This window comes from Marmota monax, unplaced genomic scaffold (genome assembly GCF_021218885.2).
Source record: "Marmota monax isolate L192 unplaced genomic scaffold, Marmota_monax_Labrador192_F-V1.1 WCK01_AAM20220418_F8-fsc00010, whole genome shotgun sequence".
NCBI classification, from domain to species: Eukaryota; Metazoa; Chordata; class Mammalia; order Rodentia; family Sciuridae; genus Marmota; species Marmota monax.
In genome coordinates this window covers 6,114,948-6,366,913 of record NW_026692321.1, presented here as the reverse complement: position 1 = coordinate 6,366,913, position 251,966 = coordinate 6,114,948, and the positions used below count along the sequence as shown (strand labels likewise).

Here is a 251,966-nt window from a genome sequence, read left to right as displayed (position 1 = left end):
TGCAGGCTAAGCCAGGGAAACTATTGTTCCTAACCATCCCAGGAGCTGTTCTCTTCAGAGGACAAAGATATGAGCCTCTTTCTTCTAACTAGAAAGCCACGCCCGCCCTCTTTCTGCTGGTGACAACAGCTGTAGTATTCTTGGAACTCTGAACTTTTCTAAATCAACCATTGCACAGTTAAAGGGCTCTACCACCTGACCCGGAATCCCTGGGCAGTGGGCACGAGGGTGAGCATCCCTCTTCCAAGGGCCACCATAATTGGGCGAACAACTGCCTGTCTCCCCCCAACTCCAGCATTGGCAATTAGCTCTGTAAAGCCCCTGCAGAGGGATCTCAAAGAAAGGACACTGAATTCTGCTCCAAGAAATGTACCCGTGATGGGCCAGTCCATAGTTGAGGGCCCCCAAAGAGGGGACGTCAGCACAGGCACTCCCTTGCTGGGGCCCTTAAGAACAAAGTGGGAACCAGGAGTGACCTGGTGCCATTTCACTAGGGCAGAGTTGGGGGTGGGTGCGAACAGAGCAGCTCTAAGAGGAAATCCACCCAAGACAGGATATGACCCCACCCGTGGCTGGCTGAAGAGGGTGGTTCCTGAGGGAGGAGGAGGAGAAGAGGGTGACCCAGGGAGAGGGAATGTCAGGAACACAAGCGCTGAGGTCTGGACAGTCACTCTGGGGTGGTCCAAAGGCCCACCCCAGAAGCAGGGTGGGGCTCATAGATTAGAGCCAGCCATCTGGGAAGGCAAGAGAAGTCTCAGGGAGATAAAGGGAAAGGACGGACATCTGGCCATAGGTGGGGATCCTGGCAGGCAGGCCCCTGCAGTCCATCCTGAGACAGTAGGAACAAAAGGCCAATGCACCTGGGCCTCGGCCTGTGACATTAGAAGGTCCCACCTTGACTTCAAATGCCAAAGGCTCCTCCTTACCCACCCTGAGCGACACCAGGAGCAGCCTTAGAATTGGGCACTCACTCCTCAGGGCCATATTCCTAAGCCCCCACAGGCGCCCAGTAAATCTCTGTCCTGTCTCCTTCCCAGGTGGAGGCCCCCATAAGGATTCTGCCTATTTATTCTTACTCATGTAACTCAATTTCACAAGGGACAATTCTCAATAAAAATTTCATTAGAGCAATTGTCATCCAAAGTTCCCACTGTTCAGCAATAATCCCGACAGCTGCACGGATTAAACAGCACATGTGCCCCCCTTGGCCACAAACTGGGCAGTCAGGACTCATAGAACCCACACACACTGCCGCAGAACGTCCAGAGGCTCAGAACAGAGACATGAGGGCTCACCCTGGCACCTCTGGTAACCCCTGCCCAGTGGGACACATGTCACACCATCCACACAGGAGAAGCCACTGCCAGGCTCACTCTCGCCTGTACTTGGTTCAGCACCGTGGGTCCTGTGCTGACCCTGAGGCTGCGTGAGAAAGCGGACCAGGCCCGCGGCCTGTCCTCAGTGGATGCACAGTGTGGGCAGTGCTCACACAGACCCAAGAGGTTCACACGGATGTGGGGCCTGACCTGCCCAGTCCCCAAGAAGGAGGATTCAGGGGAAATTGGTGGCCTGAAAGGCACAAATTTAGGTGAATCTAGGCCAGGTATCAAATAGCAGAATTAACAAAGGGTCAGCCACGTCATGGGCCAAACAGTCTTGGGTGGGCAAGGGCTGAAAGAAGGCCTGTGATGGTCCCTGGTGGGCAGGGGTGGGGACGGAGGGAGAGCACAGCAAGCCCCGGGGCTCTCTCTCCCTGTGAGCAAGCAAGAGGGGCTACGTGACCTTTCTTCTCTGGTCACATGGGCAAGATTCATAACGAGCAGGACGGGAACACAGAGCAGGGGCGTGAGAGGAGAAAGGCACAAGGGGGGGGGCCGTGGAGAAGACCCTCAATAAGACCCGGACAAGACCATCCCATTGCTTAGAACAGTGGCTGCTAGTGCCAGCCCCAGGAGGTGCAGAATCACCCCTCTGTCCCCCTGCATTCATCCTAAGTCGCTGCGACCTTGTTCAATAGGTGTGAGGGGCAGCCGGGGGCAGCTGGCCTCCAGTCTCACATTCCCCAGGGCCGAGGAGAAAGCAGCTCCACAGATGAGAGGTCAGAGGCAGAGAAGCTTAAGAGAAAACTGGGGTCGGAGAGGTGACCGGCAGCCATGAGCAGTGACGAGGGTGACGAGGGTGATGACCAGCACTTAGACACCCTTCCCCTAAGCCAGACGCCTTTCTAAGGTCGTCGCCTGGACATTAGTCCCTCACAAGTAGCCCTCGGAGGTGTGTACTGCCATGAGTCCCATGTTATTGATAAAGACACTAAGGCAGAGAGGTGACCAAAGCCACCCGGCCAGTAGCAGAACCCAGGCCAGGAAGCCCACCCCGTGCCACACTTCTCCTGCTCTCAAAGGCTTCATAGGAGACATGGTGTCACCCCAGGCTTCTCCTCGTCCTCCTCGAGCCCCATCCCACGCGGCGGGTTGAGCTCAACACTGCTTCTTTTCATGGCAGGACTGTGTGGGACTCTTGCCTGTGGTTTGGGTCAGCCACGAGAGACCAGCTGGGTGTCCGTAGCCAAGACGTGCTCTCCACGGACCCCGTCCAGCCCAAGGAGGCCACAGGAAAGTGCTTTGGCTTATTTTCCTGAAGCTCGTGGGGACTCTGCCGTCTCCTGCAAGTGCCTGGCCTTGTTCTCGCCTGGCCTCCAGTGGCCTCCGATGACCATCAGGCAGCCTGGTGGGATGCGCAAGTCTGGGGCTCACAGGCCGCAGGTCAAGACCAGCGCAGCCCACGTGGGGCAGGTGCTGCCTAAGCCTCAGCCTCCTCAGCAGGGTTTGGGACCAAGTGACAAACAAGATAACGTCCCTGTCACTTCCCAGCTCAGCTGTCTCCACTCATGTTTACAGGCTTATCACCGACAATGGAGCTGTTGTATTTTTAGAACCGGTTTCCGCCGTTCATTCTGTTCTAGTTGCCAAATCACACTGTTGGTACCAGAGGTCACCGCACCTCAGCAGATGACAGAGATACGACACAGCTGGGCTTGTTGTGCCCACCAACGAGGTTCCTACTGTGTCCCACTGAGCGGTGTGGTCTTCACTCCCGGCAGCTCACACTTCACAGATTACCCGTGGACACACGACACCATGCACAGAATCTTCTCATTCTCCATAATGTCCTAGGGGGATGAAAGTGACCACGCTTGTCTCACAGTCTACCATGGTTCTCTCAGACAGTTGGTGGCACGGCTGGGGCAGGACTCTGGGGCCCTTGTTGGTCCGCCTGCCGGGAGACTGTCGCAGGGGCTCCCCTTGGGTAGCTGTGAAGGTCTTCCTGCTGTTGACCAGGCCGGTCTCCTCCCTGGCTCGAGGAAGATTTGTTCTCAAACTGAGAATTAGAAAATGGGGTGCAGCGCCTCTGAGGGCTCGCTAAAGAAGTCTGAAACCCGCTTAAGGACAGGCTTGGCTGGCTGTCTGGGCCACGTGGCCTGTCAGCCGCTGGTCAGAGAAGAGGGCAGCGGGCTCTTGACTCCCTTTCTCTGGTGGACAGTCAAGGATCTAGCTGGCTTTTCACTGGCGTTTGCGATTACTGACATCTCTGGGAAGATGACTTCAATTTTTTTGTGCCCCAAATTTAATCCTGTATCCAGGGGTAAGAGCAGGACGTTCTTACAGGCCACGAAACAAAGCAGCACCCAGTGGGAGTCCCCTGGGGGGCAGAAACTGTTCTCAGGCAGAACCACGTGACCCTCCCTGCCCTCACCAGCACTGTCTGCACTGAGCCCGAGTGGTCTAGAGTGGTCTAGCGTCCGTGGGCTCCCCCGGGCCTCTCCGGATTCTGTGAGCCCTGCATATCTCTCCCCATTCTGGGTGTGTTTCAGGCAATTTTCTTATTCTTTCTTGGCCTAATCTGACAATTTCCGAGTCTTAATGGGGCAAGGTCCTGGTTAAATTTAGGTGTCAGCTTCACTGGGTCAAGAGACACCCAGATAGTTGGGAAAGCATTACTTCTGGGTGTGTCTAGGAGGATGTTTCTGGAAGAGGCTGGCATTGGGAATCAGCGGACTGAGCAAGGAAGAGCCACAGTCGTCAAAGTGGGCGGGCACCATCCCATCAGCTGGGGCCAGGAGAGCACAGAACAGCAGAGGAAAGGTGGACACCGTCTCTCCTGGAAACGGGACACCCTTCCCTTGGCCTTGGACATCAGAACTGCAGGTTCTCCAGCCTTCACCTCCCTGGGTCTCCAGCTTTCAGGTGGGGTCTTGGGGAACTCCTCAGTCTCCATAGCCCCCAGTCGGTTTCCATGGTAAATCTCTCCCCATCTCTGTCACTGTCCTGTTGGTCCTATTTCTCTGGAGGACCCGGACCAGCCCAGGGAGCCCGCATTCCATGACATCAGCAGCGTGGCTGCAGGAATAATTGCTGTTTTAACCACCTTCTCCACCAAGTCTTTCCTTCCCAGCATCTCTGTTCATATCGAGTGACTCTTCGGCAAATTGTGGGTGATGGTCTCCTGTTTCTCTTCACAGCTGGTGTTTCTGTTTGGACAGCACCTTGTCAAGTGTGCCCTGCGGACGACTGCATTTCGTCATACTCCTTGAAATGTCACTGTTCCGAGATGCAACCAAGTTCCGGAGATCCCTCGGTCCTTCTGAGGCTGACGTCAGTCCTGGTTCCAGAGGGGTCCAGAGCTACCTGCTTGTGGGGGCTGACTGGCCACTTACCTCTCCTGAAGCAGCCCCCTTCCTGCCCCTCCCTGCTCTGCATTGCGGGTGGGACGGGGCGTGTCTTCCCACTCCACCTGGGGGTACCTAGTTTCAGTTACCCAAGGCCACCTAAAAGTTTACCTCAAAGTTTCGCAACTTAAAACAATGAAGTTATTATCCCACGGTTTCTTGGGTCAGGAACCCAGGAACAGCCCTCCTGGGTGGCTGTCACACCCGGTCTCTTGAGGTTGCCATCAAGGTGGTGCCAGAGCTGAGTCAGCTGGAGGACTTGCTTCCAAGACGGCTGATCCTAGGGGCCAGCTCCATGCCACGTGGACCTCTCCACGGGGCTACTTCTGGCTTCCCAAGACAGGGCACAGTGGAAGCCACAGGGCCCTTCACCACCGTCCCTGCCGCCATGCTCCCTCATTTGGAAGCAAGTTAGCAAGTCCAGCACACTGGGGAAGGTGGATCAGGCTCCTCCTTTTAAAAGGAAGAGGATCAAAGGATTCTTGGATTCTTGGAACACAAACTCTTCCCCCACTGGTGTGGTTCCTGCCTACAGGAAACTGCACCTAGCCAGGGACGTGGCTGTGAAGCACAGAGGAGGTGCATGCCCTCACCTCTACACAAATATCACCTCGCTCCCCCTTCTGATCCGCTCTGTGGTGGCTTCCTCCTGTTCCTGTGGAGGCCAGCACTCGGCCAAGGACTCACACCCCTTGCAGCTTCCTGAACTCTGCCTGCAGGTCCAGCTGCCTTGGCCTTGAACTCCAGCCTGTCTCTGGAACTCAGCAAGCCCTCAGGGCACTGTGTGGCTGCCTCTCCTTGCTGAGCAGGTGCCCTGGTAAGTCTCCCCTGGTTTGCTTCTCCTCTCCCAGGAATCACTGGCCTGCACCACCTGTTGTCCCACGTCCACCAACTGTTGTTTCAGATATTTGTCCAGTTGCCTGTCAAAGGCAAGAGGGCAAATGTCCCTGCTCTCCCAACAGGGCCAGAGTGGCAATCCCCAGCAGCTGCATGATTCCACGCTAAGCGAGGCCATGGCTGTTCAGTACACTGCAGGACCCAAGTGACTTTTAGGAACCACGCTGTCACCTGGGAAATTATGACTTTGGTACATGCTTCAGATTTGCATGTCTGCATTTGGCTTGGTGGAATTCGGGCTCTTCCCAGCCTTCCCACGACCTTATCCTGAGCAGCACCTCCTTTGCCAGACCCAAGGATGTTGTTCCAACTATTTGGCAGGATATAAGTATCCAGCCACAGCAGAGCAGGGGCCTGCTGGATCACAGAGTTAGCCAAGGGAAGGGTAAACCTGGGAGAAGAGATGAAGTGCAGGGATGGGGCCACATGGGGGACTTGGGACAGTGACTACAGGTGCTATTTCTAAATTTCTAATATTTTAGTCATTGGCAAATCCAAACCAGAATGTGCCCCAGAAGAAAACATATTTGGAATTGCTTTGAGCTTCTACTGAGAAATGCATCTGCTGTGGACTCAATGTCTGTTCCCCCCAAATCCATGTTGAAGCCTGAAGTCCCAGTGTGATGGCATCAGGAGGCAGGGCCTGGTGCCATTAGGGTTAGATGAGGTCACGAGGAGGGAGCCCCCGTGGTGGGGTGAGTGCTCTTATAAGGGCAGAGCTCTCTGCCCGGAAGACGCCGCGAGGAGGCAGGTCTACATCCAGGAAGGCCCCACCAGCAGGCTCCCACACTGGCAGCCTCAGCTTACACTTGCAGGCCCCAGATCTGCGAGAGACCAATTTCTCTCATGAAGCCACCAGTCTGCGGTATTTGTTCTAACAACCTGAACTGAGTCAGCTTCCTAGACCTGAAGAGACCTGAAGAGACCCTTGCGGCCCAAAGGACATCCGGGCAGCTGCAAATCCAATCAACCTGTGCTGAAGGCAGGCTGCTGCTCAGTTCCTCCTGTGGACTCGCCAAGACGCTGCAAAACCCAAACACAAAGCTCAGGCATCAATCAGGGAGCAATCCAGCCACTGGCCCCAGTGAGGGAAGCTGGCTTCCGAAGAAAATCAGGTTTTGCAAAGACGACATTGTGCCACCTGTTCACAGGTGCTAGGACATCTGAGCCAGCCCCAGGGTACTTGTTCAGCTACCAGACGGTTCAGCAGAGGGACCTTTGCACAGTTAAGATCTACAATACCGCATGATGTAGTCGTTTGTCAGCTCTACAGCAGTAAGGAGAGCAAAAGGGACTGGATATGCCCCCAAATGATAATATCCTTCACCATGAAGAACTGAGTACTGCTGGCTCACACCCATCCTTAGGGACATCTGCTTGGTGTCTGGAGCTCTCCACAGCTGACTGAAACCAGGGTCAGGGGAGGGTGATTGCACTGTAAGGACATGCCTTCAACGCCCCCCCCCCCCCACACACACACCACTGCTTCTTCCCCATTCTGGAGGGTCACACATGTACAAACTGGGTAGAATATCAAGGGTCAAGGGTGGCATAATAGAAAGAACAAAGGATTTGAAATCAGGACAAATGGCTTTATGACCCTGCCCTGTCACTTCACCAGCTGTGTGACTTTGTTCAAGATATTTAACCACTCTGAACTTCAGTTTGATCTTTAAATGGCAATTTCCAGCTGGACGCAGTGGTGCACACCTGTAATCCCAGCCTCTCAGAAGGCTGGGACAGGAAGATTGCAAGTTCAAAGCCAGCCTCAGCAACTTAGCAAGATCCTGCCTCAAAATAAAAAGGGCTGGGGATGTGGCTCTGTGGTTAAGTGCCCCTGGGTTTAATCCCTGGTACCAAAACAACAAACAAATAAGAGGAAACTTCCTAGATGCCCTCCATTTGCACTTTTCATAAAGTGGAACTGGTAGAGCTTATCCTTCCCACAAGGAAGGCCAACAAGCTGTGCTTCCTCCTCTCGTAAGAAAAGAAGCGCAGGGAGAGTCATGCTGCTGGACCATTGCAGTGTGTGCACAGGAGGTTGTGTGAACCAACCTCTGTGTGTGTGCGTGTTCACAATCATACATACTGCTACAGTAAAGCCAGATGATCTGAGTAGCTTCACAGAATCTGCAAGGAGAAGGGGGTGGGAACCCTAGGGAGCATGCTCGGGGAACACTGAGGGCTGCAGACTGAAGGGAGGTGGGGTGCGTGTTTAGGGAAGGGCAGTGAAACTGTTAAGGATGAGCACTGTCACCAGCCACTGTCCTGATCCCTGACCCTCTGCTTTCCTTTAAAACACATGTTGAAATATTGGTTCAGAGGCTCACAAGTTGGAATTGCCGTCTGTACACACACGCAGGCGCACACACACACAACTCGCTCACATAAATGGACACTTAGAATTCTGGTTATTGTCTTTAGGACAATACATTTCAAAATCCAATGCATAAGGCGAACAATGACTGGCTCTTCTATGTATTTTCAGCGAAAGTTTTATATTCACTCTCAGATTATAAGACATTTCACTACAGAGTGGAATTTAGCACAAATCACATCCATCTCAAGACCCTGTATTAGTCTACTTTCTGTTGCAATAACAAAATACCCAAGAAAGATTTGATGAGAACTTTGTAAAGAAAGGAGCTTAATTTACTCACAGTTTTGGAGGCTGAAAGTTCAAGATCGAGCAATTGGTCATTCAGTCTCTGACCTGGGCCCCTTTTCTGTGGCACCACATGGTGGAGAAGCAGAAAGGGAAACAGCCACATGCAGACACGGGTAGCCTTGCTGCAGGACAACCCACTCCTGCAAGAACTACTCTGTCCAAGACACCAGCATTGACCTCTTCCAAGGACATGTCCCCAGTGACCTGATTACTTCCCACTAGGTCCCACCTGCCACACAGATACACTGGGAGCCAAGATTCTGGCATATGATCTTTTGGGGTACAGATACCTACTATTTCTCCACACTGCAGTAGACCCCAACCAGAAGGACTGTTATTTCGACAATGCCATTATCGGTGGCCACCTGGCCTGACATCAACCTATAAAGAGAGCTTATGCTTATTAATTGAACCCTGCTATGGATTGGCATTTCAGAATCCTTCACAGACATTATCTAATCCTTTTTGATTTCTCAGTGATCTCATTAATTAACACTCTTGTTATTTCTATTTACTAATGAAGAAATACATGTCAGAGTGGTGAGGCAGAATGTCCAATGTCACACAGGCAGCCAGTAATAAATCCCAGGATTTAGTCCGTCTGATAGTCCCTTTCTTCAAGGATATGTTAGTCTATATTAGAGGGTTCTTAACTAGGAGTCCAGGGGCTCAGTAGATAGAAAACAGAAGTCTATGAACTTGAATGTGGGGAAATGATGTTTTAATTTCACTAACTTCTAGCTGGAATTTAGTAGTATTTCTTTCGATTATGAACATAGGCAATAAGCAGCAATAGTATTACCTGAATATGTGACCAGCATCACCACCACCAGCAAAAATCACAGATACTTTTATGCCACATCAAAGCTGTTACAAACATCGCAAAATATCACATGCAGGTAGTTAAATTATACTCCATGTATGTATATCAAAATACATTCTGTTGTCATGTATGACTAAAAAGAACAAATAAAAAAATTTTAAGGCTGGGGATGTGGCTCAAGCGGTAGCGTGCTCGCCTGGCATGCGCGGGGCGCTGGGTTCGATCCTCAGCACCACATAAAAATAAAATAAAGATGTTGTGTCCACCGAAAACTAAAAAATAAATATTAAAAAAATTCTCTCTCTCTCTCTCTCTCTCTCTCTCTTTAAAAAAAAATTATGGTAGTTATGAAATCTGCTGCTAAGGGACAGAACTGAGGAAGTCAGACCTCTGGGAACCAGCGAGTCTGCCTTCTAGAGCGTCTATCAGGACCACAGAGAGCTCCCGCTCCCTGCTCTCCCACGCCGTCAGGTAACTGCAACAAGAGCCGCAGCGGGCAGACACAAGGGACAGAACAGTAACGTGCAGAGAGACGGAACAGTGAAAGGGCAAGGCCACAGCGAGGGTCGTGCACACATTTCTGTGACACACCAAACTCCACCCTAAAACACAGGGTGTTTCCATGGGGATCTGAAAGCTGTGGTTCACTGAGGATGACCACTGCAGCCATGAACCTGAAACCAACCCAACTCCTGCCTGACGTCATTCAGCCCCACACTAAAGGCCCACCAGAAGGCAGCACAGGGCCACTTCCAGAGACAAAAACTACCTGTGTCCTACAGTTCTGCTCACCACGTCCAGCTTTCAAGAAAACGTCACAGGGCAAATGAAAGGTTGAGAATAGCACACTTCCAGGAGGCAGCAGTGATAAGAACCGGATTAAGATATGACTTGGTGGGAGCTATCTGACATGGATATTTTTAAAACTAGGATTAATAGACTGAGTCCCCTAGTGCATTAGGTTTACATTGCTCCAGACCAGATCACATATATAATATGCAAGGTCATAAAAACACCTTCAACAGAGACAAGGAAAGTGTAAGAGTCAGATTAAAATGTTAGAAATGAAGAGCACGCCAGCAAAGAGAAACAAGATTTTCCATGGACTCATCGGTAGTCCCAGCATAATGAGGAAAGAATTAGTGAAGCTGCAGGCAACAGAAACTACTCAAACCAAAACAGAATGATTAGAAAATAAAGAAAGAATAGGTCATCTAAGAGCTGTGGGCCAATATTAAATGGTATCTATATATAATATATATATATATATATTAATATGAGAAGGAGGAGAGAGATAAGGAAGGACAGAAGAAATATTAAAATAAATAATGGCCTAAAATTTTCCAGTATTAATGACAGACACCAAACCACATATCCAAGAAGCTGAGAATTCAAAAACAACCAAGCTGGATAAATATCAACACAGAAAGAGAGAGGGAGAATGCGATATCATATTCCAACTTCTCAAAATAGAAGAAGCTGGGCACAGGAGTCCACGCCTGTAATCCCAGTGACTCGGGAGGCTGAGGCAGGAGGATCACAAGTTCAGAGCCAGCCTCAGTAACTTAACAAGGCCCTGAGCAACTTAGCAAGACCCTATCTCAAAATAAAATATAAAAGGGGGCTGGGGATGTGGCTCAGTGTTAAAGCACCCCTGGGCTCAATCCCTGGTACCAAAAAAAAAAGAGGAAAGAGAAAATCTTGAAGGCTGCCAGACAAAGCAAATTACGATGAGAAACAAGATACAAATCATCATCAGAAATTTTGTAAGAATGCTAGCAAATATTATAGACCTGCAGGTCACATCTGTGCAAACACGTATCTTTGTGCCATTATGGCACAGAAACAGCCATAGATGATGTATAAACAAATGGACTTGACTTCATTCCAATAAAACTTTATTGATAAAACAGGTGGCAGACCAGATTTTGGCCCCTCTGCCACAGTTTTTCGATCATCTGTCTAAAGCAAAAATAACAGCACTGCTTTGTCTGGCAAGGGATCATGTGAAAGAAAAAAGCAGGAATGATGGGGAAAGACTTGGGAACATATTGCTGTAAGGTACTCATCCTAAACATAAAGTGCTATAGCCATGCCTTTAGGTAAATTGTAAATACAGTTGTAAGTTGTCAGCATTTGGGCAATCGCTAAAATCACTTAAGAGACAAATAATAAGTCAACAATGAGACAAAACAGAATCATAAAAAAGTATTCAATTAAATCAAGTGAAGGCAGGAAAAGATGGAAAAAAGAAACAAAGAACAGATAACACAGGCAGAAAAGAGCTAGTTAAGATGGATTTATTTCCCACCATATTAAAAAAAATAAATTACATTAAATATGCCAGGTAAAAAACAGAAATTGTAAGCTTAGGTAAATAGCATGACCTGGTTATGTACTATCCATAGGAAACCCACCTTAAATATAAGGACATCAAACTCTGATGTGCAGACATTGCTCTATGAATTGGCCCAAACTCATATAACTGTACACTGCAAAGAATATTACTACTTGCAATTTTTTAAAAATCAAACAGGTTGTAGGAATACAGGAGGAGTGTGGACTGGCAAATGAGTCTAACTGTGTTCCAGATGATTGACATAACTACAGGAAGGAAAAGATAGGAACCGACCTAAGTAACCGGCAGAAAGTATTTTGACTGGACACCATCAGGCTAACAAGAGACCTAAACACAAACACTTGCTCCAATCCATAACTGTGATTCTGACAGGGCTATGGGTGAGTAATTCTGAGCTACTCAGAAAGAGAGATAATAAGGTTGAAAATAGGTGGTTATATGGACTGGGGCTGGGGCTCAGTGGTAGAGCACTTGCCTAGCACCACATGTAAAAAATAAAGGTCCATCAATAACAACAACAACAACAAAAGAAAAGAGGTGGTTATAAATTGTAGATAATACGAACAAGGTTTATTGCTGTTTAGTGAAAGAAATTACAAGTAAGGAAAGGGGAAAGACTAGAATGTTCCTTGTCTGAATCAGAGTCAGTGAGGACTCATTTGTTTTTTGAGTATAGTTAGATGAGGGCGAGGTAGAGACAGGTGCATGCAGGGGTCACTCCATGCATACATTCCCTAGCTCTGTCTACTGAGAGTGATGAGCAACAGTGACACCTTCGTGGCCATGAGCACACTGCTGGTTTCTAAATGCCATTTTCCAATAAAAGGGTTTGCCAGGTCAAAGTTGAAAAAAATCCCAAGAAAAAGTCTGGAGGATTTTGTGCTACCAGAAAGTAAGGAATGCCCCCCCCCCCCCAAATATGGGCAAGGGCATTAAAAGTGCACAGGCGCCAACCTGAAAGCACCCCACGTTACCAAAGTTGAACTTGTCTAACAAAATTAATAGTAACACCGTTGGATTAAAACCCAAGCCAATTTAAAATCCATGAATCCTTATTGATATAATAACTCAATTTCAAATAAATGATAAAGATACAACCCTGCCTTAAAGAATTCCAATTAATAAGTATAGAAATAATGAGTGAAAGAGAACTCCCCTTTAACCTGCCACCGTTACAACTGCTGCAGACGGGATTCGCTGGCAGAAGCTAAGGTTAGTGGGCAAAGGTAGGAGAAGCAGGGAATTCACAGTCTCCAGATATTCCTTCCAAGATGGTCACTACAAGGAGAAGTTACTTTACAGTGGAAACTCCTGGCAGACATGCCCTTGCCCGAGGATGAGGGTGAACATCCTGGTGCACTACAATGGGCCCCTGGACTCCGTGGCCTTCTTCCCCAGAATAGACGATAACTTGAACCTGGCTATGCTAATACATCAGGCAAACCCAAAATGAGGCACCTTCTAATAAAGTAGCTGGTGCGTGCTTTTCAAAAGTGTGATCAGCCTGGTGCGAGGGCACACTCTGGAGGCTGAGGCAGGAGGATTGCAAGTTCAAGGCCAGCCTGGGCAACATAGTGAGACCCTGTCTTAAAATAAAAAGGGCTGGGGTTAGAGCTCTGGTGTGTGCAAAGCACTGGGTTCAATACCTGGTACCACAAAGAGAGAGAGAGAGAGAGAGAGAGGAAAAAACTGATAAAAATCGGAATCAACTGCTGCTTAGTTTTAAAAGGCTTGAGAGACAACTGGGTCCACACACGAGCATATTAGCTTAATGTCAAACCATCAGTTCAGACCCAGAGACTTGAGGAGCTGGCAGGAGGAGGGGCTGGGAAGACAGCCAGACGCACAGGCACAGTATTTGCTGAGCAGAGGGATGAGCAGAGGAGGCAGGGGAGAGGTGGAGCCACCCCTCGGGGCTGCCGGCTGTGGGAATGCTCTCAACACAGTCAGGATTGGCCCTGAGGGTGACTGAGCAGCCCTGTGAGTTTGTTGAGTAGCTACTTGGGGAAGTAGCTGCAGCCCAAGGAGCCAGTGTCTTACCCTGAAGGCCCCAGAGAACCATTAGGAGTTAAGTGGGAACAGTGAGTGAATGGTTTTGAAGCCTGTGGGCTCAACATGGGACGGGCCAACATGTCCACAGGGCGTGCATCCTGACTGCGCTGTGGAAGGAGAGCCCTTGTAGCTTTCCCCCAAGTGTCCTTCTGGACTCGGGAGAACTGAACCTTCATTTTTTCTTTTTTTCCCCACGGTCATCCACAAATGAAGCTGAGAAGAGATTCAGGACCTACGTGTGGAGACGCCCTTGGCCACCACCCTCGCCCAGCCCAGAAACAGATCAGAACACACAGCCTGGTGTCCAGATGCCCCGTGCAACTGCACTTCCTCTAAACACTTTCTTTTCCCTACTACTAGGGAGGAGCCCGGGCCTGCCTCTTGTTACAAGTGCCTGACCACTGAGCTACATCCCAGCACTTCCTTTTTTTTTTTTGAGAAAGGGTCTCACCACGTGGCCCAGGCTGGCCTAGAACTCCTGACCCTCCTGCCTCAGCCTCCCTACCCACTCTGGGCCTGCGCGCTGTCGACTTGTGCATGGCCAATGGCTCTCAGTCTACAGGAGCCGCAGCTCCGGGGAACAGGGACCGAGGAGGGACCAGGCCGTGGGGAGGAGCCAGCACAGATGTCACCTGTTTCTCAAAGCTGCTCCTGTTCTGGAGGAGAGAGTGGAATCGAAACTCCAACTTGCTTTAGAGGACTCTAGTTTCCCCACATTTCAGTCACTGTCCTCTTCGGTGAATCTGTGCTGAGAAGCCTGCAGGGGGACAGTTTTGACCCACGTCCTCGGTCCACCCTCCCTGCTTCGCTGTACCTTAGTTGCCAGGAGAAATTTGGCAGGCACGTTGGGAAGACCCCGCTCGGCTTCCGTTGACTCCGTAGGAAGGGCCTTCCTGGGGGCGCTTTGGTCTCCTGGTCCACGGCCCGCTCGGCCGCGGTCCTCTAGTTTACAGCAGGCTGGGCCACCCCTTTGTGGCTGTGGCCAGGGCAGGCGTGGCTGGTGTCCCCGGTTTTGCCCTTCATTCTCCTTCCGCGCGACCTTGCCCCTCAGCCCACCCCCTCCCCTCCCATCGTCTCCCCTCCACCTTCCCTTCCTTCATCCCTCCACAGAAGCTCTAAGAAAAAAAATCTCATTGTTGGGTGGCAAGATTATGATGTCCCCACTGGGGTTATGACATCAGCATTTGGAGGAAAGAAAGAAGGGACCAGGACTCAGGAAGCAGCACCAGATTCACAGCAGGCCCGGCCAGTGCTGGGGCCAGGGGAGGCGGGAGCACAGCAGGACCAAGGCCTCTCCTGAAAGCCAGCTGCTCGCTGGCGTCACCGCGGGCTACCTAGGCTCCTGATTCCAGAAAACTGCACCCCAACAAACTGAGAAAATGCCGAGGGGGAAATGACCACGCCTGGTCTCTACAGAGCCTGGACGTGTGGTGCCGTCCGGTACGGCCTGTGTGGAGTCCTGGGACTGACGGTGGTGGACAGGAAAGGCTTCACGTCCAAGGAAACTAAGCTACGTCTGAAAGGCCGGAGGGGGAGATGGCGGGAGCTACGGAGACACTGGTGGGTTTAGTACCCCATCAACTACACATGGAACTTCATAAACAGCTGCAAAAAATGGAAAGTTATTGCAGAGATGTGATGGAGTCCTCTGAAAACTGACGCCACTGCCCCGCACGCGCCAGGAGTCGGCTGGGGTGTGACCAGTGCTGGAGCCCGGACTTCTCCCTGAGGATCAAGGCGCAGCCCGGGCTCCTCTCTTCCTCTTCTTGACGCAGAGGCTTAGGGTTAGAGCAGACTTATTTCTTCTCAGGTTTCCTGGGGCCTGCTCAGAGTGCCTCCGCAGAACATTCCATCAGAGTAGAAGGGGAAACTTGGAGGTCTCAGCTCACGACCCTCAGCCCTCCTCATTCTCTGCACCTGCAGTGTGAGAGCCGGCTCTTTGGGTGCTCCGAGGATACAACACCTGCTCGCTGGCACCTTCCCAGGCCCTCCTTGGGTGGTGCTTTTGAACCACGATGGGAAAAGCTGCATTTCTTACAGGAAGGAGTTTTTACAGGAAGAGACTTTTTGATTTTGTCCCTGGTTATAGATGGGCCGAGTCCTACAAATGATGTGTGCATGTTCCAAGGCAAGGCAAGTAGTTTCTAGTAACAGCAGGGGATTTGAATGTCGCTTTGTTGACTTGTCATCACACAACAGCACTTTTTAGTAAGTCATGTGCAAATCTAGCACATTCAGTTATCCTGTGAACAGAATATTATTGTATTTAAAATATTTATGAATCGTTCCTTCTAAGCACTAGGCGCTTCTATGTCTCCAAGTCATGCCAATCCTTCTGGACCAAAATCTGGGAGATAAAAAATATTCACTTGTAGTCCAACTCCAAGCATGTATGATTTTGTCCCAATGAACCCAACTATTATGTGTAGCTACAATGCACTAATAAAATTTTAAAAATTTACTTGCTTTTGCAATCATGACCTTCATCCTCAAAAGGGGACAATATTCTACTGAGATGGGAAGAGGTGTTACTCCAGCCAACATATCCAACAGGCCACAGATTACAGCTGACGTCACACCCTGCTAGGCCCCGCAGAATAAATGCACGTAGTTTTTGCATTTTCCCAACCCTGTGGTATTGGGCCGCATAGTCACACATCTGTCACAGCCTGAAACAAAGCAAGCTGTTCTCTCTGGTCCTCTCTGAAGGCCTGACCACACTCAGTGCAGGCAATGCTACCTCAGACAGGAGAGTGAGGGCTCCCCTGTCTGGAACGGGATGGAAAGGGGAGACCAGAGTCCCCAAACAGTGATGGAAGAGGTGTAGGCTACAAAGAAAACCAGGAGCGGGAACGGGAGATGAAGTGATGGCCCGACGTCGGGGGCTGGCCAGGACAGATGACATCTGTCGGTCGACCCAAAGGATCCGAAGGATGAAGGTGTCTGGATTTGGGTTGACCATGTAAAAGGCCTGCAAGTAAGTCGGCCTGGGAGAAGGTGTCCTGGGCTCCCACCTCCCCCGGGGCCCTGGGGGGAGGGCAGTGGAGGGCTTTGAACATGGCCCAGCAAGTGGATCTAGACTGACTCAGTGAACAAGCGCTCTCCATCTTTTTATCTTCCAAATTGAATTACTTTTACTTGTGCAAAACCCATTTTAGAATTCTGTGTTAAGCACTACCTTTTCTCACTGAGCAACGAGGAAGTCAGGGGTGGCCTGAGTGGAGAGGGAAGCCGGTCTTCTGAAAGCTGCATGTCATTGGGCTGTGCCTCAGTGCTCTTAGCTGCTCCCCACTCCCCGTCCCCCTTGAGGAGGCTCCGTGATGGGTGTTCACAGAGGAACAGAGCTTCCTTCCTGTGGGTCAGAGGGACAGCGGACTGTGCCTAAGGGTCTGAGTTTCACATCTGCCCTTGGGCCAGACCTCAGGCTCCATCTGTAAACTAACAGAGGAGAAGTGGCTGTCCCAGAGCCCCACACTAAAGCCACAGGCCTCAACCAAATTTGTTCCCCCACCCTGACCTGGCGCCGCCCAGAAGTCAGTATATAGGGTGGGGGGACCCTCAGGTATTTCTGAATTGGGGGTGTCCTGGATGGGTTGTGGTTCTGGAGAACTGGAGACCTGGGTTCTTGTTTTATTTGTCATTGTCATGAGAACCTGCACAAGTCTCCTGAGGACCTCAGTCCCAGCATTGAAAAGTGACAAAGAGACCAGCAGAACAGCTCCCTCCACACACAGGCACTGCACGCGCGCACACACACACACACACACACACACACAGTACAGCAGCTGTGGATCTGGGGTCCATGATAGCCCAGAGGCATCTCCAATCGCCTTTATAGAGTGAGTTTCAGAACACGGAATTAATGTGAATTCCTTGTGATTTTTTTAAAAAAGCAATCCATCCGGCACTTCCTCCTCCCTGCCTTCTCTCTGGGTGACATAATCAGCAGAAGCTCTGAGCAGAGAACAGCATGGTCAGATGAAGGACCAGCAGAGTCCCTCAGGTTTCCAGTGGAAGCAACGCAGAGGCAGGGTGTGAGGGAGGGGTGAGGGACAGGCCTGCGGCTGTTCTTTCAGTGCGGAACTCAACTGCAGGAGACCCTCTTTTTGAGGACAGGCCTCTGCTTCCCCTGCACCAGCCCCACACATCCCAGCACGTGTGGGAAACCCCTGCTGTCCTCGGGTCTGAGCTCAAGCTGCACTGGGGCTTTCCTTCTTTGTGCCTGCCCTGACCCCTCTGCCTCAGGGCCTTGAATCTCTCTACCTTGTACATAGAGTCTTCTCCCTTTTCACTGGATTAACTGCCACCCGTTCTTCAACTTTAGCTTGAGCATCACTAACAGCCCCAGTGATGTGGCCCTCCCTGTGGGGCACTTCTTGCTGGTACATCTTGAATTCTAAGTACTTGCTGGAGTCGGACACTCTGCTCATGTCTATGATTACCCCCCAGCAGGCAGCGGCTGCGGGAGGGAAATGCCCATTTCGGTTTAAGTATCTAGCACCATGTCTGGCCCTTAGTAGATGCTCAACAAATATTTTTTAAATGGATGCTTAAATATCATATCACAGGTCATAACATCTGGTTGCAAAAATATATCCATCATAATTAAAAATAATAAGAAAGAAACGAAAAATACACTCAATATCATAAAAGCAAATGAATAAATAAACTATACTAAAAATACACACTCAGCATCATAAAATGAATGGATGAGTCGTGTTCTGGTGTTGAGGATGTCACTGCTCTTGTCGTGGGCGATGCCTGAGCATTTCCTGTGTGCTGGGCCAGGGCAGGTAAATGATTTGGAGACACTCCCGCCCCAAGGAGCTCAGGACCCGGCAGGTTCACAGTGTCTCCAGCAAGAGGAAGCAGGTAGCAAGGACACAGGACAGGATACTCCCTGGAGTGGGAGAAGAAGGGATTGATAAGAGGAGAATCGGGACTAGACACTAAGATGGACATTGGCACAGTGCTCCTATTCACAAACAAGACAGCGCCTTGAGGCATCTCCATAAAACCCAAGAATCCACGGAAAGAAAATGACCATTCTCTCTGTACAATGTAATATTCTAATTAAATGCATTATTGTTGTGTCTGACTCTGCTGTGCCTGTCGCTAATCCATGCTATAATGATTCAAAAGCAATTGGCTCTAACAGCCAAGCTAGCACAGTGCATTTCTAGATAAAGGACACATGACTGTCACCAGACACCTGCACGGTGGCTTCACTACCAGTGCCGGGCAGGGAAGGAAAATGCAGGGCAGGAGGGCAGACAGGGTGGTGGAGTGGACCAACAGGCACCAGACTCCTTCACGCCAGATACCTCATTAATGTCAAGGACACTTCAGAATGCAAAGCAGTGTGGGACCAGGAGGGGCGTCTCCTTTGGGAAAGATGCTTAGTCAGATTGCAAGGTGAGAGCCAAAGAAAGCTGGAGCAAAGAGATAATGGGGAGCCCAGGGTGCCCCGGAGTTCCTGAGGAGGGGCTGCGAGAGCGGGTGGGGGTGCCCAGTGCCACCTCCAGCAGGCGCTGTGGGGACTATCCCCTGCAGGACAGCCAGCTCCTGACCTTTATTCCAGAGTGGCCTCTGCCAGTTGGAGCCCCAAGCAGCCCTCTGATCCCATCTGTGCTGAACAAACAAGAGTCAGCCACCAGGGGCGAGGAAATCCTGCACATGAAAGAGAAAGAGCAAGTGACAAGAGGGAGCCGTGACTCCAGAAGAGACAGAGACAAGGTGACCGGAGAGAAATAGGTAGGAAGAAACCCCCAAATTAGAATCTCAAAGACATTGGAGAGACGTTATCATTCATAAGAGCAAAACAGAGCATGGCTGTTGAAAGGTTAAGGGCGTTGAAGGTTAAGAAGCAATCATCAGACTTGGAATGAACGAAATCAGAGAAGTTGGCCAACAGGAGACAGATGAGGTAGAGGAGCACCCGCTGTCTTTGGTCACCACCGCTGCCCTGGGTCTTCCTGAGCTCCGCTGCTGGCATCAGATTAGAAGAGAAGGTCAGTGGAATGACCACTGTGTGGCACAGGAGGCTTCGGGACACCAAGGATTGACAGAGGACTCCAAACCCTTCCAGACAAGAAAAAACAAAGCCAAAGGTCACCTACAAAGGAACAAAAGTCAGATGACATACAGGGAGCATTAGCTGTCAGGAGGCCATGGAACAACGTGTCCAAAATTCTGTGAAAACGGAACAGTAGGCTCAAATCTGAAATCCTACCAAAATAACATGTGAAGCCAAGTTAAAGAAGAGATTCCATCATGCAAGATTCAAAAACACATCTCCCACCTGTATTTTCTGTCCTGAAAATGTGCCCCACTTTTACTTTATCTTAAAAGGGTAAACTCAGAAAGAAGAAAACCTCCATCTGGCAACTCTGGAGTAGGGAGGGCTCCCATTAGCTCTCTGCTGACCCAGGAGGAGGCAGGGAGGAGAGGGTGGGAGGAAAAGGGTGCTGCATGAGAGCAGAGAATCTGGACGATCTGGAGAACGCGATACTAGTACTAAATGCAAGAAACAAAAAAATGGAATCAGAAACTTCTCCTAGAGGCAGCACATTCTAGTGCTTAGGAGCATGTCTCTGGAGCCAGAGGTGTGATGTAAATTCTAGCCCTGCCACTTACCAGCTGTGTGACCTTGAGCAAGTGACTCAGCCACTCTGGGGTGTTTCTTATCTCTCAAGGGAGATAATCATAGGACTAACTTTTAAGATTGTTGTAAGGATTTAAACTAATTAATATTTATAGTACTCCTAGGGGGAAAAAAAAACCTGTCACATGGTAAGTACTATATAAGGTTTGTTAAATAAATAAATGACCCTAAAAGCTGTATGAAAATTATAGCCATCCAAATAGAAGAAATGGATCACATGGTAAGTTAACGGGCCTAGCCTACAAGTAAAGTGATGGTTTCCAAGCGATGGGCTACAGTAGCAGCTGAAGTACAATGTTTTTTGGAGGAGGTCAGGGAGAAGAGCAGGAAAAAAGAAAAGCTAACATAAATGAAGAAGAACACACTGTTGGAATAACTGAGCCCCCAAACACCCTAGACAAGAAAGGCAGAGTCTGAATGTACAGCAGGCTGAAACCTCATGAGCCTGGGCATAAATGTCAGAGCCGGAGGAAGGGGGCCCTCGTGCGTGAGGCTGGAGAACCGGCTGGCCTCCATCAGGCTGGCCTCCATCAGGCCAAGTCCTGGGGCAACAGGCAAAGGAGAGCTGCCAGTCAGCTGGGTGGGATCAGACAACGTGGTTGTCACTGTGAGCCAGCCTTTCCTAGATGATCTTACAGAAGTCAACAAGTCACTGGGATAAAAATTTTCAAAACTTAATCTAAATCCTCCCCCTACAAAGTGCACAAGAGAACTAAGATTCAGGCCCAGTCCTTTTCTCAACTCTAAAGATAACAAAAGATGAAATAAATGGGCGAAATCTGGTTTCAAGTGACGGGCCACGATAACCTGGGGATCGCTGCCACTTTCACTGTAGCAAGTTGAACCACCATGTGAAATCGAAATCGAACCACCTGCCTGTGAACATGCCGTGGCTCAGTCTTTGTCCTCCAGAGGACACGAATCTGTTGGGAGGGACTAGTCAGGTGTGGTTGCTGGAGAGTGTGTCTGTCTTGGGATTTCTGCAAACCCCAGGTTTCAAACTGACCTAAGTCTCCGAGGTCACCTTCCCCGAAACATTCCTCAGGCTCATGAAGGAGTCGTCACAGGTTTCTCTGCAGCAAGCAGCTCCCCTGAACCTCAACGACGGCACGTGTCACACGGCACCCCAGCGCACCCTGCCTCCTCCACCGTGAACCATTGGAAAAGAGCCACCATGACCCAGTCTGCACTGTGTCCCTGATGCCTGGCAAGTGACACCAAAACCAGGAAGGGAGACGAGAGAGAGACTTGGAGTCTTCCTTTCTTCCTTTCTTCCTTCCTTTCTTTCTTGTTGGACTTCCCCCCTTCCTTTTGGCTTTCTTGACACCAAACATCTTCAGAATTCATGGATCTACCTTCTGAAGATGACAGAGAACAGAAGCAATCAAACGCTGGGCCAGAAAAAGAGGTTTTGACTGGAAACCCACCAGCACGCGGCACGCCCTTCCTGGGTGACAGCATTGCTCTGAAGCTCAGTATTTACAGACCAGGCCTTGCCCCAGCCCCAGACTGGCCACCTGAAGGACTCCAAACACAACCAGGCCACTAGCAAGTTCCTGGCTGGTCTCCCCACCTCTCGCAGTCTGCAGCTCTGACATGACGTTGCTTGTCAAGGTCCCCCTACCCCATTATCTACAGGGTAATTCCAAGGTCCTGAGAAAAGCAGATGAGGCTCCTGGTCATTGGCGCCCTCCTCCTCGCCCCTGACTTCATCTCCCATGCTTCCCTCTCCAACCATGGGCCCAGCTCCCAGACGCACCACGCTCTTCCTTACCTCTGTGCTTTGCCAACGGTCAGGGCTCTTCCGAGACTCCCGGAAGGCCTGTCTTCATCAATAGACCTTTCCCTGAAAACCGCTTCTGACCCTCCCCACACACGCCGAGTTGCCCACGTCGCTCAGTCCTACTGCTACAGCTTGGGGTAAAGCACTGTAGGATGATACTGAATGGACGCCTCCTGCACCCGGGAGCTGAGCTCTGGAGAAGGCAGGCGACTCTCTCAGTGGCGCACAGTGCAGGTGGCAGAAATGTGACCGGAATTTTGGACTCCTAATCCAACTCCCCAGTCATGGATGGTGAAGATGCTCTATAATTTCACCCTTGAAGCACGAATGGCCACTTCCTGTCTCCTGCCCCCTGCCCCCTGCCTCCTGTCTTGCAGGGACAACCTCAGCAAAGGCCCAGTAGCAGAGGCCCAGGGGCTGCCTCTCCCACACACTGCAGCCATCACCCTGCACAGGGGCCAGTGGTGGCCTGGAAGCCTGGTGGTAGTGCCATCAGCACCAGGGTCTGGAGAACAGGGACTTCACCATGGGAAGCTGCTTGGGGCAGCCCCCGTGCCCGCCAGGCCTACACGCCCACCCAGAAGACGACAGGTCACTTACTGGAACTTCCTGCCCTTCTCCTCCCAAAGGGTGGCTCCTCACTCCAACTGCCACTAACAGCCCGCAGGCCAGGATTCCAGGTCTCCCATTGGACCCCATCCCTGTCCCTCTGGAACAGAACTCCTGCTCCTTGCAGAGTACCCTGACCTGGCTTAGTTCATTCAACTAGAGCCTCTGGGCCCATCTCGCTCTGGTGGTCACCATACTACCTCAGGTTCCTCTGAAAATCCTTAGTCTACACCATGTTTTCATAAGTTCCTCTCTAGCCTGTGAGTGAGCTCCTCCAGGGAGGAGACCTAGTGCCACCTTTGTTCTGTATCCACAGGTTTGGGAGAAGCCACAGGAAGGACGAATAGGCCCTTGGGCTTTTCCACTTCTTTGCTGGATGCTCCAACAGCCTCCCTACCCCATCTGTGACGTAGGTTTCAGACCATGGGCCCAGCACACTGTACAATGCTACTGAAGCTTGAAGCCGACTCCTGGGCAAGGGCCTCTGACAAGAGAACCAGAGGAAGAAGCAGGACCTGGAGATGGACCTTGACGGGCTCAGGAATAGCTGCTGGGCTCTTGTTAGACATGAGCAACCAGTCCAAGGGCACTAGAGAGCCACTGAGTGCTTTTTAATCAGGGAGGTGACAAAATCACATCTGGGAATGGCAGGGTACAGACCCCAAGAAGCAGAGATTAGAACCAGCCCAGGTGTTTGTAGCTGCATGGGGAGTTTACGTAACCTGGAGAAAGTGCTCGGTCAACTTGGAAAGCATGGGTTGAAGGGCGTCATCTTGCTTTGGAGGCTGCAGAGATCCACAGCAGAAATGCACCGAGACCAGGGGTAGTTGATTGATCTTGAAATGTGAAAGCATAATGGTATTCTATAGCAATCGCACTCACATTAATGTTTGAAGGCCACACATTTCGAATCCATCCAGGGTCTCTCATTATTGGAATCTAGAAAACAAAAACATCAGAAGTTAGTTAGTGCTACGTGTATATTGAATCATCCCATGGTACCTCTATTCATATCTACACTTCTTTTTTTTTTTTCCTTGTGTGGGCTAAAAGAAATAAATTTAATGAATAATAAAGAGGATTTTTAAAGTCAATTTATGGGAATGCTCTGGAATTAATGGCAGGGGTTAAATAGAATAAAACCACTCAGCTGTGCTCTTTAACAGGGTGAATTTTATGGTAACTGAATTATGTCTCAATTTTCAAAAAGAAATCAGTAATAAGGATGTGGTGGCTTTTCTTTGCACACATTCAGAGTGTGGAGCCTTGGTTGCACAGGGCAGGTGACAAGGTTCAAACTCACTTCATGTCTCCTCCTCCCTCCTCTCATCCTTCTCAGAGGACACAGGGCCCCCTGGTGAATCCACAGGAGGCCGGGAGGCATGGAATGATGGGACTAGAGGTCGGAATGTGGGCACAAGGTTAAGGGGCGAAGCCTGGCTGTGGATCAGCTCGAGGACTCCTGCTGTCCCTTCCCACATCCAATCCGGTTAGCTCTGCCCAGAGGGTTGCCCTGTGTGGGCTTAGCCGACCCTTTCTAAGGGACCAGTTGTGCCTTAGGCCTTAAATTATGCTCAGAACATACCTGCTTGGAGCACCACTGAAGCACCCCAGAATCAGGGGGGCCTGTGGTCCCCCACCCCAGGGCCCACTTACTGTCCCCTCTGACTGCCTCACTTATCCAGCCCACAGCTGCTGGCCATCTGATCGTCAACGGGGTGTGAGATGAGTGGCTGAGTGGCTCTCGGGCCCACGAGCTTTGCTGAGCCCTGGCAGCTCAGAGGGAATGAGGTGGGAATCTCCTCCAGGAGTCACTCATGATCTGCGCATCAGCAGGAAGACAGTGAAAGAGCTTGTCATGGCCAGAGCCCCCTGCAGATACGCCCTGGGGATTGCAGGATGGAGGGGCAGCCATTCCTCTGTCTGCAGGGACACAGGATGTCAGTGCAGAAGGTGCCTTCTAAGCTGCTTAAGCTTGACTTGGGAGGAGAGGAAGGTGAGGTGGTTCCAAGCAGAGCAGAGAAAAGTGGCACTGAAAGTGAGCCAGGCAGCAAGGGGGCTGGTGTCTGGAGGAAAGGGCAGCATGTGTGGGTGGACACCAAGGGGCCTGGGAGGGGACAGAAGGTACCTCAAGGCTAAGGCCCAAGTGCCCCAAGAGGAGCTTTTATCAATCTTTAAGAAGGCCCTCCTCAAAGGAGACCCTCTGCAGGAGCCATTGTGTAGTCAGACCAAAGGGGAACTGCTGGGTCCCTTCAGGGAAGGGCCTGGAGTTCCCCATCTTGGTGACAGAGGCACGGGGGCTCACCGAGCAGGGTCAAGGTCACAGAGCAGGGTCAAGGGCAATTGCTGCATACAACAGGGAGACACAGAGGAAAGGGGGGATGACCTAGTGTGCACCCACAAGGAGCACGCTGACTGCTCAGTAGAGGCTGTGCTGGAGGCCAAGAGGCCATTCAGAAGGTTATTCCAGCAAAAGATGGCCATGGCCAGGCCAAGGGCTGGGCTGGGACAGAGAGGAAGGGCAGCTCTGAATACCCCATTTGGACATGGCAAGCAATTTGGACAGGTGGGTGAAGAACAGGGAGACTTTAAGGATGACTCAGGTGACCACCTAGACGATAGCATCATCAACTAAGTGAGGAGAATGGGAATATGGGGGAGTGGGGTCCTCCTGGAACCACATCAAAATAAAGAGGTGGACTTCCCTAGGAGGCAGATCCTGAGAAAGAAGGCAGATGTGTTCCAGGATCCACCCAGTTCTGTACCCTTGTGGGAAAGCAAGACAAAGGAACTGGATTCTTCATCTGTAAATTCCTTGACAGGGCAGTTAAGTCGTGGTTTCAACCAAACAGTGGATTTGAAGCACTTTTGGCATCCAGATGCCATTTCCCTTTCAGCTCTGTGGAATGTTCCGGCCTGCTGCAAGAAGGCATGCGACTTGGACACAAATGTCCTGGACCATCCGACTCAAATTCTTCAAGGGCCATAAAGTCACAAGCACCCCAGCATTCAGTGTGGACAATAGTTGGATTGACTTGGCACAGCTGACGCTCACATTGCTTGAATTGGGTCCCGATTTTAAATGAAATTTCAAATCAAATACCAAAATACATGCTTTTACTGACAGGGGAGTAAAGTCTTTGCACCCCCGAGGCTTTGGTCCGATTTCAGAGGTTAAGTCTAAGCACAAGAACACCAAGCGTGATGACACTTTATATTTCCACAATCATATTTTGAAAGTTGAGAAGAAAGCGATCTCATTCCACCCCACAACTATTTTTTGTTGTCATTTGCAATTCTTGCACAAAATGTGAAGTGCAACCTTTGGCGACTTTTGGTCCCAGGCACCAAGCAGTGAGTGTGATCCTGGCAGGAAGCGGGAATGGACCTGGGTTTGAACCCTGGCTCTAACTAAGAGGTGCATGGCCTCTCTAAGCCTCTACCTTCTCCTCTGTAAGGAGAGGACGGAGACAAAGTAGTAGAAGGCTCAAGGTCAGCATGAGCTATGTAGACTGTGTGTGTGTGTGTGTGTGTGTGTGTGTGTGTGTTGGGCTAAAGATGGTCTCAAGTTCTCTGTGACTCCTCCCACTGATGAGCTCCCCTTAAATCTCGGCAAGCCAGAGGGACTTGCTTTATTAATAACATGCAGGACAGGTGGACGCTCCCTCCTGAGGTCACAGGAACCTTACAGCATCCTCCTCTGCCTCTTGCAATGCTCTTTCTGGGGACACCAGCCACCAGCCACCAAGTCCCGTGAGATGCCACCCCTGAGTGGCTTCGAGCAGACTCCTGCCAGCAGTCCCGACTGAGCCCTGCCTTCCTGCCAGCCCCAGGTAGGCACCAGACATGTGAGGGGAGCTGTCCTTGTCTTTCCTGATGAGCCCACTGACCAGGCAGTACCCCTGGGTCACCTCAGTGAACACCATGAGCTGCAGGAGATGCCCAACTGAGCCCAGCCTGAATTCTTGACCCATAAAATCCACCAGCTATGATAACACAGTTGTTGTTTTGAGCCACTAAGTTTCGAAGCGGTTTGTCCCAGAGGAGTAAGTAGCTAGAACAGGGTGTTGTGTTGGGGTGGTGAGGTGAGACTGGATTGGCATTTCTGTGTACCTGGCTGTGCTGGGGCAGAGTGACCGTGTCTGACTGTGCAGGGCTGAATGTGTTTGCCTGGAGGACAGCGTGTGCCTCTGTGTGTTGTTGACATGTGTCTGTATGTGTGTATTTATGGCAAAGTGACACTCTCCTCCTCACCTATGAATGCAGAGTGACCTCACAGGCCGTGCGTGCACACGCCGGGTGCGTGTCTCTACAAGGACAGGAGTGATTAGACCTAGGGTTCTGAGGCCAGCTACCCGGGGGTTCCTTGGGCTCCCTGAAGCACTGGCCTCCAGGAGCAAAGACTGTTCACTACAAGCCTGGGAGTGCCAGGCCAGAGCCACCTTTGCTCCAGTTGCCCCAGCGGGAGGGAGACATTCCCAGAGGGCTTCTCGAGGGAGGTAGCCAGGGTTACGCAAAACCCCGTTCCATGGAGGGTCGGATAAATGTGGAGACACGAGGTAAAACAGAGACAAAGGCTTTTCTTGCAGAGCCTCTCCGTGCTCCACTACCTTACTGCGTGCTGTCAACCTCGAAAGGGAGGACAGGCAGCCTCTCCCAAACCACCATCCTGAACCCCTTCCTCACTAAGCAAATGGTGGCATCTGTGCCACTCAGTTAACTCACAGTGGGGCAGAAGGAACGGGCATCATAGCCAAACCTGGGGGTCAGCCGCCCTCACTGCCCCCAGGAGAGCAGACTCAGGGAAGGACCCCGTGACGGTTAGGAGGGGAAAGCTCAGAAAACATGGATGCAAACAAAAGCAGATCTTTGAGCCACTGCGAGAAGTGACCGAGAGAGTCAGAGTCCGGGAAATTGAGACCCAGAGATGCAGAGAGCAATAGAGACAGAGAGCTGGAGAGACAGAGAGATAGAGAGAGGGAGAAGCAGGCAGGGATGGGAGGACCGCGCCAGGGTGGGAGGAGGCTGACCCCGGCTGGCCCTAACCTGCCACAGACTTCTCGTGCAGTCCCATTGCACCACGTCCCGGGCACCTTCTCGGCTGGGCCCTGCCAACTAAGTCAGCGTTTGTTTGAGTGCCTTGCCAGCTTCACCTCTCACTCTCTGCATTTTGATGCGCTGATACCCGGGCCCCTGAACCTGGAAAGACTGCTCCCAGGGCTGGTCCTTGTCCTCAAGCAAATCTGCCATGTGCAAACCAACCCACCCAGAGCCAGCCCCAAACGCCTCCTCTCTGGGGATCTCACACTCTGGTGGCATCCATGGGCTCTACTCAGCCCAGGCCAGGTATCTCACAGCCAGGGACAGCCCCTGTGCCCCAGCCTGCTGGCATTACTCAGCCAAGCCTGTGGCCCCTGTCTTGGCCACGTTTTCCCCCACAAGCCACAGTAACGGCTGCTGTCCACCCATTCCCCTCCCTCTCTCTGCCTCCTGGCCAACCTCAGTGCTTCCCTGTGGGCCCTGCATGGCGTACCATGCCCCCTCTTTCTAGGGCTTCACAAACTTTCTGCTTCATTATGGCCATTTCTACATCTGTGATTCTTACCACACCCCATGAAAGAAAATCCCTAGGACCTTAGGACCCTTGGCATCCTGAGGCCACAAGACCAGAAGCCAGAGCTCAGCACAGACAACCAAGATAGCATGACATGTTAAAAACCAGGGGATCGTACAAAACCATTCCGGAAGTCTTGGCATGGACAGTGGCCAAGCCAAACTCACATGCACCATGTGGAAAGAACTCTGCCCCAGATACGCCAGCAAGCAGTACCAAACTCTGGCATTAGAACAGGGTATACTCTCTGGTCACTCAACAACGCTGTGTGGAGTGCCAAACATTGAAAGGACAAAATGAGCCCATGACCTGACTGGGTGTGGTCAGCAGTTTCTCTGTGTCAACATAAGGTTGACTCCACCTGAGGAGCTGCGTTTTCATAGAAGTCAAAGCCCCACAGGGGGACAGCAGCTCTCCTGACTTGAGCAATGTCGGTCAGGGTTGGGGAGTTCTGGCCTGTCTCCTCCCAACTCTGCCGTCTTTCCTCCCCACAGGGACTCCATACCCCTCACGACCTGGCTGGCCCTTTTTGAGATGTGGCCAGACCTGCAGGGCTTTCCAGAGGGCCAGACACCATAGGACCCTTATAGAGCACCTTTGCACCTTATGGAGCTAAGGTGAACAAGAAAGGGTCCCCTGGAAAGGTCTTCACGTGGATTTACTTTAACAAAGACACCATTTTGCAGGTAAATGAGGGTTCACAAGTACCTGAGGATCTGTTCTAAATTTACAATTGCTACACCTTTTCCCCAAGGCCCAGAGTAGTTTAAAAGAGGTGGGAGGAAAAAAGGAAAAGTAAGAACTCTCCCTAACTAACCTCCCTAACTAAGGAGACTAACTAGGAAGGTGAGACTACTAACAGCCACTGGCACAGGGCTGGCCACTCAGAGTAGCAGGTGACACACTCAGTTGCACTCTTATGCTCCACGACAAACCTTCTGTGCACAGCCTGACCTGCCCTAAATTCTTGAGATTCCAGCCATGGGGCCAGGGACCCAGATTCACTCTGTTTGGGAACCACACCGTCCCAAGAACGCAGGGCACTTCCCGGCACAGGAGGGAGGAAGGGGCTGAGTGGTCTCAGCGTGGCCGCTCAGCACCAGCCAGGGAAAAGCCCAGTGTTAACGACCTGGCCCTCATCCATCCGCTCAAAAGCAGCAAGTTTCTCTCTGTGGAAACAGCAACCAGAACATGAAGAAATCGCTCTTTCGGGCAATGCTAGGCCGAGTGATGCTGTTCTGACTGCTGCTCTGACATTTCTCAGAAGAGGCGGGTGCAGGGGAGCCAGTCACAGTGGCGGACCCTGGCAGGCACCAGGAGTGGGGTGGGGAGGGGGTAAATAATGAAGTTGGAGAAAGCCCCTTGACCTCAGTACGTCCAGTCCCTTCTACAAAAGCAACCGGCTTCCTGAGATTGCAGCAGTGACGCTGTCAGGCCTGAGGCCGCTGGCAGCCAGCTGGTCCCCAGCCAGGGCAAGGCTGACTGACAGCAGGCAAAAGGCCACAGCCTCACCAGGACCTGCCAGCTCAGGACCTGGGGACAGACCACAGAGCCAGGCTGCCTGAGGCTTCAGATGTCACATCCCAGCAGGCAGGACCCGAGGGGAGGGGAGGCTCTGTGACCACCACGGTCTCCACCATCCTGTGGGCAAAGCCAGGTACCTGCTTGGGGCAGATGACACAGGGGCCTGTCCTCTCCTGTCCTCTCTGCACAACCACTTCTGAGCACATTTGTTTGATTGTGTTATGGCTGTTTCCCTGGCCTGGTGACATGGGGAGGGAGGGAGCTGTCATAGGAGGAAGGGACACCAGGGAGGGGTGTCCGAGAGTACCCCTAGGCTGCTGCCCACACTAGAGAGGCCAACAGGCCAATTCAGTGCACTTCCGGTTTTCAGGGCTGCAAAACCAGCCTCCCAAGCACTTCTCCACTCAATCCTTTCCCTGTCCCAGGCCAGGTCACTACCGACGGCAGCAAGCAAAGGACTGGCAGCTCAGCACAGTTCAGCAGACACGGAGCGCCCAGTGCTGGGAGCAGGGGCGACTTCCTAAGTCTGGTGAGCAGGCCAAGTGCACTCCCTGACGTCAGTGCACCCACAAGGGAGGCCGGAGCCATGCCCACTCCTGGTTAAGCCCATGATGGGGGCCTGAGGGCTCCTTCCCACTCCCCCTGTGTCGGGCCACAGGCCACCAGGAGCTGCTGCTCCACCTTAGAGGCAGAAAGGCAAAGGGTGCCCCCAACACAGGAGCTGGCAAGGCATGGAGGGGTCTGGAATGTGAAGTTCTTTCCAGAAGCAGCCAGGAAGCTGGCTGTGGACACTCGTGGACTCCAGTTTCAGGCTGCCTGCAGGAATGACGGCGCCTCTGAAAACCAATGCAGAGCAAGCCTGGAGCCCACAGGAAGCAGAGCCTCCTTCCCAAGCTGAGCTGCGTGGCCACTGCCTCTTCTCACTAGATGCTGCTCCATGCATGGGAACTAATTCTTCTCTGGGCCAGAGGCTGGGGACCCAGAGACAGAGCAGAGGTCCTTGAGAGAGCAGCAGAGTGCAGAGTACTGGAAAGGAAGAGGGCAGGCCAAAGGAATCTTCAAGGCCGAAAGGGGGAAGATGTCCACATGGTGGGAAGGGGTCCCCTGTGTGGGCTCTCTCTTGTCCAGCAAGGAGATCCTTGGAACAGAGTAGAGGAGAGTGTAGCTGCGGAGTTGCTAATCAAGACCTCCAGAGACCAAGCAGGAAGCAGGTCTGATTTCACTGTGCAGTTACCATGTATATATACTCAGGCAGTAGCTAAGCATTACAGGCAGCCACTAATGCAATTGCTGGCCAACTGTCCCTGCTGCGACCAATCCAGGAGTGGGCCATGGAGCAAGCGCAGGGACTGCAACATGTGGCCTCACGCCTAGGGTTGTGCCTTCGGGGTAAGCGGTTTGCCACTCACATCCCTAGCAAGGGGGAGTGGTTTGCCACTCAAGACACCCTTAATGTATGCCATGTATGCAATACTCCATGCACTTGTCCCCATAGTCCCCAAAGATGTCAAAGCTCAGAGCAGTAGCCCCTTGCAGCTGGGGCCCCATGCAGGGGAGCAGGAGGGAGCCCCATAGGCCACGGCTGGGCCAAAAGGTACGATGGCGGAAGTGTGGAGCTGGGCTTTGGCTCCTGCTCTGATGACAGCTGCAGGCCAGCCTGTGGATTCAGGAAGCCGCCTGCGTCCCCAGCCCTGGGCAGGGCAGAAGCTCAGTGTCTGCTGAACATAATAGACCTGCAGGCTCCTTGCCAGCCAGTGGACCCCACCAGCTCTGATGGAGACCCTGTCCTGGCCCATTGTAGGCCCCAGAACAATCTTGCTCTAATTTAGGTCCAAATCCAGGAGTTTTTTAAAATATACCATAGGTCACATATACCTATAGCTTAGAGGAGAAGATACGTACACAGCCGTTCTCTTCTTAAAAATGTTCCTATGAGGGCTGGGGATGTGGCTCAAGCGGTAGCACGCTCGCCTGGCATGTGTGCGGCCCGGGTTCGATCCTCAGCACCACATACAAACAAAAATGTTGTGTCTGCCGAAAACTAAAAAAATAAATAAATATTTTAAAAAAAATGTTCCTATGAATGATAGACCACATTTACAATGGTGGTCCACGAAGATTCCACTGCCTATTGACATCACAGCCATCTTAGTTTGCACAAGTATGCTCTACGGTGTTCACAAACAGCAAAATTGCTTAACAACACATTTCTCAGAACATACCCACACCAAAAAGCACCCCAGGGCTGTATATGTACATTGAACAGGAATTTCACGTTACCCAGTATTTCGCAAGCACCCAGGTCCCCAGCCTGCGCAGGAAGCTAGGGGTTCAGATATGAACTACACCCCATTCTTCCCTGTGGAGCTCATCTGGGAACCAGCAACCATCAGAGCCACGGGATGGCTGGGGCCACTGCAGACCTCAGAGCAAGGGGGAGGGGCTTAAGCCCAATAGACCAGCTCACTCTTCCACTCTCCTAGTGATTACTTCTTAGTTTGGACTCTCTTCTGAAAATGCGCCCACCTTCCTCCCATCTCTACTCTCTACTTCTACAGTGAGAAAAGTGAAGCAAGCAGAAGAAAACGTCCATGGATCTCCCTGACCTATCCACGGGCCTCTCTGGGCCGCCTTGCCCTCTGTCACTGCAGACAGTGCTTCTCTCTGAAGCCAGCCCCTCCCTTGGTGGGCTCCATGGCTGCACTCCAGCAACTCTCCTCTCTCACCCTTTTGCCAGCTTCTCGTCTTTCCTGGATCAAGCCCATCTATAGCAAAACACAGCCTAACCCTGTTCACTGCATATTACAAAACCTCCTGTCCCCAGCTCCCCTGTCACCTCCACCCCAATTCCGTTTCCCTTTCCAGCAAGTTCCATGGGGAGTTGTCCACACGTGTTTCCTCCAACTCATTCTTCTTGTTTTCAGTTCAGTCAGGCCTCTGCTCTCCCCAGCTCCCTGCTCCAGAACTGTCCCTACCGAGGTCACCAGTGGCGTCCATGTGGCTCACTCCTCATCTCTCTTTTGGTCCATCAACAACATTCGGCACTGCTTACCACTTTCTCTTCTTTGAAATGCTTTCTTCACCCTGTTTCCAGGTCCCCAAGTTCTCTTGATCTTTCCTTTGACTCAAATGGTGGCTCTCGTTCTTAGCGCACCTCTGGGCTTCAGGGATCAGTCCCGTTTCCTCTTCTTGACCCACAGGAACTCCCCGAGTGACCTCAGCCAGTCTCACAACTCTGAATGCCATCCTCGTGCTCATGACTCCCGAGTGTGTCGAGTGTGTTTTGAGCCCAGGTTTTCTCCACACTCCAGGTTCACCAACCGCTTCCTCAACGTCTTCATTTCTGAGATCTAGTGGATATCTCAAACTTAGCAAGTCCAAACCTTAAATGACCCTATGGCTCAGGATTCTGCACACAAACCCCACCTCCTCAACTTGAGTGATGAGACCTCGCCCTTCCAGGAGCTCAGACAAAAATCTTAAAGCACCCGTGAGTTTATCTCCTTCTCTTGCACCCGACATGCAATTCAGGAGGAAACCCGGATCAATGGCGCTGTCTTGGGGACATAACCCGAGTCTCACTGCTCACTCCTCCACTGCTCTCAGCCTAGTCCTAGCTGCATTTACAGTCCTTGTCTTGCCCCTGAAACTACTTTGCACACCAAAGCCAGAGAGGTCAGAAAATATCATTACTCAGCTGAAACTCTGCAATGGCTCAAGGTAACATCTGGAGTCCTCACAATGGCCTGAAAGCCCTTGGTGCCCTGTTGGCAGGCCCTCACCCTCTGCCTCCAACTCCCCGTGCCTCATCTTGCTCTCTGCCCCAGCCACACTGGTCTCCTGGCTGCTCCTCACATGCTCTACCTTGGGGACTTTGCACTAGTTATTCCTCCACCTGGAACAACTTTCCCTCAATGTCTCCACCCTCTCAAGATGTCATTGCTCAGATGTCATTGTCTCAGTAAAGCCACCCCTAACCACTGTGGTCCTTATAACCTGTTTCATTTTTTTCCCATTGCCTTTTAAATTCTAGCATGTTACACAATTTACATATGTATTGTATTTGTTGCAATTCATGAGGAAATCCCAGGTTGTCCTCTGAAATCAGCAGGACTTTAATTTTTATTTTGCTTTGTCATGGTCAGAGATCCATTCACAGTGTATCCCAAGTTCCCAGCTGAGGAAATGGCATTCATCAACTCTCAAACATTCCCGAGTAACTGAACTGTATGAATTGTAGCCTCATGTTTGCCTTGGACCTTGGATTCAAGGTGCTTATTTTATGGGCAGGAACATCAAATGAATAAACCCCAAGTTGTCCCTGATGACAGACTATCACTGAAACCCACAGGTGAGGAGGATTGGGCAGTGGCACCCGAAGCACTTCCAATAATATTCTTTATTTCTTGGGAACTCAGGTGTTCATCTGATTATTCTCCATACCTTTATGGGTGTGAAAATTTTCATATATATTTTTAAAATTATAGATATTCAAAAAGTTATCCGTGCCCATTATGTGTTCAGTCCTGTGCTGGGTGTTGGAAAACAGTCAAGGAACACAGAAAACCACGGCCCTGTCTTCTGAGGGTCTGATAGTGCCCTGTAAGACCACACGGCAAGCTCCAAAAGACTGAAGATGGAGGGAAGATGGGCAGGGCTCACAGGCAAAGAGTGACAGTGCTTTGGTGCCTCAAGAAACTGCAGCAGCTCAGCAGGCCCAGAGATGGCCGTGAATAGAGGGATGGACAGCTTCACAAAGGTCGGGGAGCTGAGCTCAACTCACAGGGAGCACTCTCTGAGAGTTATGCATAAATAATTACCAGTTTGGGTCAAAGCATGGCCCAGTTACAGGAACTCTCAGGGAAGGTCATGTGACAGTAACCAAGTGTCTTGACCACATTGCTTAACCTCACCTTGTTCTACACAACCTACAAACCCTTTTCTGTTTCAGGGTTCTATAAGTCTATGCCCAAATGGCTAATTCACCATGCTACGCAGTGGGTATGAAGAAATTACAAAAACAAAGGACTTTGCCTCCAAGAACTCACAATCTAATATGGAAATCACACACTAGTTCCCCTAATAGACTTCCGAAGGAGGGATGGATAGAGTTGTCGTAATCCCCTTGAAAGATGAGGAAACTGAGTCCCAGGGAAGTACCAAGAATGAAACCATCCCTCGCTCAGGAAGCTCCCATCCTAGGGTGGTTCAGATGTAGAAAGGCACTGTGCCAGGCGGCCTCTCCTACCTTAAGGGAGTCACTGGGGTCCTGTTAGGGTGCAGATTCTGATTCAGCAGATCTAGGGCAGGGTCCAGAGCCAGCACTGCTAGCTCCTGTGGGGGTCTGTGTGGATACTGGCCTGAGGACCACACATGGAATAGAACAGGGTTCTAGATTCTGGCCTGTGAGATTAGTGACTGGACCATTTAGAAGAGTACTGTGATCACATGATTCATTCTAGAATCTCCACATGGGTGCTTCCCAAGCCTGGCTACATTTTCATTCCATAGGAATTGGATCTGGGACTCAAAGACCTAAACAGAGAACAGAAAACCAAGTTTTCCAGGTGATTCCAATGCCCAGATCTTCTGGAAAAGAACTGTTAATGGAGTCCTAGGGCAGAGGCCCGATTCTGGGGGTCCCAAGGAATCAAGTCTATCCACTCATCCCAAAACCCAAATTGACAAAGTAAAGGTAAAAAGCAGGAAAGGAACTTTTTTTTTTTTTTTTTTTGGTACCAGGGATTTAACTCAGGGGACTCAGCCTCTGTGCCAATCCCCAGCCCTATGTGTATTTTATTTAGAGACAGGATCTCACTGAGTTGCTTAGCACCTCGCTTTTGCTGAGGCTGGCTTTGAACTCACGTTCTTCCTGCCTCAGCCTCCCAAACCACTGGGATTACATAGGCGTGTGCCACCATTCCCATCTAGGAAAGGAACTTTGATCTTTGGGTCATATTGGGAAGGCAAAGTGAGATCAAGAGTCTCAACCCTGTCTTTTGGCACTAACATGAGTTTCAGCTTTAAATGGCAGAAGAACTGGGGCAAGGGGCGAAAGTTATGCATAAATAATTACCAGCCTTGGTCAAAGTGTGGCCCAGCTGACCATCATCTCAGTTCTGGCTGTGCGGGGTGACTCAGGGAAGTCCTTATCACTTGAGGGGCCATCTCCACTTGCTACTCAGGATATTTATCTATCACTCCTGTGTTCCTGGAAGGGGACAGTTAGGTCCCCATAAGACCAATCCTATTTAGGCGGGGAACAGTCTCATCCTGGGGCCAACTGCCTGCAAGACTCCGTTGCTCCTAGAAGGTGGGGGGCAATGACTGGAGACTTCTAGGCTCCACTCTGGGGGTTGGGAACAGGTTGTTATAAAAGCTGACAGCTGAATTTTCTTTTAATTCTTGAAAATTCTGGGCAACAGCAAGGATACATGAAAAGTCCATGCTTTTAGCAAAAGCAGCTTCTACTTCTCCATTGTGGCCACCCCTGCTGACCTCTGGGAGGTCCTGAGGACCCAGCTCTCTGCCTTTCCTCTTATTTCTCTTACTCTCTAGCGCCACCTACTGTATCAAATAGGTCACCATGACCATGTCACCAATCCACAGGAAAAAAATTCAGAGAAAGCCTCCAGGGTATGATTTGAGGCTTACAGGCCAGGTGGGGCCCTGTCCAGAGACTTTATCCCTAACTTCAGATGGAGGGCGACAATATATTCCCAGAACCCCGGGTGCAATGCCAGAATCCTATTTATATCTGTATCATGGGATTCAGTAAAGGGTGGGATTTGAGTAAAGACTCTGAGGCAAGCATTGCCCTTTTTTCTGACTACTTTATCAAAGGAAAACATCCACCTTAGAGCAATTTAAATGAGTTTTGTTCTACAGTTTCCTCTGTAACCCAAGCCGGGCAGCCACCCTCCTCACCTGCAGCCCTGTGTGCCTGGGAGGGCAGCAGAGGTGACACAGGAGTAGGGCACTTTCTAAGCTCCATGATTAGTTTGCTGAGCACTTTACAAACATTACACCACCACATCTAAACCCGGCCACTTATCAAAATCTGCTGAAGGATTCAGTAGCATTAGGTATCATTCCTAGGCCCCGCTCAAATCTGATGAGTACAAATCTCTACACAGGGAACCCAGAAACTTTGCAAAGCTCCCAGGGGACTGGTATTTGGGGACCACTCAGCTACCTTTTTTTTCCCCTCATAGAGGCCCATTTCATAGACAAGGCCCCTGAAGGGTGGAGTGGCTCTCCAAAGCCACAAGGCCAGGAAGCACCAGAGCCAAAATAAGGAAATGGGACCAGACTTGGTAATGGTACTTCACAGCAAGTAAACAAATCAGAATCCCCAGTGTGGGGAGTAATCCAGGAGGCCTTTTGCTTTGACCGTGCCAGCATTTCCTTGAGATAACCCGTATCAGGGTGTGGACTTGATTCTGAGAGCCCCCCGTCAGTCATTGTTAATGTTGGAAAGCAAGGCACATTCGCTGTGTATAAGAAAGGGGCAGCCACCAGCATTCACAGGGAACAAGTCTGCTAAAGAGAACGCTCTCCTTTTTCAAAGAATAGTTGAGAAGTGTCACATGCATACACACAATATGCTGTGGTTCCTGCCAGGCATTTGATGAAATCTTTCACGAGGCCGTAAATAATAGTTTAGACAACCTAAGCTGGGTAATATGATAACAAGTGCAGCGACTTAAACTGCCTTTCTTGAGGAAGTGGAAATCGGATTAGATATAGACCTCAGGTGTCACACTGCTGGCTCTATTCTTGCTTCTTCTTAAGTATGTTATCAATGCTGGGTCATAGAAAGCAGGTTTGTGGCTTGCAGTCAAGATGGTGCTGTGAACTCACACTTCTATCACCCCAAACTCATAGTATACAGACAACACAGCAAATGACCTAGTGAGGTTCAAACACAATATGTGGTTTTTGTGAACCAAAGACAGAGTAAACATGTGAAGAGTTGAATGGACAGGTGTCACAGGCCAGTGGGCTCTGGTCCTGGGCAGGTGGTAGCCAGAGGTTGGTCCCTGCAGAACACTTGAGATGGGGACAGGTGAAGCAATTCTGGCAAGGTGTTCCCTCTGCTGGTGAAAAGAGACATAAACACTTCCGTCGTGGGAGGCCACTGCAGTCTTTCAAGTCAGAACCACGGCAAGGGTTGCCTTGCTCAGAGCCTGCATCGAAAATGTTCTCAGTATCACTATGAAACAGACATCCTGAGTGCCCTTACAGAGTCCAGATCTGGATTGTGCCCTGGGAGCCTGGGAAGGATGTGTCCCTCAATCACCCAGCCCTGATACATCAAAACAGAGGACAGGGGAGATGTTAAGTCTATTTATCACAATGCTCTAGCCATTTTGAATAACCAGTACAGTATTGCTAACCCCAGTCATATTACTGTGCAATGGAATACTAGAATTTCTTTCTCCAAACTGTACCCATTGACTAACCTTCCTCTCTACCTATCCAGTCTCCAGTAATGCTATAAATATGTACAATTATTTAATGTCAATTAAAATTTTTTAAAATAGGGAGGAAAAAACATCAAATTTAAGGTTTCACTCAAAAGGAGCCCTGAAGCAAAACTCCTTGTACTTGGGAAGTCATCTAATTCTAAAAAGGACAGCAGACAAGATAAGTATGTGGATTATGGATTCACACTAGTCTTCTTAATGAACAACTTGACAATGACTTTTAAATAAGAATAGTTAGGATGCACATAGCTTAAAATAACTTCCATTGTGAAAAAAAATTATAAAACAGAAATATAACCAAAATTAAACAAAAGCCAGTCACTAGGGAAAAGAACCAATTTGAAATCTTGGAAACGAAAAACATACTCCTTGAAATTAAAATGTAAATCAATATAGCACATAAAACCTATCCAGAAACAGTGAAATAGGGAATTAAATGAATTGAAAGACAGCAAAGACAAATTCAACCAGAATAGCAAGTCAAAGAGATAAAGGAAGAAATTTTTAAAAAGCTAGAAGACATGAAAGATCCAGAGAGCATTCAAAATTTGTGCCCAAGCCTTCCAGAGAAAGAATTATGTAAGCCAAAGAGCTTTAAAGAGATGCTCAGGAATCCTCCAGAATGGATAAAAGACATGAATGGTTCATACAAGTAAATTCAAAGCACTGGATAAATAAAAATATAGTAAAACAGCAGAGCATACAAGGCAAAGGATAAAATTTAAATGTCTCCCAGAAAACTAACTATGTATGTGTGTGTAAATAAATAAAACTGGCAACCTAAAATTTTATACTCAGCTAAACTACAATTCAAGAAAAAGAAAGTGCAAAAGACATTTTCTAATATACAAAGATAGTGCCCTATATCCCCTCCCTAAAGGAAGCTTCAAATGATGTTCCCAGCAAAAAGAACCATCAGCCAGTTGGAAGGTGTGGGGTGCAAGGAACCGCAGTGCATCACAGACAATGTACACGAGGCATTGGGCATTTGAGTAAAATAGGCTTCTATTGAAAAATATCAACAAAGGTCTTTAGATTTCCTTTTAAACAAAAACTAGGAACCGCCCCCTCCCCCTGCACTGGCAAGGTAGACGGAACTGTGACCACCCACAGAACAGGCCCAGCGGCCTGCTGAGGGGCAGAGCCGCCCTCCACCCCCCCGCACCTGCCAGGTAGGCGGAACTGTGACCACTGACAGAAAAGGCCCAGTGGCCCGCGGAGGGGCAGAGCTGCCAACCACTCCTGCAAGGTAGGCGGGCCTGCGACCCACCGGCAGAACAGGCGCAGCGGCCTGCTGAGAGGCAGAGCCCCCCCCCGCGCCTGCAAGGTAGACGGAATTGTGACCACCAACAGAACAGGCCAGACCTGCAACCAACAGACAGAACAGGCCCAGTGGCCTGAGGAAGGGTAGAGCCGCCCCTCCCCCCCGCGCCTGCAAGGTAGGCGGACCTGCGACCCACCGGCAGAACAGCCCCAGAGGCCTGCAGAGGGGCAGTGCCGCTGCCTGCGCCTGCAAAGTAGGCAGAACTGCGACCACCGACAGAACAAGCCTAGCGGCCCGCAGAGGGACAGAGCCACCGCCCACGCCTGCAAGGTAGGCGGACCTGCTACCGACCAGCAGAGCAGGCCCAGCGGCCTGCCGGTGTGGTAGGCACATTGCCCCAATTGGAGGAGGGGCAGAGCCGCCGCCCGAGCCTGCGAGGGAGACTTTGCAACTATACAAGACCAATATAAATATATACGGGGAAAATTCAATAGCACAACAGTTTCACCAAGTAGAAAGGAACGCGAACAGTATGAAGAGACAAGGAAAGAAAGGACCACAAGCAATGCAGGTCAACTCAACGTTAAAAGAGGTAATAGCTGCAGCAGATGGAATGTCAGATAAAGAATTCAGGATATACATGCTTCAGATGATCTGGAGTCTCAAGGAAGACATCAGACAGCAAAATCAGACAATGAAAGATCACTTCAACAATGAATTACATAAACAAACCCAAGAAGCAAAAGATCAACTATACAGGGAGATAGAGGTTATAAAAAACAAACAAACAGAAATCCTAGAAATGCAGGAAGCAATAAACCAACTTAAAAACTCAATGGAGAATACTACCAGCAGAGTAGAACACTTAGAAGATAGAACATCAGACAATGAAGATAAAGTATTTCAACTTGAAAAGAACATAGACAGCTCAGCAAGACTGTTAAGAAACCATGAGCAGAACATCCAAGAAATATGGGATAACATCAAGAGACCAAATTTAAGAGTCATTGGGATACAGGAAGGGACAGAGTTTCAAACCAAAGGAATGAGCAATCTATTCAATGAAATAATACGAGAAAACTTCCCAGACTTGAAGAATGAGACAGAATCCCAAATCCTAGAAGCCTACAGGACGCCGAATGTGCAAAATCATAAGAGACCCACACCTAGACACATTATAATGAAGATGCCCAACATACAGAATAAGGAGAGAATTTTAAAAGCTACAAGAGAAAGGAAGCAGATTACATTTAGGGGTAAGCCAATCAGGATAACAGCTGATCTTTCAACACAGACTCTGAAAGCTAGAAGATCCTGGAATAACATATTTCAAACACTGAAAGAAAATGGGTTCCAACCAAGAATTGTGTTTCCAGCGAAATTAAGCTTCAGGATGGAAGATGAAATTAAAACCTTCCACGATAAACAAAAGTTAAAAGAATTTGCAGCTAGAAAACCATCTCTTCAAAACATCCTTGGCAAAACATTACAGGAAGAGGAAATGGAAAATAACAATGAAAACCAACAGTGGGAGGTAGGACAGTAAAGGGGGGAAAAATAATCAAAGAGGAAAACAAACCATGTTTAGTAACAGAAATAAACAAATATGGCTGGAAGAACAACCCATATCTCAATAATAACCCTAAATGTTAATGGCTTAAACTCACCAATTAAGAGACACAGGCTAGTAGAATGGATCACAAAACAAGACCCAACAATATGCTGCCTACAGGAGACGCATTTGATAGGAAAAGACATACATAGGCTGAAGGTGAAAGGTTGGGAAAAATCATATCACTCATATGGACTTCGGAAACAAGCAGGCGTGTCCATACTCATATCAAATAAAATAGATTTCAAGCCCAAGTTAATCAAAAGGGATAAAGAGGGACACTACATACTGCTCAAGGGAACCATACACCAACAAGACATAACAATCATAAATATATATGCCCCTAACAATGGTGCAGCTATGTTCATCAAACAAACTCTTCTCAAGTTCAAGAGTCTAATAGACCACCATACAATAATCATGGGAGACTTCAACACACCTCTCTCACCAATGGACAGATCTTCCAAACAAAAGTTGAATAAGGAAACTATAGAACTCAATAACACAATTAATAACCTAGGCTTAATTGACATATATAGAATATACTACCCAACATCAAGCAGTTACACTTTTTTCTCAGCAGCACATGGATCCTTCTCAAAAATAGATCACATATTATGTCACAGGGCAACTCTTAGACAATATAAAGGAGTAGAGATAATACCATGCATCTTATCTGATCATAATGGAATGAAACTGAAAATCAATGATAAAAGAAGGAAGGAAAAAGCATACATCACTTGGAGAATGAACAATAGGTTACTGAATGATCAATGGGTTATAGAAGACATCAAGGAGGAAATTAAAAAATTCTTAGAGATAAATGAAAACACAGACACAACATATCGGAATCTATGGGACACATTGAAAGCAGTTCTAAGAGGAAAATTCATTGCTTGGAGTTCATTCCTTAAAAAAAGAAAAAACCAACAAATAAATGATCTCATACTTCATCTCAAAATCCTAGAAAAAGAAGAGCAAAACAACAGCAAAAGAAGTAGAAGGCAAGAAATAATGAAAATCAGAGCTGAAATTAATGAAATCGAAACAAAAGAAACAATTGAAAAAAATGACAAAACTAAAAGTTGGTTCTTTGAAAAAATAAACAAAATCGACAGACCCTTAGCCATGCTAGCAAAGAGAAGAAGAGAGAGAACTCAAATTACTAACATACGGGATGAAAAAGGCAATATCACAACAGACACTTCAGAAATAGAGAAGATAATCAAAAATTATTTTGAATCCTTATACTCCAATACATTAGAAGATAGTGAAGGCATAGATAAATTTCTTAAGTCATATGATCTGCCCAGATTGAGTCAGGAGGATATAGACAACCTAAACAGACCAATATCAATTGAGGAAATAGAAGAAACCATCAAAAGACTACCAACTAAGAAAAGCCCAGGACCGGATGGGTATACAGCAGAGTTTTACAAAACCTTTAAAGAGGAACTAATACCAATACTTTTCAAGCTACTTCAGGAAATAGAAAAAGAGGGAGAACTTCCAAATTCATTCTACGAGGCCAACATCACCCTGATACCTAAACCAGACAAAGACACTTCAAAGAAAGAAAACTACAGACCAATATCTCTAATGAACCTAGATGCAAAAATCCTCAATAAAATTCTGGCGAATCGGATACAAAAACATATCAAAAAAATTGTACACCATGATCAAGTAGGATTCATCCCTGGGATGCAAGGCTGGTTCAATATACGGAAATCAATAAATGTTATTCACCACATCAATAGACTTAAAAATAAGAACCATATGATCATCTCGATAGATGCGGAAAAAGCATTTGACAAAGTACAGCATCCCTTTATGTTCAAAACTCTAGAAAAACTAGGGATAACAGGAACATACCTCAATATTGTAAAAGCAATCTATGCTAAGCCTCAGGCTAGCATCATTCTGAATGGAGAAAAACTGAAGGCATTCCCTCTAAAATCTGGAACAAGACAGGGATGCCCTCTCTCACCACTTCTGTTCAACATAGTTCTCGAAACACTGGCCAGAGCAATTAGACAGACGAAAGAAAGTAAAGGCATCAAAATAGGAAAAGAAGAACTTAAATTATCACTATTTGCAGATGACATGATTCTATACCTAGCAGACCCAAAAGGGTCTACAAAGAAACTATTAGAGCTAATAAATGAATTCAGCAAAGTGGCAGGATATAAAATCAACACGCATAAATCAAAGGCATTCCTGTATATCAGCGACAAATCCTCTGAAATGGAAATGAGGACAACCACTCCATTCACAATATCTTCAAAAAAAATAAAATACTTGGGAATCAACCTAACAAAAGAGGTGAAAGACTTATACAATGAAAACTACAGAACCCTAAAGAGAGAAATAGAAGAAGATCTTAGAAGATGGAAAAATATACCCTGTTCATGGATAGGCAGAACTAACATCATCAAAATGGCGATATTACCAAAAGTTCTCTGCTGAGAGCCACGGCCGAGTCTGTATGGCCCCTGGCATTTTGCCAACAGTATTGATTGACAGGCGAGGCATTACTATCCGCCTCTGCCGCAACTTTTGAGTTCTCGCACTATTTTGGAGTTCTCATGGGGATTTCCGGGGATTCCCCGAGAGTTCCCATTGGTTGGGGAAGTGCAGGAGGAGGGATTTCCGGGAGAGATATTTCCGGCTGGGGGTTCCTGGACAAGCCTCCTGGCGCGTTCGGGAGGATTCCCCGGGAGCTGTGTGAAGTGTTTTCCTGCAGTTTAAAAATAAAGTTTGTTCCTGCTTCAGTGGCTCGTGATTTGTGCCCAGCCAGACTGCGGCATTTGGCGGCCCGTTCGGGGAACGTCTGAAGCTTCGGGGTAAGTGAAATTGCTTGCCCCTAAGGGAAGGCGAGAGAATGGGCGACCATTTTAAAAAACAATGTGTTCTTGTTTTGATTTGTTTTGTGTTTGTTTCAAGCTGCCTATCCCTAGAATTTTCTCAGGCAGATTGGGAAAAATGGTTGGCTCAAGGTTTGAAGTTGTTCGCCCCTGAGGAAGAGATAGAAATAGACCACAAATGCACATGTCAAGAAAATAGGAAAATTGATACAACGATTTTTTGTTCCGTTTTTGTTTCATCCTGTTTCGGTTTTGTTTTGTGTTATCTTACTGGGTTGCGTTATCTTTATAACAGATTAGAAATTAGTAAAAAACAAACTGAAAGAGTGTTAAGTAAATTGTTAGAGGTTCAGACCATGGAGAAAGACATTTTAGATCAAGCAAAAGAGAAGGTCTCTCAAGCTAGTCAGACAGAGGAAGAAAATTTAAAGGAAGAAAGCTTAGAGGAGAAACAGCTATTAGGGAAAAAGCTACAACAGGAGGCTGCTACTAACACCGTTCTATCACCAGAGGGCGTAATTCAACCAACAGCTCCCCCTATGGAGATAGCTGAGTGGCCCTCAAACCCCGTAGTTGATAGATGGGATCCTGAGACAGGACCTCAAAGATTAGCATGCCCTGTACTTGAGCAGGCAGGAGGGCAGCGAATTCACCGTGCTTTAGATTTCAAAACAGTGAAGCAGTTAAAGGAGGCTGTAACAACCTATGGTCCTCAAGCACCGTTCACTGTAAGCATGGTCGAATCCATTACCAACTTGGACATGACGCCAGCAGATTGGGCTAGTATGTGTAAATCTGTGCTAAATGGAGGACAATATTTGTTATGGAAGGTTGCCAATGAGGAATTTTGCAGGGAGACAGCTAGACGAAATGCAGCAGCCGGTTACCCTCAAAGAAATCTAGATATGTTGTTAGGAAAAGGGCCTTATGAGGGTCAACGGCAACAAATTGAATATGATCCTGGCGTATACGCACAAATTGCTGTAGATGCGGTTAGGGCATGGAAAACTTTACAGGGGCATGGAGGTTTACAAGGTCAATTATCTAAGGTAATACAAGGAACTAATGAACCTTACGCTGAATTTGTAGATAGGCTTATTCAAGCAGCTTCCAGAATTTTTGGGGATACAGAACAGGCAATGCCATTTATAAAACAACTGGCTTATGACCAAGCAAATCGTTGTTGCAGAGAGGTCATTAGACCATGGAGACATGAAGATTTAAACACATATATTAAATTATGTAGAGACATTAATGAACAAGGGCAAGTCTTAGCAGCAGTACAACAGGCTTTAGATGCCAGGCCAAAAACATGCTATAATTGTGATCAAACAGGACATTTTAAAAGGAGTTGCCCCATAGGAGGAGGGTTTAACAAAGCTAGATATCAAACGAATAGAATACCGGGTATTTGCCCACGATGCCGTAGAGGGAAACATTGGGCTAATGAATGCCGTTCTCAAACCACCATAGAGGGTATTCCGTTATCAAAAAACAGACAAGGACCAAGTGTTTACCCACGATATCGTGGAGAACGGCATCGAGCTCCATTGCCAAAAAACGGACAGGGGGGCCCAATGCTCCGGGGCCCACGACCACAAATGTACGGGGCACTGGAGGAACCCAGAAACACCATGGAGGAACCCAGCAACACCATCAGGGTAGTGCCCAGGACACATTATCTATCAGATCTCTCATCAGACGAACCAGAGGAAGCGCAGGGTTGGACATCTGCGCCTCTGCCAGAGCAGTACTAACTCCAGAGATGGGAGTTCAAATCATTCCCACAGGAGTAAAAGGACCTCTTCCCCAAGGAACAGTAGGCTTATTGTTAGGACGCAGTTCTTCTACGCTAAAAGGACTTATGATAAGTCCCGGGGTAATTGATCCCGATTATGAAGGTGAAATAAAAATTATAGCTAGCTCTCCAAAAGGTATATCAGTAATTTCACCAGGAGATAGAATAGCACAGTTATTAATAATACCCAGCCTACATGATAAATTTTCCAGTAGTACTATAGAAAGAGGTTCCAGGGGATTAGGCTCCACAGGTGTAGATTGGGCTATGCTGTCTTTAAATTTAGATTCTCGTCCCATGCTAAAACTAAATATTCAAGGACATGAATTTAATGGACTACTGGATACAGGTGCAGACCTTAGCATCATATCTCGTCAAGAATGGCCAAAACATTGGCCGTTACAACAAGCCACTCAAACGCTTCGAGGCCTAGGAGTGGCGACTAATCCCCATAGAAGTGCAATGGTATTAGATTGGAAGGATCCTGAAGGATGTGAAGGAACTATACAGCCATATGTATTGGATCATCTTCCTATAAATTTATGGGGACGAGATGTCCTAGATCAATTAGGTTTGACATTAACAAATAACATCAATCCAAATGCGCCCACTATTAGGGCTAGACAAGGTTTCAGGAAAGAAAAAAGATTAGGAGAACAAGGCATAGCAGCACCAATTCAGATAGATCAGGGAATAAATAGACATGGACTGGGTTTTCAGAAGGGGTCACTGAGGCAATAAAAATTACTTGGAAATCAGATAGACCAGTATGGGTTCCTCAGTGGCCCCTGACTAAAGAAAAGATACAAGCAGCCCATGACCTGGTCAAACAACAATTAGCGGAGGGACATATACAACCTTCCGTATCTCCTTACAATACTCCCATTTTTGTCATTAAAAAGAAATCTGGTAAATGGAGATTATTGCAAGATTTAAGAGCCATTAATAATGAGATGGTTATTATGGGACCTGCTCAATCAGGGATTCCTCAATTGTCTGCTTTGCCAAAAACCTGGTACGTTTTAGCTATAGATATTAAAGATTGTTTTTTTTCAATTCCAATTCATCCTGAGGATAGTCCACATTTTGCATTTACTATCCCTGCACTGAATCATGAAGGTCCTGATCAGAGATATGAATGGAAAGTACTCCCTCAAGGGATGGCTAACAGCCCAACTATGTGTCAAATTTATGTTAACAAAGCAATCCAGCCACTTAGAAATCAAAATCCTAAACTACAAATATTTCACTATATGGATGATGTATTGTTAGCACACAAAGATAAAAACACATTGCTAGAATGTTATGCCACACTTACAAATTTATTAAAAAATTATAATCTAGAGATAGCAATAGATAAAGTACAATTAAATTTTCCAATTAATTATTTAGGAGTTCTATTATCCTCAACCATGGTCCGTCCACCAAAAATTCAAATACGAGTAGATCAACTCAAATCACTTAACGACTTTCAAAAGTTATTAGGAGACATAAATTGGATAAGGCCTTATCTAGGCATACCAACAGGAGAGTTGGGACCTTTATTTGATATCCTAAAAGGTCCATCAGATCCAAATTCACCCCGCATGTTAACGCCTGAAGCAAGAAAGGCATTAAAAATTATTGAAACATATATGGAAAATATGCATTTGGATAGAATTGATATAACTTTGCCTTTATTATTTATTGTAATACCAACAAAAAATATTCCTACAGGAGTATTTTGGCAAGAAGGTCCATTATTGTGGATACATTTATCTTATTCTCCTAACACTATTCTTACTAGGTATCCTGAGGCTGTAGGACAATTAATACTCAAAGGAATAAAAGCAGCAAAGGGAGTGTTTGGAATTTCTCCCAATAAAATTATTACTCCATATACTATGGATCAAATTGATGAGTTAGCTAATGAGTTAAATACTTGGGCAATAATCATGTGTAAATCTAATGTTTCATTTGATAATCACTTACCATCTAATCCTTTGTTGTCTTTTTGGTCTTCGCATCCTGTAGTTTTTCCAAAAATGACAAGAAAAACCCCTATCATGAATGCTCCAAATGTATTCACTGATGGGTCAAATAATGGTACAGCAGCAGTAGTTACCCCTGATCAAACTTTTACATTTTTAGCACCCAAACAATCAGCTCAAAAGGTAGAGCTTAATGCAGTTTTACAAGCTTTTGTGATGTTTAAAGATTCTGTATTTAATTTATTCTCTGATAGTCAGTATGTAGTTAATGCTATAGTATCCCTTGAAGATGCTGGCAGGATTTCCCCTTCCTCTACTGTTTTCTCTTTGTTTTCTGCTATACAAAGTGTAATCTGGGACAGAAAAGATCCATTCTTTATAGGACATATCAGAGCACATACAGGATTGCCTGGAGCCCTTAGTTTGGGCAACGATTTAGCAGATAAAACTACACATGACATACATATTTTCTCTACACTAGAAGAAGCTACACATTTTCATAAAAGGTTCCATGTCAATGCTAATACTTTACAAAAGCGTTTTAAAATAACTAAGGAACAAGCTAGACAAATAATAAAACAATGTCAAAATTGTGTGACCTTTTTACCACAAGTTAATCTTGGAGTCAATCCTAGAGGACTGATACCTAACCATATTTGGCAGATGGACGTCACACACTTGCCACAATTTGGAAAATTAAAATATTTGCATGTTACAGTTGATACTTCTTCCGGATTTTTGATGGGCTCCCTTCATTCCGGAGAAAAAACTAAAGATGTTATAGCTCATTGCTTACAAAATTTTGCCACTGTGGGCGTTCCAAAACAGTTAAAAACAGATAATGGTCCTGGTTATATTTCTACCTCTTTTAAACAATTTTGCTCATCATTTGGCATTACTCATATAACAGGAATTCCATACAATCCACAGGGACAAGGCATAGTTGAAAGAGCTCATCAAACTATTAAAATGTACTTACTAAAGCAAAAAGAGGGAATTGGAAAGGGGTATATGTCACCCAAAGATAAACTTAAAATAACCCTTTTTACTCTAAACTTTTTAAATTTGGATTCCTCAGGGCTTAGTGCTGCGGAAAGGCATATGTGTCCAAAAAATGTACATAAGCCTAAGGTACTTTGGAAGGATATTCTAACAGGACAATGGAAAGGTCCTGACCCAGTGATTGTCTGGAGTCGGGGTTCTGTTTGTGTTTTTCCACAGGGAGAACAGCAGCCGATTTGGATTCCAGAGAGATTAACTAAAACAATTTCTACAGGCCAAAAGGAAGATGATTTGACTCAAATCCATAACAGCTGATATCCAGAACTCCAGTTTGGCTATTCTTACATCTGCGACGGTGATTAACCAGGATGTTTTTTTCAATATTTATTTTATTATTTGCCTTTTCCCACATCATAAAGTTCTATTTTATTTTTGAGCTCATACAGACCTAGGTTAATGTTTTTCTGATCAGTTTTATTTTTTGACTGTGGAGTTTTTAAGCATTGCAATGGAGATTTCACCTAGGTAAAGCTACAAGGCCTTTACTATTGTCTTATGTGTTGTATGTTATGTGTGCACACTTCTGTTTTGTGTTGTATGTCTGTATGTGTGTATGTCCATATATCATATATGAGGAGCGCTCATGAATAAATGGATCCGAATTTTTTTTATTCATGTGATTTTAATGGTTTAATTTAGATTGGGTAAACAGCTGTTGAAAATTGTTTTAATATGTGAACAAATAAGGAGGTTAACAGATCTGTTTGTTTACTTTCACCTTTCCTTCTCATTATATTTAATAATTCTGTTCAGGATAATGTAAATTGTTCAAAAAATTGTTTTCTTAGTGCCTGTTGGAATGTTACATAATTTTTTTCTTAGCATCATTGCCAGAATTCCTATCTTCATCCCAGTGCCGGTGAAGACAAAGATAAAACCAAACTACAGCTTCTTCGATAGTTATCACAACAAACTGTAAAAACTGATGCATCAATGAATAATAACTCAACAAGTAATGCTCAATTAAGGAGTTGATTTACTTTGGGAGGAAATGGACATATTGACAGATTCCTCTGCTTTGAATTGCTTGCAGACCTTGCCTGGACTATGTATCATTTGTATGCATTTTGAACTATCTGTTGGTACAGCGAATTGTGGTAGTGCTGGAGTATTTTTGCTGATGGTGTCACCGGTGGTACAATTTTTCAAAGGAGCCCTCAATTGGCTTAGTGTCATGGCATTTTGCATCCTCCTCCCTTCTACTAGTGATGGTCTAAAATTTGGGGGCCAACAGAGGTGAGGCAAAGAACCTCACCCCCCACTGGTGCAAAGGCCTATCCACAAGTATGGCTGTATGCTGGACCGGTAGTCAGTGACGGGTATGATCCAATTGCAGTGGTACCAACCTAAGACAGGAGGCTGACGCCTAGAGGTCAGTTCATCCGATGACGGGTAAGGACCATATGTTGAATTGGACTGCCTAACAGGCACGGTCCCTAAGCCACATTGCTTGTTGTTTAATTAAACAAAAAGGGGGAGATGCTGAGAGCCACGGCCGAGTCTGTATGGCCCCTGGCATTTTGCCAACAGTATTGATTGACAGGCGAGGCATTACTATCCGCCTCTGCCGCAACTTTTGAGTTCTCGCACTATTTTGGAGTTCTCATGGGGATTTCCGGGGATTCCCCGAGAGTTCCCATTGGTTGGGGAAGTGCAGGAGGAGGGATTTCCGGGAGAGATATTTCCGGCTGGGGGTTCCTGGACAAGCCTCCTGGCGCGTTCGGGAGGATTCCCCGGGAGCTGTGTGAAGTGTTTTCCTGCAGTTTAAAAATAAAGTTTGTTCCTGCTTCAGTGGCTCGTGATTTGTGCCCAGCCAGACTGCGGCAGTTCTCTATAGGTTTAATGCAATGCCAATCAAAATCCCAACGGCATTTCTTGTAGAAATACAGAAAGCAATCATGAAATTCATATGGAAAAATAAACGACCCAGAATAGCAAAAACAATGCTAAGCAGGAAGTGTGAATCAGGTGGTATAGCGATACCAGACTTCAAACTATACTACAGAGCAATAGTAACAAAAACAGCATGGTACTGGTACCAAAACAGGCAGGTGGACCAATGGTACAGAATAGAGGACACAGAAACCAATCCACAAAACTACAACTATCTTATATTTGATAAAAGGGCTAAAAGCATGCAGTGGAGGAAGGATAGCATCTTCAACAAATGGTGCTGGGAAAACTGGAAATCCATATGCAACAAAATGAAACGGAATCCCTTTCTCTCGCCATGCACAAAAGTTAATTCAAAATGGATCAAGGAGCTTGATATCAAATCAGAGACACGCCGTCTGATAGAAGAAAAAGTTGGCTACGATCTACATACTGTGGGGTCGGGCTCCAAATTCCTCAATAGGACACCCATCGCACAAAAGTTAATAACTAGAATCAACAAATGGGACTTACTCAAACTAAAAAGTTTTTTCTCAGCAAAAGAAACAATAAGAGAGATAAATAGAGAGCCTACATCCTGGGAACAAGTCTTTACTCCTCACACTTCAGATAGAGCCCTAATATCCAGAGTATACAAAGAACTCAAAAAATTAGACAATAAGAGAACAAACAACCCAATCAACAAATGGGCCAAGGACCTGAACAGACACTTCTCAGAGGAGGACATACAATCAATCAACAAGTACATGAAAAAATGCTCACCATCTCTAGCAGTCAGAGAAATGCAAATCAAAACCACCCTAAGATACCATCTCACTCCAGTTAGATTGGCAGCCATTAGGAAGTCAAACAACAACAAGTGCTGGCGAGGATGTGGGGAAAAGGGTACACTTGTACATTGCTGGTGGGACTGCAAATTGGTGCAGCCAATTTGGAAAGCAGTATGGAGATTTCTTGGAAAGCTGGGAATGGAGCCACCATTTGACCCAGCTATTCCCCTTCTTGGTCTATTCCCTAAAGACCTAAAAAGAGCATGCTACAGGGACACTGCTACATTGATGTTCATAGCAGCACAGTTCACAATAGCAAGACTGTGGAACCAACCTAGATGCCCTTCAATAGATGAATGGATAAAAAAATGTGGCATTTATACACAATGGAGTATTACTCTGCATTAAAAAATGACAAAATCATAGAATTTACAGGGAAATGGATGGCATTAGAGCAGATTATGCTAAGTGAAGCTAGCCAATCCCTAAAAAACAAATGCCAAATGTCTTCTTTGATATAAGGAGAGTAACTAAGAACAGAGTAGGGTCGAAGAGCATGAGAAAAAGATTAACATTAAACAGGGATGAGAGGTGGGAGGGAAAGGGAGAGAGAAGGGAAATTGCATGGAAATAGAAGGAGACCCTCAGAGTTATACAAAAGTACATACAAGAGGAAGTGAGGGGAAAGGGAAAAATAATACAAGGGGGACAAATGAATGTCAGTAGAGGGGGCAGAGAGAGAAGAGGGGAGGGGAGGGGAGGGGAGGGGGGATAGTAGAGGATAGGAAAGGCAGCAGAACACAACAGACACTAGTATGGCAATATGTAAATCAATGGATGTGTAACTGATGTGATTCTGCGATCTGTATATGGGGTAAAAATGGGAGCTCATAACCCACTTGAATCAAAGTGTGAAATATGATATATCAAGAACTATGTAATGTTTTGAACAACCAACAATAAAAAAATTAAAAAAAAAAATAAACAAAAACTAAAACTCTGGACAGTAGTAACAAGATGGGAGCATATCCAAAGGTGCTGAATAGCTAAGGCCTAAGTCCCGTTCAGCAGAATAGAGATCATAAATAATTTTTACTGCATTAGACAATGTTTTAGGGGCATGTTTTTGAAGTTGAAGAGAACCACTGAAAGGAAAGAAATTCAATCTATCGTCAGGGAAGCCACTGAGGAAAAAGAGAAGAGGGAAGGGAAATACACTTGATTCTCAACAGAAGGCAGGAAAGAAAAGCAAGCTGGTCTATATTTAGAAACTGAGATGCAGAATGACAGGATCAAGATCAAAGGATTTTGACAGATCGAAAGCCAACAAGATGATATTTAAGACATGAAGCAAGGCTCAAAAAGTCGATGGTATAACTTCTAAGTGGGGCAGCCTTCGCGTGCAGCAGTTATGTGAAGAAACTAGAAAGCTTTTGTCTTAGGAAGTAGTAAGAGACGTCTGAGATCCACCTCGAGGACACCAGTGGCCACTGTCCTCTGCACAGGTCACACTAAACTTTAACACTGGAAGAGTACAAGGGGGATGGTTCTAGAACCAGAAACCACACCTCTGTGACAAAGAGCCGGTGGAAGGGGCTGGGCATGGTAAACCTGGAGAAGAAAAAGTCATGAACATTTTCTGCTTATCCTGGGAGAGCAGTCACACACGCACACACACACATGATATGTGCACACACACACACAAGACTGATTATGGGAAGCACCAGGGAATCTAAATAGGATCAAGGCTGGATTGCAAAAAAGGCACATTCTGTTCCTAATGAGGCTATGCCAGCTCAGGACAAGCTGCTCAACGTCCCACTTGCATTGACTGCTCCTCTGTCTCTCACCAGATGCCTTTTGGGGCTGGGAAACCAAGACACACAGGCCCGGCTTTCGCCCTCAATCCGGTAGGGAAACCAAACACTGCACAGTCTCCCACACGGTAGTGAAGGGCTAGGACAGATGGACGCAATTATAATAGGCAAGACAAAGGTGAATCCATGTGGTCTCCAAGGGTAAAAGAGAAGGTTCCCAAAGAAAAGTGGCATGGCACTGAAGGACACGTCAGAACTCACTGGAATAAGGTGGCAGGGACTCCTGGGAAAGAGGCACGGGCATGAGGGATCTTTGGATGAAAACTTGAGTGTGATTAGGATCATCTTTTCAGCCCTGACCAAATGGAGTTTGTAAGAAAACAGAGATGCCTCGGGCCCAACCCCAAACATTCTGATCCTGTATTATTCGGAAGCTCTGTAAGTGATTCTGATGTTCAGGACCAAGAGTGAAAGGAAGATTGCCTCATGTCTGGAGAAGACAGACAGACCTTGGAGACCTTGGAGACCAAGCCTTGACAAGAAGGCTTCTTCCAGGGTCAACACACTTGAAGCTCCCACATGCCATCAGGTATTCTTTCACACAGAAAGTTTCCAAAGTCGGGGTCCCTGGAGGAAAGCACCTCTCGTGCTACTTCTCTGACCCTCCCTACACCCATCACCCCTAAGAAGAGGCACTGAAGGCTGGGATCAGCCAGAAAATGGCAATTACTTCAGTGAGATGGTACCCGCTGGAGAACCAGATCTTTAATCAATGCTGGGAGAACCACCTTCTGTGAAGGTTCAAGTTCAATCCTACAAAAGCTGTCCAAAGAGAAATAGGGACTCAGCATTTCCAGTGGAGAGAACAGGGTCATTGGAAGTGGGAGGCCCAGGAAATTAGCGCTTCTCTGCTAGATGTGAGAGCTCAACCCAGTTCATAACCCTCCCTAAGCTCCTCTGTGGGTAAACTGGGGCAAATAATCCACCTGTGTGGTTCTTATGGGGACTCATAGGGCAAAATGTAGAAAATGGCATGTAGAGTTATTTAGGCGCCTGGCATCTAGAGGGTATTTGGTAGACAAAAAGAATAAGCCTGACCATTTATCATTTTGAAAGTACTTAGAACTAACAAAAAGTTGGGAATAACTCATGTGGAAAAGTACTGTTTCACAAGATGGCTATTCAGACTCAACATTCAGTGTATGAGACTTACTGTTCCTTCTCTTTTTATCTGGTGACCTCTCTCACCCGCTGGACATTTCCAATTGGATAAAGACGAGAAACTTGATCCCATCTTGCTTCGCCATTAACTGCAAAGTGTCTATCAGAAGGCTATTAATAACTCTGATTCTGCCCAGGTCAAATGAGGTGAAGACACCAACTAGCCAAGTTTCTCTCTCCTTTTCTTTTTTTTAATTACTTTGATATTCAAATCACCTTACTTGTAGATAAAAAAAATTCTTAGATTCCCCCCAGTCCTGCCCGGACCCCCAAAAAAATCACTTAAGAATTTTTGTTGGCCTGGAAATGTTTTGTGTATTAAGTCGTTTTTTTCATTTGTCCACACTCCCACCCCTTGCCTGGGGAGAGAAGACCGTGCCCTGCCTGGGCGCTGGTGTGACAGTGCCCTCTAGAAGGTATTTCTGGGCCAGGAGCTGGGACTCCTAAGTTGGGTCCAAGAGCTGTGCTTCTTGGGTTTAAATGAGGACAGGAAGGGCCTGCAGAATCTGAACGGGAATGGAAACAGGGTCCTCTGGCAACCTAAAGTCTGGAGACGGTCACTCCATGTTGCTCCCAAAAGAAGTCTGGCCTCTGACTACAGAACGTAGTGATGGAGCCTCGGAGATTGCCTCCTCCAGGGCTTCCAGAGTGTGCAGATGGAGCTGGACAGAGGAAGGCGGGTGTTGGCATGGGGGCAGCAGGGTTGATGTGGGGAACGAAAAGGGAGCTTTGTAAAGGGGCCCAGCTCACCAACCCTGAATCTGCAGGAGTCACTCCAACTTTCCTCCATGTAGAGAGAGAAGATTGTGGATATTTCCCTTTATAAGGAGGCTCCATGTTGGGGGATGCAGGTGTTGAAGTCATGGTTGGACTTAGCTTCCTGGGCCACTGCTGACAGACTGACCCCATTAAAAAAAAAAAAAGGACATCTCCAGGTGCACAGATTTCAACAAGGTGCCCTTTCTTCTGGTGTGTAGCAGCCAGCCTCAGTCTCAGGGCCTAGCAGGCCTGGTGACTCAAGCACAGTCGTCCCCTTGGCTGGCTCTCTATGCAATCCACAAACAGCAGTCCTGCTGTGACCTCTTTTTATAAAGATGTCCATCAGAAGCCACTTACATGAAAAGGCCAGTCTCAACTGATGCCTCCCCATGAATAACAGCAGCGTGGAGACCTTGAGTGGGCACTCCCAAGGCTGGAATTGCGGAGACTCGTGGAACCCACGGTCGCCCTGTTGGGAAAGTGTCATTACCTAGATTCACAGCAGCCACACTAGAGCCACACCAGTGATGGCTCCAGCCCAGACCTCCAGCCGCTCCCCATTCTCTACCTTCCCTCCTACTATAGGATTCTGCCCACTAAAGAGTCTGTATCTCCCAATCTCCATGGCAAAGCCCCCTGGCTCTCCCTGCCATAGGAGGTATCACGTCTTTCTGCCCCTTCCTGCACCCCAGCGGCAGACCCCCGACCAGAATCCCAGCGCTCACATTCCCACAGTGCCCAACAGCGCCCTGCTTTCTTGTCATTCCCAACTTAAAAAGGTATTAGGTAATTATTCCACACTTTCGCATACTATTTGCTTATAGATTTTATCAAATCCAGAAAGTATTACAAGTAGCTTAAAAGAAAAAAAAGCAATAGACTTGTTCAAAAATAGATTAAAAGACAAAAAATGGAACAGGATTTTTGATGATGGGAGGGGATGGAGAGAACTATTCCTGAAATCTGGACTTGGGATAATTCTGCAACTGGGCACCAACTCAAACTCTGCCTTGGGCAGCTGCTGAAGAGGAAAGACAAGAATGGGTTCTCTTACCTAATGAAGGACCCATGTCGACCCATGAGCTAGGTCCTTGGTCCAGCCACCAACACCATGAGGAATGTCTTCATGGATCCTCTCCCAGAGGTGGCAGAAGAACAGCGTCTGACTCCTGGATATGAGTGTGGGGTGGTTGGTCTTCCTGGTGGGCAAGCTCTGCCCCTAGTGTCTGGATCTTGGCCATCTACCCATTCCTGTGCCTTTAAACCAGGACAACAACCACAGAGCATCTGTCCCATGGCCAACGCACACTGGCCTCAGGCATTGCAGAACACCTCACCTGGGCCAAGCCCTCTGGTACCTTGCAGGCCTTCACCTTCCCAGCGTCTGTCTGTCCCAACCCTCCAGTCTTCTCCCATTTCACCCATGGGCCTAACTGCAGAGTGACTTCTAGACTCTTCCTGGCCACCCACACTCTGGCTCTTCTTCTCCAGGAGCATCCCACCACAGGGCAGGGCTTCCCAAAGTGACAGCCCAGCAGCTGTGGATGATTACATGACAAGTGCCAAAAGCAGGGTCAGGGACCTCAGCACGTGCAGGCAGACCTGGGCGCTCACCTGCGGCTCCTTCCTTCGCCTGCTCCTGCACAGATGCCCTGCTCTGCTGAGACCCGCCACCAGTCCTGAACCCAGGAGAGGGCACAGGTTCCACAGGGGACTTGTTGGAGGCTGGAGGCTCCACCCCCAGCTGGGCTTCAGGGCCGATGTCCAGCTGCTCTAATGATTAAGGCAAACCATGAGAGGAGAAAAGGGTTGGATAAGCAGAGGCCTGCGGAGGAAGCTGAGGAGCGAGATTAGGGAAATATCTGGAAACACCAGACCATGAGTGTCCCAAATCTAAAAGCAAAGTGGTATCTGAATGTGTGCCCTCCTCCCGTGGAAAGTAAGGAAGCTGAACTTCCAATCTTTGCTCCTATAGATGTGCCTAGAAAATGCAGCCCTGGGGAACTCAGACTCCCCCTCTGTAAAATGAGGGGCGGCACCAGATCCAGTGTTCTCAAACTCTATATTTAGGGACCAAGGTTGTATTTCCAGCCAACATATATGAATTAATCAATACAAAGACAATCATCTAGTCATCTTGGGAGAGTGGGTGGTAACTGACATTAAACTGTCAACTTTAATCTTAAAAAGGAAGAAAGCAAGGAAGGAGACATCTACTGTGATAATCATTTTATAAAAGAAAGACACTTTAACCTCCCTGCATATGGAAAGTGCTCCTCTCAGGCATCCCCCAGGAGGTCTGAGGGGGCGGGGCCACATCAACACGTCTACCATCAGCATTGTCTTGTTTTGTCTCACTGTGGATCAGCAGAAACTTTGGCCGGCCCATCTCCCACCCCACAACCATCTGCTTTGTGTCACTCTGGTTATTCCTGGGGAAGGGGAGAGGCAAAGAGATATTAGCCCCACTGGTCCTGTGCCCAGCATCTGCCTACATCGGGATCATTCTTGGCAGTGACACAGTGGGGCTCCAGCTGCAGCAAGCGCTGGGATCCAGGGCTCCACTCAGATCAGCATAAGCGGATGTGACACCAGCCCAGAGCTCACAAACCACCATTCACGTGGAATTTTCAATTAATATATACTTTTCCCACAACTGCTTCTAACATATTTTTTAATGAGAAAATTTTCCTAAAATCTTAGAAAGGATTTTCCTAAGAGAATAATGATAATACTCAATCAAGCTCCCTCCATTTATCCTCAGCACAAGCTGGTCTAGCAGATCTCTTCAGTCCAATTTTAAAGATTAATAATCCAGAGCTCAGAAAGGCAAAAGGCATCTTAGAAAAGGGTGGTAGCTCAGTTTATAGGTAGCCGAGTTGGGATCTGATCCAGAGACCCTGAGCTCCAAAGCCTGGGTTTTACCAGACCCACATCCCTCCCTGGGTACAATGGACTGAGGTTAGACACCAGCCCTACTGCAGGGGAGGAGAGAGGAGGTACGGCTTGGGGCAAATCTGGTCACCTTGACTGCATATCAGGAGTTCAGAAGGAGTCAAGGACAAAGCAGTGGAGACCTGTCACTTTGCAGATCAAAGCCATCTCAGCCTCTTCCCTCAGCCCCCCCTCTTAGCCCCTCATTCCCACGCTGGAGTTCGGCCCCAGGCCTACTGCTGCATAAGGCCAGCTCACCAAGCCTCCTTTTGATGGCTCCATCTCTCAATGTCTGATCCTTTTCACTTTAAGTATGCCTGACTTGGATGTCATCTCAAGCTTTCCATCATACATTTTAAAATATCAGAACACAGAAGTCAAATGTGATGTAATTTGTATGGTCTACATTATTTCATGTAGCGCTTAGTTTCCTGGAAGTGACTTCAATTCCAGACCAGGTGTTCTTTCTCAGACCCCGACAGGGCCTGGAGAGAGGCAGAGCCGACACTGACCAGTCTAAGTACCTTAGTGGGGAGCACCACAATGTGTAAAGCACTTTGACTCCGTGAGCCATTTGAGACTCACAATCACAGGGAGGGAAATCGAGTCTCTCAGAGAGAACTTTAAACACGAACACTTTAGTGTGGCCAGAGAGGCAGGGGAAACCAGAAGGACCCCCAATTAGCTGGTAAGAAAGGACCAGGTGGGAACATGTGGCAGGTGAGGGAGAGGCCCCAAAGCCAGGCTCTTTAGCTGAACAGTGAGGGAGTGCTGGGGAGGGGGACCCTTCCAGGCCTTCCAGAGCCGAAGGGGATGCTGTAAATAACCAACCAGGAAAACACACGTAAACCCCACCAACAGGCAAGACAGGACGCACATGCCAGCAACAATGGTCTGCTGTGGGCCAGGCAGTCCGGTGGCTGCATGTTAGTGCTCCAGGGACATCACTGTGGGGATACCCTCTCTGCCCTCAGAGCTCACAGTTTAGTTTGGGGGTGGGGGGGAGATAAAGAAGTTCTAGAGCATCCCAGGCCAAAAGGGAGGAGCAGCAGCTGGGCCACCTAAAAGCAGCATCCAGGGGCTTGTCCCCTGCACTATGACTCCGTAAAGGGAAACAAAATCTATGTACATCAGAAACTTGTCAAACATGAAGGAAATTTAGGCAGGAATACAGGATCCTCAAGCTTCAGGCGTTTGAACTGGGCCTGGAAGGAGGGGGAGGGCTGTGGGGAATTGAAGAGAGTAGATCCAAGACCTGGGTCCACACAGCATGCAGAAGGTGACCTGTCAGTCACCAAGCAGGCCTGGCCTGGCTGCTCAGCCACAGGGGCCAACTGTGCTCCTACATGGCCAAGTTACTATGTTCATCTTAACTTCTTGTTACTGGTTTTACTAGTGATATGACTTTTAGTGACATCAAGACAGCATGGCCATTTTACAAAACAGTTGGTTTTCATGTGTGTAGTAGCGGAGTTCCACCTGGAGAGGGAGCTCAAGGCCACCACCTCATCTGGATGCTGTTCAAAGTGGGCCCTGGATGCTGGGAGGGGGAGCAAATAGGTCAAAAAGCTTAGCTGTTCCCACCAACCACCCCCGACCCCAGCCATTTCCCCACACGGTTCTTCTCTCTGGCCCTCCACTCTCCTCATACCTGCCCAGGTGTGGATGCTCTTAGGCAGCCCTGAGGCAGTGGCCTGAAGGGCCTTGGTGGGCAATCAACATGGGCACTTCAGGCCATTCAGGCTGTGGACAGAGGAGGGTCATTTCCCTGAGTATGTCTCCATACGTGGCTACCATCAGAGTCCATCAGATGTCCCTGGAGAAAGAAGCCCGAGAAAGCATCACCCAGCCTCTGTCTAGACTCTGGTCAGTGGAGCCAAAGAAGTCCAAACAGCAAACATGCTCTGATCGGTCTGGGCCCAAGAAGCCCACAGGGACTGGAGGTAGATCTGGGGTGCTGGATAGTCACCTCCCCAAGACTCAGCTAATGCAACAGGCTCAGCACCTCTGAGAAAGGCACAGCTCTGGGCCAGTATGTGGCCAGTTTTTGAGAGGCCTTGAATGCCACACTAAATGTCTACACAAAGACTAACTCAGTCCTCCTTCATCCTAGGTGACAGTGTCCAAATGTGAATGGATGTAACTGTCCATCACCATTATATTTACAGCCCCACCTGTAACCACAGACCACCTTTGCTTAGGTTTAGCACTAGTGTTAATGACAGCAGCCATTTATGGAGTACCTGTGAGGATTACACCGCCAGGCATGTAACCCTCCTTTTCCAGATGAAAACTGACACTCCATCATTCCAAAACCTGCAAGCAGCTCAGCTGGGGGCCAGCCCAGGCCTCTGGCTCTGACATTTTGGCCTTCACTTGGCCTGTGACTGCTTGCTATCTTTCATAGGCTGGGCGCCTAGCTAAGATAAGTGTCACGACACAAGTGCCAACTAAGGAAAAATAAAATCTTCAGCAGCCTGAGAACACACTTAGCTTTAGAGGAACGCCCTGTTCTCTCGTATCCAGCCTCTGCGCAAGTTCATCCCACAGCCTAGAGGGCTCCATTCCCTTTTGCCCTGTTATTGAAATCCGATTCCTCCTCCATGGTCTGGCCCATATGCCAGCTTCTCAGAGGGGCCTCCTCTGGCCCTTCCGGGTGGATAGTTCCTGACCTGTGCCCTGGCTGGTCCGAGGCATCTCACCTACCCACATCCTGCCTTATCTCCTCTTGGGGGACCAGGCCTACCCATCTCCCCACCCCACTGGGCTCAGGAAACATTCAGGGCCCAGAAATGCCTATGGCCCAGAGACAAGCCCAGAAACCAAGCCCAGAGTCTCTGCAAATGGCTCCAGCCAAAGCTGCAGGTGGGTGGTGCCAACGTAGCAGGTGCCTCTGAGGGCTCATGTTGCTGCCAGCTGCCCTTTCCCGGTCCCTCAGTGGCTGAGTCACTTTTATCCAGCCCAGAAGCCGGCCAGCCACACCTGGGCCCCTGGCCAAGGCAGCTGCAGGTCCTGCCGTCCCACCCTGCTCGCCAGACCTCCTTCAGCCTCCCCCACACTCCCTGCTCGGCCGTCAGTCCATTTGGGCGTCTGCCTTAGTGTTCTGATTTGTGTCCCAGTTCCTCTGCTTTGCTGCCTGACCCTGGGCCTGGCCCTGTCTTGTCCTGCAAGGACTAGTCCCAAACCGAGGACCCTGCAGTGAAGGAAGGCCACTGACCTCACTGGAGCTGCCCATGAGCTCCCAGTCACCTTGCTTCAGCCCATCAGCGCAGCATGTCAGATTCTTCCAGATGCTGATACAAGCCTGAGCCAAGCCCAAGGGCTTCAGGCCCCTGCACACCCCACACCAGGGCTGCCACCCTCTCATGGAGCCTGTGTTGCAGCTTCAGTAGACACAGGGCAAATTCTATGACCCCAACACCCATCAGGCCATGGAGGTGCAGACCCCTTCTGCACAGAAGTGGTCAGCAGAAGTATCCAGACCACAGTGGAGCAGCCAAAGGCCCTGCTGAGGATTCTACCTGGGGTTTTAGAGTTTCCTAAGTCAGTGAGCCTTATCTAGCACACAGGTGGGAGCAGATATGGAATAAAAGGGGACAAGAGGTGAGTTTCAAATCTTTTCTGTGGCTTAATTATATACAGCCTTCAAGGAATGAAGCATAACCTCTGCTTACAAAGCTCCCAGGCTCCCTCTGCAGTGGAAAGACTCACACTTCTTCATCTTATTTACACCTTCCCTTATGTGCTAGATATGATATGAATCAGGCTTTTATTATTATGAAAAATAACTAATAATCAAAAAGAAGGAAACTGATATTAAATCAGAGCTTCCTCAAGCTACAGAGCCTGTGGGGATGCCCAGGAGGAAAGAATGTGGCTGTGCAGGGCACCAGCTGGCCTGGGTCCCCACCACATCTTCCACAATCTCCCCACCCACCTACTTTGTAGAGTGTGAGTCTAAGTGACACCAGGCAAGAACAACCGCTAAGAGACCTTCCAGGATGGGAACACGACAGAGCCACTCTATTCCTGACCAATGACAAAAAGTCTATTTAATCAGAGTGTGGAGGTCATTCATCAGCACAGAACTCCCAAAGGAGGTCCCACTCCTGTCTTCAGTGTTCAGAGGGAGGCCAGCCATGAGCCCAAGGTGACACTTCTGCAAACATCTGGGGTCCATGCAGGGAATACCTGCCCAAGGGGCCAAGTGGCCAGTGGGGTAGAAGCAGGAGCAGAATCCAGGTCCCTCACCTCCTCCAGCTCCCTCTCTGCATTTCAGCCTGAGCCTCCAAGTGATCCCCAGCAAGGCTTCCTGCCCCTGTGGGAAAGATGCTGCCCGGGGAACAGAGCTGAGCAAAGTGTCAGGTAACAAATACTCCAGAGTGGCTGCAGCCAGGTTTTACTTCTGTAGGATGCAGAGCCCGGTACTCACTGCTCCCCAACACAGGAGCCCTCCCTCCATGCTGGCCCAGCCTTTTGCAGCTGAGACCACATCAGGGTGACATGGAGGCGTCCAGAATGCAGGCCCAGGCCAGGGAGTTCCACACGTCCTCGCTGCAGCCAAACCCTCTGGCCTTTGGAGAACCAGCCAGGCCCTGAATTCCAGCCCAGGTTGTGCCGTCAGTCCTCATGCCACCCGGGGTTATCTGAACACCCTCGGGAGCTTGCTTCAGGGCTCTCAGTGAAAATAACTACCTTTGAACAAACTTCTCCCTTTCCTGGCATCTAGGACAAGGTCCAGACCAGGCTGTGTGAAACAGCGAGCCTGGGCACACACAGCACACGTACTATTGGCAAGGATAAGATGGTGGACTCTCCCCCACGCCCCCGCCTCCCCTCTCTGATGAGGTGGAAGCCCTCAGGACACCCAGGGTTACAGCAGCCACTGTGCATCTCCCACCCAAGGAAAGAGCACAGCCTTTAATTCTTGAATATGTGCTAACCCCTACCCATAACGCAGCCTCTGAACAGGAGCCCCAAGGAGCAAGCCAGCATTTATGACATTTATCTAGAAAACAGGAGTGCAGGACGTCCTGAACGAGACCTCTCTGGGAACACGACCCCAGGGCCCTATCGGTACCCAGGAGCTGAGGTGGGGACACGGGGAAGGAGAGCAGAGGCCTTGTTGGCAGAAGGTCGCAGGGCCGGCCCTTACCCATGACCACGCTGAGTCCAGGGAGCTCTTGCCCTGTGGGGCCTCCCAGTTGGAGCTGCAGAGGGGCTCCTGGTCTGCCATGGCTGGGCCTGGGGAGCGAGCCCCCTTCTCGCCCCGTGTCAGGAGAGGAATGCCCTCAGCCACAGCAGCTCAGGAGCAGGGAGGCTGCCCAGGCGACACCGGAGCCCCGGCAGGCGGTGCTTCCCTTTACACCAGGTCCGGAGCCCTGGCCAAGTCACAAGGCTCAGCAAAAGAGCAGAGTGTTAAATTGCAAATCCTCTCCCACCTGGGGACTGGCTGACAAACAACCCGGATGTACAGACTGCCGGAGACACCCGCCTTTGTCCACTCTGTGAGGGGAAACCGGAGGAGGGCGTCAGTCCCAGCCAGCACGGGGCACCCGGGATTTGCCATGTCCCACTCAGGCTCTCTGGGGCCCATCATCTCAGGAGCAAGACTCAGAAACTGAGGAACTTCCCAAGGTCACAGCGCTAAGACAGGATCAGGCTCAAATCCACATGTTTTTCCCAGGGGGAAGGTGATGGGGAGAGGCGTTGGAGGCCCTCCACCCCACAGGCTGAGTGCGGGCAGCTGTGCTCTGCCCAGCTTGCCACCAGAGCCTCACGGAGCCCTTCCTCTGTCCCTCTTCCTGCCTCAGCCTGTCTGGAGTCAGGAGAGCTGGGTTTGGCCACCGCCTCAAGCCCCACAGGGTGCTGCGAGCTCTCTTCCCAGTGACCGCACAGCCTCCAGGGAGCTCAGGCCACCTGCGTCACCCCTCGCTCTCCAGCTGTGACGGCCTCGGCACATGGGGAGCTGTGCTGGCCCTGGCGCTGCGTGACCATGGGTGGCTTTCGCAGCACCCCTCTAAGGAGAAAACAGAAGTGTAAAGGGCTGGTCTTGGGTCACAAAGCCAGAAAGTTGCAAAGCAGGCCAGGGGACTGCAGAGACAGGCGCCCCAAGCTCATCCCAGCCCTTCCTGGATGCAGGCAGCCTGCAGGGGGTGGTGTGGTGGTAACTGACGCGACCTGGACGGAAAATAAACCAGGACACTGTCTTGAGAATTAGTGCTTGGGAAAGGGGGAGTTCCCTCCCCTTTCTAGAGAGCTCCGTCTGGAAACTTGATTAGCACCGCCTGTTCCTACTTTTCCATTCCTCCCTTCAGGATCTAACTACTTCCCTTTGAAGTGTGAACAACCCTGTGGAGGCTCAGGCCGAAAGCTAGAGATTTATGGCAGGCCTTGTAAAAGGAGCCAGTTCTTCCCCTTATCACACTCCACTTCCCACTTGAAACCTGTGCACAACTATGTATCGTTTAGACTAGCAAATTTATGACACTAGATAGCCTACAATTGTTGTGGAAAACCAGTGAAGGGCGCTCTGATCTCCTCCGGGCCTGCTGCTGTAGATAAAGCTTGGAGCGCTCCTCCTCTCCGGTGCTGCCTGCGGCTTCTCCACCAGCCTGTTTCCCGCAACAGTGGGAGGGAGGCGCAGAGCAAGGATGTTTCTGAGCAAGGCAGGGGGCAGAGGCCTCCACCAGGAAATGGCCAAGGGGAGAGGGCCGGCCTGCAGGCGACCGAGGGGAGGAACTTCACAGTACTGCCTCTCAGCTCACTGGCCTGAGATATGAGGCCCTCGGAGGAGCCAGGTCGGTGAGAGGAGCCTGGATGTGGAGGCTGCGGCCCAGGGATGAGCTGGGCTCCCCGATTCAACTTCCCGGAGCTTGTCCCCATGTCTCTGCAGCCCTGAGGCCACCAGTCCTCCTATGTCTTCGGCTCTGCTCCTGGGGTCCCAGCAGCACCAGCCCAAGACCCCCCCCCCCTTTGCAGAGGCCTTCTCTGCTTTCCTGGGCTCCTCTGCCTCGTTTCCTCCCGCGGAGGCCCTGACAAGACCCGTGTGGGACGTTGTCAGCATGCAAGGGAAGATCAAGGGACAGGGCCTGGCGTGTTCTCTTTGATGCAAGCCTAGGATCACCCTCACTTCACCAGTCCGGGTCAGTGGCTTCCCCAGGTGCCATATCTGGTGAGGGTGACTAGTACTCCACCGCAGGCCGCTGCCATCTGAGTCACTGACCCGGACCCTGGCCTCTGAATACTGATGCCCCGAACCCCTCTAATCCCGGGAAGGACCTCGAGTCGGCACCTCCCACCCCACGACCAGGACAAGCACCCACAGTCACTGTGTAAGGGAGAAAACACCAACACCTTGGGACATTTCTGCTGACCTGGGTCACCACCACTCTTACTATTTTTAATTCATCCTCTCAAGATATTTTAAGAACCTCATGACCAAACGAGTGATAAGATTGGGAGGAATTATACCTGGTGCGGCTCAGCGTTTGGCCGGAGTCCGACTGAAGCGCAGGACACGCACAGGCAGCAGTTGCTGTGAACAGCAGGCTGGAGCCACTGTACCCATCGGAAGCCACAGTCCCTGTGGAGCAGGAGAGGGTGACAGCGGGCTGCCATGGTCCTCAGAGCTCTGAGCCCAGGCAGGGCCATTTCCCACTCCATTGGCAGCGTGTGCTGAAAGAGACAGGACATTGGGGTGACACATGTCCCACAGATCTGCAGCCACAGGGCCCACACTGGTTTGGAGGATGCACCAAGAGATGGGGAAGTGACCACTATGGGTTCCCATGGATGCTGGGGATCACCAAAAGCTCCGTGGGGAGTTATATTGCACAGTCATCATGGGACCTGCTGGCCTCTCCTGCCACCCTCCTCAGAGGCCATTATGACTTAGGGCAACCTCTGTTCCTTAGCTGAGAGAACAGGGTAAAAATAGAATCCCTCCTTCACAAGGTTGTGGGGATACCGGAGGCCACAGGAGGACAGTCTTCCACACCGTGCCTGGCACTTACTAACCCCGAATCCTCACAGTCGCTTTGGGGTAGGCATTGATGGCACCATTTTGCAGGTACAGAAATGGAGCCTCTGTCCACATTGGCCCACACCCAAGGCCCAGGCCCCTAAGCCTTCCCTGACTCTCCACCCCATGAGGACTTCTTCCTTTGATCTTTGAGGGAAAGGGACAGAGGTCAGGGGCTGACCTCTCTGAGCTCCTCCTAGGTGCCAAGTGCCTTACTTACATGTCATCTCTAATTCTCACAACCTTCCTCCAGGATCGATGATACCATTTTCCAGATAAGGAAACTGAAGTTCAGGGAGGAAAGGGCAGAATTTAGGGGCATTGTCCTCGCCATCCGCTCCCTTAGAACTTGCCAGGGAGGGTTCACTACCTGTCCACCAGAGGGACCCCTCGGGACAGGATCCTGGCCCTAATCATCTTTAGCAATGTTAAAAGGTAAACCACAGCACAATAAATGTTTTGGATTGATTGAGCAAACAGCCATCCATGAAAGGAACCCAAGGGGATGACTTGTATAAGGTGGGTGCAGAAACGTCTCATTGGTTGCAGTTCTGTAGCTGCCCTCTTTGGCCTAGGTCACTAGAGGTCCCTAGGTGCATAGTCTAGTTAGCAGCTTCTGATTGGTGAAGTTGAAGTTTTGATTTTCTGTAATAGAAGCGATGACAAGAAACAGTCCAGGTTAGGATGTGCTCATGTTTGTAACCAAGCAAGGTCGAGACGCTGGTTTTGTCTGCTCAGAGAGTCACTGAACCGGGTCTCCGTTTTAATCCACTTTAACAGCACCAGTAGTTCCCTGCACTATGGGTGTTACACACCATGAGAAAAAGTCACATTTGGTTGTTGTGTTTTGTTTTGTTTTTAATTAAAAACTCTATTTTTCAGAGCAGTTTTAGATTCACAGGAAAATCGAGCAGAATGGGTATGCCCTCCTGCTCGCCCCCTGCTCGACACCCCTACCACAGTGGCGCATTTGTCACCATCAGTGACCCTACATTACTACGTCATCACCACCCAAGGTCCTCGGTTACTCCAGGGTTCGGGCTTGGTGTGGCACGTTCTAAGATCTGACAAAGGCACAGTGATGTGTACCCAGTGTCACAGAATCCCAAGGACCAGTTTTGCTGCCCAAAAGATCCTCAGTGCTTGCCTAGCCCTCTCTCCCTCCTAATCCCTGGCCAGTCCATTCATTGTCCCAGAGTTTCATCTTTCCCAGAATGTCATCGGTCATGTAGGCTTTTCAGATTGGCTCCTTCCACTTAGTAAATGGTGCTCAAGCTTCCTCCGTGTCCTCTCGTGGCTTGATAGCACATCACTTTCAGCACTGGACAATATTTCACTCTCTGGAGACACCACAGTGTTTGTCCATTTGCCTGCTGAAGGACATCTTGATTGCTTCTCAGCTCCAGCAATAATGAATAAAATTCCTATCATCAACCGTGTTCATGTGTTTGTGTGGACGTAAGTCTTCATGTGGGTAAATACCAAGGAGCCTAACTGCTGGATCATATGGGGAAGGGATATGTCTAGTTTTGTGAGAAACTGCCAAATTGTCTTCCAAAGTAGCTGTATCATTTTTTATTTTTTTCTATATATTTTTTTTATTTTCTATATTTTAAAATTTTCTATATATTTATAAACTTAGTGCTAGAGGTCAGATCCAGGGCCTCATACGTGCTCTGCAAGCACTCTACCATGCAACTATGTCCTTACCCCCATTTTTTGTTTTTTTTTTTAAATTTTTTATTGTGGGTTGTTCAAAATGTTACAAATTTCTTGACATATCATATTCCACACTTTGATTCAAGTGGGTTATGAACTCCCACCTTCACCCCATACACAGATTGCAGAATCACATCAGTTACACATCCATTGATTTACATATTGCCATACTAGTGTCTGTTGTGCTCCACTGCCTTTCCCATCCTCCACCATCCCCCCTCCCCCCTCCCCACCTCTCCCCTCCCCTCCCCTCCTCTCTCTCTACCCCCTCCACTGTATAACCCTGAGGGTCTCCTTCCATTACCATGCAATTTCCCTTCTCTCTCCCTTTCCCTCCCACCTCTCATCCCTGTTAAATGTTAATCTTCTTCTCCTGCTCTTCGTCCCTACATCTCACTCCAGTAAGATTGGCAGCCATTATGAAGTCAAACAACAACAAGTGCTGGCGAGGATGTGGGGAAAAGGGTACACTTGTACATTGCTGGTGGGACTGCAAATTGGTGCAGCCAATTTGGAAAGCAGTATGGAGATTTCTTGGAAAGCTGGGAATGGAGCCACCATTTGACCCAGCTATTCCCCTTCTCGGTCTATTCCCTAAAGACCTAAAAAGAGCATGCTACAGGGACACTGCTACATCGATGTTCATAGCAGCACAGTTCACAATAGCAAGACTGTGGAACCAATCTAGATGCCCTTCAATAGACGAATGGATAAAAAAAAATGTGGCATTTATACACAATGGAGTATTACTCTGCATTAAAAAATGACAAAATCATAGAATTTGCTGGGAAATGGATGGCATTAGAGCAGATTATGCTAAGTGAAGCTAGCCAATCCCTAAAAAACAAATGCCAAATGTCTTCCATTTTTTGTTTTTAACATCAGTGAATGAGACTTCCTCTTGCTCCACACCTTTAGCAGCATTCCCTGGAGTCAATGTTAGCATATTAGCCATCCCAGTGGTGGGCAGCGGGATCTCATTGTTACTTTAATTTGCATTTCCCTGATGACGTCTGGTGTGGAACATCTTGTCATATCCTTACAGGCCACCTATATATCTTTGGTGATGTGTCTGTTAAGGTCTTTGGCCTATTTTTAATATGTTGTTTGTCTTCAGACCATTGAGTTTTGTTTTGATTTTTTTTCTTTTTTGGCACTGGGGATTGAACTCAGGGCACTCAACAACTGAGCCACATCCCCAGCCCTATTTTGAATTTTATTTAGAGACAAGGTCTCCCTGAGTTGCTTAGTACCTCACTGTTGCTGAGGCCAGCTTTGAACCCCCAATCCTCCTGAGCCACTGGGATTACAGATGTGCACCACCACACCCAGCTCTTACTACTTAGTTTTCAGTGTGTTTATGTACTCTGGATGAGAGTCCTTTGTCATATATATCTTTTACAAATATTTTTAGAAAGCACAACATGATAATTGGGTCTTGGTTATTGATCCACTTTGATGATCTCTCAGTTTTAATTGTGAAATTAGACCATTTATGTTTAAATGATTGACATAATTGAATTAATAGCTACTATATTCGTTATTTTCTGATTTTGTGGTTCTAATTGGGAATTTTATAAGACTTGATTTTTCTCTTTAACATATCTTTCTTCCTCCTATTTCTCCTTTTTTCTTTTTCTCCTTTCTTTCTTTCATTCTTTGTGTGTGTGTGTGTGTGTGTGTGTATGTGTGACTGCCTTCAAGTTTGCAAGATAAATTTATAACTAATCCAAGATCACTTTCTTTTTCTTTCTTTTTGACTGGGGATTGAACCCAGGGGCTCTTTACCACTGATCTACTTCCCCAGCCCTTTTCATGTTTTATTTTGAGACAGGGTCTCACTAAGTTGCTTTGGGCCTCCCTAAATTGCTGAGGCTGGCTCAAACTTGCAATCCCCCTGCCTCAGCCTCCTGAATCGCTGGGATTACAGTCATGCATCACTGTACCAGCTTTCCAAGGCCACTTTCAATGAACATCATGCCACTTCTTGGGTAGCACAAGTACTTTATAATAACAAAATACTCCTCATTCTTCCTGCTATTCCTGCTACAATTGCTGCCATTCATTTATTTTACTTACAATGGTTTGACTTGTAAGTTTTTAATCATATGATGATTCAAAAACGATGTAAATTCAATAAGAAACATACTTCAAATTTTGAATTTCCATCCTTTCCCAGGCAGTGATATGTGGTATCACACCCTCATGATACAGCAGCAGCAGGCCAGGGCTCCCAGTTAGCCCTGCAGTTGTGGGAATGACCGACATGCTTTACGGTATATGGTGTGGCTGAGCTATGATGTTTAGTAGGTTAGGTGGAGGAAAACTTGCAGTATTTTCAACTTACAACGGGTTCCTTGGGATGTAACCAACCACAGGGTGAGCAACATTTGTAGACATAAGTAATACAGTTAAATACATCTTTGCCATTATTATTTCAAACAAAACACTATTTGTTAGATCAACTAAAATATAAGTATAGAGAAGTTTTTCTTTTATTTCCACTTATTCATCCTCAGACTCTTCTTCCTGTAGATCCAGTTTCTGACTTACGTCATTTTCCTTATCACTAAAGAACTTCCTTAAACATTTCTTTCCAGGCAGGTCTGTGGACAAATTCCCTCAATTTTTATTTCCTTGAGAAAGTCTTTATTTCTACTCAACTTTTGAAGGATGATTTTTCAGAATCTAGTATTCTAGGTTGGTGTTTTCTTTTTCCTTTCAAAATACTAAATATTTCCCTCTATTCTCCCCCTTGCTTGCATGGTTTCTGAAAAGAAGTCAAATATCTTTGCTCTCTGCAGATGAAGCATTTTATTCTCCTCTGGCTTCTTTCAATATTTTTCTTTACCTTCAATTTTCTGCAGTTTGGATATGATATGTGCAAGAGTTGCTTTTTGACATGTGTCTTATATTTTCTGAGCTTCCTGCATCTGCAGCTTGGTGTGTGTCATTAATGTGGGAAAATTCCCAGTCAAACATTCCTCTCTCTCTTCTCCCTCTGGAATTCCCATGATACAGTGTTATACATTTTGTGGTGGTCCCACATTTCTCAGATATCCTATTCTGAGTTTTCACCCCCCAGTCTTTTTTCTCTTTGCTTTTCAGTTTGGGAAATTTCTGCTTTCATATTTTCAAGCTCAGAGATTCTTTCCTCAGCTGTGTTGAGTCTACTGATGAGCCCATGAAAGGCACTCTGCATTTCTGTTACAATGTGTTTGATCTCTGGCACTTTTTGGTTCTTAGAATTTCCATCTCTCTGCTTTAATTGCCCATCTGTTTTTTTCTTGCTACTTTTTCCAATAAAGCCCTTAGCATATTAATCATAGTTTTGTTTTTCTCATAAATTTCTGGTCTAAAAATTCCAACATCTCTGCAATCTCTTATTCTAATACTTTTTCATTCTTTGCAAACTGTGGTTTTTGCCTTTTAATGTGATTTGTGATTTTTTATTGAAAAGTGGACACAATGCACTAGGTAAAAGGAAGCAGGTTAGAGAGGACTTTGGTGATGTAGTGGGTGGCAGTATGTGTCATATGACAAGGTCTTGGCCTCTAGTGATGATGTGCCCCTTGACCATGAACTTCACACACATGAAATCTTTAAACATGATGGAAGTATAAATTTAATCCCAAAGTTCTCAAACTTTTCAATATGAGTTCTCAGTTTTAATTTCGAATACAATATTATAAGTGTTGATAGGTATAATCCACATGAATAAAAGTTCTTGGATTTCTCAATAATTTCTAAGAGTGCGAGTGTGAAGGGGTCCTAAAACCAAAAGTTTACACCATTGGAAATTCAAACAGAAATTTAAAAAATATTTGTCAGTTAATTTAAAATGACAATAATAAATCTATTACTTGTCAATATAAAATAGCCATATTTACAAATAAAAATAGCAAGGAGGAATAATTCATTGCTTCATAATTTTGCAAATGTCTTTAATGTCTAGTCCAGTTTAAGACCCAGGTCCTCATTTCTGCTTCTGTATTCAATTTATGATGATATGTTGCTTTGGCTGATGTATATGAAGAAAATTCATCCTCACACAGACATGTAGTTGGAAAAGAGGAGAGTATTTTAATAACCTCCCAAAGAGTTGTGGGTATTTAATATTATACCACTTTGAATAGCAGCATTTTCGTAAACATTGTTACAATAGGGAAACTGAAAATATATCAATGAATTTTCCATAACTGGTTATATTCAAACCCATTGATCAACTTTCCATTTTCAATGCATCTTTTACCCATGCATGATTTTGTAACATCTGTAGAATGCTGGCTCACGTAGGTATGAAGATCTCCCAAATGTTGATACATTCCTTTACATATTTTATGAAAATCACATTGTTTTAATATTACCATGGTTATGAGAAGAGACTTTGAATACTGGAAAACATCAAGCTCGTGGTGACACATACAATGGTCCAAAGTTCTGATTTCTGCTGGGTCGGAAGCTCAAGTATTACAAATTTACTTAGCAACATACCTGCTGTGATTTTCCCTGCCAGGTTGACGGCACTCAGTTTTGAGAAAACATTTACCAAATTACCTAGCTCTAAATGACTAAAGTTTGTTGTCCATTTGCTCAAGTGAAAATCGTGCCCCCGGGAAAAAACATCAGTGCACCTTGTGACAAGAGAGCACAAGTTCTTCCTGTTGGGACAGCCATTGCCCATCACACATAGCCCAAGTGCCCTGTGCGTTCTTCCCAGTGCACAAACAGAACATCGACAAGATGGGCACTCAAAGGTCAAGGCTTAATAAAAATTAATAACTTCTATTGCTTCATCAAGGACAAGAGTATCCTTATGGGAGCCCAGCTGATTTTTTAGATGGCAAGTCCTTGTGATAAAGAGCATGGAGTCTGGTACAGTTCAAGGGGAGCACCTGCAGCCTTGCACCATCACAGGTGGCAATCAGTGTGACCCCAGCACAGGGAATGGCCATGCTTGAGAGTCACTGAGAAAATAGTTTTCACTTTGCAGATCCTTGGGAAGGGGTTGTAGACCCCTAGAGATCTGCATACCACTTTGGGGAATAATCTAATTCCATTTCATTGTTTTATGAGATGAGAAAATGAGGCACACCGAGATTATTTGTAAATCTTCAGTGAAGTTAAGCCTAAATTCCTGAGCCCAGAGAGCTCTCCGGTTCTCTCCCCGCCATGTGAGAACACAAAAGGAAGATGACAAGTTGTTGAGCCAGAAGAGAGTTCTCCTGAGACTCCCACCCTGCTGGCACCCAATCTCAGCCTCCCGGCCCCACAACAGAGAAATTAGTAAGATATTAGGGTTCCTTTATATACCCACAACCAGTCTGACCAAATGCAATGATAGGAAATCAGCAGAAACTCGGGAGGACAGCCCAAGGACACACAGCAGTAAGCGGTGGGGTCCCACCCGACTCATAATAAATAAGTCTGCCCCAGCAGAAGCCCCTTTCCAGCGGCGCGCGCTCTCCCAGGTTGAACGGAACTGGGAAGCTGGAGTTCACTGTCCCGCGTTGGCTCAGGAACTCCTTTCAGGGGCGTGTCCTCCCGGTTCTGGAGGTTCGCAGAGAGGAGGAGGCGCTGGCTCACCGGGCAGCTCGCCCAGGCTCCGGGCAGAGAGAGGGAGGGAGCGCAGGCCGCGGGAGCCGGATGGAGACCAGCAGCCCGCGGTCCCCGAGGTCCAGCCCCAGTCCGGGGCTCAGCCTGGACGCCCGGCTGGGCGTGGACACGCGCCTCTGGGTCAAGGTGCTGTTCACCGCGCTCTACTCGCTCATCTTCGCGCTGGGCACCGCGGGCAATGCGCTGTCCGTGCACGTGGTGCTGAAGGCGCGGGCCGGCCGCCCGGGGCGCCTGCGCTACCATGTGCTCAGCCTGGCGCTCTCCGCGCTGCTGCTGCTGGTGGTCAGCGTGCCCATGGAGCTCTACAACTTCGTGTGGTTCCACTACCCCTGGGTCTTCGGCGACCTGGGCTGCCGCGGCTACTACTTCGTGCGCGAGCTGTGCGCCTACGCCACGGTGCTCAGCGTGACCAGTCTGAGCGCCGAGCGCTGCCTGGCCGTGTGCCAGCCCCTGCGTGCCCGCCGCCTGCTGACGCCACAGCGCACCCGCCGCCTGCTGTCGCTGGTCTGGGCCGCCTCGCTGGGCTTCGCCCTGCCCATGGCCATCATCATGGGCCAGAAGCACGAGCTGGAGACGGCGGGCGGAGAGCCAGAGCCCTCCTCGCGCGTGTGCACTGTGCTAGTGAGCCGCGCCACACTCCAGGTCTTCATCCAGGTAAGTGGGTGGGGTTGGGGGAGGGAACTGTCCCCGCACCTCCCCCTGGAGGGACAGAGGGTTTCAACGCTATTTTACAAAAGAGAGTTACCATCCGATTTTACAAAAGACTTGGGGGAGAGAATTGGCCAAGTGAAACATTGAGAAAAGTACAAATTTGAACTCAAAATTAACTCCCAAAGCCTGCGTTCTTCCCAGTCTTACAAGAGTGGTGCGCAGACATTACTGGGCCTAAGAATCTCCTGGGGAGCCTGTAAAAATGCAGATTTCCTGACCACCGTGCCTCAGAAGATGCCCCTCACCACCGTCACCATAACCACACCGCTCTGGAGCCAACCTCCCAGGAGGCCGCATGGGGAAATCAGAAGGCTCTGGGGACTAACAAGGGCCTAACATTTCTTGGACGCCCAGTGGAGCATATTCTTCCACTTCCTTGAACCCAGGACTTTCCTCTAGGGATAAGGCAGCGATGGTTGATGACTGTTTCTTCCTTTGTTTGTGGATTTCTTTTAAAAGAAATTTGGGGCAAGGATGATGGGGCAGACCTGGGACCTGGGGACAGAGTCAGGTACTCATGGCTCCGGGAGTCCTTCCACCTCTTGCTGTCTTTGCAGCATCCCTGATTCAGAAAAAAAGATGTTCATGTGTCTATGAGTAGGATTTGCACATTCAGGTCTGTCCCCCTGGCAAGGACAGGACACCAGCCTCCCCTTTGATAATTAAATATGATCAGGTGAACGTACCCAAAATATGGCTTTGCATGCTCTGCCTCAGCCTCCTGGCCTGGCTTCCCTGCCTCTGAGGCTGTGACAGTGGACTGCCACTTTAGAGTGAATCTGTCCAGCAGGTGGGAGCCTTTTGAGGACCTGTTTGAATACAAGTACTGCAGAGCAGGCTGAGACATGCAGGGTCATGTCTACAAAGCCAAGAAGAAAGTAACCGAGGATTTTGAGCAACCAAATACTCTTTCTCTTTGAAAAGTGTTTCTGTCTCGTGCTGATAGGGAAGGATGGCTTCTGCATGAACTCTGGCTTGAACTCAGTGTCAGGAAGCTTCTAACCCAAGACAGCTCAGTTACCCTGGGGGAGAATGAAGTCTTTATTACATCAGCTTCTAGGTGACATTTGCCACCTATGTGCTAATGGGCATTGCATAGGAATATAGAACCTGTAAATGTTTTAATTATGGGTGAAGGTGCCAAGCAAAGAAGAGTCCAGATTGCCAACGTGGGCTTTACTTATTTTTCTTCATGTGTCTTTGGAACCTTTAGAACCAACAGTTGTGACATTCTGGTGCTGAAGTCCCAGAAGTACTTAGAACAAGGCATTGTCCCAAAGCTGCTGATACATGGACTTTAGGATGTGTGTTTACAGAACTACCAATGTCAGAATTAATATTTATTATCATCAAATCTAGTAATCTCCATCCCCATGAAAAGCTGGACGGAACATCCAGTTTAATGGGATTTTGTGCAGATATAATAAGGAGGCCAGAACATTCAACATTGTAAAGGATTTCAAAGGGAATTTATATACCAATTGCAGCCTTGGCAAGAATATGGAAAGACGCTCAAAGAGAACACTCCACTCACTTTAGAAGGCACTTACTCTAGCCTCTATAAATATAATCGACTCAGAACTGACTGGGCAGTTCTCATTTTTAGAAAATTTGGGCAAAGGGTAAAAGGTCTAGATGAAAGGTCTAGGAAAGAAAAAAAAAAAAAGCCAAAACCCAGGAGCAGAGCAGTAATCTGACCCATGCAAATGCAGCCCTCCCACTGCATCAGGTGGACCAGCCATGACCTCACACTTCAGCCATCCTGTCCATGTGCTGCTGGTCTCTGCTCTGGCCCAAGCACATCTTAGCAAGCACAGAGGATGGCCGACACTCGTGTACCCCCAGCAGCCTCCACATGGTTCCAAGCTGCTAGGGAACAGCCAGAGCACTGCTGCCCAGGCCTGACTGTGCAGCTCCCTGCTAGGCCAGGTGAGGCATGGCAATGACCTGGACAACCAAGTGCCCAAATGCCACAAATGCCAGGTCCTGCTTCTTGTTACAGACTAGGCCAGTGGCTTCCAGGCTGTCCCTGTTTTGGATCTGGACTTTAAAAATGACATGGACCTGCACAGTTTGGGTTGGAATGTTCTGCATACACAGCTCCCTGGATATGGGGCAGAGGGAGGTCACTGCAGCACAGCCCGAGATGCACCAGGAGCCAGCTCTTGACCTTATACGATGCAAATTCTCTCAAAGTAACACCATTGTTCGGCAACTAGCATGTAAAGAAAAGTTTAACTTTTGACATACAGGATGCGTTAACACAAAATAACCAGATCCAAGTTAGGGTTATCTTGGCTCACTTTTTTTCCCAATGTCTTATCAGTGAGTTGATCTGTTGTCCATAAATGAGTGGGTTCCATCCCCTCCACCCCCCCCAAAAAACTCATGGTTTTTGAAAGTACAAAAAGCTATACAGTTTTTCCAGAAAGATTTATGGGAATCATAATTTTCCCAATAATTAAGAACTAATTTATGAATACATTTTTACTTTCGCTTTGTGAGTTGACCAGTATAAAAGTGACAATTTCATAACAATTAAATACGTTGCTGTTGATATAAGTCCATTCAGTTCCTCAGCAAAGTATAGGTTTATCCTTCCCATGGTGTTGCTGATTTGTGATCGAGATAAGAAAGCAGGAGTGGGAGCTCCTTAAAAAGGCACAGTGCCCAATTCAGATAGTTTGCACTAAGGTGATGCTCTTATGTCCCTACCCTCCACGCCCACACACTCACCCGGCCCTGCCATCCCTCCAGGAGAAGCGTGTCACTGCTGGATCTGTTGCGTTGGTCCTCTTGTGGCTATGTAAATATTCTTCACAGTGAGCCGCACTGTCTGTTGTCTTTGTATTTTCCTTCTGACGTGGCCTTTGTTTCCTTCACCTTCGTACTGTAGTCTTTTTTTCATTTGCTTAACTTTCTATGCATCTGTTTCTAATTCATTTTCAAATTCTTTAACCAGAAGAGTAAGGGCCATTTCAATATGCTCAGACCCTTCAGATGCCCCCTGAGGTTCATCTTTTATTCTTCTGTCCTCCTCCCGAGAGCCCTGTCTCCTTCTGCTCCCTTCCTCCTGGCTCTCCAGGCTCCTGCACGAGAGGGCGCCTGGGAACTCCCTCCATTGCCCTTGGCTCCCCTAGTGGGTGCCCAAGTCTTTTTCCAGCTCCTCTCCTGCTCCTCCTCCTTCAACAGGATCTCACTAAGTTGCCGGAGCTGACCTCAAAGTCATGGTCCTCCTGCCTCAGCCTCCGGAGTTGCTAGGATTACAAGTGTGGACCACTGCACCTGACTCCAGCTTTTCCTTAGGTCCACAGAAACCTCGGTGTGGGTCTCTTTCTGGACATTGTTCTGGTACTCAGACAACCTTTCAGTCTAGAAGCTCAGATTGCTCAATTTGGGAAAAACTTTTTTGAATGTGGGATTTTCCATATAATTTCCTCCCTTTGTTTTCTGAACCCTTTTCCTCTCTAGAATCCTATTATTTAATGATGCTGAGCATCCTAAACGAATCCCCAGGGTCCTTATCTCTTCTCTCTTCATTGCCCACTCCCAGCTTTCTGAGCATCCCCCAGCCTCATCCTCTGGCCCTTCTGGCCCTGAATTCTACAGATGCAAACTCTGGGCTGGGCGCCCCCTGATGCCCAGAGCTCTGCCTCTGTGACCTGGAATTGCCTCCACAGGTGAATGTGCTGGTGTCCTTCCTGCTCCCCTTGGCACTGACCACTTTCCTGAATGGGGTCACCGTGAGCCACCTGATGGCCCTCTACTCCCAGGTGCCATCAGCTTCTGCCCCAGGCAACTCCATCCCCAGCCGCCTGGAGCTACTGAGCGAGGAGGGTCTCCTGGGCTTCATCACATGGAGGAAGACCCTCTCCCCTGGGGGCCACCCCAGCCTGGTGAGACACAAGGATGCCGGCCAGATCCGCAGCCTCCAGCACAGCGTCCGGGTTCTCAGTTAAGTCCTCTGTCACACTTCCCGAGGGAGAGAGGTCTGGGTGCCAGGGCTGCCTCCACCAGGTCCTGACCAGGTGACCTAGCAAGTCACTGTCCTTCCTGACCTCCTTTTCCTATGCCTCAGGGGAGCTGTACTCAGCAATAGACTTCCTGCAAAGGCTCAGAGGGATGTTACACTCCCCCGACCTTTTTTTTGTGGTGCTGGGGATTAAACCCAGGGCCTTGCTAAGAAAGTGCTCTACCACTGAGCCATACCCCCAGCCCATCAGAGAGATATTAAAGGAAGAAGTGGGAACTTTGTTCATGCAAGTCCTCATCTGCCCCAGGAATCGCATACTCAAACAAGCAGAGACCTGGTCTCTGTTTGGAGGTTGAGCTGTATGAATGAGTCCAAGGAGCAGCTAGAGTGAGAGAACACATGCTCGGAAGTGTGGACCCTCAGATTGAGTCCCCAAACTCAGCCCCCTTACCCTCCCCTTTCCCTCCTACAACACTGATCTCTTTGCTTGCGTGCTTGTTTTTATGAGGATCTGGGACAATCTAGCATTGGAACTTTAAAAAGCACAGGAAATCAGGTCTCTTCAAGCACCTGCTACTCCCCAGGCACAAACTGAGGTGTGGAAGGACCGAATGGGAGCTAGATCTGTGCCCTCAGTGACATCCAGGTCTTGTGCATGGACAGAGACCAGGAGCTGGGTGCGATGCATGTGATAAGTAGCAGAGTCAGCACTTGAAGGTGTCAGGCTCTGCTTTAAAGATGGTGGGCAGAGATCAAGAGTCACTGTCCAGGAGTGACAGGGGAGAGTCCATTTTGAGATCTGTTGCCCTGGTGGCTCTTTGGAGGATGGACACAACAGTGCTTCTCAAACGCTCCTGCACATAGGAGCGAGCCAGAGCGCACAGGGCCAACCCAGACATTCCGACTCCAGGTCTGGAGTGGCCCGAGGTCCTGCAGTTCTACTAAGCTTCTTGTGGTGGCTGCTGGGCCCACGCTGGCCTAGAGAACGGGTTTTCCAGTGGAGCAAGGGAGAGGAGAAGAGGGAGGGGGTGGGCGGTTAGGAAACAGTTGTCAGAGTCCAATGAGAAGGAGACAGAGCTTCTTGGGTGGTAGCAACGGGGATGGAGAAAGATGGTGAGGAGAGCTCTCTAATCGATGGGATTTAGGAGGAGATAGATAAGAGGACTTTGTGGCACGTGGCTTGCTGGGTGGATGATGGTGCCATCTATCCCTCAGAACCTGGAGGGCCTTTCCATGGCTGGAAGGACATTTGAGTTCTGCGGTGAATGTAGTTACCAACCAGGTGAAACTATGTGGCCCTGAGCAGGGAGTACATTCTGAGAGCTGCAGCGGGGGGGGGGGGGGGGGGGGGACTCTGGAAGCATGTCATGTCCAGGTCATGGCTGAAGTGGACATTCACCCAGAGAACTTGGTGGTACAAAGTTCAAGAACAAATTCAGATAGGAGTGTATCAGGTAATGGCCAAGTTCTCTCCCTGCCCTCTGACTCCAGGTACAAGTCACAGGGAAAGGCTGCTGTCACCTGGGGTGTCTTCTTCCCGTGGAGACGGTGCAACTGAGAATGTGTTGGCTTTCTCCTGTTCTCTGTCCCCTTGCCCTGCAGGAGCCATCGTGGCGGTGTACGTGGTCTGCTGGATGCCATACCACGCCCGCAGGCTCATGTACTGCTACGTCTCTGATGAGGCGTGGACCGAGTAAGTGTGGCGGGCAGCCCTGGCCACGGTGGGAGGGATGGCAGCACTCCTCTGTGCCTGGGCTTGCCGCTGCTCCCCAGAGAGACCCTCTGTTTCTGGAAGGACCTGTGGATCTCTGGCCTGTGTTCCAGGTGGTCCTGCCCACTCTGCACTCTTAGTATCCCAACTGGGGGGAGAGTCACAGTATTTTCTAGAAACTTCTGTCCCTGTGGGGGCCATGTGAGTGAGAAGCCTTGTAGATGGTAGTCATAGCTATGGGCATCCTGACTCTAGGGTGGACAGAAGCCTGCAGGCCAGGGATAGGGGTGAAGGCCATGTTAATACAAAGTCACAGGCAGCAGAGGACTACAGATGTGGTTCCTTGAGCTAACAAAGGCTCCTGAGACAGAGACCAGGACATGCACACCCTTTATGACATAGTTGGAAAAGAGAAAATCCATTCTCTTCCTTTTAGAAACCACAATGCCTCTGATTATAAGTAGAAGTCAACAGAGTAAAGATCCCACTTAGGCCCTGAGGATATAGCTGTGTCAACTGAGGCCTGCTTCTCAGAGCCCTCTGCACCCCTTATACACACATGTGCTCATACACACAGTGGCCAAGCCCTTACTACTGCAAAGAATTCCTGCAACAGGGAATAGGCTTCTTCTCAGAGAGACTTTCAGCACTTAGTGACACCACATCTCTGACCATGTCCATTCCCTCGGGCTCCCAGCATCTCAGTGGCCTGGATGGATACATCCTGTCGTTCTCCAGGGTCATCCTCACTGTGTAGGTCAGGAATTCAGCCAGAGATGGCAAATTGTAGAGGCAAGGTGGAGTACCTCGGCTAAGGGCAGCTGGTGGGGACGGAACGCTGCTTCTTGGCAGCCAAAAACAGGCCTTCCTTCCTGGGCCCGGAGGAGACAGGCCTTGGCAGCGTGTGAGGAGCGACCGGCCCTCTAACCAGGCCTCTGGGCTTCCCTTCCAGTGCTCTCTATGACTTCTATCACTACTTCTACATGGTGACCAACACGCTCTTCTACGTCAGCTCCGCAGTGACACCTGTCCTGTGCAGCGCCGTGTCCTCCTCCTTCAGGAGGCTCTTCCTGGAGTCCCTGAGTGCCTTGTGTGGCCAACACCACCCCATGGAGCCGTTGCCCCCGGAAGCCCCAGAGTCCCACCCCAGTGGGTACAGCTTCATGGCTTGGGGATCCTCCCGATCCCCTGACCTGGATGAGATACAAGCATGAGCAGAGAGAGAGAATGGCTGAGTGCCCGTCACCTGCGTATCAGACGAGGCCCATCATCACTGATCATCTCCACTGTGTAGCCAGAGGGACTCCACTGACCCCAGCTCCGCCACTTACCAGCCATGAGCCTGCAGGCAAGTCACATAACACCTCTTGGCCTCAGTTTCCCTTCTGTATAACAAAGATAGAACCCACCTCTTAGTGACAGCTACCGTCAAAGAGCACAGCAGCACCACCTGGGCATAACAACACTCAATAAAGTTCAGCCCGTGCCATTTTGTCATGGTTGTTACATTATTACTGCTTTTCTGCTCTCCTGGAAGCTTTGGTAGCTTCATGCTCATAGAGTTTGCGCTCAGATGTCCCAGGAGTTTTCCCAAGTGACAGACCAGCAGTCTGGCTTAACAGTGACCTCATATTAGCTGCACAAAGCTCCCCACCCTCTTCCAGCTGGACACAGCAGTCCACACCAAGAGGAGCATTCTGTGGGCTCTGGAAAGCTGGGGCATCACCGGCTTCCCCCTAACTGGACTCAGGCCTGTACAAGGCCTGATTTGTGGCAGCTGGACAATGGCTGTGTGGCTTATCAGGAACGGCCACATGCTTCCTGCCTCAGAGCATGGGCCCAATGTCCTGCCACCTGCACCATCTTGGACAAGAGGTAGATTTCAGAATTTGGATTTTCAGAATAGGACACTCAACTTGTACTACAGCACCTTTATATGTGGGAAAATGGGGACAGAGAAGTTCATAAGGTTCTCCACATACTCCTTGATAACTCAGGGCCTGGAACCCGGACTGGGGACTAGGGAGCTCCGTGCTCAGTCTCTGTAACTTGCTGCTTCCCAAGAGCTTGATGTCAAGAGATGCTCAAAGGTTACAGGGCCAACAGGGTGGAACTAAGGGAATCATGGCAAAGCACCCAAACAAATCCTACTTGTTAGGCCACCATTAACGAATTGTTGGGTATAAATCTTATTTCATGACACAACCATAATGTGATCACCTTATTAACCAGAAGAGCTAACAGAAGACAAAAGTCTATTCTAACATTGTGTACAGGTCACACAGATTCAGAGAAGTCAAGTGCAGCCCTTCCCAATGAACACGGCGGGTTTGCTAAGGAGGTGGGCAACCCCAGAATGGGCTGGGGACTCCTGTCTTTGTCCCACAGTCTGGGCACAGTCATGCTAGGCACTCAGAAACATGGAGAGAAGGAAGCACTCCCTGTGAAGTGAGCTTTGTTTTGTTTTGCTTTGTTGACATAATCCTCTGTGTGTGATCTCTAGAGAACAAATTTCAAATAGAAATTGAGTTCCCCGGACCATTGTCCAGGGTGGTGGCACTGAGCATGGTTGAAAGAGCCTAGACTGGGGTCAGGTGGGTCTGGGGAGCAACCCTGCCTCTGCTGCTTGCTGACTGTGGGACTCAGCAAAACCCACCGGTCCCCTGTTGGGCCTCATTGCCGCATCTAACCCAGGGGTGACTGTAATGACACCCATGGCTTTTAAGAGTTAAATGACATCATAAATATGGACAGATGCTCAGTGCTACACCCACCACCACCAGAAGAGCTCACCAAATAGCAGCTGTCACAATGAGAGAAATGTAGGCAATGGTACTGATTGCCAGGCCCTGGGGTGTGGTGACAGGGAGAGGGAGAAAGGTGGGGATGGTTGGGAACATGTGATAAGGATTCTTATAGTGATACAAACCCACCAATGTCAAAATTCTACTACAGGGTACACAAAGTCTCTTTTATCATTTTTTAAGACTGTAGATAAATCTGTCATTATCTCAGAAATATAAAAAAATGAATGAAAGAAAAAAAATTACACACAGTCCTACCATACAGATAACTTCTATTAAATTGGGGGCATTCGTCCTCTGAAAAAAATGGTGGCATCATCATTTTAAAGGGATGCTGCAGGTCCTAAATGCAGATTCGAATTCCACATTTCAAGACGCTGTGCTGTCCCTTTGCCCTGTGCTGGCTGGTTTGACGGCTTCCTCGCCTGACCAAGATCAAGAGAGGCTACACAAGAGCCTATTTCCTCAGATTTCGCCTCAGGGCCACTGGGTCAGTCAGAACCCTGGGTAGCCAAGGCCAAACTGAAAAAGGAAGCCAGGGTTCGGCACCCGGATTCCTTTCTTGTGATTCTTGTGACAGCCATGACAAATCAACGTGGCCCAAACCTACAGGCCTTCATTCTCTCAGAATCCGGGAAGCTACAAATCTCAAATCAAGGTGTCGAATCTCCAGAGACCCCAGGGCAGGCCCACCTCGCTTCCTCCAGCTTCTGCTGGGCAAACCGGGGTGCTCCCTGGCTCTAGGTCCCCTACTCCGAGCTTGGCCTCTGTTCCCACATGGCCGTCTGTGTGTCTCTCTTCTCATAAGGACCTGTGTCACTCTCAAGGAGGGGGTCCCTTTTCTCCAGGATGACTTCACCTTAATTTAGCTAATTACTCAGGGTCATGGTTATTTCCAAGTAAGTCATGCTGAGTGCCAGGGTGAGGACTCGTGTGTCTTTAGAGGTCTAATTCAACCCCTAACACCACCCGAACCCCTTCTTCTTAGCAGTGGAATTGCTAAGCCTGGGAAAGACCCTTTTATAGAGCAAGAACTAGCTCAAGAGTGACTACAGGTCCCAGGCAAGAAAAATGAGTGTGTGCCAGAGTCCAGAAAGAAAGAAGGGAATCTGGGACAGCATATTCCGCGAATGACAAATGCGGTCACAGAATTCTGTGTTTTTCTCTGGACATGAAGGGCTTAAAAAACCCACAATGGCCTTTCCAACTGCTTTGTTCATTAAAATGCTAATTCCCCCAAGCTGGGAAGTCTGCCCCAGCAAGGAGGCCGAGAAAGAAATGAAAGCCGTTACACTGGTGGCACCTCGGTCCATGGTCCTCCCTCGAGGCTGCCTGCAGAATCCGAAGGTAGATGTAGGGGGTTCAGGCCTCTGTATTTAAAATGACTTCTGAACTTTAATGCTGGCATTGCCCAGTCTCTGGATGGCACACAGTGGGGTATATTTGGCATATACCCACACCCAGCACCGCCCCAACAGGCAGCCCAACCAGCTGCCCCAGTGAGAAAGGTTTAGATGGACCCCTGTGTCCTGTGAGGACCTCAGAAGCCTTGCTGCCTTCAGTGGAAGTGACCCGGTTGGTGGGAAGCAGCTGGGATGAAACTATGATTATACCTGCAGGCACCAAGCTGGGTTTTTTCTGTCAGTGAATAGCTGGGTGGCCTTGGACAGGTCACTTAACGTCTCTGAGTCCTGTTTTTTTTTTCTTCTGTAATGTGGTCCCAATGATCTCTAGAGTGTTGTGTAAATTAAGTAAAATAATGGTTAAGTAGGCATGTGGTGAGTGTCTGGCTCATGGTAGGAGCTCAGAGCGTTTGCTAGTGTGCAGTGCTCAGTTTCTAGCTAACTTGGTCTCTAGGGAGCTGGGTAACTGGCCAAGAAATTGAGGTGTGAGTCCAAATCTCCTGATTTCAATCTCCACTGCTATAATCCCCCACAAGAACTCCAACACCCACGTGTAAACGTTGCTTTTTGCAGCATGATTTCTCCTTCTTTATTGTAGCATTTCTTAAGTTGCTAAAGGAATTCAGAGGATTTTTTTTTTTAATTTGGTGAGCCACTTCAGACTACCAGCACATCAGAAAAGTGTCCCTGAGCCTGGACGGTGAGGAACAGAGGAGACAGCTCCAAGGCTGGCCTCGAGGGAACTATGTGACGGCACCCCTCACTTCACACGTCGTGAAGACCCTTAAACTCAGACCTGCAGCCACTCCGACTGGGACCTTGAGTTCAGGTGGAGCTGGGTTTGGCTGTTTGGTTTGGATCGTTCTTCTTGGGTTTTGAAGACTTCCTAATTAGTTAGATTTGAACCGGAGCTTTCTGGGGTTATGATGCACAGACTCGGGTGGGTGAAGGACTTGACTAACTATTCTGGAAGGGCTCTCACAGGTCTTGGAGTGCTCCCCAAGGAAGACATAGGAGGGTTAATGGTTATGCTTGGGCTGTTAGGGAAGGGAATGGGGCTTCCTGATCCACAGGACACCTGGCTAAGAGACCTTGACGCAGCTTTTAGAAACAGAGTTGGGGGTGGCGGGGGGCGCTGGGGCTGGGGCTCAGCAGTAGCACACTTGCCTGGCATGTGGGAGGCACTGGTTTCAATTCTCAGCACCACAAATAAATAAATAAATAAATAAAGGTCCATCAACAACTAAAATAAAATAAAAATTAAAAAAAAATAAAAGCGTAGGGAAGAGCAAAGAATGGAAACCAAAAGTCTGGGAACTTCCACTAATTACAGACCTGCTGAAAACCCTCAGTCAGTGCTTAACTAATGCTCTATTGACCAAAACAGCACACATTCCAGCCCAAAGGAAGTTGGGAGTTGCTTAATCTTCTATGTCCAGAAGGGTAGATGGGGGCTCTCTAGGTGGTGAGTGTACCCCCAGTTTAGGCCTCTCATCAGCTTCCTCTTCAACATGACTTTAGGAAGAAGCTGGTAAGAGCACATTGATCCGAAAGTACAGGTTTGGATCGTGTCTAGACGTGAGCCAAGGAACGGTGCCCACCGACCAGCACTGACACACTGCGTGGAGGAAAACCACCAAATAATCGAAAAGCAAGGCCAAGGGCAAGCTTTGCCAGTTAGGAAAACTGACCTCAATTAGACTTTTCTTTGATTCATGAATTAAAGACTCAAACACACCGGGACCTACAGGGCGGAGGTGCTCTGCAGGCCAGGAACGGCAATTTGCCCCCATAGATGAGCATTTCACAGCCCCACAGCTCACAGGAGTCGTGGCTCCCAGACCTGGTGCATAGACAGCAGGAAGGACCCAGGAAGTCATGATGCCCGGAGGCCCTGCAGGCGGGAGGAGGCACTGACAGCATCAGTGTGGAATCTGTGGTTTCCTGACCCAGAGACGCTCTTCTGAAAGAGAGCGGGAAGCAGGAGTCCACAAGGCCTGACGGCAGCCATGCAAGATATGAAAGACCCAAAGCTAATGGGGTCGCAGGACTTCCAGAAACAGAAACCATGGAAGAAGAGTGGGGATTCCTCGAAAAACTTTTACAATAACATATTAACTGCACATACCAACAGGGTTCAGAGTGATATTTCACCACGTGTACAGCAAACACTGGTCAAATCAGGATGATTAGCACCTTCTCTCATTTCTTTGTGTTTGGCAACTGAACGCCTCTGTTCTTATCCACAAAATATGTAACATTTATATAAATTAATGTGAACTAGGGTCATCCTGCTGTGCTGGGGGATGCCGGAGTCACCAGCTCAATCTTTGAAACAAAGAGGGGACATTAACAAATGTGTGTGTGTGTGTGTGTGTGTGACAGAGAGAGAGAGAGAGAGAGAGAGAGAGTTGGGTACTGGGGAACTTCCTTCTTGAAATAAAATATACAAATTACACACAAGTCCTCTTTCATTGAAAAAGACTAAAACCATCCCGAAGGGCAGAGAAGAAACTGTGCCGCCCCTCCCTACCACTTCAGCACATGGCCACTCTCTGGCTCTCCCCAACATAGCCATTGGCTACAGATTGGGGTACATTATCCCCATCTGCTTCTATGAATATACAAAAATGCATATGTAAATTACGCATATGTTTTTTAATGCAGCTCAAACTCTGTATCTCTTCGTCTGATCAGTAACTCCATGCCACTATATTGAGAACTAGTAGGATTTTTCACTGTTGTGCCTGGAACACTCGGTTCTACAAAACCCAGCTTGCTCGGGAACTCGAGTGGCTCAGCCAGCGTGCTTCCATGTCACCAGTAGAAACAGAGAAGAATAAGAGCCAAAAAAGGAAGGCAGCCTAGGGACCGGGGGAGACTTCCTTAACAGAAAGGTTGTGAACTTTGAGGCAAACCAGATTGATACCAATGACTATGGAATGTCGCAGGCCAGTATAGACACACCACAGGAACTGGGGATCCTTAAGGAAGTCATGGAAAACCAGGAGGGTGAGGTCTTGGTTGTATGAGATCAGAAATGGTGAGGGAAGCCAAATCCAACTGCAAAGAGAGCAGCTGGCACGTTTCTGCCAGGGAACCAGGATCCAGGAAACTCTGGTCACGCAACTGTTTACAAATATGTGCTGTAGTCAGAACGATTGGGGAACAACTGAGACAACTGTCTCCTTAAAATCGGGGCAGCCGTGGGGCTGCGGGTGTGGTTTCGCAGTAGAGTGCTGGTCTCACATGTGTGAGGCCCTGGGTTCCATTCCCGGTACCACAAAAGCAAACAAAATAACAACAACAACAATAAAATTTGAGACTGCTGTGCCAAATGGTTAACAGAAAATTGGGACATGTCTGAGAGGGGAAGAGGTATCAAAGGAAATACTCAAACACTTAGCTGAATATCAGGTTCTGTGTAGGTGGAAATATAGGAATTATGTTCCAAGGAGGCCTCTCTGAGACTCTTAAGGGCAAACCAGCCAAGACGAGACAGCCAGAAAGAACATGGGTACATCAAATCCAGGCCTGGCTGAGATGCTGATCTGACAGAATGGCTCCTGGGCAGTTTATCTTGTGTAGGGAAATGAGTTAATGTTTCCAAGCATTTAGAAGAGGGAGTAGAACGTATTATGTAAGTGGTAAGTGATAAATATGTTTTGTTAAGATGAACACATTTTATTTGCATAGCAGATGATATTGGCAAATTCCAAACTCCATGATTTCATCCTCTTCACTGTGGGAAGTCCAAGAAGACCAACTATCCGGAAGTCCATTAGAAAAACAAAGGTCTGGACACTCGGAACCTGCAGTATGCATTCTTTTTTTTTTTTTTATTTTTTTCTTTTTTATTATTAGTTGTTCAAAACATCACAAAGCTCTTGACATATCATATTTCATACATTTGATTCAAGTGGATCATGAACTCCCATTTTTACCCCGTATACAGATTGCAGAATCACATCGGTTGCAGTATGCATTCTTGACCTGGCCTGCAGATGTCAAGGAAAGAGATCAACCTAAGGAGCAGGTTAGAACCAGCTCTGAAATTTTCAAAAAAAAAAAAAAAAAAAAAACAGGGGAAATGAGAGAAGCACTTGCTAGGCAGGGAAAGAAAAGCTGCCAGAGGCCAGAAGTGAGAAAGGATGAGGAGAGGGTGTGGTGGGAACAGGGGAGAGGTGCTGGCCTTCGCCAGAGTCGAGAAGGACATGCCTCCGCAGAAACACCATGGGGTGGGGGTGCTTCCCCAGGTGCGGGTTCCATAGGCCCCAAGCAATGGGGTAGCATGCTGCTTGACCTGGGGTGTACGTGCCTGAGGAGAGCGGATGAGCCACAGAGAGCAGGCCGGTGAATACCATGGCTTGGTGGGGCTGACTGGGCCGCCATCTTGCCAAGCAACTTTCTTACCTTCACAGGAAGGCTTCCTTGTCTCCAAATGTCATCATCTGAGATAGGCATCAGGCAGAGAAGTTTCCCTGGATGGGAAACAGAGCACCATTTTTACCCTTGATGGCAGAGCTGTTGGTTTGTATTTAAGTGCAGACATCATGGATTCCAGACCTCAGGCACCAAAGGGCTTCCTGGCACTGCCAAAACCAAAAAAATTTCCCCTTCCATCTCCTTGATTCCAGTAAGACTTGGAGTCCTCTATGGGTTTTGGCAACATAAAATAACACATTCTAGAAACAAAATTTTGCCTATGAAAATACTTAAGGCAGTCGTAGTTGCCTTGTTCTCTAAAATTTAGGAGTGGAAGTCCAGCGTTGCCATGATCACATGGGTTCCTTAAGCCCATTGAATCTAAAACCAAGAAACATCAAAGAATTCTCATGTACTAACACACTTCAGAGGACTTGGAAGGATTCATGCCAGTGACTCACATGGGAGTAGAAAGCCATGTAATTGAACAAAACATGAATAGCAGCCTTGGACTTAAACCAAGTTTATTCTTTGAAAAGTTCCGTAAAATAATCCTTTGGCAAAGCCAACCAACGAGAAGAAAACTGAGAATAGAGATATAAAACTTTAAAAAAGGAGAAATAGAGATTGTAAGGAAAATTTTAAAATTAGGATCAATTAAATTTATGCCAGAAACAATGAAAGTTTTTGTGGAATAATTTCCAAGAACAATAAATTTTAAAACTTTACACAAAATCTGTAGAAACAAATACTGTAAGATAAATTATACAGGTAGTAGATAAAAACTATTCCTTAAAAAAAAAAAGCCCAGATTATTTTCAGCAATGTGGGGGTTTTTGATGGATGCATTCATTATTCTTATCTGATTTGGGGTTAGTGTTATTTCTGGCCTTAGAGAGATATAGATTTCCACATTTCCAATGCTCTGGAATAGTTTTCATTAAGATAAAATACGTATTTTACCTTAATGAAAACTTGTTTTTCTAATGGACTTCCGGATAGTTGGTCTTCTTGGACTTCCCACAGTAAAGAGGATGAAATCATGGAGTTTGGAATTTGCCAATTTTATCTGCTATGCAAATAAAATGTGTTCATTTATTTATAACACAAAGTTTACCGTTATTGGCATGTAGCGCGTGCACTGTGTTGTTTCTCCATTGCTAATATCTAATTCCAGAACATTTCTGAGATCACTTGTAGAGCACAATCATCTCTCCTTGGAAGATTAGTTCCTTTAGATTAAACGTGCCACTGGGCCGGGAAAATCTCATTTCTACCAGCCTTATTTCTCTGTTTCTGAGACCCGTGGACTAGATCCTACCCGGGACTGTGGAAGTAGCCCATCCTTCTTGCTGTCCCACTGTTTCTGCTCTGTATGTCCCAGAGCAGTGCCAGCATGGCCACAGAGTTTTGTGGTCATCGTCATCTCCTTAGGTACCTTTTTAACTGGAACTTAAAAAAAAAGCTCTTTGCCCGCTTAATTTTTTAAAATATTAAATTCTGTTCCCATAGCGTCGTTAACCCAGTCTGTCGCTGGGTGAATTCGATCCACTTGCTTATTCTGACCACAGTACATCTGGATTGGCTACTGGACTGTCGTTTCTTTCCCACCCAGCATCCCTGCTGTTTGCCCTCTTCCCGACCTGGGCCTGATTTTGTGGTTGTTGTTTTCCCTTTAATGTTCTAGATGTGAGATCCTGTTTCTTCCAGTGGCCCTCTTACATGTTTTGGACACACATATTTACTCATTTTCCACTCCCATGTCAATCACTGCTGCCCCAGTAAGTCAAGAATTTTAGCTCAGTTCAGATTTTCTCAGTTCCTCCATTGTTGGTCATTCCTCCTCCAGCTGTCATGTTGGGGTGTAAGGTACTCATTCAGTCACTCAGTGGGCATCCATTGAGCACCTACTGTGTGCCAGAATCTTTAAGGCTCTGAGTTTATAGCAGTGAATATCTTAACAAAATTCCAGCTTTCATAAGGGGAGAACAAAAACACGCCAAAACCTAAATAAGTAGAAACGCATTCTGTTAATAGGTACTCAGTCTGGAATGGCCTCATTGAGGAGATGTCCTTGGAGTGGGAAGGAGGGCAGAGTCCTGCAGAAGAAATACCAAAGCCTCAGGTGGCACTTACCAGGCAGCGGTCCAGGTGGTCCAGGGGACTGACCCACAGGGAGCGAGGGGAGGGGCCAGGGTCAGCAGTGACTGTGGGCATTCCTTTTTGCTGCTATCTCAAGGACTTCCTCAGCCCCACTGTCCAGCTCTGTTCTGCTTGGCTATTTCACCTGCCTACGGCAGTGTGTAGTTTTAATTCCCAAGACCTATAATTGGTCGTCATGTTTCTGCATACATTACATTCTCACTTCCGATTTTAACTATACTTGCTTCAAAGGATTCTGTTTACTTTATGGACTCTCCATAAAGGCTACCTCTTCCTCTCCCTATGAAGTGTTTCCTATACTTTTTCTGAGTCCTTGTGCTTGTTTCTGTACAAGGGAGTTGTTGTTTGCTCACTGTTGACCACAAACTGCCTCAAGAGATTCTGGGGGCCACGCCTGCAGAAAGGAGTGCCAGTGGCTTCTCTGAAGGTCAGGCTCCCCGCCCCCCCCCCACCCCTCCTGCTGAGGTTCCAAACCTGCTTCAACACGGGCCAGCAGGCAGCTTCTCAGCCCTGTGGGTGGGGTTTGGAGCCTGGCAGGAGGAGCAGAGAGGATTCCCCCACACACACTGCTCCCTTGGGCCCCACCCACTTCTAGCCATTTTGAAGCCCAGAATGTCCCAAACCTCTTTCCTTTGTGAAAGGCTTCTCTGCATATTTTGAGCTGGTATCCCTCCATATTTGTCTTTCTGCACATCCTGCTCACCGGCCTTTTCTCCTTTAGGAACTCCTCCCACTTCTATGGCTCTATTCTTATTTCCTTTGCAAAGCTGAATTCTGTCATGCCATGAGATTGCAAGCGGGAAACCCCAGATATCACTGGTCACACTGCTTCCTCTCAAAATGATGCAGTTAATACTCACCAAACAAACAATAAGTGCATTGTAAGTTTTATTTATAAGACTGGAACAGACAAAAGTATTAGTTTGGGTTTTTGTTTTGCTCCAAGTTTAAATTAACTAATAAAATGGAGAGAATGACACAGGAGCTACTATTTACAAAAGGCAGGTTTAACTAAAGGTCAGTTTTTATTCCAAAATAGGAATAATTACATATACAAAGTGATCATTTTATAAACATTGATCTGAATATTTTAGACTGGTGGACTTTCTTCCGTAGGGGAAAAAGAGATTGACATGAACTCTTTGGCATCATTTTTAAAAACAGTTTCTGCTCCAGTTGTTATCCGTTAGAGTGCTTATAAATGTTTATAGTGGACACGGAAGAATGCATTCTGATGATTAATTTTTTAATATCTTTAAACGTTTCCTTCAGCTGTAGGCTACTTCAAAAGCAGTGTGGTATGGGGAAGAGTTCTGGACCGTGGAGTCCTGAGACCAATAGTTGGAATTGTGCTTCTAGTTTTGGCCAGCTGTTTGACCTTGGCGAGTCGCATCCCAACTTTCTGGCTTTCCCAAAGGGAGAGAATTCGGATAACCATGGAACAGCACCTGGCCTGTAGGTGGCGCTCTAGGATGCTGGTTTTAGCAGGCACAGCTGTGGAAGTGTCAACCTGGGGCACATGCTTGCTTTTTTGCCACCTCCTCTCTGGTCAGGGGAGACTCTCCCTGGAGGAGCCAAGCATGAATGGGAGAAAACATGCTACCTAGGAGCTGCAAACTGGGCTTCTCTGAGTCCTAGTCCTAAGTCTAGTTCTTAACTATTTCATGCATTTCTTTGGATGTTTTCATTATTTTTCCAAGTAAGTAATGCTGTCCTTTCCTTTGTAAGGAAAATTTTAGGTCAACTTCTATAACTCTAATTTCCTCCTTAAAGCCATTTAGTTTTAAAGATAGCTTCTTTTTAATTTTGCCCTTTCTAAAAGATAGGGTATTTACCCAATCCTATTTTAATAGAATAACATTGGCTCTGAAGTAAAATAATTCATTTTATCTTATTAAATTTGTTGCCTCTGGGCTAGCTCCTGAAAGAGTAAACTGGCAGGCAATTAAATAATTCTCATTAAAATGATCCACTTCTTATTTTTTTCTTGTCTCCAGTCTTTATGGATAAATGATCCTATAGAATATTGCTTTGGAGGAAGTTACGGGGAAATCTACCTACTGCAGTCACACCCACTGCCTGAAATACTTGCACCTCGAAAGGTGGTCCCAGGCTCTTCAGAGAGAAAGAAGTCAGGGCTGTCCACGGAAGCACGTGAGTGGCAGGAGAGAGAGCAAAACCTCCTTCTTCATAAAATGGACTTCACAGACCCAAGGCTGTGAGGTCTGGCCCAGCCACAGGGTCTTGGGTTTTCTGTCCTGCCCATCAGAGACTCATCCTCATGGCCCCCAGTCACCGCCCAGGATGCAGCCACAGGGCACAACATGTGCCAGGGGAGGGCTGTAAAGCAGAGAGTCTCTGGGGCTCGTTCAGCTCTAATACCTCGTGGTCCCAGGATCTGTGGCCCCAACAGCAGGAGGGCTCTGCCCACCCACTCTCCAAAGCTCTGGGCAGCTCTCAGATGTGCCGTCCAGTCAGAAAAAAGAGCGGCCTGTCTTCTTTGGCATTGGCGGTCTGGAACTCATCCCGCAGCCGGAACTGCCACTCGTCTTCCAGCTCCAGGCGGACAACTGTCTGGCGGAGCGAGTTCCGGTCCTGACAGATCACGCACAACGTGGCGCCTGCGGGGCAATGGCAGGGTATGAGAGGAGAGCTGGTGAGTTTCTGCAAAGGGGAGCTCCTGCCTGGATCCCACCTGCCTGGGTCCCACCTGCCTGCATCCCACCTGCCTGGATCCCACCTGCCTGGATCCCACCTGCCTGGATCCCACCTGCCTGGATCCCACTTGCCTAGATCCTACCTGTCTGGGTCCCACCTGCCTCCAGTCCATCTGCAATGACCAAATAGGAGGCTGCTGGGCTGGAAGTGCCCAACGCCCATGTGAGTCTCCTCTTCCTTTCCAAACAATGTATAATCACAGCAAGATGGTGCAAGTAGGAGTTGGCAGGTTTGGTGGGAAGACAGAAAGGCAGAAGAAAAGGTGAAGAGCAGAACACAGGAGGCGAAGGGAGCGAGAGAGACAGGAAGGAGAGAAGGGTCTGAGCCAAGTCAAGCACCCTCGGTGGCATCCCTGGGTGCACATGCGCCCACCTCACCGCTGATCCCTCAGTGCCCACTCATCCAGGCCTGGGGCAGCTTCAGCTTTCCCAACACCCCCAGCCATGGAGCTTCTCCCTCCCCTCAGCTCCCAGAGGACAGCCACCTGATCGTGATCGGGTTTTGTTGGTATTCTTGCTCTCTCTTTCCAGCCTACATACCCATCCTCCCTTTAGAGGAAGCACCTCCTGAGGGCAGGGAGTGTGGTGGGAACCGGGCACTAGTCCTAAGGTCTTGTACCCTGCTGATGCTCAGTAAATGCCTGCCAGAGAGGAAGGATAGCCAAGGGTACAGCAAGGTCAACTGGGGATCTGAACAGGACTGGAAATCATGTTATAAAGGCACAGAGAGCAGGTGTTTGTCAGTCTCCACCGCTCTAGCAGGAAAAGGAGAAAGAGAAAGAGGAGCCTGCAGGACTCCCCCCACAGGCGGAAGCCACTGGGGACCTGGTGCTGATGTAAAGCACATGTCTACAAAAAGAATACAGAAGGGAAAGAATATGGGCCAGTCACCCAGAGGAAAGGGGAGGGGTCTTGTCTCTGCTGAACAGAAGGAAAAGAGAGCCCCCGGTCCAATCCCAGCTCTAATGCTCTCCCGGATGGGAGTCACTGTCCCCCCCCCTCAGCCTCAGTTTACCCATTGGAAAATAAGGACTAGGACAAGAGGTCCTGTCTTCAGTGACACCAGGTGACAACAGCCATTCAAGTTAATCCCAAGATAGGAGTATTACCTTTCAGAAAATGAAACTTTTTCAAAAAGCTAGCGGCCACAAAAGAGTCACAGAGGTACAGCAGCAGCCCACTGAACATGAGGTCCGAGCAGCTGATGTTCAGAGAGTGGGGCCTGGAGCTCACGTAGCAGACAGAGATCTGCAAGAGAAGCAGTCCAAGAGAAACATCGCTTTCCACGAGCACTCCACCTCGCTGCGCCAGGGACTGAGCTCTAACCAATTCCACCTGCTTGGACCAGCTGGCCATGGGGAGGGAGGCAAGAAACAGATTCAGGGTATTTCCAAATCTATATCCTAAAACTCAGTTCTAGGAGATTTATCCAGATTTGTCTATTCGTGAATTCCTTTAAGAATCAGAAGTGTCTTGACATCAGAATTAGGTTTGATTTCTAACATCTATGTGGGCAAACTAACCCCCACAATTCTGTCAGCTCTCAAGTGGGGTAAATACCTACGACCAAGCACAGAGTACAATTAGCCCTAAGTTGCATCAGTGTCTACAGAGTCAACAGACAACTGAAGGAAAATACTTGGAGGAAAACTTTGTGTCTGTACAGAACACATACAGACTTCCTTCCTGGTTATTATGCCCTAAATTATGCAGTGTAACAACTAAGCACACAGCACTTACAATGCATTAGGTATGACAAGTCACCTAGAAGGGTACAAGAGGACATGCATAGGTTACATGCAATGTAACAGAAAGGACGTGTCTGCAGATCTTGGTACCCACGGGTTCCTGGAGCAAATCCCCATGGAAACCGAGACGGCCTAGAGTCCTGGATGCTAATCCACCTGCTCTAGGGGTTCCTCTCCCCGAGTTACCTGAGACCCCAGGTTAAGGTAGCAGTCCACGGACAGCACGGGGTGGCTGTGGTTCTTCAGGGAGAGTGGGAAGAAGCGCTGGCTGTGGTGCTGGAGGAACTTCTCCAGGAGGAGCTGGGCGGGGGCCGCCAGGAACGTGTGCTTGCTGTCGGGGGCACAGATGTACTGGGCCGGCACGACCGCCGCGGAGCTATCAGACACCTGCGTGGGGACCATGGACCTCAGGCACCCCCTGCCCCCAGGAGAGACGCCCCCCACCATCTGTATCCAGCCACAGGAAGCCCTGGGCCAAGGAAGGTTCTTAGGGTAGTGATGCAATAGAGAGAACAGACTTCAAGAGTGAAGTTCTGTTAAGAAAAATCAGGTTGTAACAAAGAAGGCCTGTGAACCCAGACCAACGAGGTCAGTAAGAACTGTAGCCATTGATCATTCCATGCAGAATACTGGCTGTCTGGTCCAAAGAAAACAGGAGAACCCCTGGGCCTTGGGAACTTTTCCATGGCTCACAGATGCAAGCGTCTGGGAGTAGCAGGCTCGCCCTCTCTGCACCCCAGCTCTCCCTCCTCGCTGCCTGGTCATCCCAGCCCGCCAGCCCTCACTCGGTCACCAGCACGTTCTCCACGCTGCAGCCCCCGCTTGCTGGCTCCTCTTCTTTCTCGTCTGCCTCAATGCAGGTGCTCTCGTCCTCCAGGTCTCTCGGGGGCACCCTACATGCCCCCCCACCCCTGCTGCATGAGGTCCCCCTGCAACACACGCTTCACCTTTGTGATGCTTCTCACAAAAGCGCTTCACTGGAGGTTTGTCTAAGGTCTGCCTCAGCTGCGAACCGCGCACTCTGAGAGGGGACTGAGGCTCGGTACATACTTAATTAAATGGGTGAAAATAACTACGTGGTTTCACTCACATGAAAGATGATAAAACATTAGTGGCTTTCCTATATGTAATCAATATGCAATTAAATCTAGTAGAAAAATAGAATTACGCTCAATATAGAAATAAAGATAAAAGATCTAAGAGTTTAAAAGTGACACCGAGAAACCAAAGGAAAATTCATCTTAAAGGCACATCAGGCAGACTCACTGAGGTCAAAAACTCAATTTTCCATAAATCAAACCTCAAATCTAACACAATTTCCAGTCTAGAAACCTCAATCACGGTAGCAGTTGGGGTTCAACTCCATGACTCCCAAGCTCTTCTGTAGGACAGGCTACCTTGAAGTTCCTGCTACTTTGCAGGAGAACTCAGGATGGAGGGAGCCACAGCCTCTGCCTGTGCAGTCGCTGGGCAGAGCTGGCGTCTGGATGCAGGCCTGGGCCAGCTCAGGGTAGGTCACCACGCAGGGGGTTAGTGCAGACCAGGAGGGACAGAGGCTGGGAAAGGCAACTGGCATCAGAACTGGCAGACATCATCAGTGAGAGATTGGAGACAGACAGGGGTCGACAAACAGGAGTCAGAAGAACCCGCAGGCAGAGCTAGGCCAGCCTGCCTGGGTTCCTGAAGATGGAACTCTCTAGCCACCTAAATTACCAGGGCTTGGCTAGGGAGGGCTCAGAGCAACTGTCATATGCCTGTCCCTCAGAGGCTGACTGTGGACAAACAGCATGGCCATCAAGCTGGCATCTTGTGCCACACAAATGCTTCTGTACCATCCCAAGAGCCTGGAGAGGAGTGTGGTGCCATAGCTAACTCTGCAGGGGCAAGGGGGCAGGCAGGGGCACATGCCAAAGGCTTGGCAGTTGTCTTGCATTTGACAGTGGCTCCATAGGATGCTGGTTAGAGCTGGAGAGAAGAGCAACTTCCGGGTGCCATCTTGTCATCTTTGCTAACACTGCCTGGTGGTGACCGAGGCAGGCCCCAACAGTCCCGTCCTCAGCCTTCACACTGTGGCAGCCCGGGTGGCAGACCTACACAGCCTGCTGGACACCGTGGCCACGCTCACCTTGGAGGTGATGTGGAAGGACCTGTGTCCACCCACCGCGATCTGCTTCTTCATCACGCTGAAGCGGTTGAACCGGCAGAGTAGGAGGCCGGCGCTGTGCACCCGCAGGTTGAAGTCCACATCGTCACACGTGAACCTGAGGAGGAACAGATCCGATTGGGCACAGCTCACGTGCCCCCCCCCCCAACACCTGGAGATCTGGAGCAGGACCTGTCCTGGGGGCTACAGAGGTGCAGTGGCTTTCGTTCCTGCCTCGACCTTAATCTAGGCGGATACAAGGCCAGGCAGGCTCCTCTCTGCACCAGCTGAGGCTTCAACCCATGGGTGCCCTTGGGCTGAGTATCAGGAGGCACGTGAAAAGCTTCAGATGTGATTCCACCTAACTGTTGAAAAGAAAACAACCACAAACCTGCCAGGGTAACAATGGTAGCCACTTCCTGTAGCCAAGGGAATAGGCTCAGAGAGAGGTCACCTGCCTACGACAAAGCTGCTAGGTAGCAGGTTCTAACAGGTGGGTCAGGCTGGCTCCTAAATGGACACTCCTAAGCAGGCCATCTTGGGCATGTGCCCACCACCTGGCATACGGAGACACTTGACACACACCTGCTGGTGAGTTATTCTCAAGAGGTGACACTCCTGTGACTAGATGTAGAGAGACCTGGGAGATTATAGTTTCCTTTAACATTAATGATCCTAAAAAGCTATGCATTCAGAGAGAGAACCCAAACAAGGGGGAAACGGCATGGCGTAACTCACTAAAGCATTCTGTGAATTGATGAGGTGACCTTATGAAAATACACAAAATCACTCAGCACTAAACACCACAGACAGGCGCCTCCGCTTCAGCTGGCCCTGCAGGGCAGAGGGGAGGGAGCGCCGGCCAGGCCTGCCTGAGGCTGCCCCTTGCTCAGGACTCCAGGGCTTTGGTCCCCACCGTGGGAGCTCACCGGTTCTGGTTGTACTGCACGTTCTGGGTCAGGTCCACGTTCAGGATGATGAAATCGTGCACATGGCAGCGGGAGAAAGGCTCCCGCACCTCGCCGCCCCTCGTCTTGCTGGCCCACTTGCGCATGCCCAGCAGGGCGTAGCGGGTGATGTTGGGGGAGGCCTCGATGTGCTGCATGATGTGCTTCAAGGAGACGTTCCTCTCTGACCAGGAAAACTCCCTGCTCAAGGGAGGGAGACGGTGACCCCGGCTGACAGGCTGGCAGCAACAAGGCCTCCCCCACAGGCCAGCCAGGGGACGCTGGCCAACTGAGCAGGAGTTGCTGGACTGGCCAGTGAGGATGGAACCCAGCACGACCCCCAGGGATGCCAGACACCTGCCAACCACTGCCATTAACGATCACTTCTTTGTGCAAAATGCACACGTATTCCATGTGCAGAATAAGTTGACAGACCGTAATTCAGTCACACTCACAACTCCAGTCCAGGTACTAATACACCTCAAAGACCAGGAAACCAGAACTCAGAAAGAGTTAGCCATTTGCCTAAAGTTGCCCAGCAAGTCCAGATAAAGCCAGGAGTTAGAGGTCAGGCTAGGGGGATGGGCAGGGCTGGAGGGCCGCAGTGCAGGGGCCTCTGGGGGCTGAAGGGTGGTTCCTTGATATGGGAGTTGGCTAGATGGATATGGTCAGCTTGTGAAATTTTCTGTGTACCTAATATACTTTCCTCTTTGTGTCCACATGAATTACTGGATCTTTGGTGTATGGTTTCCTGTATTAAACCTTGACAGTTGTTAAAACTTAAAAGCAAGCTGGGCTTGGAATGCGGGCTCTGGCCTTGCGATGTGAGGGGGCTTTGTGGTCCTCTCAGACAAGGGGGATCCCCTGTCACAAGAGAGCATGCTCCTGCCTGGTGTCTACGGGTTGAGGGAGGAGGGCCCACAGGCCACTCACCTGCTCCGCTCCCCGGCACAATCCACGTCCACCACGTTCCACATCACGCAGGAGTCATCTGAGATCACGATGAAAGGCCAGATGTCCTGCGGCTTGATCCCAAGCTCCTCCTGCCGGTTCCGCTCCAACTCCAGGTTATGGTAGGACAGCTCCTTGATTAGGAAATGGGCAGCACCTGGAGTGGCAAATGGCCTGGCTCAGGTCTGTCATGTACTCACAGACGCCCTGTGCAAACCCCGCCCGAGACACGCCAGCCCCACACATCCACACACATCCCTCCTCCACCGACCACTGCCCTTCTTTTCTGACAACTGGGAAAATTACTAAGTCAACAATCAAACTTTTTTTTTTAAAGAGAATATTCATAGGAAAGTCAAACAAATCAAAATAGCTTTAAGAAGTGCAAAAGCAAAAGACTGGATGCAAACTCTTTCATCTCTAGAATATTCTCGTCTCCATTCATGGAAAATTTTACCAAGCGGCGTCTGCTAAAAATACCCACCCACTCCAGCGCTGTTGAAGATGCTCGGGAGCACAAGCATGATGTGGTTGGGCCAGTACTTCTTATAAATGGCCATTTCATACTCCTTGACCACCAGCACGTGCAAGTGGCTGGCGCCATCCATCGCGTGATACAGATTAAAGAGTCCGTGTTCGTGTCGGCCAGTGGTTGGAGTGAACGTCGGGCTTTTTATATATTCATGACTCTGCAAAGAATAGGTATAATGAGATAGAGTGTTTGCAAATGTGGTGACACCCTCCTTTGAAATGTGACTTCTCAATAGTTCCCCTGGGAAGATGGAGTTGATTTCCACACTCTTCGAATGCAAGTGCAGCTTGATTTTAGGACCTTCCCCTGGACAGGCCTGGGCCAGCCTCCTGAGGGATGAGAGAAAACTTGGAGCGGAGACAGGCATCCCAACTGAGCCCACCCCAGACCAGCGGGCCTCCTACCAGCCACCAGTCCATCCAACAGCCAACACACACACAGTGAGCACAACCAAGCCCAGAGTGACCGTCCAGCTGAACCTCACCCAAACCGCTGGAATCAGATGCTGAACACATCCTCATCTGAGAATGGCTTGTTGTGTGACTGAAACTAACTGGCCCACATCAATGAGCTAAATACATTCCCCTCTATGTCACAATCTAATGCTGTACTCTGAGCAGATATCACTCCAGTGTGTCCTCAACCTCCACAATGAGTGCAGGACATCCCCCAGTCACCTGCCCACGATGCCCAGGTGTGCATATACTCCTGTAGGGATGTGTTTTCTGTAAATAACTGTGCTCTCTTCAACTTTTGTCCTTAATTTGGTCCTTGGGCTGAGCTAGGGCTTCTGCCACCTCTGAATTCCTCAGGGCATCTGCTACAAAGCTGCATACAGCTGGTGCTCACTGCCCATTCTGACCCAGAGGCTAGAGAAGAGACTGAGTCGTGGATGAATTCTCCCTTGGGCTGTAAGACACCTTATCCCAAAGTTTTGACACTTTGCAATGTTTGCTTTGCTTGGTAGCAGACTTGGCAGCTGTCTGGCATTGAAGAAGGAGAAGCAGCCTCCTCCACAGGTACGTGTTGACGGGCGGGCAAAGAGCAGCCAGTCAATTTTGAGGCCATCGGGCTAGACCTGCCAAGCCAAGGGCCCTACAAGGAGCATGTCTGTTAAGGGGAACTGTAGTCACAGGGACAAGGGATCATTAAGAATAATCTCTTCATAAGATAAAGACGTATTTGTTGGAGACGTGCCCTGAGTACTTAGGATGAAATGCTATGATATCAGGGATTTACTTCCAACTGGCACAGAGAGGGAGAAGCAGAGAGAAGACAGATAAAACACGGCCAGCTCCGAGTTAGTTAATATGGAAACTGGGTGATGGGCCTAGGGAATCCGTTCTCCTGTTTTCTCTACCTGAGCCTGTTCAAACATCCCAAAACAGCACTGAAGAAAAGAGAGGAGGGAACGACACCTCACAGGCACCTGTCATCTCCAGGTGCATCTTGTCTTAAATTTGTTATTTCAGATAATTCTCACAACAAACTTTCTCAAGAGTCACCACCCAGCTTTGCAGGTGAGTAAACTAAGGCTCAGAGACACAAGGGGTCAAGTGGTGAATCACACAACCAGTCAGTGGTCAAGCGGCCTCAAACTCCAGCCTGGAGGCTCCAAAGCCCATGCACTGCACCAGCCTCCTCCAGATTCAGGCGCCATGTTGCTTCTGCACTACGTGCCCTCACACCAGAGAGCTTGTCTAGGTCCCCAGCTTAGTGATCGCCTGAAGCCACTTTGATCTGCCCATGGAACTCAGAGCCGGTACCTTGTCTGTGACGAGGGGAAGGCGCATGCTCTCCAGCTGGCCTCCAGGTTGGCTGAAGACAAAGTGGTGCTCCTTGGACTTGGGGATGATGAAGTGGAGCTGGATCTCCTCTCCTAGCATGGAGTAAGAGAAGGCAAAGGCGTGCAGGGTGGACTCATAGAGCTGAGGTGCGAGGGGAAAGGACAGAGCCTGTCATCAGAGTCGGGCTCACTTCCCACAAGAACCCAGGCCCAGCCTGGCCAGACGACACACAGGTCCCGGCCACCTCTGCCCCACGGTACAAGAAACCCACAGGGTGGCTCCAGCACAAAGGATGGACACCCAGGGCTGGCTTCTGGACAGACACACCCAAGGCCACACAGCAGCCTCGTCCTGCCCTGATCGTGCTGCGCCCAGGCCTGTCACCTTTGTCACCAAGTCCCTGAACTCTGGACTTGACCAAGAGCCCCATCTGGATTGCCAGTGAAAGCATTCACACTATGGATCTCGTTTTTGATTCTAAAATCGTTCCACTACAGGCACGTGTAAGACCACATTCACCACATGGGCTTGTCCACTTCAGCCAGCGTTCATCAGTGCCATTCTGTCCCCTTCTCATTGTAACTGACAATCTTAGGAGGCAGGTATGTTGCCATGGACATAGTGACATAGACACTGACATTCAGGGCTCATCCTGTTCCTGAGTCTAGCCTCACCCTCCCCACTTCCTCCAGCTCCCCCCCCCCCGCCATGCCCCACACCCCATATCCATGCACGGGCTGCTCTCTGGCACAACCCCCCAGCCTGGCTTTGCCCTTGGCTGTGGCAGCCCTAGGAGACCGTCCTGTGGCCTCAGCTCTCCCAGCTGACACCCTCCTACGTGGCTCCACACTCTAGGGGCTGGAGAAGAAGGCAGTGGCCCAGGACACACCGCTCCGCACTCCTGCTAGGCTCTATTAGAGCCACAGAGAGCCGCCAAGGACATCGACTATGCCACTAGCCTTTGGAATCTGTCCCATTACCCACTGGTTCCCACCAGCTCTGGCCCTTTCCTTCCAATGCTCTTTCCCTCACTTGGGCCTGAAATGAAAAGAGACACTTCAATATAGTAGGTAAATACTACTATCTGCTTACGTATGCCTAGCCTCCCAGCCCCCTGCAGACCTCATGTGGCTAGTAAGAGACCAGCCTAGACACAGCCTCGCCCACGGGGGCCCTACGTAGAGTCATTGCTGAAGACACCCACGTTCCTCTCCCAGTGCACAAGGCCTTCTGTGGCCTGGTCTCTGCCCCAGGCTCCTGGCTCCTGTCCTAAGACCCGCCCCCCCAGTACTCTATCTCCAACAACACTCAACCAAGCTCACTTCTTAGTCCCCAGGGACCCCTGGCACCCCTTTTTTGTACACACTATTCCTTCTCCTCATCAAATTCTACTCATGCTCCAAAATCCTCTCTCTGCTCCCCACGGGAAACAGAGGTTGCATCTACATTACCTGAAACACTTGGGACCAGAGGTGTTGCAGGTTTAGGAGTTTTGGGATTTGTGAATATTGGTATTGACTTTACCAGTTGAGCAGCCCTAATCTGAAATCCAAATGCTCTGAAATCCATAGTTCTTTGAGCACTATGTCGATGCTCAAAACCGTTCAGATTTCAGAGCATTTCAGAGTTTGGATCTTCAGATCAGGAAGCTCAACCTGAACCTTCATTTACAAAACAAGGTCAGTGAGCTTTTGGTGAGAATTTAGTAGGAAACTGGAAAAGACAGTTTCCTAGCCAGTGCACTTGAATGGATGGTCAGTGTGGCTGGAACAGAAACCCCCAGTTACCAGCCAGGTAACCAGCCAGAGCCTGGGCCAGGAGCCTGGGCCAGGAGCCTTGCCCGTTTGAGCATCCAGGACAGATGTCTTCTGTCCTGTAAGAAGGCCAGGAAGGACTGACAGGTGAGGACTGCCCCAGCGTGCTGCCTGGCATGGGGCAGGCCTTCCATCCTGAGAACCACACCCCGCCTCGCCAGCTGCATGCCCTCTGCACCTCGCCCACCCGGCTCTCCCTGCCTGCACCAGGCTGTGTGAAATCCTGCACAGGCGTCTCTCCCTCAGGCTGTGAGCCCCATAGATGGGGACAGTCTGTCCATGTCTGTACCAGGGCCTGGGCCACAGTAAGCACTGAGTGACAATGGCACCAACTAACTTTTGGAATCTCTAGGACCTGAAGACGATGATGACACCCAGAGAGAGCACGACACTGCACACGCAGCCTCGGGAGAGGGCTGTGGTCAGCCATCATTTCCCAGCCGAGGAAGGAATCGAGGACATGCACAGAGCAGGAAGCAGGGGCTTCTAGAACCTTCCTCTCCCACCTTGGGATGAAAATGTGAGAAAATAGGGAACACAAGAGTAAGCCGAGGAGACACCCCGAGAGCTACTGTCGGCCGACTGAGCCGAGGGCCGGCGCCCCTGGCCTACCTGGTAGCGGGGGTGGAAGCCCATGTACTGGTGGCACTGCTCACAGTGGTGGTACGTGTTGTAGGCCGCATACTTGGACAGCCTCATCCGCGCCGTCTGACGCCGCACGTAAAGGTCCTCAGGCTTCCTGGAGATCCCCCTGTCTGCAGGAAATTCCCCAGTGTTAAGGAGCAGCAGCAGGTGGAGCGAATGGTTCATCCCTGTGCGCTGAACCTCGCACTAAGAGGACCTTCACAATGAGCATCGGTGACAGGGCTCTGCGAGGTCCGTGAGCCCTGAGGTGACGCAGCCAAGCAAGGGACAACACAACACCTCAGTGGAGAATCTAATAGAAGCTCAGACCATGACTTAGCTGGTCCACAGGACGTTTTAAATCAATCACCAACCTACTATGCAAACGCTGGAATGCCAACGGTGCCAATGAATCACTTTTTTTTTTCCCAAATGAGGTGACAGGATTAAGGTCTGAGCACTAAACCTTCATTAGAAGCTGCTCTATAGAGAGGACCCTTATCTATTCTGAGCTCAACGAAGGGAAGATCGCTGGCTGCAGCAGAGCCAGGTGTGCAGTTCTCTGGGGGGTGGCAGTGCCAGGCTCTCCTGGTCTACGCTCCCAGTCCCACTGGCCCAGGACGACCACGTTGACTGACACTGCCTTGACCCACCGTGGAAGTCACTGATGCCCAAGAAGGAGGGGGAAAGTGAGAGGCTGGGGCAGGAGGGGAAACACGTGCACCCGTTTGGCTACGACAATGCCAGATTCATAAGTAGACGCCCACGGCTTTCATCCTCCACCAACCAGTGCCTGCTGAGCACCCCGGCCATGACAAATCAGCAAGACAGTCCACTGCCATTTGGCACCCTCCAAGCAGTGAGTCTCCCTCTGTGAGCTCCGTGGTGATGAGCTCTGTGGTGGTGCCCTCATCCTACAGGTGGGTGGCCTTTTGGGGTTCTGAATGGGGTTTTGTGGGTCACTCACCACTACTCTTCACCTCTAACAAGATGCTTGGCCCAGCTGCATTATGGAGACACAGAAGAGATGACACCCACCCACTTTAGAAGAAGCTGAAGCAAGAGATCCAAAGTCTGACCTTCACTCTTGATGCTCTGATGGTGGGCACAAATCAGACTGGCATCCTCATACTTGGGATCATGAATGATGTAGTCAAATGGCATCTTCTGGAACAGCTCCAGGTCTGGCCAGGGGTCACTGAGCTGGAGGTAATGCCAATCCGATTCTTCTCGGAGGCCTGCAGGATGGGTCAAAACACCATGTGCACAAAATTGGAGGGAAAATGACTTACTTTGTGCATAAGAACGATGCTTGGAGCAGAAGTGTTATTAACATTTGGGTCACTGGGGAACCTCTTCTACCTCAAGGGCTTCCAAAAGAGCCATTTCGGGGTGGATCTAATGAGACCCAAACATGCATTCAGATCTACCGGCATCCAGAGGAACAGCCGTGCACTCCTTCTTAGGAGACAGGCCTGCTCTCCGTCTCTCACACTGACTCCACCCCCTACAATTTTATCCCTACAAAGTTCTCCAAGGCATTGTTCTGATACAGAGAAAAATGAGTACAGAGAAAGATAAAAAGTGCCCAAGAGCCCGTCAGGATGAGCCAAGTCATGACCTGAGAGCTCCATCCTGAAAGTGAGACACAGTCACCAGGGACACTGACGTTCATGACGGACAACTCACTGGTGTTGATCTCTTCTTCATCATAAACATCCACTTCTGTCAGCCGAATGAGCATCCTGGACAAAATGCTGAGAAACTGCAGGTAGGCGCCCGTCTTCCCGATCTGCAAAGATGCTGACGTCAGAGCCCACAGACAGGAAGCCCTGTCCACACCGGGCACCACCCCTCTCACTGAAAGGAGAGCCCCACGGACGCCAGGCATTTGAGGGGCAATGTGGTGAGTAACCCAGCCCTTTTTATTTTTTTTTACTTTGAGACAAGATCTCGCTAAATTACTGAGGCTGGCCTTGAACTTGCAATCCTCCTACTTCAACCTCCCAAGCCTCTGGGATTACAGGTGTGTGCCACCTCACCTGGTAACCAGACGCATTTTTAAGGGAAGTCTTTTACAAGCTGAAGAAAGTGCTTCCAAAAAATAGGAACTGGTCATGTAAAACACAATGTCTTAAAAGAATCTTGCACAATTGTGAATTCCTTTTCCCATCAGTGTGCCATAGTAAGATATCACAATCTACTGCACAGAACAGAAGAAGTAGACATCTAATTTCTCCTAAACTCAGGAAAAGGAAACATGACATTTCTTTTCATCCTTTTCTTTTTTGCTAGAGCCCCCTGCTCCCCTGGCCCTGCACCCGACTAGGGCACTCACTAGTAATCTTAGTACATTTGGGTTACAGCTGATTAAAGAGCTGCCTGCAGGTTGGCCAAGGTCCCTCTGCATGCCCACCACACAATCACCCCAGGGTGTGCTCTCCTAGTACTGAACCCAAAGCCTGGCTCAGAGCAAGAACTCAGCAAGTGCCATTGTATGGAAATAACTAGCTTTAACAATGAAAATTCAACATACCATCAGGGGGGCTCCAGAGAAAATATTTGCAATACATGTAACAGACAAAAGATGGAAATGTATAACATCTTCAGAGCCCCTACAATCAACAGGAAAAGGTCCAGCTGCCCAAAGGACCAACAAGCAAGAGTAACAAGCAAAAATCATGGGGAAGAAGCACCGATGACCAATGGATGTAAAAAAATGCATTCCACCTTTCTGAAAGCACGACCACCTACTACTTCTCACCTACCCGATGGCAAGAGTTCTAAAGACACATGACCCCCAGCGCCTGTGGCTGTGGGTAAGTGGAGAGTCTCCCTTTTAGGAAACATTTTCTTTTCTCCCATTTTTTTTTTACACTAGAGAAGTCATATATGGTCATTTTAAACACTCAAAAAATGCAGATTGATAATAAAGTGGAATGTTACAAATCCCTCTCCAGGTAATGAGTTAGTAGCAGCCAGCCTCTCAGAGATTTTTTAAAGCATTTTCATACATAGATTTGTTTCCTGATATTACACCATATATGTCATTCCGCAAATTGATTTTAATTTAAATATGTTGGAGAAATTTCAATGATCTCTCTCAAATTTTTGCAGTTGAATTCTATGATACAGTTGTCCCCAGATTTATTCCACCAAGACTCGGCCGGTGGGTTTGTCCCTAGCTTCATTCTCACCTTTGTAAACAATGCTAAAATGAGCATGCTGACACACACTTTGGTGGGTTTGTATTTCTTGGATGGTTCCTGGACATGATGTGCTAAGTCAGGAGGCTCCTGTGTGAGCTCGGCTCGTGCTGTCGATGGAGCACTGTGCGTGACACACTGTCTACAAGTCAGGCCACACGCCAGGTGTCTTACACCTGCTCTCCATTGGCTTCTCACATCTCTGTGAAACACCATTATACCTGTCATTCTCAAATGCGGACGCTGAGGCACAGCGGAAGTTAAAATTTGCCTTCATGTCTGGAGACATTTGAAGAGAATGTGACCCCAGGCAGTCCAGCCCCGGAGCCACTCCCATGAGCCCATCCTGGTCTAAGCCCTCTTCCTCCGATACCCACCATGCTGGACACACCTGCCCTGGGAGCTTTCTGCAGCTCCGACAGGTTAAACCGCCTGCCAGGGATGTCGTGAGCTGGACGAGGGCTGAGAAAAGGAACAAAGCCCCAGATACTTATTAAAACTACCTCCATTAACTGTTCACCAAAGTCTCCCTGTGCAGAACCAGGCAGTTTCCAGTGCTGGGTGACATGGAGACTGCACAGTGGCCGTGAGGGCCAGGTGTGATGGGGTGGGAGGTAACCCTAGTCTGAGATGGCGAGAAGCATCCACAGTGACGTCCCCTCTGGCCCCACAACACACAGTGGAGGAGACAGAAGTCAGACATGGAAGTAGCCTAGCTGTGATGGGTGAGTCCTGCTCCACTCACCTGCCCACGCCAGGCCATCATGGACGAGTCCCACCAGGGGAACGACAAAAATGGAATAAGAGAATATGGTCAGCCCGACCTTTGGCTTCTGACCACAAGGACAACCAGATTCCAGGGCCAGGCAAGAGGACAGCGGGCTCAGCACGCACCTGAGGGGGCCCGCTGAGCAGCAGCCTGCGAGGGTGGAAGCTGTCCACGCGGCCTTCGGCCCTGTTGCCATAATCCATGTGGCTGGGCCGGGGGACCGTCCACTGCCGATAGTAGAGGGACTGCTCTGTGGACGTCATGGTCTTGCTGAGCAGGGGACGGAAGGAGCTGGTCCACATGACTGAGGGGGCGGGCAGGAGGGAGGCGGCCTTGGGCAGCCCGCTGCTGTCGGTGGACACGAGCACGTCGTACACCAGCTTGGGCAGGAAGACGGTGGGCGGCTGCCGACAGGCCTTGGTCACGGAGCACTGTGAGGCCTGCAGGACGAGCGTGCCAGTGGCCGGTGCCGTGGACATGGCAGTTGAGCCCAAGGAGGGCAGCTGGGAGGAAGCTGTGACTGACACCTGCAGCCCCCTCTGGCTTGTCCTGAGGCCGCAGTCTGGTGGTGGGGGGTGTCCGGGGCCGTGCCTGCTGATGACCATGGGTGGACCCTGACTTGTTCGGAGCCACGGCTTCTCCCCCGTGGCCCTGGCCTCCTCTGCTGGGCCACAGGGCGGGGGTGATCTGGCCTGATCTCTCTGCGGGGGCCCAGAGACCTGAGCTGAGGTCTCGCTGCAGAGTGCTGAGCCTAGGGAGAGACGAACCTGGTCAGCACCATCCCAGGGACGAACTTGTGCCACACCTACTGGCCCGCCTGCTTCTCCACTGGCCTCCTGTGCTGCCTTGGGCAAAAGGACGGCAGTGGCTGCAGCATTTGCCTTTCATGACCAACCTGCGAATCAGAGCCTCCGTTAGGCAGAGTGCCAGGCTGAAGCCAAGGAGGCTGCGTCCAGGCCCCATTGAAGGAGACGGCAGCCCACCCTGCTCAGTTACTATGGGCTGCACGAAGCAAGGAAAGAAACCAAAAGATGCACCCCAGTCAAATCTCCTGCTGGGCTCTGAGTTCTTCCCAGCCCCAGACCACTCACTGGTTTCTCAGAACCCTCAGACCTCAGCCAGGCCCCACTGCCCCTGGGCTGCTGCTGCTGGACTCCTGCCTGCACCCAGACTGCACACCCACACCCTGAGCCCCTCAGCCCAGAGAGATCTCCACGCTGGGAACACTCTCTCCTCCATGGGTCAGCTGCTCTCAAACTGTGGTGAACACAACTCCCCCTAAGCCGCCTACCATCTAGGACAAAGTGATTACGTCCTTGTGCACATACCCATGTCATGTCATGTGTGTGGCTATCTGCTTAGGAAGTAAAGGGTTAAAACACTGCAGTGTAACCTGGTTTTGAGGAAAGATGAATTTATTGAGGGCAGAGTCCATATCGAATTTGTCTTTCAACATTCAGATTCAGATTATATTGGAAGCTCCAGTTTGATAAATGCTTTTGGTGGGTCCATGGGTCCTGGCTGCTCCTGGAGGCCAAGGGATCCCCCAGGCAGAGTCCCCATGAGGCTCTTAATCCTGTTCCCTCCTCCCTGCACTGTCTGGGTTGTGACCTCTCCTTACTGGCTGCTGCTTCTCCCGAGAAGTGTCCAGGGTCTGCTTCTCTGGACGAGAATCCCTCACCTCAGCTCACATCCTCTCTGGACAGGGACTTCCCAAGTCAACAGCAGCATAGAGGCCACCCAAGGACACATCCCCGTAAGTCCAGGACTCAGGCCACAGTCACAGGAGCAGCTGGACCTTGCGGTCAGGAGACTTCAAGGTCTCAGATCCCAGGTTCACTCCATTCCCCGCTGAATGAGCTCACCCTCCACAGATGGCCTTCCCTGCCCAGCTCTGATTGGAGCAAGGTGTCAGCAAATGGCCCTTTATGTTCCCTCCCATACTCTGAAGTCAAAGACTGCCCGTCATGCCCCAGAACCCACATGGAGACTTACTGGATGCTTTGGAGGACAGGGAGGAGGACGCCGAGTCATGAGAGGAGGACCGCTCCCTCTTCACAGGGCTCCTCTTCTCCGAGGTGGAGCCTGCTTCAAAACACACTGAGAATGCACGGAATCACCTCCTTCCCTCGCCCAGCACCTCACAGCGTACAGGATGCAAGCACGTGTCTCCCCATTCCTTCTCTCACTCCTCCATTTATCTGCCATTCTCCAGCCCCTCCCCGCCTTCCCACACACATACTCTTGGCCACACACACACTCTTGGCCAGACACAACTCACGGTGGAGTTCAGAGTCACTCGGGACCCACGAGGGAGCATGCTCATGCCACGGGCAACAGGGAAGTGGGAGCACATAAGACCAGGTCACGATCATGTTTTATTTTTATTTTTTTTATTTTTGGGTACCAGGGATTGAACTCAGGGACACTTGACCACTAAGCCACATCCCCAGCCCTATTTTTGTATTTATTTAGAGACAGGGTCTCACAGAGTTGCTTAGCACCTCACTTTTGTTGAGGCTGGCTTTGAACTATGATCCTCCTGCCCCAGCCTCCCGAGCGACTGGGATTACAGGTGTGTGCCACTGTGCCTGGCAGGATCACGTTTTGAAAGATGGTTACAGCAACAGGGAAGGCTGACAGGCAGGCCTCTGTCCCCATTTTACGGTTCCCCGTCACACAGTCAGCAGGCAGAGTACAATGGGGACTCTACATCCATCTTTCCCTTCTGCTACTCTGCACAAATCTTTTGTATCTTTAATATTATTGGCTTATGTTTTCCTGCCACACTGTTGAGTATGGCCAAGTGCCTTCCATAACCATTTTATGTGTCCTTTGAAAAATAAGCCATCATATCTTAAGTCTGCAAATGAAACTGGCCTGTTTTCATATATTTTGATAATGGTCAGCAGAAAGTTGAGCTGATTCATACAGACGGAATAACAAGTAGATCTCATTCCTCCACCAAGCTGAATAAAGCATGAACTTGAACCCTAAGAAGGGCAGTTTTTCTTCCTATTCTTGAAGAACTCCAGAGTGTGGAAGCACCTCTAGGGACTTCCATCTTCCCATACCACCACAACGGGGGAAGAGCCAAATCCCAACTTGATGAGGGCCCTGCATCCTGGAGACAGCTGCGTATACCTTCTGCCCTCACCTTCTGTCCCCAGCTCCTCGTCCTCATTGTCTGTGCTGCTCAGCTTCTCTCCATCACTCTCCAAGGCCTCGTTCTTGGCTCCCTTTTCCAAGGGAATCTCATTGCTCACAAAATAGGCAGCCAGGCCCAGCTCCTGCTCCAAGGCTGTTCTCACCAAGCAGGAGGAGTTTATGAGACGCAGGTCACAGTACCTCAGGGACCTAGGAGAATGGGAGGTGTTTACTGAGTGTCTTCTGACATAAGGTGCTGCTCCTGGTGACAAAGAGCAGCAAGATCGGGACCCTGTCTGCCTTCCTCACCAGACCCCAGGACTCATGCACCTGGGAAGGCTCAGGGGAAGTGCTACCTGAGTCTTAGCAACAAAGTCTTAGCAAGTCTCTAGGGCCTCTGCTGAGCACTTTGCCCTGCGGGTTATGTAATCAAAAGAGCACTTTCAGGTCAGACAAAGTGGGGGCTTGAACCTCAGCCCTGCCACTTTTCAGTGATGAAAACTTCAACCAGCTTTGCAATTCCTCCAAGGCTCTGGTTTTTATTTTCATCTGAAAGATGGGAATGAACATGAACCACACATAAGAGCGTTGTCCTGAAGATTAAATGTATTAAGTGGGCATTTAATCACCTGATCCACATTTAACACATGCCAGCGGGTTTGCTGGGTACTGAGGACATGAGGCAATGGAGTCAGGCAGTCATTGCCGGGTTGGTCTTACAGGAGACCCAGGGACGCCCCCGTCCTGAATGTGTGGCTGTGGTGGCCTAGAGGCCCCTAGGAGTTGCCAATTGGACACAGCTACAGAGACAGTCCTTCTTTTTGTCAAAACGACTGTCTCTTCCCAAGCAGCATCACTGTCCCTTCCCTCCCTACACCAGGAGTGACCTGCTGGCACAGCAGTGGAGCCCTAACCCCCGAGATAATGCCACATTATGCCATGTGGAACTGTCCTCCCTAATAGTGACCCCCAGCTGAGCTCAGGAGGCACCAAACCCTGACTCCATCTACAGCCCCCTAGAGTCTAGTAACAGCCCCCCACCAGCCCAATGGTGCCCTTCTGGAATTAGGAGAAGCTCACCACACCTCAGACCCGCCATACTGCCATCTGCTGGAAACCTGTGTAAATGCACAATGGCAGTGACCAGAAGTATGAATGGTACCACCTGGAAGGTGGGCAGTGGGAGCCTAGCCAAGCTCTTCCCCAGCTGCAGGCCCAGGCTGTGAGCCCCAGCACTCACCGCGGCAAGGACTCCCCATGCGGGTCCATCCCGCTAAAGATCAGGATGCACGGCAGGCCCTCCAACTCCAAGTAGGTCTGAGGCCTCCACTCTGCGTCCTCGATTTTCTGCCACATCTGCAGATATTGAAAAGAAGGCCATGAGCCGTTACTTCCCAACTGGCCCAGGTCCAGGGGAAACCTGAGATCCTCCCACTGATTTATCATGTCCTCTGATAAAAAGGGAAGTTCTTTTTACTGCAAATAAGCATTCTGTGAGCTAACTGTATCTTCAGTCGGGTGCGCATATTCTACCCCAGAAGCACCTGCGGACTGACTGATCCTGGGAGCAGACACGCATCTTCGTGGCTTCTGACTCTTGTGTTCTCTCCTAGAGTTCATATTTCCCACTCATCTGTTCCTTCAAGTCTTTCCCTGACCCTTTTGCACACCCTGTCATGGAGGGTCAGTGAGAGCCCACCAAGGACAGGCACTGTGCTGGGCTTTGGTGACTGAGACAGGCAGGGTGGACACTGCCTACTGCCCTACTGGCTGGGGAGGAGCTGAATGATGGGATGAGACCTGGACCCAGGTGTTGGGGATGGTGGCTTCCTAAAAAGGGAAGGGACACAAGCTCAGTTCTGTAGGCAACAAGCTCAACAGGGCAGGCGCACCCTCGGGGAGAAAGAAAAGTGGGCTGCAACCCTGAGGGCTGAGATTGCAGGCCTGGTGTTGGGGACACCCAGGAACGCCACCAGGGGAAGGTAGGGGAGGCAGAGGAGGTGGCGGAGGTCCTGGGAGGCTACACTGGCCATCCCCTCCGGAAGCCCAGCCCCTGCGGCTCCCTCATGCTCTCCGCCCCAAGCGCCACGCCCACCTTGAGCTGCTTCACGAAGTGCTTCCCCACGGTGATGCCCGAGCTGGGGTTGCCCAGGATGATCTCGAAGTGCTCCTCCAGGGCCAGCCGTGCCCGCACGTGGGCCAGCCGCTCGTAGGCCACGGCCGCCAGGGGCGAGCAGGGCACCCGCAGCAGGACCATGAGCCCGTGGCCGCAGGGGCACTGCTTGGGGGCGTTGAGGAGGTTCTGCGTGATCTCCAGCGTCTCCACCGACGTGTGGTTCTTCATCTGCGGGAGGCCGCTCACGGCCATCATGGCGGCGGCGTAGTGCTGCACGAGAACAAAGGTCCTGATCACCGCGCTGTGCAGGCGGGGGAACCTGCGGGAACACAGAGAGACCAGGCCCGTGACCCCCGGCCCGCAGCCGCCGGCCAGGTCAGACCAGCGCACCGAGGGCAGGCTCTGGGGAACCGAGACCTAGCAGAGGCTGTTCCTTCCAGCTGAGTTTGTGCTGCCGCTGTTTATTTTGAGTTTTCCCGCACTTGGCTCTTTGTAAATGCAGCTGCCACAACCCCCAGATTTGGGGACAGTCCCAAGGCACCGCTGTGCTCATGTCCATTACAGGGAGGTCTCAGAAAGGTGAATAAACCTGATTTAACTTGATGGGTGAATGACATATCAGAGCACCTGCAGTCAAACCAAGAAGCCCAGCTTTTGCCTTGGACACCTGGTTACCTCCCCCCCCACGGAGGTGGCAGCTGCTGCAGTGACCACCTGCTCCACTAGGGTCAAAAACAGACCCCAGGGTATCACCAGAAAAACCCAGGTCACTGCAGATCACTGCTTCCCAACAGAAATAAATAAATTGACATCCAGTCTATACTTGATGCTCTTGTGGGTTTTCTAGCTGGAGTACGTCCCCAGGGCCATACCATGGAGGGCCACCCTGTGTGTTCTTCCAGGGCAGCCAGCTCGTCTTCCACAGCTTCTCCATGCCATCACCTGCTCCTTCTCCCTGCCCAGCCTCCTCCTCTCCTTCATACCAGCCTTAGCTCCTCAAGGAAGGGCTGGCCTGGCAAGCCACTCCCACTGTGGTCTCAGGGAAGGGCAGCTGGCCCTAGGACTCTCACATGAAAGAGACATGGTGGCCCAGGGACCATTCTGCCCTGCCCTGGTACCCTCGCCCAACAATACCCAGAAATAAAGAAAGCAGAGTGGAAAATGGTTCTGCTCTATGGACAGGCAGCGTCTCCCACTTCTGGCCAAGACAGAGCAACCAGGGTCAGACTCATCCTCCCACCTGGAACACGTATGAAAACAACACTGTTTCAAGACCCAGGGCATCGGCCAGTGAGCTCTAAGCCATGTGACGTAAATGAGGTGGGCTCCTGCCTAAAATGTTTCTAGGATGTGCTCAAGAAGGAGAGGCCCAGGCAAGGCTCAGTCTCCCCAAGTTAGAGGCCAGGTATTAGAACCTCAGGAAACGATCACAACGCAGAGGACCAGGGGACCAAGAGTTACAAAAAGAACACAGAATTCCAGACATGTGCAGAGGGGCCCTAGATCTTGAATGAGTAGGAATCAGTGCAAACATGTAAGGAAACTACCCGAGGTAAGAAAAGAGTTTCTTTGGATGCTAACAACTTAACAATGCCTCAAGCCCACACAGGGCTAGGACTGGTTCCTGTAGTCACTACCAATAGGAAGACCTGAGCTGGGGAACCTTGTAGAGGATACACAGAGGTTTTGCTTCTTAGTAGGGGACTAAATACTAGATAAGTAGCATGCTGCTGCAGCCTAGCAAAGCTTACGATCAAGACCTGAAAGGATTATCAAACTGTTTCCAAATAACTGAAAACTCAAGAGTAACAGGAATGAAACATCAACACCCAACAAGTTTAAGTTCATAATGTCTGGCATCTTCTCAAAAATTACCAGATATGGGCTAGAGCTGTAACTCAGTGGCAGAACACTTGCCTAGGATATGTGAGGCACTGGGTTTTATGCTCAGGACCACATAAAAATAAAACAAAGAAAATAAAGGCATGCTGGGTATCTACAACTACAAAAAAAAATTAATTACCAGATATACAAATAAGCAGGAAAATATAATCCATAGTAAAAACACATGGTGGGGGTCAATCCATAGAAATGACTCACAAGTGATGCAGAGACGGCAGAGCAGACAAAACAATAAAACAAATAGTGTAACTAAATCACTTATGTTTAAAAAATATTCAATATGTTAAGTGGAGATACTTAAAAAAAAAAACCACAAATCCAATTCTTGAAATGGAAACCATGTGTCTGAGACAGAAGATAAAGTGGATCTGGATTTTCATGGAAGCCACTATTTTTTGGATGACCTTTCCCTACCAGCCACAATCAGTTGGCTCAGGGAACATGACCCAGGACGGGGCCTGGTTTTTCCTTGATATTTTTCAAAATAAGAAAACAAATCAGTTCTCTCTGGAAGCTGGAGATTGGGGTTCAGTGGTGACCAGGGGTGATATTTTTAGCACATGGAAGAGGCTGGTGTTCGAGACACACCACGAAGCCAACGGAGATGCCACAGACAAGGCAACGTGTTCTTGGGACTGTCTGCACACCTCACTTAACCTGTTCCTGAAAGCAGGTGCAGCCCTGCTGTTCTACGGTTTCTTCGAACTTATTCCATGAGTCAAGACATCACCCTTTTCCCCCAACAGAGCTCAAACTGGGTTTCTGTTACTTGTACCCTTGAGTCCTGACCCACAAACAAACACAGCGATACATCAGCTCATCAATGCACCTGCTGCCTGAAATTGTCTTTTTTCTCTTAGGAATGTTGTCCTAAAATACTCTGCCTATGTAAAAAGTAAAAATAACTGCATAGGGTGGACATCAGATTAAACAATGTAGAAAAATTTGATAAACTTGAAAATGTGGCAATAGAAACTAAAATGAAACAGAAAGGAATAATGAGGCCTTAGCAAGCCACAGGACAGCTCTGAGCATCCTGGGAAGCAGGGGAACTTTTAGAAAAAATAAGGCTGAAATTTTTTCGTATTAGATGAAAACTCAATCAACTCAAGTCAAAAAGCATGAAGACTACGCAAAGACATCTTAATCAAATTGCTTAAAACCAGAGATAAATTCAAGTTTCTTTAAAGCAGATGGGGGTGGGGCAGGGGAAGCATTCTTTAGAGAGAAACTTGAAGGCGAGGAAAAGGCAGATGGCTCGTTTTAAACAACATGTCAGAAGACAAGGAAGCCACATCCCTGATGCCCCCCAAAAAGCAAAACAAAAAGAAAATCCAAACCAGAATGTTATCTTTCAAAAGCAAGGCAAAACACGGGCTGGGGTGGAGCTCTGCGGTAGAACTCATGCTCGTGTGCACGCAAAGACGGGTTTAATCCCCAGCAAAGCAAAATAAAATTTTTTCAGACACACAAAATGTGAAAGAATTCATCAGCAACAGACCTACCCCACGAGAAATGCTAAAAGAAGTCCTCTAAAGAGAAGGAACGTGATACCAGATGGAAACCAAGTCTACACACAGGGATGAAGAACCCCAGCAAGAGCATGTGAGAAAATATAAAAGAGGGTTTTGTCACATTTTAATAGCTTCAAAAGATTATGGACTGACTAAAGCAAAAAAAAATTGTAAAGTTTATAACATTCATAACAAAAAGTAGAAAACTTGGAGGCGAGAAATGGAAATGCCTGGTACAGTTTTAAGGATCTTACATTATACACATCACTTGAAAACAGACTACAACAAGTTAACGATATATATTGTAATTATGAAGCAACCACTGAAAATCACAACACAGAGTTGAAACAGAGAGAGAGAAAATGAGAGATTATGAAAAACAGATGGTACAAGATCTAGCCACATTAAATATAAATGGACTATCTCAACTAAAGGGTAGAGATTGTCAGACTGGATAAATAGAAAGATCCTATAATAAACTGACTATACGGAATCAACTTCAAATACAAAGAAAGATACAAGTGGGCTTAAAGTTAAAGGACAGGATGTAATAATCTATGCTAACACTAATCAAAAGAAAGCCAGAGTAACTCTATTAGTTTTAGAGTAGATTTTGAAGCAAAGAATATTTGGATTATTTCATTAGTCATGAGAGGGTCAATTCACCCAGAGACACCAAAGTGTCACAAATGGCAGATAAATGCCATTAGTCACTGGAGAAATTCAAATTAAAACCACAATGAATTATCATTTCATACCAACTAGAATGGCTAACACTAAATAAAAAGATGGACCACACACATGCTAGGAAAATGTGAAGCTCTGGAACTCCCACACACATGGCTGGTGGGAATGTCAAATGAATCACTTTGGAAAGCAATTGAGCAGTTGGTTAAAAAATAAATAAATAAAAGTTAGATGCTGCATGCCCATAATCCAAGTTAGTCAGAGGCCGAGGCAGGAGGACCACAAGTTCAAGGCCAGTCTGAGCAACTTATCAAGAACCTGCCTCAAAACATTAAAAAAAAAAAAAAATCTAGGGATGTAACTCAGTGGTTGAGTGCCCCTGGGTTCAATCCAAAAATAAATAAAATTAAATTAAACAAAATACAGGAAATAGTTAAACACATACCTACCACATAACACAGTCATTCTACCACTAAGTATTTACCCAAGAGAAATGAAAGCATATGTCTAAACAAAACCTTGCACATGTTCCTAGAAGCTTCGTGTGGAATAGCCAAAACTGAGAAATAAAGTAAATGCTTAATAGCCAGCGAGTAAGTGAACTATATATAACCATTCAACAGCCTTGAACTCTGGATACCAGCAGAAAGGAACTACTGATCCAGCAACATCACGGCCCGGTGTAGGAAAAGCCAGACCCACAGAGCACCTGCCTTACGATTCCCTTTTCATACAACTCTAGGAAATGCACACTTGTGCGAGGCGCAGCAGGCAGGAGGGAGGAACTGCAAGGGGCAGAGGGAATGGTGAGGTCTTCCCAATGCGTACAAAGGCCAAAACTCACTGAATGACTTAAGCAGGTGTGGTTCCCTGGATGTCAGCTATTCCTCAGTGAAGCTGTGATTTGGAACAAGACAAGCCCATGGGACATGGCCACTGCTACACAGCTCCAAACAGCTGCCACCTGTCAGGCACAGCCACGGGGCCAGCCTGGCTCATCCTTGAGCCTCCGTGGTTGGCCCTAACAGGGTGCTGCACAGACAACACTAGGAAAAAACTGCTAGATGTCTCCATATTTTACTTTTAAGTCACAGAGGTCTGTGTCCGATCTCTAGTCCTTCCCACAAGCAGGTTTCCCAGCCTCGTACAGGTGTCTGGGACACATGGCCAGCTAACAGCCTGGACGGGCACGTAGTGGCAAGAACAGTGACCTCTGTGTCTCATCTTCATCTCCTTCTATTGGCCAGTTTCAGGAGAGTTTTCCAAATAGATGATTCCTAGGCAGGGTAGCTTAGCCCAGTGGAAAGAACCCCAGACCTGCCTTCAGTCTGGGTTGCCACACACGGCCACGTGAACTTGGGCCAAACATGCTCCCTCTCTGGGCTTCCGTTCCCATAATTGTAAAGTGAGGTGGTTGAGCTAAAGGATTCCTAGGAGGTCCTAAGAGTGCACACACCCCAACATTCCAAGGGTTGGCATTCTCTCCTTACTCCCTGAAACAGAAATGTAAACTCTGAGTGGCACATATGCTTCTAGGTCAGCAGAGGGGAAGCGAGAAGAGGGGCAGAACCGAGACTCAGACACCGAAGCCCAAGCTGTCCACATGCACCTGCTACTGAGCCTGTTAAACCCTTGTAAGAAGCCATCAGGAAAGAAGATTCACTCTACAGGTCAGGGCATTGAGGTTCAGCAGGTTAAATGACCTGCTCAAGGTTAAAACTAATGAAGGGCAGAACCCAGATGTGTGGATACAGTGGTCAGAGTCTGGCTTTTTACTAGCTGTGAGACCTTGGTCAGTGTGGCTTAGTGGTGATGTGGTTTTGGAGTCAAGTGACCAGGGTCTGGGTCCAGTTTCACTACAAATTGCCCACATGACCCTGGACAAGTGACCTAACCTGCCTGAGTCTCAGTTTCATCTATAATATGGTGATAATAGTTCCTGTGCTATAGAGAGGATTGTTGTGGGTAACAAACATGGGATTCTGAACCCGAGGTCTACCGCACACTCTGCACTCAGTTCAGGCCTGCTGCAGGAGAGGCGGAGCAGGCAAAGGCCAGTCCCCACAAGTGTGTAAGCTCTCAGTGGGCCTCTTCACCCAGGGAGCTTATGAGAGCTCAGTGGCCAGCCCGGGAGCAGGAGAGCAGCCTCATTCATCTCCATTAGCATCACAGAACTGAAGGTAGCAAAGAGGTTCAGTTCCTCCAAGGGTGTTCTGGGGAACACTGATCCCAAGAGGTTCTGGACTTGCCAGCCTCTGGAGACCAAGGGCATGCATGGGCAGACAGCTCTGAGGATTCATATGAGAAGAAATCCTATTGTTAACCATAACGTTTCTCCAACACGTGTGGCCACGGAACCCCTCCTGGCTTAAAAGCTATTAGTATCCAGCCAAAGAAGTGTACCTAGGAACACAACTGGAGAAACATGTCTATCTTGATCCCTAAGCAAGGGAGACACATGGGCGCAGGGAGAAGCAGAGCCACTCATTTTTGTTCTGAATCAGACAGTCCAGAGAACATAGCCGGCTCATGAGGTGTAGGCTCTGTGGACATCATCAGACAGCCCAGAGAGCGCAAGGGGTAGGCTGTGACGTCATCAGGCAGTCAGAGAACACAAGGCGTAGACCCTGTAGATGTTGGGTCTACGCAGACTCTGCCTCTGCCCTCAGTCTCCTCATCTGTAAAAAGAGGTCTCTTGTGACAGGGTTAACGGGGCTGACTGTAGAGCCAGGCTCACTCTGGGTTCTCCCTCTCCTCTGCCACTTGCTAGACCTTTGGCCTGAAAAAGCTATGGCACCTGAGCTTCAGTTTCTTCATTTGTGAGATGGGGATTGTAACAGCAGCTGGCTCAGGGACGGGGTGAGGACCAAACAGGATGAAGAGCACAAGAGACCGTTCACTAGATGATGCTTGTTGAAATAAAGACCAAAGGCAGCTGTGAGGCCACTCTCCAAGCCTTCTGGTACTTTGCCTCCCACTCTCCTGCCACCATTGATGTACACACAGGCCCACATTCCAGAATATATTTGCCCATTCTTATCTCTAATATTTTTTGCAGTCTGACCAAGACATCACTGACCCAACGTGATTCAAACACAGAAGAAATAAACCAGGGTCCCTCTAACAGAGAAACCTAGTCACCAGGGAGGGAGGGACACATACTTTCTTCCTGGAACTCCCTGACTGGCCGTACACACATCACAGTAAGCCAGAAGCACTTCTCAGAACTTTGAAGAGAGACACGTACCTTTTTCCTAAAGCAGTAACCATGGCCTCAAAGGAGCTATCATATCTGAGCAAGGGAAGGCTGTGTCCTGAAAGGGTGGATTCAATGAACTCCGACAGCCCGAAGTACTTCTTATTTTCATGGTACAAGTCCACTCCCTAAAACAGACATGAGCATCAGTCACTCACCCTAAAACAGACACGAGCGTCAGTCACTCAAAGGCTGCACTTGCAGGGAAGGGCCGGGATCACAGCCCAGGCCTCTGGACAACTTGGACTGGCACCTTGAACTAGACTGCGCTGGCTGCCGTCCCCGGGGTCACCTTGGAAACATCACCCTGCAGCCCTTCTTCAGGGATGGTGCACCCCATCCACGGAGTTTCCCATTCTTTTGGCCCCATTATCTTCAACAGGGAGAAAACTCAATCTTTCTTTTTCTTTTTTTAAACATGTAAATTTCTTTGTTAAAAATTTTTTCCACAATTTTAATTTGGTTTTAGGAACAGATGAATCAATTCTTTTGTATTCTTTTGCCATTAAAATCAGGAGGGGAAAAAAAAAACACATTTATCTACCAATCTTACATTGACATAAAACTCCTCCCAAACCAACATCAGAGCTTCTCAAACTTCAGAGCAGAAAAACAGCCGAGAAGACGGTTTGAAACACAAAGGTGTGGGTTCTATCCTCAAATAGGGTGGCTCAGGGCCAAGGCCAGGGGTCCAGCAGCTGGGTCATAGCATGGGTCCACCATGGTCTCAGGCAAGTGGCAAACCCGAGCCACATTCCCGAGGGTCCATCAGAAACCTTCTCAGCACCTGCACTTGCATGTGCTCAAAGGCAGAAGCAGGTAGGGTCCATGGCAAGGGCCATGTCAACAGTGGCTGCGACCTCACTGGGGGGGAGCCCACAGGTCTGAAGGTGAGCATCAGCATGAAGTGCTCTGATGACTGAAGAACCCTGAAGAAATCCAGAATTCTAGGATGACTTAGTCCTTGTGTAAATAGCTAGAATCCAACCACCCAGAATCCTCAAACTACCAGAACTGTTTGGTCTTCCACTCTGATGAGAAAATGCAGGTGATAAGCAAAGGTTGGAGGGTGTATGCTCAGTTTGAGGAAGGAGATTTGGAGCGTGGCTGCCTAGGAACTGGAGATAGGAAAAACAGGAGCATCTCCAAGGCTGCAAGCTAGGCACAGAGGTGCTCTGCACGGAGCCCAAATCCCCAGAGCCCCCAAGCTTGATTTCCAACATCTTTATCCCATGCCATGAAAGCAAGTGTTCAAAGGCTGCTCACAGCGATGAGGGGACAAAGTGCCAAGCACTGTACTATGTAACTAAGATGGGCGCAAAGTGACAGACTTGAGGAAGTTTTCCAAAAAATACCAAGAAGGCTTTAAAACTAACCCTTGGTTGAGGATCGACAGAGCTGGAGCCCACTCATCCCTCCAACCACACCAGTCCAGACTTTGGCTAAACGCGATCTCTCCACCCTCAAGCATTCCAGGCCCAGCAGCACTCACGTTACTGTAGGAGAGGGGCCAGTGGATCTCGTTGTAGGGGCTGATGAGGGTGTGTTGTGTCTGCAGCGCGTAAGGGAAAGAAGTCACGTGAAGGGTCACGATGTTGGGGGCTTCCTTCACCTCCCTGCAGTTGAGTAGTCGGTCCACCAGTCCCACAGGAGGGTCACTTTGAGAATAGAGGTTATGAACAGCGCTACTGAGGGGGGGAAGGAGAAAGACAGCATTACTCCTGCAGCTTTGCAAGTCTATAAGGACAAAGCAGTTACACATTTACAACTAGCCCCTAACTGTGCCTGAAGCTGAAGCTTATGGCTCTGCTCACGACCAGAAAAAGAAAAATGCTTGGACTTCAGACACCTGTCAGGGAACCCTGACACTCCTTCCTTGTGGAAAGCTGGATGGGTGGGGTGACTGTAGAGGATTCTCACAGGATACATAATGCGTCTACCTTGTAATAGTGACTCGTACCCAGGAGTGCCCACTGTCCACCTTTGGCCCAACTTGGCTGTGTACCATCTCCTTCAGGAGGCGATGGCGATGCAGGTGAGGAAGGAGCTCAGGGGCCAGATGAGCCTCCTAAAGTCCTACTGAGTGTAACTGATCCATGGAGGAGAGAAAATGGCAAATGTAGAGCACTACAGGGACAGGAACGGGGAACTTTTGGGCCAGGGGTCTGATAGACAGGCCCAGCTTGGCTTTGCAGTGAGGAATGGCCTCAGGATCCTCCTCTGTAAATCCAGAGGAGAGAGAAGAATCAGTGCTTCACTTTTTGGGTGGCAGGAAGCCACTCTTGAGAAATCTACCCCCAAATGAAGATTTACAGATAGCTTTTTTTATCATTGCAGAATAATCAGATTCACCAAACCCACATCCAGATGATGGATTATCAACCTTTGACCTATGTGATCCTCCATGCCCTGGCCACCCTAGCTCTGTGGCCCTCACCCAACTCAGAGTAATACCTACCTGCATAACCCCAAGGTCAAGGCCCCAGAAATGACCCTTCCCAGTGAACAACCAGCAGGCCCTGCAACTTCTGGCTGACCTACCTGAAATTCATCTGGGTTGACATTCATTCTAATTGAGTAAAATTGCCCTCAGGAAGGGTGGGCACCAGCCATGATCCATGGTCCTGGAGTTGCAGAGCCTCCATCACAGAGGGGTGGGGCTGGGGCTTCTCCTTTGAGGACCCCTTCCCCAACATGCACCAGTGTGGCTGCTTGTTGCCAGTGGGTCATGGAGAAAATGTGACAGGCTGCAATTCAGGGACCCTGACTGCCCGCCAGCTCTGCCAGTAACCCCTGCCCCAGCCCGGACCCTGAGCCGATGTTTCTCTTTCCAGCCCTCAGCTACCACAATGTGCTAGGTGATCCCTGAGACAACACCTGGCTCTAAGATTCTAGAAAGCACCATGGCACCTGCCTACAAATACCAAGCCCCAGCAGACCCCTTCCCTCGGCCCCAAGTGTCATCCATATTTTGAAGGAAGAACGTGTCAACTGCCAATGACCATTTGGTCTGACCTCACAAGATCCCAGTGGGCGTGATCGTGGATTAGCACAAAGAGCGTATGCGGGTTCTGGAAGGAGTTTTGCAGAAAGGCCTTGAATCTCGTCTGCGCCTCTGCATCTAGCTTCAGAACGTACTGCTCCACCCGCTGCTTGGTCATGGGCTCCTTTTCCAGGCCAAGCTCCAGTAAAACACCTGCAACACAGCGAACACGTCAGCAGCTCCAACACTGCAGCTGGTTCCTGCAGACAACAGATGACCGTCTCCCACATGGCAGGCCCCAGGCTGCAGGGGTGTGCACTGCAGAGACAGTTGAGCAGAGGGCCCTCCTGAAACTGCTCTGCATGGGTGGGGGAGGGGCTTGGCTGTGTGCATGGCAGCCACCTGGGGCACAGCCAAGCAGGCTCCATGAAACCAGGTGAGACCAAAGAGGAGGCACAAGTGCCACATCCAGCAAGGCCACTTCTCAGTCTGAATGCTACATCGTGCCACTAAGAGTGACTGCATGGAGTTGAGACATCAGGGAAAATGTTAAGTCATTGGCTCAAGGAACACAGAGAAGGTTCAGGCCCTGGTTCTACCTTGAACAGATTCTAAACTCTTGGGCAGGTCACATTGCTGAGCATTAATTTCATGATGTGTACAACTGGGGCAATAATAGTCGTTCATCTTTTTAATAGCAAAGGACGCTGTTCACACCCAAATGTGAGTTTAGGGAGAGAAGAGCTCCTCCCCCAGGCCTCACGTCCCCCAAAGGCCCCATACCTGAATGCCAGACATGGAACAGGGTCTGCTGGTAGGTCACTTCCGAGGGCGGAATGCAAATTAGAAAGTCCACCTTCTCAAAGGAGCCCAAGTCCAGGTTCTGGGTGCTGGAGTCCGCGATCGAGCACACGTGGGAGAGGAGCTTCTGGGCCACTGCCAGCTGGAAGGGCCGGACGCCACGCGGCTCCAGGTGGCAACCTGCAGCCAGAGCCCCAGGCGCCAGGTGAGCCCAGAGCAGACGGCTACTGCGGGCCCTTGGCTACGGAGACAAGGAGTGAGCCCCAGTCCTGGGGAGGCCAAGCCCCGCCCAGGGCGGGAAGGGGGAATCACATCTGCCCAGTGCCACTCTCAGCTGTGTGCCAGGGAATCAGCAACGCATCTCTCTTCCTTAACAATGCCAGCATGAGCCAAGAGCCCAGGAAACAAAGAAGTGACAACTCTGCTGGAGGAGGGGACGAGGGCAGCACCCGGAGGTGACAGTGTAGCTGGACTTTGGAAGAAGTCTGCAAGCTCCCCAGGAAGGAAGGAAACTCTCACAGCTCCTCAGAACTCAATGTAGATTAAAAATCCCAACCAAGCATTGATGGGAAGGAAAGTGGCCCAGAGCAAGGTACCACCTCAGGAGCGGTCCCAGATGAGGTTGCAGGAGGAAAGAAGGTGTTGCTTTAAAGACCCAAGTTCAAATCAGGCCCTGGTCAACTCTGACTCTAAGGAGATGCCCCACCTTCCATAAGCACCTGGATGTCACCTCCTCAAAGCTCCCAGAGCCCTGTGAGTGCAGCTTCACCAGTGCAGACCCAACCCCAGCTTCCTCCATCACCACTACACATACCTGTGCCTCGCCATCACTCACTGTGTCACCTGTCCCCTCCCCACCACTCACTGTGTCACCTGTGCCTCCCCATCACTCACTGTGTCACCTGTCCCCTCCCCATCATTCACTGTGTCACCTGTGCCTCCCCATCACTCACTGTGTCACCTGTCCCCTCCCCATCATTCACTGTGTCACCTGTGCCTCCCCATCCCCTCCCCCATCACTCACTGTGTCACCTGTGCCCCCCCCATCACTCACTTGTGCACACAGGTGTCCCACTGACATCCAGGGCTGCTGCTTGAGTGACAGAGGAGGCAGGGAGCGAGGAAGAAACATGGCCTTGATTTTCCTGATGGAATTTGTCCAGTAGAATGTCCATGTCCCCCTCTGCCCGAGACAGAACAAACAGAAGTGGGCCTCCCCTCTCATGGAGCTCAGGAAGCACCCCTGGACCAGCTTCCGTGTGCCTGGTGCCTTCCTGAGGCCCAGGTAATGGGAACGGAGACATGGCCGTCCTATCAAGGAGTCCACAGCCCAGTGAGGACACAGGTATGTTCACCACGTCCACTGTGCCATGGCAAGGCAGGTGCAGGCAGAGTAAGAGGGAGCCCTAAAGGACAGAGAGGCAGGGTCCCAAGCTGCTCCCGAAGAGGAGAGGGTATAAAGCTCCCTAGGGGGACAGGGAAACCAGGCAGGGGCTGGAGGGGCAGGTGCTGGCAGCACCAGACACACAGGAAGAGCTCTCCAGGGAGAGGCCTCTGGCAGTTTGGGACGTGGAGTGGCCGAGGTGGGGGGAAGGAGCACTAAGACAGTAAGCACTTTCCCAGGAGTGACAGAGGAGAACCCTACAGCCCCAGCAGGAAGAGATAGCCAGAAACCATAGCCCCAGTGGGAAAAGGAAAGGAAGGTCAGCACCAGTGCACAGACGGGGACCACAGCGCACCGTGCTCAGCCTCGGGAGGCCACAGGTACGACGCGGGCACACATTATCCCCCTCCACATTTACTCCTGTCTTTTCAATGTAACCTTCTGCACCAGCCTCTCAAGCCTACCTGGACAGAGGGTGCTAAAAAAGGCCCCCAAGGAGTCCACCTTCCCCGTCACCAGCTCGTAGTGGACTTCCCTCTGGTACTCCGCTGGGCTGAGGAGGCTCTCAGAAAGAATCCGGGCTTGGTATTTTCCTGGAAAACAAACCACAGCTTCTATGCCTCTGTTTGGAACCTTTGAAGAGAGGGTCCTGCCTTGGTGTCTCTCCCCAACCCCAAGTCCAGCACCACACCTGGCAAAAAGCAGGTGCTCCTGTAGGTTAAATGAAAGGATGGCATACACCACCCTGTCCCAGTGTAACGGGATAATAGAAGGGACCCAAAAGGCTGAGGTCACTTATAGAAAACCCTTGGATGCCACCATCTCCTTCATCTAGCTGCATCACCTTGGACTGGTCACCTACCCTTCTGGACCTATGGACCTCATCTGTACCGGGTGACTGACAGCAGCCTCAGCCTCACAGGCTTGCCGCCAGGTGACACAAGACAAGGGTGGTGGACACACACCGAGGCTCCAGGTTTATTACTGAATGGCTGTTTAAATCCAGGTGAAGAATTAGTAAAAAATGAGTTTAGGATCAAAGAATATTAATGGCAACTGAGACACTACATTGGAACAACGTGCATTTTTTAGGCATATAGAGACAAAAATCTCAGGTTGAAAATACTCAACATCTAGGAACCTAGGAACCAACTCAAAAGAGCCTGCATTTGGTGTCAGGTTCCCAGCCAGGACCTTACTCCAGGAGGGCACTTGGATGCCCAGCCCCTGGAGTGATAGCCGTGCACAGCAGGTTTTCAGAGAGTATTTTTACACTTAATTAGCAAGCTGGCTCATTAACCCCCAGAAATACTCAAAGGCCATTGTTCTTATCCCCATTTGATGAAGACACCAAGGACCAGAATTTTGGTGCGAATGGTCAGTCACAATACGGGGCACTTGGTGGAACCAGGTTTGCAACCTGGTTTGGGCCCCAAAATTGGCCCTAATCTTTCTAGGGAAGAAACAGGAGCTGCTAACCACCCCCTAGAGCAGGAATGGAATTTTAGCGAAGCCCGTCTTCTGGACCTTGAGCCGGGGCACCAGACTGCCTTCCAAAGTGATACCTGGCAGACTGCAGGTATCACCGGCTCTTGCAAACACAGGGTCCCCAAGGCAAAAGGGAAGGACCCACCAAGGACAGGGCCTGGGAAATCAAGGTGGCTGGTTTTCCCACCAGCCAAGAGGTGGCCAGCTCACCAGTGACAGCAATACAGGAGTCGATGGCCGCGTTCCGGCAGGCACAGATGATGACCACGTAGTTGGTCTTGGCGAGTTTGCCCTCAATGAGCAGGCGGAACATCTCGGAGAGGCCCTCGGCCAGGGAGTAGGCACACTCAATGACATGCACGCTGTCGTTGCAGGAGCTGGCGGCCAGGCCAGCCAACCAGGGCAGCTGCGCAGAGGTCACTGGCGCTGCGGTGCTCGGCGCAGGTGGGTAGGGCTGGGACGGCACCTGCTGGTACTGCCGGATCTCAGTCAGGTGCGACTCACGCCAGGAGCGGAGGAAGATCTGCTCCAAGTCCTCCATCAAAGGCACCTGGTCCGCCGCTGAGGAAGGAGGTGGAAGACGTCAGTGGGTGTGCGAGGTGTAGGGCACGGGCAGCCTGACCCCAGTGTGGGGCATCTTAGGATAACACAACCGAGGCTGTCACTGTGGAGTAGTGGCTGCAACAGCTGAGAACACAGGAGGGCGTGAAGCCTGCCTCCTGCCTAGAACCACACCTGTCCTCCTCCTCCACGGCCCTCACCTGTGCTCCCCCTGGCCCATGGCCCTCACTGTCCTCCTCCCATGACCCTCACCTGTGCTCCTCCTCCCACAGCCTTCACCTGTACTCCCCCCTGGTCTATGGCCCTCACCTGTCCTCCTCCTCTCATGACCCTCACCTGTGCTCCCTCGTACCATGGCCCTTACCTGTGCTCCCCCCTGGCCTACAGCCTTCACCTGTGCTCCCTCCTGCCATGGCCCTCACCTGTCTTCTGACTCTCATGGCCCTCACCTATGCACCCTCCTGCCATGGCCCTCACCTGTGCTCCACCTGGCCTACGACCCTCTCCTGTGCTCCTCCTCTCATGACCCTCACCTGTGCTCCTCCTCCCATAGCCTTCACCTGTGCTCCCCCTGGTCTATGGCCCTCACCTGTGCTCCCCCTGGTCTATGACCTTCACCTGTGCTCCCCCTGGTCTATGACCTTCATCTGTGCTCCCCCTGGTCTATGACCTTCACCTGTGCTCCCCCTGGCCTATGGCCCTCACCTGTCCTTCTCCTCTCATGACCCTCACCTGTGCTCCCTCCTGCCATGGTCCTCACCTGTCCTCTGACTCTCATGGCCCTCACCTATGCGCCCTCCTGCCATGGCCCTCACCTGTGCTCCCCCTAGCCTATGGCCCTCACCTGTCCTCTGACTCATGACCCTCTCCTGTCCTCCTCCTCCCATGACCCTCACCTGTGCTCCCCCCGGCCTATGGCCCTCACCTGTCCTCCTCCTACCACGGCCCTCACCTGTGCTCCCTCCACAGCTCTTCACAGGAGGCTCTTCTCGGGGTCCAGGTCTATACTCAGGCCCTTCTTGGTGACTCTAAATTGCCCCACGGACACACACGTCGTCTGCCTTCCCCGATTCCCACTGCTTCTTTCTCCCCGACTAGATGGGAACACCCCTGGGGCCATGCGCCTTATCTCCTGCTGCCTCTGTGCCTAGAACAGCAGGTGCACGGCTGGGAACGGTCTCTCCCAGCTCTCTCCCACCCCTCCGTGTGGTGACCACTGCATGAGCCCTACTGTCCTCCCACATTTCATCTCCAGCTGCACAGCTGGTCCTCGGGATGAGTGGTGAGTCGATGGCAGAAGGGGCTCACCCAGCTGGACCAGGTAGTAGACGGTGAGCAGAAGCTGCATCTCCTCCGAGATGGGCTGGATGCTGGAGGCTCCTCGCTGTTCGTACGCCCTGGAGATGGACTGGGAATTCTGGTAGCAGGTGTACAACAGGGGGCTGACCACCACGTCGCTCAGGTTCCCACAGAGGTAGGGGAAGTTCCCGTGGCCTAGGAAAGAGACAGCAGCCACCTGGCAACCAGCCTCCCGCGCGCTGCGGCTGCACTCACGCGGGGTCTCCGAGCGAGGTGGACTGGGGTCTCCCAAGTGCCCCTTTCCATCCCGCTCTGCCCTCCTGGAACCTAGGACAACAGTCATGACCTCCGATGACCAACCACTCGTCTGTTCATTTAGTCCAAGCACAGAGAGGAGCAGCTCCCCCAGAGCCAACAGCAGTGACCACGATGTCACTCCTCATCAGTGACCTTGGGGCACCTCACGTGCTGCCCTGCTGGGTCTCTGGTGGGTGCTGCTTGCCAGTCCTTGCCTTCCTGGCACCCAGGGACTCTCTGGGAAGCTGAGTTAGGAAAACATGTCACTGTCCTGGGAAACAGACAGCCCTTGACAAAGGCTTCACCTAACGTCATTCTGATGTCAACTCTCAGGGGCAGAACTGCCCAACAGGGTCAAAGCTCCTCTTCTCCATCACGGGTCTCTTGACCCTGTGTGCGCAGTTCGCCTCTCTAAGCCTGGGTCCCCACTTTTATAAAGTGGGGTAGAGACATGGATGCTCGTGGGGTGGCTGAGGTACCAAAAGTAAATGGGTGTGGTCTCTCACACTGGGAAGGTTCCCTGTGTTCCCCAATGACTGTTACTGAATCCCACCGGGTCCTAGTCACAGGTCTTGTGCCAGGCTCCAGAGTAAGTCTGGGGCCCAAGACACACGTCACGTCCCTGAGCAACACTTGCCAAGCCCCACCAGGTTTCTGTTGCAGAATCTGGGCCTAGTTCTCAGGGGGTGGACCTCCAATTCACAGCTCTGATGAGCCCCTGGGTGGTGCTGGGTCACTGGACAGGGAACATAGGAGGGTCACAATGCTCACATGGTGGCTTATTAGAGACCATGTAAAGAGTACCATAAAAGGATGTGACATTTGTCCCAAAAGAGGCTCAGAAAAGCTGCCGTGGGAGCCAGCTGGGCCTTGAAGCTGGTGGGGTTTGGATACATGGCAGCAGGGTCAGGAGTCCAGGAGCAAGCGCTTCACAGGGAGGGCCTCAGCTTATACAGAGGAAGTGGAGGGAAGAGCGTATGAGAGGAAAAAGAGGTCACACTCTGAGACCCGTAAGTGTCGCAGGGATCCCCTCTCTGGGGCTGCTGGCTCAGAGTGGGTGAAGCTCTGCCCACACCTCTGAGCCCCCAGCCTCACCTAGCACCGTGTTCTCAGCGCCAACTGCACACACACATCAGCCGAACGCTGGCCAGTGAGCCAGCGGGGCCCCGGGGAAGCACCCTAACCACAGGCCCTGCCTCCTGCCCAGTCCACAGCCCAGATTTGTACCCCACTTCCTCACTTTCATGTCCTTTTTTTGGTTTTGGTTTTTGGGTGGTTTTTTTGGAGCAGTGGATATTTCTTTGTTTTAGGGAAAAAAAAGGAGAAGAAGAAGAGCCTTTTGTTAGTAAACAGTAGACTGGTACCAAATGTACCCAAGGCCCTGCGTGTGAGCGCAAGCACGCGCGCGCGCACGTGTGTGCAGCTACATGCGGCACACTGCCCTTGGGGCACCATCAGCAAGTGAGACCCCCTAAATCCTCATACAGTTTCCCATTTCAAGGTCTCGGACTTCACTGGAAAGGGGTTTCCTTGAGGAAGTAAAAAATCTACTTCCTGTAGTATACGTCAGCCACGGTGTGAAACAGATCAAATCTGATTTTGTTTAAGGCTCGTACAGTGGTGGCCAGGGCTGTCCTTGCCCAGTCAGAGTCAGGTTGCCTACTCAAAAAAAACAAAACAAAAAAAAACAATGGCTCTGGGTGACGACAGGACCAGCCACAGACCAGCGCTCCCTGAAGCAAGGGATAGATCTGTCCCTCTCCCGGTCCCTGGTACTCTGCACTGTACCTTTAACCATGGTGAGGCCTCCGGGGAGCTGAGCTGGGGAGGGACACGTGAACAAGCGATCATAGGGCTGTCATGAGTGAGACCCCTGGGCTTGGGCCCGCTATGGAAAGCCAACAAGCTCTGAAATCCCTGGCATGTGATCGGGGAGCCTGGGAGCTGGCTCTGCTTCCTTCTTTCATCGCCCTGTTAGGCTTGTCTCGGGAGGACACGTGTGGAATCAGGTCACAGTTTTGCCTGACTCTGGTGGCTTCTTCCAGCCTCCCACCTCCACAGCTGGGTGCGCTGCTGTACTTGCCTTTAAATATCACCGGCTTGGCCTTGCATATCTTCAGCAAGTTGTCAGGGACCGACACTGGTTCTCCAGAGGCCACAACGGGAAAGGAGACTGAGGCTGGTCCCACCAAGCCAGCCTGAGGCACACAGGACACACCTGCACCCTCTAGGAATATGCCAAGAGTGTAAGGAAGATGCATGGGATGAGGTGGCGTACCCAACCAGCCCCACGTCAGGCCGGCGAACAAAACTGCCCACTGACCCATACCCACATCAGCACCACCCTCCCCCTCCAAATGACCCGGTCCCCTCCTCTTCCACATCCAGTGAGTGGCCTAGAAGCCACCTTTTAGACTTCCCTGGGATCAGGGACTGCTCTCCAGGACCCTGGGCCTGGTTAAACAGCTGACATATGAGTCAGAAATCCTTTTGCCGTGCCAGCGTCTGTCTCCCTTGAACCTGCTCCCCAACGCCACACACAGTGGGCACATACACATCACAGGAGCAACACCACCATGGGCGCCCAAGAGCTGGGCTTTGGCAAGGCAAGTCACCTACCGCACTTAGCTCTATTCCCGCTGCTCTGAGGGTAGCCGCCATCTGTAGCTGATGGAGATTCTGGAGACCACCCTTTGTGGCGTTTTTTGGGGGGTCCGGAGTTTGGCAAGATACCTAGACAATATTCAGAGCATGGATTAGGCTGTCACCAGAAATGAGCCTTAATACAACTTTCTTCTGATTTAGAGAACATTTATTTAGTATTTTGGTGGAGGGACTTTGGAGAAAGACAATCACAGTTTTAAAATAGATTCTAAGTATCTAGGGAAGTATCTAGGTGAAAGGCAACATCCTGTCATTTTTATAAATGTTCCACACTAAAGTCACGCATGTGTTTAAGCTTTATCTCTGACCTAGACTCTGTCATCTTTAAAACAGGATAATAAAACCTACTCTGAAAAGTGGTTCAATCAGGACTAAAGAGAATATAAGCAATGCACTTTGTGTACCTAGCAGAGGGTTGGGGCTCAATAAATGGCGGCCACCACCATCCTCATCATCACTGCCATCATTGTTATATAGATTGCAACATATTTTTGAAGAGTTGGATGTTTGTAGACCAGCAACCGCAGCATTCAATGCACCACCACACTATCACCACTCGAGGGCAGTATTGATCCACCGATGACTAATGCCTACCCAACCCCCACCCCAGGCAGGGCGCCTAGAAAACTAATTTCAGATGAGGGAAAAAATCCAGGAGAGAAGCTGGACCCACTGCAGCTCATGAGTCATTCCTGCCCACTCCAGGTAACAGCATGTTCATGACTCAAGCTATGTATGTGAAGGATTCAAAATATCCAGATTGGGTTGCCATAGTTTCTTGAACAATCTGACAAAATGTCCCCTACATTCAGAGCTCTCAATCAATCCTAAATACACATTAAACTCACCTGAAAACTTTGCAAACTCTCTTTCCCCCAGTTCAGTACAGGGAGCCCAGGCATCCCGACTAGGAACTCCCTGCAGAGTCTAACCTGCAGCCAGGGTGGAGATTAGCCACCTGGGAGCCTGATTCTCAGTTTCACCTGAGAAGGAGTCACACTGGCCCTGTTGAGGTTCCTTAGAACTGCCCCTCCTGAGCCTCTCTGTGAGTTACAGCTGTGGAAATGACGGTAAGAGAGGGCACCTGGGCCGCCTCCCAGTTACTCTGAAGCCCACTGTAATTTGAGAATGACTGCTTCAGAGTCTCTTGGGAGTAACCCCCAAATATTTCTACCTCTTCTTTAGACTGATCAAAATATAATAAAATAAACTGAGTAAAAAGTTTAAAGCAGTGCTGGGGCCGTGGCTCAGTGGTAGAGCGCTTGCCGAGCATGTGTACAGCACTGGGTTGGATCCCCAGCACCACATTAAAAACCTAACTAAATAAAATAAAGCTATTGTGTCCATCTACAACTAAAAATAAAAGTTAAAAACATGAAGCATTTTGTTTACAAAGAGCTTTAAGACCAGTGGGCTCCTTCATCATCCCGCCTAAGGCAGGACCATCATCTTCATTCCCATCTCCACACATCCATCCTAGACACAGTGAAAGGGCTCCCACCAAACCTAGTGGCCTGGTCCTCAGCGCTGCAGAAGGGGCCTGAGCTGAGCCCTGGAGTGGAAGACCTGAGAACTCCCCCACTTTGGGAAGCTTAACCCTAAATGACTCCAAGCTGACCCTAAGCCCATAAGCCCTTTCAAAATATCACCCGGAGTGACCATTGGTACAGCATGGACCAACTATTTCTTACACCATCTCTGAAGAGAGGGCCATTATCTGGCATTTGAGGGAGATGACTCTTATTGCAAGACACTCCTTGCAGGACATTCAGCACCCGCCCGGCCCATCTCCGGAAATGGCGTACGATAATCACCCAGCTCTTAGGAACCTCTTGTCCTGGAGAGCCACTGGCCCACATCCACAGCTGACTGGGGGGAAGGGTAGGCCTGCAGCCCCAGAAGGGAGCCCTCCTGCAGGGAGAGGACGGGGAAGAGGCAGCAGCCAAGTGCACGGGGAGGCAGAAGCAGGGTGTGGGCAGGAGGGCAGCCATCACGGGAAATGAGGCTCAACAGTCTGGCTGTGGACAGGTTCCAGAAGGGCTTAGGCCCATAGGGATCTGGGGATCTACGTTCCCACACCCTCCATGGAGTACGGCACTGGAAAGTTCCTTCATTCTGGCCAAGAAGGCAACTCTCGCGGCTGGCTTCCCAAAGCCAAGGGCACAGGGTTCCAGGCACAGGGAGGCCCTTGTCCCCCTATGCAGGGTGGAGGATGGGCACCCACAGATCTCAGCTACAAGACGGAGCCACCTCCTGGGCCTTGGCCACTCTGAATTCAGCACCTAGAGGAGAACAGTCGCAGGATGAGGGCGGGAGCCAGGCTGGGGCTCCTCATGCGTTTCAGGCTCTGGAACAGATGCCCTGGTCGGGACAGGAGCCCCAGACTCAACTCAGAAAAAACATTTGTTCCCTCAGGGAAGGTTAGGAAATCCACAAGATTACATCAGGGGTGTCCTCCCTGCCACAGTGGCGATGGATTCCAGCCCAGGCCTGCCTCTCTGGACCTCAGTCTCCTCCTCAGTCAGTGTGGGGCTGGAGGCTTCCTAAGGCCTTTCCACCTGGATGCCTTAGATCCTCACGCCCCCTTAGCTGTGTGCAAGAAGGAGGAAGGACAGAGGGGACGGGCTTGTGAGCTGGCTCTGGATAAGCACTTGGGGAGAGCACGGGCCCCATGACCTTCCTCGGGTCTGCTCGGCCCTTTGCTGCCTCCTCACGCCCACCCCCACCTCAGCCCCCTTCCTCCAGCGCCATCTGCAAAGAAGGCTCCCAACTCGGGAGGCAGCTCAGCTGTCACCTCCTTCGCCTCTGGGTGGTGGCAGTGACAGCCTCTGTGACACACTGGCGTGGATGGCAGCCGGTACTATAGGGAGCTGCAGGTGTGTGAGGGGTCACAGCAGCTCCTCCAGCCCCCTCACTGCCTGCAGGCCTCCGGCTAACCCTCCTGAGGTCCCCATCCTCTGACTAGCAGGCCACAGAGCTGGGTTTAAATTCAGATCCAAACCCTTTGTCAACACCACGGCCCCCATTCCTCCAAAATTCCACAGCCCTCGATTTGTGGTCAAGAGAGAGGTCACTCACTGTCACCATGAGGGTCTCACTGCACACAACGTCTCCCATGTGTGACTCTCACATAGCACCAGGGCCCGGCACAGACCCCAGATACAGGAGGCACCGCCAACCTGGCCTGATGCTCCTCAAAGCAACACGGGACTCCGGGAGGCTCAGCAGCCTCAGCTCTGAGTCTCCTTTGTCCCCGCTGTCCTGGACTCTGGGACCCCGGGACGAGCACTACCTAGGGCCGAGGGCCGAGGCAGGGCTGACAGGCTGCTCTTCGCCAGCTGCTGGTGCTTGGGGGAATCTTTGCCGTTGAAGACAGCTGGGCCCGAGGCTGAGGTCAGCGAGGGGTGGTCGGAGGCTGGTCCTGGAGCGCAGAAAGGAGGGAGAAGGGTCAGTCTCCAGGGTGTTCTGTGGGCTACACAAGCAGGAAATGGTTTTCTTCCACTTTTATAAACTGCCTTGGTACTGGCAAGCCCCACCAGGAGCTCAGAACTTTAGCTGTTCTCCTTCATTCATTTTTATTTTGCGTGTGGGTGGTGCGGGGGAGGGAGCCCAGGGCCTCGCCCCTGCAGGGGAGCTCCGCACCCAGCCGCATCCCCAGCCCTAGAGGTGGGGATTCCTGACATGGCGAGTCTGCCTCGCCGACAAGACAGGAGCTCGTGCACACTCGCATGCACACTCCTGCTTGTGAGAAGCAGACACCGACTGGGTGAAAGGGGACCAAGGGAACATGAGTGGCCAGTGGCCCCCAGACTCCAGGCCACGCCTGACAGCTCTGCCTCCTTCCTCCTTCCTTTCCTCCTCTGGAGAAAGGCGGCTGGGTTTGCAGCCTCCGGGGTCTGATCTGCTGTGGGTCCTGGGCTCCCCAGGTCTTGGGACAGTTCTGGGGACAACCATGGGTTCAGGCTTCCCGCGGCTGCCTGACTGCACCGTCGAGTTGTGCAAGTCTCCAGAATGCTCTGGAAGGCTCTGGAGCCAGGAGTAGCGCTGAGCCTTTCCTGGGGGCACAGCAGCCAGTCAGGGGCTAACAGCAGGGTTCTGAAGCCAGGCGGCCTGTAGCTGAACTCAGGCCATCCGTCCCTCACAAGCTATGAGACCTGGGCCACTTACTCAACCTGCCCTACTTCAAGGTGCTCTCCATGAGCCGGGGTGGTGACAGCAGCAGCCCACGGCACTCCCTGCAGGGGACCTGAGTGAGTGGCTGTGAAGCATGTGGAAGAGAGCCTGGCACGAAGCGGGCACTGTGCATGCCCACTCTCACTGTGACCTCAGTTGTCATAATCACCCTGCAAACTAGACAGGAAGGGTGTCCCCAACATTACAGATGAGGAAACAGAGGACCCAAGGGCTTCAGTGAGTTACTGCAAGTCATTCAGCAGAAGGTGGCAGGCTAGAATGTATGCCCAGGTGCTCCGATGCAGAAACAGAAGACTCCTCAGTCCAGGCACAGAGGGGTTGGGCACACGGGCACAGGGAGGCAGCAAGGCCCTCAGCAGCTGCCATGTGGACTAGGCCCAGTGCCTCAGCAGAAGGGCACTTCCCAGCCCAGGAAGACAACCAGTGACCTTCCAGCATCCTTGAGAAGGCGGGTCTCTCTGGATAACAACCATCCTGTTTTGAAGGTCTGTGGAGGGTGGCCAAGTGCCAAACACAGGAAATAGAAATGGCCGCTGTCAAGTCTCAGCTGCCTCCGCCTGTGAGGTCCTAGGCAAGTGCCCATGAGCCTCGGTTTCCCAGTCACTGAGCTGCTCACAGGGCGCTTGCCAGGGTTGGATGAGACGCATGCAGATTGGAGCGCAACCAGCACACAGTAAGTGGCAGCGACCTGGGCTCCTCTGCCCCTCCCAGAGATTCAGCTCCACTGCTGACTTGGTACCTGTTATGTGCTGAGTCCTGGGCTGCGAATCGGGGGTGCAGAGGGATCTGACCCCAACACCAAGGGATCACATTACACATCAAAGGTCAGAAAATTACAGATTACCAATTCAAGATGACACATGACACGGTGCGGGGGAGACCACATGTGAGCCCACCCTCCATTTATTTTGCAGATGCTGGACTCCATAATGAACAGGCTCGCGGAGACACGACAGGCCTGGGGTCTTGGCACCTGGGGCACTCGTCCACCGCCTCACCTGCCTGTTGGGCTCCCATCGGGACGCCGGGGTTCGTCCCAGGAACGGGCTCACTGGGGAAGGCAGCCAGAGGCCCCGAGCTCTCCAACGGCGGGAAGAGAGAGCTGTTGCAAGTCCCAGTGGAGCTCTGCCGGCTTCTGAACTCTAGGAACAAGAAGCCCGCGTGAAACCAGCTTGCTCTTTTCCAACAGTTAGGAAGACTGGAATGTGTCAACCAGGAGAGTGGGATGTGCAGACATCCATAAGAGATGCCACAGCACGAGGCTGGCCTTTGCTTCAGTGTGTAGCTGGGGCGGGAGGGTGTGGCAGAGGACGGCCCTCCACCATGGTCCACGCCAAGCGACGACTCGGACAGTCAGGAGCGGGCGCAACAGTGCACAGGTGGGACAGGCAGAGAAGTCAACCGCCCCATCTGATCCCTGCCCAAAGGCCCAGGAGGTAGAGGAGTGGCCAGGGCGTCCCTCCGTTTCCCAGCCGTCCCCTGCTGGAAGGGCTGCTCCCAGCAACAAATCTAACGTGTATCACATCACAGCCAGCGGTCAGAGACGGTGTCTGGTCAGAGAGGAGATCCGCTTCGTCCACAGGGCCAGGAAACTGCCTGGCACATGGTAGGAGCTCAAGAAACAGTCATCAAATAAAGTAAAAAGACGGGAAGAGAGAGTGGGGGGAGGAGGGAGGGCGCCCAGAGATGCCCACTCGCAAAGCCTCTTCCTGCTGCTCGCAGAACCACCAGGGAGACTGCACAAGACCAGAAGCAAGGAACCAGTGAGGGACAAAAGGACAGCTCTCCTGACCGTCCCACCGGAGAGGCCCTCCAGGACACACCCGTCCACCCAGGGCAGGCCTCACACACCCAGCCCCTCTGCTCTCCCCCTCAAAGCTGACTGGACACTAGGGGAGGCCAAGAGGGCCACAGTGGAGCCCTCTCCTGAGGCCTCAGGAAGCTGGGCCATCAGGTCCTGGGGGATCAGCAACAATAGCTGGTCTTTGGGGTGCAGTGGGGATGGGGCTGATCAAGCCACGCCTGCTCTCGATCGGGGTTCCCCAGCCTCAGCACTGTGACATTCTGAACAGCATCCTTCTTGCTGGTGGCTGTCCTAAGCACTGCAGGAGGTCCAGCAGCACCCTGGTCACTCCCCGCCCCGGGAGCCAGGAGCACCTCCATCGTGATCAGAAATGTCTGCAGGTGTTGCCAAACATCACCTGGGACAAAAATCACCCCCAGTCGAGAACCACTGCCCCAAACACTTGCCACAAAGAGCACAGTACAGAGTGGCCCTTTGTCACTTGTAAATATCCCGTGCACTTAGTCTGTCACTACAGTAGACACCTGCAGTGCCAAGGTGCTCTGTGTCACCCGATGGCAGCCCTTCACACCGACAGGCACCGTGGCCCACTGGGGACTCCCAGCACCCAGCACTCCCTCCAGAGCCAAACTCCTCACCTGAGCCCTTCCAGCAGATCAAAGGTCCCTTGGTCAGCGTCCCCTGGGCATTGCGGACCAGGTAGTACTTCAGGTGCTTCTGCTTCTTGGGCTGGGTGGTCAGCTTCAGGTTTATGTGATTGGAGAAGTCCGTGAAGTAGCAGAAGCCCTTCTTTCCACAGCCCACGCAGTTCCCAGAGAAACCTGGAGGGGAAGTGAGCCGTGAGCCTCTCCCACTTACCTCTAATGTCCTCTTCAAATGACACCTGGTTCATCAAAACCAGAATATTCACATCCTGTACCACCAGCCAGGCAAAGGCCCGACCATGTCAGACCAGCCCAGGGGCCAAGGCGGCCATGACTCAAACAGAAGGGTGAGAAGACCTAGCCCGGGGGTGGGGAAATGGGCCTGGCAAGCTTGGAGAGTTGGCAGCTTAAGGGCCAGGTGTGTGGTGTGTGGTGTGTGGTGTGTGTGTGTGTGTGTGTGTGTGTGTGTTTTAGTTACGGGGGTACTCTACAACTGAGCTACATCCCCAGTTCTTTGTTTTTATTTTGAGACAGGGTCTCAGTAAGTTGCCAGGCTGGCCTCAAACTCGCAAGCCTCCTGCCCCAGCCTCCCAAGTCACTGGTAATGTGGACATGAGCCACCATGCCTAGCTTAAGGGCATATATGAAACCTATCTGTGGAGCAAACTTAGAAGAAGAACAGTCCCACTCAACTCTCTTTGGGGATGGAGTACCAGCTTCACTCCCTTGGCACTGGCCAGGTACAGAATCTCCAAGCAATTAGCCAACTGAGCCTGGATACAGTGGAGACCTCCTGGGTCCTAGCACCCATCCTGGACTGGAGCTGAGCCAATGAGTTGCTGAAAAGAATCAGAGAGCCCCACGATGCACAGGGGGGACCCTGGGGATTCCAGCCATCAAATGAAGGCACTACACAGGAAGGTGGCCGTCTGTGGGGTCAGCATCCTCCTGCCTGGCTGGACAGGCCTTTCCGGGAGGTGACACTCTGGTCAGGCCGCTGGGCAGTGTGATGACAGGAACCTCCTCATGTGAATGGTTAGTGACCAGAGCACGAGTGTGAAAAGACCTTCACGAACCCTGAAGCCCACTGGAACTGCACTCATGAAAGTGCGGGTCAGTGGGAGACTCCTCTCTGATCTGTTCCTCCTTGAGCTACCACAAGGCCTTGCTCTGCCCACTGAGACGTCTGGTTTCTGTGAGTCCAAGGTCCTCCGCTAGGGGAGACCCTGAAGCTGAGACAAATTCATTCTGTCCTGTTATCTGGCTGACACGTCTACAAAGGTCACAGAACATCTTAGACAGCAGATCCGTGTGTCTCTGCACAGCTCTGCCCTTAGTCTCCCTGGGCCCTGGGCTAGGTCCCAGTACTCCCAGGGAGTGAAGGTTAAAACAACTCCACAGCAAATAAGACATTCCCATCAGAGTCTCTGGTCTGCATGTTTTAAGTTAATGTAATATTCCTCAAAAGGCCCGAGGAATGAGGACAAATGTCTCGGCCTGGCTGCAGGCCAGCTCCAGGACAACCCACCCTCCACCATCCTATCCCCCAGCACCAGCACAAGCAGACAAGGCACCCAGGACATGAAACCACTGAATTCCATATTTACTTGTTTTTTATGGGACAGGGAAGTGATGTGCAGAGAGCCAAAGTGTCCTTGCCACTCCTCTTCAGCACACAGGACACTCAGCTGAACTGACCCCCATGGCCGGTCAGTATAGAAAGCAAACCCCACGCAAAACTGGAGAACCAAGAGTTGGAGGGTTCCTGCTGGGGGCTGATCTCCAGATAGAGGGACTGTTCCTGCCGAGTACTACCCCACAGGGGGCTCTGCAAACAGATCTCCTGGTACTCCCCAGCCGCACCGCACCGTGGGGTCCTCCTGCGTCTGTCTAACAGGTGCGTCCTAAACAGATGCCAGCAGGCGTGGGACAGGACACAGAACGCAGTGCTGCTCCTGGGCCTCCACTCCCTCTCTCGCCGTGGACCTTGCACAAATTGGAAGTCAGAGGGGCCTGGGTTCAATTTTTGACTTGAGGCGTGTGGCTCTCGGCAAGTTAATTATCATCTCTGAGATTTAATTTCCTCATCTGAAAACTATACGACAACGGCTAACCCCGCTGCACTAAGCACTTTACATCATACACCTTCTCTTCAGACCCTCAGGAAGCCCCCCTAAACTGCAGTTCATGGTAGTGTCTCCAGTTTACAGATGAGGGACTCGAGGCTCAGAGAGGAGCCCACAGGTATAGACAGGAAGTGCTGGGCTGGGACTACCACTCTGCTAAGCCATCTCCCCCAAGAATTCATGTGGAAAGAGCACTTCAAGTGTCAAGTGCAAGCTCGGGGGTCCGGGCGTCTAGAGGTCTAGAGGTCCCAGAGCTCTCTCCAGGACTAAGCTGTATTAGACAGGAGAGCGCGGCTGGGCTCAGGAGACCCCCTCGAAGCACATGAGATAAGGGGGATGTGGCTCGGTCTCTCTGGCTTTAAGGCTAGTACTAATAGCTCAGTACTTCCGTCCAGAACCAGCTATATGCTTGTGCTGGGAAGCATCCACAGGTGGCTTCCTTTGAACTTGGCGGGAGGTCTCCAAGCTCACAGCTTATGGCAGGCTGGAGGCCCACTGACACCTGCCATTTCCTTCTTGAATCAGCCTCAGGAGGCCTCCAGGACAGCCACCACATGAGTCATGAGTGACAGACACGGCCCCCCAGGTGTGCTGCCTCACCTGTGCAGTGTGTGTGCTCAGAACGGCCTTGACCTTGGCAGTTACTGCAGTGTAGACGGCCACTGGGCCAGCTCATCCAGCCTCCGTGAAATGATACATACGTGGCAGATCTTTTTGATTACAGAAATGTCAGGAGCACTCATTGGAAGAAAATTACTAGACTTAAACCAGGTGCTCTGAGGAAAACACAGATTAAAACTCATGGCCCCTGAGTGTCAGGAGGAAGAGACAGACACAACTGAAGGACTCCTGACCAGGGCAGTGACAACAGCAGCTCCTCCCACCTGGGCCAGCCTGTCCTCCAACAGCGGTCAGGTAGAGCCCGCGTCATCATCCCCACTTGAGCTGGAGAAGCTGAGGCTCCCAGAGAGAAAGCACGTCCCTGCTGATCTAACACTTGTTTTTCTAGCACGATGGGCTGTGGGGAGGAAGAGGAAAGGGCCCAGAGAGATTCGGGAGGGACTCCAGGAGGACATGCTGGATCTAACTGGACCTCAGCAGCGCTTCTGCCCTCCTTCCAAGGAATGAACCGTCCCAGGTGGCACACACTATGCCGGGCAAGCTCAACGGCCACCCTCCAGGTCCCTGAAAATGAACAGGACAAATCCAGTACTGTCCTGGGCCACGCAGCAGGTGGAGCGGAGAAGCAGGACCATCACCTGTGTGCACTGTAATCAGCAGCTCCTCAGATTTACCTAAGTCCCCACCAGGGTGGTGAGTGGAGAAGACCACGGGCCAAAAAAAAAAAAAAAAAAAGGTGCTTCCTTTCAGGAGGTGGGATTCGGGTAATTTGTCCTTTTTTAGTTTTTAATTTTTGGATTTCCACCATCTCTACCACCATCCTGTTTGTGGAGGTAAAGATGGCCTAACAAGGGAGCGGGGAATGCCCAGAGCTCCTGCCTTGATTATGTTGACCAAATCCCAACCCAGTGGAGCAACGCCCCACGTGGCCAGGAAAGCACACAGAGCCAGTCGGATTCCAGACAGCAGCCCAACTGGGATGGAGGGGGACAAAACCCAGAGGCACCAGAGGAGCCACTACAGCTATCTCAGATCCTCAACAGCTCAAGACTCGCCCCATCCCCCCGCCTAGTTTTCTCTTTTGATCAAAATCATGTATGTGGGTGAGAGCCAAGAGGGCAGCAAATGCAAAAATTAAAACATAGCAACCGCCTTATTTTATACCTCCATTGTTTCTTAAAAGTATAAACCAAAAGGCGAAAACAAGGAAGAAGGACCTATAGATTAAGATTTAAGAAACCAATCGACCGAATGCTTTAAGAGAAACTTGTTTGGGTCTTAATTTTAATAAACCATGTTTTTAAAAAAGGGTGTAAGATAAAATTTGAACACACCAGATATTTGTCAATATTAAAGAATGCTGTTAATTTTTTTTTGATATGCCTTGGGTTCATTCCCTAGCACCACCCACACACACACAAAAAATTATACGATAACGATACTGAATCTCCAACAAAAATCCCTGCCTTTTAGAGATAGATAACACACTGAATTATTTACAGATTAAATGATACAATGTCTGGGATTTACTTTATTTTTTTTTAAATATTTATTTATTTTTTTAGTTTTCAGTGGACACAACATCTTTGTTTGTATGTGGTGCTGAGGATCGAACCCGGGCCGCACGCATGCCAGGCGAGCGTGCTACCGCTTGAGCCACATCCCCAGCCCTGGGATTTACTTTAAAGTCACCCTGGAGCGGGGAGGAGGGCAGAGTTCTGAATCACACAGCACCGGTCACTGTTGCAGGGAAAGGACACATTTTGCTGATCCACTCTTCTCTCCACTGCTGCAATTTGAACAGTCTTCCTCCAAATCACCTTTTCCAAGCAGAACCCAACTAAAACCCCCAGCTCCAGCTCCAGCCTCTGCCCGTGAGCCAAGCTCTGGGCACGGGGAGCTCTAGCCGTCTCTCCAGAATGCCAAGTTCTTCATAACATGGTTCCCTCTGACCCAGATAGCCTTCATCCCCTAGGATGTGAGCACCAGGACCAGATGAAGGGATGCAAGTTCAGGATCTGCCGGTTACAGCCTGGGTGACCCTAAGCCTGTCGGTCAACCTGTCTGAGCCTTCACGGCTCCATATTGACCCTAGATTTGAATGTAGCCACCTCACTTGTTATGTTAACCTACTTAGAACAGTTTCTAACCAGGATGAATCCTGGATAAACACTAGCTGCAATTAGCATTTAGCTGCTATTATTCTCCAAAAGCAAAATGCCATTCATTTTTCAGGGCCCAGCTCAAACCCCACCTCCTCTGAAACACCTTTCCCATCACCAGCTTATGTGTGACCTTCAACACCCCCATGACCTTCAACAGTACCACAGCCCTCTATGAGACCCCACACAAAGACAGGCTCTAAGACCCGGTGACCTGTTCATTTGTCCTGGACCTCGGAGCTGGTTCTCCATTTGCCTGAGTCTCCTCCCACTCTAGGAGTTCAGGAGGGAAGGGCGGGGTCCCACGTGGCCCTGGGCAGAGCAAAAAGGCCAGCCCTAAATCTGAGGTTAAAAATTCAATAAATGCTTGCTTAATTACTTGCCTACTAACTGAACAAAGAATTCATTTCCTTCTATGTATGAAATGAAGATTCTAGCAAGACACGTTTTCTTCTCTTACCTCTAAGCTATCGGCTAATTTAGGTGAATGACTAGAAAAAACCTGGAAGACACCCTGGATTTTAACCTTTCAGCATTCAGATAAAATCCTCGGTGGACTCAAAGTCACTAAAGCAAGACACTCCTGACACAATAGCTTCCCCTAGGTATCCCTCTGCGGCCTCCGTTTTATAGGTCACTAAAAAGCACTGAACCAGCCCTGGGGGCTTCGGACCGCCTCCCCTTGCAGCATTGGGGTTAACTGCAGGAAACCTAACAGTAGGAAGTGTGCAAGCTGAGAGCCGGTGGTTTCCAAAGAGGGAAAGTGTGGGTTATTACCACCAGCCTTGCGACCCTCCTGGATGGCTTTTTGCAGGCAATTAACAAAGATCCACTTCCTGGGCACCCGCCCACCCCTGGAGGAGCCGGGAGATCCCGCCTCCGGCTCCAGAGGCACAACCTCCTGGGTTTACTACCCTGGCAATTCTCTCAAGCACAAAGTGGTGGAATGCAGACAGATCCCCAGCCGCAAGCACATCAAACGCCAAGGTGGGGTGGGGCGCCATCTCCCCCGCCACGTGTGCACCCCGCCGCCTCGTGAAGCAAACGCAGCCCGAGGTTCAATCAGCTTCTTGGGTAGAGTGGCTTTCCTGGGATTATTCCTGGTGTAAAGAACTACTAAGGATGGCTGGCTGAAACTTGAGCTCTCTTGTCACTATCACCGTCCCCAGGTAGTGCTGCCTCCTGAGTGCTCCCCAGGTGGTCCCTACTCTCCATCTTTCACTCCTCGAACAGCTCCACACACAGCAGCTCAATAAACACGTCAGAAACATGGTGACCTCCCCAGCAGTTGGGGCCACATCAAACATAAAACCAGAGGTTTCAAATGCTGATACGTGTGGGAAAAAAGGGAGAAGTTGTGAGGCCCATAAGTGCTCACACTCAGACTCACTTCTACAACGGAGACTGCTCTGAGGCTCCATCTGAAGATAGGTCCCCACCAAGATTTCCACGCTCAGCTCTCCTCCAAAGGAGACTCCAGCCAGGTGAAGGGCCAGACCCAAGGACACGGGGGGGCAAGGACAGACGGGCAAAGGCCCTCTAGGAACACATGTGAAAATCCCCCACTCTCTCGTGGACAAGGACACAAGGCCCAGAGGCCACCTGTGATCAGACTCAGGACTAGAACCCAGATCTCTAGGTCTCAGCCCAAACCTCGGATCTCCCCTGACTTCACTCCCCATCAGGGAGGAAGCAGAGGGGACCCGGCACACAGCAAGAGGACAGTGACATCAACTGGACAAGCAGAAGCCAGGTTTGGGGAGGCCTCGCCTCAGCTCCACACTGAGGTCAGACAGGAGCTCAGTGGGCCAGGGAGTATCCCAAAGATTGAAGCCTAGAGGTGGGCGAGCCCGAGACAAGAGCTGCCCCACCAAGCCTGGGCGAGGGGCAGTTAAGGGCAGGACTTGGAGCCAGGAGTTTGGGGCTGGCTTTGTCTCCTTTCCCCATGTGCCCTGGGCAAGTTAGTTAACGGGGCCAGGTTCTACAAAACTGGGACAATAAAGGCCACTTCCAAGGCTGAGGACCGATGGAGGGACAGCAGCTAATCAAGACGCCTGCCTCCTGAAGGCAAGAACCTGAGCTCCGCCTCGGACTCCCAACTGCCGTCAGCTGGTTTCTGAAAGTGTCGAGGACAGGGTCGTGACCACTGCTGACAAGGGGCACTGGAAGGACAAACATGTGATAAACTCGATACTAAATGGTGGTCTTAAAGACAGTGGAATGAATCGGACCTAACTCTCCTGGGTTCAAATAAGAATACGTACAACCACAGAAGGGGAGGTTAGATTCCATGTATGTACGCTACGTCAAAATACATTCTACTGTCACGTATGACTAAAAAGAACAAATAGAAAAAAAAATTTTTTTTAATGGTGGCCTTCCCATAGGGAGGTTGTCACATTTTTAAGTAAATCCTACTTTCATCCCATGCCACAAAGAAATCACTTACCAAAAGGCATCATCAGAGTCATCTGACATCCAAGACAGCCCTCCACCGCCATGGCAGCCACCAGCCAAGTCCTCCTTGGTCCCTGCCCCACCCCACACCGCCAGAGCCACTCACAGGGGCAGAGAGGAACTCACCAAGCAGAGCGTTGTGGCCGTTGTCGTCCGGCAAGAACCGCTTGTCAACCGCACACACCAGGAGATGGTCCGGCAGGCTGGGGGACTTGGCCCCCACCAGCAGGAAGCCTGCAGGGACGTCGACAGGCTCGCTGGACATGGAGACGAGGCGCAGGTCCTTCCCGGCCTGGCAGAACCCTGGATGGGTGGATGAGGCTCACACACTGCCCAGGACACCCCAGAACCAGGAGCAAAGCCGGGGTCCCCGCGGGTCTTCTCAGGATCAGCCCTCCCCTCTAGGCTAGAATTCCAAATTCATCAGCTCTGAGGACAAAACGATGACCGTGCCTATTCCTGACGCTGATGGAATTCACTATCAGATGTCACCATGTAATGCACATTAATATGAAGATGAAGCTCAACAGGAAAAAATTCAAGCAAATAAGGACAAAGTAAGACGGAGACAAAGTCATAAGCAGTTGAGAGCAATGGATAGTCTTGCACGCTGCCCTCGACAAGGTGAGGGGTGGGCCAGGCCTGGGAGGAAGTGGGATCTGGGCTCCCCAGACATCACATGTCCTAACTCATGGACAACCACTGTCCTGACCTCCCAGAATCCAGGCGTGCCCCTGCTGGCCGTGACCTTGCTTAGGGTCAAGTCCAGGCTCCCAGTGGGCTTCATGGGGCCACCACAACCAGGTCTGATCACTTCTCTAAGCCCAACCCCACCACCCCTCAGGCTAAATGGACTGCACTTCCTCTAAGCTCTGCACACTCTGTTTCATCCCTGGGGAATCTCCCAGATCCCCCCACCCCATCATGGTCTCTGGCTAACTCCTACTAATCTTCCGAAACCCAGATAAAGGATGCCTCCTCCAGGGAGCCTCCTGAGCCTCTCTACCCCCAACACAGCATTAGCTCAGTGGTGCTGATCAGCAGTGAGCTCTTATATCATTTATGTCTGAATTCCCACAGCAAGGGCTCAATAATAGTTCATTTGCCGATTAAGTAATCACTGACTCCCCTTTGCTGACAGTAGAGATGAATGCAGTCACAGAGAAGTTGTCCAACAGTGAGTGGCAGAGCCAGAAGAGGGTACCAAGCCTGTCCGAATACAGAGTGCAAGCCTTTACCCCGGGACTGAGATGCTACCCCACCCAGCGTCTCCTGGCCTCAGCTCTGCAGCAGCAAGATGAGAATACCCCTGCTGATTTCACCTTAGGAATTCCTAGGGTAACATGTATCTACTTGTTCAACAGTGACGTCCTCACAGACATGGAAAATAATTCCTACTAATCAATTCTGAGTTAAGTATGCTGGACACGCAGGCCTGAGCAGGAAATGTATTCTAGTCTTTGAAAAAACAACACCAAAAAATGGATTGTTGGGACCCCAGCCATTCTCCAGGTGGAGGCTGTCTGGAGAGGCTGGGCTGAGGGGCTGTGAGCCGACTCACTGTCCTGCAGCCCAGGCTGACCAGGCACAGCTCACAGGGGCACAGGGTAGCCAAAGAGACTCCTGTGGCCTGGTACGGCCCAGCTCCAGGTTCTGGGCAGTGGACGGAGCGCTGTCCAGGGGAGGCAGAGCCTTACCATCCGTGGTGCAGCAGCCTTCGGGTGCAGGGGGCAGCTGGTAGGGATTGGGGGGACCGTTGGGGTCTGGTCCTCCTTCCCCCTCTTCCTCTTCTTCCTCATTGTCCACGCGGCTGCCACCTGCACGTGGGAAAGAAGAGCCAAGATGTGTGAGGCGGCTGCTTCCTGCGGGGCCTTTCATTGCCCCGGAGCCTCGGATTCACATCACTACCGGACCTGGGGGACTAATCCGAGGAGTGCCACCTGTCACCTACTGCACTCAACAGTCCTGGCGGCCTCGGAACTCACCAGTCCTTACTAACACTCAGAGCTGGTCAGGTGAGCCTTCACCAGAAGGAAAAGCCAAGCTCCTAGAGACAGGAAACCCCACCCATGGTCAGGCTGCAGACAGAAGTCTCCGAGCCCGGCCTGGGGCTTAAAGTTCAAGTTCACTCCTCTTCCACCTGACACAGCTGCATACAGCTGCACACGTGCTTGGAGTTAATACGAAGGCATTGCTTGGTGAGGACTGAGCCCAGAGCCTATACCTGGTAAGCATTCCAAAAACACTTGTGTGGGAGGTACCAAGAAGGAACATGCAGACCTTCTTACAAGTGAGGAGACTGAGGCTCAGGGCATCCGATGATAAGCCCACTGCTGTTTAACAGCTAAGCAGCACAGCCCGAGTGTTCCCATGGTGTCTGATACCTAAGCTCGTGTTCTTGCTGCTAAACCGCACTGCTTACTTAGACTATGGAAACGTAAGTAGTGTGAGCTCCCCTAACGTGGCATGAAGGAGCAGCTTATTTATCACCACGGGATGAATGCTCATGTACCGCGCGAGAAATGCAAACACACCCAAACTTGTCACATGCCTCTGCAGGAAAAGAGGCATTCCAGAACATTCTAGAACAAGACCAGGCATGTTGTGGCTTTAGGAGACTCTACTCTTTACGTGAAATACTATTTCAGGGGGAATGCAGCAGAGCCCAGAACTGGCGATGGAAATTTTACCACTGCCTGGCAGAGCTCACTCCCCTCTGCACTGCAGGCACCCAGAGAAAAGCCTGGCGCAGAGGCAGACTCAGGAAAGGACTGCCGCTCCACGAGCATGCTGTCACTCTTCACCAGCCAATTAATTTTTAAGCCTTTGAAGTTTATCCTTCCAACTTCTTTTCATTGAAACATTTTGGGTAAAAACCTTTCTCAACATGTCTATTTTTCAATGCCATGAGTAGACAGCAGACAGATTTCTTCATGGAAGAGGGTCATTATGAACCTTCAAATATCCCAGACTAGGGTACGGTTTCTTCTCCTTTTGTTTGTCTGTCTCTCTTTTATGGCTATTTCTTTGTGACCATGTCTCCCCTTACTTGGCTCTGGACCCCCTATCCATCCAGGGGTTTTAGGCTAATAATAAAATCATGTGTGGTAGAAAGATATTGAACTGGGATCCTAGGAACTTAAGTCTCAGTACTTAGGTTGCTGTGGACTGTGTAGCCACAGGACAGTTACTTAACCTCTCTATGCATCAGATCCTGCATCTTTAAAATGAAGTGAAACCTAGGGACACTTTGAGTTGTGGTGCCCTACAGAACTGCACAGAAGGGTCCAGACATGATTTGGCCACAACAGACTCTGGGAATATAACCTCACAGTGGGACCATTTTAAAGCTGCCTATGGGTCAAGAGGCAGAGGCAGCCAAACATTTTATGCAGATGGAAGTTGTGACTTGGGAAGGTCTCAGTAGCAAATGCAGCAAGAATTCCTGGTGCCTTGGTCCTTCCCTGCCCAGAGACACAGGTGGAGGGGGTCTGTACAAGGGGTAGCCCTGGAAGAGCAAGAGGAGCAGAAAGAGATCCAGACCCAGGCTCAGGCCCTGCATGGACCTGGTGGCACAGGGTCGGCCTGTGATGTGACACTGTCTGTGAGCCAGCTCTCCAGCAACTTGGAGGCTGGCGGAGCCCCCTGATCGTCAGAGTGGAAGTGGAGGAAGATCCTGGGAGCCTTAATCCAGCTCCCCTGAAACAACATGGAGGGCGCCGCCCGCCCGCAGGAATGGCTGCTAGACTGAGAGCAAGAATTCAGACTCAGGAAGAATGAGAGGAGGGTCTTAAAGGGTCAAAGAAACAGCTCCAAATCCCGTCAGTGAGAAAGCAGGATTATAGGTCAAAGGTCTCTCCTCAGACATTCCAGGGCCTTTGATGGGACCCTCTGGCAGCCACAGGGTGAGGAACCACCGGCTCAGCAGACTAACTAAACCTGACATGTTTACTGAAGGCTCCTGGCAGGATGAGTTCTAAAGGGGCTTCAGACAAAACCAACAGGGTTGAGGGCTTAGGATGGCGATAATAAAACACTGGGACTCAAGTGCCCTATGGCGCCCGGACTCCACGGAGCAGGCGGCTGATTCACTTGAATGTTTGCATTCAATTCCGTTCTTTCTGGGAGAAGAAACCCCATGGCATTTCAAGCGGGAGGGACTGCGGGGCTCACCTGCATCCCGTTTAACTTATAAATACTTATCCCATAATGCTTGGTGGTGTCTTTTTTGTTAGTGTTTCTTTATAAAAAGTGGATAATGTGTAAAAAGGGTTTTCCCCCAGACGGAGATGGTAGGTAGGAGCCCTAATTCGAAGTAATAAGGCCCCTGCTAAATCACCCTCACAAACAGATAAATGTCAACGGATCCCAGGGGTGTTTAGAACACCAGCACCCGGGTCATAAAAATCATCTCTAATGCTATTGTCTGAGGAAGGCCAGCAATAAGATAAGCGACCCTGACGGAGAGACAGACAGACAAAACAAGACAAGGCATGCAGGCCCATCGGTGCCAAGGTTGACCTTGCAGAAGCTAAATGACATTCAGCTGAAGAGTCTCCCCGACCGCCAACCCCTCATCGACTCCTGCACTGGAAAAACAACAAGCAAGGCTCTGCTTCTGACAGGGGAGAGCACAGGGAGGTCCGGGGGTTTGCATGCCAACACGGAGGCTGAGCCCCAAACTCCTACGCTTGGCCCCAGGGGAATGAAAAAACCCGAGTGAGCCCCAAGGCTGTCCCTGGGGGCTGGGGCTCAGTGACAGAGACTTGCCCAGCTTGTGCAAGGCCCTGGGGTCCATGCCCAGCACTACAAGAAGAAGGAGAAGCTGTCCCTGAAAAGTGCCACATGCTGAACACAAATAGAGGGTCTGGGGATGGGGAAATCCCTGAACAACAGGAAAAGCCGGCAGGGACCCCCAGGGGCTTTCTGCTCCTCTCCCTCTCCCCACTCGAGAAGCCCCCTGACAAAGTCATCTGCCCGCTGGCCTGGTTGTCCCCTTTTCATTTCAGAGCTGGGGCGCTCCTTCTAAATGTCCAGTGAACCCATCCTCCTTCTTCCCAGGTCATGGGACTGAATACTTCAGGAGGCAAGTGCATTCTAGATCCAAATGTACCAATTATCATCGCTATTGCCGTTACTAATTTAACATCAGCCACAAAGCTTTGCACTACTACAAGCAGTTAAGGATGAGCGTGTGATACGTATTTCACAAAGGTCTTTGGGCTGGCCAAAAACAAGGTGTGCAGAATGATCTCTAGAGATTTCTCCACGACATCAGAGTAAGATTTCAGGACATGCCAGATGAATGTTATTCTGCATGAATAACAAAGATCTTATGGTTTTTGTAATTCATAGTTTGGAACTGTGAGTCCAAGGTTTTTCCTAGACCCAGATCCAGCTCTTTGAGGTCCTTAGCCATGCCATTTTAGGTCCTCAGCTGTCCCATTTGCAAGGTTAATTTACTGAGCACGTTTTAAACAGTGACCCAAGAGGCAGCTATGAGATGTCACACAGCCCTGCAACAGGCCCCTCAAGAGGAGCACCTGACGTCTCGTTCTTTAGTGCACCCTCCACAGCGACTGTCCCCATGCCCACCCGTCTCTCTCTCACCCAACACAAACTCACACTCACACACACCAAGTCCCACCCAGCACAAGCCCTGGCACACTGCAGGCTTTCTGGTTCAGTCAGTTGATTCATTTCTGCTTTCATCCACGGCCCCTCCGCCTCAGGAGCTACGTGAGGTCTGTGGAGCGCTGTCTCATGCTGCGGTTGCTGCGGGGTTGCTGTTCATGTGAAAATGTGCCACTACAGAGACACAACCGTTTTATTCCCTGGATAGCTAAGCAAACCCTAGAGTCACCCAGACCTGAAGACATTTATTTATTTATTCTCGGCACATAATAAATTCGTAAAGGTCTCTTCTTGGCTTTTGAAAGTTTCTAGAGGGCTCTTGAGCCTGCTGTAACAAGGAGAAATCATCTGGACTGTTTGGCAAAGACACAAGAAGGAAAAAAAAACATACATGTAGCAGAGGGCCACTACATGCTAAAATTCCCCACTTATCAAAGCAGAACTCTCAAACCCTCTAATAAGGGAATTAAGCGCACCATTTCAGAACAGTCCAGCACAGCCCTCTCCCTTTCCCCTATCAATCCAATCAACCATTTCATTCCTGCAACTTTATAGCGTTAGCCCAGCAAGAACTCGTGTGCGACTCTCTTTCTCCAGCTCTTTGCTGCTAGACTCTCTACGTACACAGGGCACAAGAGGGGCTCCACGTTCTGTCGCTGATACTAATGGCACAACAGAAACACAGCAGAGAAGAAGGCGCGTCTCCTACCTTCCAGGGAGGAGAGCTGCTGCTCGGCCTCCAGGTACAGCTGGGAGAAGACGGGCCGGGGCACCAGGTTGTTGGAGCGCAGGGAGGCCTCGATGGAGTTGTGCAGCACCTCCTCGAACCGCGTGGCCTTCAGCTGCCCGGCATAGGAGTTCCCCATCTTCTAAAAAGAGGAAGGAGTCTTGGGGTTAGAATGGCATTTCGGTTTCAGTGAGAAAGGCCGACTCTACATGGAGCCCAGGGTAGGTGGCCAGGCAGCCGCCAGGAGGGATGGGCCCTGTGGCCTCTGCTCAGCAGAGACCCGAGAGGGCGGCTCTCCCAGCTCATCTACTGCCGGCAATTACAGGAAGCTATAAAGTAATGGCTTTCTCTAATTTACACTCCCGGAGCCTGGCACCCTAGACTACTCCCCCAGAAACTGCCCCTAGCCATCCCCACCTTTCCCAGAGACGAGACCCTGCCCTTAGCAGACCCAAGACAAACAATGTTTCATTTTCCATGACCTGACCAAGAAAGGCCCTTGAGCACTTTGCATAGGTGACCCCATCCCCACATCTTAGGGTGACAGGAGCCAGTCCCCACCTTCTCCAGAAGTGAACTAGACGATGCTCCATCATCACTGTTTTTAGTAAAAGCCTAATTATTCATGCTCCTCCTTTAAAAATGTTTTTTGAGTTTATTAGATGTTTCCATGCTACAAGTCGTACAGAATTACACCTGGAAACCTAGAAGACCTCGAAAGAGGGTAAGAAAATCACGGCTGTTTCCATCTCCCAAGATGATCGCTCTGATTTTTTTTCTGTAGCAGCTTAAATGAGATAAAATTCACATACCAAAGTACACACTCAGTGGTCTTCAGTAAATTCTCAAAGTCGCACAAGTACAATTTTAGAATATTTTATCACCTGACAAAGAAACCCCTTAGCTGTCACTCCCCAGCCCCTCCAGCCCCACACAACAATCATGTTCTGGACAAAATGGCATCGTTCACTGTGAGGTTCTTGTCTGCCTTCTTGCACTGAGGACAGCGCTTCCAAGACTGTCTGCGATGCCGCAAGAGTGAGACCGAACTCCCTGAGGGTCTCTGTTGTTTGCTTTTTGTTTTGCTTTGGGTTTTTTGCAGCACTGAGAGGAACCGGGGGCCAGGAACAAGCTAGGCCAGGGCTCCACCATGAAGCCACGCTCCAGCCCCTCCACTGCCATGTTTCAAGGCGTCGTCACCGACCTGATTCTCCTCAGAACCTGGGGTGGGAGGGGATGGCCCCTGTTCAGAGTGACAACCATGCTGTACTCGTATTTATTATTATCTCCCACCTGACGTAGCATTCACTCCACCTCTGACAAGTGCTTTTGAAACAACTTTAAGGGCTGCGTGACATTCCGCTGAGCAAGACTGCTGAGGTTGCTCAGACATTTCACACAGACTGTTAAATTTCTGCTTTTAATCCTTCCCAGGAACGGCCATTTAAATGACGATACCTTCCTCATGACATTTATTGTCTATGTCATTAAATTTAAGCTTTCATTTATCTCTATTCCCTTGGGTTCCGGTTTTTGGACTTTTTGCAAGCTTTTTAAAGCATTTCTTTATCACGTCCTTACTTTCCACCTTATTCCTCAGCAAGGGAGACCTTACGGCCACACCTGGTCTCCAGGCCCCGCTCCTGCTACAGCACGTGCGGTTGGTACAAAGGGTTCTTTTCATTTCTTCCCAGCTTGTGATCTCCTTTTTGGTCCCCTCCGTCTTTGATCCAATAGTTATCTGACAGTGAGTGGGTTTTTTGTTTGTTTGTTTTGTTTGTTTGTTTTTGGTACCAGGGATTGAACCCAGGGTCGCTTAACCACTGAGCCACCATAGAGTCTTGCTAAGTTGCTGAGGCTGGCTTTGAACTTGTGATCCTCCTGCCCTAGCCTCCCAAGTGTGGGACTACAGGTGTGTGGACACCCGGCTTTGAGTATTTAATTTTTAAATAATGAAGACTTTGATGGGGGGCTCAGTCTGATATAATTTTTTCTCTTTTTATTAAGTTATAATCAAGACTGTAACTTGATGATAGTAACTACACTTTTTAAACTTATTAACAGGGTCCTTTTTGAAACTGATACCTAATGGAGCTTTACAAATAGATTACAGACATTTGAAAAAAATGTCTGTAATCTATTTGTAAATTCTCTTCACGGGACAAAGGAAGATATGTGAGATTATTCAATTCTTCTACATCCCTGTGTATTTCCTATCCACTGTACTCTTTATTTTTAAAGTAGCTTTTGACTTGCCAAACAGTGCAGGGTGCCTGGGCTACTGCAGTGTGGGTCAAGGGAGCCCTGCTTGGGGGACCACCTGTGCCAACTAGGGGGCTGCTTCCAGCCAGGCAAAGTCTCACACATCTCATTAACTCAAGAAGAAACAATAAATAAATTCTCCTTCTCCTCGTGCCAACAGGGAGCAGAGCTGTTTCAAGATGTCACGCAGGGTGCCCCAAGGAGCTCTGGCAATACCACCACCACCCCCCACCCCCATGGGGGAAGGGAACTGGAGTGGTCACCGTCATTTTCTCTCTATTGTAAGGAATTCAGCCTCTTTTCTCCCAACTAACAGCCAAAGGAAACCATTAACCACTTCCTGCCTGTGGCAATAATTCCTGCCCCAGGGCCCCTCAGCCAGCTCTACTTACAGCCGGGAAATGAGCTGTTGGGAGGATTGCTCCAGGAATTAGCCCAACAAAGAGAAAGTGCTCCTGAGCCTGGAGGTCAGCGCTGTGACCAGAGGCCCCGTCAGAAGCAGTTGCTGCTGTCTGCCAGTTTCCTTGATCTGTCACATACTTCAAGACACTCTGAGAGGCTCCCAGCCACATGGGGGGACACATGCATGATGCTCAATTCAATTAATATCTCAACAGTCTCCTGCTCTGAAGCATCCTTGTCGGAAGACTGTCAGGCACACGGGCTCCTCCTGGGCCCCTTGCCAAGGAGCCTGGAATCCAGGCCCCGGCTGAAAGCACACGGTCAGGGCTCCAGACCTACTTGCCAAGTCCTGAAGACTCGCCTGACAGAGATTGCCACCCAGAGCCCAGAGGAGTCCACTAAAGCAAACCAGTGCCTGAGGCAGATAGGTAGGAAAGGGGAGGAGAGCCAAGCCAGGGCCACAGGAGGGGACCATGGGAGCCATCTAGCGAGGATGGATCCAACCCTGCAGGCACAGGCCTGAAGGAATCTTACTGGAAGAAAGGAGAAGGGAGGGAGGGTGGGGATGCACAAGCCAAAGGACAATAGTATAGGACACTTTCACCTTCAGAGAGATGGAAGTCCCTCCTTACAGCCTTCTACAAACAGTGTGGCGATAGTGCCCCAAGTGAACCAGGGTAGAAGAAGTGCACGCTGCTCCCCGTGGACCTTATGACCACAGAGTCTCCCTGGTGCGCTCAAGCGGAGGAGCACGGAGGATGGCATTGACTGCAGGGCCCTGTCTGTCATTCCCGACACACCAAGCAGAGCTGGAGCCTCCCATACCCATGGCGGTGCCTGACTCACAGACAGGACCGGACCACAAGGCCAGCCTGCCTGGCGAGGAAGGGCGGGGCCGGGAGGGCCAGGAGGGTTGAGGTAGAAGCACACCAGACCCTCGGCCTGCCAGGATCCGCACTGCCCCACAGGGAGCTGAAGGCCCAGACAGAGAAGAGCCTGGTTCAGGGCCAACCCTGAACCCCTGAAGGCAGCCCCTGTGCGAGGCCTCCCCGGCCAATCTCCCCCGTGCCCGGGTCCCACCACTCGACCTGGCCCTCTGTGAGCTGCCCTAGGACTTCTTCTACCCTTGACACCTATCCCCAGGACCTGCATTCCAAGGCAGAAACTGCTCCTCCCAGTCCAGGTACAGGGCCATCTTCAATCGCAGGATCAGAGGCCTGCCCAGCCCAGCAGAGACCACGGCACAGCACAGCCTCACCCAATGCCCAGAAGCCTGGCCCAAGCCATGTGCTTTTCTCCCAGGGGCCTCAGTGTTCTTGGCTACAAAATGGGCACTCAGAGGACAGGTGGGTTGTTACGGAGATTGGACAGTGTGTGGAAGTACCTGGCACAGCACCGGGCAGTCCACGTGTGACATGGACTTCTAGCTGAGTTCAAATATTCACTGGAAAAAATAAGAATTTCAGATCACAAGTGACAAGGGACAAAAGTGCCAGGTGCGTACATGCTACCACTGAGGGGGGCAAGAAGTCAGCAAGACCTCAGGCCACCAGAGGAGCTGGCACTTGGAGCAGGTGAGTAAGGACAAAGAGGAGATTTTAGGGAAAATTCTGAGACTTGCAGGTGAGAAAGGGACCAGACAGCCCAAAGGCATGCGGCTCCAAGGGAACAGACACACTCTAAGAAGTGACGCCACCTGAGCAGCAGAAGTGGCTTACAAGATGGCACAGGGACGGGGCCATGAAAACACCCCAGGGGGAAAATCAGACATTGCTTTTAACAGGCAACACACAGCCCTGAGCTGCAGAGCCAGCGATGGCAGCGATGACCGTCCTGTTGTTGGCAGTCCATCCGACAGAGGTGTTTGGAGTAAAGCGGTTGCTTGATATTAAGAGCGAGGCATGAAGGGAGGCTGAGACAGGAGGATCACAAGTTCAAAGCCAGCCTCAGCAACTCAGTGAAGCCCTAAGCAACTCAGTGAGACCCTGTCTCTAAATAAAATACAAAAAAAAGGGCTCAGCGGGTGAGCAACCCTGGGTTCAATCCCCGGTTACTCCCCCAACAACAACAACAGAAAGATGTATGAAAAGTAACCTGGGTCTGCCTGCGTGGGAAGCAGCAGGTTGGCTGAGGGGCCTCCCAGGAAGCGTCCAGATGGGGTCTTTTTCACCAAATCAACCTTGTCAGCCCTGTGTCAGCTCAAATCCCAGGAGCGCGCTCCACCCCCACGGGCCCTCTGGACCCCATTAGCACCTGCAGACTCAACCAGATGGGGCAGGCTGGCCCAGGTGGATTCAAGTCACACAGGTGACCCGTCTCGACATGCTCTGGATGGCTGGGACATCCAGCCCAAGTCATCCTCTTCCCATGGTGCCTATAAACCAAACTGCAAATCAAATCTTTAGGTTGCCTTGGAGCCTGAAGGAAGATGGAGAGTGATCAGAGGTGGGGACAGACACAGGTGTTCTCCCCGCTCCCTCCCAAACTGTCCCGCAAGGACCATGCAGGCAAACACTGCAGTAAACACACTAAGACAAAGAGGCCAGAGAGAAGATAACTGCAGTGAACATGCTACCGAGATCTAGAGGGTGCAAAGCAGAGAGGTGAGGCTAGACTTTGAGAGAGGAAGAACTAAAGCCCAGGGGTCCAGAGACGTCCCACAGCCCAGACCCCAGCTGGGGCAGTCTCAGGAAGTCAAGGCCACAGGGGAAAGGTGGGGCTGGAGAAGATAGGACACAAAGACAGAAAAGATGCAAAATTGTAAATGCTTTTACTATTGCAAGTAGAACAACTACAATATCAAGTGGGGTTTTTTTTTGTTTTTTAGGAATTATCAGTGTCTTTTTCTTGTTAATATTATTTCTAAGATCGATGGAAAAAACAGATACTCTTGGGCATAGTTGCTCTGAACATGTCCTTAATGTGGCTGGCGACGTTAGCACATTGAATCCTTTGCTCTTTCTCTCCCTCTTGACAAGGACAATTCAGATGTTGGCTGGGCAAGGGCCTAACAGACACCAAATACAAAGAGAAATGTTTTAATGTTTCCTTACAGTGTCCTTACTCGATGACCATGTTAGAAAATAAACTCTTTGGTTGCGGGAGGGAAGGGAAGAATAAAAAAAAATTTGAGGATCGATCCACGAGGCCTGTTAGGAGTTCCAGGAAAAGAGAACAAAGGAAAAAGGAAGGAATGATAGTCCCTAAGAAAAATCTAGAAAATTTTTCCAAATCAAAAGACATAAATTTCTAGATTCAAAAGCTCCATCCAGTGCCCAGCACAATAAGTTTAAAACTATGCCCATCAAGAACAGCACCATGAAACTAAAGAACACCAGGGGTAAAAAATTAAAAGGCTACATTCTAGATTTGAAATGACCAGAATGACTTTGATTTCACTGCAATAATACTGGACGCTAGGAAACCATAAAGTAAGATTCTCAAAATTCTAAGGAAAAACTATTTCCTACCTAGAATCCTATACCCAACCAAAATAACAATTGAGAGTATAAGAATGCCATTCTCAAAAATGTAAGATCTCTCTCTCTCTCTCTCAATATATATATATATATATATATATATATATATATATATATATATATATATCTTCCAAGTTTCTTCTCTCAAGGAAGAAAGAAGCCCCAGGCTCAGAAGAGTGGGCCCAACAGAGGAGAAGATAGAGAGGACTCAAGGGAGGGTGACCAAAGCTGGGCTGTCACACTGCAGCCAGCGACAGAGAGAGGGCTCTGGGAAGGACCACCCCCAGCAGAAAGCCTGTTAACCTGGGTACTGTGATGTGTCCCCCCACAGCAAAATGAGCTTTTCAGCTTCTCTTAGAATATGGAAACGGATAATTGATAGGTTCATAAAGATTTAAACAACAAGAAGAGGCAATTAGCAACTGCAGGAAAAAGAAGATCTTGTGTAAGATTTGAAAATCTACTTCAGTACAGCGTCAGCTCTGCTGAGTGCTGATTCATCAGATTGGTGCCGTATCTATTTTGGAAGGTCAGGGAAGGGGAAGGGGTGTGTGTATGTGTTTGAGCATGTGTGAGGTTGAGTGTGAACAGGTGGGTTTGTGTGTGTGTGTATATTGGTGTGTTAACATTGGGGTGCACCTGGGTATTGGGTATGTCATGCAATGGTACAACCTTTTGCGGGGACACTTTATCACTGAGCCACATCCTCAGCCCTTTTTTCATTTTATTTTTAATTTTGAGGCAGGGTCTTGCTAAGTTACTGAGGCTGGTCTTTTTTTTTTCTTTTTATTATTATTATATTTTTATTTGTTCTACTTAGTTGTACATGTCAGCAGAATGCATTTCAATTCATCGCTGAGGTTGGCCTTGAGCTTGCGATCCTCCTGCCTTACCTCCAAGTCCCTGGGATGACAGGCATGAGCCACCGTGCACCTGGCTGATGGTACAATCTTGGCACAGGAAGAAAGACATGTAAGAAACCTAATTCCCATCTTGCTTCCCCCGAGAAGCATTCATACACATCAAAACTTGATGGCCCCTATTTTGTCCTGCTGCCTCTTTGTTATGCTGGGAGCCAAGAAAACCCTGCAATTATTCCAAGAAGGTTCTACTATATTCCCAGAACCACGTGTCAGAGCCTCTAAGGTCCCCATTACAGAGCTTAAGTATTACAGCTTCATATCCAAAGTGAACACAGATGAGCATCCAAACTTCTATTCACGTCGCTTTTATCTATTTACTGCCATTATTTTTCAGTATATGTTATATAATGTAAATAATATACAAGATGTGTCATGCATACAATTTATATACCAATAAATATGCTATATATGTGTATCTTTTATATATATGTATATTTAGAGAAAGAAAGACCTAGATTGAATAGAAAAACAAAATGACCAATACTTAAATGTTTCTTATCTATTAAGTGCCATGAAATTTTCTCCCAGCAGCCTTGTGACCAAAGTATCATCTTCATTTTACAGATGAAGAGATAAAGTCTGGGACTTGAAGCATTTACTGTTGGCTAATTGACACCAGGACTTTACAAACTCTTCCCAGAAACCAAAGACAAGGAAGCATTGTTCAGCTGATTCCTTGATGCCAGTGTCACCCTGATATCAAAACCAGACATTTTTAGCACCTCTGCAGATGTGGGTGCCTCGAGTTGGCTGTCGTGGCCCATGATCGTGGTATTGCCATTTGCAACCCAAATCTTTGGGGGTGTAACTCAGATGGAGTGCTGGCCTACATGTGTGGGGCTCAGGTTTGATCCCCAGTTCTGTATGTAAATAAATAAATAACAGCACTATTGATCAATACAATAGTATTGTCTTTACTATTTTCTTCAGTAACATAAACCCCGAGGACATTTGAAGTAATCATCCAAATCATAGCTAGCATTCATCAGGACCGCTTTGTGCTGAGACCTTTCTTGTTACATTTGTCATTTTAGGTCATCTCCATCTCAGGTGGCATAGCTCTCATTTTACACATGAGAAAACAGTCTGGGTGACATGAAGGGGCTGGTCCAAGTTATTTGCTCATAAACAGTAAAGTCCTGCCCCCAGAAACTTCCTTTACCTTTGGACAATTTTAGGACATCCAAAGAGGAAGTGTGGGAATCTTTGCTTTCAATGAAGCTGATGACTTCAGAAAGGTGGTGGTGTTGGTTTTTTTTTTTGTTTGTTTGTTTGTTTTTTAATGATGTTTCCTTTTCTAACCATGTCTAAACTTTTGGTTAGTAAAAGGATCACCTCAGGTTATTTCTTAAGGAGTTTTGCCAAAGCAGGGCTGCAACAAAATAAACCTCAGTACATGCAAAGCCACATTTAAAAGCACATCTCTAGCCAGCAACGAAACCGAGAGCATCCTAGGAATGCCACCTGCCGCAGCTGCAGAGGCCAGCGGAGCAAGCCAGCAGCCAGCAGCCAGGCCGTCTCCACCTGTCACGGCTGGGGCACCTGCACTATCATTGGGCGGGGCTGTCGCTGGGGATGAGCCCAAGGGACTCAGGCAGACAGTCTCATCTTCCCTTGAATGGATTCTATTTCCTTTTCTTTATTTTTAAAGAGTAGAATAGCAAAGGTTTGCCCAAGAAACAGAAAAATCCATTTGTCCAAAAGGGCTCCCCGGCACTTACTGGGAGCTGGAAGAGTCACGTGTGCGCAGCTCAAATCTGGGCCCTGATGGCTCTCCACTCCTGTCTCCTCTCCCTTTCATCCTCATCAGCCCAGCACTGTGGACCAGGGCCCGCTCTGCCCCCAGCAGCATGGAGCTCCGGAAGTCGCTAGACTCACTTCCTGAGAGCACGCTGGGCTCTGGGTGCTCAGAGGCTCCTGGCTTGTCGATTTGCTCATAAACAATAAAATCATATCCTCCCTGGGTCAGGCCTGGCCCCTCCCAGCCCCAGTGCCACTCAGCTTACAGGTGATCATTAATACCCCTCCCATCGTCCAGGAGCACGCGTGGTTGACTCAACCCTGTGCACAGGGCCAGTGAGGTCCGTGATGTGCTGGAGACACACTGCTCTGCAGTTCTGTCCCAACGTCCAGTTAGATCAAACCAGAAGGGCTCACTGAGAGGGTCGGGTCACATAAGCATAAGATAATAAACTTAGTATGGCTGGACTTAACCAACTTCAAAAATCTTTTCACTTGGGCTGTACAAAGTGGTCATTGTCTGTCTGCTATGATGATGAAAGCATATCTTTGAAATAAAATCTCCAAAAGTTGGATCCATGGATATGTTTCTCTCAAAGTGTGTGACTCTGGGCAAGTTACCTAACCCCTCTGAACCTCTATTTCCCCCTCTGTGAAATGAGGATAAAAAGAACTACCTTGGGACGAAATGAATAAACAATTTAGGGCAATTAAATATAGTAGATGTTAATGAGTTCCAGAATCCTCTTTGAAATTGGAATTAACTGCTCATAATGCTTTTTTTTTTTCCAGTGTTGAAGGTCAAACCCGGGGCCTGATGCCGGCTAAGGAAGAGCTCTACCGCTGAGCTACACCCCAAGCCCTCGTAATTCTAATTTTTAGATGCTGATCACAGACTTTATATATGCCTTAATCTGGACTTGATTTGATTAATCTTCATGGTGCGCTCCAGGGGAAATAATGAAGCTTCGGCTTCTGTAGGAGAAGGCAATTGAAAGCTGCCTCTCCAAGCATCTCACTAACCCCCTCCCCTTCCCTAAGCAAACCCAAGGCTCCTTGACTGCAGGACTAGCCTCACCGCCGCTTCATGTCCCATGGGCAGGAACTCCAGGCCCCAGAAAATAACTCCACTTGGGAGAGGAGGTGTGTGAGTAGGTGACGGTGATTCCGGGTGTCGTCCTGTCCAGAAGCTCCCAGATCCAGACCCCAGAGCCCCAGGTGAACTGAGCACACATCTGAGGCTGTGACTTAGCAGGAGTCACCCCTGCCCCAGCCAGAACGCCTGTTAGCTGACAACCCCCGCATCACCTGGAGTCTCCCCGCTGCTTTCTGCTCCATCGGTCAGAGGGGAGCTTTCCTGGGGCACGGAGTACAGACACGGCTGCTCCTCTGGGCCAAAATCCATGGCTCCCTCTCCTCCTCCCCCTGTCCCCAGAACTTCCTTTACACTTTGTTCTCCCACAGGCCACAGAGAGGTCTGTCTACCAGCTCCCCTGGGGACCAGCTGCAGCACACAGCAGCACAGTGCCCCCCTCCCTGGGCCGAGGACAGCTTCCCAGGCTCCTGCCCAGGCTCCTAGGAACACTGAGGCTGGCCATGAGGGCATCAGGGCCAAGTTCAGGTGGTGGGATCTGCCCAAGCCACACAGTCAACGCCTGGCCCGGCTACGACTGCTCTTCAGAGAAGCAGAGAACCTTCTTATGGGATCGGGGTTTTGCCCTAAAGTCCAATACTTACACCACAGCGGTTGGGCAGGTGGCAGCTGTGCGGGGGGGTGGGCACAGCAAGGAGGCTCCCAGGAAGGCCTCACGGAAGAGCTCTGAGAAAAGGCAGGCGGAACCAGGACAACACCCCACTGTGTGGCTTTGGAGCACATGCACATGCAGGGGGCCTGCAAGTTCAGAGGACGCCCCTAGAACCAGCCCCTCGAGCCACAGGCGACTTTGGGCTCAGAGGGACTGTGCAGGAGAGATTGCTCAGGCACCCCAGGGAGACTCCAGGACACCAAGACTGCCCCTGTGGGGACAGAGGACCCGGTGGAGCAGGTGGCTGCCAGCTTTGGAGACACTGGGAAGTTGGGGGTGCTCTCCAGTGGAGGGGAGGCGGTGGCCAGGCCTTCCTAGTGAGTCCTCCCACGCCCACCCGCCCTCTGCCCTCGCAGGGACTGCTGAGCCTCTGACAACACCCCATGGGCAGGCCCTGGCTACGTCTGCCCACTGTCACCTCACCCTCCCTTTGGAGTCAGGCCCTCAGGGGAGAAACCCCGTCCAGGCTTCCTGCCTGCTGGCCTCCGTCCCCTTGCTCTCCACCTGGCTGTCCCTGCTCTGACTCCGGCCACCACACACCTTGGACCCTCCCGCCTCCATCTCCCGAGGGAGGCAGCCTCCCCCAGAACCCCTCCCCTCCAGGCCTTCCAGGGCAGTGTGTTATGGGGACAGACACTTCCCTGACCAGCAAGAGGGACAGCCCACACGCCAGCCACCACTGACCCCTGCTCCTTCTTCCACCCTCCCTATGACAAGAAGGGTAACGTTTCTGATGAATCCAAAGTTTTGAAAATCAGAAACTAACACAGCACAGGGCTGGGTTGTGGCTCAGCAGTCGTGCACTCTCCTAGCACATGCAAGGCCCTGGGTTCGATCCTCAGCACCACATAAACATAAATAGATAAAATAAAGGTATTTTATCCAACTACAACTAAAAAATAAAATGAAAATTTAAAAACACTCCCCTCCACTGGAGAGCACCACCAACCTCCCAGGGCTCTGTCACATCCAGCACACTGCAGGCCCTGGCTAGAGGGACAGCCTGGCGGGCGGCGGCACCCCAGCAGCAGCCAGCCCAAATATATGACATGGCAATCAATGCCTTAAGCCTGGGAATGGCATCCTATAAACTCTTTGACTTCCCCCTGGCAGGAAACAGGGCATTCTGATGTAGATTGCTCTGCTTTCCCCCAAGGAACTCATAAACCCCGAGGGAGCTGTTTAGGGAAGAAAGGTGGGGGAGGGTGACCCAGCTGCGCCCACGGGCCCTTCCCTGCCCTGCGCAGGCAGCTGTGCACAGAATGTCAGTGAGTCTTTGCAGAAGTCTTCGGGTGCTCTGGACCAGAACTACAAAGCCAGTCTCAGCGAGAACCGAAAGAGACCAAAGGATGCAGAATAAAGTCAGGGAGGAAGAAACTCCGGAAAGATCTCACTCCAGGACCAGCGGAACAGCAGGTGGGACCTCCTCAGTCCATCCTGTATCATTTCACCTGCTGTGGCCTTGTGTCCACCTTCTGCAAAACTAATTAAATGCAGCCTCCTTAGAGACCATTTCAATCAGTGGAAAGGGCACAGACAGATTCACTAAACGGAATTGCTTCTGCATATTGTCCCCTGCACCTTATCCAAAGCTAATGCTCGGAGGTTACTTTGCTCAACACAGACCAGTGCTGTCCTCGCAAGTAAACTGGCCAACAGAACCCCTCCAAACGGGCAGCCAGTGCTCGCTCCCAAGTCAAACAAACACACCATACCTTACAGAAAGCTGGTCATTTCAGGCAGCCAAGAACAGGCGCAGCCCCCAAGGGCGGAGAGTGGGGAGGCTCCCGCCTCCAGGCGGCATCTTTGATCTGCAGGGAAGAAGCGTGGGGTGTGCCTGGTGCCCTGCTGCAGGGCTGAGGAGCCCAGTAGGTCGGCCTGACACCATGGCTCCAGGGTCTGCTCCCCACGGCTGGCTACAAGGACACAAAAGAAAAAAAGAAACAATCGCAACCCCCCCCCCCCCCCCCCCGCAAAAGAAAAAAAAAGAAAGAAAAAGAAATCGCAGAACTACTCCAACTGGAGCTCCATCTGCCCCGGGCTCCTGCTGGGTCAGATGGCAAATGCCACAAGCCTACGTCTCAGGAGTGAAGTGTTCTCTGGGTCAGGGTGCTCCCCGCGCAGGCACACAGCAATCTGTCTAAGCACTGGCAGTTCAACTGATGGTTTTTCAAAACATGAAAGTTTTTGTACAAAACTGCACACACTTACGCAAAGAACAAAGGTGACAAGAAGCCTGCCGCTGTGCTCAGGAGGCGGGCAGCCAGCAGCCGGGTTGGCCTCCTGGGGCCACAGGCACTCAGCTCTGCCCCTGCAGATACCACCTCCTCAACACGGAGACAATCGGGACAACAGGGACCTCCTCGGTGAGAGTCACTGGGGGGATGTTTTAAACTTTCCTCATTTAAATTGTGTCTGGCACTGTGGAAATCTTGGAGGAAACACCTGCTCTATCCAGAGCTTTCTATACACTCCTGTTGCTGTGGACTCCCGCAAATCCCGGAATCCTGATTAAATCCTAACCTAAGGGAAAGAAAAGGAATAATGAAAGCCAACTCTATTTGTGGTATATATCTCTATTTGGGGTTTTTGTCTTCTTGCTAGGGTCTCTTATTTCCCTGCAAACATGGCTTTCAATGTCATCTACCTTTTGTAACAAGGTCTAAAGAGCTGGGTCATTCTTGCTGGTGCCCCAGTTGACAGAGTGCCCGGCTCTTTCTGGGTGTAGTCCTCAGAAGTACGAGGCACTTCGGGGTACACCTGATCTGGGGCTGACAGTGTCTTCCCAGGAAGGTTGATGGGGACCCCACCCAGCCCCCCACTTTCACAGCAAGGGCAGGACAGCGCCCCTTGGTGTTTCTACTGGATCCCTGATGCCCTCTGTACTCCCCACCAAACAAGAGCATGCCAAGTCCGTCAGGTCAGAGGAGGAAGGAGGGGCCAGGGAGGACGCCATGCACCAGAAGCCCCTGTGCCTTCTGCCACACAGAGCCCTGCTGGTCATGGAGGGACCCTGGGAGATACAGAAATGCCCAAGAAGAAGGAATACCTGACACAGTCTGCACTATCTACATACACAAGAGCTGTGTGCATGGAGGGTTTGTGAATGATGCAGATGTTCCTAGGCTAGAACATTCCACAAGGAAAAGACTTAATAGTTATGGCTGTAATTGTATAATATGTCATGTATTTTAAATTGTTACATATATACACACATATATAATGCATTTATATATGTATGTGTATATATATATATGTGTGTGTGTATATATAACACATTAGGACATACACTATAATGTATGAATTGTAACAGAGTTTGAGCAGAAGAAGTTTTAGGAGAATGGGCTCTGGACCCAGGCTTGAGTTTGAATGCTGACTTATCAGACGTTCAATCTTAAGCAAGATACTTAATCTTTATGTGAGATTTCCCCAATCTGAAAAACAGGATAAAATACCTGCTTCTTAAGGCCATTGTAAGGATTCAGTGAATGATCATGCATAGCGTGCTTAGAACTGTGCCCAGCACATATAGACTTACTATATACAACAGGCTCACAGTGACAATCATCCTTGTCAAGCTTTCAGCCTGTAAATAAGTAAATAAAACCTTAAAAGGGACTGGCAGGAAACGCCTGCAGCCATTGTCCCTAATTGAATGAATTCAACGTCCTTTTATGCTTCCTTCACCTTTGCTATAATTTGCTAATGTTTTAAGTTGAATAAGTTGTCATCATTGTGAAGAGAAAGTCAGCAAAAAGGATCAGCCTTCCTCCCATGCACTGCAGAGGCTGTGCACTGTGTTTCCGGCACCCAGGCCCTGAGGAGGAGGGACCCCCTGGGCCAGTGCCAGCGCTGTACAGGTGCTGTGGAGGTGACGTTCCAAATTAAAATCTGCAATTCCTTGTTCGATGGCCATAAATCTCCTTGCCGCAAGATCCTTTCTTCTACTCGATATCAAATGCTACTCTGCCCCACGCGCAGCTGATGCCCACAGGTACGATCTCCAGCCACAGCCACGGTCTCCAGCCACAGCCAACATCAGTGTCTGAGACTGGCACGTTTCCTTTTTTGTTTTTTATTTCTGACCTCAAAGGCCAGAAGTGACACCATTCAAAAAAGCAGAAAAGCCTCTGCTTATCCAACAGAAAGTCCCAGAGACCATGCTAACCTCCATTAACAAATAAATATGTTTGAGCTTCCATCAAACTTGTCCCTGAAAGGTTTTCAGGACCCTGTGGGGTTCGAAGCTTCACTGGCACACGCTGCAAGGGCAGACAGATGCTGACCACTGACCAACACTTCCCGCTCTTCCCACGCTGTATTCCCTCTACTTAGGAAACCGTACTCTTCATTCTCAAGACGAACTCCTACTCATCCTCCAAGACCCAGTTCAGGGTCCAGCATTGCTTCTACTGTTCAGAGGTCCCAGCATCCCCAAATTGAACTGAGCATTTCTTGGTCTCCCTACTGTTCCCACACGGCTCTCACAGTGGGATCTCCCAAGAGCAGAGAATGTGAATGCGCACACCCGATTCCAGCCACAGTCCCAGGAGATCTGAAGTACTTAATAACAGCGGTTTTGTTTGGTTGGTTACCTTTGTTTTCGTTTTTGCAGAGCTGGGTATCAAACCTAGGCCCGAGTGCATGCCAGATGGGCACTCTATCACTGAGCCACATCCCAGCCCTGATAAGAGTGAATTTGCAAGGCAGAGCTTGCCTTTTACAGCAAAAGAGAAAAAGCAAAGCCTGTGCGGTGGCACACCTGTCATTCCAGCCGCTTGGAGGCTGAGGCAGGAAGACCGCAAGCTCACAGCCAGCCTCTGCAACTTAGCAAGGCCCTAAGCAATGTAGCTACAGTCTGTCCCAAAATGTAATAATTAAAAAGGACTGGGGATATGTGGGGATATGGCTCAGTGGTGAAACACCCTGGGTCCAATCCTCAATACCAAAGAAGAAAGGGAAAGAAAAGGGCTCAAAGCAACCTGAGGAGCCAACACGGGCACCACACACATCCGCACTTGGGCAGAACTTTCAAAGGGTCAGAGTTAGTGGGCACAACCGGGAAGCTGGGAGGATAAAACCAGTACTGTGAGCGGAGCTAACAGGATCATTCTGTGGCAACCCAAGAGCCCCCGTTTCCTCCTCTAGTTAAAGCTTTCCCTCAGCCCCTTCCCTTAATTTACTGGATTCCAGAAACTCAGAGCTCGAGGTCGCAGGGGACTCATTCAATTCATCGGGTCAACAAATGCACTGCGTAGTGTCAGTTACCAAGTGCCACCTCCCTCTGGAAATGCGGTCTGACTAGGGGGACTAACAGAAGGACCGTGGTGTGAACTCCTAACCCACATGTACCTGACCCTCCTGAAACCACTTGTGAAAGATGGTAAAGTTAAAAAAAAAAAAAGGTTGTAAAGGGAGGAGGTGTTTTAAGCCACAGCAACGAAGAACAGTAAAGGGAGGGCACCAGCAAAGGAGCGGCTCGGGTTTAATGAACTTCCAGAAGCCACATGAGAGAGGGGACCTGTGGCTGAAGGAGTGACGGGCACAGCAGCAAGGTCCGCGCCAAGGGGAAGCAGCCGCAGCAGAGCTAAAAACAGGAAGTCTCAGGAACACCACTGACCGGGCCCAGGGCCCTCCACCTCCACCTGGGGCCACTCATCTCCATAGCAACCAGTCCATGGGTGGGAACCAGTCTGGCTTTCAGAAGCCTCTGGAACACCAGTGGAGTCTGTCCTAAGCACCACGCTCCACCTGTGGACCCAAGCACCATCCAACCCTGTCTGCCTCGTTTCTAAATGCACACGACAACCCAAGGGTGACAACATCCAGAAGAACTCAAGAAGAGACTCCGAGCAATCGGAGAAGGGGTGGGGGTGCATAAAGAAGGAAACTCTAATCACTGTCCTCAGAGGGACCGGGCCACACTCCAGAGCCCGCCCAGCCACTCACAAGAGGCTTTGGGAAATCCCAGAGGAGGAGCCCTTGGAGGAGAGCCGGCTCCTCTGGGTCACTGTGGAGGTTCCTGTGGCTAGGCCAGAGAGCCCCTCGGAAGGCTGGGGACGCGAAAGCCACCCACTTTCTGCATGCAATCATTCGGACTCCTAGACGCTCTATGACTTCGGGCCTCTGAACAAATGGTTCTGCCACAAGACTTTTTTCGATTTATGACTAAACAAATTGAACACCTCCCAAGCTTCCAGGCTGCTTGGGAGTGCGTGCCTCAGCAAGACGACCAAGGTGACTGCAGTGGAAGGGATTGGCTGAGCCCCACTAACCCCCACCGCACCCAGAAGGCCGCGGCCCTGTCACCAGGGCCTCCTATGGTCGTACACACCTCTCACCATCTCCACGTGTGCAAAACCGTGCTGCCCTGATGAGGATTTTCTCTCTTTTAAGATATGTCCCTAATGAAGTTTCTCAGTGCTGTGTCCCCAGCCCCTCATCCCCCTAAACCCCGTGGTTCTCAGAGCAGAGACCTGCACCGCGCAGTGATTTTGGGGGGCATGTGTCAAGAAACAGCAAAACCGACCGTATTCCTGCGATAAAAAAAAAAAGCCCAGCTCGTGGACTCTGGTTTGGAAATATCCCCACCACCCCCCCTGAACTGCACCCCATCCCTCCTAATCGTGTGTCTGGGCACCCTGACATTTTGTCTCCTGCTTGACTCTCTCCCTGCACTGACCTAGCTAGACTCCTCTGGGGAAGGACCAATTGTTGTATTTTGTTGCAAAAAAAAAAATTCTGCATATCACTTGGAGATTTTTCTCCTAATGGAAAATCCATTCTTGATGTTTGTTTATGGAAAAAAAAGTAGCAAAGTCTGGGGGACGCTGTGGAGATGGCTGTGCCTCGGTTCTATCCACTGTTCACTGAGACCGGGTCCAGCCCCGGATTCTCTGAGCTCCATTTTCCTCGGCCATAAGTGGAGTTGGCAATAGCAACTTCAGAGGGGCTGTGTGGGGATTAAATAAGGTAACGTAGTACCTAGTGGTGACTGGCACTTAATAAGTGAGGGTCCCCCCAATTTATCATTTTCCTTTTTGAGAACTAGGCTCTCTTAAGTGGTCATAGACATATTCCCTCATCTGTCTTATTTGAAATATCCTCCCCTCCCCATCTCTTGAATTCATAGCTTAAACACTGAAGGAAAAAAAAAAAAGATAATTGAAAAGCCCAAAACTTCTTAGCTTTTAGGACCAACTCTTCTGGTTCATATTGGCTAGTCTCTCCTTTGGTCTTTCTCTTCTACTCACTTGGAGGTGTCACACATTCCTTCCTTCAGTCATTCATTCAACAAACATTTGTGGGTGCCTGGGATACAGCAGGGATATATGCATCTTAACTTTCCAGAGCCTTGGTTTTCTCAGCAAGAGGAGGATTAAAATCTTTGTCACAAAGATGTTGAAAGGCTTTAAATGCAACAGGACCATAAAGAATGTGTCACCATAGTAGGTGCTCAGCAAAGAACAACGAAGAAGCCACAGCCTGTCACAGCAGTCTGAAACCCTGTTACTCAAGGACTCCCTCTCTGCCCCCTGGTGCAGATGAGCACCTACAGCTACATCCTTAGAGGCGTAAGACCTTTCCTTCTCCACAGCCAAACAGGCCTGGGCCACGGTCCCGCAGCTGCAGAGCAAACAGGCTGATTATGATTGCACAGGGGAAGAGTCATGGCTCAGCAGGTGTGACTCACCACCCTCAGCTGTGGTCCTCAGGAGAACTGTCGTTGGGTCTGGGTCAAAGTGACCCAGTTACACACTTTGTTTCACTGCTGTGGTTCATGCTGAATTTTAAAATAAAAACTAAAGGCTTAAGAAAAGATTGCCACTTGATGGCTTTGGCTCCAAGGACACTATGAACCCTGCCCTTCGGAAGCCCCTGCTCTTTCACTTACCTGGACACAGCTGAACACAAATGCAGCTTCCTGCACATTCAACCCTGTCCCAAGGGCCAGGGCCTCTGGGGGTACCCAGCACCCAGCACAGGTAAGTCCCGCAAGAGTCTACTGATTAAGTGCTCCCAAAGGCAGGTTAACTTTCAAGCAGTAAGAAAAAAGAGAATTAAGGACCCCAAACATCTGATCTTTCCTAATGCTCCAAAAAGATTAATATTTCCCACATTATTCTTGTAGTGGTGACTCTTTGGCAAAGACATTTCTACACATTTACTATGACATATTCAAATGACAAATGAATGAAACAATAGAAAGCAGAGAAACAGAGCTGGAGATGTAGCTCGGTGGTAGAGCACTTGCCTAGCTGCACGAGCCCTGGGTCGGCCCCAGCACCATGAAGCAGAGAGAGTGAGACATGTACATAATAAGGAAAGAAAACCAGAGAAACATATCACTCTCATCCTTAGCACCTAATCTAATTATATTTTTTAAAAAATGCATAGAAAAAGACTTGAAGGAAGCACATTAAAAGGTTAATGATGGCTGTTTTATGAATAGAACTGTGGAGAAATTTTTTTTCTTCCTAATCTCCTATATTTTCTAATTTTTTTTTTTAACCAAAGAATCATCTTCAATTTTTAGAAACTGCTTTGGGGAAAATCATGACCATGACACTCTCGGTCTTGAGTCAGCTTCTAGGCAGAACAACGGGAAAGACAGGGAGGACTGGCGCTGGAGTTAGACACCTCGGCTGCTCTCCCACAGGCAAGTCCCCTCACCCCTGTACCGCTGCTGACCAGGCCCAGCGCGCTCTCACCAGCCAGCAGCGCCAGCTCAGACTCACCCCAACTCTTCCGTGACAGCACCGCAGGGGAACTGGGAACCTTCTGGGGTTCAAGCATCCCCAGGGGCGGAACACTGCTGCACGAGCTGTCCTGCAGGTCAGGGCCTCCTGGCTGCAGGGACGTGAAGAGGCAGCTGGACACACCTGCCCATCTGGGTGACAGCACAGAGGGGCCAATGGCCCTGCACACAGCTTCTTGACCCAGCCTGGGGCCTCCTTCCTCCAGCCACTTCCCCACGGAGGCCCACCCTCACTTCAACCCTTCTTCTAAAAATCTGGTGTAAGACCACAGACTGGGACCCCAACTAGAATAAGACATACCCCGTGTTTGCATAAATATGTCAAAAGATGCTCTACTGTCGTGTCCAACTAAAAAGAACAAATAATTAAATAAATAGCCTGGTGTATTAAAGCTGAGTAGATACAAGGGGATATTGGTAAATTATTGTGTTATAAAGACTCACCTTGTGATGAATGCTGTGGTCCCCACCTGCAGTTAGAACAAGCTCATCCTCGTGGTCTTTGAAAGCCCCTTCTGCCCCACTGTCCCCTTGGGTGAAGGTATATTTAGTTCCATGTGTCCACTTGTCCTTGCTTTTCTTCACAATTTTAACAACATTTTCAATTTAAATGTTACTTAATTTTTAATTTTTTTTAGTTGTAGTTGGACACAATACCTTTATTTTATTTATGTGGTGCTGAGGATGGAAACCAGGGTCTCACTCGTTCCAGGCAAGCGCCTAGAACCCAGCCAGCCCCATGCTGCTTAATTTTAACCTAAAGTTTAACATTGATTGAACTGAATTTTGTTTCCTATCTAGCAAAGATCAACTTTAGCATGCCCAGGAATCCCTTGGGAGTCTTATTAAAATGCAGATTCTGAAAAAAAAGAAAATGCAGATTCTGGTTCAGTAAGTCTGGGCTGAGCTAGAAATTTAGCATCTCTAACAAGCTAAATTTTTTAAAAAGTATTTATTTATTTGTTCTAATTAGTTATACATGACAGCAGAATGCATTTGAGTTCATAGTACACAAATGGAGCACAATTTTTCATTTCTCTGGTTGTGCACAAAGTAAAGTCACACCACTCGTTATCTTCATACATATACCTAGGGCAATGATGTCCATCTCATTCATTCCACCATCTTTCTTACCCCATGCCCCATCCCTTCCCCTCCCTCCCCTTTGCCCTATCCAAAGTTTCTCCATTCCTCCCATGCTCCCCCCATCCCCATTATAGATTTGCATCCATTTATCAGAGAAAACATTCGGCCTCTGTTTTTTTGGGATTGGCTTACTTCACTTAGCATGATATTCTCCAACTCCATCCATTTACCTGCAAATGTCATTATTTTATTCTTTTAATGCTGAGCAATATTCCATTGTGTATATATGCCACAGTTTCTTTATCCACTCATCTTTATCCATGCATCTAGGTTGGTACCACAATTTAGCTATTGTGAATTGTACTCCTATAAACATTGATGTGGCTGTCTCACTGTAGTATGCTGATTTTTAAGTCCTTTGGGTATAAACCAAGGAGTTGGATTAACTGGATCAAATGGTGGTTCATTCCAAGTTTTCTAAGAAATCTCCAGACTGATTGCACCAATTTGCAGTCCCACCAGCAATGTATGAGTGTGCCTTTTCCCCCACATCCTCACCAACACTTATTGTTGTTTGTATTCTTTTTTTTATAGTTATTTTTTAGTTTTTTTTAGGTGGACACAATATCTTTATTTTTTATTCTTATATGGTGCTGAGGATCAAACCCAGCACCCTGTGCATGCCAGGTGAGCGTGCCATCGCTTGAGCCACATCCCCGGCCCTGCTGTTGTATTCTTAATGGCTGCCATTCTGACTGGAGTGAAATGAAATCTTAGAGTAGTTTTGATTTGCATTTCCCTAATTGCTAGAGATGTCTAACAAGCTATTTTAACCTAATTCTAGGTTAAGTTTTAACCTAAGCAGCATATTATTGAGTCCTACATTCCTACACTGTGCGTGAGTGAACCCAGGCTGGGGAATATTTTACGTCTGGCTTAGCTGCTCAGTGCGTGCTCCTGAGTGCATCCAAGATATCACCTCTATCTGAATGTCCCTCATTTCCCCTGCTGTGTAGTATGGTGTGGGGTATGTGGACTACACCCCACGTTATTTTTCCAGTGTATAGTTGATGGCCAGTTGAGTTTTTTCTAGCGTTTGTGTATGAGTTATTACAAAGAACACTCATATAAACATCATCATCCAATTCCTGTTTCAAACATAGGTCACAAAGCTGCTACACAGCTCTGGGTGCCAGGCACATTTAGGTTACCTAAGTGGCATCTGCAGGAGCAAAGGGCTGGACCAACTTACGCTCCCAGCGCCAATCAAGCAAGTGGTTCCACATCCTAACCCCCACGTCGCTGCCAAACATCTTCACTTTGGCATCTGGTGGTGTGAAATGGCGTCTCATTGTAGTTCTGCGTCACTCTCAAGTTGAGCATCTTTCCATGCTTATTCATTATCTGTTCCTCTCAAATCCCTTTTCCAAGTCCTGAACTAGCCCTTTAGTTCATTTCACCAAACCAAAAAGGAAACTTCTGAGGATGTTCACATCTCACTCTGTCCTCTATTTGCCCTTCTCCTTTCATAAGCTTTCTTCTTTAGGAGCTGAGAGGTGTCCTCCATATTCACAGGTAGAACAGATTTGTCAATTGCATTATTTTCATACTTTTAATAATTTCCTTTCATTATTTTGAAATGAGACAGATTTTGTGAATCCTGGTAAATGGGAATTTTCAAAGTTATTGTGGGCAAAAAAATATATAAAGTAGGAAAAAATAAAAATAATTAATTTTCTATTTTCTGAAGGTAATAAGTCACATTCAATGATGCTGAGAATTGCCAGAGCCAGTTGAGAACAATCACCAGGTACTAATTCTTCATTCAATTTACTTACTGAATAACTCTTAACACACACACACACACACACACACACACAGGTTATTCCTTTAGAATATCTATAGGTAGTAAAAAAATGAAATCTGACATGCATAGATCATTTCATTAGCACATTGGTTAGTATTAGGGATTTCTCCCAGGACATACAGAGTAGGTTACACCTAATGCTTATGAACAGCACAGAGTGCACTAAATACTAAAGTATTCTATCACCACGGGTTTTATTGACTGCTGGGGACTCAAAAAACCATCATCTGGTCCAAACTTGTGTGTTACAGAGGGAAATGATTCTATCATTTTAAAGACAAGGAATAGAACATTTGATCCAAGCAAATAACTCTGCTGCTTTGTGCCGGGATATTGGACCTCCCAGTACCTTGCCTCTCACGACAGATTCGATGGGATTTCTGCAGCGTGTGTGAAACTGGAGTAGAGGCACAGGGACAGAAAAGTCTCTGTCCTTGAAGGCTCATCATGCTACCAGAACAGGGGCCACTGGGGTTCTGTGATCTGTCCCCCACACAGCACCAAACCCGCAAACTCAGGACCTTTTCCCCACGTGGACCATAGGGACCGAGTGTCTGACCTGACCTCTGGTGCACTGTTTCCCTGAGCCACTGTCTTAGTTGACAGAGTTTTACGACCAGAGAACAACTGATTCTGAGATTTTGTGTGTTTATCCCACAGTTTTTTTGTCAGTCAAAAAGGAGATAAGCCTCCACACAAGTCATAGGGAAGGGAATTATGGGATGGAGGGATATTGGTGTCCCTGAAACAGCTGGGAACTCTGTCCGCAGAAGCATTCAAGTGGCAGACCTCAGGATCAGGAGGCAGCTGCCATTTCCATCACAGCATCCATCACGCCAACAACCCGGCTCAGGGTCTGTCTTCTCACAAGACCAGAAACTCACGAGGCAAAGTCCACACAAGCTTGCTCACTGCAGAACCTCCGGAACCCAGCCAGGGTGGCTGCCTCGGCTAATAATTCCCAAGTGAATGCATGCATACAGTTCTGCCTTCAGAGAGGCAGCCACCAGAAGAGGTGGCCCAGGAGACATGCCATCTCTCCAATCCACCGGGTGCCCAAGTTCTACCCCGACATCGTGTTTCATCACAAGGTACTCTCCATCCCGTTAGCTGGGAGCCATCCTCCCAGAGTTACACTGGAAGGTCACAACCTTGGCTTTTTTCCAAAACCATTATGCGAAACAGCCATATAGAACGGGCTTTGGCATTTGCTGGCAAATTAAGTCCTCCATGTCATTTATATGAGGTTACGCAATAGAAATTACTTTGAGAATTTCATGCCGGGAGAGAAAGTCCTTTTCCCTGAAGAACTGGAGTGCCTCTTCCTTTCTAATAATAGGACAATTAGCTCTTAGCACTTCCTCATTTTGTTTTGACCACCACATTGTGATAAATGCACATTTAAAAAAAAGCAACTATTAATTTCAGGAAAAACAAAAAACTGCTCAGGAGAACAGAAAATTAGTGTAGTTCATTCACTACGTGGCTCAGCTGCTATAAGGATGTGTGCACTGAACTGAGCTCTCAAAACCATGAAGAGCTATAGCATCTGTGGGTGGAAGGAATATGGGGAAGGGGGTGGCAGGAGTAAAAGAATAAATCCTCTTCTTCCATATTAAGAAGTTAACACGTATTATGTAAAATTGAAAATCAAGAAGTAGAACGCTGTTATTTAGAAATATCAAGATAACTTCCAAATGAATCCATTTAGAAGACTGAATGTTGCTGACTCTCAAGAACCAGAAAAGGAGCGAGTGGCGGATGGTGGCCGAGGAGGGCTACGGAATGCTTCATACCTGACATCTCATCGACTCTTCTCCAAAAGTTTTGTTTTACTTAGGAAAAGACTGAGGCTCATGGGTCTCAAGTGAGCAAGATCTTGTGGCCAGTCAGCAGCTAAACTGGGACACTGATGCAGGACCCCAAATCCAAGGTGCTCCCTCTATCCTCTCACATTAAGGGGACCAGTGAGACGAGAAAGGGGGCTGGAGCCTGGCTCTGGGGAGGTGCCAAATGATGTGAAGAGAGAAACGACTGTGGCAAAGTGGAACCAGAGGAGGGAAGGAGGACATGCGGGCCACTCGCAGAGCCAGGGTTATACTGCAACTGATGCACAGGAACTCGGGCCTTGGAGGATCGTTGTCCCACTAGAACAAGCTACAGTGGCATTGATAAAAGTGGGCCTTAGATAAAACCCGGCTGAAGGGCTCCATGTCCAGGCAGAGCAGGAAAGGCCTTCGGAGGTGTCAGCCACCCTGAGGACAGAGTCACAGGACAAAGCTGCATCAGAGATAAGCCTCCCTTCATAGGGAAGGGAATTATGGGATGGAGGGATATTGGTGGCCCTAAAACAGCTGTAACCCCATGCTTTATAACCAAGGGTCAGTCAGGGACCTCAGAGTATCTGAACAAAATGATGCCAATGCCCATATCAAATCAAGATGGAAGGGGAAGAAGCAGAAAGACGGAGTTGGGGTGAGGAAAACCTGGGTGAGTGGGTCAGAATGGCACCTATGTGGGCCTGATTGCTGGAGCCCCATGTCAGGCCACATCCCACAGGCTGGACTGTCCCTGAGTGGACAGCCCTGTGCTGGAGAGCCGTGGCTGCTCCTCATCTCAAGAGGCAGAGTATCTGTACCCGTGCAGCCTCCTGCATACGGCCAAATAAAGCCCAAGGAAACCCCCAGAGCAGGGCACCCCACAGGGGAACCCCTGGAGCATGCCACCCCATAGGGGTGATCCCATAGCGTGGTCACTCCGTAAGTAAGCAGGCACAAGGCCAAGGATGTGCCCTGGAACCCGGCATGGAAATACACACAGTGAACCAGTTAAAATTGATAGCACCATGTTGGGGTGAGTCAGAGAAGCACCCACATGTCAACGGTCATGTTTGCTGCATGTACTGAACCCCAACCCAGGGGCCTGGCCATGTGGCTCTGGGCTTCCATGTACCAAGAAATCTTCAATGACTTCCAGGACCGTGGCTCCTTCTGCCATTTTGAAGGTAAAGACTGCAGTCTGCATTCCAGACCAGAAGGGAGAAAGGCAGAGGGTAGAAAGAGCAGGGCCCTTCCCCAGAAGGCCCCTCCAGAAGTTTCTGTTGAGAACACATTTTTGGCCAGAACTTAGCCTTATGGACACCCCAGCTCCAAAGGACCCAGGAAGCCGAGGTTTCAGCTGGGCCGTGTGCCATCCTAACACAATCAGGGTTCTGTCAGGAAGATGGAGGGGTGGACAGAGCTGTCTCCACAGGCAGCTGACCAGCGTCTGTTCAGTCCGTGACGAGAAGACTTTGGAAAGCACAGCATGAACAGCAAAGATAAGACTAAAACAGACCAAGGCCAAATCCGCCCCAGACAAGGAGGTCATGCTGACCTGGAGAGAAGAGGCTGTTCAGGCAGGACCTGGTACTACGCGGCAAATGCACAGACATCAAAGTGCATTGGACGAGCCTGCGGAGGTAGCTCTTCCACCCAATAAGCATGGCAGACGGTCCTTAGGTGACACTTGTGCATGATTTCACACATCTCCCCCTCTTGATCTTGTACACTCTAAAAGACAAAGAGGGCAGGAAGCATGAGAGCCAGAGAGACTGGGTCACCCCCAAGGCCTCCCTAGTAGGGGGCAGGGTTCTTGGCTAAGCCTGTCTGAGCACCAAGAGAAGCTTTGCCTTGGTATGTAGGCAGGGATCCCACTCACTCCCAGCAGATGCCATTCTGTGCTGGGCACTTTGAACCAATCTAGATGGGCCAGACAGTGATAACTGCCAGAGACACCCCCACAACCATGAGCTACATACACAGGCTGCTGAGCACAACCAGCAGCTGGGCCAGGCTGAGGGGTGATGCTCCCTGTGGGTCTGGAATAGCAATATCCTGAAGCAGGAAGGGATACTGATCAGAGACCCTGGAAGCCCCAAGGGCCTCTGTCTCTCTGGTTTCAGTTTGAATCACAACATCGGGACTTCTGTTGGGGACACCAGACATCGATCCAAAATATACCTTGGAGCCTCAGGTGGTGAGGTAGGGCCTCTCGAATCTCAGTCAGCTCAGGATGCTCACTTACTGTGTCTGAGGAAAGACACACGTTACTGAAGCCCACATTTCCCATCATCCTGAGGCTAATAGCAATTAGTTTCCAAAATAAAAGTGCCATTAAAACCACAAATGCCCTGTTTGGGAGATGTCAGACAAGGTGTAGAGGCATTTTGTAAATCCAGCCAAGATATGCTGAAGGCAAAAAAAAAAAAAAAAAAAACTTTTGCTTCATGCATAGAGAGAACAAGAAGAAGCGAACGTGGGGGCTCTTCCTATCTTAAATAGACACCCCCTGTATGCTACAGCTCTGTCACCTGATCACAGTGACACTGCTGCAGGAAAGATATCACCCTGACTCCACACAGCTAGCATGCTCCCCAGAAAGAGTGCCCCAGGTCTGCCTGCGTCTTTCTGCAACCATCCAAAGTGCTGTGTTGTCAGACCAGATGTGTTTGTGGACCTGAACTTGCTCAGGCAGGAGCTGGGCCACAGTTGGAGATATGTAAGGACCACATGTCTGATGACTGGCTTTTCAAAGCCAAAAGCTCCAAGAGGGCAGGAACCATGTACCCTAGGCTCTTGCTTTGAGTCCAGTGCAGGGTCCCACACAAAACCAGTGCAGTCAGCCCTCTGCCCATGGGCTCTACATTCATGGATTCAATAACCTCAGATGGAAAACATTCAAAAAAAATTTATATCTCTACTGAACGCATACAATCTTTCTCCTATTCATTATTCCCTGAATACAACTATTGACATTATATCAGGTCTCTTAAGTAATCTAGAGATGACTGATTTAAAGTGCCCAAGAGACACCATGCCATTTTCTTTGTATAAGGGACTTGAGAATCCACAGATTTGAGCATCCTCAGGGGTCCTGGAACCAATCCCCCAAGACACCAAGGGACAACAGTTGTGAGGGACTCAGCAAAGTTTGGATTTCAAGAGCTTCTTCCAAATACGGTGGCTTAAAAACACCCCCATCATGGAACCTCAAGTAAGAATCAACGTTAGCATATAAAATTCTAACATATAAAATTCTAATCATGCAAATACCATGTACAAATGGACTCATCCTTCCAGCTTAGGATCTGGCAAAGCTTGTGGACCTCCCTGATCTCTACTCCTGCTCCCCCCATCCCCAGGCACAAATTAGAGACGTGCTGCATACAACTTCATATTGTATATATAAAGGGTTAAGATTAGTAATAACTGGAGAGAGAAAACCAGAGATCCAAATTTGCAGACTATGTCAGAAAGGTCACCTCAGGGCAGCTGAGGGAATGTTGCCTGAGAAAGCGAAGTATACTGTACCAAGAGGACCAGCATCAGTACCACACACAAGCCTGTGGCCACAGCTACAGCAGGTGACAACCAGCATGGCACTCTGCCACCCACAACACAGGTAGCCAACAGGAAATGGTACAAGTTGTGCACATGTTATAAGATTTTCAAGCAAATATCCAAGTAGATTTATTTATGTGTCAACATTAACTGTGAACATGAATAAGTCCCTTGATGACAAAGTGGAGGCTTTTGTAGCTGATTTTTTAGCCTCAGTATTTGAAAGAGAAACCCGGCCGTGCCTAAGCAGCATGAGATGAATAGAAGTGAAAAGTTGAGTTTGTAGCAAGAGAACTTTGCAAAATAGGCTAAGTTTGCAAAGACAGATGTCTGCACAGAACATGAATTTTTTTTAATTTATTTTATTTTATTTATGAATTGTTTTATCCTTTAAAACCATAGAGACTTGCATATTCTTATTTTTTTCCCCTGAATACTGATCCATTCTGCCATAAACATAGAGACCAGCACAAATTCATCCATTCCTGGGTAAGTGTTGTCTCTGCTCTGCCCAGCACTCAGCTCAGCTGCTAAGTGGACCTTGGAGGGGACAGAGGTGCACGCTGAAGAATGCTAAAGTCACACTGCCAGCACCTGAGTTACCCACAGCGCCACCTGTGGACAGTGTGACCTGGAAAAGCTCACTTAACCTCTCCACACCTCAGTTTTCTCACCTGTGAAGATCATAATAGGCCCTTCCCTTGGCAAGTCGGGTAATGGCTCCCAAGGATGACCACACCCTGATCCCTGGCATCGCAATATGGGGAATGGTAAATCTGTGCTGCAGGAATGATCAAGGCTGCAGACGTTGACACTGGGAGGTGACCCTGGGTTATTGGCACCCCATCTAAACACATGAGTCCTTAAAGGGGGACCTTTCCCAGCTGTAGTCACAGAAGGAGGAAGAAGAAGGAGAACAGGGAGAGGGGAGGCTCGAAGTAGGAGAAGAACTGGACCCACCATGCTGACCCTGAAGATGGAGGAAGGGGAGCAAAGGCCGAGGACGTGGGCAGCCTGAGAAGCTGGCAGCGGCTCTCAGCAGACAGCCCACGCCCCGGCCTGTAACTGCTGCCAGCCCCAGTGCTCTAACAAACTGCGTCATGTCTGACACCCTGAGCCAAGCTCCTGGACTCTAGTGAGAAGCCCCAGAGAGGAGCCGAGAAGCTTCCCACCAAACAGAAAGGGAAGCAGTCACGCTACGGGGCCCCCCAAATTCACCTTTGAATGGGCGTGACTATGTCCTCCTACGCGGAAAGCCACCCGTGAAGTACATGAGGACCTTCTCTCAGCATGAAGCCAGGGAGAGAGAGAGCAGGGCATTGGGAACTTTCTGTGGCTCTCCACGACAATAGACTGCCCAGTGCACGTGACATTTCCCTCCACTCTGCTAAGAAGGTTCCTCAGAGTAGCTCCAGAGATGGGCGTAACCCGATAGGAACTGAACAGCTTTTAACCTTTTTTGGAGAATAACATTCTACAGAATCTCACTGATGTTTCCCTATATGAATAAAGCAGGCGCAGGCTCCATTTCATCTAGAAGTTCCATCTGCCTGATGAGCTTGCCCATCCTGCCCCTGCTTTTGAAATTACTTTCTGTGTTCTGTGGGGTTTTTTGCCATTTTATTTCTCTTAGCTTTTATTTCTCAGCCAGCCCAATCCGCGGAGGGGAACCCCATTCCCACCGCCAGTGTGGGACACGGGAGGGACTCCTATATTACAATTTTTTTAACGTGTTCACTTTCAGCATTCAATGATTGAGAAGCCATAAATTCCCACCAGATAGGATCCCCATGCTCCTCCTGACCTTGGCTTCAGGAAGATGCCCTTCTCAGCAGGTTGTCTGCTGATAAAAGACAGAAATCGCCTATAATTCAATATGTGGGTGCCCCTTTGTTAGGGTGGCTCCTTGCTCCCCTTGCTCTTGAAGAAGCACTAAATCCCCTCACTAGACAAAAAAAAAAAGTCCTTGGAAAATCTTCTGTCTTGTGAAATTATTAGCACCTTTTAAGTACTCCTTTGTTTCACTATTCACTGTTTAGTGTAAGGAGAAGAATTATATCTGCACATCTTAAAAAAGAAGATATGGAGTCTGGGCTGGAGTTAGACTAAAACATAAAACAAGATGAGCCTGTGGACGATGCTTGGAGCCAGGACCACAGCCACAGGAAGCCACCTTGTACTAGGCAAATATCAAAATCTTGACTGCAATCTTCAACGACTGAGGGAGCTTCCTGGCTACTTGGTCACACCTTTTTTATAGATAAAGAAATTGAGGCTATTCACACAGGCAAGAAGTGATAGTAGACTCAAACGTTTGATTGATTGCAGACTTAAGCATCCTGGCTCTGCCGTCATACACAGAAATAATCCACAAATGGAAATGTCAAGGAACATTCATTTGAAATAGCAGATTTTCCAAAGGTCCTAATAAAATGTTATGACAGATTGTTTAATGGAGTTTGTAGGCAGCCATGACCTTTTAGGGATTTTTCAAAATGAGAAGCAAGTGGAAAAGTATTTACAAATATAATAAATAAGTTTTGGAAAATGTTACTCACCCACTGAACAAAGTTAGTTAGAACCCACGCCAGACAAAAATTGCTAATGCACAGACTTTTGTTAATAGGAAATTTCTTGGTGAAAGAACAGACCCACTTTGCTGGTGGACTCACAAATGTGCTGTAACTCACCCGGAGGCCAGAGTGGAGGCTTCTTGCTATCCCACCAGCACACAGAGCCTTTGACAAGCATGGGGTCCGCAGCAGGGCAAAGTGACCTGCCAGGAGTGGCAGAGAGCTCAAGAGCCACCAAGCATTTATGCAGTTATGCAGCTCATTTCCTCTCTCCCTCACTGCCCCAAGAAGAGCTGTGACAGGGAGTGTTCTAGAGGTGCCACTCATGAGGTAGGTGAGCATGGGAACCCAGGTTTGTCTGAGTCCCCGCTCAAGCCCAGCACAGAGGGAAATTGTCAAAAGAAGATGACAAGCGAATAGTTTCAAAAGTGAGGTGTCAGAGCAAAATGACTACGGCCAACAGGACAGGGTGCCCAGAGCAGACAGGAAGCTACGGAACAGGCAGGGACAGGAGGCGGAGAAAAAAATCACACACGGTACACTCTGAGGGTGCAGGCTGGAGAGACCCTGTGTCTGTCCCACGTACTACACGACTGTAAGGTAGCCTGTGATAAGTGAGGGAGACCCCAAGACTCTGGTGGCCATGGGGCAAAGTCCCAACAGTGCCACCTTCCTCCTAGAACATCTGCACCCAGGAAAAGGAGCATTTGATGAGTTTGATCTATGGAGACAGGCAGCTCCAAATCCAAGCTGAAGGCCTGCTGCCCTCGGACGGTCAGTGCCACATTCCCAACCCCCTTGGACTCACGATGCCAAATGCCATGGAAGTCATTTGGGGAGGCCCTAGGGCCAGCTGGGGAGGCAGGACCAAGGCCTCAGATCTGAATTAATGTCTGTCACAAAATGCCCAACTGTGTCCACACTTCTGGTCATGCAGAGCGATCAGGACGCAGGGCACGTGACAACCACCTCAGGGAAGACAGAGCCAGCCCACCAGGCTCCCAGGAGGTTACCCACTTCTCTGCTTTGTCCCGAGCTCTTGCCCCACCCCAGGAACACCCTCCTTCCATGTGGCTGCCTTCGTCCGTCTCGTACATCTTCAAGCCAGAAGGCAACTCAGTGGGTTCAGTTGTAATCCCCAAAGTCTTAACCCAAAGGACCTTAGCATGAACCTTACATGCAGCAGGGTCACTGCAAGTCATTAGTTAAATGAGGCCAGAGTGGAGTGGTGGGACCCAACCCAATGATCGCTATCCATACAGAGAGGGGAACCCAGACACTCAGGGAGGACACCATGGAAAGAAGGGCCCGGGGCTGCCAGGAGCCAAGAAATCACCAGAAGCCAGGAGCAAGGCCTGGAGAGTGCTCCTCCCTAGAGCCTGCAGAGGGACCCAGCCCTGCAGACCCCGTGGAACCTCCAGCCTCTGAAACTGAGGGGATCAATGTCTGTTGGTGAAGCTGCCCAGGTGGCGATGTCCTGCCATGCCTGTCGTCACCCGGAGGACTGTCCAGAGGCTACCAACAAGGACTTCCCTGCCCACTAGCCCGTTCAGAACAGAACATCTGCATCCTGCAGAGGAGGGAGGAGGAACTGGATGAACAAAGCAAAAGGAATCCCTGGGCTGCCCAGTGATGACGCGGGACAAAGTCCCTCAGTCCCTGTGTTACGAACCCAGGGCAGACTTCCAGTCAGGCGTGGTCACCTCAGCCCCCTGCGGCCAGCCCCACACCTCAGCTGCGGTTCTGAGTAACAAACATAAGGCAAAATGAAAACGTGCTCTGCTGAGCACCCAGAGTCATCTCGAGCCAGCAAGCCTCCGAGAACACAGGCGGGTCCCATACATTTCCATGGTGCCTGACAAAAGGCCCTGGCACCCAACAACGCCCAGCAAACACTGTTCACAGAGAGTATGGCCACAGCCGTGCAGGGGGCACCCACGGAGATGCCATCTGAGGGGTCGGGATGGCCCAGCTTTCACAGGGAGTGCCACAAACACCTGTCAAGACACCCACTGGACCACACTGCGCAATCTGGGAAAGGGACCTGGACATGGCACTTGAAGTATCACTACATTCTGGCTAGTTTCAAGGAGACAACATCACTGCATGTGGGGGAGGAGACCAGAGAGGACACAGTAGGACGCTAAATGAGAGGAATGGACAACGGACCAGTGGGATTTATGGGAAGAAACCCCAGTGAGAGTCAGAGGAGTTTGGAGGCTGAGCCCCAGCTTGTGACACTTCCTCTCAAAGGGTCCCTAACCTCCAGCGGTAGGCGTGTCCTTGTGAGGTTCCTCCCACACCATTCTGGCTCACACACCTCCTATCTAAGAACTCGCTCCGAATGACTCAATCTTTCTTCACCTCAGCCCATTTCTCTTTAAGGAGAGGCCCCTGACCAGCAGTGAGGAGGTGGTCACCCAGGGCAGCCTGAACAGCAGGTGCCTAGGTCAGGGCACAGGGGACCAGAGAGCAGCTGGCAGGAGCAGGACCTGGAGGGGGGCCACAGACTGTGCTGGAAGGCCAAGGACAGGCTGGGCCGGGGGGACGAGCAAGAAGAAGGCAAGCCAGACATTGGAGGGGGCACCCCAGGGCCTGACCCGCCCCGTACCCACAGCCTGGCTCACCCAGGGCACTCGGGCACTGCCCACCTTCAGGACACATCCTCAGGGAAAGATGCCGGAAACAAGCAGGGTCCTAGCCCAAGGGCTGCACGTCATGGAGCGTGGACGGATCAACAGGCCACGTAGAACTAACCCTCAGCTCCCTTCCTACTGTTTCCAGGAGGGCAGGCTCCTGGCCTCACGCACCCCTGCCCAGGAGGAGAGAGATCTGTCTCATGGGGAAGGGCAGCCAGGCCTCTGCTCCCACAGGGTGGACTCTTAGCACGGGGACTTTGCCGTCTTCCTCCCTAGTGTGAGGTGGCTTCCCAGGGACTTCCCCTAGACCAACTGCTTCCTGGGGGCAGGGAACTCTAGGGAGACGGTTTGGCCTCACACCTCGCACAGGCGCACAGCATGATCAAGGTGAGGTCCTGGTCTCCATCAGCCTGACTCCCACAGGTGTGCAGCTGAACTTGGGGAGGGGAAGGAGAGTGACCTATTAGTTCCCAAGTCCTCACAGGAAACCACAGCAGGGCTTGAGGCCCCTGAGTGACACGCCCAGACTGTGCTCTCGAAAGCACACGGAGGGAACGTGGAGCCCTGGAAGGAGCCTGTGGCAACAGCCCTGATGGGGAGAAATGGGAGGGAAGAGACAGCCTCCACCACAGAACCACACACACTGAGGGTCAGCAGGGAAATCACCCAGTTGCAAGGGCAAGGACAGAGTGCTATCAAGTTTCAGCGGGTGCTATCAAAAAATTCAGGAGATGCTAGAATAGGAAGAGGTGGAGTTCATTCTGAACATGGTGCTCTGGCAGACACCCAGCAGACAGCAATGTCCAACTCTGAAGACCAGGTGCCAGACACAGGTGGTGTTTGCTCCCTTGCTAATGTGCCCCCGCCGTGCCCTGCAACACTGGTCATCCTCACATTTCCCCCTAGTGTGCCCGGATTCAGTTTGTAAAGCCACTTTGAAAACAAGACACTGAGCTCTGATGAGGTTTTCTTCGGCTGTGCTCTGAAGCATGCCGATGTGCTGTCTTACGTGACTAAATCTGACTGCCTAAATCTGCGCCCACGCGGGCCTCTTAAACACAAAGCCTGGAGAAGGTGAAAGAATGTACTCTACCCCCACCCCAGGAGTCTGAATGTTTCACAAAACCCTAGCGGGCTGGATCAAGAATAATGACAGAGGACTTAGCCTTTGCTCTCAGAGAAATGTGCTGTCACCTCCTGTCCCCAGAGGAGGGGCTGGTGAGTGATCACTGGCCCCAGAACATCTGCTCCGTCCTTTTAGGCAGCATTTCTCCTGGGAGACTCAGGAGGGGATGGAGATGTGGCCACCTTGAAGCCAGCAAGTCAGCACCCCCTGCCCTCCACTGGGCACTCAGGCCCCCACGAGAAGCCTCACATCTCACAGGGCTTCCAGCAGAGGAAGGGCCAGATGGTGCTGGGAAAGCCTCCGCAGCGATTCGACGGAGCAGCTGGGGCGAGAGGCTGCCTCCTTCGCATCTCTATCATTTAAGACTCTTGGAGAGCCTCGGGCTGGGAGATAACAATGTCTTTGCTCTTTCACTCTATGTACAATATTTTCTTCTCATTACACAAAGACTCTGAAAACATGGTCTGGGTTGGATTCAATCACTGTTACCTCAGCACTGGTCATAATTCCTGGCACACTGTCCAGAGGACATCTAGTGAAGGACTGCATTAGGGAGCTGGCGCAGGGATGGCTAGATGATAGATGGTGGATGGTAGATGAGCAGTGGGTGCACGGATAGGGGGGTGGGTGGATAGATGGATGGATGAATAGCTGGGTATCTGGATAGGTGGGTGGAGGGATAGGTGGGTAGATAAATAGGTGAGCATATGGATAGGTGGATGGATAGGTGGATGGATGGATAGGTGGATAGGTGGATGGATAGGCAGGTGGATGGATAGGTGGGTGGAGGGATAGGTAGGTGGATAAATAGGTGGGCATATGGATAGGTGGATGGATGGAAGATGGATAGGTGGATGGATAGGTGGGTGGATGGATAGGTGGATGGGTGGATTAATAGGTGGGTGGACCGTCTGTGGAGGGACAGATTCAACAGATGGCTTTTAAGTGCCTGATGTGTGCCAAGCACAGTGCCAGCCACTGGGGATAGAATAGATGGCACCTGTCACAACTTAGAGGCACTCACAACTCAGTGTGAACAACGCCATGACTAAATCAGTGCAAGGTGAGTGATGGAAACAGAGGAGGGAGCAAAGGACGCAGCACAGAGAGGCTGTGCAAGGGCCCCTCCATCACCAGAGTCAGCTTGTGCCTTCCTCATCCTTCAGTGGCACTCTTCTGACCTTGTCTGAAATCTCCAAAGAGTTCGTTCCAGTTCTTTTCCTTATCTAACACACCCTCTGCAATGTCCCTCCCCTTTTTCTTAACAAACATTGCTCTGGGTCACTTGTCTCTCAAAGAAAGCAGTTAAAGAGCAAAACCTCTGAGGGAGGACCCCACACACTGACATATGGCAACAGAAATACAACACGGCATGACAGTGGTGTTAGCAAAGCGGGTTAGTTAGTGGAAGGGTGTAGACACTGGAGACACAGCCTCCCAACTGGCTAACTCCAAGTTCAGCAATGTCATCACTAACTTGGGAAAACAACTTAATTTCTCTGACACTCAGAGTTCCCAAGTACCAAATGGGCACCATGGCTGGTTCCCCCTGATTCAAGGCCATTGTTCAAAGGATTCAGTGAAAACTGTACGTGGGTACACAAACCAGCACAGTCTGGAACAGGCAGGTGGCCCTACTGTGTGTCCCTGGGACTTGGAACCGCCAAGCATCCCCCCCTTGCCTTTCTCTGGCAGAGCCAACTCTATTCCACCTGACCCAGGTGCCCAGTCAAAAATCCTCCTCCCTCCCCCGTCCCCATACTTCCCACTGGTGGGGGAAGCACCTGTTCTGTGGGAGTAGGAGATCCATCCGCCCCTGTCCAGGCTGTGAGCTCCGAGGGCAGGGGCCAGAGCACGCTCAGCTCTACAGCCCCTAAGCCACAGAATGTCACTAGGAAATTGTGGGCTGAATGAACCACAAATTGAGCTGATGTCACCAATACGGCTCGAACCCACAAGCGGACAGCTGGAACCCCAGCCAGGAGGCCCAGTCAATATGTCGGTATCAGGACCCAGACAGACCTGGGAAGGCCCTGCACAAACACTGGAGATTAAATAAATGTAAATTACTGCAAGGAGGCCACTGTTGTGTTGTTGTTTAAGCAAAACTGGAAACTATCAATGACCTGGAATGATCAGAAGATGGTATGTCCCTATTAATTTAAGTTCCTGGGAACCTAGAATAATCCTCCAACTCAGGGTTTCAGAAGTTCAGGGAAAAAGGAGAAAATTCTGTCAGCTAGGGAGACCAGGAAAGGCTTCCTGAAGAAAATGGCCGTGAAGAATGATGAAGAAGGCCCCTGTGACCCTGGCCCTGGGCTGGCAACTCAGAGCCATTCCTGGGGCCAAGACCTTGAATGCCCATCCTGGACAAATGGACCGCAGTGACCTGAGCTGAGAACTTCTTTCCTGAGGTCCCGTCCTCCAGTTCAGTTCCAGGATGACAGAGGTCCTTGCTCTTCCTGTTCCAGGACCAGGTGATAGATGCCGCCCACTCCTTGGGGAAGAAGAGCTGTGAGTCCTAATGGCCCCCCAGAACCACTGAAAAGAACTCTCTGGGGCTGTCTGGACACATTCTGCCTTCTTGTGAGGTCTTGTTTACGAATACAAGCAGGAAAAGGATTAGACCCAGTGGAACCTACTGTCTTCAAGCTTCCCACTGCAGCCTGGGAAGAGAGAGGCTCCACCTTCACCAAGTTCCCCAGGCCCAGGCAGGAGCGGGCTGTCGGCTCCCCGCAGTGCGTCCCTGCTGCTCCAGCAGCTGCCGGACAGAAGGTCATTTTGACCTGATTACTTTTGCCTGTAAATCTTAAATGATAATTGCTTACGTAAAACATAAAATGTGTTAAGTGCATAGAATGTCTCCTGAGTCTCATTCTTTTCCTAAGAGGGCTCTTCGGACCTCCACTGAGTCGCTGAGCACCTACCATGTGCCAGGCACAAGCTCGATTTTGCAGGAGCTTCCATCTGCCTTGTGAGACCCCCTTGTGAGCTGGGCAGCTGGTTCCCATGACAGCTGAGAGGCAGACATCCCAGCCCTGGCCGCGTGCACCAAGGACTGAGCCTTCGGTCCAGGCGGGTAGTCCTCGTTCTCCACCCTGAGTGTCCAAATTCATTTTTTCCCCAAGTTTTAGAAATACGCAAGACTCCCCTTGCCCTAGTGTTGCCAAGAAAACCTTGGCAGGAATTGCACCTGTAAAACCAGGGCACTCGCCACACACCGTAGGCACTAAGACCATACTTGTTGCATAAATTAATCTCTATTGATGAAGAGGGGTTCTTAATGTCTTCAATTTGCTACTTCAGCCCCATAAGGATTATCATTTCTTTGAGTTTTATTAAATTAAATGATGTTCTCAAGAAACAAACCCATCAGTCCCCCCACACCAGGGACCAGTAGTAGACTGAAGACCTCCGAGGAGGAAGGGAGATGGCTAACAGGCCTTCAGTGTGGCTGGACTGTTGTCCTTTGTCAGAGTAGTTAAAAAGCAGGGTGTGGTCAGCCACCTTTGGCAGAAAAAAAAGTGGGGAGAACAAATATAAAACAGTTGCTTCTCTCTCATTCTGATTCACAGAATTTTAGTACTTCTGTCTCTTAAAAACTTTTAAATGAAAATAAAAGAATGTGAAGACAGCTTTGCTAGAGGTGGTTAAACTAAACACTAAACACTACTAAATTGTTCTCGTTAAGATGGCTAATTTTATGATGCATAAATGTCACCTCAACTTTAGGGAAAGAATGCCTTGCAGCTCTGTTTCCAAAGAGAACTCTGCTGCTTCACGCCTGGGAAACCCCACAGGCTGCAGGCTGGAAGTCACCTGGTAACAGAGAGCAAGTGCCACTGAGCCATGACTTTTTCAAGAACACAAACAGCAAAGTCACAGGCCAGAAGAAGGGCATCCTCCCTAGTGACAACAGCCAAGTCTGAGGAGGTCCTGACTAAGGGCAGGCGCTGGGCGACGCCTCTGAGGCGTATCTTTAGTCCCCACAACCACCCCACCAGGCAGGACTGTGGTCCCTCCAGTTTCCACCCGAGAATGGACGTCTCTGAAACTCAGTGCTCAGATGCTGGGTGTCTGCTTTGGGCCAGGTATGGGCCATGGGTAATTAGGAAGGTCCCATTCTAAGGCCCTTGAGGAGGGGCTGGTAAGCCCCTAGGTGAGGATCACGGAAAACTGGGAGCTGCTCACCTGGGCAGACCCTTCACTGCCCCTCCCACCTGGGTCACCTTCAGATTTCACTTCTGTTGTGTCATGGAGGTGGTCACGCTCCCCAAGATGGAGTTCCTGTTGCCCTCTCCACTCCACCCAGTGTGCTCTGAATCCAGCCGGGCTTGCCCAAATCCACACTCCTCCCTGTCTCCACGACCTCACCAAGGCCTTTCCCACACCTGGAATGCCAGCCCCTGCCTGTTCCCCTTCCCTCACTGACTCTCCCCAACACAGAGTCGAGTGCCCCTCTCTTGCCCCAGTCCTGCCTTTACGAGTTGCATAGTTTTGGGGAAATTTAACTTTTCTACATCTCTGCTCTCCAGTTCTAAAATGGAGATGACTCTGTGACCCCTAGGAAAATGTTTTCTGCAAAATGGACAGAGTGACCTCCTGATGCCGCTTCATCAATGCCTGGCTCCCCATGGTGCCGCAGTCTGGCTGGGCACAATCAGGAGCCACTTGTCAAAAGAAACTAACTTTATTTTTAGAACCACACACAACAAACAAAATAGTCTCTCAGGAAAAACCCTCAGAGCCTCAACTGCCACCACCGGCTTTCCACAAGCCTCTCTCTCCCACACAAGCTTCTCCCCACCTCCCACAATCCTCCTGCTCTTGAGGCCGATTGGCTGGGTCACGTGGGCGGAGCCAAAAAAGTCCCCCAATGAGCAGCTCCGTGGTCTGAAAGGGCAGGGAAACAGTCCAATGAGCATCACCGCAGAGGAGCCAATCAGCTAGATGTTGCTGGGGCTGCTGTGAGCCAATCATCAGCCGGCAGCTGGAAGTTTGCTGGCAGCTGGAAGTTTGCTGGGGCCCCTCAGGCTGTGGCTCTCAACATCTCCCCCTCTCTGTTTAAACAACAAGCATGTGGCTTAGGGACCGTGCCTGTTAGGCAGTCCAATTCAACATATGGGCCCCCCTGTCCGTTTTTTGGCAATGGAGCCTGATGCCTTTCTCCACGATATTGTGGATAAACACCTGGTCCTTGTTCATTTTTTGATAATGGAGTACCCTCTATGGTGGTTTGAGAACGGCATTCATTAGCCCAATGTCTCCCTCTACGGCATCGTGGGCAAATACCTGGTATTCTACTCCTTTGATACCTAGTTTTGTTAAACCCTCCTCCAATGGGGCAATTCCTTTTAAAATGTCCTGTTTGTTCACAATTGTAGCATGTTCTTGGCCTGGCATCTAAAGCCTGTTTTACTGCAGCTGCCACAATTTGCCCTTGTTCATTAATGTCTCTGGCATCTAAAGCCTGTTTTACTGCAGCTGCCACTACTTGCTCTTGTTCATTAATGTCTCTACATAATTTAATATATGTGTTTAAATCTTCATGTTTCCATGGTCTAATGATATCTCTGCACCAACGATTCGCTTGCTCATAAGCCAGGTGTTTTAGTAATGGCATTGCTTGTTCTGTATTCCCAAAAACTCTGGTAGCTGTTTGAATAAGCCTATCTACAAATTCAGCATAAGGTTCATTAGCTCCTTGTATTACCTTAGATAATTGACCTTGTAAACCTCCATGTCCTTGTAAAGTCTTCCATGCCTTAATTGCATCTGCAGCAATTTGTGCGTATACGCCAGGATCATATGCAATTTGTTGCTGCTGATCCTCATAAGGTCCCTTTCCTAACAACATATCTAGATTTCTCTGAGGATAACCAGCTGCTGCATTTCGCCTAGCCGTCTCCTTGCAAAATTCCTCATTGGCAACCTTCCATAACAGGTATTGTCCTCCATTTAGCACAGCTTTACACATATTAGCCCAATCTGCTGGCGTCATGTTCAAGTTGTTAATGGATTCGACCAAGCTTACAGTGAAGGGTGCTTGAGGACCATAGGTTGTTACAGCCTCTTTTAGCTGCTTCACTGTTTTGAAATTTAAAACTTGGTAAAATCGCTGCCCTCCTGCCTCAAATACAGGGCATGTTAATATTTGAGACCTTGTCTCAGGATCCCAACTATCAACTGTGGGGGTTGGGGGCCTCCCAGCATATGGAGGTGGCGCTGTTGGTTGGACACTTTCGCCCTCTGGTGATAGAAAGGTGTTAGTAGCAGTCTCCTGTAGAGGTGGTGCTGTTGGTTGGACACTTACACCCTCTGGTGATAGAAAGGTGTTAGTAGCAGTCTCCTGTTGTACCTTTCCCCCTGATGGCTTTTTCTGTTTTACACTTTCTTTCTCTGTCTGACTAACTTGAGAGACCTTCTCTTTTACTTGAATCATTATGTCTTCTCCTTCCTCTACCATTGTCTGAACTGAAGGCTTTGGACTAAGCAAACAAGATATGAACGTCCACAATGGCAATGTGCCAACTGGCAGAGTCCCTGGGCTTTTCTTTTCTATTCTTTTTAAATCTTCACCATGATGGTTCCATTGTGATATATTTAACAACTCCTCCTTAAAAAGCCATGGGCTACATTTTTGTATTGTATCAACGTATGCCCTGACTGCTCTTGATTTTACTGGGATGCCTCCTTCCTCTAACAATTTACTTAACACTCTTTCAGTTTGTTTTTTACTAATTTCTGATCCCGTATTTCTACTATAATACAACCCAACAAGATGACGCCAAACAAAACCGAGACAGAATGAAATAAAAAGGGAACAACAGAAACTCATTATAGCCTTTCTATCCTCCTGACATGGGCATCCGTCCTTTCTCCCTATCTGTTCCTCAGACGTAAATAGTTTTTCCTCAGATGTGAGCGGTTTTTCTTCCGTCTCACTCATCTCCAGGGACAGGCAACTTAAAACAAAAGTGAAACAAAATAACAAAAGAAGAATCTTAAAATGGCTACCCATCCTCTCGCCCTGCCCTCAGGGGCGAGCAGTTTCACTTACCCTCAGTCGCTCCCCGTGCGAGCCACCAAATGCCGCAGTCTGGCTGGGCACAATCAGGAGCCACTTGTCAAAAGAAACTAACTTTATTTTTAGAACCACACACAACAAACAAAATAGTCTCTCAGGAAAAACCCTCAGAGCCTCAACTGCCACCACCGGCTTTCCACAAGCCTCTCTCTCCCACACAAGCTTCTCCCCACCTCCCACAATCCTCCTGCTCTTGAGGCCGATTGGCTGGGTCACGTGGGCGGAGCCAAAAAAGTCCCCCAATGAGCAGCTCCGTGGTCTGAAAGGGCAGGGAAACAGTCCAATGAGCATCACCGCAGAGGAGCCAATCAGCTAGATGTTGCTGGGGCTGCTGTGAGCCAATCATCAGCCGGCAGCTGGAAGTTTGCTGGCAGCTGGAAGTTTGCTGGGGCCCCTCAGGCTGTGGCTCTCAACACCATGGCCATTCCCCAGGGAAAATCTTTCTTCCCAAAAAAAACTGCTGGGCAAAGGCAAGCCCCACACCCCAAGCCTGAGCTCTGGCCAAGGCTGAACACCAGCCAGAGATGGATAGTTGAGCCCTAAAAAGAACAATTTGATTGAGCAAACTGAATGCTGAAAGTCTACACATTCATAATCATACTAAAAAAATTAAAAGCAGAAATTAACACTCATTAATAAGCTTCAGAGGGTGCCACAGAACCTACTCATTATTCTGGTGGATAAAGGAGAAGACCCAAGCACTACCTTTGCCTTTCTGTATTTTAGGGTAACCAAATAGTTGACTATGGAAAGTCCCCTATAAAAGAATTCCAGCAATAAATCAAGAATGAATTACAAATTAGGATATCATCAGTTTGCAATCCTCATGAAATCAGGGACATTGGCCATGTCTATTAATTGTGGTTCAATCCAATGGTGAAAGATTGGGGGAGAAATTTTTAAATGGATGAGCTGACCATACCTGAACCCCCTGGCCAGTCCTGACACTTCACGGGGAGACAGCAGACATGGTGCACCCAGCCGTGATGCCATGCAAGGCGCAGGCACCATCATGCCGGCATCTCCTGGCCAAACACCAAACCTGGATCTGATCAGCTCTCTCTACCAAATCACCAGTTCCACTGTGCAGGGGCAAAGGTACATGATAAACAACAACCCAGTGATATAACCAGCAAAATCCAGAAAGCAGGGAATTCCAAGGGAACAACAATCTGGTGTTTCCAACAGACAACAGGAAAAATATGTATAAATCAAAAGAGGCTTAAGAGACTCCTCAGCGAAATGTGATGCTTGGATCTAGAAGGATCCTGACTAACAATCAAACCAAGTGCAAAAACACATTAATGAAATGTCAGGGAAACCGAACACTGTCTTAATCCATTGAGGCTACGGCCTTAGACCAGGTAATTTAAAAACAGCAGAAACTTACTGCTCACATTCCAGAGGCTGGAAAGTCCAAGACCAAGGTGCCAGCCAATTCTGGGTCTGACAAGGGCTCAGTCTCTGTTTCAAACATGGTGCCTTCTTGCAGGAAGGTCAAGGAAACGCCCTCAGGTCTCTTATAAGGACACCAATCCCACTCATGACCTAATCAGTTCCTAAAGCCCATCTACTAATGCCATCGCAGCAGGTATTACGTTCAACAGGAGCTTGGAAGGACACCAACATTCAGACTACAGCAGGCTCTAATTGGACGACTGGGATAGAAAGGAATTCCTAGGGCAGTGGTAGAGCGCTTGCCCAGCATGTGCAAGGCCCTGGGTTCCATCCCCAGCAAATAACTAACAAATAAATATAAGGAATTACCATTACTTTTTTATTTAGGTGTGACAATGGCATTATGGTGAATTTTTTTAAAAAATAGAATGCTTTTAGAGATACACAAAAATATTTTTGGATGAAACTATACCCCTGGGGTTTGCTTTAAAATAATCCAGCAGAGAAAAAGAAAAATGGGGCATATAGACCAAACAGAATTGTTCACATGGTGCTAATTTTTTAACCTGGGAAATTCACATATGGGTGTTTATTAAAATATTGTTTTCCTTTGCATGTTTAAATTTTTTCCATAATAAAAGGTTAAAATGAGAAAAAAAATGAATGTGAATTGGCCCCTGGAACTTTTGGATTTTGGGAGAAAAGGCAATGTCTGGGAAATCCATGGTAAACAGTTTGGATTTGCCTTTAAGGCGGAGATTCCTCTGCATTTAGAGGACCACCTCAGGGCCCATGTTGGGTGGGCAAGGGTAACAGCGGAGATCCTATTCTGATAAGTAATGATTTGAAGTGGATGGATCTAGAGTAAAAAATCATCTTCAACATGGTTGGATCCAAGGCTGGGGCTGTAGCTCAGTGGCAGAGCACTTGCCTAACACATACGAGGCAGAGGGTTCAATCCTTAGCGCCATATAAAAATAAATAAATAAATAAGATACAGTCATTCTGTCCATCTACAACTACAAAAAACTAAATAAATAAATAAATTAAAACAACATGGTTGGAGCCAAATCTCTACAGTTCATATCGTCTTTAAAAGAATGTTTTGTTTTCTTTTATTCTAAAGTTGGGTTTAGACTACACGGTCCTGGAGAATGACTGTGGCTCTTGGAAGGATTGTGTGTGTTCTTACTCAAGCAGCTGCACAGAGAGGGGAGCAACTACCCCAGGTGCAAGGAAGGCTGGAAAACCGGCCTCGGCCCTGCTGGTGAGGACCAGCAGGTCACCAGGGCAGGCCGCCCCCCTTGTGCCCAAGTGCCCAGAAATGCTGCTGACCTTTGGTAAACCAAGACTGGGAACATGCCAGCACCAAGCTTGTGGTCCCAGATATACGGTCAGGGAGGAATGGCTGAAGGGGAGGCCAAACCCTAGTCTGAAGAAAATCAAAATTCCAGCTGCCAAGACCCCTGGAGAGGAGGCTCCCCATCAAGGATTGGTTCAGGGGACTGCAGCCTCAGCCAGAAAGGCAGGGAAGAGGTTGTTGTCTACCCTCCACCATCTCAGAAGACAGCAGAGGTCTACCAGGGGAATGGCTGGACTCTCTGTAGGGGCCTCTGAAAACCGTCCTATCCCATACATGGTTTTATGTGTTCTGGGCTATAATTGCGTCCTGAGATAATTTATTTAATACATTATTGTAAAGCACAGTCTAGGTGAGCTTAATGGAAAGATAGACGGGAAGGCCCAGAATCCTCAGAATAGTTCAGAAAAAAAGAAAACGGTCTTCTCCCCACCTACTTCGACGTCAGTGTGGTGACAGCAGAAACAGGTAGAGAACAAGGTCTGTGGTCTCAGGGACGCAGCACAGAGTGGGTCACAGAGGGCCAGACTCGGCTGGGCCACAGCTGACCCAGGGCACTCCGATCCCCACAGGAGGAAGTGCTCTGAGAAGTGCAGGCCACCTGGAGAGGGGGACCTTGTGCCAGGAAAGCCCTGGATTCATTAGGATGACCTCCTCTTCACAGCACTGCACCAACAGGGGGGGTCTTCGAAGTGGTGAGACTCGGTATGTATGTTCACTGCTGGTGCTCCATACCAGTCAGGGGTGGCAGACCCAGTGCCTAGACCAGAGCAGGTGGACACCACAGGGTGGCTTCTGTTCTGACTGTAATTGCTGTTGTCATCCCTGTGACTTGTCATGAGGAAATGCCAATGCTTATCGTAACACCCACTCTGCAAAACTGGCACACAGGGAAGGAGAATATCCTTTGAAAATTCCCGGGTTAAATGAGTTTTTAATTACTACATAATTTTGTATCAAAACCAACATATTCTTTCATTGATTCATATAAAACATGAAAAGTAACATAAATTCTTTGTATTTATTTTTTTTTAAAGAGAGAGAGAGAGAGAATATTTATTTTTTAGTTATCGGCGGACACAACATCTTTGTTTGTATGTGGTGCTGAGGATTGAACCCAGGCCGCACGCATGCCAGGCAAGCGCGCTACCGCTTGAGCCACATCCCCAGCCCAAATTCTTTGTATTTAAAATGATGCTTTTGTGGGTAAATCTGATCCTGAAAGTTCTAGAAGCACAGCTTACTTCCACCCAGCGCACGGCCACACAGCTGCAGTACCTGAGGGTGAAGGGAGGGAAGAGGCTCCACGTGCACAGGTAGAAACAGGACAGTACGAGGGTCCTGAGCCCCAGACTCCAAGCTCCGTGTTCTCGTGCCTGTCACTTCACCTCCCCAGGTTGCATCAGTGCGTCCAGAAACAGCTAATGCAGTCCTCGCGGTGAGGTTCTCTGGGTTCGAAACCTGCGTACAGAGTGCTCAGCACACTGCCTGGCTTCTCTCCAGCTGTGCCTGTCACATATCAAGCCCTTGCCAGGTGCTTTGGGTCACAGAAGTGTGCTTCCTACTCTCCCATCAAGGACTGGGGGGCTTGCCTGTGTCAGGGCCCCTGTGATAACACTATTTGTCTCCCAAATGTCATTGCATGGACAATAAGCTTCAAAGAGAACAGAGAGACGGACAAAGCTCTGCAAATATAGAAAAGGATTTTTAGGAGGCCTAAGGCTGTGGGGATTCCATATAAGGGGGTGTGGGTGAGCAGGAAGAGGGAAGTCACCCCACTAATAGTTCTTGGTCACTCAGATTTTCACAGGCTACAAATGTTGTATTAGAAGAAAGTATGATGGAAATGCCAACTGGGACTATCACCTTAAAAACTCACCAGGGACTCCCAGTCTCCATGGACGAGTCTCAGCTGGAGGTACTCAGGGGGCCACTTGACTGAATCGCTCCAACCCCCAACCCTGTCCCTGCAGAACCATAATAACTTACTCCACCTGTCTGTGCCCTGCATCTCCAGCGAGAGCTCACCAGTGCTGACCTCCATTATGACACATCAGCAATCACTTTATCTAGTCTTTTACAGCCTTTTCTTGCATGCATCTTATATAGTCCACATCTATTTAAAAATTAATTAGAATTTATTTCCTGGGGGTTTGTGGTTTCTGTACTTTTCAGGGTTGCACAGTTTTTCTGTAGATAGTGAACCTTCCTGTGTTTGATCATTTTCTCATCATTGGCTGTCCTTGTCACCCAACGTCCCCACTGTAATTTATGACACTGGACTGAGCTTTGCTAGGTTTGCCTCTTCTTAAAAAATTTAAATGTAGATCTAGTCTTGAATTTGGTGACTTTTGTTCTTGACAAATCATTAGCAGAAGGAGGAAAAAAACACAGAATTGGTTGAAAGTATCCTATTGGCAGTGAAAAAAAAAATATTATTCTTCTGATTTGCTAACCTGGGGTTTTATTTCATTTCTTTTTCTTGTTTTGTGTAACCAGAGAGCCTCAGCTATTGAGAGAGAAGTATGTTTCCTAAATAAAAAGGGAAAGACCTTTTTATTGAAAAATCTACTACCTGCCAAGTACTTCATAAATTTTACATTATTTGTGGGTCAGAAAAACCCACAGGAGCAGGTATGATTCCTCTCTTACGTATGGGGAAACTGAGGCTCCATTTGCTCAGTTTCCTGACTGGCACAGCTAGTCAGTGGCAGAGCTGCTCTCTATTTTCCCAACATTTTAAACAGCTGTTATATTCTGACATAATAATGAAAGCTGCTGGGATTACAGGTGTGCACCACCACACCCAACTAAACTATGCCATTTATCAGGGGGAAATCTTAAGTACTCAAAGCAATACATAGGTATTTATGTGGTAAATGTGTAAAAACTGGTATCAGTCCCAGATCTGTGGTGGAGCTTGGACTATACAATTACACCTGAGTTGAAATCCCACCACTGCATTTAGCAGGAGGTACTGTGGCATGGTGATCAGCAGGAGGTACTGTGGCATGGTGAGCAACAGCACCAGGTCTGGAGCCTCTGTAACCAGGTAGGATTCCCGTTTTTGCCATTTAGATGAACTTACTTATCCTTTCTTAGCCTCACTGTACATTATGGATAATCATATATTTACATTGTAAGATTTCTGTGACAACGTATGAATTAAAGCATCTGATATGCTTAAAAAATGCCTGTGATATAGCAAGATACAAAGAGATATAGTCACATACACACACACCTGTATGTACACGTGTGTGCATACACCTGTGTGCAGTTGTGTGCATGTGTGTATATGTGGGTGTGGGAGGTGCATACCTATATAAGGGGAGGTGTTAGAAGAGGTTTTAAGTATAGGAAAAGCATGATCAAATCTGGGTTGGGAGAGTAACATCATTATCTTGAGCCTCAGTTTCATCTCTGCAAAGTGTGTAGAGCATTCACCTTGCAGGGCAGTCAGTTGTTGCTGTGAGTCAACAAGGCAACATAAAGTGCTGTATCTGGCACAGGAATGAAAGCTATCCACAGCCAGAAATCAGAAACAACCAATGTCCATCGATCGACGGAGAGAGAAACAAAATGTGATGCAGCTTTGCAATGATATGTTATTCTGCCATAAAAAAGGAATAAAGTTCTGCTACTCACTGCAACACAGATGAATCTTGAAAACACAAAAGTGAAAAAAAGCCAGGCACAAATATATGAAATATCTAGAATATGCACAACCCACAGGAACAGCAAGCAGATAACTGACGGCTAAGGAAAGAGCCAAGAGACCGCCTGCTAACGGGCATGGGGTTCATGGGGTGCTGGGGATGCTTGGAGTTAGACGGTGATGACAGATGCAGAACTTTATAAATAGGCTAAAAACCACCAGCGTGTACACTTCAGTGAATTCATGTTGTGGGAAGCACCTCACAATTTAAAATGCTTTGAAGAAGTAGTGCTGTGGCCCTGTGTACTCAGGAGAGACTGGGGCAGAGGACGGCAAGCTCCAGGCCAGCCTGGACAGCACAGCAAGACCCTGTCTCAAAATAAAGAAAGAAAGGATGATGGGAATATTATGGAAACGTCATAAAGTCTGGATACAAACATCCTGTGAACAGGAAGGTAACCTAGCTCTGCTAATCCTAAGGAAAACAGAGGTGTGCAGTCTCACCAGTAACCAAAGTTCAAACTACCACTGCACGTCTGGAGAGTGGCAGACACGAAGCAACCTAACAGTCTCCACATGGGCAGCAGAGAGGAGGAAGGGGCCTCTTCCACCACTAATGAGCCTGGAAATCACACACACCACAGCCCGCAATCCGACCCCTGAAAACTCCCTGCTTGGACACAAAGAGAAATGAGGGGACGCTCGGAGCAATGTTTGCCATAACATTACAAAACAGGGAGCCAGCAAAATGTCAATCATTCGGGGAAAGGATACCACAGGAAACCAGAGATGCACTAGAATGAACTTAACCTATCAACAATGTGAATATAAACTATGCCATTTGTTTATTTGTTTATTCATGCATTCATGCATTCATTCATTTTTGGTACCAGGGATTGAATCCAGAGCTTAACCACTGAGTCAAGCCCTCAGCCTTTTTTTTTTTTTGAGACAGGATCTTGCTAAGCTACCTAGGACCTTGCTAAATTGCTGAGGCTGACTTTGATTCTCCTGCCTCAGCCTCCCAAGCCGCTGGGATTACAGGTGTGCACCACCACACCCGACTAAACTATGCCATTTATCAGGGGGAAGTCTTAAGTACTCAAAGCAATAGACAGGCATTTATGTGGTCAATGTGTAAAAACTGGAGCAGAAAGAAGACGTGCCACACATGACAGTACCTCTCTGGACAAAGGGACTTCACCTTTATCAGGAACGTTTCTTTCTATTTCTGTGTAAGGCCCTGTGTAACACACTATCTTCTCATTTCATTCCATCCAAGCTGGGGAACTGAAATGAGAAGATAGTGTCCACCAGCCCCACACAACTGGGACACTGGCCTCTCAACCCTCCAGAAATCTTCGTCTAGCAGTCACCTCCACTGGAGCCTCCTTCTTGTCCCTTCTTTCCAGATGAGCAGTGACTCTGGCCCCTCTGGGGGTGGACAGCCCAGAGGCACCAGCAGCCTGAGAGACGTCAGCCCCAATCCCGGTTCCAGCTCTTCCTCCTGCAGGGCTGACCCTCAAAGCTCTCCAAGCTCCCATTTTGCAATAGTGAATCAGAGGTAATGAAACTTACCTGGTCGGCTCTTTACGATAATTAAATTACATACCCATGCAACCTGTGACATCACTACATAAAATGCTACAGATAAAATTACACATAAATCAGATGCAGACCCAACGTGCCGGGTACATGTCTGGTACCACATTTCTAATAATTACTTTCATCACAGTTATGGTAATTATCTTTATTCAGATAACCTACTATGGGAGCAAATATATAAAGTGAGGAAGGCCTCAAGCTGGACTAGTTCTAGAAACTTAAGAAGAAATTCAGATTCTAGTAAGAGTCAGTTCAACACAACATTAATAAAAAGAAAATGCTAAGGGCTTGATTCCTCAAAATAAGCAAAACATAGCGAGACCCTAGCAAGAAACTGGCACTTCCTGTGTGTTTATAGTTGGACACATTTCAAAATCTACAAGGTACAATAACAAAAGAGAACTCAAACGCATCTCACGTCTCTGCTGGGCTGCGCGATAACCACCCACTCAGGGTCAGGGAGGCTGTCTGCCTCCTCTTGGTTACTGCGTGCTCCTCTGCACCCCCTACCACCTCTGCTACAATTTACTTAAAGAGCTCATGACATAAATGAATAAATACAAAGTCAATAAGGAACACAGCTAAATCAGACAATGTCCTTTCATAGGAAAAAAATCAAACATGCTCATTGGCCAATTCGAGGAGGCTACCAGACTCACACGGGTCCCCCGAGGTGCCCAGATGATGCAGCCTGATTCCTGCTTTCAAGGCCTGGGCAAGCAGTGGGGTGCGTGTGTGGATTAACACACGAGGCTGATGCAATGTGGCCAGCACTGGACAGTTGTCACTGCCTGATCTAAGACCCCGAGATGGGACCCTGGCCTTCTTCACGTGGAGGTCACGTCACACATAAAAATGAGGAGTGAAGCGGATCACATGAACTGCCTTAAACTTCCTTTTACCTCACGATAACTTTGACATCAAACAGCCGTTTGCCAATAATCTCTCCACTTTCTTCTATCCTCTGCTGTCCTCTTACTCTGACTTTCTTCCCTAAAAAGGTTGCGTAGGTACAAGTCTTACCATTTCTTGCTATAAAGATGGAAGACACCCATTACTTACACATTGAAACTGACTAACGCTGACGCTGCAGGTGTGGCTCAGTGGTAGAGCGCTTGCCTAGCATGTGCCAAGGCCCTGGGTTCCATCCCCAGTACCAAAAATATTTTTTTAAACAACAACTGAATAATCCTCAGTGGTTTAGTTTTTCCAGTCCCTGTAACCATTTCACCCAATGAAATAACAACCTCACTTAAATCATACTTTGGAACAGTTCCTATAAGCAAAACTGGTAATTTTATCTGTAATATTTTAGTTGCTCCAATAAGAATACTTGCCTAACAGGAAAAGGCAACAATACCATTTCAATTTTTTTAAATGATATCTGCAGATTTCAAAACTTGTGTAATGTGTACAGTGTAAGGACATACATAAGGGTTCCTCGTGAACATACAGGGGAATTGTTTACATAGTAAATATCTTTTCTGTAAACTGTTTATTATGTGTGGTCCATTAAATAGATAGAAAGGCCCCTCCCCCCAAAAAAATGCACCAACAACCATTAGCTCCAGGTGATGGAGTTTTTTGTTTTTATATTTCCTGTTTTATAAGCTTTCTGTAATTAGCACATGTAATTTTTGAAATATGAAGAAAAATGCTTTTTGATCTTTTAATCAGACAAGGCAATCGAATTTTCCTCAGAACAAAACAGAGAGACTGATGCAAATGCCTAATGCAAATATTATCGATCAGCTCCTGCCTGGAATTCACAGCATGGTGTCCGCCAGCTCTCCTGCCCTAGCTCCACAGGGAGACAGGCAGGGCAGAGGACAGGGCCAGAGAGCAGTGTGTGGACGTGTCTTTGATGTCCTCACCCTCATCCTGCACAGCCCACCAGTGGGAACAAAAGCTCATTCTCCCGGTGCTGGCCGCAGTGGCCTCTGGGCTCCCCACCTTCTGAGACTCTTGCTTCCCAGCCTGACCTCTGCACCCGCACACAAAGGCCTCATTCGCTGCCTGCTCAGCAGTGTCAAAAATTCTCTCCAGATTCAGCCAGTGAGAGAAAAAAAGCTTTGTTTTGTTTCATTTTTATCCAAACCAGCTTTGTGTTTCCATGACCCAACTGGAGTGAGAATGGAGTTTTGCAATGAAATGAACAAAAAAGACAACCTTCCCCCCACCATCAGGAGCAAGAATTTTGCATCTGTAGGGATTGCTCAGGGAATGGGGATAACGGATCAATTTTGCTTAATGTTTTAACTTTTTCTCCTGTAATAAAGTGTTTAAAAATATTAACAATAATTTAAAGATATGGAAACCCACAGTTGTAAAGTCTCACTGACGGGTTTTTAAACAGCTGGCTCCTGAAGCCACACTGGGGATGGGGAAGGCCCCAGAGGAGCCAACGGCTAAAATTAGCCAGCAGTTCAGGACAGTCTGTAGCTGACAGAGCCCACAAGGTCAACTTCACCCTGCAGGTCACTGTGCCCAAGGCGGGCACAGGGCACCCAGTGTCATTACCCCTCCTTGGAGGCAGACTGCCAGGTGTGCCAGCAGCAGAACTCCACAGGAACTCTGGCTCCAGTCACGGCCCCAATTTCACCACCCAGGCGCCAGCCAGTCCTGGCCCACAGTGTCCCTAAGCTGAGCAGTCCCTCTGGGTCTCTTAAAGCCTGGAATTAGCTATATAAACATCTCAAATTTATCATGCAAACTTTAAAGTACTTGTTGTGCCCACCTTTTGTTTTTGTTTTTGTTTTTGTTTTGGTACCAGGGATTGAACCCAGGGACCTCATCCACTGAGCCATACCCCTAGCCCCTTTTTTTAAAGATTTTTAGAGATAGGATCTCACTGAATTGCTTAGGGCTTCAGTTGCTGAGGCTGGCTCTGAACTCTCGATCCTCCTGCTTCAGCCTCCCAGGCTGCTGGGATTACCAGGCACCACTGCGGCTGGCATCAATTCTTGAAATCTAAAATTCAACCAGTGCAAAAGCAATTCAGGAGGACAGAGAGCCTGTTCAACAACTGTGCTAGAACAACTGGGTATCTACAGGCAAAGGATATGGCAAACCTTGACCTACAACTTGATACCTTACACAAAAATTAACTCATAATGGATCAGAGACTTACACATAAAACAAAATGATGAAATGTTTTTTAAAAATAGCAATATTTTCATTATGTAGGACTAGTCAAAAAATGTTTAAATTTGACATCAAAAACACAATCCAGAAAAAGTTGATAAACTAGACTTCACTAAAATTCAAAAGCTTTGTCCTATAAAAAACCTTGTTAAGAGGATGAAATGCAAATTATAAAATGCAAGAAATGCTTGGAAACCACATATCCAACAGAGAAATAGCAGTTAAACTTTTTTAAACAATCCAACTAGACAATGGGCAAAAGACACGAAGAGTCATTTTACCATACAGAATAAAGATATGACACATAAACCATGAAAAGATGTTCAGCATCATTAATCAAAAGGAAAATACAAGTTAAAACCACAAAAAAAGATGTCTGCATTCATGTCAGAGTGACTAAAACAAACAAACAAAAAATAATGGCAATACCAAATGTTGTCAAAGATGCAGAGAAACTGGACCCTCACACTCTGCTGAGGGAATGTAGAACAGTACATCACTCTGGAAAACCGTTTCACAGTTTCTTATAAAATTAAACAGGCAGCTGGGTGCAGTGGTGCACACCTGTAATCCCAGAGGTTCAGGAGCTGAGGCAGGAGGATCACAAGTTCAAGGCCAGCCTCAGCAACTTAGTGAGATCTTGCCTCAAAATACAAAGCAAAAAGGGCTGGTGCTATAGCTCAGTGCTAAAGTGCCCCTGGGTTCAATCTCCAGTACAAAAAAAATAAATAAATAAATTAAATTAAACATAAAATCACCAGACATTCTTGACTATTTATCCTAATTTCATAATTTTTAAGAAATTAAAACTTATACTTACACAAAAACCTATACACAGGAGTTCATACAAGCTTTATCATAATAGCCCCAAATTGGGAAAACAGATTGTCCTTCAACAGGCCAATGATTAAATAGATGGTGGTACATTCACTCCGTGAACTACTACTCAGCAATGCAAAGGAATGAACTATTGACATTCAAACAACTTTAAAGGATTTCCAGGAAATAGTATTGGAGGTGGGGGGCAATCTCAAAGGGCCACATACTAGTTAGTTTCATTTATACACAGTTTTTAATTTACAAAATTACAGAAATAGAGAACCGATCGATGATGGTGGAGTGGGGGACAAAGATGGGAAAGAGAGGTAACTGTGGCTACAGAAGAGACTGTTGAGATGGAACCATTCTGTATCTTGACTGGATCAAGGTTTGTTACTGTATGATAGTTTTGCAAGAGGTTACCTTTCAGAGAAGCTGAGCAGAGGGTCCACAAGATCTCCGTATTATTTCTTATAACTGCACACGAATCTACAACTGTCTCAAAATTAAAATTTTAATACAAATTAGGAAATAAGTAACATAGGTCAGCATTTAAAAAAAAAAAATTCCACTTGCTGGCCGCTTGCCCTAACGCAGCACTACCTGGACAGCAGAGCATCCTCCAGACCTTGCTCACTGACTTCTTCAGAGCGGGGGACAGGGGTGGACAGCTGCTCCTTGCCATTGTCTCCCTGGGAGAGCCTCCCTGGGATCTGGCGAGCTCTCCACAACATTAATGGAGATCAGACAGGGCGACGCAGGCCAGGTCTGAGCCTCCTTTTCACTCATGCAAATGACCCCAGAGAAGCACAAACCCAGGGCTTCAGATCCTAGCCAGGCATTTGTGTTGCCATCCATGGTGATCAAATCATTGAAAGAAGACCCGGCTGGCGACCCCGGCCCCAACCCAGGAGCCACGGGCAGCCCCCAGAGCTGAGCCCAGCAGCTGACCTAGAGTGAGACCATGAGGTTGGGAGTTCTGGGCGGAAGAGACAGGTTGGACCGGTGGACTCCTCAGAGAAGTCCCAGCGGCTCCTCCACCATGTGAGGGGCAGAAGGACGGGGAAGTGTACAGAGGTGAGGAAGGACAGCGTCACAATCGGACACAGAACTGTGAGAGCCACCAGGCCACGTGCCTCTCAGACCCTGGTTTTCATCTCCACGAGCATCACAGGGCTGTGGTGGAAATCACCTGAGCAGTACCCAGAGCCTCACAGCCTCATGATGGTGCCCATAATGCTCTGTCCTCCTGTCCCCACTCGCCCACATTCCTCAGTGCTGAAAATCCTGCTGCGATCCTGTCCTGACCAGCTGCACCCCAGGCTAAGGGCTCAGACTCCAGGCCTGAACATCCTACCACTTCCTGAGTGTGGCCTTGGACAAGCTACTTAACCCTCTGGGCCTGTCTTCCCCTCTGCAAAACGTGGGTGATTAAAACACTGTCCAGTTGCTGTGAGGACCAAGTGAGTTTCATGTGAGGTGCTTGAAACAGTACATGACTCCAACTTTTTTTTTTTCCTTACTGAGGATTAAACACAGGGGCTTTACCACATAGCTAATTCCCAGTGCTTTTTATTTTTATTCTGAGAAAGGGTCTCACTAGGTTGTTGAGGGTTTCACTAAGTTGTTGAGGGTCGTACATTTTTAATGTGTGTTTGGGGGAATAGTTTGGTTAGAAAAAAATAAGAATATTTTGGGGGACCATTTTTCAAAAATCTTTATGGGAAAAAAAAACTTGTGTTGTATGATAAAAGTATTAAGTTAAATCATATGAAGTTGCCAATATGCTACCATTTTGACCTAAAAACATGGCGAGTCCACATGGTTCCATCCTAGCTAGCAAATCTCAAAGCCTGCTTACACACCTGTAAAATATGTGTCCCCAGTCTTTGCATTCTAAGGCTGTGAAATTTGTTAAATAGCAATTTAACAAATGACAGCAGCCAGTTGTGCAAAACCACTGACCAGATTCCCAGCTGGATGCTCAAAGCACTTGCTTCTCAGGAACATCTCCAAGGAAAGAGAAGTGGAGAGAAGCAGACGACTTTACAGACCCAGTTCTTCATGCAGATCAGCGATGTCAGGTCAGGGAGCAGGGAGACAGATCCTCTCCCCCAAGGTCACAGAATGACCCAGAGCAGTCACCATGGCACCCGAGCAGGAGCTGTGGAAGACTGTGAAAGCACTTCGAAGGCCAGGCCTCAAGGACAGTTCATGGGGGACAATGACAATGAAGATAACAATAGCAAGTGTGGAACTCTTTCTCTGCATGAGGCAAGGTCCACACACCTGATGGGTAGCACACTGGACTCTTGAACCACCCATGAGGTACTCGTCACTACTGACCCTGTGGTGTAGACAAAGAAACAGACAAGAGAAAATCAAGGAGCTTCCCGAGGGTCTTCAGGTTCAGATGTGACCCTGGCTCTGCATGACTCCAGGGACCAGCTCTCAGCTACATGCCCATGAGCTTGGCCACTCAGGTCACCTCCCATTTAAAAAGAAGTACGAGAATCATCGCTGAAAGGCAGGAACAGGGCAGGGGTGAAGCTCAGTGGTAGAGAGCTGGCCTGGCATGCAGGAGGCCCTGGGTTCAATACCCAGTGCAGACAGACAGACAGACAAGACCAACTAAGAAAACCAGAAGTCAGCAGCCATCAGGAATGAACTCCATTTCTAGACCAAAGTTCCCCTCACTGACTCCTTGCCAGGGCAGCTCGGGAACCACGCCCACACCAGGGCTTCTCAACTGTCAACATGCACAAACCTCCCAGGTGAGCAGTTGAGAACACAGCTTCCCAGGCCGCACCATCAGAGAGTCTCATTTAGGGAGCCCGAGGATTTCCATTTCTAACCATCTCCCAGGCAGTCCTGCACAGATGGTCCACAGACCACCTTAGAAGATCCACCGTCTTACAACGTCAAACTCCCAGGAGTAGAAATTGTAAGACCAATTGATACTATTAAAATAAAATGTTTATGAAGCTAAATTACAATTTGACAACACATCCAAACTCAACAGCAGGGAGTGCACTGAATGGCCCACGTTCAGAAGTGCTTGCTTTCTGAAGGGCCTCGCAATGCCTATCCCCCTCTCCAGTCACAACTTTTACCAATACGCAACGCATACCTGCAGGTCAGTATCTCATCACGGATGCAGCTGAAGTGTCCCACAGGGGCTCGTGGCAAAGGCTTGGTCACCCGCCTGCAGTGCTACTGGGAGGTGGTGGAAAACCGAGAAGGTGCAGCCTCGTGGAAGGAAGCCAGGTCTTTTTGGGGCACATCCCTGAAGGAGATATTGGAACCCAGGACCCTCCCCCCTTCCCTCTCTCTGCTTCCAGCCAGCATGAGCTGAACAGCTTCCTTCACCATATACTCCCACTGCCATGATGTCCCCTGTCACCACAGCCCCAGTTGAACCAACCAACCATGAACTGAAACCTCTGAAACCATGAGTTCAAATAAACCTTTCCTCCCTGGAGGGTGATTTTTCCGAGGTATTTGCCACAGCAACGGAAAGGTCACCTGTACACCACACACTGCTCTGGGCTGGTGCAGTGATGTGAACATACCAGTTCCTATGCCAGGCACACAAAGGTCACCAACAACCCGTATGTCACCTGCATGTGCTCCGATCTTACCAACTTCAGGAAGAATAGGTGGCAATCTTGCAAACCAGTCCTTTGTGACCTCCAAAACCGAGAGTGCTCACCTCAGGGACTGTCAGAGGCAGTCTTGGAGCATCATAGACAATGTTGTGTCAAAAATTCATAAGCTGAAGCCTTAACCCCCAGGGTGACTATATTTGGAGTTAAGTCCCGTAAGGAAAAAATTTAGGCAAAATGGCCCCTGAGCCGTGAACCAGGAGAAAGCTGCCAAGATCCTGCAGTCTTGCTCCCAGGAACTGAAGGGGAGGTCACTGGGATTCCTCCTGTACTGACTGCGTATCAAGAACACCTCTCGTGGACAACATACTCAAGACAATTATGAGAAATTATCATTGTCAGTGTCAGATGACTAAGTGGAGGTTTGGGAAGCTGAATTAACTTTCCCTCAGTCAAACAGCTAGAAGAAAAATCCACGTGTAGCTCTGAGCTCACTCTTAACAGCACCACGCCTCTAGGTGATAGATAACTTTTTTTCCTTGACAGTTCCAACATTTTCTATGCTGTTCAGCCATAACAAGCCACTTTAGCCTGCTCCTCATCTACAGAATGGGAACAAAAATACGGCTTTGCTGGGCTGAAAGGAGAGGGTGGCCCAGCACACTTTCACGTGGTAGATGCTCAGAGGCGCTGGTGGCGCTACGGATTAATGAGCTGATCCTCAGGTGCAGGGCCTAGAACAGGAGTCAGTTATGAAGCAAGGAATTCCTCTCCCTGCAGGAGCGCCTTTCATTTCTTCTCAGGGTCAACACGTCTAAGTACATTATTATTTTTATTTGACAAATATAAAAGCAAATGGTCTCTTGGCCTGAGAGCAAAACCCTTCATTGTTCTCTCTTATGTTTCTGCCAGTATTAAGCTTGGCTGTTTTATCCAGAGTTTCATAAGTTCCCTAAGGAACAAAAGCTCATCGTGCATCAAGTATTTGCTGAGCACCTACTAGGGCCTGCATGGTGCTGGGTGCTGGGATATGATGGCAGACAAGCAACCTGATCCTTCATGGTACTTCTTGTGAAGTAGGGGAGATACGGCATTAAACCAATAAATGTCATCACAAATGTGGTGTGTCACACAAAGTGCTTCTCCATCTTTTTAATTTGAATGAAAATTGCCTACACATGCCCCAGTTCAGAAAGATTATATTGAATAATCTCTTTCCCGAATCATTATGTGTCAAGAACACGTTAACCGTCAATCAGAACTCATGATTAACAAAAGTCACTGTCAAAGACACTCCTGATAACTAAAGTCCCCTGTCAAAGGGAAGAATTCTAACATCAGATTGACATACAAAACTGGATGGCAGGTAAATATACAATTTTCCGGTTTTGTCTCTGCTTTTATTTTCATAAGAGCTTATACACACCTTGGCTACCTTCACTGACTCATGGTTTTCAAACTTGATCCTCATCAGAGACACCTGGGTGTGTCTACTGACCAGCCCCAAAGTTTCTGAGTAGGGCTGGGCGTGGGCCTGAGAATCTGCATTTTGTGTAAGTTCCCTGGCAAGGCTGCTGCTGCCGGGCCAAAAACTACTATTTGTTTGGTGTTAATGGGATTGAACTCAGAGTCTCACACATGCTAGGTAAGCATCTAACACTGAGCCATATCCCCAGCCCTCAAGTACGACAAGTTGAGAAGCATCACAGTAGACTAAGAGGCAGAGTCTATGCTTCAACAAACTTACAGTTAGAGGGAAGCTCACCAGATGGCATAGGCCAACTTCCCCAAGGGACAGATGACAACCTGAGTCTGTAGTGGAGCAGCAGCTCTTTCAAGGATAAAGTGAAAAAGTCAGGCAGGGTCCTAAGTGCAGGGCATGGGCCTCTGAATGACAAAGTCTCCTGCCAACCCACCTGCTGAGCCCCCAAAGACACTCCCTTCTCACTGGATTCTGAGGTGACAGTGATCACAATCCCCAGAGATATGTCATGATATAATGTCTTGGACTTTCTTCAGAGTAACAGCAGGTGGGTGATGTGGGAAGACAGGAGATGGAGGAAAGAAAATTGACCAAATGTGGTTAATCGTTGAACTGGGTAATGATACTAATCCTTCCACTCCCAAATGTGTTGGAAATTCCCCATAGTGAAAAGTCCCAGAATCAGCTGGACCAAGATTTGAATTGCACACTTCTAGGAGGACTTGGGTTCCCTACACAGGCCCTGAAATAGGCTCCTCTCCCTAACAAAAGCAGACTGTGAACATCTGCAGCACGCTGAGCCCTGGCAAGGCACCAGAAGAATTCAGACAAAATTAGGACACAAATTTATGTCCCCAAGAACCACAATTTGGTGGGGTAAATAAAATACAAATTACTGTGTTCCAAGGATGAATAAGAAATGATTAAAAGCAAGCAGAAGTATACCCACCAAGATCCACAGAGTGAAGAAAGGGGTACCCCCATCTGCTTCATGTCCCCTCCTGCCCCTTCCTACGGGCAGTCAGGTTTTAGAAATGTGCATTCCCATTGGTCAGTGACACTTTATCAAAATGGAAACAACATCAAAAGCACAGATAGGAAAGAAAAGCCCACCAATCTGCCATAGAAATAGTTAAATTATAATTGATCCACACAACAGAATATGAAATCATTGTCTTAAATGACAATAAAGAAGAAATAATATGACCGGCAATATTCATAATGTAATTATTACATGGAAAAAACAGATAGAAAGTGACAAACTATATTTCATACAATATACAACCTTGACCAACTTTTACAAGCATAAAGAATTTTATTTTTATAGCAGGAAAAAAAAATATGCCAAAGAGTTCACAGTAATTATATATGGATCTCTGGGGATTTTGAACTCTTCTGTATATTCTGAAATTTTATGTCACAAATATATGTTGCTTCTACCATAGCCTTCTCCTGACATTTTTTCAGTGTAATTATCTTTAAAGTACTGTAATTTAGCTATGTATCTAGAAATTGACCTAAAAGCCAAGAATACCCATTAAGCATTGAATGAGCTGAGAGGATTAACTATCTGGAGTCTTTATGAAGGGATTAGAGGTGCACAGACCTTGGGAATAGTCAGCCCAGGGTTCCAAGAGCTACTCTCTCAGTTATTCCTAATAATCGGCTGCCCACACAAAACCCCGAAAGGTTTCCTTCCCAAGTCTGTAACATCAGGCCAGAAGGGGAAACAAGAGACCATTAAGCAAGCGCCCTATCGGGAAGGACCACACTGCAGCCTTTGCTATAAATGTCCTGATCTCTCTGATTTTGATTACCACGTCTAGGTATGGAGCTCCGGCCATGGGGCGGGGGATTTGTCCTTTCTCTTTACATCACACTCCATCTTCTTCCCATTTGGATTTTCTAATATTTTATTAGCTCTACTTTGATACTGCCTCAAAAGAATCTGGACTGTTTAAATAATTCAAATGTTGAAGCCCCAAACTAGACCACAGTGTTCATAAAAAGGGAGTTTTCTAATGTCAAAGAAAATGGCACTTCTAGAACAGCCACATACAATGCCTCAAGTGCTCAGTGAATTGCTCACTAAATGAAAGAAAGAGCTATTGATTTTGTATTAAGCATAGAAGCCTTTAAACAAGCTCTATGAGATTATAAACTCCCGCTTTAAAAAATAGCAAGACAAAAATACCAATATTTTTAAGGTATATCTTCAAATTACCTGTCCAGTAAAAGATTTCAGGTATTGGTGATGAATGTAAAACACTTTAAGCCATGTAAGCAACCTGCAATACAAGCAAGGATTAGCAGGGAGGCAGTTTCAACCCATGCTCACCTTTTGCTCCATAAAGAGTACTTGTCCCAGAATGAAGAACAGAACACCTCATTCGTGCACTGCTATTGGGGACTGACTGAGAATGTCACAGATCACACTGAAAACTTTAAAAGAACCAGACAGATTTCAGCCTGAGAAAAGACTCCAAGAAACATCTCCTCACCTTTGTTTCATGTGGTTGCTTCACATTTTAAATTTAGTTCTGTTTCCTCAAAACAAACTTTTCTGAGGATTCAGAAAAAGTGCTTTGGAAACAATGGGTTGGTTATAAACAAAGTCAGCAAAACTGCCCAGAAATTTAAGAAAACAGTTCCGAGTGGGATCTAACCAACCTAAAACTCTTAGCAACTTTTTTTTTGAGTGCTGCAAACTAGACCCCAGTGACCCCGACGTTTATATAAGACGAAGCTCAGAATCCGCTTGCCTAACACCCCCCAATAAATGAGAAATTAAAGTGCTCTCAGTGAGAATCAGAGTGTTTATTCAAGTTAAATTTACACATTTATTGTTTTAAAGCGATAATAAAAACGCTTTCAAGGCCTGAAGAAACACTGAACTCTATAATAAAGGCTGATTAAAGAAAAGCTTCAGTATATAAAGTAGGTGTTTCCTCTTTTCTCATGGTCCTCATGACTAAGGATCAAAAGAGCGATGACAGCAAAATGGTCTGGCTTCCTTCTGAGTGAATGGCGGGTCTCCTGGCCTCCCCCCACCCCTCCGCCACCGCCGACGCCCTGGCGGCCACACACACACACACACACACACACACACATACACACACACACACCTCTTCTTGGACTTCAGGGTAGCAGCCTTTGTTCCCAAGTCTCCAAAGGGATCCAGTTACGAAGCCCCCCTTCCCTGAACCAGTCTCTCCAAGTCTCTCTTCAAAGCCTGTCCCAGGGCCGCTCCTATTCCCATCTTCTCCCGTGTCCCAAGTGCTGCGGGAGGTGTGGCTGCCACCTCGGGCTCCAAACAGCCTCTCTAAATTACAGAGAGAGTCGGACGCACGCACACACTCCCGAAATAGTAATCACCAGTACCACCACTGTCATTTTTAAAAGCACCCACCTACAGAGCGCTCACCATGCGCCTAGCGGGTCGCCAGCGCTTTGCGCGCGCCAAGTCGATGTGTCCCTGCCTGTCCCCTCTCTGTGTGTCTTCTCTCTGTTCGTTCCCCCCACCACCACTTCTCTCCAGCACCCCGGTCCCCACACTCGCTCGATGCTGAGCCACCTCCTTCCCCGGGGCAGGGATGGAAAGTGTCCCGCGCCAGCCGCGCGTCCCAGACCCGCCGGAGCTGCTTGGTGGGGCCAGCGGAGTTCGAGCTCGGAGCCCACACGCCCCGCGCAGCCGAGCCCTGGCCCTCCCGGCGGCCGATCTTACCTCGGGTCCTTTGTCCTCCGGCCGCCGGACCCCGCCGCCCAGAGCCCGCCGCCGTCGAAGGGCCAGCCCAGCCTGCAGGCTGCGCTCCCAGCCGCCTCGCCCGGCCCGGCCCGAGTGCGAGGCTCTCGGCAAAGCCCGGATCTCTGGAGCCCCTGCCGGCGCGAAGGACTCGACCCCTGACCCCCGCCGCCCCCTGCAATCCACTTCTCCGGGTCTTCCGGGCGGCCGCGCAGGAGGCCGGCCAGTGGGCTCCGCCGCCTCTGGACCCCAGCCGGGACCAGGTTGGGGATGAGGGCGGCTCTGGGCGCAAAGCGTCGGGAGAGAGGCGGGTGACACCAGCAGCAGCGGGGCCCCTGCCTGCGCCCCAATTTTAGCCTCCCGGGTCCTTGTCCCCGCCAAGGACGCAGTTCCCCCTCTGCAGTGTCGGGGTGCCCGCGCCCCAGGGAAGGCCACTGCGCAGGACCGCCGCCGCCCTCTCGCTGCTCCGCAGATGCCTGGGTCCCGCGCCCGCGCCCCCCTGGATAAGTCCAGAAAGAAAGGCCGCCCACACCTGGGGCGCCGGCCCCAGGCGGTGCGCTCTGCGTTGGCCAGTATCGCTTCCTTCTCCGCCCTCAGAGAGGGACTCCTCCCAGCCTCGACCCGTCCTGTGCCCAGGTGCACGCACCCCGCCATCCCCGCGCGGCCACGCTGGACTCCCCACGGCCCACCCCGACTTAGCACCGGAGGGGTCTGGATGGAAGTTGGAAGAAACCTTGGAGGATAGAGGTCGTTTTGTCGCTTGGAACGCAGCGGGTCTAAGAGGCAGCGGGAGCGGAATCCAGGTTCCTGACCGCTCCCACCCCAGGAGACCCCAGTACCTTACTCAGGCGGTCCCGGCAGAGTCCTGAAACCTCAGCGCCCGCGGGTCCCTTAGGTGCAGTCGTGGACTGACGGCGGGACCCCCTGCGGCCCCTGCCCTCCCCTACCTACCGCCGATCCGCTGGACCAACGCGGTTTGCAGGGGCGAGTGGAGGGGCAGCGCTTGAGTCCCCAACTAGTCGAGATCGGTAAGCAGCCCACGGTGAGGCTGTCTGAGGCCCGCAGACTAAAAAGAAGATTCTGGAACTATGGGCACCTGTGGGTGGAATCTGAACAACTTTTCCTGGTGCCAGTGTCGGTCAAAAGGGTGAGTGAAGAAGGAAGGAAAAAGCAAACCTCAAATGATGTGTTGTAGTGCCGCAGGCCTGTGATCCCAGTGGCATAGGAAGCTGAGACAGGAGAATCTCAAAGCCAGCCTCCTCAGCAAAGGCGAGTTGCTAAGCAACTCAGATCAAATACAAAATAGAGCTGTGGATGTAGGTCGGTGGTCGAGTACCCCGGTACCATAAATAAATAGATAGATAGATAGATAGATAGATAGATAGATAAATGTATTGTGTTCATCTACAATGAAAAAAATAAATATATAAAAAATTATTGTGCTGCAGACCTCGCTGGTGGCCATTGCAGAGGTGGCCCACAACAATGAGCACGGAAAAGTCGAGTAAAACTCGAGGAAGCTGGGTCGACAAAGGGAACTTCTTTTTCTTTCTTTTTTAAAGCAAAAGACTGACCTCGGTGTTTTCAGGAACCTGCCAGCAGCAGAAGGGAGTCAGGAGACCCCCCCTGTACCTTCCTGCCACTCACTCTGAGGACCCCTGAGGACTTGGACCAGTGTAAGGGCCAACTTCCTTGAAAGCTGGGGAGAAAGTCACAGTAGGAAGCTGAGTGGTTAAAGGAGAAAAGGGGTGAGAACACAGGGCCCAGCAAAGGCCAGAACGTGTCTCCAGAAGGAATCTCTGGGGGTCTCTGTACTCTGATGGGCAGAACCATCATTTTCCTTTTCTCCTTTTCTCCTTATGAAATATTTCGAACATACCAGACTAGGGAGGGTAACATCATGAGCCATGAGTCCAAGAAACTGCCAATGCCAACATCCTGCCATACTTGATGGAGGTGTTTATGTAAGAAAATCAGTATCGCAGTACAGCTAAAGTTGGCGACAGCCCTCCCACCCCTTTTTCCCTCCCCATTCCAGCCCTAGTACTCTTCCAAAGTAGCCCATCCATGCTTTTATGCTGTCAGTTTGTATGCATGTATTCATAACATACAGAGCACTTTTACTAGCTTTACAACTTTCTCTGTTATCAAGCTTGCTCATTATCTAACCTGGTTGTTTTGTCTCATTCGGCCCTGGATCAGGTTTGTAAGATCCGTCTGTTCATACACACAGATCTAGTTTATTCATTTTACAGCTCAATAGTATTCCATTACATGAAAATGACACAATTTACAATGACTGTAAATGTCTTCTGTTGATGGCCATTTGTTTTGATCAAGATTATATAAGCAAGAACAGCAGTTAAAACTCTTGAAATTGCATTTGTTTCCATTGAAATCACTCTGGTAAAAACATACACAGAGTAACCATGTTTCGTTAACATTAACCAAAACGTTTGCTTTGTGGCTGGGGTTAGTTATTAGCACACTTGCTAAGCCAATTATCACTGTAGGAAATGGCCTTACATCTTTCCCCTTTGTGGACATCTTATTTCTTTTTAAGCAAATAAAATCATATAGAACAGGGGTCAGCCAACTTTCCATAAAGGTCAAAGAAGTAAATATTTTAGACTTTGCCAGTTAAGAAGAAAAATCGAGGTTAAGTTGTTATAAAACTATTTAAAAAATGGAACCTTTTAAAAATGTAAAAAGGATAGGGTATAGCTCAGTGGTAGAGCACTTGCCTACCACGTGTGTGAGACCCTGGCTTTGATCCCCAAGACCGCCAAAAAAAAGAAAGAAAGAAAAGAAGAAAAAAGAAAGAGCCTCCCTAGTTAGGCTTATGGGTTGTAAAACAAAACCAAACCAAACAAGCAGCTGAGCAGATTTGCCCAACCCCACCATAGAAGAAAGACATTCCAAAAGTTACTTCCTTTCATTAAAAAGGCACTCACTTTCAATAAATACAGAAAACACTTTGGCTCAACAGAATGAAAGTGAATACGATGTTCCAATTAGGAAATATTTCTTATAGAGATGTCCTGTATATCTTAACTATTTATTACAAAAACTTTGGGGGGGGGGATTTAATCCAATTTTAGACTTTTGGAGAAAGATTTAATCTTATTTTTGAAGATCTATAATGAATTTTAGAAATGGATAAACCCCTGCCATTTAAGAAATAATCAGAAAAAAATTAAGATTCAATGGAAAAGGTGTTATTTTCTAGTTTAATGAATCATTTCCCTGTTCCTAGTTTATTAGTTTAAATAGCAGCACACAAATATATATGATTTAGTTTCTTTTTCCTGGAGGTGAACCTGACCCACTTATTTTATGTCTTTATTGAACTTGGACCAAAACTTGAAAAAGTAATTTCAAGATAGATTCTTTTTTTATATAAATATAATTTTATTTATTTTTTTAAGAGAGAGAGAGAATTTTAATATTTATTTTTTAGTTATTGGCAGACACAACATCTTTATTTGTATGTGGTGCTGAGGATCGAACCCGAGCCGCACACATGCCAGTCGAGCGCGCTACCGCTTGAGCCACATCCCCAGCTCTCAAGATAGATTCTTAAATGAGTTGAATCAACTTGATTCAAAATGTTATTGATAAGAATGGGGCCAAATTATAAAGCCCTGGTAGCCAACCTAAATCTTACAAAGGAGATGTCAATCTCCAAGCCCATTCAGTAAATGGAATTCTTCTCCAAGAGACTGTGGGGTCAGCAAGGAAATTAGACATGGCTTCTGGGCACCTTGTCTCTGCCTAGCATTATCCTCAAGAGATGCACACATTCTCTCTCCCTCCCTCCTCCCCTCCCCCCCCCACACTCCTCTCTCACACCTGTTCATGTGCCTTTTTTTCCCCTTACATGTCTGTCCACGGGCTACAGTGACTCCCTTCACACACATTCAATGCACACGATACATATGCTCACATATGTATGTAAACGCCTCTGCTTTATGGCTTTGCACGAAGCTCTTTTTCTCATATATCCATGCTTCTCAAATTTTTCTTTCTCCTTGCACCTATATTTCTGATTTTGTGCACCCAACTCTTCTCATACCTTCTCATTTCTACCGTACACACATGTCCACACCTCTCCACCAGATGCAAACTCATGCTGTGACGTATTTGTGTATCTGGGCACCTCAGAACACATGCATAAAGATCTCCGGTCTCCTTCCTCTCCTGCCTTCACCGGCAGCTCCTTCTCATTGTGGCATTCACCACAGCGGCCGGAAGTGCACAGGGAGGCTTCTAAAGCTGTCATCCAGTTCCACACTGCTGTGTTTAATGGGGCCGTTGTGCCACGGTGAAGCAAGGAATTGGACGAAGTCTTTAGAACCCCATTTGTGTGCTTTGGGCAGTTTGAAATCCTATTATTTTCCTGCCATTTGTTTCCATGTAAAAGCAGGCTTCTAAATGGGTTGAAAATACTTAAAGTTTATTCTCTCAGAATAAAATATCTAGAAACTACATATAACCCAGTTGATGTTAACTAGCACTTCCTTTGAGGCAAATGTGTCTCTCAACATAGAGAAATGCTTAAACCTGGTTCTATTAAATTGGACTAAAATGTGAATGGGTAGATGTATTAGTTTGCTAGGGATGCTATCAAAAAGTACCACAAGCTCCGGTGGTTTAAACAACAGAACTGTGTTGTCTCACACTCTGGAGGACAGACAGAAAGAAGCCCCAAATCAATGTGTGATCAGGTTTGGTTTCTTCGAATGGCAGTGAAAATCCGTTCTGAGCTCTCTAGCTGCCTTGTAGGCGACTGTCTTCCTGTCTTCTGTTGTCTTCCCTCTAAGCACACCATTCTCCAAATTTCCTTTTCTATAAGGACCCCAGACACATTGGATGAGGCCCAGCCTAATGGTCTATTTTTAATTTGATTATACTTGTACGTACCCTGTCTCCAAATAAAATCACATTCTAAGGCACTGGTTAGGAGTTGTGGGAAAGTGTAACCAAGAACAGGGCTCTGCTCGGTTCTGCACGTGGTGATTCAGGCCAGAAATACTAAATTCCACCTTGATCAATAATAAGTCTGAGACCTGGATGTGACGTGGCAGCTCTTCATTTGAAAACTTAAGCTCAAATCCAGCTGGACCCCCACCACTCCTACTCTCAAGGCTCTTGGCCACACAAACCAAGAGAGCCTATTCCATGGACTACCAAAGGTGAAACTGCTCCACCTGGTGGAGAGTCATAGAACTTGATGCAATTTGAATTCTCTATAGTTCGCAAATGAGGACAGACCAGCTGGTAACAGCACTAGTAGTCTTCTTGGGTAACACAATATTAGATGGATAACACAAGGGAGGGAGTCAGAGGGGGAAAAATGAATTTGGTGCAACCAATATAGTTCATAGAGGTATGAACATTCAAATAGGACCCATATTTTTATAGAATTCATGTAGAATAGAAAGTAGTAATTCAACACTGTTGGGACTTTTCCTAAAAATCTGGTTGGAATGTTGGTGCACACTAGCAATTCAGAACTGGGCTTCCAGATCAAAGAAGGTGAGAGCTTACCAGAGTTCAAATGAGAAAATGCTTTGCTACAATAATGTGTACAGAAATAACACCTCTGCAGACACACAGTGTCATCTGAGGACCACTTTCCTAACTATAACAACAGTTTCAGAAAAGAATTGGATAGAATGGAGAAATGCAGAAGGTGTAGACAGGACACTATGGATGACTGTACCATCACTATTAACCTCCTCATTATCTTTCTCAAAAAAAAATCTATTGAAGTTTATTCCTCTAGAAATGTAATAGTATATAATGTACATGAAATATATTATGTACATTATAAAATACCTAGACTGTTGACATATAACCTAAAATCATATGTCTGTATATATGTGTACATATATATGCATATGTGTATATGTATATATATACCACCAATATGTTAGACTTTTGACCAAAATGATTGGAAACCTCTGATAGCATCATCCAAGAAAAAAAATTACTGTTCTGGCAGTTGGTAGCCTTTCAATGTGTAGCTTCCTTCTGTCCAAAAAAAATAAATAAATAAAGCAGATTTTGTTGGGGGTACTGCATTAGCATGGAGTGAACAATACTGTTTTAAAGGCTAAATGAAAATGCATTTGCTTTATCATGTTTTTACATCATTACCTCTTTCTAGACAGAAGGTAAACTGAAGGATAACTTAAGAATATCTTTTATTATTTTATTTATTTATTCTACAGTAGAATGCATTTTTAAAAACTTCCTCTTTTTTAAAAAAGCATCTTTCTTTTGTTTATTTATTTTTATGTTGTGCTGAGGATCAAACCCAGTGCCTCACAGTGCAAGGCAAGCACTCTGCCTCTGAGCCACAACCCCAGCCCAGTAGAATGCATTTTGACATATCGTACACAAATGGAGCACAACTTCTCATTCCTCTGGCCATGCTTGGTACTGAGTCACTCCAGTGGTGTAATTAGACATGTATACAGGGTAATAATGTCTGTCTCTTTCTACCGTCCTTCCCATCCCCACAACCCGACCCCTCCCGACTCCCCTCTACACAAACCAAAGTTCCTTCATTCTTCCCTATCCCCCCACCCCACTATGGATCAGTATTTGCTTATCAGAGGAAAACATTCAGCTTTTGGTTTTGGGGGATTGGCTTATTTCACTTAGCATGATATTCTCTAGTTCCATCCATTTACCTGCAAATGCCATAATTTCATTCTTCTTTAAGGCTGAGTAATATTCCATTGTGTATATGGACCACATTTTCTTTATCCATTCCTCTGTTGAAGGGCATCAAAGTTGGTTCCATAGTTTAACTATTGTGAATTGAGCTGCTATAAACACTGATGTGGCTGTGTCACTGTAGTATGCTGATTTTAAGTCCTCTGGGTATAAACCAAGGAGTAGGCTAGCCAGGTCAAATGGTGGATCCATTCCAAATTTTCTGAAGTATTTCCGTACTACTTTCCATAATGGTTACACCAACTTGCAGTCCTACCAACAATTGAAAATAGCTTTCAAAATCACTATTGCACACACCTCTGACCCAGTCATTCACTCCTGGCCATTTGTTTTTTAGATATTTCACATTTATGAAAAATATCTGAGGTCAGGGGCATAGCTCAGTGGTAGAGTGCTTGTCTAGCATGCATGAGGCCCTGGGTTCAATCCCTAGCACCATGAAAAAATAAAATATTTTTAAAAATCTGCACGAGGGTTCTACACTTATTTTTGTTGATGGTGGCAGAAAATTAGAAATAATTTAAGTGTCCATCCTTAGGGAACAACAAAGGTGATCTGCGGTGCATATGCTCAGCGCAATGCTGCATAAACATAAAAAAGTAGGAATGAGCTTTATTGCACTGTTGAGGAACAATCTACAAAATATTTTGTAGGGCAAGAAAGAGTGTGATTGTTAGTGTACAAAAGGGTGAAAGGATAACACCAATGAACATTTGGGTACAAAACACCTCTTGAAGAAAATACATAAGAGACCAGTGAGCGACAGCCTCCAAAGACAGAGTTTTGCTGCTGAAAGACGGGAATGGGAGGGACATCTTTACTGTTATTCTCTTTACCTTTTGAATTTTAAGCAGTGTAAATGCACCTCTCAAAAAAATTACAGTTCGGCATGGTTTTGCACACCAGTAATCCCAGCAATTCAAGAGGCAGATGCAGGAGGACCACAAGTTCAAAGTCAGCCTCAGCAATTTTGGGAGACGCAACTTAGCAAGACTCTGTATCAAAATAAAAAATTAAAAAGGGACTAAAGATGTGGCCCAGTGGTTAAGAGCCCCTGGGTTCAATCTCCAGTACCAAAACAAAAATTTAGAAGTTTTTTTGATTGCTTAATTTGACCAAAATTTCTTGATGGTCTGATATTCTAAACTTTTTGTATTATAAGACTGAAACCGATATGGTAGGATTATTCTCTAATATTGGGTAATTTTCTCTTAGGAGAAGGCTCTATTTTTTTCATTATATAAACGATATATAATTACCTTAAAAAAACCCAAGAAGGACTGGGGATGTGGCTCAAGCGGTAGCGCACTCGCCTGGCATGCGTGCAGCCCGAGTTCGATCCTCAGCACCACATACAAACAAAGATGTTGTGCTCGCTGAAAACTAAAAATAAATATTAAAAAATTCTCTCTCTCTCTCTCTCTCTCTCTCTCTCTCTCTCTCTCTCTCTCATACACACACACACTGTTTAAAAAAAAACAAGAGATTGCAAATTTGCTGAATTTATTTCCTCTTTCAACACAATGAAATAAAGTGAATTTTTTTTTGGTGAGGGGGGATGCTGGGAGTAGAACCCAGGGCCTCACACATGCTAGGCAAGCACTACCACTGAGCAACAGCCCCCAACTAATATATTTATATAGCATACTTATATATAGAAAATGCAAAAGAAAAATTCATATGAATCATCTGAATTAATACCAGTGAAACTTCACTTTGGTAAAATTCCTAATAAATTATATTTGAATCTTGCAAATTTACACAAGATAAATATTGCAAAAATATTATAACTGGAGTGTAAATTTTCCTGAAAAGGGTTCCTTATTAATTTCATTTCTAAGAATGCACAATGCCAACTATCTATCACCTTTTCTCCAAAATAAAATTAATTTAAACTAAAACCATATTTAAGACATACTAAGAAAATTAAAGTTATTCAGCATAAAACTCAAGGAGGAAAAATTGAAGCTGTTGAATTTACCAATAACTTGATGATACTGAATCAAAACGAAACCCATTGTAAGATTTGCTGAATATGTTTAAGATGAAATATTAACTTTGTATTTTGTATTGTCTCGTTTTGCTTTGGATTTAGCATTACAAAGTCGGCCCAGTTAAGATTTGGGTTTCATATTTTCCAATGCCGTCTGGTATTTATGGTGTTGACATACCTAGTGACAGTGAAGCATCTTTAGTACCATTGGTCCAGGCTGCAGGGCTCCTCAGACTGCCTGAGACTGGGGTACTAGCCTCATCTGGGGGTGTATGGAAGGCTGCCCAGAGGGGAAATGTCTCAAATGAGGATGAGTTTGCTAAAGGAAGCACTGGAGGGATGATGTTCTAGGCAGAGAAAACGTGTAAGAAGCCTCAGTGGTGAGGAAGGACTTTTGGGGGGTAAATGAATATTTGTGGGATAGGACCAGAGAGAGCAATGCAGCCAGTGGCCCATGGTAAATAAGGTGGCCAGGGGCTCCCAGCAGGCAGCAAGATGGGGGACAGCCTGGCAGGCAAGTGACAAGCTCACGGGGTGGGGTGGGGGCGCTGTTTAACATGGAGCATAATTCAAAGTACGCTGACAGATTCCAAGCAGAGTGAAGAGGTCAGATCTGTCCTTCAGAAAGATTCCTTTGGCAATGTGAGGTCAACAGTCGAGAAAAGAGAGAGATACAAAAGGCAGTTGTTTGACAGTGAAGTGTGGAGCCAATGTAGGTGGAAAGACCAAAGACAGGGAGATGAATTAGGAGGCAGCTCTGATAGTCCAGGGGCACTGATGCTAGGCACCGGGGTTGGGGGGGCAGTAGGACCGGGGAAGGAAGGGGCCTTTTGCAGAAGGAGCTGAGGAATCTGTGTGCGCGCCACACCCTCCCTCCCTTTGCTGCTTTCTCATTGGCGTTCACTGAGGCGGACACCACAGCTCATCTTTCCCACAGTCCTTTGTCCACAAACTCAAGGAGATTTGCCCTTGTGGGTGCATTTGACTGCAAGTTTCCCTCTTTGTTTCCTTTCCAAAGCAGGAGGCAGATAGATACTGTTGCCAAGTATAGAGACTGGATCCATTGTCTGAACCAATGAAAACTTCCCAGAGCTAGCATCTTCCCAGGAGCACTCACTAAAGCCTGTCCAGATCCCAGCAAAACCTTGGAACAAAGAGTTCACTGCCCCTCTGAGTGTTCCATTTGATGCTATTTGATGATTTTAATCACTGGAGGAGGGAGCTCTGAGACTCGACCAGAACATAAAGTTCAAACTGCCACTGAAGGTGGACTTTCCACCAGAGACTTATCTGTTATCTCTAATGCAACGGAATTGCAGGGATGTCACCCCTGCAACTTACAAATATAGACACTTAAGGTCCTCGAGGTTAAGTCACTTATCAGTGAGGGCGATCGAGGGCTGATGCAGCAGGGGTCCCTTGCCGCTGTCCTCTTTGGACATCCTTGACTCGGCAACACTCTCCTCCTGCTAAGGGGGTGTGTTCTGGCACCTTCCACTCAACTTCCCCAAACTGAATTCATTTAGAAGGTAAAGGCCAACATTATTCAGCGGCTCCTTTATATCATAGGTAAGTCTCTTAATTAAGTTTGCTCTCAGTGGCTTCCCCTGTAAAATGAGTGTTTTACTAAACAAGGCCCAAGGCAGCTTTCTGCTCTAAGGTTCTAAGACCCAGACTATTACATATGAAAAGGAAAGGGACAGTCCTAGTGCCGCCATTTCTCCTTAGCCATCCTTAACTAACGCCTGTCCTTCCTCTGACGCTCAGGAGGATGTGTACCATCAGGACCCTGAGAGGCAGCCTCGGCTGTGCAGAGGCCATCTCCAGGGAGACCACACAACCTTGCCACTTTTCCAAGCCAGTGCCCTACGCTCGCTGCCACACACCCACCTGCCTTTCGTATTTACGGACCTCTGTGTCTCCCAAACCCCCACTTTGCTCTTCTCCCCGTGGATGACTTCAACTCCTGCTTCACAGAGCAAAACCTCTCCTGACTCCCTGCCAAAATATCTCACGAGCTTACCCGCATCTCACATCCCCTTCCCGCCTGTCATTTTGGAGGTGAAGTCCTTCCTCTGGTCTCCTGTTTCCTCCTCTATCTGTGCTCTGTGTCTCGTTCGTGTCACCTTCTCAGGGTCAGCAATCCATCAGTTACCTGCCTTTTCTCTTGTATCCTCGACCTTTTCCTTCCTAGGAGCTCTTTCTCATCCGCTTTTGAAAGTCAAGGCTCTTTCATCTTTAAAACAAAACAACCCCCCCCCAAAAAAAAAGGCAGAAAGAAGGAAAGGAGGGAGAGAGAGAGAAGGAAGGAGGAAGGAAGAAGAGGAGAGAAGGAATGAGAAGAGGAGAGAGAGAAAGGGAATTGGGAAGAAAAGAAAAGGAAGAGAAGGGAAGGAAAAAAACAGTCTTCCCTTTCATCTTCTAAGGCAACCACGATCTCCAGCCACCGTGTGTCCCCTGGCTCTTCCTCTTGGCAAGCTTTGTCGTTCTTCAGTGTGAAACCAAAGCAAAACATGCTCATTGTAAACAATTATAAATGGCATCTGCCAGTCCTCTAAATCTGGGTGCCCTCTTGGTTCAGCCTCTGGTCTCACCCAGTTCTGTGCTCTTGTTCCCTGAATGTGATGTTCCTGGACTTCATGTCCCCATTTTCCACCTTCCCACGGAGCCTATCAACTCCCACTCTCCGTTCCTTCATCTTGGCCTCTGTCTCTTGAGCCTCCCTTTCTCTCCATTTTCTTTCTCTTTTTAAATTTTAATATATTTTATAAAAATCATATTATGATTACAGTGGATTATTCAGAGAACAGAAGCACAAAGAAGAATATCAAAATCAGTAATAATTATGCCATCAGTGAATAACCACTGATGACATTTTGCATTGTATGTCCTTGATTACATTTTTTTAATTCTCATTAAATATTTATTAATGGAGTATAATAGCCAGTTTAGAAACTTTCCTATCAGGTCAGTTACATTATAGGAATATACCATCATATATATTATGTACTGTTATTTTTCTTACAACATCTAAAATATGCAGATTTTTTTCCTTTAAAAATTTTTTTATTTGTTCTTTTTAGATATATAAGACAGTAGAAAGTATTTATACACACACACACACACACACACACACACATATATATATGTTTGTTTGTTTAGTTGTTGATGGACCTTTATTTATTTATATGTGGTGCTGAGAATCGATCCCAGTGCCTCACACATGCTAGGCAAGCACTCTACCACTGAGCCACGACCCAGCCCCAGAATGTATTTTGACATTATACTTACTTGGAATATAACTTCCCCTTCTTGTACATAATATGGAGTTACACTGTGTATTCATATGTGAACACAGGAAGGTTAGATCATATTTTCTTTAGTATACTAGGATTCTTTCCCCCCGGTATTACAAAATGAGTATATTTTGGGGACATTAACTGATTTTCAAACTATCATTTTTTTCTGTTTCACTGCCACCTCGTAGTTGTACACAATGGTGCAATTCATTGTTACACGTTCATACATGCACACAGCATAGCAATATAATTTGGCCAATACCACCCTCCAGTATTTCCCCTTTCCCTGGCCCCCTCCCTCCCCAGTCCCTTCCTCTGCTGAGCTGCCCTCCCTGCCCTTCTTTTCCCTTCTCCTGCCTAGCTTCTCTCTCCACTGTCACTGCCCCTGACCCAGGTCAGGCCATCAGCAGCTGACCCTGCAGTTCCCTTGATTCTTGCCCCCAGCCTGACTCCCCTCCAGTCGTCTCTGGCTGTCCCACCAGCCGTGCTTAACAACCAGACAATCTGTAAGACCTGTGCAGAAGAGTGTCGATGCAGGAGTGAGCATGCCCAGGAAAGAGGCAACACCTGCCTAACAGGGCATCACAAAGGTGCCATGGTTCAATGTGTCCCTCAGAATTCACATGTTGGAAACTTAATGCTTGTGTGACAGCAGAGGGAGGTGGGACTAACGGGGGGCCTTGAGGTGAGAACACAGCAAGTGTGATGATGCAGCAACAAGGCCCTTCCCAGATGACAGTACGCTGACCTGGGACTTCCCAGGTCAACTACGACCAATTATGAGACAATTAATGTTTATCATTATAACAACCCAGTCTCTGGTGTTGTGTTATAGCAGCATGTCAGTCCATTCTGTTGCTAATAACACAATACCGGAGATCGGCTAAGTTATAAGGAAAAAAAGGTTTACTTCCACTCACAGCTTTGATCCAAGGTAGAGGGGCTGCAACTGGTAATGGGCTTCTTGCTGGCGGAGTCCTGAGGCAGTGCAGGGCACCACATGGCAGGAATGAAGGACTCAGCCAAAGCTTTCATTTATACCCGACCCACTGTCAGGATATCCCATTAGCCCCCTGATCACATGAGCTGGCCAATCTATTCATAAGGGCAGGGCCCAAACCACCTTATAGATATCACACCTGTTTCCACTTTCTAGTACCTCAAAATCGGAATTGTATTTCAATAAGAATTTGAGAGGAAGAAGCTGTACTCAAACACAGCTTTCCACCCTACCCTGGCAGAGCTCACGTCCTCATATTCAGACTATAATCATTCCACCTAAATAGTCCCAAAGTTGTAACTCATTCCAGCATTAATTCAAAAGTCCAAATCCCAAAATCTCAATCTGAGACTCATCACAAACTCATTCCAGCTGTAACCTGTAAGGTCAAACCAAACTATCAACTTCCATAAACAATGGAGGGACGGAAACCCGGCATGCACTCTATTCCCATGTGAAGAAACAGGCAAGCATAAAGGAGTAACTTGCCCAAAGCAAGTCCAAAGCCCAGCAGGCCAGATGTCAAATCTGAAGCCCCAGGTCTAGGCCCCAGGTCTGGCATCCTGAGCATGGAGGGGGCGGGGCTGGTTCCCCAAGGTCTCAGGCAGCCCAGTCTCTGTGGCCTCCCTGGGCTCACTTCACAGGTCAGCTCTCTCAGTTTGGAGTCTTGGGACACCACCCTCCCAGGCTGAGGTTGCACCCTGGCTACTCTAGAGTTCTGGGATCCCAGGGCAGCCCTTGTCCCAGGATTCCTCTAGGTATGTGGCAGCTCTGCTCCTGAGGCAGGCCTCTGTGGGGTCTCCCAGGCTCTTCTTTGAAGTCTTCTGAAGCTGCCACGACCCCATAATTCTGCATTCTGCACACCTGAAGAACCAGCACATGCCATACCACCAAGGTCTGCCGCTTGCACCCTTCACAGCAGCAGCACGAGCTGCATCAGGGTGCAGTTGAGCCCTGGTGAGAGCAGCTGTGGAGCACTGTGCTGACCTGGGGGAGCAATGGCCCGAGGTGGCCCTGGTCAGGGAGCACACAAAGAACACTCCGGGTTATTTCCTAAAACCATCTGCCACCCTAGGCCCTTGGGCCTGTGAGGGACAGGTGGCCTTGCAGTTTCTCAAGATGCCCTCTGGCTTTCTTCCCACTGTCCTGAGTTCCTGGACCCCTTTTATTCATGATAATCTCTTTAGCAAGTGGTTGCTGAGCTGCACCCTTGGTTTTCTCTCCTGAACACTTTCTCCTTTTTTGCTCTTTACACAAATAAGCTGTGAATTTTCCAAATCTTTCCACTCTGCTTCCCTCTGCCCCTGAATTGCACTGGAAGTGGCCAAAACCAACAATGCAATAGCCTGAATGCTTTGCTGCCAAAGACCTTCACTCTTAAGTCCAGCCTTCCAGAAAGCCCTAGCTCACAGACACAGTGCAGCCAAGTTCTTTGCTACTGTGTAAACAGGATGGTCTCTTCTCCAATTTCCAATAAAATATTACTCATTTCCACCTTAGACCTCATCAGATGGTCACTGCTATCCACATTTCTGTCAGAATTCTGGTGGAACTACTTAGCCAATCTCTGAGTTCCAAAACTTTCTCTAACCTTTTTGTCTCCTTCTGAACCCTCAACAGAATCACCCTAAATGTTCCATTCATGGCAGTTATTTCAAAACTATTACGGTTTCTACCCATTACCTAGATCCAAAGCTATTTCCACATTTTCAGGTATTCATTACTACCAACAGCCCTACTTCTTGGTACCAATGTTGTCTTATTCCTTTTTCTGTTACTATAACTGAATATCTGAGAGTGGGTAATTTATAAAAAAAAAGAAATTTATTTCTTACAATTCTTTTTTTTTAATATTTATTTTTTAGTTGTAGTTGGACACAATACCTTTATTTATTTTTATGTGGTGCTGAGGACTGAACCAAGGGCCTTGCACATGCTAGGCGAATGCTCTACTGCTGAGCCACAACCCCAGCCCCTACTTCTTACAATTCTGAGGCTAGGAAGCCCAGGAACCATGGTGCCAGCATCTGGTTGGTGTCTGGTAAGGGCTTCTTGCAGGGTATCACATGGCAGGCACAGCAAGCCTGCTAACTTGCTTATCTCTTCCTGTTCTTATAAAGCCACAAATGCAATTATGAGGATCCCACCCTCATGACTCTATCATAAGTACCCCCTGGAGCACCCAATTCCAAATACCATTAACATCCGTTAGGGATTAGGTTTTAACAGCATACTCAGAGAAGACAAAGATAAGTGTGAACACTGGCATTTGTTCTAAACCCTCAAACACCAAATGCTGCATTAGAAGTTAACATGGCTTTGATTTAGCCAAGAATCAATTTGGAGGTTTTAGGAACTTGGAGACAGGTTAAGGATTAGTTTCCTCATCTAGAAAATAAGGGACTGGGCCAGTGCCTTGTAGAGTACAACCAAACCCTCAGAGTTTCTAGTTCATGGGTCAGGTAGGGCCAGAGAGTTTGCTGTTCTTAAAAGCTCCCAGGTGATGGTGAAGCCGAGGCCCACAGGCCACACTTACTGGTAATGAGGTATGTCCAGGCTGCTATAAAGGTACACCATAGGTTAGATGACTCACATACAAGAGAAATTCATTTTTCCCTGTCCTGGAGGCTGGGAAGTCCAAGGTCAAGGTGCTGGCAGACGTGGTGTCTGTGAAGGCCCACTTCACTTCCTGGTTCATACACAGCTGTCTTCTAGCTACAGCTTCATATGGTGGCTTGTGGAAGGACACCATCCTGTTCCAGGGGAGTCTTCTCTTGTGACCTAACCACCTCCCAAAGGCCTCACTCCCCTGCCTTCACACGGGGATTTTATTAGTCATAGTGGATAAGGCGAAGGATTTGGTGGCTGGAGTCCTGTGTTTGAGTCCCCTCAGGACCTTAACACAGCGTCTAACCTCTCTGAGCCTCTGTACCTTCATCTATATCCTGGAAACATCCAACCCCACAGGGAGATGTGTGTAAAAAGCACCTATAATCCATACCAAATTCAGTTGTTTTTCCTTCCTCCTGTGTGCAGCTACAGTGTTAGATATATCTGAATTTAGTAAATACATTTTCTGTTTGTCCACCACACTGGAAACCTCTGGAACACTAACCTCTGTTGAATTCAGTTCTCTCCTCAGCACCTAACCTACCGTCAGGCACATGATAGATGCTCAAAATGTGTGAACAATTGTCTTGGGTACAGTCATGCCACAGGTGTAGCGTCTGCAGGCTGAACCATTGGCGTGGCACTCCCTGTTGTGCTCAGTCTCTCTCCTTAGTCTAGAGAAACTGCCACCACCTCCTGACTGACATTCCACCTTAACTTGCCCAACTCCACTTCTAGCTGTAAAAATATAGTCGAAAACTCTTCTTGGTGATCCGAATAGCCAATGAAAATACTCATTTCTAAAATCAAATTCTGCACCTCCCCACTCTCCAGCTAGGACACTGGGTAATTTCTGCAATCTCACTGATCTTCGTTTTCCTGATCTGGAAATTGGGCAGAACAGTACCTAGTCTTCAGTTTTGATATGAAATTTACATGAGAAAAATGTATGCAGAATGCCAGGCATTAAAACGCAATGCCTGGTCTCCAGAACTTACTGCTCTTGGGGACTCCAGTTGGTAAAGGCTCTCCTAACTCTTCTGGGTAACTCTCCACTCTGCAACAAAACGCAATGTTAGAGTGAGATTGTATCTAGTAATTCCTTTAGCAAACATCTACTGAGCACTTGCCAAGTGCCAGGCTCTGTGCTAGACGCTCATAAAAATTAGAGAAGACCTCTAACCTCGGTAAGTTTACAGTCTAGTAAAGCCAACTTCCTGAGGAAGCCTTTGTCACTGGCTTCGCTTCTTGGCTGGCAACTAGAAGCCCCTAGTCTGGCGATAGGAACTTTGGTGACTCCCTGCAAACCTTGAACTTCCATGCATTGCCCCCCACCACATACACACACTGGGGATGGAACCAGGGTCTCATACATGCAGGCAAGCACTCTACCACTGACGACAGCCACCATCCATGTTTTATTTATTTTGAACCAGAGTCTCACTAACTTGCCCAAGTCGGCCTCAAGACTTGTAATCCTCCTGCCCAGCTTCCCCTGTAGCTGGGATTGCAGTGCAGATGTGGGCTACTGGAACCTGCTGTATTACCTTTTTATTCAAAAGTGCTAGTCCCTGTTTAAGTGATTTACTTATTCAGTCATTTAATCTTTGCCACCTTGAGGTAAGTACTGTCATTATTCCAATTTACAGATGAGAAAACTGAGACAGAGATTAATAACTGGTTTAGTCTTCTAATTTTAAGTAGAGGGAGCCAGAAGACAGTTTATGAATTCAGCTTAAAATGCTCTGTTTATTCGAATAAGCATCTCCCGAGTCTAACCCAATACCTGACACACGCGCTATCAATAATTGCTTCTTCAAATAAAAAGGAGCGGAGGGAGCACTGAATCCCAGGACGGTGGGTTACCAACATTCACCGACCGTCCGCGCCAGTCAGCTCAGGAGACGTGTGAATGTCATCAGGAATCAGATGACCTTCCTGAACGCTCCGAACCCGCATACTGACATCAAGAATTGCGGAGAGATTGCGCTCTTCCCCGCCGCCTCCTTTCTCTCGCCCGCTCCTGGTCCCGGAATCCCCGCTCCACCTCTTCTATTTCCCTCGCCATCCTCTTCGCGGATTTAGCTCTCCGGGTTTCCCGGCTGCCGGCGCGCGGCGCGGACCAGTGCGTGGGAGCGCCGGGAGAGCGGCGGGCATGCGCAGACGGGGCGGCGCACTGCGCATGCGGGAAGATGGCGGGCCCGGCGTCCTGACCGCGGCGGGTCACCCTCGTCCCCTCGCGGCGGCGGCGGCGGGAGCTCACGGGCTCGTGGGGCCGCGGCGGGCGGGGCGGCCGAGCCAGGCGGCGCCCTCCAGGAGGCCGCGAGCCTGCTCCGTGCCCGGCATTGGGAAGCCGGCGCGTCGGGGGTGCCGCTCGATCCCGCCGCAGAAGGCGGGAGAGCTCGCAGGCGCGAGGGGCGCGGGGCGCCCGCTCGGCAGCATGAGTCAGCAGCGACCGGCGAGGAGACTGCCGAGCCTTCTCGTGGACCCGGCGGAGGAGACGGTGCGCCGCCGCTGCCGCGACCCCATCAACGTGGAGAGCCTGCTGGTAAGCGCGGCCGGCGACGCCTGGCCGGCCCCGGCCTTCGGCCCTCGGCCCGGGCGCCGTCACGTGACGCGCGGCTTCCCGCCTGCTCCCCGCACCTGCGCGCGACGCCCGGGCTGCCGCGGGGCTGCGCGTCGGGGAGACGGCGCCGCCTGGGTCGGCCCGGCCCGCGGGGCCCCGCTGCAGCCCGACGTGTGTTCTCTGCTCCCGCTCATTTTCCCACTGGACCGCAGCCATCCTGAACCTTGCCCGAGGCTCTCGTTCGCCACCCCGCGGTTTCCCTTCGCGTACGTGATCTGTCCACTTTGACGGAGAAATGACAGCAAGACCGAGTCGTGTTCTTGCCCTAGACCGATGCCCTGTGCTTCGCGGTTGTCGGAGCCCCTTGATGAATCTATCCTTTCCCGTTTCTTTCCATACTTTCAACTAATTGGCTGGGTTCTCCCCAGAATTGGCAATAACTAAACATTTACCAAAGTCATCGTGCGCAATCCCCGTGCCAAATAATGGGTGAGCATCATCTCAGTTCCGCACAAGAGCCCTAAGAGGCTAAGGTTACTCCTGTTTTACAGTTGTCGGAACAGACTTGAAGATGTTAGATGACTTGCCTGTGTTTAGACAGTAAGTGGAGAAAACTTTCTGAACCTCAGAATGCCTGACTCGAGATAATAAATCCTTGACGACTTAAACTACGCCCTAAATCCATCTCTTTCCTTGACTCCCTGCCTCCTCCCATTTACAGTATCGCTTCCCCTTCTCAGACTTCTGGAAAAAGTTGTTTGTGTCCACTTGTTCACCTCTCATTGCCACCATCCCACTTCTGGGGAATTCTGCCCTAAGCAGAAGTCAGGCTGGCCTAAGCAGGTTCTCCAGCAGCAGTTCAGTTCTGGTGGCTCATTTTCACTCCTGGCTTTCTGTAGTTTGACCTGATTGGCCACTCTGAAACTCCTTTGATACCACTTGCTGTGTGCTCCACCTGCTTATCTGACCTCTTGTCCTGTCCGCCTCCTCCCCTTCTGTCCTGTTGCTGTTGTTCAGGATTACTTTTCTACATAACCCCTCACTTTCTTCATGTGGGAGATCATTCATTACTCCTGTGATGTCTGATACCATCTGTATTGGTAGTCTTAATCTTTGAAAATTTGGTAAAAGCTCTAAATTCTCACTCTGGGTAAACCACTTAACTTTGCATGTAGAAGATACACACATCCCTTGAAGTCTTATTCACTCTGGTCCTTTCAGTCACATCATAACAACTCTCAAATCTGTAAACCCAGCTCAAAGCTTTCCTGCTGTCTTCTAGGCATTCCTATGTAAACTTCTATGTCCTAAACGGAATTCATTATCTTCTTGCCAAAGCAAGCTGCAACTTCCATGTCCTATTTTAATAAATGGTGTCACCCCACCACATTGCCCAAGCTAGTGTTCTAGGTATCATCTTTGCCTTTTTCCTTATCCAAACTGACCCCCCAGTCGAAGTAATTAATCATCAGTACATGCCATCTCTGTCATTGTCCATCTTTCAGACTATTGCAGTGTCTTCCTGACCAGCCATTTTCCTGCTTCCATTCTTGCTCTCACTTTCCAGGGTGTGCTCCACGTATAACTAATGATCTTTTTAAAAAGTCTGTTTTTGATCTTGGCTTTTGGCTAAAGGACTCTGTTGTGGTTCCCTAGTGCTCTCAGGATAGAGTAGAAACTTCTTAACAAGCTCACCCTGGGTTTATCTTTTCTTAACTGTTTATAGTTGCTAAGTTTTCCATATTCTTTTGCTCCCCTGGTCATCACATTTGCTTTCTTCTGGTCCAGGTCGAACTGCCTACATACGTGTAGGCCATACAGCCTATTCTGCCTTTCAAAACAAAACTTTTTTAAACACGCATTTTCCTGTGTGTGTAAAAAGTGCTATGGTGTTTCAGGTATAGATTTATAGGTTACTTGTCTGAAGAATCTTCCCTGAACTCACGACGGATAGACACTCATTTGTGTTCCCATAGCACTCTGTGCTTATTTGCTCCAGCCTTTGCAGATTCCTGAGTGTAGTGACTGTCTTTTTTATTGTTGTACATTGTTTGTTGCCTGTGTAAAAAGATTCTGCAGACAGTTTCTGAATAAAGTAGGTACTTTAAAGCTGTTCAAAAATGAGTTGTGTATCTTGTTGAGTGTTGCCTAGATAAGCAGCTTGAAAATTGTCTGGAATTTTGAGCAGAGAGAAACTAGTATTGATTAGAGATGAAGTTAGCTTGCATTATTGAAAAATAAGGAAAATCTGAATGGGTGAGGAGAATACAGTCACCTCAGAGAAAGGTATGTTTCCAAAGAGCTCTTGTAGAAGTATTGCTCACCAAACAGGGAGTTGGTACAGAGAGGCATCTATACAGAAATTTTTGATCAAGTTGGAGGCAGTGCTTAGAATGTTAGTCCCTAAAATTTACCTTTTTTTTTTTCTCTCCCACCTTTAAAGATATTTATAAGGTCATTTCAAACTGCAGCCACAAATAATAGGGACAAGGTTGGCATGCTCTCCTTTGAGGTCTCAAATTTGGAAGTGTAGATCCATACATGGGGGATTTGAAGCAGTAGTGAAATAACTTGGAACTTGTCAAAGTATGCCGATTTGCCTGTCAGGAGCTGTAGGTTCCTAGGGAAGTGTGTGCTGTTGAGGCTGTCCTTTGTGATGTCCAGTTTGAAGGCTTCTGCTTTCTCTGGATGTGTTGCAACTAAGATACAGACAGACCGTCTATAAAGGATATCTAGTTCTGGGGTGGACAGAGTTGGGATTCTGCCAAAACAAAGAGTGTTTTTATATTCAAAGGGGCCTGGGGGGGGGGGCGGTGAATGAACATGCTTAGAACATGCGTCGGGGAGACGGCATTGTAACTGGTATGTAATGGAACTGCATTTACAGAATGTGGGGAAAGGAAAGCCTTTTTTCTTATGTTGTTATACCTAATTGGGGGTATTGTCCCTGTCCCAGGCTGTGAACAACAGGAGACAATGGATGAAGGGTAAAGAGCAGAAAAGATTCCCTTCTAGAATATGGGGAGAGCAGACAATAGGCAGTCTGTTTGGAAACCAGTGTATGCAGGGCTTGGCATACACTCTGCTTTAAGAACAGAACCTCTGCTGGGAATGGTGGCACAAGACTGTAATCCCAGCGAGTCAGGAGGCTGAGGCAGGAGGATCAAAGCCAGCCTCAGTGACTTGGCAAGGCTCCAAGAAACTTAATGAAACTGTCTCAAAACTACAAAGGGGCTGAGAATGTAGCTAAGTGGGTAAGCACCCTTGGATTCAATCCCTGCTACCAAAAAAAAAAACCCAAAACCAGAACCTATGCAACAAAGCACCAGTGAGCGCATGTGTAACAGTTTATGATGTTTGTTTACATGAGTTTCACATCATTGTGGTAAGGATGGGTTTTTTCATTCAAGAATCTTGTTCTAATAGCTAGCCCTTATCTCATACTCTGTGAGGAGAGGGGTTAAATGTAAAAACGGCATTGACAGTTTGTCATACTTGTCTGTTGTTTGACTATCCTTGGGCTGCTCCAGTGTTCTACTGTTGTATGCTGTGTTTGCAAGTCACTGTCATTATCGCTGCTGAAGAGAGGTTGGCAGACATAGTCCCTGCCCCCAGGACAGGCATTCCCAGCAGCAGTGATCATGCCCCTGCAGGCCTAGTGCTCCTGTCAGATCTAAACTAGTTTTACTGTGGAACTCTTATCTAAACAGAATTCCTCTCTATTAAGGTCACTTGCTCCCTGATGTTATTGTCTGGTTGTAAATGATAAGGAAATCATCATGCCAAAGATTTGCAGCACTGATGTAGACAGCTTCTTAGCTGCTCACCTGTTTTAGTCAGTTTTTTTCATCACTGTGACCAAAAGATAGACAAAAGTAATTGGGAAAGGAAAAATTTATTTTGGGCTCTAGGTCTCAGTCCATAGACGCCCAACTTCATTGCTCTGGGCTGAAGGTGAGGCAGAGAACATGATGGTGGAAGAGTGTGGTAGAGGAAAGTGGCTAAGAACATCACCCTGGGAAGCAGGGAGAGCTCTGCTCAACAAGGACAAAACAAACTCCAGAGACCCACACCCTACCTGCCTATAGTTACCACCCAGTTAATCCCTATCCGGGGATTAATGCACTATTACGTTACATCTCAACCCAGTCATTCACCTCTAACCTTCTTGCATTGTCTCACACAAGAGCTTTGAGGAATTACCTCATATCTAAACCATAACATTACCTGACCTCAGGCCTCCCCAACCCCAGTCCTTTTGCCATATTTCTATCCTACTTGTATCATGTTTTTAAACTGTGAATTTGATTATATCACAGTCTTGTTCATAAATCTTTGGTGATTCTCCACTGCATGTGACATGAGTCCAGGCTCCTTAGCATGATCTTTATATGGTGCTTGTCAGCTTCAAAACCAAGTCACTTTCACATGGTCACACAGGTGGGTTCTTAAAAAGCACTATGCAGTTTATATTCTCACATCTTTATTTGATTTCCTGTACTAGGGATCCTATTTTTTTCCCCTCCCATAGTTTATTATTGAGGCAAAATCTGGCTTACCCATCAAAATTCAGTGGCAGGCCACTTTCCCTGTGAACTCTTCTTTGACTTCTCTGACTGGGTGCATTTACAGTACTCCTGTTGATTCTCTCCTTAGAGCACCTGTGGGAATCACTACGTTAGTTGTGCTTTATAGAACAATTTTTTCACTAAGACAAGAACTGATGATAGCCTGTCTGGAAACACAACATCTTGATAATGCTTTCCAAGACAAGGCCGTTGTGGGTTTCTATTCACATGGTTTTATTGTAAGATTTTATTTTATTGGGGGGGGGGCAGTTTCTAAATGTGTTGCAGCTGTATATGCAAACTTTGATAATCTCTAAGCAACTGGCAAATGGTGAGAGCCTTGATAAGGTGCTACCAATTTCCTAGTTGTTTCAGGAATTGAAAAGAAAATTTTATTTCTGTGATACCAAGGTTCCTAGTGTGCATTTTTTTCCATTATCAGAAGTGCTGCCACTCTTAGGTTAATTATAATGGTAATGCATGGCTGACTCTTCAGAGTTTGTGAGCAAATTTTTTTGGAACCATCCACTTAAATAGCAGGGGGTGAACATTTGTGGTTGAGACTATCTTCTACCTCTGCTGAGCTTTCCAGAGTCGCCGACAGTCTTAATGATCATTGTATTCTTTTTAATCCTTATACTGCAGTCAATACATTAGCATGTATTCAGTAATAAATTCTTATGTACATATTTCCATCCTCTCCCTTCCTTTCTTTCCTACTTCCATAGGGAGCTCATGCAGTCTGAGAAACCTAAATCTGTGAACATTGTCAGTCATGATTACAAGTAGAATAGCTATATTTTGGACATACTAGTTTTCTCACACCCAAATTAATTACCTCAAGGTGAGAGTGGGGAGGCTTTGTATTATGCAGTAAAATGCTGTTTTTAAATTGCTAAATTAAATTTTTATATCTTCTTTTTTTCAGCCATCGAAAATAAGGATTAATTTAGAAGATAATGTACAATATGTGTCCATGAGAAGTAAGTTGATTCCTGAATAGATTTTACATTCTGTAGTTGAATTTAATATAGTAAAAATTATTTATTTTAAATGTACATGAGGCTGTGAGAACCAAAATAATAAACAAAATGTACTATTGGAACACTGAAATGTGATTTTGAAATTTTAGTAAAATGTCCTGAAAGTTGTGAGCTGAATGATGTGCATAAAGGCCAGTTCATTTCCCATTGCTTTAGATATGTCATTTTAAAAGAACAGTCAAAAATAATACACATAACTCACAGGTGGGATCTGAACCCATCAGACTTATGGAGATGGTAGAATGGTGTTTACCCAGAGCTGAGGAAGGTATGAGGTTGATGGGAAGGAGACACCTTGATTGATGGTTCAGTTAGAGGAGAGCAATGGTTTCTAGTGTTCGCTTGCACACAGGGTGACTATAGTTAATGTGTGTTTCAAAATGGCTGAAAGACAGAAATTAAAATGGTCTTATCACAAAGAAATGATAAATATTTGAGGTGATGGAGATGCTAATTAGCCTGATTTGAGTATTCAGCAGTTTGTACATGTATCAAAATATCACCTTGTATCTCATCAATAGATACAATAACTGTTTATTGATTTAAAATAAATTGAGTGTGGTGGCACCTACCCTTAATCCATCTACTCAGGAGGTTGAGGCAGAAAGATCGCAAGTTCAAAGCCACACCAGGGCACTTTTACTGAGACCCTGTCTCAAATAAAATTTAAAAACTGACTGGGGATATAGCTTAGTGGTAGAGTACTTGCTTAGTATGTCTGAGGCCCTGGGTTCAGTCACCAGGACTGCAGAAAATGAACTGAAAAATCTACATTTGAGGATATTTTCCTCAGATTCCTCTGTGAGGTATATTATTTATCCCCTAAAAAACTTAAGACATTTAGCAGTACACATGAAGACAGTCTCTTGCTTGGAATTCCATTGACTCTTTCCGGCTAAACCTCTGCATAGGTTTGTGGTATCAGGTGCCCTAGTTCCCTATTGTTTGGGACATCTTTGTGATAAATTGTCCCACCCCTGATTTCCTCTTAATTTGATCCCTAATGGGGTCTTAGAGCATAGATGCCCAAATATAAATCTTATAACTATATCCATCCTAATTTTCTTTAACCCCTGCTGCAGTATTCATGTCTCTGGGATTAGTCAGCTTTACCTTTGAGGTGTTTTTCGTCTGTTTCATATCACTATCTTAAAATGCCATCTCACATTTATTGACCTCATATAACACCTGGTATTATATTAAGCTTTTCACATGAATTATCACAACACTTCAAAATATAGGTATCAACTATTATTTGTTTATTTTGGTACTGGGGATTGAGCCAGAGTCACTTTACCACTGAGCAAAATTCCTTGCTCTTTATTTTCCATTTTGAGACTAAGTTGCTTAGAATCTCCCTAAGTTGCTGAGGTTGACCTTGAATTTGTGATCCTCCTGCCTCAGCCTTCTGAGTTGCTGGGATTATAGGCATGCACCACTGTGCCTGGCTATAGTCCATATTTTGTAAAGTGAATAAATGGAGGTCCAGAAAAATTGCTGAAAGTCAAGATTCAGTTCCACACTTGTGGCTTAAGAGCCGAATTCAGCCCACCCCTTCCCTCTGCAACCAGTATGATTTTTCTAATGCAGAAATGGGATTATGATATCTTTCAGTCTGAGTTCTTCAGTGGTGCTGTACGACCTGTAGAGAAACCCTAACTCCTCACATATTTGATTTTATTTATTTGTATCACATCTATAGGACACCTGCTGTCTTTCAAAATGACAAGGTAGTAGAGAAAGGGGTTGATAAAAAGACAAGGTCTTCAAGTTGCCCCTTGCTTAAGGCTGCAGCCTCATCCCCAGTACCCTGCTGACCTCATCTATCCCTGGGGCTGCACCGCTTGCAAGTTCCATGACTGCTCCTTGTTTGCCAGTGCTGCTTTGTCCTTAGACCTGGTGTTTTCTCTGCCTCCCTCAACAGTAGGGACATCTCCTCATCTTTCTGTGCTGTTCCCAGCATGCTCCTATCAGGTGTCTCCAGTTCCTACTCCAGTAAAGGTTGTATTTCACGTTCTCAAATGACTTTGCACACCTGTCTGAGCACTTAGCTCAAGGTTATAATAGACCTCCTTGTTAGACTCTGAGATGCCCTGAAGATCTTTTTATTCACATTTATATCCCTGTGGCAACTTTCATGGTGTAGGTATTGAGTTAGATATGTTCTTTATTATGTGGTTAATATCCTAGGAATGTACTTATCCTGGATTTATGAGACTCAAATTTTATTAATAGTGTAATTAAATATATGGTTTTTAAAGTTAGAATTTCTCATTTATAATCTAAGATTTGTCATGAAATTGTTCCTTTTGTCTACTTTCAGTTTAAAAAACTGTTAAATTCCTGATTTATTCCTGTTTAATCTTAAGTCTAGGAATTGAGTGTCATAGGGAAAATGTTAATATTATAAAATATGTGCTTTTGTTCTTAGAACAACTACCAGTGATCTTGTAAAAATGGAGCAAGACTCTGGAGTGGTTCTGAGAAAGAGTTCTGCTGGTTGTGGGGAGGTTGGGTAGCTCTTTTTATTTTTTTAGTTTGAGACAGGGTGTTGCTAAGTTGATGAGGCTAGCTTTGAACTTGTGATCCTCTTGCCTCTGCCTACAAAGCTGCTGGGATTATAGGCATGTGCTACTGCACCTGGCATGAGAACTTTTTTGTAGTATCAAATTAGAAAAGATGGATGATAATATTCAGGCACATGAGATAAAGCCCTGATACGCTACGTAATGATACAGCCTACAAGCTGTAGAGCAGTTTAGTAGCACAAATCAAAATTCCTTAAAAATACTCTAACTCAGCAGTTCTACATCTTGGAATTTGTCTACAGGAAAGAATTAAGGGTATATACAATAATTTTTATAACAAGGCGGTCCATTGGAGTAAGCCAAATAGTAAAGTTGGAGATGGTCTGAGTTGCCAGTGTGAGGATCCCCTCAGCAGATACTTCATGTGGTCAAATATGCAGCTGTTAGGAATAGTGGATACACTTGTCAGAATGTGCACAGCATTAAAAGGGCATATTATGCAATGTTGCCTTGCTGTTTCTGCTTGTAAAAACTATATCTCCATATTGACATGCAAATATGTTGAGGCTTGTTGCATGAAGTCCACAAATTGTCACAGTAGATGAGTAAAATTAAAGAGATTTGTTTCCTTTCATGTGTTTATTAATATAGAGTAATAAATATTTTTTAAGAGAGAGAATTTTTTTAATATTTTTTAAGTTTCGGTGGACACACATCTCTGTTTTATTTTTATGTGGTGCTGAGGATCGAACCCAGCACCCCGCGCATGCCAGGCGAACACATTACCGCTTGAACCACATCCCCAGCCCAGTAATGAATATTTTAAAAAACAAATGTTTTTTTAAAAATGTATCATAATTGTCCTAATAGAAAACTAGTTGGGACTTTCAAATACTTCATCAGACATGGTTATCCTATGGCATGAATAGAAACATCAAAACATAGTAATAATAAAAGCCAGGTCTTTGCCTTTGTTCTCTAAAGTATACTTAAAGACCAAAAGAGAAAATTAATTTTCAACATCAATTTTAATCCTGTTTCAAAAATGTTTGGACTTCTAAAAATAAATATATTCAAGGGAAACTGGTTGCATATCTCAAATACTCCTTTATGGAAACCAAAAGCCTTTGTTGAGAACTAGGATAGACTTATGAATTTTTTGTCCAACTCAAGAAATTGACTTCATAGAAATTAGCTATGATTTGGTCAGTGTGTATAAATTTCTATGATTTGGTCAGTGTATATAAATTTCTATGTCTGCTTTCTTTTTTTTTTTTTTTAAGTATTTATTTTTTAATTGTAGTTGGACTCAATACCTTTATTTATGTGGTGCTGAGGATCGAACCCAGGGCGCACGCATGCTAGGCGAGTGCTCTACCACTGAGCCACAACCCCGGCCCCCTAAGGGTCTGCTTTCTGATAAGGAGGAAATGAATGTTTAAATGATTTGAGAAATGTTACTTGAAATTTTATGAATGTGTTTGTTTCCCAGAAGCTCTAAAAGTGAAGAGACCTCGTTTTGATGTATCACTAGTTTACTTAACTAGAAAATTTATGGATCTCGTCAGATCTGCCCCTGGGGGCATTCTCGACTTAAACAAGGTTGCAACAAAACTGGGAGTGCGAAAACGAAGGGTCTATGACATTACCAATGTCTTAGACGGAATTGACCTCGTTGAGAAAAAATCTAAGAACCATATTCGATGGATGTGAGTTGGTCAAAAATGTTTCGTTGCCTTTTCCCCCCCTCCTTGTTAAGTAATGATCCCGTACTTGACCCAAGTGAGGTATTAGCAGTGGTTGGTGATATAAACAAAGTAGCATGATTCTTGGTTTTCAAGATCATAAGATGGGTTATGTAGGTTTTTTTTTTTTTTCCTGCTATTTTTAAGTATTTCCTTAGTTCTGCTGATGTCAGGGGGAAATATAATCTGTTAAGGTTGAAAACTGATTGTCACAAAGCAGTCTGATAGACACCTACAGGCTTCCCAGGAGTTGTCATTTAGTAGTGTTGGGGGAGGGGCAGGAATCAGATTCTTAGTACCCCAGATAATTAGGATGCAAATCAACTGTGAATCAATATTCCATAACACATTGGCCTGAATGTAAAAAGAAAGAAATTGGAATTAATGTCGAAAAGATAATTGCTATAGACTAGACATGATTTAAGAAGATCCCATGGAGAGTCTGACCTTGGGATTAAGGCATACATGAGGCATGTGTATGTGTATGCACATGTGCATAAGAAAAAAAACGTTAAACTAGGGCAGGTATTTTGGATCAAGACGAAAGGGTTCTAGCCTGTAAATTATAAATACCTTTCAGGCAAATGAAAAATGCAAAGACCATAAAATGACTCTTAAGTAATTAAATGTTAGAAGAGGTTATTTTTCAATAAAAATACAGATTGAATTCTAATGTGAATGTGTTTGCTTCAGAGGTTCATGTCAGATTATATTCTGAACCACTGATTAGAATTAGATTTGAACAACTAGCAAGCAGAGGATAAAGGTGACAGCCTTTTCCCCTATTTTTGTTCATTATCATGAAGATTAATGGGGGAGAAAGTGCATATCAGATGTTGTTCAGCTATACCATACTGTAGTAACCACTAGTAATAAAAGATCTCTTAAGAATAATGAATATATTCAGGTAGAACATGCATACTAGGAAAAATATAGACCCATAGAATTTTAGTAGAGAAACTATCATGTAGCCGATACTCCTTGTTTTTCACGTGTGCAGTTGCAATTATATGTTATTAATGGTGGCTTTTTTTCTTCTTCCCTTTTAAGAGGATCTGATCTTAACAATTTGGGAGCAGTACCCCAACAAAAGAAGCTGCAAGAGGAACTTTCAGACTTATCAGCAATGGAAGATGCTTTGGATGAGTTAATTAAGGATTGTGCTCAACAGTTATTTGAGTTAACAGATGATAAAGAAAATGAAAGATATCCTTTAAGTATATGTCTTTTTAAAATTTCTGCTTCCAGAAGAGATTAAGTGGTAGAGTCATTTGGGGGGTTTAGGTGTTGAATTAGACTTCTAAAAGTTAATACCAAGCAGAGCAGAGCACCCCTGTAACCTCAGCTACTTAGGACGTTGAGGCATGAGGATCGTGAGTTTGAGACCAGCCTGGCAACAGTTACTGAACATAGTGAAACTCATCTCCCCAAAAAAAAAAAAGTTTTAGTATAATTTGGTGGTATCACCTCAATTTTACACAAGCAATAAATACATTTGTTGCTTTGGGCATCTTTGTATGGTGTTTCTTAGGTTAAATTCTGCATGGTATATACAGGGACAAATCCAGGTTGAAATTTCCACTTAAAATAACAAGTTCATTCTTATTTTTGTGGACTCTATACTACATAGTAAAATATTTGTTACTTTTCACGAAAATCCTGTTTTCCCTAATTTGTGAAGTAAAGTTTATTCTGGAACAAAAGGAATTTCCATTCCCATCCACACTAGCCTGCTGCTGCTGGATATCTGCCCTCCTCTGAAGCTCAATATTGGGACTGAGGAGAGGCTTGGTTTTGGTGCTGACCTTCTCTGGGTCCCCTGGACCTTCATGCCTGTTACCTTGGGGTGCCTTTTGTGGGGGTGTCACTGACTCTGACTTGCCCTATGCTTCCAGCTTGCTTAACACTTCCCTTGGCAGGCACAGCTTCTATTCCCATGGTACCGTTACTAGGAGGAAGACAAAGCATGCTCACATCACTGCAGCCAGCCACAAAGTGCACAGGAAGGAAGGATGCTAGGGTAACCAAAAATATTTCTTAAGTAGTAAAAATTTTTACATTTTATAGATTATATTTCTTTCATGTTAGGGGATTCTTCTCCAGATCCAGAATGTTTTTTTCCCAAAGTTCCCATAGTAAGAGCTAGCACTGAATGGGGAACGGGTGTGAATTTGAATATAGTAGTCTTCCCGTATTCGTGGTCTTGCTTTCTGTGGTTTCAGTTACCTACAGTCAACTGTGGTCCATATATGTTAAATGGAAAATTCCAGAAATAATTCATATGTTTTAAACTACTTCTATGACAGTGTATTGTTTTAATTATTTTATTATTATTAATCTACCTGCTATAAAAAAAAACTTCATCATAGGTATATATGTATTTAAAAAGTATAGTATATTTAGGGTACTATACTGTCTGTGGTTTTAGACACCCACTAGGGTCTCAGAATATATCCCCTTCCTGTAAAGGAGAATCTCTGCACCTTTGCGAATTGTGTTTATGTTACAAACTCAGACTTAATTAATATTCTTCTCTAGAAGTTGTCATCATGACATTTCAAAGTATGAAATAATTTTTTCCTGCTTGCCTTAGATGTCAGTTTGCATCTCATAAGAACTAAAGATGTTTTAACACTTTCTTTCATTTATTATAAGAGCTAAATTATCTACCCAGTATACAGCACTCTGCTTAGAGATCCTTGACTGATTTTTACACTAGCGTATGTAACGTATCAAGATATTCATAGCATTCAAGCCTTCCACGAACAGATTGTTATTGCAGTTAAAGCTCCAGAAGAAACCAGATTGGATGTTCCAGCTCCCAAAGAAGTAGGTAGCCCTTCCTTTTACCAAATATTTAAGGAGAGAGGTGGGATAACTGCTAGGCCTGTGATTTATTATAGTCACAATAACTTACTGTGCATTATGTATTGTTAGCTCTATATCCAGTACTATTCAAGCCACTTCAGACATTTTAACTTGTTTTGACTAACACACCTATAAAGTAGTTGTTGTGACTTAAAAATGAGCCACAGCAGGGGCTGGGGTTGTTGCTCAGCGGTAGAGCGCTCATCTAGCATGGGCGAGGCCCTGGGTTTGATCCTCAGCACCACATAAAAATAAATAAGTAAAATAAAGGTATTGTGTTCGACTATAACTAAAAAATTAATTTTTTTTGTAAATGAACCAGAGCACAAAAAAGTGAATTCAGTCTGAAGATAACCCAGTAAATGACAGAACTAGATTAAAATGCAAGAAGTTTGGCTTCATAGTTCATTCTTAACTATGGTGCCGTAATGCTGTTGGACGAGCCACCAAGAATTGGCCTTAGTCTTGGTGTTCCAAAAGTGAGATTGGGTCACAGCCAAGGCTTCAGGGAATTAACTTACTAACAAAACTCATACAAGACTAATTATGAACAAACTAGAAAACTAAGTTATAAATTTAAAATCTCATTATAAATAGAAATATCAGCCACCAGCTGCTTAGCTCATTCTTTCCCTTTCAGGAAAGTTTATACTAAAAGATAATTGTCATCAGAAGGCTGCTTGGTAAGGATGGAGTCAGAAACAAAGAAGATGGTCATTCTTGGAACAGACCATCAAGTCCAGACAGCCTGATAGACCGGTGCACGTGCACGTAGCAAATCTCATCGTTGCTATAGCAAGGAATATTCGCATTGTCCTCTTTTCCTTTTATCCCCAGCAGTACCCTGTCCAAGTGGGACCACATGTTACCTGACAGTGTATTCTAAATTCATTAGCAAGCAGCTTGATTTTGTTAGTCACAGCCAGATTATGACTTGTTGGTGAGGTTTTCTAGTTTTATTTGGATTTATATATATGCCAAGTATCCAGGTATCGTTTATATTCAGTATCAATTGTTTCACAGATGTTGAAACTTTTTTTTCCTTAAATAAATAACCAGTAATCCTTTGGTATATCTTACCTTGGGGCATGATAATCCATTCTGCTAGAAGTGATATAGTTGGATTTTTACCCAAGGTCTGAATTGCTTCAGACTGTAATTGCTAAGCCTTTTAATCATACCCCAACTTTCTCTGAAGACCCTTGTAGAAGTCTGCTCATGGGCCTTCTTGTGGGCCATGCTCAGTCGATGAGAGCCTGCTGGTTTCAGTGTAGTCTTAAATCCACAAAGATCTGGGGTGGGGTGGGGTGGGGTTCTATGGAATTGGGTCTTATAAATAATTTTCTCAGGACATAGTCACCTGGCCATTTGTTTAGATATTGCTTCTAGATGCTTTTACACTACAATGGCAGAGTTGAGTAGTTGTTAAAGGAACAGTGTGGCCTACAAAGCCAGAATCATTTACTGTGTCTCACCTTCTGTAAAAGAAATTTGCTAGCCCCCAATTTAATGAGTGATTCCTCAGCTGGCTGCCAGTTCAGAGTAATATCTTGAGTTGTTCCACTGTTTAGAAATATCTACAGAGTTTAGAATACTACAGAGTTTACCATTCAAACCAGACCTGAACTGGCACTTCAGCACTGAGCACAGATGTTCTCTAGCCCACCTTTCTGGTACCCAGAAGCCACAGCAAGGTTGACATATGAGGTGTTAAGACCCTCTGAGATACTACATCTCCCCCAAACTTACTTGTCTGAGATCACAGCAATGGAACAGGCAGGGCAGCAATCTGCATTGTCCAGCCTGGCCTTCCCTAAGAAAGGGGAGAAAATGGACTTCATTCAGAGTCAGACCAACTCCCAGTTAAAAAGACAAGGAACCATAAGTAGAACTGCTCCTTACAACTTTAGCTTGATTCTCAATAGAAGAACCAGTTTCCTGATTTCTTATGCGAAAAGTGTTGTGATCATTCCTGCTAAGTCTGAAGCCAAAGGATATTGAAAAATCCTAGCTAACAATACTCCTTTGTGTGCAATTCTTTGTGTGTTTGAGGTTTTAAATTGCCTGGGGTGTATTTTAACTTTTTTTTTTTCTTTTGGTTCTTTCAACTGAAGGACAACCCTTCCTGCTGTCTCAGTACCTCTTGATTGGCCTGGAAATCCAAATACACCCTTATCATAGGGGATCCTAGGGTATTCCATGGTTCTTAGTCATCAAAACACTGATTTTTGACTCTGAAGTTCAGCCTTATTAAAGGGTCAACCCCTGGTGTAGAAAAAGATAGGCTCTTGAGAAACAAAGTATCCACTTGACAGCTCTACCATTACTGCATGATCAAGTAGCTATTGTAACTGAGTTTGCCAATGGTCTAATGAGACTACAGCTGAGAGCATGATTTTTCTTAAAGATAGGGTAGAAGGAAAGCTACAAGAATTTGAGTTTTTTGGAAGGTTTGCAGTCTAGGACGTGAAAAACTGTGTTAATGGCTGCTCTTGTTCGTCTTGATGTTTTTGTGTGTTCTTTGCCAGGACTCTATCACTGTACACATAAGGAGCACCAGAGGACCCATTGATGTGTATTTATGTGAAGTGGAGCAAAACCATTCAAATGGCAAAACATCTGACAGGGTAGGGACCTCTTCATCTAAAAGCAAACATCCAGAACACCCTGAGAAAGGTAAGCATATCAATTTTGCAATTAAAGAAAGTAAAGATTTTATGTATATAATATGTGTATTATGTATAGCCTGAGGATTATTTTTTATCTTCTATCCACAAAAACATGAGTTTAAAAATAATTGCAAGGTCATTGTTACTGTAGTTAAGAATATTCCTTCATAGTTAAGTTCCACACAGTTTTAATAGTAGTGGAAATAACATTGTAGTCAGTCCATGGGGGCACCAGCTGGCTGTGGCCTCTGAGTAGGGAGGGCTTTCTGCATTCTCTGACAGTGCTTCCAGCTACAGGTATGAATTTTTGTTTACTCTTGAGGCTGAAAACATTAGCCTTCTGCTATTGATGTGAGAGATTGGTGCTTGTGTACAGTTCTTCTTTTCTAGCAGTGGAATTGCAGGCTCTGTTGGCCACCCGCTTTTTAAGAAAGATAGCACTTAGAATTTCTCTTATCTGTTCTTTTTCAGGAGAAAATCTTCAGCAAGGTGAAGACGTGCTTGAAGTGAACAACTGATAGCATTTGAGAATTAATGGGTTGAAATTTTTTTACCTTTTCTTTTTGGAACATCCTGTGTGGATGAATTATGCATCAATTTGAATCTCAGAGCAATAAGTCATCCAGGAAGTGCTCTCATTCTCAGTCAGTAGCAGCATTAAGGCCAGTAGTGTCTTCAAGTAGCTCCCTACTTAGATAACTGGGTAATTATGGTTTCTGCATTCAAAAACAACTTTTTTTATAATTGTTCACTGCATTTCGTCAGTGAAATAGACATCTTGCCTCCTGAAATAACTTCTTTACAAAGAGTATCACGAAAACAGACGGTCAGGCCTGGCACAGACAGTTCTTCGTGGACTCTGCCTTCCTTAAAGGATTATGTCGTATATCACAAAAATAATTGCCTTACACTGGTTCACGTTTGCAGTTGAGTGTTGTACATTGGCCAGGTGTACGCACGGATCTAAATGTGGTGTTTTTGTATATATCTGTATAATGTTTAGATTACTTATGAAATATGTCTAAATGACACTTTTTGCCCTTGTACAGCCAAAATAATGTATATATGAAAATTGACAGACAAATGCTCTAATTTCCTTGGAACCTATATAACTTATTAGAATCCTCTGGATGAGGGTTAGAGGAGAGTTTTTCCAAACTTCTACATGTAGAAGTCTCACAAATGTGCTATACATTTAAGTTCATAATACTAATTGAAGTAATTTAATGTGGATCCCCGTGCTAAAATTGGAGTCGGATGCTTCTTGATGTTGAGCTGCCTACAGAGTTATTGTGTCCCAGCAGATTGGTGGCATGCCCCAAATCCTTGGGGGTTAGTACAGAAATGCCATCAGGCCTAATTCACTGAGACATGAATTCAATCATGGTGAAATTGGAAACTGTTAAGCTTTTTGCAAGCAGATTTTGTAATATGTGTCTGTGTGCAGCCTTTCTCCTCAGTCAGAGGGGTTTTACTTACCATGAGTTGTACCCTCCCCTCTCTCCAGCTCTAGTCCCACCTTTCCAAGACCTAGCTATTTCTACCTCAGTGGGTAAGTCATTTACCACTCTGTGCCTCAGTTTACTCAGTAGTTTACCATTAGACTGTGACTCCTTGAGGGACTTTGTCATAATCATTATTATATCCCAGCACCTTGCACCATGCCTGGCCCATGGGAAGTGCTCAGTGAATGTCTGACAGATCAGTGAGTGCATGATTGCAGAATGAGGTGGATGAAACCTGGCTTGTCTGTCACACAGGATTCTGTGAACATCTGAAGCCTCTCTAGCTTTCAAGGAAAGAATTGAAGCAACTTGAAATTAAGACCGTGTATAAAAAGATTTACAATAGGGATCCAAAATCAAAATATTACAAAATAGTGGATTCACATACTCTGAGCTCAGCAGCTTTGCCAATCCTGACCTCTGTTGGACACCAGCTCCTCCCCCCACAGTCCCTGCTTTTTAATTTCTATATGCTTGGGGACTGCTAGCCTTGAGGCATCTTCTCCCTCTGACTTAGACAAAAAGTTGTCTTTTGAAATCAGCCAAAGAAAAGCTACAGGGGGCACTGGTCACTGGACTAGTTGGTGATATGGTTTGACAAGATAGGGAACACAGGAGGAACAGCAAGGGTGGGATAAAAATTTCAAAAAAGTTGTGGACATGAAAGTGAGAATTCAGGCAGGAGGTTGTATATGTGTAGGTCAGGTGCTCTTGGAAAGATCTGAGCTCTGTGTAGTAGATTGGGCAGATATTAGTTGACACGTGGTCTTGTAAATCATGAGAGTAGAAGAGGTCATCTAAGGAGAATGTAAAGAGGAGAGGCCCAGGAATAGCTGTGTTTAAGGGGAATACAGAAGAAAGAGCCTTTCCTGAGAAGAAATAACAGGGAAATAAAACTAAAGGAGATAGTGTCCCAAAACCAAGGAAGCATTGCCAAAGGTGAGCAGCAATTCCTGACTTGTGAAATGTGATGAATGTTCTGCCTTATACATTGTTCTGAGGGTAAAATGAAATCATGTCAGCAAAAGTCTTATGTAAATTGTAAATGTGTTACATAAATGAAGTAGCTCCGCCACTCCATCTTCAGGTGTTCAGTGTCTTCTTTTTAGAACTGACAAGTGTCTGAGGGCTAATTTCGTAGCCCTTTCTTCATCTACCACACCTTCCCTGCTGACTTTGATGGGTATGGCTAGTGACTTGAGCAGCCCTCCTCTTTCAAGAGCTCCGAAGGGGTCAGAAGTCCTGGCCTCAGGAGGTGCGCACACAGGCTCACTAGGGCTGGACATGAGGACCTAGAGCAGTGGCCAGCCTCTCAGCCCATCACTTTATCCTTGTTTTGAGGGACTTTCTTAATCGCTGGCTTTATTTCCAGTGAAGCTAACTACACCCAGCCAGTCATCCGCATCATCTCTAACTGGTGTTTATGAAAAATTGAAGCTATAGAGAAGGTGACTTTCTGCACACAGGGATATGTAACAAAAGAGTATCCAGGGGAGAGGTGCACCCAGGTCTCCACGTGGAAGGACTTGGAGTGGACTAATACTCTTCCGCCCCCTCAGCCACCTCTGCAGAAAAAAAAGCAGGTGGCTTCTCTAGTCATGAGTTTGGAAAAGGGAGCTGAACAATAAAGGCCCAGTTCCTTCCGGGTTTCCTCTCTTTGGAACTTCCTGCTATGGAAATACACATTTTACATCCGGGGGCGCCCTGCAGTTGCTTAGTTAGGTCAGTTTGCCCAGATGGGCATTGGGCAAAGTCTGCGGACATTTTTTACTCAATTGGAAGGTACATGCTACTGGCATCTAGGGACAGAAAATGGGGAGCCAGTAAAGAGTGCACAAGACAAACCCAGGTGAAGAATCACTCAGTGCAATGTCTAGAGTTCAAGTTGAGCAACCCATTACCCCAGTGTAGGCAGGAGAGCTGTCCCAGTCAGGAGTGAAGGGTTACGCCCAGTAGCCAACAGACCTAAAAGCACGTCCCCATTCACTTTTATTAGTAATGGGAGGTTCTAATTTCTGTCACAGGTGGTTCTGCCTGCCAGCTGATTCTGAGCATGAAAGGTAGGAGGAGTGTTACCTATTGGGAAAAGCCATTATAGACCTCATATTGGGGCCCCATGTTGGCAAGGATGGAATTCAACTGTAAGTAACAAAACCCTCCAATGACTGCTTCAAACAAGCTTTCTGACATTTAGGAAGTTCAGAGGTAGTCCAAGCTAGGTATTCCTCCCCAAGGAGTTGGGAGCAAGGCTTTTACCAGGTAAATGGTCATGCTTGGCTCCTGTTCCAGAGGTCACCTTGAATTCCAAGGGAGCCTCTGGAGCCCAGCCATTCTGTCTACATAGTAGCCAGCAAAAAGGATGAAGAAAGAAGAATGGGATACATCTTAGTTAAGGACACTCCTACAAATTGCAACTCACTTAAACCTGACAAATTGACCACCATAGCCACTGTTACTTGG

The 251,966-nt window shown here is 48.3% G+C and overlaps 3 protein-coding genes across 6 annotated transcripts; 2 read left to right on the top strand and 1 right to left on the bottom strand.

Moving 5' to 3' along the window:
* The first annotated feature begins 73,523 nt into the window (after positions 1-73,523).
* Positions 73,524-81,406, top strand: Ntsr2 (neurotensin receptor 2). Its single transcript, XM_046441713.2, is given in 5 exon segments — positions 73,524-74,184; positions 77,922-78,195; positions 79,817-79,907; positions 80,878-81,052; positions 81,054-81,406. Coding segments are annotated over 5 exon segments (1,452 nt in total). The 5' UTR covers positions 73,524-73,560; the 3' UTR covers positions 81,342-81,406.
* Positions 81,407-91,590: 10,184 nt separating this feature from the next.
* On the bottom strand, positions 91,591-214,470 carry Greb1 (growth regulating estrogen receptor binding 1). 3 transcript variants are annotated; one of them, XM_046441276.2, is made up of 33 exons: positions 214,348-214,470; positions 152,409-152,568; positions 147,763-147,882; positions 146,192-146,368; positions 138,694-138,876; positions 137,250-137,393; positions 135,350-135,478; positions 132,013-132,126; positions 131,477-131,620; positions 129,106-129,291; positions 127,447-127,797; positions 126,213-126,341; positions 125,419-125,547; positions 124,347-124,544; positions 123,596-123,776; positions 122,073-122,268; positions 120,572-120,708; positions 113,201-113,540; positions 112,346-112,461; positions 111,116-111,315; positions 109,954-110,043; positions 108,084-108,709; positions 105,673-105,775; positions 105,063-105,221; positions 103,972-104,114; positions 101,525-101,686; positions 99,711-99,915; positions 99,209-99,383; positions 98,258-98,476; positions 97,311-97,446; positions 95,372-95,572; positions 94,547-94,685; positions 91,591-93,341 (listed from the first exon to the last, which is right to left on the bottom strand). In XM_046441276.2, exons 2-33 carry the CDS (start codon positions 152,563-152,565, stop codon positions 93,178-93,180), a joined length of 5,853 nt encoding a protein of 1,950 aa, XP_046297232.1. In that variant the 5' UTR covers positions 152,566-152,568; positions 214,348-214,470; the 3' UTR covers positions 91,591-93,177. The 3 variants fall into 3 exon arrangements, with proteins under 3 accessions (XP_046297232.1, XP_046297230.1, XP_046297233.1); XM_046441274.1 differs by lacking the exon at positions 214,348-214,470 and adding an exon at positions 164,753-164,986; XM_046441277.1 differs by lacking the exon at positions 214,348-214,470 and adding an exon at positions 164,753-164,986 and having other exon boundaries at positions 122,073-122,265.
* Positions 214,471-232,299: 17,829 nt separating this feature from the next.
* E2f6 (E2F transcription factor 6) lies at positions 232,300-250,586 on the top strand. Of its 2 annotated transcripts, none has more exons than XM_058578370.1 (7): positions 232,300-232,562; positions 238,077-238,131; positions 242,215-242,428; positions 243,515-243,671; positions 245,180-245,293; positions 247,861-248,008; positions 248,473-250,586. In XM_058578370.1, exons 1-7 carry the CDS (start codon positions 232,455-232,457, stop codon positions 248,517-248,519), a joined length of 843 nt encoding a protein of 280 aa, XP_058434353.1. In that variant the 5' UTR covers positions 232,300-232,454; the 3' UTR covers positions 248,520-250,586. The 2 variants fall into 2 exon arrangements, with proteins under 2 accessions (XP_058434353.1, XP_058434352.1); XM_058578369.1 differs by having other exon boundaries at positions 232,302-232,562; positions 242,212-242,428.
* The last annotated feature ends 1,380 nt before the right edge of the window (positions 250,587-251,966 follow it).

Bases quoted from the DNA above. Each gene is read 5' to 3' on its own strand.
- E2f6 (XM_058578369.1), top strand. From the start codon at position 232,455: ATGAGTCAGCAGCGACCGGCGAGGAGACTGCCGAGCCTTCTCGTGGAC. The intron at 238,132-242,211 runs GTAAGTTGATTC...TTTGTTTCCCAG, and splicing joins ACAATATGTGTCCATGAGAA to AAGCTCTAAAAGTGAAGAGA. The intron at 248,009-248,472 runs GTAAGCATATCA...GTTCTTTTTCAG, and splicing joins TCCAGAACACCCTGAGAAAG to GAGAAAATCTTCAGCAAGGT.
- Greb1 (XM_046441276.2), bottom strand. From the start codon at position 152,565: ATGGGGAACTCCTATGCCGGGCAGCTGAAGGCCACGCGGTTCGAGGAG. The intron at 137,394-138,693 runs GTGAGGAGTTTG...TCTTGTTCCTAG, and splicing joins GATCTGCTGGAAGGGCTCAG to AGTTCAGAAGCCGGCAGAGC. The intron at 105,776-108,083 runs GTGCGTGCTGAG...GCATCTTTGCAG, and splicing joins TGCTCAGCGGGCCCCCTCAG to ATCGGGAAGACGGGCGCCTA.